The sequence below is a fragment of the Centroberyx gerrardi genome, chromosome 20 (genome assembly GCF_048128805.1).
Source record: "Centroberyx gerrardi isolate f3 chromosome 20, fCenGer3.hap1.cur.20231027, whole genome shotgun sequence".
NCBI classification, from domain to species: Eukaryota; Metazoa; Chordata; class Actinopteri; order Beryciformes; family Berycidae; genus Centroberyx; species Centroberyx gerrardi.
In genome coordinates this window covers 3129873-3412500 of record NC_136016.1, presented here as the reverse complement: position 1 = coordinate 3412500, position 282628 = coordinate 3129873, and the positions used below count along the sequence as shown (strand labels likewise).

The following is a 282628-nucleotide window of genomic DNA, read 5'->3' as shown; positions in this document are numbered from 1 at the left end:
CTGTAGTATTGATCAATTCTACAATAAATATGTAATCAATTAAACTGCATCATATCCATCATATCACAAGTGGAGGACACTCACTGGACCAGATCAGATTTTTAATAAAAAGCCAGTATCAGCAAACCCATATATCAGTTTAACCCTAGTAGAGAAGGAGGGAGAGTGATATAAGGAGAAGAGAGGATGCTGGAGGTGTAAAAAAAGGAGAGAAGATGGATAACAATAGGATTCATGGAAGACTAGAGAAATAGGCACTGCTTCTTCTTCTATCGCTCATTTATTCCTCGCCTTTCTTCAAGTGCAATTCCCTCGTTTTTAGCCTTTTCCTCAACCGTTTTCGGCGAGCGAATGCGTTAAAAAACCTAATTAAAGCGGAATCCGGCTCGGCCGACGACGTTATGTTTTTTGTTTACTGACAAAATGTCTGCAGCGTTTTCGGGGGGTGGGGGGGTGTGCTCCCTTTCCACTCGTCCATCTTTCCCTCACTCTTTTTCTTTCTCTCTGTCTCCCTCCGTCTGATGTCTGCAGTGCACATCAATATTAATCGCCCCCAAAAGCAGCAAGTTTCTGGCATGTTTACACAGTCTGGCCAAAAGAGCGGCATAAGGCAAAACACTGCAGTGTGTCTGAGTGTGTGTGTGTAGTGTGAGAGTGTGTGTGTGTGTGTGTGTGTGTGTGTGTGTGTGTGTGAGTGTGTTGCGCTAAAGTCAGCAAATGGCTTTTTCGTGCACCTCCAAATATATTTAACTTGCACTACAGATGCAAACAGTCAAGTGATTTTACTGGTAGTTTATGCCACTTAACGCTTGAAAAATAAGGGCTTTTATTGTTCTGTCGCGCGGGTTTTCGTCAACACACACACACACACCCACACACACACAGCTGGAAATCCAGAGGGTGCACTGATTGGTAGGGGAAAGAAACGTTGCGAGGGAGAAGCGCTGATGTTACTCTTTTAAATGTGTCTACATGTCTACATATCTGAGAAATAGAGAGGCTCCCTGATGGCCTTCAGATGTGTGTGTGTGTGTGTGTGTGTGTGTGTGTGTGTGGGACTGTGTATGTTTGAGATTGCGTGGGGTTTTATCTGTTTGAGTTTGTGTGTGAGCGCAGCCCTTTGGGTGCTGATGTTGGTTTGTTTGTGTGTGTGTGTGTGTGTGTGTGTGCGTGTGTGTTTTGACATGTGTGTATGTGTGTGTGTGTGTCCCATATCTGTAAGATTGTGTTTGTTTTTTTCTATGTTTGCATGACAAAGCATCCCTTCGGGTACTGATACGCCTTTTGTGCGTGTGTGTGTGTCTGTATTTAAGTGTGTGTGTGTTTAAGTGTGTGTGTGTGTGTGTGTGTGTATTTGCATGTCCCTGGTTGATCGACCTCACTGTCGCTTTTTGGCTCTCGGTCCCAATCTTCATTAGTTGTCTCTGTCAACCAGGAACAATAAAGCTCTGTTGATGCGAGTGTAGGGGACCCAGCCGTTGTCACACACACACACACACACACACACACACATTCACAAACACACACCCGGGACACACACACTCACCTTGGGTCCTTGACAACGGTCATAACATGCAACATTCCCCAAGTACAAGAGCATGTGTGTGTGTGTGTGTGTTATTGTAGTGAATTCTGGGCTTCATTTTGACTTCCCTGCTCCCCCCCCATGCATTCAGTATCACATCTCTGCCAATTCCCCACTCCCTCTCCAAGATCATTACAACGAATTACACTCCCCACACACACACACACACAGACACACACACACCGCGGCGTACCTCCAGGGGCGAGGGGGGGGGGGGGGCGTGTGAAGCCTCTCGGCCCAGCAGAGAGCTCGGGTAATGGGCAGTAGGGGTGGAGAGAAGCCCCCGGCTATGGAAGCTAGCTGCAGAGAAGGGAATCAATATCAGACACACACACGCTGTGCAAGCATGTGTGTGTTCCCACGTGTGTGTGTGTGTGTGTGTGTGTGTGTGTGTGTGTGGGCTTTTTAATTACCCTGCAACGAATGAACCTGTTTTTGCTTTTTTGGGCTTTTTCGTACCCCCACACAGACACACACACACTCGCGCTAATCTGTAAATTAGCCATGAAGCCTTGTGTTCTTCCTCGGTGGTGCTGGCTTCTTCTTCTCTGGTCCTTGAAGGCACCACAGGTCAATAGTCCCCAAAAAAATTCTCTCATCCGATCAGAATGAAATGACACACGTTGAATATGGACACAAATACAAACACTTTTTCTATTATGACTTTTATTTATTTTGTTATTAATCTATTCAAATTAGATAATATTTCACACAAAAAATGCTTTCTCAGTGTAAGTCTGAGTGCATTTTCCTGTTTTATTCTGATTAATAACTAAATAGTTGATTATTTACAGAGGGATTTGTAAAAAAAAAAAAAGTTTTTTGGTATTTACCTCATACCCCATAAAGTAGAAAGTTTTCAAAAAATCATCTGTAAATTACTGTTTTGCATACAGGAAATATGTTATTTTCACAAAATATATGTTAACATTTTTTTGTTCACTAGTTTTTGCTTGATATACTTGATGCATCTAGGATAAAAACATATAAATTAACTATTTATAGTTGTTTTTGGTGATATATTGTTTGATATATTTTATGAAACTATAGTAGTCACAGATGCAAAATATGAATGATCATATTTTGAAATTGTCCAACCCAGCCAAAATCTCCATTTTCAGCTGTGGTGCCTCGAGTTAAACTTGATCTATATGATTAAGAAATCGTGAAGAAACACCGACCCATTAGCTGGGTGTGTCTGTGCCTGTGTGTGTGTGAGAGTGTATGTGTGTGTGTGTGTGTGTGTGTGTGTGAGGGGGAGAGAGAGAGAGAGAGAGAGAGAGCATCATACATGTGCATCATGTGTAAATGGAGCCGGAGTCCATCAGCCGTCAAGCATGGCGCTCCACTGAGCCGAAGGGAAATAAACTCAATGAGGGAGAGACAGGGAGAGAGAGAGAGAGGGAGAGAGAGAGATGGGGGGATGATGCGGAGAGATAGATGGAGGGATGGAGGGAGGGAGGGATGGATAGTATGATTTAGCTGATAGGAGAAATCATTTACCAGCGCAATTTGTCGACAAGGATCTGGGGATGTCTCAGTGTGTCAGCGCCTCAGTCACTTTGATGGATGATGGAAGTTCACCGACTCTAACACTCTCTCTCTCTCTCCCTATCCCTCTAGCTCCCTCTACCTCTCTCTCTCTCTCTCTCTCTCTCTCCGCCTCCCTCTGTTTCGACTCCCTCTTTTCTCCCTTAAACCCCAGCAGAGCAAAACCTTCTCCGGCTCAACGTGCGAATGTGCCTCTGCATGTGCGTGTGTCTCTCTGTGTGTGTGTGTGTGTGTGTGTGTGTGTATACAGGGAGATATATTACACAGCAGCTCTTGATTTAGGCGTATTAAAAAGAAAACTTCCAGGTGAACAATTTTTTCTCTCACTTCTCACAGCCTCGCCGTTGTTTAACTCTCTTTGTTCACGCCGCGGTGTGTGTTCGTGAGTGTGTGTGGGTGTGTGTGTGTGTGTGTATTGACCAGGTGAGGCCATATATCAGCTCAGGTCTTTATCGATGCTGCGAGGCGGGGAGGCCTATCGATGAGGCTCCATGTTTTAGTGAACCAAGACTTGCCCCGGGCCATGGATCCACCCTGCAAAGACTGAGATGAACAATAATAGAAACTAGGGTTAGACTGATATATGGGGCCGATACTGTCCTTTTTAAAAATCAGATATCGTCCAATCAGTGTGTTCCACCTGATAGTGTGTTCCATATGATACAATTTGTTTGATTAGGTAATTATTGTAGAATTGATCAATACTACACTGTTTGTCTGTGGGAAGCCCTTAACCTGAATTCATTCTAATGAGACATTTTCATCGGAAAACAAGCATGCATAAATATATTTTAAATTTATTATTCTTCTGGGTTTCAGTGGAGAATTTTGGTGTCCCATGATGGTCTAAATGCTGTTTCAGAGGCTTTTCCAGCCTGACAAGAATAAAAGTAGTACAAGTAAAATAAATTAATAAATAAAATTTAAAAAATTTAAAATCTTTATTTTTACTGTACTTTTCAAAAGTGCTTAAACGCTGTAAGAAAATGTTGACAGCTAAAGGAATGAAAGCAGGGCAGGAAATATAAAAGCAGGGCACTAAACATAAAGATAAACCATAAAAGGGAGGTCAGAAACATTTCATAAAGTATCATTACCTGAAAGCAAGTGTATAAAAGTGAGTTGATTTAGAGAGGTGATTTGAAAGATGATACAGATTTAAGCAAAGGTGGAAAGCAACTAAGTCCATTTACTCAAGTACTGTACTTCACTATAATGAGGTTCTGGCACTTTACTCGAGTATTTCCATTCTGTGAGACTTTCTACTTTTCCTCCACTACATTTCAGAGGGAAATCTTGTACTTTTTCCTCCACTACATTTATCTGCCGGTTGGAGTTACTAGTTACTTTGCAGAATAAGGTTTTACATGCAAAACATACGATAAGCTCATAAAATACGTTGCATTGTTAGAGTTTAAACTCCCCAACAGTATATGGAGCAGTTAGACCGACAACATTAAAATACTTCTTACAGGTTAATGCTTCAATAATTTAACACTCTGAAAGAATGACGACTTTTACTTTTGATACTTCAGCACATTTTACTGATAATACTTCTATACTTTTACTTAAGTAAACTTTTTAATGCAGAACTTTTACTTTTAATGGAGTATTTTCCCATTATGGTATTGCTGCTTTCACTTAAATAAAGGATTTGAGTACTTTTTCCACCACTGGATTAAAGCAGCGGCAAAATGGTTGTTGAATCTGGTGTGTGTGTGTGTGTGTGTGTGCGTGTGCGTGTGTATTTCTCCGTGTTCGTGGAGTGCAGCGCACTCATTTTAGCTGTCAGGACATCACACAGTGTTTTAGAAAGCATTAGTCCTCTCCAGCTTTAACAAGCGCCGCTAAATTCCCTTTCATTATTGATGACTGGAGTCGTTTATTTCTTCTTCGTTTGTATCTGAAGTAGTAGCCTAAGTAAACCCTAAATTGAGCAGAACGGGGGGGGGGGGGGGGAGTCGACGATGATTCCCTGCCAGGAACGATGCCGGCTACAGTCGCTGAGCCATCGGCAAACCGCTTTGTTATGCTCGACGCCATCAATCTCCATGCATAAGAATAGCCAACTTCAATACCGCGTATCGATCGGAGGGAACCTTTGGAAACGGCTGAGGTCGCGGCCCTCGTCCACCTCAAAAAGTTGCCGTGATTGATTTTTTAAATTTTCTTCTTTTTTTTTTTTTTTTTCCCGAACACGGCTTTCCGTCCCGAGGTTTCGGAACGCGGGGAGCGCCGAACACATCGGACGGATTCATCATCGTCGGTCGGAGGAAATGATTATCTGACAAGCATGTAAATTGGAAAGAGAGGGTGATGAGGGCAGAAATGGAGAGAGAGAGGGGGGGGTGCAAAAAAATAAAATGGAGGAGTGTTATATTCACCTTAACAGGGAGGATGGAGGGAGGGAGGGAGGAGGGAAAATGCCGTCTTGTGTTAGAAAGCTTGGATTTCAAACTGGAGCTTGTCATCAAAAGAGTATCAGTTAATTGATCTCTCTTACAAGGGGAGCAATTTACATCGCCGTCCTTTGGTCTGCATGTTTGTTATTCCCTATGTGTGTGTGTGTGTGTGTGTGTGTGTGTGTGTGTGTAGTGCGTGTGTGTGTGGGTCCATGTAGTACCCATCCAAAGTGAGATTTCTACGCATCTGAGGTGTTTTTGTCACGATCAAACAGACTTCTGTTCTACAACTAAAGGCCGATACGCTTCTCTCGGCCATGTTGGAAGGATACCGACAACACACACTCGCACACACACACACACACACACACACACACACACACAGGGCCATGTGTTTTGTTTTTATTAGATTCGAGCGTCTCTCGTGGCGTTTTATTGAGGGACAGACGGGCAGTTTGATGATTGCGTGTGTCGTCTCCCGTTCTCGCCACTGTTGGGACTTTACGGCCGAACCGCGGGCGTTAATTCAACTCAATAGAGATGGACAGATTAACAGAGTCACTTTCTCTTGCCCCCCCCCCCTTCCTTCTTGTCATATCGCTCTGTCAGCCTGTCTCATATCCTCATGCAAAACGACTTCTCTTCTGAACTTACTGTAATTGCTTATCATGTATCCGCTAGGGTTAGACCGATATCAGGGGCCGATATTTTAGCCTGAAACTCAGATGTCAGCCAGTCAGTGCGTTCCATATGATGGATATGATGTAGTTTGATTGATTACATATTGATTGTAGAAGTGATCAATACTATACTAGTATGGAAAGCCCTTAACCTAAATTGATTCTATTAATTCTACTAAGTAGTACAGAAGGTCACTCACTATTACTATTAGTTTTTATCTTGCATCACTGTTATTATTATGATTTGCCCCCCTTTCTGTTCTATTATAATCACTTTTTCTTCTTTTTTCCCCCCAATTACCTATCAAGAGGCATTATGTCTCCACACTATCCAAAACAGTTACACAGCAAAATCGTCAGCGTTAATTTAACCCTGAGTGTAAGAATCAACACTATGCCAGTCCACATCCATTAGAGTTAATTTAACACTTTTAAATCTCAACAACTTTCCAACCAACACTGCTCAACTCCAAATAACTCTCACTTCAAAAAAGAGCTGGAAAGTAACTAAGTACATTTACTCAAATACTGTACTTCAGTACAATATTGAGGTCCTTGCATTTTACTCGAGTATTTCCATTCTGTGAGACTTTCTACTTTTCCTCCACTACATTTCAGAGGGAAATCTTGTACTTTTTCCTCCACTACACTTATCTGCCAGCTGGAGTTACTAGTTACTTTGCAGAATAAGGTTTTACATGCAAAACATACGATAAGCTCATAAAATATGTTGCATTGTTAGAGTTTAAACTCCCCAAAAGTATATGGAGCAGTTAGACCGACAACATTAAAATACTTCTGACAGGTTAATGCTTCAATAATTTAACACTCTGACAGAATGAGGACTTTTACTTTTGATACTTAAGTACATTTTACTGCTGATACTTCTATACTTTTACTTAAGTAAACTTTTGAATGCAGAACTTTTACTTTTACTGGAGTCTTTTTCCATTATGGTATTGTTACTCTTACTTAAGTAAGGGATTACTTTTTCCACCACTGCTGAAAAATAGTCAGCTAACCTGTCTGTCTTTGTTCTCTTCTCCTCCCCCTCCCTCCACTCCTCCTCCATCCACGCAGGGTAACCAAGAGGCCCCAGCTCCCCCTGAAGCCATGGCCCAGCCCTACCCGCCGGCCCAGTACCCCCCTCCGCCACAGAACGGGATCCCCGCCGAGTACGCCACGCCCCACGCCCACCCGCCGGCCGACTACACGGGCCCCAGCACGGTGGCCGAGCACGCCCTGACGCTGTACACGCCGACACACACGCAGAGCGAACAGCCCGGAAACGACAGCAACACCCCCGCCCTCACAGCCAACACGGTAACGGTGAGTCTGGTCGGGACGGCGGGAATACGGACGCTTAAAGCAGAACTCCACTTAGTTTTAACATGGGGGTTATGCGGCACTTGACCACCAAGAAAACCAGAATATAAACTAATCACCAAGATCAGATGCAGCTGGACGAGTTTGTTGCGTTCGGATGTTTTACTTCCCATTCATTTGAATGAGGCCATGTAAATAGACTGAAAACTGACATTTAACACGTTTGTGAACAGATTCAACAACAGATCCTGCTGCTGTGGTTTTCAACTGACTGTGGGTCCAACGTTTTAGAACATAATTTTGTCAAATAGCATTTTTATTGATAGAAGAGAACATAGCGGGGGGATACCATTTAGGAGTTTGGGAGATCAGATCTACTTTTACTTTTAAATACAAATTTTAGTGTAAACCAAGAAAAAAATTCAAAATTCAAATGAATGGGAAGTAAAAATCCTAACACTACAAACTCATCCAGCTGCATCTGATCTTGGTGATTAGTTTATATTCTGGTTTTCATCACGGTCAAGAGCCGAATAACCCCAAATAATAATAAGTGGAATATTGCTTTAAGTTCGATGTACACACTTGTCCAATCCGCTCCCTCTTAGTCATTTCACTACTTGAAGTGCATTGTGATCCATTACAAGTAGATTATAACCGCATTAGAAGCACAGATAAAGTTTTCGTACACTATAATAATCAAACATCGCAAAATGACATTATGGTAACACTTTACTATAAGTGGTGCTCATACACCATTATAAAGCATCATAAGAACATTATAATGACACTGAGAGTGCATAATACTTATAATCAGAGCATGATATAATAAACACATTGTACAAAAAATACTTTATGGGGCAACTGTACAGTTAATGACATGATATTAAATTGAATGTAATTTCCTTGATGATTATATTGTCAGAAATGTTTATCCATGCTTCTCATGGACTTATGATCTGCATCACAATGCACATCAAGCAAAGTGTTACCCATGGTGTTTATGCTATCATGCTCCGATTATAGTAATTACCATGCACTCACAATGCGCTTATAATGCCATACGAGCAGCACTTGGAGTAAAATGTTAATGTGATTTCTCTTTATTGAGACGGAGAGTGAGAGAGCTGAGAGGGACTGTGGCCTCCTTTGCCCCCGACATTAACATACCATTTGCATCCGGAATGTGTTGAGATCTGATTTAGCTGGATTACATTTACACCTGGCATTCAAAATGAGTCTGGTACACACATTGATATCGGATTTCTCTTGCCCACAACACCCCAAAACACACATCCTGTCACTTCCCATCATAATATCCTCTGAGGATAAGTAACATCACAGCACCTACAATATCCTGAGGCAGCACATGTTAAGCTCCATTGGGTCTGGGATCTATAAATCACCAGCACTATTTTATCTTATTGATTTTTCTTACTGATTGATTGTCGTTATTTTGACATTTGCCACTTTTTGCACTTTTATCGGTCTGCTAACTGGCCTTGCCTGACTGATTTGTGTATTTATTGCTGTCAATGGTAATGGGTGGTGTATGGGAGGTATATATATATATATATATATATATATATATATATATATAGACAATTTTCCAGCAACCTTGCTTGATATGACAATACATTTTTGAATCTTGAACCTACACTGACTGTGCAAAATATTAAGGAACATCTTCCTGATATTGATTCACATCTCAACTGTCTCAAAGCTTAAAACTCCTCTAACTCATCTGCTTCTCTTCATCTACATCTCCTCCTTTGTGATCAGTCTAAATTTAATAAGGGAAATCAATAAGGGATAAGAATTGCTTTTACCTGGATTCACCTCATCAGTGTACTTCATAAAAAGAGCAAGGATCCGTACACATCCGCTACAATATTCAGCAAATACATTGATAAAGCTCGTCTCCATCCACCAGTATCCATTTTTTGATAGTATGTTCCTATCACAACCGCCTCAGGTCTGTTGTATTTGAATATGTATCCTGTTAAATTGTATTTTAATAGTTGCTGTATGTGGATTGGACTGTATTGATGTATTGCACTTACACTTTGTTGTTAATGTGACCAAAAGCTTCTCTGACCACTTCTGCAGCTGGTTTAGATGATCAGATCTTCACTGTGTCTTGGGTGCTTTTACACTTGGATTTGATGGGTAATCTGATGACCATCTGATTACCCAGGATGCATCTTAATGAGGGGGGTTCTGGTGGGATTTGTGGGATAACCCTAAACCAGAGAAGAGGGTCTTCACCACTGCACCACACCATCACTGGAAACCACATAGGCCTTCGATCAGTTATTAAATCACCAAATTTGCCATCCATCTCTCACACATTCATACACACTATCCCCCCCTCTTTCTCTCTCTCCCTCTTTCTCTCTCTCTCTCTCTCTCTCTGACAAACATTATTTTCAACCGTCCCATCCCCGCTTACCAAAAAGGCTATTTTCCTAAATGTTAGGAGTGTTATAAATTGAGTAAAGAGAGGAAGAGAGGTGGGGAGGGGAGGGAGGGGAAAGGGATGGGGTGGTGGGAGGGTATAAGGCTTCTTTCCTGGATAAGACTCCCTCCTCCGCTGCCATCTTTTCAATTTGTGGTTAAATTTAATTTGTGTCTTGTTCGTTTTCCCCTCCACTGTCTGGACAGCTCTGCCAGGCTTCAGCTTTAATGAAGGGAGGGAGACAGACGGACAGATAGCTAGACAGAGAGAGAGAGGGGGAGAGAGAGAAAGAGGTAGAGAATGGCTGGGATTATGTCAGGTTTTACAGGAAATACGTCAAGTTTTGGGGACACTAGCCCAGTCAACTTACCTGTTAAGTGGTGAGAACATAGACACCAAAATCATCCATGTGTCCCCGGTAGATCACTGGCTCCATGCTAACACTTTAGCATACACTATGTTGAGTGATAATAGAGAACTAACATTTTCCAAAGAAGGCTGACCTTTTAGTAATAAAAAGTTGTTTATGGTTTTTATTATATCACCTGTAGATTCACACATTTTTTCATTAATTCTCGCTCTTCTGCTGCAGCCCCACTTCCTGATTTAGACTGATAAGACCGGTGTATTTTTAGATAAAAATAAACATTAAAAAAAGTGCAGCTTCAATGTAGCTGATGTTGCCCACCAACTTCACTTCCTATGGACACAGGGAAAGTAGTCCTTGCTAGTTCATAGCCTATGTAATTTCTGTATCATACATAGTGTAAATTTGTAGTGTAGTGTAAATCTCTTACACAAAACTGCCAGACTTAGCCACATATCATTTAAGATTATTTATCATTTAGGTTTTAGAGCTGCTAAGTTATCATTTTCTCCCTTTTGAGATAATACTAATAGCCTACTATCACTCAACATAGAGTATGCTAAAGTGTTAGCATGAAGCCTATCGCTGAACATAGTGTATGCTAAAGTGTTAGCATGGAGCACTAGAGCCAACAATCTACCGGGGACAAATGGATGATGTTGGTGTCTATGTTCTCATCACTTAACAAGTTAAGCTACTGACCAACTCTTCAACCAAGAGGAAAAATAATGGAAGAATGGGGAAATATCTGAGTTTTGAATTCAGAAGGACACAGCAGGTGAAACCCGCTGCACTTACCACACTATAACTCTTTAACTGTCAACCCACCACAATCTCAAATTTAACTTACAATATGTATATTTCAGCCACCGATCCCCGGCGTTCTATTCTCCTTTGAAAGTTGTAAGATTTGGAGATAGTTAGCTCAGACAGATAGCTCGCTCGTTGCCCTCGTCTCACTCCGTATGCTTTCGGAGTGATGGGTGGTAAGCTGTGAAGCATGCAGGGAAGTGCTTTTTGAAACCTCGAAACCTCTCTCTATGACTCTAGGACTGTCTGTCTGAAGTTTCTTTGACACCACAGTTCACACAACATGAAACTTAAAGCTTAAAAAGCATCCCCCACCCCACCCCACCCCAAAATAGAGCTTTAAAATCTGACAGAATGCGAGGAAGAAGACGGCAAAAGGGGGTAAACGAGATAAAGATAGACTGAGCAAGAGGGAGAGAGAGAGAGAGAGAAGAAATACAGAATGAGAAAAGAATAGTCAGATCGTGCTTCAGAGAGGTTTTGGTCCTCTCTTGGGCATTCCCTAAGACCAAGCACATACACATGCACATGCACACACACACACACACACACACACATACACACACACACACACACACACACACACACACACATACACACACACACAGCAGGGACAGATTGGTGGCTGCATACCACTCACAAACGAGCAGTATTTCACCTGTATTTCAGCACATATTTCAGCACTGCACGCGCACACCACACACACACACACACTCACAGGCAGTGCTAAGGACCTCCACACTATAGTTATTAACTGCACAGCCGCTTGTCTCCACTAGTTGAGGAGCCTTCAAACTGTCAGGGCCAATAAGATTGGAGCATGGTGTGAAGGTATGGTAGTGTATAGACAGTGATGGGAGAGTGGGGGAGTCCAGAGAGAGAGAGAGAGAGAGAAGGCACGGTAGAGTCAGCATTACTGGGAGTGTTTTACACTCACTATGGAGAGTTTGTCACAGGCTGTAACTGTTACTGTCAGGAGAGATAGTTACTGGAGGATGAAGGAAGAAGACACCACTATGGACTTTCACTGTGGCCTAAAAGCCAGTTTTACTGCATTGGTTGGGGAAAAATGCATTGTTAACCAGACTGATATCTTGGGTTGATATTGTGCTGGTCTTTTATTCAAAATTGGATATTGGCCACTCAATATCATCCACCTCTGATAAGGTGGATATGATGTCGTTTCATGATTGATAACGTAATTATTGTATAATTGATCAGTTCTACACTGGTTGTCCATGGGAAGCACCTAAATTGAAATGTGACATTTTCCAACAGATTCCACACAAGTACTATGGAAGTTCACTGACTATTATTATTAGTAGTAGTAATACAGCACGATATGATACTATAAGATACAATACGATACGATACTATAAGATACGATACGAATACTATAAGGTACGATGCGATACTATAAGATACGATGCAATAAGATACGATAAGATACAATACGATAAGATACAACGCAATACGATACGGCGTGGTATGATACAACATTATTGTCCAACCAATGCTGGAAATTTGGCTATTACATAGAGTAAAAGTATAAAGAGACCATTACACATCAGGTCACAGCAATTCACAATTCACCTTGCCTTGTTAAGCCTTTAACAGCATTAGGAACAAATGATCTCTTGTATATGTTTTTTGTTGCCATTTTTATTTTTCATGCTGGCCAGAGGGAGCAACTGAAACTGGGAATAAAGACCAGCCTTTTGCTTTCTTTCAGCTGTGCTTTACTCTTTACCACACAGTTATATTAAAAACAAGGGTACTTTCAACAGCTAATGTAGACTCTCTGAAATGTCTCCAAAACCCTTGAGCTTTCTAATTAAAAACAATCTCTGGTCGGCTTAGTAGTAGTAGTGGTATCATCAGTGGAGAGTTTTAGTGTCCCATGATGGTCTACATGCTGTGTCAGAGGCTTTTCCACCCTGACAAGAATAAAACTCTGGGGGAAACAGTGAATCCTTACTGTTAACCTATTTTAACTTTTATTTCTGCATGGTCGACTACCAGGTTCTTCTTAAATACCTCTTTTTATTACAACTAAACTCAAGTTGTTGTCCAAATAGCGGCAAACAGGATAGTAAAATAGCAGGATAGGCAGAATTTAGTAGCCCTAGCACAGGTATGCCAGTTAGCAATAATAATGCAATATGAAATTCCCTTCCACAGGGAGGTCAGAAGTCAGATTCAGCCACAGAACAGCAAATTCGAAACCAGTAGGGATTCATGTCTTACTCAAGCACACTTCAGCAGGGTGGGGAATTGAACCCAGGTCCTCCAAATTAAGGGCAATCTTCATGCTCAATATGCTGCTCCGCTGCCCTGATTTAGTGAATGGATATGGCAAGCAAAACAAAACTAGAATTTGATAACACATGGTTAATAATGCATGGTTTGGGTTGGAATGTGTGTGGAATGAATGTATACCCTATAAGCCTTTTTCTTTTCTTTTTTTTTACCTATGTATCTGTTGCCCTATTTGGATAGGGCTATTACCTGGGGACGTCCAGTGATTTGTAATCATTGTGGACATCGTGTCTTATTTAAATTTTTCTTCTTCTTCTTCTTCTTCTTCTAGATGTATGCTTTCTCTCTTCTTCTTGTCATAAAAAAATAGAGGTAGCAGTGGAATCTGCAGAGGAAGACTTTGAACGCATTTCGGCGCAAACCTCAAGTTTTGCTTTGCTAAATCAGAAAGTGATGAATTGTAAAAAATCTTGACCTTATACAGCTATATGCGGCGCGCCAGTGATTTCAGCAAATTTCATTATCTTGTGCACATGCATTTCAGGAAACACACAGGTTGGGGGTAATTCATTAATTACACAAGGTCCCCACATAATACTGGTGCTGTGCAAATATGGCTTGAGTTGCACTATTCCCTCTGTCTTCCATTTTCCCCTCAGGATCTTTCCCTTCACTGCATGTAGGCGATGTTCCATATTTATACTTTTAAAACTCCTGCACATCTGTCTGCCTCATCCCCGCAGAGGTATATGCACATGTTCTTTTGTGTGTGTGTGTGTGTGTGTGTGTGTGTGTGTGTGTGTGTGTGTCGGACTAATCCCTGGTGAGAGAGGGCTCTGTAGCCGTCTAATCGTGTGTAATCTACCTGTCTGGCGGTGCTCCCATCTGATAGCTTCCATTATAGGCCTGGGGAGGTAGGCCACATACGCACTTGCTGAGCTCAGCAACTCTCTCTCTCACACACACACACACACAAACACACAGTAATAACACATCTGGGGGATCTAACTGGGTTTGTGACCAGGTGGAGGTGTTGTGAGGGGGTTGGGGCTGCTTGTGTTGGTGTGTGTGTGTGTGTAACCGACATATGGGAGGCTTGGTGGTTCAGATTAGTTCTCAGCCCCCCCCCCCTCTTTACACACACACTCATACATACAGTATATACACACAGTCCCGGTGTTTCCCTGGTGACAGTGGAGGAAGCTCGGGCTGCTTGTGTATGATAATGTTCATGTAATTATTTCCTTTTCCTGCCTCGCTGCTCACACACCATGGATGGGGGAGGCATGGCGAGCAGAGAGAAAGAAATAGACGGAGAGAAAGAGTTTAGCTCTTTGACCGTGGCAGGCGAAGGCTTACTGCCGTAAAGCCGCTGCATTTCGTACAATGCTAAGCCTAATGAAAGCAGTGCAGCTAGCTCCGAGGCCGGATGGAAGCCTTGTCTCCAGTTGTACAGGGATTAAGAGAAGAAACCTTACTGTATGGACGGATTTGTGACGCACATTTTGAACAGGTGTGATTTACCATAGGGTAATGAAACGGACTCAACAATTAAATGACTATGTAATGTTAGGAATAGCTGTATTTCCTCTAGCGCTTTTTCAAAATAAAGTTTACAAAGGACTTCAAAGCCTATCTCCCTCAGTCACAATAGGGTTTTCAGGTGATGTAGCACCTGCCATATTGGAGGTCCTCAGCTCTTGGGCAACAGTGGCCGTAAACAGCTAAGTGTGTTTGAAAACGTACAACGTGGCCGTACCAAGAAGAACCGAATAGACATGATTCATTTCTAGGCTGTTTTTGACTGGGAACTGATCATTTTTTCATTGAATAAGCTGAATGATGTGTTAGCTTGTTAGCTAGTAGGCTATCTGGTCAGCTAACCATCACTGTCTTGTTGTAAACACGTGATTTGCACACTAGCTAACGTATCTAGTAGAAGCTAGTGCTAGTAGTGGCTAGCAGTTGTGTGTTAACATCAACAGTTGCTTTGAGCCAGCTGGCTAGTTAGCTAGCTAACAGTTTGTTCAGGTTAACTGAGCTGACTCTTCTCAAGCTACAACTCAGAGTGTTTTGGAGTAGAGACTAGAGCTAAAGACAAGACAGTTTACTGTGTCACAGTAACCTACATTTGGAAACAAATCCACCTTATCACACTATTCATAACCTTACTGAATTGACCTACAGCCACACCACTTTTTCAGGTATCTCTCTTTTGCTAGCCTGGTTGTTATATATTAGCTGTTATTTGCGCATAACCAATTCTCCACTGGACCTCCATGATGGCGGCAAACGTGGTTGATATGAAAGTTGTGATGGACTGATTTTTTTGTTCCTGCGGTCACTCCCGGGCTTCACAAACTTCCATTCCAAGGCAACTGATTCTAAAAAAAGTACTTGTTTCAGTCACTTTGTAGTCACTCTGGCCCTCTAGTGGGGAATCCCTCTTTACCTCCTCCTACACAAAAGCAGGGAACTTTTTTAATTACTCCCCACCTCTGCTCCTCCTCCCCTCCACCTCTGCTCCCCTGCTCCTCTTCTTGTCGCGCCGCTCAGACAGATGTGGCACGATTAACATGCAATTAACACAAATTAAAAGGCAAAACGGCGCAAAGGCAGCTCTCTTGGCGGAGCGGCGCTTAGCTTCGGGGCAAGGAAGCCGGCGGAGGAGAGGGTGATGAGGGGAGAGGACGAGTTGAGAGAAGAGGGAGATGAGAGGAGGAGAAGAGCTCGGATTGTACCTGGAACAATCGCTTGAGATGCACGTAAATGCAGTTGTGTCGCTATAAATTATGTGACGTGTTGGAGACAAAGATCTCAAACAACTTTTTTTTAGGGATTGAGATGAATCTGATTGTACTCTGATTCACTGATGACATGTTTTCATCATGGAAACTTCTTGCATTATCAACACATAAGTTGAATAAATCCAAAGGATGCAGCAATGATGGATTGTCCCATTTGAAATCAATGAACTTCAATCACACAGTAATTTCTGACCATCACTAGAAATGTATTCATGTTCTGCAAACATGAACTTGTATCATGCAACAGTGACAGATTCTCCCATTTGAAATGAATTAACTCCCATCACAGAGCAATGAGTGTGGATGAGGGGTTAGAGTCATTGTTTTAGTCAAAATATGCGACATGCTCCAGTATATGCACTCATTTGTGAGCAGAATTATGTTTTTTCGGTTTTGTGATAAGGTGCAATATGTTGTTTCTCAGTATGGCGTCTTATATTTACTTATAACGCCTCTCTCTCTGTGCCCCAATGTGTTTTTGCAGGCCAAAGGCACAGTGGGTAGGTTAGGCAAACCAGTATATTGAATCAATATTGGCTTTTTATTAAAAATCATTTACCAACCAGTCTGTGTCATCCACCTTCAATATGATTTATGCCTAGATGTTGTTTCAGAGGCTTTTCCACCCGGCCACAAATAAAATCCTCTGGGAAACACTAAAACATGTCATTTTAGGGGGATTTTTTTTGGCACAAACAAAACAAAAAACAAGTAGTGAATATCAGCACAAAATATCAGTTTCAATCCAAAAAAAGGGCAGTATCAGCTTTGGAAAAACCCATATCCTTCTAACTTTAGTTTCTTATTTCTGCCTATAATGCCTCTTTCTTTCTCTATTTCTGTGTGTTTTGTGGGGGCCAGAGGTGCAGTGGGTATTAAGGTCCCCCCAGTGATTCCAGTGCCACTGGTACACTGGTATGAGTAATGACCCGGAGAGCCAGAGGCCGCTTAGGCCTGGGTCTGCCTTAGCACCGTACACCCAGAAATGAGGCTCTGATCTGGGGGAACCGACGGGACAATTACCCCCCCTGTGTCTGAACCATCCATCTGACCTGGAACACCTAACCCCCTCGGCCATGCTGTGTGTGTGTGTGTGTGTGTGTGTGTGTGTGTGTGTGGACAGGAGACGAGGGACTAAGTGCCTGGGTGTGTGTGCTTTATCATAACAGGGTCCCAGAGTCTGCCATTCGCCAGTGATTGATATGACCACTTTGCTGTTAAACACACTCTTGTACACACTTTCTCTCTCACACACACACACACACGCACACACGCACACACGCACACACGCAGACAGCTGATTGTTGCTGCATCCCGTTCAGTGGAGCCCTCCCTGCCTATTCAGCTTGTGTGTGTGTGTGTGTGTGTGTGTGTGTGATGTAATGCCATTATCCTCACTTCCCTGTCTCTCCATTTTCTACTGTTCTCTCTTCAATCAGCACTTAGCATGCATGCTTCTCTGAACTCTCTCTCTCTCCCTCTCCTCCATTCTCTCCCTCCCTCTCTCTCTTTCTCTCCTCCACTCCCTCCCTCTCTCTCTCTCAAGTATGAATGCCGCTGCCTTCAGCACTTCTCTCTCATTGATCGGGCGAGTTTAGCTGACATCATCGCTCCATCTCTCTCCTCTCTCTCTCTCTCTTTGCATCATCCCTCCATCCCCATGTTAGTCTAATTCATTATATACATGAACTCCTTTTGCTCTCTCTCCTCTTTTTTTTCTTTGTTCCCACTGCAAACACACCGTTCCCGTTTGAAGCATTTGGAAAGAGACAAAAGCAAAAGGGATCACGAGATCAAACGAACAGCAAGACATCTGTAATGTCTCTTTCTCTCTCTCTCTCTCTCTCTCTCTCTCTCTCTCTCTCTCTCTCTCTGTCAGATTCAGGTATCTGCTGTATTTAGCTTTTTTTTTATCTGCTGCCAGCCTTCATATAGTTAAAGTACCAGTCTCAGCACTGATACCCGTTGATAACAACAGGAGGCCGAGGCTAATGTTTCAGAAAAAGCGATGGGGGGGGGGGGATTGTCCTCTCCCTGAACTCCATTTCCCAGAGGCCATTGCTCTGTCCATTGCTATGTTCTTGTCATATGAGATAGATAGTAGATACAAGCATCCCACAAGAAAATGCTGTTCACCTCAGCTTTCAGATGGGAAATGATTTTCATCATCGTTTTGCGATCATAACTCTTAAAATGCCATGGCAGGACACAACTACTTGCTGGATTTTTGGTTTGTGTTTGACATTGCAATGTTTGGTTTGCTGTCAAACATGAAATCAAATGTATCATCACTATGTTCATGTGTGAAAACTGATCAGAAGTAACGTCTACAGAAAACTTCAATCACGCCGTCTTGACGGATTCAAGCTTTTTCGACAGTTATTCCCATGTGACACGAACGCAGCTCGTCTCTCAGCTCATGCTGCCTTTAAGTGCTGTCAGAAATATCCGAATTACGACTTGAGCTTCACATGAATGACCCAGAAATTCTATGAGATGAGATGTGATGTTTAGACGACTGATGGTGAAAGGGACACATTTGATTATTACTGTTCAGAATTCCATGTACATCATTAGTATCGTTGTATGTTTCTATTTTCTGTGCTGCTTGTTTACTAAGATGAAACAACAGACAACAAAAATACTACTTGTATTACAGTGTCATCCATGTTTAATATTCTAATTCAAAACCCAAAATAGAAAAATGTAATATTTAGTAATATTCAAAAATATCAGTTTGTTGGATATTTGCAAAATTTCAGCCACTTTTTTTTCAATGTTTTTCTTTTTTTTGTTTGAATAATTGATGATTTAAATATTGGTATTTTTCATTTCAACAGCATGCCACAGGTTGGACTTGCTTCTCATTGGTTGGTGAGACTCATCATCCTGCCCTTTGTCCCACCTCTTTTATTGCATAAAATACCCCAAGTTAGTGTCCCAGACCAATATTTAAATATTTAATTAAAAAAAAATTTTTAAATGAAAAAGTCTAAAAGTGTTGTTTTTTTTACTACACGGGGCCAAAAAAATTAGATTTTAAAATATTAGGCAACATTTTTCAGAATATCACATTGACATTGACATTACATGGACTGTTATCAGGTCCATTTTAGTATAATTTTGACCAGAATCACTTGGACTTGCGGCATCCGTACATACTGAAGCACGCACTTAAGAGAAGACCTTGAAGGCAGCATGGGCTCTCCCGATGTTGAGTCATCGTAGCAGAGATCCCCCCTGTCGTCACGACTACCACTCTGATAACAGTGAAGTAAATGGGGGTTGTTGCGGTGACACCTCAAAGGGGGCTGTCACTCATGGCAACAACAGTAAGCCTTTGGAAGAAGTGGCTTTCTCTCTATAAGGGTTAGACTGATATATGTGGCCGATATTGGCCTTTTATTAAAAATGAGATCTGGTCCAGTCAGTGTGGTCCACCTCTGATATGATGGATGCAATTGGATATGATTTGTCCGATTTCATATTTGTTGTAGAATTGATCAATACTACACTGGTTGTCTATGGGAAGCCCTTAACCTGAGTTTTAGTGTCCCATGGTGTAAATACTGTTTCAGAGGCTTTTCCACCCTGACAAGCATCACATTCTGGGACAAACGCTGAATCCTTTTCTTGGAATGTGTAGCATGAAAATGGTCAAATTTAAAGATACTGAATATCGGTACGAAATATCAGCTATCGTGGCTTTGATCCAAAAATATCAGCTTTCAGCCTATAGTAGAGAGTGAGAAAATGAGTAAAAGCAGCATAAAAGAATGGAGAAAGAGAGACAGACAGAAGTCAAAACGAATAGACAGAAAAAGCGAGAGATTTGGGGAAAAATTTATCAATAAGAGAAAGAGTCAATAGATTGAGAGACGGGTGGATTTCAGCTTCAGATGGGTTATTTTAATTTCATATATGTCTTTTTAATGTTTCAGTGGAGAGTTTAGGTGTCCCATGATGGCCTAAATGCTGTTTCAAGAAAAAAAATATTTGGGAAACACTGAATTTTTGTCGTTTTTAACAAGAATTAAGAATTTCTTAACATGGAAATGGTCAAATTTAATGACACTGGCAGAAAGTATTGGCGCAAAATATTGGGACTCAGGGACTTAAAATCTATTTCTCTATCTCCCTCCATTTGTCCATTTATTTATCTTTCACTGTCTCTCATACACACTTTATTTCCCTCCATCTTGCTCTTGCAGCTCAGCCCTTCCTCCGCCGTCTCTCTCTCCCCCTTCTGTAATTCACTCCCACTCTCTGCTGCCTCTCCAAGGCCTATTATAATGTATGCTCTGGTCTAGACATGTCGTAGGTTGTTAAATATTTTTCTTATTCCTCTCAGACAGCTTCCTTAATCTCCCGGGGCACGTACCAATGCCATGGGAGCAGAGAGAGGGGGCATATCTCAGTAATACTTTAAAAAAAAAAAAAGCAAAAAAAAAAAAAAAATCCATGACCTGTACACTTAAAGCTACACAGGGAGATAGAGAGTGGAGTTTTGGAACAACTCTCTTTGATCCCTCCCCCCTCCTCCCCTCGTTTCTCTCTTTCACTTTCCCTCACTTTTCCACTTTATGAATATTTTATCGCCTTGTTCTGTCAATCCCTCTCTATTGTGCAGCCGCTGCTTCTTCATCGCGCTCCGGCTTTCTCCGGTTTGGAGAGCTCAAGCCGAACAACCTTGCCTTTCACCTAGGTTTCGTTTTTTTTTTTATACCCTCTATGCAGACGTGGGGACTCGAGTCACATGACTTGGACTCGATCATTTGCTTGAGATTTGACTTGATGCATGAAGAGAAGACTTGAGACTTGACTTGACTTGGGACTTGACTTTGTCTTGTACTTTGATGACTTGAAAAGGTTTCTAAAGTCTTGACAAAAGACTCAGTCTCAAGTCTTGAGGCACAAGTCTCAAGTCAAGTCCCAGGTCTAAATGTAGATTACCAAGTCAAGTCCATGTCATTAATGTCAAGTCTCAATCAATTTAATATTGAGTCAATTGTATGCTCTGATTTCTTATTTTTATTTTGTATTAATCAGAGGTGGGGACTCGAGTCACTGTTTTAATTGCTTGAGACTTGACTTGACGCATGAAAAGAAGACTTGAGACTCGACTTGACTTGGGTTCTGGTGACTTGGGACTTGACTTTGACTTGTACTCTGATGACTTGAAAAGGTTTCTAAAGTCTTGACAAAAGATTGTGTGTTTGTGTAAATGACTTAGACTGAAAGTGATGAGATTTGTTCCAGCAGACGACTGAATTTAAATTCTGTTTTCTGAATTTGTATGGAATGACTGAATTTATTGAAGTTGAAACTGATTATAGAAATCAAACTGATGATGCTCTTGCCAAGTTTTTATCCTATTAAAACCATATTGCATTGAAAAGTCCTAGATATTTAGTTTTCTTTAAGATATTAAATTGATACTGGACTCTTAATTTGTTCTGACTTGACTTGGTAATCTACATTTAGACTTGGGACTTGACTTGAGACTTGGACTCGAGCAAAGTTGACTTGATCACACCTCTGCCTCTATGTGCTTTCAGGAACTTTTTGTTTTTGCCCAGGTAGGAACTAATCCGTTGCATGTGTGTGTGTTTCCCTCCAGCAGGCGGAGGAGGTCGTGCAGACAGAAGGGTCCCAGCAGCTTCACCTGCAGCCCAGCGACTCGTCGGAGAAGCAGCAGCCCAAGAGGTTACACGTTTCCAACATCCCCTTCCGCTTCCGAGACCCGGACCTGCGGCAAATGTTCGGGGTGAGAGGAAAACTGCGCACCACACACACACACACACACACTTTTACTACCACTGAGCAGCAGTATAACACACTGCGGGACACTTCATGTACATCCAGTTGAAATATCATTCACCCTACGGCACTGTGCAGTAACGTACTACAACATGCACAACATTTCACCAATGCATATATACTGTATCTATGTACTGGAGGGTAAACTCACCTAAATTCAGTTTATCCGCCTTGTCACTTGTGGAATAGAGTTTATCTTCCTTTTTAGGCTGACATAAATCTTTATGACAGAAATTCATAGTATACTATAAATCAAAATGTATCAAAATGATGTAAGTTATATGCTGACGATCAGGTCCTTTACAGGGAAAAGAGCAGAAAATAATGCTTTTCTGAAAATACAATTTATTTTAGTTTATATTGGTGGCTGTTTGCCTTATGGTGATAGTTTACCTGCCTTTTTATTTAACATTACGTTGATTTATATACCACTTTTCAAGACATAGCTGCTAAGCGCTTTGCAATGGAGTAAAATACAAAAGGACAGATGAAACTGACAGCAAGTGCAATGAACGCAAGGTAAAACATATAAAAGCAAGACACAAAACATAAAAGTATATGACAAAAGGGAGGTCAAAGACAATTAATAACAGGTCATTACATAAAAGCAAGTCTGAGTTTTAGTAAGTTTTAATAAGTGAGTTACAAGAAGTCTAGAGACCCTGATGGCAAAGAACTGATCACCTCGTTTTAAATCTAGATTTTGGAACAGCCAATAGCAAGCTCTTGTTTTTAGTCTAGACTTTGGAACAGCCAATAGGAACCTCTTGTTTTAAACCTAGACATTGGAACAGCCAATGGCAACCTCTTGTTTTTAATCTAGACTTTGTAACAGCCAATATGAACCTTTTGTTTCTAATCTAGACTTTGTAACAGCCAATAGGAACCTTTTGTTTTTAATCTAGACTTTGGAACAGCCAATAGAAACCTCTTGTTTTCATTCTAGACTTTGTAACAGCCAATAGGAACCTTTTATTTCTAATCTAGACTTTGGAGCAGCTAATAGGAACCTCTTGTTCCTAATCTAGACTTTGTAACAGCTAATAGGAACCTCTTGTTTCTAATTTAGATTTTGGAACGGCCAATAGGAACCTCTTGTTTCTAATCTAGACTTTGTAACAGCCAATATGAACCTTTTGTTTCTAATCTAGACTTTGGAACGGTCAATAGGATCCTTTTGTTTCTAATCTAGACTTCGGAACAGCCAATAGGAACCTCTTGTTTTCATTCTAGACTTTGTAACAGCCAATAGGAAACTTTTATTTCTAATCTAGACTTTGGAGCAGCTAATAGGAACCTCTTGTTTTAAACCTAGACATTGGAACAGCCAATGGCAACCTCTTGTTTTTAATCTAGACTTTGTAACAGCCAATATGAACCTTTTGTTTCTAATCTAGACTTTGTAACAGCCAATAGGAACCTTTTGTTTTTAATCTAGACTTCGGAACAGCCAATAGAAACCTCTTGTTTTCATTCTAGACTTTGTAACAGCCAATAGGAACCTTTTATTTCTAATCTAGACTTTGGAGCAGCTAATAAGAACCTCTTGTTTCTAATCTAGACTTTGTAACAGCTAATAGGAACCTCTTGTTTCTAATTTAGATTTTGGAACGGCCAATAGGAATCTCTTGTTTCTAATCTAGATTTTGTAACAGCCAATATGAACCTTTTGTTTCTAATCTAGACTTTGGAACGGTCAATAGGATCCTTTTGTTTCTAATCTAGACTTCGGAACAGCCAATAGGAACCTCTTGTTTTCATTCTAGACTTTGTAACAGCCAATATGAACCTTTTATTTCTAATCTAGACTTTGGAGCAGCTAATAGGAGCCTCTTGTTTTAAACCTAGACATTGGAACAGCCAATGGCAACCTCTTGTTTTCATTCTAGACTTTGTAACAGCCAATATGAACCTTTTGTTTCTAATCTAGACTTTGTAACAGCCAATAGGAACCTTTTGTTTTTAATCTAGACTTCGGAACAGCCAATAGAAACCTCTTGTTTTCATTCTAGACTTTGTAACAGCCAATAGGAACCTTTTATTTCTAATCTAGACTTTGGAGCAGCTAATAGGAACCTCTTGTTTCTAATCTAGACTTTGTAACAGCTAATAGGAACCTCTTGTTTCTAATTTAGATTTTGGAACGGCCAATAGGAACCTCTTGTTTCTAATCTAGACTTTGTAACAGCCAATATGAACCTTTTGTTTCTAATCTAGATTTTGGAACGGTCAATAGGAACCTTTTGTTTCTAATCTAGACTTCGGAACAGCCAATAGGAACCTCTTGTTTTCATTCTAGACTTTGTAACAGCCAATAGGAACCTTTTATTTCTAATCTAGACTTTGGAGCAGCTAATAGGAACCTCTTGTTTCTAATCTAGACTTTGTAACTGCTAATAGGAACCTCTTGTTTCTAATTTAGATTTTGGAACGGCCAATAGGAACCTCTTGTTTCTAATCTAGATTTTGTAACAGCCAATATGAACCTTTTGTTTCTAATCTAGACTTTGGAACGGTCAATAGGATCCTTTTGTTTCTAATCTAGACTTCGGAACAGCCAATAGGAACCTCTTGTTTTCATTCTAGACTTTGTAACAGCCAATAGGAAACTTTTATTTCTAATCTAGACTTTGGAGCAGCTAATAGGAACCTCTTGTTTTAAACCTAGACATTGGAACAGCCAATGGCAACCTCTTGTTTTTAATCTAGACTTTGTAACAGCCAATATGAACCTTTTGTTTCTAATCTAGACTTTGTAACAGCCAATAGGAACCTTTTGTTTTTAAACTAGACTTCGGAACAGCCAATAGAAACCTCTTGTTTTCATTCTAGACTTTGTAACAGCCAATAGGAACCTTTTATTTCTAATCTAGACTTTGGAGCAGCTAATAGGAACCTCTTGTTTCTAATCTAGACTTTGTAACAGCTAATAGGAACCTCTTGTTTCTAATTTAGATTTTGGAACGGCCAATAGGAACCTCTTGTTTCTAATCTAGATTTTGTAACAGCCAATATGAACCTTTTGTTTCTAATCTAGACTTTGGAACGGTCAATAGGATCCTTTTGTTTCTAATTTAGATTTTGGAACGGCCAATAGGAACCTCTTGTTTCTAATCTAGATTTTGTAACAGCCAATATGAACCTTTTGTTTCTAATCTAGACTTTGGAACGGTCAATAGGATCCTTTTGTTTCTAATCTAGACTTCGGAATAGCCAATAGGAACCATTTGTTTTCATTCTAGACTTTGTAACAGCCAATAGGAAACTTTTATTTCTAATCTAGACTTTGGAGCAGCTAATAGGAACCTCTTGTTTTAAACCTAGACATTTGAACAGCCAATGGCAACCTCTTGTTTTTAATCTAGACTTTGTAACAGCCAATGGGAACCTTTTATTTCTAATCTAGACTTTGGAGCAGCTAATAGGAACCTCTTGTTTCTAATCTAGACTTTGTAACAGCTAATAGGAACCTATTGTTTCTAATTTAGATTTTGGAACGGCCAATAGGAACCTCTTGTTTCTAATCTAGATTTTGTAACAGCCAATATGAACCTTTTGTTTCTAATCTAGATTTTGGAACAGTCAATTGGAACCTTTTGTTTCTAATCTAGACTTCGGAACAGCCAATAGGAACCTCTTGTTTTCATTCTAGACTTTGTAACAGCCAATAGAAACCTTTTATTTCTAATCTAGACTTTGGAGCAACTAATAGGAACCTCTTGTTTCTAATCTAGACTTTGTAACAGCTAATAGGAACCTCTTGTTTCTAATTTAGATTTTGGAACGGCCAATAGGAACCTCTTGTTTTCATTCTAGACTTTGTAACAGCCGATAGGAACCTTTTGTTTCTAATCTAGACTTCGGAACGGCCAATAGAAACCTCTTGTTTTCATTCTAGATTTTGTAACAGCCAATAAGAACCTTTTATTTCTAATCTAGAATTTGGAACAGCTAATAAGAACCTCTTGTTTCTAATCTAGACTTTGGAACAGCTAATAGGAACCTCTTGTTTCTAATCTAGATTTTGGAACGGCCAGTAGGAACCTCTTGTTTCTAATCTAGACTTTGTAACAGCCAATAGGAACCTTTTATTTCTAATCTAGACTTTGGAGCAGCTAATAGGAACCTCTTGTTTCTAATCTAGATTTTGGAACAGCCAATAGGAACCTCTTGTTTCTAATCTAGATTTTGGAACGGCCAATAGGAACCTCTTGTTTCTAAGCTAGACTTTGTAACAGCCAATATGAACCTCTTGTTTCTAATTTAGATTTTGGAACGGCCAATGGGAACCTCTTGTTTCTAATCTAGACTTTGTAACAGCCAATATGAACCTTTTGTTTCTAATCTAGATTTTGGAACGGCCAATAGGAACCTCTTGTTTTCATTCTAGACTTTGTAACAGCTAATAGGAACCTCTTGTTTCTAATCTAGATTTTGGAACGGCCAGTAGGAACCTCTTGTTTCTAATCTAGACTTTGTAACAGCCAATAGGAACCTTTTATTTCTAATCTAGATTTTGGAACAGCTAATAGGAACCTCTTGTTTCTAATTTAGATTTTGGAACGGCCAATAGGAAGCTCTTGTTTCTAATCTAGATTTTGGAACGGCCAATATGAACCTTTTGTTTCTAATCTAGATTTTGGAACGGTCAATAGGAACCTTTTGTTTCTAATCTAGACTTCGGAACAGCCAATAGGAACCTTTTATTTCTAATCTAGACTTTGGAGCAGCTAATAGGAACCTCTTGTTTCTAATCTAGACTTTGGAACAGCTTATAGGAACCTCTTGTTTCTAATCTAGACTTTGGAACGGCCAATAGGAACCTCTTGTTTCTAATCTAGACTTTGTAACAGCCAATATGAACCTCTTGTTTCTAATCTAGATTTTGGAACGGCCAATAGGAACCTCTTGTTTCTAATCTAGACTTTGTAACAGCCAATATGAACCTTTTGTTTCTAATCTATATTTTGGAACGGCCAATAGGAACCTCTTGTTTTCATTCTAGACTTTGTAACAGCTAATAGGAACCTCTTGTTTCTAATCTAGATTTTGGAACGACCAGTATGAACCTCTTGTTTCTAATCTAGACTTTGTAACAGCCAATAGGAACCTTTTATTTCTAATCTAGACTTTGGAACAGCTAATAGGAACCTCTTGTTTCTAATTTAGATTTTGGAACGGCCAATAGGAACCTCTTGTTTCTAATCTAGACTTTGTAACAGCCAATATGAACCTTTTGTTTCTAATCTAGATTTTAGAACGGCCAATAGGAACCTCTTGTTTCTAATCTAGACTTTGTAACAGCCAATATGAACCTTTTGTTTCTAATCTCTATTTTGGAACGGCCAATAGGAACCTCTTGTTTTCATTCTAGACTTTGTAACAGCTAATAGGAACCTCTTGTTTCTAATCTAGATTTTGGAACGGCCAGTATGAACCTCTTGTTTCTAATCTAGACTTTGTAACAGCCAATAGGAACCTTTTATTTCTAATCTAGACTTTGGAACAGCTAATAGGAACCTCTTGTTTCTAATCTAGATTTTGGAACAGCCAATAGGAACCTCTTGTTTCTAATCTAGATTTTGGAACGGCCAATAGGAACCTCTTGTTTCTAAGCTAGTCTTTGTAACAGCCAATATGAACCTCTTGTTTCTAATTTAGATTTTGGAACGGCCAATGGGAACCTCTTGTTTCTAATCTAGACTTTGTAACAGCCAATATGAACCTTTTGTTTCTAATCTAGATTTTGGAACGGCCAATAGGAACCTCTTGTTTTCATTCTAGACTTTGTAACAGCTAATAGGAACCTCTTGTTTCTAATCTAGATTTTGGAACGGCCAGTAGGAACCTCTTGTTTCTAATCTAGACTTTGTAACAGCCAATAGGAACCTTTTATTTCTAATCTAGATTTTGGAACAGCTAATAGGAACCTCTTGTTTCTAATTTAGATTTTGGAACGGCCAATAGGAAGCTCTTGTTTCTAATCTAGATTTTGGAACGGCCAATATGAACCTTTTGTTTCTAATCTAGATTTTGGAACGGTCAATAGGAACCTTTTGTTTCTAATCTAGACTTCGGAACAGCCAATAGGAACCTTTTATTTCTAATCTAGACTTTGGAGCAGCTAATAGGAACCTCTTGTTTCTAATCTAGACTTTGGAACAGCTTATAGGAACCTCTTGTTTCTAATCTAGACTTTGGAACGGCCAATAGGAACCTCTTGTTTCTAATCTAGACTTTGTAACAGCCAATATGAACCTCTTGTTTCTAATCTAGATTTTGGAACGGCCAATAGGAACCTCTTGTTTCTAATCTAGACTTTGTAACAGCCAATATGAACCTTTTGTTTCTAATCTAGATTTTGGAACGGCCAATAGGAACCTCTTGTTTTCATTCTAGACTTTGTAACAGCCAATAGGAACCTTTTGTTTCTAATCTAGACTTCGGAACGGCCAATAGGAACCTCTTGTTTTCATTCTAGACTTTGTAACAGCCAATATGAACCTTTTATTTCTAATTTAGACTTTGGAGCAGCTAATAGGAACCTCTTGTTTCTAATCTAGACTTTGGAACAGCTAATAGGAACCTCTTGTTTCTAATTTAGATTTTGAAATGGTCAATAGGAACCTCTTGTTTCTGATCTAGACTTTGTAACAGCCAATATGAACCTTTTGTTTCTAATCTAGATTTTGGAACAGCTAATAGGAACCTCTTGTTTCTAATCTAGATTTTGGAACGGCCAATAGGAACCTCTTGTTTCTAATCTAGATTTTGTAACAGCTAATATGAACCTTTTGTTTCTAATCTAAACTTCGGAACGGCCAATAGGAACCTCTTGTTTTCATTCTAGACTTTGTAACAACTAATAGGAACCTTTTATTTCTAATCTAGATTTTGGAACAGCTAATAGGAACCTCTTCTTTCTAATCTAGATTTTGGAACAGCTAATAGGAACCTCTTCTTTCTAATCTAGATTTTGGAACGGCCAATATGAACCTCTTGTTTTCATTCTAGACTTTGTAACAGCCAATAGGAACCGTTTGTTTCTAATCTAGACTTCGGAACAGCCAATAGGAACCTCTTGTTTTCATTCTAGACTTTGTAACAGCCAATAGGAACCTTTTATTTCTAATCTAGACTTTGGAACAGCTAATAGGAACCTCTTGTTTCTAATCTAGATTTTGGAACGGCCAATAGGAACCTCTTGTTTCTAATCTAGATTTTGTAACAGCCAATATGAACCTTTTGTTTCTATTCTAAACTTCGGAACGGCCAATAGGAACCTCTTGTTTTCATTCTAGACTTTGTAACAGCTAATAGGAACCTTTTATTTCTAATCTAGATTTTGGAACAGCTAATAGGAACCTCTTCTTTCTAATCTAAACTTTGGAACGGCCAATAGGAACCTCTTGTTTTCATTCTAGACTTTGTAACAGCCAATAGGAACCTTTTATTTCTAATCTAGACTTTGGAGCAGCTAATAGGAACCTCTTGTTTCTAATCTAGACTTTGGAACAGCTAATAGGAACCTCTTGTTTCTAATTTAGATTTTGGAACCGCCAATAGGAACCTCTTGTTTCTAATCTAGACTTTGTAACAGCCAATAGGAACCTTTTATTTCTAATCTAGACTTTGGAACAGCTAATAGGAACCTCTTGTTTCTAATTTAGATTTTGGAACGGCCAGTAGGAACCTCTTGCTTCTAATCTAGATTTTGGAACAGCTAATAGGAACCTTTTGTTTCTAATATAGACTTCGGAACGGCCAATAGGAACCTCTTGTTTTCATTCTAGACTTTGTAACAGCCAATAGGAACCTTTTATTTGTAATCTAGATTTTGGAGCAGCTAATAGGAACCTCTTGTTTCTAATCTAGACTTTGGAACAGCTAATAGGAACCTCTTGTTTCTAATCTAGATTTAGGAACGGCCAATAGGAACCTCTTGTTTCTAATCTAGACTTTGTAACAGCCAATATGAACCTCTTGTTTCTAATCTAGATTTTGGAACGGCCAATACGAACCTCTTGTTTCTAATCTAGACTTTGTAACAGCCAATATGAACCTTTTGTTTCTAATCTAGATTTTGGAACGGCCAATAGGAACCTCTTGTTTTCATTCTAGACTTTGTAACAGCCAATAGGAACCTTTTGTTTCTAATCTAGACTTCGGAACGGCCAATAGGAACCTCTTGTTTTCATTCTAGACTTTGTAACAGCCAATATGAACCTTTTATTTCTAATTTAGACTTTGGAGCAGCTAATAGGAACCTCTTGTTTCTAATCTAGACTTTGGAACAGCTAATAGGAACCTCTTGTTTCTAATTTAGATTTTGAAACGGTCAATAGGAACCTCTTGTTTCTGATCTAGACTTTGTAACAGCCAATATGAACCTTTTGTTTCTAATCTAGATTTTGGAACAGCTAATAGGAACCTCTTGTTTCTAATCTAGATTTTGGAACGGCCAATAGGAACCTCTTGTTTCTAATCTAGATTTTGTAACAGCTAATATGAACCTTTTGTTTCTAATCTAAACTTCGAAACGGCCAATAGGAACCTCTTGTTTTCATTCTAGACTTTGTAACAGCTAATAGGAACCTTTTATTTCTAATCTAGATTTTGGAACAGCTAATAGGAACTTCTTCTTTCTAATCTAGATTTTGGAACAGCTAATAGGAACCTCTTCTTTCTAATCTAGATTTTGGAACGGCCAATATGAACCTCTTGTTTTCATTCTAGACTTTGTAACAGCCAATAGGAACCGTTTGTTTCTAATCTAGACTTCGGAACGGCCAATAGGAACCTCTTGTTTTCATTCTAGACTTTGTAACAGCCAATAGGAACCTTTTATTTCTAATCTAGACTTTGTAACAGCTAATAGGAACCTCTTGTTTCTAATCTAGATTTTGGAACGGCCAATAGGAACCTCTTGTTTTCATTCTAGACTTTGTAACAGCCAATAGGAACCGTTTGTTTCTAATCTAGACTTCGGAACAGCCAATAGGAACCTCTTGTTTTCATTCTAGACTTTGTAACAGCCAATATGAACCTTTTGTTTCTATTCTAAACTTCGGAACGGCCAATAGGAACCTCTTGTTTTCATTCTAGACTTTGTAACAGCTAATAGGAACCTTTTATTTCTAATCTAGATTTTGGAACAGCTAATAGGAACCTCTTCTTTCTAATCTAAACTTTGGAACGGCCAATAGGAACCTCTTGTTTTCATTCTAGACTTTGTAACAGCCAATAGGAACCTTTTATTTCTAATCTAGACTTTGGAGCAGCTAATAGGAACCTCTTGTTTCTAATCTAGACTTTGGAACAGCTAATCGGAACCTCTTGTTTCTAATTTAGATTTTGGAACGGTCAATAGGAACCTCTTGTTTCTGATCTAGACTTTGTAACAGCCAATATGAACCTTTTGTTTCTAATCTAGATTTTGGAGCAGCTAATAGGAACCTCTTGTTTCAAATCTAGATTTTGGAACGGCCAATAGGAACCTCTTGTTTCTAATCTAGATTTTGTAACAGCCAATATGAACCTTTTGTTTCTAATCTAAACTTCGGAACGGCCAATAGGAACCTCTTGTTTTCATTCTAGACTTTGTAACAGCTAATAGGAACCTTTTATTTCTAATCTAGATTTTGGAACAGCTAATAGGAACCTCTTCTTTCTAATCTAGATTTTGGAACGGCCAATAGGAACCTCTTGTTTCTAATCTAGATTTTGGAACAGCCAATAGGAACCTTTTGTTTCTAATCTAGACTTTGGAGCAGCTAATAGGAACCTCTTCTTTCTAATCTAGACTTTGGAACGGCCAATAGGAACCTCTTCTTTCTAATCTAGATTTTGGAACGGCCAATTGGAACCTCTTGTTTCTAATCTAGATTTTGGAACAGCCAATAGGACCCTTTTGTTTCTAATCTAGATTTTGGAACAGCCAATAAGAACCTTTTGTTTCTAATCTAGTCTTTGGAGCAGCTAATAGGAACCTTTTGTTTCTAATCTAGACTTTGGAACGGCCAATAGGAACCTCTTGTTTCTAATCTAGACTTTGGAACAGCCAATAGGACCCTCTTGTTTCTAATCTAGACTTTGGAACGGCTAATAGGAACCTCTTGTTTCTAATCTAGACTTTGAAACAGCCAATAGGAACCTTTTGTTTCTAATCTAGACTTTGGAACAGCCAATAGGAACCTCTTGTGTTTAATCTAGACTTTGGAACAGCCATTATAGGCTGCTGATCCAGCTCATCTGGGGTTAAATGATCGATTATGTAGCTTGGTGCCAGATCCATCCCTGCCTTAAAAGCGAACACTAAAATCTTACAATCCACTGAAACTAATAGATAACCAACAAAGATGTTAAAGTCAAGGTGATGTGACCTTGCCTCTTATATATATATACAAAATCATGTTTTTGTTAAACCAAGAAAAAGACCAAGGTTTCAGCCTCTTAACTCTCTTAGCTCCATTTTAACAAATATTTGCACATAGTTTCTGAATTCAGCTTGGCCATGTTAAGCAAAACAGCCCATTAAGTAGACAGGAAAGGTAATGTTGATGTAACCAGACCCACACACACACACACACACACACACACACACCCCCCACACACACACACACACCCACGGCCTAATACACAAGTGTTTGTTTAATCACCTAGTCTCTTTTATCTTGTGTTACATCATGTGGCACTCGGGGCCGTCCTGTACCCATTAAAGATGGATGTTCCAGTCGCACCTTTTTATATAAAGCTGTAAATAATTCACACCTTTACCTCTCCGTGCCCCCTAACCCAAATTAGATGGGGCTTATTAATGTTTCATCTGCCGTGCCCGTCCTTAACTGGTCCTTGGAGAGATGGGGTGCTGGCTAGCCATGCTCCAGTTCTCTCCACCGGTGTACAAGAAATATACAGTGGACACAGTGTAACAGAAAATATACAATGCAGTAATTCTTTGATTTACAATCCCTCTGAACACAGAAGCCCACTTGCTTTAAGATTACAAGCCATCTCTCTCTCTAGCTTTCTCTGCATACAGGGCTTTCAGGTGACTTAACGCACCCTCGGGCGGCCATATTGGAGGTCGGCAGCTCTTAGGCAACAATGGCTGAGAACAGCTGATGGGGTTTCAAAATTTGGCCGTCTCAACAGAATTCAACAGAATTCAACAGACATGGTGAATTTGAACTGAACATTTCACCACTGACACATCATGATGTCAGCTTGCTGGCTAGCTAGCCATAGTAGTCTGGTCAGCTAACTATCAGTGTCTTGTAAACCTGCTACCTGCCTCTTCACTTGTCATTGTGGGACGTAAAAATCTGGCAAAGCAAGACTGGTAACCGGCGTTATTTCTCCGTAGGTACGTTTATTTTAGCCATTAGCGTAGTGTAGCTTTAACCTACTAATATTCGTTGATTTGCTAAATTAGCCCACTGGCTAGTTAGCTAGCTATCAAAGCCAAAAAACAACTGTAAACTCGTCATGAAGTTAAAACCATTAGTTACCATTTGTTTGAATGGTTATATAGTTGTATTTGGCAGTACAGGTTCTGCTCATTATGTTCTCTCTGTATGAATACAAGCAACATGCTAAACAGTGTGTTTGAGAGTGGTTTGGAGTTGAGACTAGGGCTATAGACAAGACAGTTTACTGTGTCACAGTAACCTACATTTGAAAAAATAAATTACCTTATGAGACTATTCACTTTTACTTATTACTGAATTGACCAACACCCACACCACTGCTGTCTTTTCAGGTATCTATCCTTTTCTAGCCTGGTTGTTATATATTTAGACATTATTTGCATACAGCCAATTCTTCATGACAGCGCCAGCCCTGGTTGATAGGAGATTGGTGACACAACTGCGAAGCCCCTATAGTTCCCTTACTGCCTGCTCTCTTTCTTCATATCAAGTGGAAAGTTTAGATGACGTTAACTATGGATGCTGCGCTTCTGGAACTTAGGAGCCCATTTAAACACAACAACAAAGTCGGGTGTATCCTCAGCGGGTTGTCCGACTACAACACGGCATGGAGTTGGCCTCTCCACTCTGCAAGTCGAGCTGTGCATGTTTGATTACCAAATAGAGAGGGAATAAGAGAGGAAGAGAGAGAGATAGAGAAAGAGAGAGAGAGGGAGAGAGAGAGAGAGAGAGAGAGAGATGACAACAAGTACCATACTAGCAGAGGAGCGAATCACTGACAGCCTATTCCCAGATGGCTCTGAATACACATATCATGGAAATCAAGTCCTCTGTGTGTGTGTGCGTGCGTGCGTGCGTGCGTGCGTGCGTGCGTGCGTGCGTGCGTGCGTGCGTGCGTGTGTGCCCGAGCTTGTTAAGATACAGCCAGAGTATAGCTGCTAGAGTGTTTACTGATGATGAAGTGTACACACACACACACACACACACACAGATTTACTGACACAAACCCGGCACTAACATTTAATATAATAGGAGGCTGGAGATTTATCCCCCCCCTCTCCCCCTCTTCCCCACCAACCACCCCCTTGCTCAAATGGAGTGGAACATCTGCTCCCTCCGGCGCTTTGTTCCAGGGAAGAGGAGAGCCGGTCCGCTCGCCTTCCCCAGCCTCGGAGCTCTTGATGTGGGGAGAGGTCGGTGGATGGAAGGGTCCCGTCAGCGGAGACACAATTAATGGGATTCCTCAGCACGGTTAAAAGGGAGTTTATCCTCATTAGGTGTGTGTAGGGTGACAGCTCCAGTTAGGGGGTGTCAGGTATGTGCGTGTATGTGTGTGTGTTTGCGTGTTTGTGTGTTCACGTGTGTGTGTGCATCCCGGCAAAGGACCGGGACTCTCGACTCTCTCTCCCAACAATCTCCAGTCACTTAGCGAGGTCTCCGAGGCGCCAAGCGCTGCACCACAATTAACCGGTGACATCGCGGAGGAGCGGAGGACAGGAGAAGGAAAAGAAAGGAGCGGAGAGGAGAAGGAGGAGCGGAGAGAAGAATTAGAAGAGACAGACAATCTGGTAGCGCTCGCCACAATCAGCGATGCTCAGAGGGCGTCCAACCCTGTTAAGAGCGGGGTCACTGAGACAGAAGACCCGACTCGCCAGGCCTCCAGAGAACTGCAGCCAAAGAAAGTTTGTCCATCAAAACAAAGGCACATTTCGTTCCCCTTCCTCTTTTTTTTTTTTCCTGAACTTTTTTTTTTTGGACTGCCTCGAAGCTATCAATGTTGCAGCGCTCCGAGAAAAAGTTTTGGAACTAATGCTGACTTCGCCAGTGACTTGCCATGCTGCTTTGTTGTCACTTCAGCAGAGCGGTTTAGCAGTTTGGTCCGTTGTGTTTGGTGGCTTTCTCCTAGGAGAGGATGTGAAAGGCTGTCAAGGCTCAGGCGGATAGATGTGAGCGCGCACACACACACACACACGCACACATGCAATACACGCTCACACACTTCTCATCCCCCTCCCTGTTAATGGTCCAGCTTTAAAGGATTAATGGTTGTGGGCAGGGCAGTGGCATTGCAGTCCAGATTCCATCTGGGCTCAGCCTTCGCCACAATGGGCTCTCGTGGCACTCTCCTCCATTCACTTTAAATGGGGCTTTGAGCAACTGGCTCAATCTGCCATTACGGTTCCGCTAGACTACCACCACAATGCAAACAAAGGCAATAGCCGAGGCATTACAGCAAATGGAATTCTGTGTCATTTCAGCAAAAGCCGTAATAGAAAAGCAATACCGGAGCATTAAACAAAGCCATATAAGGAAGTTCAATCAAAGGTGATGCAGCCACAAGCTGGAGGTCTATCTCTCTGAATTGCACAATAATACAGTAATACTCCCTCAAACACCTCCGGAAGTCCAAATCAGGAAACGGGACTCATCGCGAGCCAGATTGTTGTGTGTGGCTGCGGCAACATACACAGACACACGAGGAGGGAAAAGTAAGGCCTCGGAAAGGAATAAAACTGTGGGTTCATTACCCAACCTTATTTGAGTTTAATTCATAATTAGAAAAACACATTTGGAGGGAAATTACTAGGCCGGGGAAGAGGGTTTTAATGGTACAATGATAATTGGCATTCGCAGCACCACTTCACTGATTCAATTCTCTCATTCTCAAGACGTGGCTGAAATCTCTAATCTATGATCGCACCTCAAATAACTCCCTGGGAGAGAGAGAGAGAGAGAGAGAGAGAGAGGCAGAGAGGCTGCGACCAGAAACTCCCGGCAGTCATTTACCTACACACCTAGGATTAGTCGGATCTCTGCATACCTCAAACAGTAGGGAGGCAATCCAAGTCTGACCACATGTCAGCATCTGTGGGTTTTTGTTTTGGCCCTCCATAACGCCCTAGTAATTATTTCTGATGCATGGGACCAAAATGTCTGTCGGTGGATCCAGCTGGGCCGCAGACGCAGAAGGACCCTGTTCATTTAGCCCCACACAGAGTGAAACTTGACAAGCTGATATGCAGGGCTGCTGCTGTCCCCTGAGCATCGGCTATGTTTAATTAATAAGCAGGCACTTAGTGAGCCAGCCGCAAGAGGGTCCTTACTGTCACACTCCCAGAGGTAGGGGTCCTAAATGAGTCATTAGACACTTGCACACATGCACATGCACTCTCTGTCTCGCACACACATGCGCGCAAACACTTATGGCCTACCTCAGCAGTGTGTGTGTGTGTGTGTGTTTGCGGTGAGCGCCGGGGGTTGGGTTTTGTGCTAATGGAGTTTTAATGACACCTACTCCTGCCTAATCACCTGTTCTGGAGGCTTCCAACGTTCCAGGTAGCCCAGCGTTCCCAGCAAGGGAATTCTTTTTAATGTCTCTTGTTCACGGCTACACTCTCATTTGCCTTCCCAATTATTCCATAAGGCTCCATTCTAACCGGCTTCGCCTCTGAGGAGGTAAGGTGTAATTATAATCTAAAAATCAGGTAATTTACATCAACATATCAGTGTAGAAATGGAGCCATTTTACACTGAGTGGGTAGTTAGAAAGCCTCTGCCTTGCCGTTGCTTTGTCTCCCCTCGGTGCCGGCGTGTTTGTGTTGATGAAGGCGATTAAGGTGTTTGTTTAGGATAGAGGAGAAGGAAAGCGATAGGAGTTAAAGGTCTGTTTACCATTAAGTCGAGGCACCACAGGTGAAAATGCTGATTTTGACTAGATTGATCAATTTGGAGGAATAACATTTTGGTTTTATAACTACTGTAGTTTCATAGAATATACAAAACAATCATCAAAAACGACTAGAAATAGTTAATTTACATATTTTTATACCAGCTAGCAAGTACACCATGCACAAAATTAGCTTAAAAAAATGCTTTAACGGACATTTTCTCACAATGGCATATTACCCATACGCAAACATTTTTCCAGCTAAACTTAGATATGACCATCAACTGACCTATGACCTACTGCAACTAATTTTTATGCGATATTTTGCATGTAAAATTGTGAAAAATCACCATATGCCTTGTATTTTGTAAAAATGCAAAAAAAAAAATCTAAATCCCTTTGAAATTCATTCATAAAGTCAGCTCTTTATCCACTGATATGCAAATCTGCACGTTTTTAATGAAATGTCAGCTAATTTGAATGTTAATAGCATAAAACTAACAGTCATGATGCAGAAAGTGTTTGTATTTGGGTCCATATTCAACATGTAAAATTTCATTCTGATAGACACATACACATACATATGGTGTGACTCTCCAGGCCTATTAGAGCTAGGTTTAAACAAGCCAGCATTTCCAGTCAGTGTTTGTGTGAAAACAATCTTTAGCACTGAGAGCGCCACGCTGCGATTGCAAGCCTGTGTGTGTTTGCTGGGGTTGATTTACACTTCTCTCTCCTCCGGTGGAAAACAGCTCTAATTTGGACTAATGGAGACGACTGCTGTCTCAGACCCAACACTGGAATGGGGATGGACGAGGAGGAGAGAGAAAAAGTAGAAGAAAAAAAAACAGGCGGCGGGGAAGGCTGTAAGAAAACAGCGCTGTAGTTTTGTGAACCAAGTGATAGATCTGAAGGCATGAACAAACAGTAGGTAGGTATTAGGCAAGGCACACATATGCTAACACACGTCGCTCTGCTTACACAGTACAGGCACATGGACTGGCTTGCTCAACCTGAACTCACACAGATATATGAAATGAGCACAACTTAACACCAAATTACGTGTTGGTGGTACGTAAAGTGTTGAAATTCTGATTGAAGTAGTGCAGTGTTAAGTAAGGGTGTCAGGTGTGGCTCATTATCCACCTGAGAGTGGCAAAAACCTGCCGGACACTGAACCTCAAGGACCGGAACTGAGTACCTAGGCCACAGAACTTGGATAGAACGGTCATTCCCATTCAAATCAACATTCCTGGATGGTTGGAGTCGCGGCCATTTTTATGTGTACCGTTGGGCTAGCTTCTTACGGCAAGTCGCTGAGAGGAGAAGTTTTGCAGTACGGACCAAAGCAGCTTCTCCGTCTCCTTGCTGCCATGAATTGCTAATATGCTAATGTTGAGTAGAAGAGCTAGCGAGATAAGTACAGTCTTTGATAAAGCTACATTAACCTTGTCGCTAACGTTAGCTTTCAGTTGAGTTTTGACAGTTTGCTAACAGACACATCTGCACAGTTCTCAAGCAACTGTTCTGTCACCTAGGCTGTAGAAGAATGCCTACCTTTAGAAACTCTCAATCGCCACTACTAGAAAAAGCTGAGAAGAAGATGGCACGCACTCGCTTTAAATAGGTTGATAATGCAAGATGGGTCATTTTGCAGAACGTAGATGAGGAGAGACACTTCCAATGTTTTCATATGTCAGCATCAAAATTTGAGAGGCCTCTTCATCGTATTGCCTATTGACAAGAACAACTGTAATCGGGTAGCTGGATATAACGCTGAGGTACCTAGTTGTGGGATCACTCAAGTGAGAATGGAATCTGAACCAGCTACAGGAAACGACCCCAAAACGCAAAGGTTTTTGGGTAGAAGGAGACGGATGTTGACATCTGATAGCCAGCAGTTCCTCATGCTTGGAAAGCCTAGCATAACAAGTCTGGACTGATGCTCATATACAGTTATTTCTTCATGTGTTCTTAACTGGTATGAACACCAGAGAAGATAAATTACAGTAAAGAGCACAGACAAGTCCGTCATGCTGAGCTAAAGTTACAGAGACTGATATCAGATTTGTTTTGACTCTCTAACCTGGCAGGATGACAGGTCACCAAAACTCTGTCCAATAAACAAGCTTCTTGTGAGTCATGTGACTTTTGTTTAGAAGCCCTGTGTTCGCTTGTAATTGGGCAGCGTGAACCTAATTGAACCAAATACAAAAATGTTACAAAGTAAACTTTTCCATTGGTTTCCAAAGAAAATGAACTATAGGTGTGATCGCATCCGCGGACAAAAAACAAGCCTCATCGCTATATTACCTCTCTTGTTTCTTGTTCATCAGCTCATTGATCAAGATTATTGAGTTTGTGCTAGCTGGGGCTGTATTTGTGTGTGTGTGTATGTGTGTGTGTGCGCATATGTGTGTGTGTGTGTGGTCTGTTGGCCTGCCTCACCGCCGGCATCGCTGACAGGGTAATTAGTCCTAATGAAATAACGCGGCCATTGTGGACAACAATTAAAGGTAGCTTTCATCCCACTCATTAGGCTGAGTGGAGGACCGCTTTCATTTGCCTCTATTCTTAATGATCTGATCTGCAGGACACGCCCGTTGGATTGAGCGGCTACTCACACACACACACACACACACACACACACACACACACACACACACACACACATACATGCAGACACACCCACACACCACTGGAGGCTGATCCACAGAGGATAGCGAGAATGATCCTCGGCTATTTTTTTCCGAGGCTGTTTAGTCTTCAGGCGAGTAGATTAAATAGCCACACTGGAAAAATATATCCTTCTTAACAAGTCATTTAACCTAGTGGTGAGTCTTAGAATCTTATTTTTCTTAAAGCAAATGAAAAAATCTGCCAATGGGGTGAGAAAATGTCACTTGTTTCCAATGCAAATCAATGGATTTTCTTTAAGTGTCATTATCTTGATACTTCATACTTGTCTCTTGTTTCAAGAAATTGACAAATCTCTGAATGAAGTGATGCCGCATTGGAAACAAAAACAAAAAACTGGATTTTAAGACTGAGTATGAGACTAAGACTGATTCACCAGCCTCTACACACACACACACACACACACACACACTCCAAATACAACCTTCCATCGGGAGGAGGAGAAACGCAGAAAACTGCGAGCGGAGAGAAAACAGAGGTAGTTGGGGTAAATGACTTGTTCAGCAGGCCGTGGATGGGTCTCTCACTGGGGCTAGAGACCCAGACAGAGAGAGAGAGAGAGGGAGCGAGCGCTGCTGATCCGTGCTGTCTGCAGCCCTAAACCTCTACACTATCCACACACACACACAAACACACACACACTGCAAAGAAAACCCATCTTAACAAGTAAACAAGTAAAAAATCTGTTTTTGGAGTGAGATTCCACTTGTTTCCAATGCAGTTTCACATGGTTCCGGTGTTTGTTTTTTTTGTCCATATCTTGAAACAAGGCAGATCACTGCACTAGTATCAAGAACATGACACTTGATTCAACAGAATTCTTGAGACAATCTGATTTGCATTGGAAACAAGTGAAATAATCTAGATTTTGTCACATTTTGAGACTATGTACTCGATTAAATGAGTTGTTAAGATGGACATTTTTTGCTCCTCCTTTGACTGTGATTTGAGTGTGGGCATATATTCATCTTACGCACATAAATAGATCATGTGTGGCTTTGCAACATGGATGTGATGTATGCAAAGTATGTATGTATATCATCTGATGTGTGCGTGTGTTTGTGTGTTTTGCTGGCGGAGTTTCCCCCTCTTCTGGCGCTGAGATGCCGTGACCTTGCCTGCGCTCCACTGCCTGCGCCATGTTTATTAATTTATTGAAATAAACTAGTTGATTCAAGGTCTAGTTATGGGGAGCGCAAGGCTGAGCATTACCATACTGCCTGGCGAGGTTAGCGCTGCTGCACATAGCCAGGGGTTTACACCAGCAGCACTGCAGCTACAGCACAGGCTCCAACACAAGACTAGCGGCTAGGTCGCACTCGCGTTCGACCGATACGGGTTTTTGAAGGCCCATGGTGATATTTTTGTACTGAAAGTGCTGATAGTTTGCACTGATATTCAGTATTTTTAAATCTGACCGTTTTTATGCCCAAGTATTCACTATGTGCCCTAGAGTTTTATTCTTCTCAGGGTGGAAAAGCCTCTGAAACAGCATTTAGACAATCATGGGACACTAAAACTCTCCACTGAAATCCACACTAATGACATTCTTTTAGTTTTAGCAGCTCTTTTAAGGCAGGGTGACCCATCACACCTATTCAAAGGTAGGGAAACCCATTCACTGCCTTTTAAATTAAGAATTCATTTACAGAAACAATTAAATGGAAAAAATAAAAATGTGCAAAGAAAATCTCAAACTAATTTGAGGAGTACATCTCGTATAAAATGGTATAAAATGGCAACGTACTTTTTCATTAATGTTATCCTTGTAATAATGTCACTTCCAAATTTGTGATGTAAATGTAAACTGTAGCTTCTCCACCAAGGAGCATGAAATTATATATTTACAGTGAGCTGTTATGGACGAATGGGAAGATGTGACATTTAGTCTGAACTGTCCTCATCGGACAAGACTTGAACTCTTCTGGTTAAGTGCCTGAGTGGTAAAAAAGTGACTGGGACTATTTATGAGTGAGTGGAAGAAGCGTGGATTTCATCAGGAAGGACTGTATGAACACTAAATCTCTTCATTGAATCCATTCTCAGAACTTCTTTTAGGTGGGTTAGCAGCTCCTTAAGGTAGAGTGAGGCAGGTTTCACTGCAGGTTTTACAGACTGTTCTCAGCTTAGACATCTGATATAAAAGTAATAAAAACATATTGATTCGCTGTGATCAGGGACAAACCTCCATCATATCAGAGATGGACGACACTGACTGAACCAGATATGATTTGTAAGTCAGTCTAACCCTAGCTGCATGTAGTCCCATATCTCTACTGTACATCCAAGCCTACGATTAGCCATACAACAAAGGGCCATATCCCTCCACTACTCCCTGACTAGCACATACAGTATGACATGGTGGTGTTTACCATGTATAAGAGCCATGAAGCGAGGTCTCATCATATTTAAACCCGTAAGCATGACAGCCACACGCTCGCAACCCCCCGTCGAATCCGTTGGAAGGCGTGGCCAGTACCGACCGAGTCTGACTCTAATTAGCCAATTAAAATGAAGCATGGAGCCAATCAAGGCCATTAAGAGCCTGATCAGTTGAGAACCTATAGGCGCCGAGGTGGGGGGGGGGGAGTATGTGTGTGTGTGTGTGTGTGTGTGTGACAGGTAATTACGATGATGGTCTTCATCCTGAGCGGATAAACAAATGTATGGTTTATCATTAGCCTTGATGGGCTATCCCTTCATTCCCCCCATCACATACACACACACTGTTTTAATTGAGAAAGGGGCCTTCCGCCTCCTCTAAAAATACTCTCCCTCGTTTTTTTACCAAGAGAGAGAGGGGAGAGGAAAACAAGATGATGGGCGTCATTAAGAGCAGTGGCGCGTGCCGAGGCGTCGCGCCACTATAGCGTTCCGCATCCGCCGCCGTAATGTTCATTAACACCGTATAGCTCCACATCGCCTTAAGTCTCCAACACACAAGCACACACACACACACACACACGCCTCTCTTTATTACCACGACAGAGCAAACACAGCATTAAACGGCATTAAGAGTAAATGGATATTTTATTAATCTCATTGTCGGGTGAAGAGGAGTTGGTTAATTCCGAGCGTTGACTGCTTGACCTTTTTTTTAGTAGGAGGGGGATTGGGAGGGGGGAGGGGGGTGCATGGAGCTGTATAATGTTTTATTAAGTTTGGGTTAACTGAGTAAGGGTTTTTTTTTATTATTATTTTAGAGTAGGAGAGAGCAGTGCAATCAGCCTAGGTTGAATGTGACATGTCGTAATTAATTTCTCTCCTTTCCCACTTTTCTCTTCATTCCTTGCCCTCCTTTTCCCTTCCCATCCTCCTCTCTCTCTCTCTCTCTCTCTCTCTCTCTTTCTTCCCTCTCCAGCAATTTGGGAAGATTTTAGACGTGGAGATTATTTTTAACGAGCGAGGCTCCAAGGTAAGTGTGCTGTAACCATAAGTTCACACACACTCTCTCACATACACACATACTATTTTCTACCCAACCTTTCCCTCTCTCTCTCTCTCTCTCTTTTCCTCTCTCTCTCTCAGGTCTCTTTCCCTCTGTCTAATAATAATTACTAACATATCAGCGAGTCTCTCGCCTCCAGGCGGCTCTCACACCTTACTGCCTGCCATACATTGTGACATACAATAAGTTGGTCCCACTTAGCTTAACGCTGACATCAGGATTCACACAGTCTGCAAACACACACTGTCTTGCCCAGTTAGCCTCCCCACCTTCACTGCCAAGAGGTAAAAATAAACTGTATGCTAATATACTACAACCCAGCTATACAGGAGACAATCCAGGACAGAATGCAAACTGAGCACATGCTAATAAGATGGAAATGAGTATATATTAAAGCATTAACCGCAACATTTTCATATAAGTAAGTCAATTTTGCTCAGTGATTCAACTATATCCAGTTCATGAAAGCTTTTACATTGTCTGTTCTAAACACCCGGAATCTGGTAGCTCTTTCCTGGGAAAAATCCTCTGGCGCGCAGTAACGGCTGAACTTCACAGCATGCGGAACATTTGCGTATCCAAACTTGTTGCAGCCCAGTTGCAACACAGCATTTTAAGCTGCTACACCAGGTCTGTTCTTGCTTGTTGTGTTGCACCTATCTACATTTTACCTATGGGTAAGTGAACACAATTATCTAGTTTTGCTTTTTGTTCCATAAACAACAGCGGTACAAAGTTGTACCGTGAGGAACCTTAATCTCCCATATAGGGTACTTATGGCAGGCTATCCATAGATAACCTCAACTGCAACATTTATTTAACTGACATTGGTTTATGTATCCTATGACTATACTAAGCAAAATCCTAGCATTTATAGACATTTATATGGGTCAAAAACCCAACAGACCGCTGTGTAGTCCAAGAAAAATATCTCCAAAGTTGCAGCTCTGATCCGGCTCCGTTTCAGATCCGTCAACATGCTGTAGCCAATGGAGCAGCTGCATTGAAGTAAATGGCTGCGTATCTGATTTGACCCTTCCAACACAAATAGACGGACAGTGTAGCTGAGCCGTAAGTGATGCATTTTACGTTTGCAGTTTGTTTGAAATAAATAGAAGAAGAACTGGGTAGGTAGCATAAGCAACGATAGCCACCATGGCTGAACAGACAAAGAAAATAACGCCACCCACAGAAACTCAGACTTCAGACAACAGAAAATCCAAGGAAAAAGACGTTGCAGTACTGGACACACTGTTTGATTGACAGGTGATCTCTGGGAAGTGCAGTGCAGAAACACCAAAGCAATGAGTGATTAGCAGATGGTTGTGATGCCTTATCACCAACTGGAGGTCATAGTTTACCCACCATCTGATTTAGTACATCACTGATCCTCAGCACAATTCATAAGGTAATGCAGACCCGATGGTTTACATAGTTCTTAATACAGTAGCTTGGTTCCTGTCTTTCAGGGAACCCACATTCATCGATAACCACTCTTAGTTCCCCTTTAAAAAGCCCTGTTTACATTCAGTGCTTGTCAGCCACTGTAAAAAAAAAAAAAAAAAGGTAGCACGTCTCGCATTCCCTAGAATGCAAATTATTTACACATGATAAAGGAAAAGAAAGCAAGCTATCTGCATTAGGGTGAAGAGCTGCGAATGTATGTATACGTGGCAACAAAATGTCAGAAGGATTAATTCCACTCCCTCTTCGCAGTTTTAAATGTATTTTTTATCTGCTCCCCCCCTCTCTCAAGGGCAGGCCCATGTGTTATTTATGCCCGGCGGAAGGCAGTGGATCCTGTATATGCATACGAGATCACGGCGCCGGGTGCCGTTCGCACATATTATCTGGCAAAGCAATTACAGGGCAGCGACTGGCCCGGGATACATAAGCTAAAAGGACCGGCTGCTTGTCCAACAGGCGTGTCTGCCAGGCATATCTAATGGAGTTCACTCTCTGCCTCCGCGCCATAACTCAACGGTGACAAAGCAGGCCGGGAGAAATGAGAACGGGGACCACACTTGTTGTCGAAAGCTCTGTTTGGTGGAGAAGGCGGGTAGGAAGGCAGAGAGAAGGGAAGAACACGGCCACTTTATGTAGATGATGAATTAGACTTGTACTAGACGAGGGGTTCTCAAAGTGGGGTCCAGGGAGCATCAGTGGTTCTTCAGGAGGGGGTTCCCAGGGGAGCAAAACAAGAAGTTTGATCTCATAATAATGTACCTCAATAGAAATTAACCCAACTAGAGGATGTGTAGAGGGCTTTCAGGTGATGTACCACACCCTGTGGTAGCCATATTGGAGGTCCATAGCTCTTGGGCACAACCACGTGATCTCAGAAAATTTCATGAAATGAGCATGAACTCTGACACAGACTGTGTTTTTTTTGTTTGTTTTATTTGTCATTGCCAATTCCCGACGTGCTCCATGGTCCCGTCGTTGCGCGACCCCCATGTCAGCTGGGGGGGTGTAGACTTCCATATGTCTCCTCCGATACACGTGGAGCTGCCAGCCACAGCAAGGATTTTTTCAGAGAGAACGTAACACGCGCACGGAGGTTCACAAACAGGCGCCCCGACCAAACCGCAAGGAGTTGCTCTTGCAACAACAAGGGCAGGTTCCCTTGCCGGCTCCCTACCGGCGAACACTTCCAACTGTGTTCTCCAGCCCAAGCCGGAGGCACCGCTACCAGGATACGAACGTGGGTCTCCATTATGGTGGGCTAGCATTTTTCTGCTGTGCCATCTGAGCCCGTGGACACAAATTATGTCAAGATTAGCCTACGTTCCTCCACCACAAATTGGATTACATGACAATAGCATGAATGGGATTATCTCACACGAATTGGAAACGCCATTTTCACTAAATTTCAGGATATCAGGCTGCTCTGGCAACGATAGCTGAGCCCTGGTTAACATTAACATCAGTTGCTTTGCTATATTAGCCTGCTGGCTAGTTAGCTAGCTAACAAATAGAAAAACCAGCTGTTTGTTCAGGTTAACTGAGCTGACTCTTTTCAAAGCTACAAGTAGTAAAAGACAAGACAGTTTACTGTGTCACAGTAACCTAAACCTAACTATTAGAACTATTAGAGTCTTGGAACATTATTGAATTGACCTACATCCACAAAACAATCTTTTTCAGGTACCTCTCTTTTCCTAGCGGATTGTTAGATATTTAGCTATTATTTGTGCACAGCCAATTCTCCAGTGGACATGGTTGATTTGTGCCACAACTGCAAAGTCTCTGTAAGAATGACTATTAATAATAATCATAGGTTTCACATTATTATCTCCCCACATACAGTGTAGACAGATCTACATGGGTCCCGTCTAAACCTGATCAAATGGGGGTCTGTGGCCCTAATGTGTGTCTCTTTGGGGGTTCATGACATGAAAATGACCGAGAACCCCTTGCTTTAGACCGCAGTAAGTTAGAGTACGTTAAGCACCACTCAATGCACGGTAGACGGAAACACTTTTTTAACATAAACCCCTCCATACAGGCAGTGATCAACGATCACAGTGGATTCTTTTTTTTTTTTTTTGAGCACTTGCTCTCTGCCTGCTTTAAGCTTGTTGACACAGACAGACGAGGCTCCGGAGTTCAGGCTGGCGGAGGCACGTTTTACCGCATATACGCTGTCTGAGCCAGCCGACACACAGACAGGGGGGGCCTCCTGAGCGAGCTGCGTCCCAGGGCTCCGAGAGTCACGGCTGACTGATGCTGTGGAGATTGTAATTGTATGGCACTTATCTGCTCTCCCACAGGGCCCCTGCACACCAGCGGAGCAACTGCACCCTACAGCAACACACACACACACAGACATGCCCTCCTCCACCCCCCCCCCCCCACATCCCCAACACACACACACACAAGGCTGCGTTGTGTGTGTGTGTGTGTGTGTGTGTGTGTGTGCGCGTGGAGGCTTTCATTCCCTCTGCTAATTCAATTATGTCCAATTGATCCTGTAAATGTACTTGCGGCGGAGTCCTAGCAGGGACAGGGAATAGAAACACACGTGCACACACACATGCACACACACACACACACACACTGATAAGGTGATTTAAGTGTATCAGAGCTCTTGTCTGTGGTTTGATGTGCTGTATCCCTAGCTTTCCTTAACTCTAGTGTTTTCTCTAACCGCCTTCACATCTCTGTGGCTTCTGCTTCTAGATCTCTAGGCCTCCTTTCCTGACCCGCAGCTCTCTCACCTCCGCTTTGTGTCTTTCTCTCCTTTCTCCCTTTGTGTCATCATTTCGTCCCCCTCTCTCTCTCTCTCTACTTTTCCTTTCCTTCGTCTCTCTCTCTCTCTCTCTCTCTCTCTTTATTTTCCAAACCCACCCCCGGGGCCTCGTCCTTCCCTGGCCACCGCAGGGCTTTGGGTTTGTAACATTTGAAACGAGCGCAGACGCCGACCGCGCACGGGAGAAACTAAATGGTACAATCGTAGAGGGACGCAAAATAGAGGTGCCTTCCTTTTTTTCCCGTCCCTCCTCTTCCTTTTCTACACCCCCCTCCCCCCCGATTCTCTCTCTCTCTCTTTCCTTCTCTCTCTCCGTTTGCCTGACAATGCCTGCCATGCTTTCTCCCCTTTTCTTCTCTTCCTCCGTTCATCTCCTCTCCCCCCCCCGCCCCCCTTTGCCTGCTGCACCTTGAACGCTGCATGCCGAACCCTGATCCGTAAGTGTGTGGGGTGTGTGTGAGGTGTGAGTGAAAGAAAGAGAGAGAGAAGGAGAGAGAGAGAGAGAGCAGTATGCAGTCTTGTTGTGTGTGTGCATGTTTGCAAGTGTGAGTTGCAATGTTTTCAAGAACATGGTAAATTATCTTGTACCCATTAGTGTTTGTGTTGTGTGTGAGTGTGTGTGTGGGTGTGTTTGGCATGTGCATGAGATCACAGTGGTTTTTGATTGGAGCTTGACATCACCACTTTGAAGTCCACCCCCTATAAATATGTTTAAATTAACTATCAAAGATTTGCCAGTATGCCTTTAAGCCATAAATCTTGTTTACCCTCAAAACTCAGCAGTTAGTCCTGCTTTTACATCGTCTTCCCCTCATGGGGGATCAGGGGGAGGCTAAAATCCCCCTCCATCTATCCATCTATCCAGTCACTCTTTTTTTCCCCATCTATTTTGCCCCACATCTCTCTAGATGTCCTTTTCTTTTTGCCTCATTTGCGAAAAAATGGTAAGAATTCAGTGTTTCCAGCCTCGCATTTAGACCGTCATGGGACACTAAAACTCTCCACTGAAACCCATGATACAATAATTCTATACATGCACATGCATGCCTGTCTGCCTTCCCATGGACAATCAGTGTACAGATCTACAGTGAAACAAACTACATCATATATCCATCATATTGGAGGTGGAAAACAATGAGTGCCTGATATCTGATTTTAAATAAAAGGCCAATATCGGCCTGATATCTTGGTAAACCGCTATGTCGGTCTAACTCTACTCTTTAGCTCTGTATCTACCTGAGTGCTGACTTCCGCCATCTCCCCCCACCCACCCACCCGCCCATTAGCATCATCTCTGTGAGGTATAAAACAATACCTGGGCCCCATACATCACACCAGGCCAGGCCGCTCTAGCGTAGCCTCGAGCTAAACGACCTCCGCCGGCCCGCTGGAAATGGAAGCCATTAGCCTTAATTAGCGACGGAGGGGAAATGCTTAACGCGGCAGGCAGGGAAGCATGTTAAACTGGTTCTGGACTGGGATTCCCACCCACCACCCACCACCACCGAGAAACCCCCTGCTGTGAGAGAAGAAAGGTGCTTTGATGGCTATGAAGCAGGAGGTCTATATGGATTTTGTGTTGGATCGCTGTAACAGGGTATCCGCAGGTTTCAGAGAGACAAATTCCAGATTTTTAAGACTTTAGACTGGATTTAAGGCCAGTTTAAAAACCAAAATGAAGAAACAAAGCTGACGATTTCTGAATACATGGGCAGAATAAGAAGAAGAACAGGAAATTAGTTGTTAAGGGACATGAAGTCCAACTTTGTTTAGTAAATTAGATATGATGCATAATATACCAGTAACTCTGTTCTGGATTAATCTAAGAGTGGATATACAGTGTTAAGGAACCTGGCATTACATGGTGAAAAAATAAGACCTCTAATAACTGGATTTCAGACATTTTAATACTTTTTAAGGCCTTAAATGGAGATGATTTAAGACTTTTGTACACTCATTCCTGATTGATTTGATATTTTTATTTCCCATCCTTGTTTCCAAGTGTGTTTCACGGCATCAGATCTTTGTCTTGCTGCATGTAGCCTTGCTTGCCAGAATTGTAAAATAACAACATGGCTTGGAGACAGAAGTGTGTGGTTTATATACGGTGTGTTCATGCCTGCGTGTGTGTGTGTGTGTGTGTGTGTGTGTGTGTCTACCACCCCTGCTAACCTCCGTCTGTCCGGCCGCAGGTCAACAATGCCACCGCCAGAGTAATGACCAACAAAAAGGTGGCGAACCCTTACACAAACGGTAAGACCCCCCTCCCTCTTTATCTCCCCTCCCTCCCTCGCCCCTTTTTTTTGTTTACATCCTCTAATCGCTGCTTTCCTTCCATTTCTTCCCCCTCCTCCTCCTTTCATTTCTTCTCCTCTTTCTCCTGGCTTTCTTCCGTTTTTCTCAAGTCATTCCCCTACTCCCTCGTTCCATTTTCACTGCCAGCCACAGACCTGGCTGCACGACAGAGCGACAGATCTTGTAGTTATATTTATCAAAAAGAGGGGGGAAAAAAACGCATCATCATCATCCAATCCTTCCCATTGAGCTCCTGATATGAATGGAATGGAAACCAAGAGCTACAAACGGACGCCAAGAGACAGATTTTGCCTTCGGACCGAAAGAGTCGATTAACAAAATCAAATATTTTGTCAAAGAGGCCGTTGATTTGGTTTGAAACGATGCGAAATCCTCTCTTCCTCGGCAAGAAAAAAGTTTCAAAAGGGGGTAAAAGAGGAAAAGTGGTGGTACAAATAGGAGGAAGATTGGAGATGGAGGGGGCGTTTAAAGGAGGAGGAGGAGGAGGAGGGGGATTCGGTAGATGGACGAGAGAGCGAATGGGTAAATGAATAGAGCCAATAAAAAAAGAGCCGGGAGTCATTCGTAAAGAGAGAGGGAGAGAGAGAAGGAGAGAGAGAGAGGCCTTTAGGGTGCGTTTCTCTCTTCCATCTCTCTCTTCTCAGACGCTCATTCATGTGGAGGGAATGAAAGAGGGGTGGAGGTTGAGATGGAGGGATGGACGAACGAGGCAGGGAATTAAATGGCTAGACATGTCAGCACCCCCCCCCCCCACACACACACACACACACCTCTGTCGTGTTTGGGGGTGCAAAGAAAAAGAGAATGAGCCCTGAAGGGTTTTCCATTCGTCACTGTCACCGGGCCTCACTAACACACACACACACACACACACACACACACACACACACACAACAACACACACACACACACACACACACACAAAACTGTTTTCCACCCAGCCCACCTCTCTCACCCCCTCTCTCTCTCTTTCTATCTATCTCTATGTCGCTCTTCCATCTCTCCCTCAATTCAATTCAATCTGCTTTATTGGCACAAATGGTAGGTGAAGAGTGTTGCCAAAGCATCTAAAATACAACTGAATAAAAATAGAAAAAGAAATAACTAGTACATAATAATAAACATCTGTTCCCCTTGTACGTGTGTGTGTGTATGTGTGTGTGCATGTGTGTGTGTGTGTGTGTGTGTGTGTGTGTGTGTTAATGAGTGAGTGCTTCTTGACACAGATAAAAAGTCAAGCAAAAACATTCAAATGATAGAAATACTACTATTACTACTACTTTTACTACTACCACTACTACTACTACTACTAACAATAATAATAATATTATGATAATAATAAATTACAGTATTTCAGACTGGATATAGAAAGAAAAAAACAATATAATACTATTTCATAAATATATATATAATTATTTCCTTTCTTCCATTGGTTCAAAGTCAAAGTGTTCGTAGATGATACAGTACTTAATATTACAAATTATACACAACATACAACTCCTTTTTGAGGGTTTGACAAATACTGAAGTCGACTAAGTGAATATGAAATGACATTCTAGGCTTGATATTATGCTAATCTATGGTTTAAGGATAGGAAAGATAGAAGGGTATATAGTTTATACAAGTTAAACGGACACTAATGTAAGAGTGCTAACATTCACTGTGTCTATATGTGCGTGTGTGTGCGTGTGTGTGTGTGTGTGTGTGTGTGTGTGTTTTCTGTGCAGGCTGGAAGCTGAATCCAGTGGTGGGAGCGGTATACGGTCCTGAATTTTATGCAGGTAAAGAATCTGCCGGTCTGAAAATAAAAATCCATTAGAGAACACCCACAAACCTTCTATACTGTTCAAACCTCTCGCTATTTCCACTCATCTTTCTGCGAATCTGCTTCTTTCTTTTCCTCTGTCCACCTCATAAGTGTGCCTCTGAGTGTGTGTGTGTGTGTGTGTGTGAAAGAGAGAATGTGTGTGTGTCAAACTCATAAGGTGAATCAACCTCAAAATGCACATACAGATCAGCTCTTGTATACATTTATTGTCTGCGTATGCCTGGCTGCACAGATTTGTTTTGTGTATATACCTGTGTGTGTCAGTGTGTAAGTGTGTGCGTGTGTGTGTGTGTGTGTGTGCGTGTGTGGCGGCGTGGTTTCATCTGGTGGAAGTGCTGAGACTGTCCGCTCCCCTTAACTGCTCTCCTTTTTGCTCATTAGACTGAAATCTGTTCATTCCCAGACAGCTTTACAGCACTCCTCTAAATAACCGCCCTGACAGAGAGAGGCCATCCATCTCTTTTATTTCTCCTTCACTCCCTCCTTCTATCCCTCCCTCTATCCCTCCATCCCTCCATCCGCCAACCCACCCATCCAGCAACCTCAGACGACCTCTCCCATCCACCTATATCGCAATTTCCATGCGCCAGTGTATGTGGATCTGTCCTATATGTATGCTTGTGTGTGTGGGGGGTTTATATTTGATGTTTATGGATGCTGCTACACCCGCACCCACACACCCACCTGCACAGGTGCATTTAAGTCCAAAAATGCACCGTTCAATTTGTCCAACTGTTTCTCTCTGCCTGTCTAAGGCACACACACACACACACACACACACACACATACACATTTGTATTACTATACTTGTGAAGACCTTGTGATGCGTTTTACGTTTCCGGTTTGTTTGGAATAAAGAAAGAAAAAGAACTGGGTAGTTAGCTTGAGCAGCAATGAGTGAACCTCGCCATTGCCTTTCCAAGATGAAACACACTCAAAGATGAGAAGGGATTGGGAGGTTTTAATATTGTTTATTAGCTGGCATCTGCATGAGTAACTTTTTTAACACCAAAGATGGAGGAAAAAAAAAAAAAAACACATACCTTGAGGATTACTACTTTAATCCTAAACTCAAATCCTAACCCTAAATTATCCTTACCCCTTACTCTAACCTAAATCTAATCCTAATTCTAATCTTTAACCTAAATTCAAGCCCTAACCCTAAACTAATTTTAAAGGAATAGTTCACCCAAAAATGAAACTTTTGCCACTACTCACCCTCATGTCAGTTGAAACACTGGTGAAGTTTGTATATCAGTATAACACACAGTGAGTTTGCTAGCGCTGCTCTGTAGCAGCCTTCTCCAAAACAACTGGAGTGAATGGAGACTGTTTCTTTGGAGTTCCAAAAAGGCAAAAAATGAACAGAAAAGTACTAAACACAGCATAGTCCAAGTGTTCTGACGCCAAACGATTGAACTGTGGGTCCAAAAGTCCAAAAAATATTTACCTTACAATTTTTTTATTTTTTTTATTTTATGGTCATTTTTTGCCTTTATGGGACTCTAAAGAAACAGTCTCCATTCACTCCAGTTGTTTTGGAGAAGGCTGCTACAGAGCAGCGCTAGCAAACACACTGTGTGTTACATTGACATACGAACTTCACCAGTGTTTCACCTGACGTGAAGGTGAGTAGATAATGTTCAAATTTTCATTTCTGGGTGAACTATTTCTTTGACCTTAAAGGATAATTCTGGTTACTTTTCAGTTGCTTTTTGAATACAACCGTTGACCCTGTATGTGTGTATTGGACAGCAGCGCTTCCAGCAAACTGAAGCTCTACAGTGAAGCAAGTGATGAAATTTTAAACACAATCGATCACTATGACAGCAGAAACTAGGGAAAATAAGGCCTAGGTTGAACATAACCGGAATTATCATTTCACCCCGACCATTTACCACTTGTAGAAGTGAGATCCAGCAAAATTTCCCCACTTAGGAGGATTTCCCTCATCTTTCTATCTTTGTGAGGACATCGCATTAGTTTACAATAACAATTTAGGCATTTAGAGTGACTCACAATGATGGACACAACATTGGTCATTGTGGAACGGAAACCTGGGAGCATTTTGGTTACGGGACGGACGTTCCAACCGCTAAACCACCGCTGGTCCTCATAAGGATAGAAGTACATGAACACACACACACACGCACACTCAGGCTGGCTTGTTGATTTATAGGATGGTAATGTGTGGAGTGGTCTTAAACGCGCCACTAAAGTTTGCCAAGCCTAAACGACACCATATGCTTCCCTTTCTAGCAGGAGGAGAGAGGGAGGGATGGATGGATGGATGGATGGAGGAAAAGAGAAATGCAGGGAAAACTGTAGTGCAGATAAAAGAGGGAAAATCGGGCATGCCTGTATTTCCTCTGCTCTTTCATACTTCTTTCTTTCTTCTTCTCGTCTTTCTGAATCTTCCTCCACACACACACACACACACACACTTTCTGCTGTCGACACCATCATACAAGATAAAACTGCAGTTTATATCCAAACCTCCAACTCTGTCCAGCTTCCTTTGCTTCCTCGATTTTTCCAGCCCATCCCCTTCCTCTCTCTCCCTGCCTCTCGCCACCTCCACATGAAAAATGAAAAATTCCCATCGGTGAGCGGAAGTGTGTGGGATCGGGATTTTCTTCTGGAATAATTATGACTGCGTTTAATCTAGTTTGGGGCGGGAGTAAAGTGGGAGTAAAGCGGGATGTAAAGCGGGATGTAAGGGCGATTAATCACTCTTTATCAGACGGCTTTTCCCAGCGCCCATCAGCCGAATCGGCCTCCATAAATCCTGGCCGGCTGACAGCGCACTCCGTCTCCATTGCCGGGCTCGGCTACAGGTTTATTGTGCTCAAATCCCATTCAGGAGAATGACGGATGACCCCCACACACACACACACACACGTGCGCGGACACACTGGTGTATACACACGCATGTATGCACGCATAGATGTACATTCACCCTCAGATATGCACAAAAACAACCAGACACATAGATACACACTTGTAGATACACACTCATAGATACACATACAGTAGATACACACACATAGATACACATACAGTAGATACACACTCATAGATACACATACAGTAGATACACACACATAGATACACATACAGTAGATACACACTCATAGATACACACAGATACACACTCACAGACACACTCATAGATGCACATACAGTAGATGCACACTCATAGATACACATACAGTAGATACACACACAGATACACATACAGTAGATACACACTCATAGATACACATACAGTAGATACACACACAGATACACATACAGTAGATACACACTCATAGATACACACAGATATACACTCACAGATACACATACAGTAGATACACACACATAGATACACATACAGTAGATACACACTCATAGATACACACAGATACACACTCACAGACACACTCATAGATGCACATACAGTAGATGCACACTCATAGATACACATACAGTAGATACACTCATAGATACACACAGATACACACTCACAGACACACTCACAGACACACATACAGTAGATACACACTCATAGATACACATACAATGGATACACACTCTAGATACACACTCATATACAGACATTTAGACACACACTGCGATACACACTCATAGATACACATTCAGTAAATACTAGGGCTGCAACTAACGATTATTTTCATTGTCGATTAATCTGTCGATTATTTTCTTGATTAATCGATTAGTTGTTTGGTCTATAAAATGTCAGAAAATGGTGAAAAATGTCGATCAGTGTTTCCCAAAGCCCAAGATGAAGTCCTCAAATGTCTTGTTTTGTCCACAACCCAAAGATATTCAGTTTACTGTCATAGAGGAGTAAAGAAACCAGAAAATATTCACATTTAAGAAGCTGGAATCATAGAATTTTGACTTATTTTTCTTAAAAAATTACTCAAACCAATTAATCGATTATCAAAATAGTTGGCGATTAATTTAATAGTTGACAACTAATCGATTAATCGTTGCAGCTCTAGTAGATACACACTCTAGATACACACTCATATACAGACACTTAGACACACACTCCGATACACACTCATAGATACACTCACATAAATACACACTTATAGATACACACACTGTACTTAGACACACACTCATAGGTACACACTGATACACATTCATATATGCACACACATACACATTCCAACACATACCCAGATATATATGCACTCGCCATTCTTAACCCAGCCCCCCCCCCCCACACACACACACACACACACACACCTACACACACACACACACACACACACATTCCAGCACATTCAACCAGATACACATACACACATGGACACATAGTCACACACACACACACACACACTGTGAGCGGCCGAGGCTCAGAATGGAGACCAGACTTCCTCTGATGTTTTTTGATCAGCGTTTGCATAATAGCCTCAGCCTATGTGGAGTGTGTGTGCATCAGAGGCGGAGAGAGAGAGAGAGAGAGTGTGTGTGTGTGTGTGTGTTTGGGTGACTGAGTAAAGTAGACTGCATGGGCATGAAGGACAATGAGGGAAATGTAATACTGATTGATTGACTGTGTCCTAGGCTGAGTATATGCAAAGCGGGACAAATGTGTGTATGTCCGTACGTGTGTGTGTGTGTGTGTGCGTGCGCATGTGTGCGTCCTGAGCGGAGCAGATCTGAGTTAGTGTATGCAGGGAGCTTGGCAGCGTTGCTCACCAGAACACAACAAATAAGATTAAAATGCAAAATGCAGGCGGGGAAGTAACAAGGCGAGCGGCTCGGGCCTTTTAAACATATGCTGGGAAATTTGCAAGTTGGAAGGGCGACATTAGATCGACTCCGGGCTCCGTCACATTGGCGCGCCGTCATTGGTCCGAGGCCGGCGGGGGTCGCCATCAGCTGTTGACCCCGCCTTTTATAACTGAATCAATCGGTGGGTGTTTAAAAAGCAAGCGGCCATTTGTCATGGCGGAGAGTCATGGAGTGTGACTGCGTGCTGGGAGGACGCAAATTTGCATCCATTATAAGTGCATGCGGCTGTTACATGATGCGCATACGTGTGGATTAACTGTGTGTACGTGAAATTAAATGTAGTGAGGATTAAGGTTCGACTGATATGGGGTTTTGAAGGCCAATACTTAAACTGCCAATGGTGCTGATATTTTGCGTCTGATATTCAATATCTTTAACAATTTTCATGCCAAAAAAAATCCAAGTACTCAGTGTTTCCCCCAGAATTGTGTTCTTGTCAGGGTGGAAAAGCCTCTGCAACAGCATTTAGACCATCATGGGACACTAACACTCTCCACTGAATCCCATTGTAATAACAATAATAAAACATTCCTGCATAGTTGTGTGGAATCTGATCAAAATGTCTCATTAGAATCAATTCAGGTTCCCATAGACCCATAGACAACCAGTGGAGTGTTTATCAATTCTACAATAAATATCTAATCAGTCAAACTGCATCATATCTATCATATCAGAGTTGGAAGACACCAATATCCGATTTTGATTAAAAGGCCATGGATGCTGGTGCGGCAGATTCTGAATGCGCTATTTTAAGTTTCAATTATTCCGTTTAAAAAAACGAATTTCTTAAAATGGCATGGCTTTATCCAGTGTGCGTCATATTTTCCAAATACAACAGACAGGGCATTTGAAGTCAGAGTGTGATCTTATGAAAAAACTATTCCTGTAAAACGCATTTCGCAATTGCCTTTAATTTTGCTGTCCTCATCTAAAGGCAGGGCTGCGTTTTAAACGGGCTCAGCATCCATTACTGAAATGTTTGAGCTTTTATTGCAGCTCGTTCTGCCATTCTCGTCGATGTCATCATTGTCAGACTTTACTGTATATCAGCTCGCTGGAAAAATGAACGTAATCTGGTCTAATGTCTCGCAGCCCCGGTCTAAATGGAGCTTCAGTAATGTAGCATGTAGCTTTTTCGGGTTTTCAGAGGATGGATTTAAAGCGCAATTAGGCAGAAGCCCCGTGATTAAACCCCTAGTGTTCTGTCACTGTCCCAAAATTGAGGAAACGCTGTCCATTATACACACTGAGGCCTCACACACACACACACAGCCTATTGTACAAAGAGGATTACATATGACTCAATCATACATATTCCAATCACTTTACAAAATAACACCATCTTATAACCGTACGTTTGTTTTTACCATGCATGACCCCGGCCAACCTCAGCACCCATTCCCATCCACCCGAGCCCGCCTGCGTTACCTGATAAAGTGTGCGTATGTGTGTGTGTGTGTGTGTGTGTGTGTGTGGGTGAGGCCTCATAGCGCATTATAGGTGCTTGCTTATGCATATGTGTACCCGCGGATGTTGTTGTTTGTTTTATGGGCCTGCTGGCTGTCAGGCAGAGCCCCTGCTATGATTCATGGGTTATTACAGCACCGCTGTAGCATGCACAGCCCCATAGCTCATCATCAGATTGCATTCATATACGTCACACCGCCACCGACATGCGTACGCACACGCATCATGCATACATCCGCATGCACACACACTCAAAAGCTACGCGGCAGAGATGCTCACACGTACGCATCCACACACACACACAGACACAAACAGGAGTGAATATATGGATGTCTGATATAGCGGGAGAGAGGGAAGGAGGGGGGGGCGACTTGGGGGAAATTGATCTTTTGCCCAGAATATATCACCAATGGACTGTGCGCTGGCTGCCTGGCATATTAATGCTGTTGTTTGACTAGTTAGAGCAGGGAGAGGCTGGAATAGCAGAGGATAGGGGCTCTCCATCACCCCGGGAGAGAGAGGCAGATGGATGGAGGGAGGGAGGGAAGAGAGAGAGATGGAGAGAGAGAGAGATTACAGTGACCGTAGGTGCAGTCATCCATAAGCGTGGCCTCCTGGAGGTCTTTAAGGTGCTTGGTTAAGTGATAAGTTTGGGCTTTAACAGGATTCCCAATAAAGCGTCAGTCTGTATTGGCTTGATGGTTGACTTCACAGGCCCTCTGCAGGTCATACAACGCAAGCTTAAAGGTCCCATATTGTATTAATTAAAATTGTCCCTAATTTATATACATATATGATCAATGATGTTTTATGAAGACATTGTTAAATTTGATTTTGTTCGAGTGGTTAAAGTTTCAAAAATCCATCCTTTTTTCAGATTAACTCCAGTGAACGCATCACAAGTAGACTTTGTCCTGATTGGCTCCCTCATTAAAGAATTACTGAAAACCGTCCAATCAGGCCAGTTTGCAGCATTTGAGCATTTGAAACAGAAACTTAATAAGCCTAGTCCAACCTGAGAATCTAAGACCAGTCTAAGGCTTAGAAAACTAGCTTCATGCAACTGGCTCCTGGTCCAACATCATGAGGACTTTGTCTTAACATTCATTCAGTTTAACTAATTCAGTTCAACTTTTAAACTACGTTTATTTGAAGAACATCAATCTTATCCTGTGCCATAGTAATTTAAAAAAAAAAAAAGAAAAATATGGGACCTTTGCATGTCTTTTTGCAACTCAACTGTACATTTTATTTACCACAAGCTATATTTTTGACAGGACGACTTCCCCCTGGCTCTAAAGAACTAAGCTGAGTTGAGCTCATCTGGGCCTGGCCTAACCGTCCCATTTCACCAGAGATTGCACTGATTTGTATGCAGGGCTTTGTGGGTAATTACAGCTTGGCCCCGTGTGCGTGAAGGCCGAGCCACTCTGTCGGCGTGTGTGTGTGTGTGTGTGTGCGTGTGCGTGTGCGTGTGCACGTGCGGTTATGATGTGGCCCTGTGTGTGTGAAGGCCACGCTCCCACGCTGATTGAAGGTTAAAGAGGGACCTTCGGCTTGGCAAACGGGCGGACACCGGATCACCAGCCGGTCCTAGCTCCCCTTCGGCACACCATGCCACCCCTTGCCTCGAAGGGTGACCCTAGTGTGTGTGTATGTGTGTGAGTGATGAAGGATGGCCATAGGCTGAATCTGCCGTTCCAAACAATACAGGCCATCTGCTCCCTGTCCCTACTGCCAAACACTAAACCTAACCTCCATCCAGGCATCTCTCTCTCTCTCTCCCTCTCTCTCTCTCTTTCACTGCCAAGCCTGCTCCCTCTCTCACTGCGTTTTATCTCAGTACATCTCCTCTTGTTCTCTCAGCCCTTTCTATCTATCCCTCTATCCTTCTTACGGTTAGCGACAGCCAACTGTAACCCTTCTCTCTCTATCCCTTTCTCTCTCTCTTCCCATCATTTCTTTCTGTCCCTCTTTTTCTGTTTGTCTGCGCTGGCCTATTGCATCTCACCTATATCCCTTTTCAACTTCCTACACTCACATATCCAAGCATATCCAAGAACACTGGGCGAACACTGGAGGGAAACAGTAGTGTTGCACGCTAATGCTAATGCTAATGCTAATGCTAATTATCACGGCTGCATTAGCATTGTAGCTATATATTAGCCCGTTAGCTTGTGTGAGTAGTATTCTACAGCAGGAAACACAGCATTTTATCCCAAGCATTTTACAGTATTGTGAGAGTTTATGTGTACAAACAGTTTTATCCCAAGCGGCCTACAGTGTCATGAGTGTTTACGTGATCAATAAGCACACGCTAGCTTGTTGTCTGATGTCATTAAAAGTACGACGGCAGTAAAATCGACAGTGCAGTTGCGAATTCTGACCAGAGCAGCTGCTGACGTGCCAAGTTATCACATTTAGCTGTAACAACAAATCGTAAACGCAATGCATCTTCAATACAAATATTCTGACAAAGCTACGATTACAGAAAAGCCTCCACAGGCGTTGAAGAAGCAGAAGGACAAATGCAGCAAATCTGCAAAAAAAAAAAAAAAACGCTGACCGTGTTTTTGAACATTTCGCTGCACTGTTCTTTTTTTTCTTACTGCTTTCCTCCATTGTTATGACTTCTCTGCTCTGTGGCTGCTAGCCTCACCTTGATAGCCACAACCAGCTCACCACTGGCCACGCCCACAGCAAATGAATTAAGCCCCAAAACATCCCCAACATCGCTGAAAAGACCATTACATGCAAACAGGGGGATTTAGGCATGAACACACAAGGTCATAGACAGACACTGACTGATAATGTAGAATATATCCTGTTTATTATTTTAATGTGAAAAATGTTGCATATTGCAACTTTAAAGTCATAATCTGAGACATTTTCAAATAAATGTGAGTTTTGCTACTCTCTATCACAAACCAAAAGTTCATCAACAGAAAATGGAAAAAGGAAAAAGACGTCACAATACTGGACATACTGGAAAAACAGCACAGTAATGACCACTTATTATCAAAGATGGAGACAAGATTAAAAAAAACACAGATCTCGAGGATTACCACATTAAAAACGAATGAGAAGCAGGGAAAATACTATCAATATGTATAGTCAGGATACTCATGACAAGCGAGGCCAGATGTCTGCCGTCGATTTGATCTGATGAATCTGTTAATAGTAATGACAACAGTTCCTGAACGCTAACCATATTTCTATGAGATGTAAATATTAGCAAGGTATGTGACGTGTGCGTTTCGCCAGGGAAAAAGAAATCCAATTTCATTGTGAGTGTAATCCAGATAGATCATGTCTAGTCACAGTTCAGTGGGAGACGCATGTTAATGCCGGGTGGAAATGGGGTTACGGTCTCAAATAGGTTAGACTGTTAGACCAATATATCAGTCTGCTGATATATTAATTATTGATATTAATTGGTCTTGTTTTAAAAAACGGATATAAGCCAGTCAGTGTCGTCTATCTCTGATGTGATGGAGGTTCCTCCCTATCCACAGCTAGTCAATATGTTTTTATTATTATTTTTATATCAGATGTCTGACCAGAGAAATCATTCCAGTGTGGTGTGGGAGGATTTTACTCAACAGTCAAAATCTGGTTTTCAGTGGAGAGTTTTAGTGTCCCATGATGGTCTAAATGCTCTTTCAGAGGCTTTTCCACACATTTCTGGGGAAATTTTTGGCATGAAAATGATCAAATTTGAAGATAGTGAATATCAGCGCAATGTATCGGCTATAGCTTCAATCCGAAATTTTCGGTATCAGGCTTCAAAAGCCCATATCAGTAGAACCCTAATCTCACATATTCTTTACTAAGCTTTCTTTCTCCTGTGTGAGTTCATAACAGAGAGAGTGTTTTTATGAGATGAAAAGTATCGAATTTAGCCTTGTAACATATTGTGCTTCCTCTCCAACTCTCTCTCTCTCTCTCTCTCTCTCTCTCCCTCTCTTTCTCTCCAGTGACAGGGTTTCCTTACCCCAGTACAGGAGCAGCAGTGGCCTATAGGGGAGCCCATTTGAGAGGGAGGGGTCGCGCCGTCTACAACACGTTCCGCGCCGCACCCCCTCCCCCACCCATCCCCGCCTATGGAGCGTGAGTGCGCGCACACACACACACACACACACACACACACACACACACACACACACCACACATCCCACTGAGACAAACACACATAATCAAATAAACACCGTATGACAGCTCTCCGAGACTGAAAACACGCTACTGCACAAATCTAATTCACGGCGTGACTCACACAGTGAACCTAACGCACACACACATATAGTATATACATACACACGCACACATACACACACAGCAACAGAAGAATGGCGAGTGGAAAACAAAAAGGCCGCCTTCTAATAGAGCGGAAAATTGCTCTTTGATTCCAGAATGGCCAAATTTGTCTCTCTTTTTTCTAATGTGTCATTCTTTATTCGTCTGTGAATGGACTGCTGTGACCTGCCCTGCACACTCCAACGGGCCCGCTTCAGACAGAGAGAGAGACCTAGAGAAAGAGAGGGGGGGGAGAGAGAGAGAGAGAGAGAGAGAGAGAGAGAGAGAGAGAGAGAGAGAGAATGAAAGCCCGAGAGAGCGTCTTAGGGTTGAAAGAAATAAAGAAAGAAAGAAAGAAAGATATAAACACACTACAGATGGGGAAAGAGAGCATAAGCAGGAGATTGCAAGGAGAGAAATGGATGTATAGTGTTGGGGAGTAGATTGACCACATGGAATTAAACTAGTAACTTATGATGGGAGTTCAACTAAATTTAATTTTGGATAGTGTGTTAGCAGTTTATAGCTTTTTTTCTCATTGTGGGCCATAGTTAACTATTGCAAAGACTAAATCCTTCCACTTTTTCTGTGAAGAAGCCAAATTGTACCATTTGGTTTGGGTTTAGGTCCAGACTGAGTGAAAATGTAAGAGTGATGGACATTACATGCAACAGAAGGTTACCCTGAAGTCAAAACCAACATATGTGCAAAAAGCACATGTGCTTTTACTTCATGTGTATTTTCCCGAGTTAGTTTTGTAATGACTATTAAACATAACCAGTTATGGTAAAGAGGTAATTAATTAAGCGAATGAATGCATTAATTAGCAATTATTCCTATGTCAACATACTTGGCTTCACATAACACATGGGCGGTATTAATATGAACGCCATCTTTAAGCATTAAGGAGTTAGTATAGAAGTAGATAGTAAAGAAAATTTGTTGTTCACATGTCACATGTTGGTTTTCATTTGAATCAGGACATTTCATATGTGACTTTTTTGCAAGGGAAAGAAAGTTGCTTACATGAATCCAAATAGGGTTATATTTGGTTTGTATTACATGCAATCTCTAGTTTCTGGTGGACTATTAGAAACACAATCAACATTCCTTGTACTTTATTTCAAACAAAATACATTTTTTGTTAACCTGTTATTATCACTTTTCATTTCATTCTTCCTTTATGCAGATTGGAGTTTTAGTTCTACAAACTTTTCTCTGTTCTGGAGGCAGAAATAATCTCACTGGTTGAGTTAAACCTCAATTGGCGGAGCCAAAGAACCACAGTTTTTCTGGCTACGTAACATTAGACTGAAGCCCAGTGAAAAAGACAAGAGGTAAGAGAGGAGGAAGCTAATATTATGAAGCCTGGCACTCTGCTACTAACTGAAAGAATGCAATCTAGCCATACTAGCTTATCTAGGTTAGCGAGTTATCTTAGCTGACATTCCAAGTTCAAAGCCATACTAGCCTATAGCTATCTAGTCAGCTTGTTAGCTAGCTGCTGACCTTCCAAGATCATGAATGCCATGTTCATGAATGAATGAAAACAAGAAGTTATTGCCATTTATATTTTTATTTTTATTTTGACCAGAGCTCCTTATTTGCCTTTCAAGTTTACCAGTTAGCTAACTTCCAATCTGAAAAAATGTGGTTCTTTGGCTCCACAATGAGATTATTTTTGCCTCCAGAGCAGTTCTGCCTCCAAGAAATGTTTTAACTAAAACTCCAATCTTTATTGTACCACTTTTTTTTTTTTTTTCATTTCATTTCATTGCCAACAGTGATGAAAAGAAAAACTGAAAAAAAAACCTTGGCTAATGCTGACTGTTCTATGCCAACAGTGTGGTCTACCAGGACGGCTTCTATGGGGCAGAAATATATGTAAGTCACTGTTTCTTTCAACGTCTTTTTATTTACCCCTCAACAAGTCGTATTCACTATTTTCCCAATCAAGAAAATAATGTGGTGTTTAAGGACGCAAGTAGTGCAAAGTGTTTTGAGGAATCTGCCACAACCGAAGCATAAACTAGAGTGTACATAACTAACAGCAGTTATGTACATAAATTCACACACAGACACACACACACACACCATTAAGTCACTATCAGAGCTGCCAGATATTGAGTACAGCGTCTGCTTGGCATAGGACAAAGTAGTCAGTTGGATGAAGAATGATATCAATACACTCATGCTGGACACACACACACACACACCTTGTCCCATCTCCATTGTTAAATGACCTCTACGTGTCCTGACCCTTCCCTCTAGCTTCTTCACAGTCAGTGGTGTGTAAGTTGGAGACAACCTTGTGTTTTTCTTATTTGAGATGATACTGAAGTCCTCCTCCTCTCTTCAGGGAGGGTACGCAGCTTACAGATATGCCCAGCCAGCCGCCACCGCTGCAGCCGCATACAGTGACAGGTATGTTGGCGTCCTTGTGACTTTGATACAAGCCCATCAAGTAGTACACTGCCTTTGCTCCCACTAATAGTACTATCCAGTGATGTCGTTTTAACTAAAAGGTGGGTAAACTATGACCCCCGGCTGCTAATCATCATAAGCCAAACAACCACCAATATAAGCAGCTGGACCGCGAATGTAGCCCATGGGATACATTGTCTGTCAGGAACTGAAACATTCTTTCTGTCCATAAATGGTACTGGACCCTCTTTTCATCTAGGTTCCAGAAGATAGTTCCCCCCTACTGAAAGTCAATGAGATGTAGGGCAACATTTTCAGGCTCTTGGGCAATGTCCTGTGCCCCAAAACAGCTGCTGTGGCAGAAAATGTGGCATGGAAAATGGATCGGAGTGCTCTGAGTCTACACATATAGAATAGACTCAGTGCAATTAATTTCAATAGGATTAATCACTTGTCCTTACCTACAGTGATAGCAGTGTTTCCAGTGGAATCCAATAGTAAATAGGAGCAATATGCCAGTCTTTTTAACTCATGTTAACTCTCTGAGTGTTGAGCTGTTTTACACATCTCCGATTAAATTGTGGAATTTTAAGTTTCACTTCCATTTTCACACCGTGAGACTCCTGGATTGAGTAGCCAATGCTACTGGTCTGCTGGTCTGTGCATCATGATCACCAATTGACTGGGAACTCATCATTTCACCACTGATAAATCGATCTTTTTTTTTAGATAATGTCCACTTGTTATCTAGTAGAAGCTAGCGTTAGTAGCCAGTAGTCACATGTTAACATTAACATTAGTTGCTTTGCTAAATTAGCCTGCTGGATAGTTAGCTAGCTAACAAAGCCAAAAACCAACTGTTTGTTGAGGTTAACTACATTGTTTTGTTTTGTGATTGTTGATTAGTTAGATCTCGGTAGGCTTGTTCTCTGTAAAGTCCTTAGAGCTTAGTCCTTAGTCCTTAGCTTGTGATGAAGGGCTATGAATAAACTTGACTTGATTTGACTTGATTTTATTTGATTCTTAACTGGGCTGACTCTTCTCAAGCTACAACTCAGAGTGTTTTGGAGTAGAGACTAGAGCTAAAGACAAGACAGTTTACTGTGTCACAGTAACAAATCCACCTTATCACACTATTCACTTTTACTGAATGGATCTACAGCCACACCACAACAAGCTTTTTTCTCTCATTTTCTAGCCTGGTTGTCATATATTTAGACATTATTTTGCCACAACCAATTCTCCAATGGACCTCCAAGATGGCACCAAATGTGGTGACACAACTCCAAAGCCTCTATAGTCAGCTGTATAACAAACCATTAATGTGCTAAACTTGTCCCCTTTGTATATCTTGTATAATTTCTGTCTTTTTTGTTGTTTTATGTTTGTAATTGAAATCTGCTGGCTGGTCTACATACTTTAAAATCCAGTACACACATTGGTTGAAATTGAGCACGTTGTCACACAGCACATGGCTCTACAGTAACCAAAGGAGGCTCAGCTGAAGCGATGACCTGAACAGATGATGAACAGAACTGAAAACAATTTAACATCTCGCCCTGGGGCTTTGAAACACTGCACATACACAGAGAAAGAAAGAGAGAGTGAGAGGGAGGAGTAGAGGAGTTCTATCCACTCCATCCTCCCATTGTCATTCCCCTTAGAGCGCCACGTCATCCCCTCGCCCCTAATCCCTGAACCTTCAGGGTCTCGTACTGTAGTCTCCACGGCCCTGTCCCGGGCCTCTGGCCCCCTCTGTACCCAGGATCGCTGCTCTCCTCCCTGGGCAGCTGTCCTCAGCCTCTGGGGGGGCCTGGAAGCCTGCTAGTGATTCCTCCAGATCAAAGGTGATGTGTGTTTCTAGCAAAAATGTGCGTGTGCGGGTGTGCGCGCACGCTATTACCGGTGTCTAGGTGTGTGTGTGTGTGTGTGTGTGTGTGTGTGACGGTGCTTGGGGAGCTAATCTTAGGGAGATTGAGCATGTCAGGCCCGATAAGAAACGGCCGCAGCAGGGGCCTGTAGGCCTCCGATAATGTAAGATTTATCAGAGGCGAGGAGCGCCACGCTAGGGGGAATTATGAACAGAGCAGAGGAGGAGAGAGGAGCAGGTGAGGGGGCTTGTCTCTTCACAAGACTTATTTCATTCCCTTTCTTTTTCTCCTCTCGCGCGTTCCCCTCTTTCCTCCTCCCCCTCGCCGCTATCCGTTCTCGTCCTCGTGGCATCGTGTGCAGTATATCCCTCTCTCTCTCTCTCTCTCTCTCTCTCTCTCTCTCTCTCTCTCTCTCTCTCTCTCTCTCTCTCCATTTCATCTTTTATACTGTGTCTCTCTCATTCTTTTTTTAAGCTCTCCTGATTTAAAGGGAAGCCCGGGCAGTGAGGTGGAGCTGGGAGGAGGTGGTGTGTGGGTGTGTGTGTGTGGGGCGGGGGGGGTGGGGGGGTTCAGTTTTATTTATTGTGGGATAAGAGAGGGCTTATAGAGAGTGGATGAGCCCGGGACTGACAGACTCTGCCTCTATTCTATCCCTCTAGGGTGCGCACACACACACACACACACACACACACTTTCTCTCAGTTGTGTAGACTACCACTGTCTAGACTCGAGACCAGGCGAGAGGAAGCAAAAATTTCAAAGCGTCCAGGACCTGACCCGTGAGACTCAACCTCATCCTCCCCTCCATCATCTCTCAACTAACACCCCCCCCCCTTCCCCTTTCCTTCCCCTTCCTCTTCTTCTTCACTACTCCTCTCCTCCATCACCACCTTCTTCTTGTCTTCTTCTTCTTCTGGTAGTCGAACCCCCTCGCGGTGAACCCCCTTATCTTTGCCCTCCAGACCTCCGCCGGCTTCCCTTTTACTTTTGGGAGGGAGGGAGGGGAGGGAGGGAATAAACAAACAAGGGAGGGAAGAAGGGGAATATAAATAAAGCGGTCTGGTGGCGGAGAAGGAGAAAGGAGGGATGGAGGGATGGATGGAAGAAAGGAGAGAGGGGACGGTGAAGGGAGAGGATTAGTTCCGAGCCAGTGCCGGTGAATAGACGGGGAATAAGCCTCGGGAGACAGACAGTGAGAGATACAGTAGGGGATGGAGATGGCAGCCAGGGGAAGCCAAGAGGAAAAGGAGGAGAAGAGCGAGGGAGGAAGAGAAGAAGTGGGCATGGGAGGGGGGCAGGGATGGGACACCATGGCAGATAAATACCAGCTTTCTTTCTTCTTCCCTCTTGTTCGGTGTCCTCCGTTTTAACCAGAATCCCCTTCTCTCACAAGTCATTTTTTCCCTCTTTCCTAACCTACATTTCCTTTCCCCCCCCCCATATGCATTCTCTCTCTTTTTTCCCAACCCCACAGCATCATTTTTTCTCATTTCACTCTTTGTTCATAATCGCACCCCTCTCTCCCTCTAGCCATCCTCTCCTCTTATCACTCGGGCTCGCTTCTCTTTTTCCCTATCTTTCCCTCTCTTTTTTCCCTGACGTTACTTTTATCGCGTCCCCCCCCCCCCCCCCTCGTCCAGAAGATAAAACACTCACCCCCTTTTTCTCATAAATTGGAACGGGTAAAACAAATCATTGCAATCACACACTCTCACCTTTACGACGTACATTTATAGGGAGACATCGATTGCATTTTCATCCCATAGGCCTGTCCTTAACGTGAGTGAGAGGGGGAAATGATTATAGATCTCTCCTCCAGACCCCAGTTAAAATCGACGACCCAATGCCTTATGTGTCTCATGCATACTCATTGTGGTCGCTTGACACTCCCTATCCGTTATCAAACCTATTCAATCAAAGCCGGCGTCCACGAGGTTTATGTCCGGGAGTCGGAGTTGGGGAAGGTGGGAAAACAATTAACAGTGTTTCCCAATTGATCGCATTGCCTGTTGATTTGTCCTGTTTTTTTCGCAGAGTCCGTATAGTTTTACGTTTGGGGAGTAAGTCAAAGTGTCAGTGGAAGTGGGAATCCGCTGCCTCGCAAATAGGCTTCTGGTCGTTTGCGGCGTCCATCCATTTGGTTTCAATCACGTTTGTCTTGGAAATATCTCGGGATAGGCTGTCTTTATGTTTTAGACCGCCCTATTTCATTGTAAGCGTTGTTTCTGCCTGTTTTTGTCCTCTATAGTTACGGCAGAGTCTATGCAACAGCAGACCCATATCACCACACGATTGGACCTGCAGCCACATACAGTGTGGGCACTATGGTAAGTCTGTTCTCTCATCCTTTGGTCAGCACTGTCCTCAGATAAGAGATTGTTTTGGCACAACCAGACCATTCATTGGTGATTTATGAAGAGGAGTTATTAGAGAGAGTTTAAACATTGTCCCAGACTGCAAGGTGTCATGATGAACTGAAGTTGCTGTCTTCCTGTTATCAATGTGCTTCCTCTTTGATAATGTGACCCAACACCATGAACTCATTTAACCTGTTTTACATTGGAAAAAGTCTGAACAATTTGCATTTAGTAACTAAAAATGTGAAAAACAGTTGACTCCTTACATGTAATACACCATTTTACAGCCCTGATTGCATAGGTCAATAAGAAAAAAATCCTACAAATGTGCCTGTTTTTCCATGTTGGGTCACATATTCAAGGGAGGCATAATCCATGTTTAATAAAGTTTAAATGATGTGAACACGTTACACTGAGTGGATAGTCGCTGTCAAGGTAGGTTTGTAAATGTTTGGACAGCATGGAGGCTGCTCTATCACTTGTTGTTCCTATGAATTGTGTGTTTCCCTCTGTGAGAGATCCGTTTTAATGTTTAATGTGAGTCTTTGCCACTTCAGTAAATGAAAAAGGGACGCTGCCTTATTCTCAAACTCCCCATTCAATTTCATTGGCCTGAAGCTACTTGCTTGAAATCCAACCGAGACCGTGGATTTCTCCCCACACGGAGGAAACCGTCTCTGCAAATTTTGCAAGGGGAGATAGTCGAATGGTTAATGTTTGTTTTTAGCTAGCTTTGCAGCTAACATCAAAGATGAAAAAAAAAAAAAAAAAAAACCTTCCAAAAGAAAAGAAACAGAGCACCCCCATAAGATGAGGTGGGGGAAAAAAAGAGAAAGTACAATTTGTTTTCTTTCACGGGTGTGGGTAGGGACTTCTTCCAAAGATTAACGACCATCTAGTACGTGCCTCGACGTGCCATGGGAGATTAAAGTAACAGAGAGAGAGAGAGAAAGAGAGAGAGAGAGAGATAGACCCAAAAAAAATAAAAAGAAGAAGGAAAAAGAGAAAGAAAGAAAGAGACAGAAAAATGAATTTGTGGTACCAAGCCGACTGCTTGCCGAAGATGCTGATTGGCGCAGAAGCTTGGACTGCAGACAGATGAGGGTTGATGCCGAGCGCCTACATGCCTGTGGTGGCGGAAATCGTATCCCCCCCCCCCACTCCTCCTCCCCATACACCCCACCAAACACCCCCCCCCCCCCCCCCCCGGCCCCTCCTCGTGCAGCTGCTAGCTAAAAGCCTTCATTAATTACGACCATTTTTTTCCTCTTCATTTACTTAATTAAAACAGTGGCCTGTGTTTTCCTCCTTATTACACTACTCTTTCTTCTCTTTTTTCTTCAAAATTGTCCTCCCTTTTTCCACCCCTCCTCCTCCTCCCAGATGTAATCCACACCCTACACTGCAGATCTTTTTATGCTCCACTTCTCAGAAAACACAAAACACTCCAACAAAACTTCTCTCAAACTCCAACCACGCCTTACACACTGAACTGTAGTTCCATTAGAATGTTCTAAGACCCATCTTTGTCAGATCTAGTTCATAATGATGGGGCAGGATGATGGGTTGGAGAAGTGAGTTTCTGAACCTACAACTTCTCCTGGCCGAGCTGAAAGTTGAACATCCTAATGAATTCAACTCGCCGTGCCTTGTGCGGTCTCCTCCCCAAGTTCCATCGCCTTCCATTTCGGCGCTAGGAGAAATGATGGAATCGGTTTTGATTAGCGCTTCCACAGTTAAAAGCCTTTTGCTAATTAGGTCCTGTGAGGTTAGGGCTAACTCCTTTATGCCGAGCTCTGGTGTGTGGAGAGGATAATGCATGCTGGGCTAGGTTGGCTTTCTCTTCCGCTCTAGGAGAGGATGGTCGGATATTTCAGGATGTAGGGCTTTGATGGCCGGGCCGGGTTAGTGCCTGGAGATCGTCCGGAGAGTGATATAGATCCGGCATTACCTCAGTCCATTCATTCGGCCAGGCGGGAGGCAAAGAGAGTATGTGTTCATCAGAAGATCAAAAGAATATTACATAAGCTGCTATAGTGTATTTGATTGACCTATATAAAGGGGACACCCTGATGGTCGCAAATGTTTTAGTGATACCGCAATTAACTAAGAAATTTGTCTTGTTATTAACATTTTGGTGTGTGTTAGGAAGATTAATTAATAATGCCAACTAGCAGTTTTTGGTTAGTTGAAGTGTCGCCTTGCCATCTAGCACATTAAAGAGTAACTAAACCCCACTCAAATCTGTGGTGAAACCTGACACCTAATGGTGAAAAGTAGGGTACTGAACTGGCCATCTGCTATTGGCTGGTCTTTGTGCCAGGTGATGTCAACACCTGTTGTACTCTATGGAGGTGACATCACCCTACTTTTCACCATTAGATGTCAGGTTTCACCACATATTTGGGTTTGGGGTTTACTTACTCTTTAATAATAATAGGTGTTTATTGCTTCCAGTAGGGAAACTGTAATGATTTATTTTCCGGGTCCGCAATTTCCTAATAATTTCCTAGAAAGAAACTGTTAATTTCTTAGGACGTTTCCTGGAAAGAACCATGAAATTATGTACTAATTCTAGGGAAAATAGAGAAAGAGTTCAGTGGTAGTTGGTAAGTTCCTCCAGTTTCTTCTGTCGTTTCCAAAACAGAACCGTGAAATTATGTAGTAGTTATATAGAAAATTAGAAATCATTGACCTCTGCCTATTACTTTTCCAATAAATAGTTTATAGTTTTCATGGTTCTTTCCAGGAAACTTCCTCAGAAATACACAGTTCCTTTCTATGAAATTATGAGGAAATTGCGGACCCGGAACGTAAAGCGTTACCGAAACTCTTAGGTCCCTCTTATAACCCTTAGGTCATCCAGTGGAAGGATGGTCTCTTTAACCTCTAGTCTTTCATTCCTCCACACCATGCTCACATACACACAGCACAGCAATCACACAAACTTCCCAGTCCACAAAACCACTCTCAAAAAAAGAGAGAGAGACAACCGGAAAAAGGGAGGAATATTTATTTTGGGGGAAAGAGAGAAGTTGATCTAATATTAATCATATGAGCCAAGGTTCCTATATTGAATACTGATTGGCGCTTTTTCATCTTTGATGTTGCAGGCTAGCCTTTACAGAGGAGGGTGCAGTCGCTTCACTCCCTACTAGAAAAGAAGGAGGCATGCCCCCCCACCCCCCCACACCCCTTCCCCAGCAAAAACAGACAAACAAACAAAAAACAACAACAACAAAATCACTCACTAAACCTTCCTCTTCATGGAAAACTAAAACAAATCGCATCCAGGCAAACGTGACCCCGAAAGTCAAGACTCTCTCTCAAGTCGCTGTCCCATTTCAAACGAGTGTACGCATTGTCATCCATCCATGTACTGTACTTATTTTGGAGAGAAATATAATGCATTTTATGACTTATTGTGTGTTGACTTGGAATGTATTTTGAAATGTCTATACTGCTGGAACTGGGAAAAAAAGACCGGTGGCGGTCAATGCGGAGAAAAGTGGGGACAGAGTTGAGAAGAGGCAAAGGGAAACTTTTTCATCTCCTCTTTCTTTTACTCTTTCCCTCTCTTTAAGTTATGGGTCTCTCGCTCAGCTCCTTTGGGGTGGCCTTTTTGCGCTACTTTTAATTCCATCTAATTTCCCCTGCCTTTATTGTTTCAATTAGTCATTTCCCCCATATACATTAAGGGCAGTAATGTTCGGCAATTCCAGTTTGAGCAACAAATTTCAGATTGGATTTTATTAAGTAAATGATACAGTCATTTCCACCCCCTGAGAGAATTGGCTCGACCCTAAGTGAGCCGATAACGGGAACTAAGTTTCAGGCCGACTTAATGGGACTTAGAGCCGTTCAGCCTGAAGGAGGCGGAACCGCAACAAAATGGCCACCAGGAAGTGATGCATTACGAAGGTGAGGGGAAGAAAGTGATGCATTGCTGAATCTGGGTGCGGGAGGAAGTGATGTATGGCGGGATGTGGAGCGAGAGCTATGGCAGCCATTGCGGAATGGGCAGCAGTGTGTTAGAGAGCCCATTGATCGTTGGCACGGTGCCAGAGGCAGGAGGTATCCCATCACTGCTGAATGGCTTTAAAGGAGAAAACCCACATTATTTCCACACAGCAGCTCTTACAGTTTCACGTCTCCTCACATCCTCCGCACAGTAAGCAATAACCGTACATTTACATTTACAAAAAACTGAACTTCTTCTTGTACAGACGCAAGAGTTGCTACAACTTGAAAGCATATTTAACTTGTGGGGATGCCTGCATCCAAAAGCATTTTTATGTATTCATTTAAAATCAACCCTACACAAACTGCAGCAGATATTGCTTGCTTTTCAAGTAGAGTTGATTGTATTGGTGTGAATATAACCTCTAATTTAGATTTTTATTATCTACAAAAATATTCCAACATATCCTACTTGTAATTATCACTAGGAGGCTGAATGTCTTCTCCCAGTCTGCAGCTCCTTTTACGGTAAATCCGCATGACACGAACGCGGTAAAAGAGTCACAGATGTTGTGTAAAGATAACAGGAGTCGAAATGTTCCCCCCCGAAATGGAGGTACAATGAGATAAAAGCCCCTTCATTCGTCTCAAACTAGTAGTTGAACACTTTATTTAAGCGTTCAACTCCAACAGTAGTTTGAAATACTGTACAGCACATTAATATTGAAGGTTGGCATTTGGGTGCTCTTGCTGAAATGTTTTACTTAAAGGATCAGTTAGCATCATTAAAGGTCCCATATTATTCACTGGGAATGGGACGATATACGGTATGTATCGTATGTCATGATACGATTTGATACACAATATGGGGTTCACGATTTGATACAACCACGATACGATGTAATAAATAAAAGTTCAATGACAACAAAGTCTGACTGTGCAGAATTATGTTTATTTCTGAGCCACAAATATTTCTAGTAATAGCATTGGCTTGCTAGAATGTAAACAACAATTTAAAAATGTCATTAAAAAGTGCAAATAATATAATTTGGATGGAGAGCTTGTGAAACTGTGATGCTCAAGTGTCTCATAGCTAATATCGCGATTGATTGTTCTGCCCCACGATATGTATTGTCACATTTTTGTATCGCGATATATTGGAATTCAGTATATCGTCCGGTCCCTATTATTCACCATCCAACTTAGAATGGATAGTGTGTTCCCCTGAAACTGGGTTTACTGGCCTTTTATTAAAATTCAGATATCGGCCTTCCTGACCACAACTACATAACACAGTCTGTAAAACCTGCAAAAATGTTATTTTCATAATTCAATCACCTGAAAAATGTGATTACTATGCGTTTTAATGGAGAGTTATTGTGCCACTTGATCGTATAAATGCTGTTTCCACTCTGCCTAGGATAAAATTTTGGGGAAAACACTCAATCCTCGTACTTTTTTGGAATTCCATGTGCATGAAAATGGTCAAATGTTAAGATGCAAAATACCAGCTATCGGCACCTTCGATCCAAAAATATCAGTATTGGTACCTGAGTAAAGCGGTAGATTTTCCTTTGATATTTTTTATTAGCATTCCAGGGGACGTACTGTAATGTACTGTAGGAGTTTCACAGGAGAACTTTCAGCGTGTGGTATAGATCAGCTTAGGTGGAAAAGGGTGTGTAGCTTATTCCCTATCTCCGGGCATCCATCTTAGCTCTGTTGAATGGCAAGAGGAAACAGGCTGGAGACGGACAACAACTTGTGGTTCCACCCACCGAAACTCGGCCTCAGATGGTCTTATTGGATGTCAAGTAAAAGAAAGAAATATAGGATCCTCAATGCAAACGCGAGATCTTTCACTCGGTTCCATTTGATTAGTTTTCTGTGGCCCGAGCCGTCACCTAAAGCCCTAATTTAGGCCCAATAAAAAAGAAGCCAGAGCACGGGCAGATGGCCAGATCAGCCGTTGTTGTTAAAACTCTTTTCTATCAACTGTGGCCCGAGATAGTTTTTCAGTCGGTTTTCCTCTCATTCGCCACTGGGAGATTGACTCTCAAGGTGACTCCCTCCTCTTCCATCCCTCCCTGAGTATGGAGTGTTTTAAGCATCTACATAGCAACAAACATAAGGGACATGTAGGCTGCGTTAGACCTGAAGAAGATGAAGTTTTCCCACATATATAAACATACAGTTTACTATATATATACATATATACAGTATGTATATGTAAATTCAATCATTCCATACAAATTCAGAAAACAGAATTTAAATTCAGTTGTCTGCTGGAACAAACCTCATCACTTTCAATCTAAGTCATTTACACAAACACAAGATCTCAAGTCAAGACTTTAGAAACCTTTTCAAGTCATCAAAGTACAAGTTAAAGTCGAGTCCCAAGTCACCAGAACTCAAGTCAAGTCGAGTCTCAAGTCTTCTCTTCATGCATCAAGTCAATTCTCAAGCAATTCAAATTTTGACTCGAGGAGGCGTGGATCATATAGGATGGTGTGATGTTTTTGTCTGGTTGAAGATCCTATAACAAGTCATAAATGGACTTGGAATGAAGGCTAATGCAAAATAAGCTGACATTTCTATAAGGCCCTGAGTATTCATTATCATCAACATCATCACCATCATCTTTCATCTTCTTCCTATTCATAATCATTGGAACAATTCTGATTACAACGGGCCTGATAATACATGATCATTCTTGGATCGCAGGAATACTTTGTAATATTTATCGTGGTTCTGACCCTTAACCTCATAAGTATTTGGTTGGTTGTAATGTTGACAAGTAAGAATTTAACTTCCCTCCCTGGTTTTTCTCAGTATCTTCTCATGGTTGTAATTATGGGCTGTGTCATGTTTTATACTCTCTATTTGCGCTATCCTCATTTACAGTATATCCGAGCCACTGCTAGATCCTATTCTTTGCTGCTGTAACGGCCCAATTTCCCCACAGGGATCATTAAACATTAAAACTGCTTGCCATAGGGAGAGACTGGATTAGCCCAGAGGAGATCCTGTCTCAAACCAAAAAGGACAGAATTGATCATTCCCTCTGATTAAAAATAGCTGACTATTGGTGACTTTGTCAGATTGTGTTTTGAGTAAAATAAAGTCTAAATAAATTTTTAATTACCAAATCTCAAACTGCGAGTAACAGAGATCTTAGCTGGAGATCAGATCACATGTTTCTTAATACCATGAGTAACACAACACCAACATTGAGAGAGCAGCTCTTCAGCTGGGATCATGGTTATTGTGTTTAGAGTGAATTTAGCTCAGTGTAGGAGTTTCGTAAGATTCACAGTACTGAAAAGAACCCTTCAGTTATTCCATGTGGAACTTTATAATATAATTGTTGGTTTGGAAATGTAAACTTCCGTCTACATTCAGCTACACTCTCAGAAAACAAGATAGAGACATGTAGCTTTTGTCACAGGAGCTGCTTGTTCTCTGACTGTTTGTGATATTAAGCTTTTAGTTTCTCACATCCAGTAGCCTATTGCAAAATTAATATACCCATCTATATCAAACTTCAGCAATATGTTAAGACTTCTTCTAGAGCTGCATTACGTGAGTAAATTATTTTGGAGTAAAATGTCAACTGGAACCTTAAAATTCCAAGACCATGGTGTGACTTCAGGATGACTCCTGTTTTTAACAGCATTTAAACAGCAAAACCACATAAACAATTGGTAGTTTAATTACACACACACTGTTGACTGTAGTGGAACGTACAATTCTCTACAGAAGTAAAACTATACAGGCAGTACATTATTTTAGATATCATGCTGATATCTTTTATTCAGGATGCAAAGTGCAAGGTGTGTGAGCACAGGTGTCATGGTGCTTCACTTGAGGAATTGGAGGTTTAGTGGAGTGCTAGTTGGAGGTTGACTCCATCTTGTCCTCCTTGTTCTTCTTCTTCCTCTCTTTGCGGCTGGGAGTCAGGGCATCAGCGAGTCTTCTCAGAAGGCCACGTTTCTTCTTCTTCTTCTTCTCCAAAGTCTCACTCATGTCCCACTCCAGATCTGCGATCTTTTCCAGCACGAAGCGCTCTCTCTCAGCCCACTCTCGCTCCTTGTCCTCCATGGCCCGCTGGGTGTCATTTTTGGCCTTGATCAGTTCGGCCCTCTCCTGCTGCCACTGGAGGAGATGTTCATCCAGCTTCTCCTCAGCCTGCTTCAGAGCCAGCTGGGCAGCCAGGCACTTCTCAACGGCCTTCTGGGTCTCCTCCACGGCCTGCTTGGTGATGTTTTTGGCCTTCTCTGCCTCCTCTTTTTCCTTTCGCAGAGCGTCCTTCAGTGCATCTGCTTTCAGCTTAGCATCTGTCTCCTGGATGGCCGATTTTGCAAATTTAAGCCGCAATTCCAGCATGGCAGCCTGATGTTGTTCTTCAGCCTGAGCGCTGAGGTTCTTCTCTCTCTGGAGATCCTCATTAAGCTGCTCGATGTTGTTGTGCAGAGCCTTGTTCTTCTCCTCAATGGCCTGGATTTTCTTGGCCTGCTGCTCTGCAAGCTTCTGTGCTTCCTTCAGCTGCAGCTGGAGGTCTGACAGAGAATCCTCTGCAGCCTGGGTCTGCTGACCAGCAGGCTTCTCCTCCAGCTGAGCGTCAGTCTTGATGGCCTGTTCCTGGGGCTGTTCATGGGTCTGGATCAGGAAGTCCAGGCCCAGAGCCCGCTTCAGAGAATTTTCTTCCTCCATTATCTTCTGATATTTCTCTGGGCCGGATTGCTTCTGGACCTCGGTCTGTTCCTCAGCCCAGGCACGGATCCAGACCTCTTCCTGGGCCCGTACCCGTTCCCTTCGCCTGGTCCAGTTGTCCTCCTGTCTCCTGTAGTTCTGGAGATGGTGTGGGACCCCGGTCTCTCTCTCCTCAGGGAGAGGAATTAGGTAGGCTCTCCTCCCTGCTGGTCTGTGGGAGGGCCATACCTGGGCATCCTGCTGCTGTGGGTTCTGCTGTACCTCCCAGCCTTTCTTCTTCTTGTCTCTCTGTCGTCTTGTTTGCTGTGTCGCCTCCATCATGCTCAGAAACCAAATGCCTCTGTGGGCCACTGGACCCTCTTTTAAACCTGGGAGTTCTGACATTACACTGCTCACTGAGTGTGATGCCACTGAGATTCCAAGTTCCTCTTGACTGACAGATTCTGTGTTAACATTGGTAAAAGTGAAAAAAGTATATTTTCTGGGTTTATTAAATCTGTACAAGAAGTGTAATGTGATTTCATATTATACCAGTTAGTAGTGAGTGTTTGGAAAAAGTATTTTGGTTCTTCTGAATTCTTGGTGTGTGTTAGAGACTGAAGTTGGTACAGTTCAGACAGAGAATGTACTGTTTAGCTGCATGTGTAGTCAGTAAGTGATTTTGATGCACTTAACATTACACCGGTTTAATAGCACACTACAATTAATAAGGAAAATGGGTTTAAGGTATATTTTGGAGAATAAGGTTTTGTCAGGTCAGAATAAAATGGATTGTTTATGTTTTAAGGCCAATTTGAATGTTAATGTTGAGAATGTATTACGTGATTGGCTTCAGGTAAGCCTAATTGTGTGTGTGTGTGTATGTGTGTGTGTGTTTGTGTGTGTGTGTGTGATTGGAAGAAATGATACTGATAGTTGAAATATGAGTGAATGTGTAGTAGACTATTAAGTGTAGTGTAAAGGTTTAAAGGAAGATGTCTGTTTATATGTTTTTGATACTGAAATATATTTTTAATATCTGAGTTGAACTTAAAGATAGTCAGATAGAGAAAGTGTCAGAATAAACGTTGTGCCTGAGCTGTTGACACTCTTCACTTCAGTGTGTGTTTCCTACTCCAGACTGTGAAGCATCAGAAAAGTTAGTTCCAGTGTCAGATTACAGTTCAAATTAATGTCATCTACATGTATATAAATATCGGGCACATTTCAGTATATTTTTAAGCATTTCTCTAAATATATTCTGAAATATACAGTATGTGAAATGTATTTTTTGCAGCCTGGGCTGTAACTGAACTACATCTGATCCCAGCAAGCATGAGCGAGCCTGTGAACTGCATCTTGACTTGATTTCTCATCAGCACTGATTTGACAGAATGAAAGATTGATTATTCTCAGGCAGGCTGCAGGCGAAACTCTGGTTGGAAACAAATCACTTCAATTCCAAACTACAATGTTAGTAATAATCAATGTCCTGTATTTGAAATGCTGAGGAAATATTTTCTCCAGTTAGACTTTTCCATGTAACCTGAGAATTCATAAATCATCCGTAACACTTCAATGATCTGCGTTTATTTAAAGAGCTGTCAGACTAGTCCACAGAGCTTGGTAAGTCCTGGAGGGTCATTCAAAGAACAGAGAAGCTACTCAAACCAATAACCCCCCCGAAAAAGCCTCCCCCCTTATCCCAGTACCTCTTCCAATGCTCATCCTTTCACCTCCCAGTAGGGATGGGACGATAAGCTTATCTCACCTTACGATATGATAACGACATACGATAACAGAGGGAGCTATCGTCCCGTCCCTACCTCCCAGCAGAGAACAGCAAACAGTGATACACACACACGCAAAATACCTGCAGATACGCAAACACATACACACATGCACATAGATTCGACATGCATGGGCTTTTCAAGGCCGATACCGGTATTTTTGTATTGAAGGTGCCAATAATCGATATTCTGTATATTAAAATTTGAACATTTTCATGCCCACAAAACCTTAAAAAAACAAAAAATACGAGGATTGTTGGGGAGTGTTTCACCCAAAATGTTATTCTTGTCAGGATGGAAACAGCATTTATACCATGAAGTGACACTAAAACTCTCCATTAAAACTAATACTAATGACATTCTTTTAGGTGGTTAGCAGCTGCTTTAAAGAAAATAAAATGTTATTGCAGGTTTTACAGACTGTTTTTATGTAGCTGTGGTCAGGGATGAACCTCATCATATCGGAGGTGGACGACCCTGACTAGCAGATATCCGATATTTAATAAAAGGCCAATATCGGCCCTGTATATCAGCAAACCGATATATATCGGTCTAACCCTAACATGCACACATGCTGCACAGTTTAAGAGAGATATGTTAAAAAGCAACATGGACAACACTCCCTGATACGCCCACGCATTCACTTACCTACCGATCTCTCTTGTTCTCTCCCTCCCTCCATCACACACACACACACACATACACTACTCGCCTCCCAGTAAATAGCATCTGTGCCTGCTGTGTCTGATGGGATCGTAAAGAGGGGAGTCAGTAGCGGCGGAGGAAGAAAGGGAGAGTCTGAAGAGAAGCAGCAACCGAGGCAATTTACCCCACAGATTAGAGATAAGAGAGTTCAGTCAATAAGCACTGATCTCATTTGAAGATACACCAGACTGACTAGACTCACACACACACACACACACACACACACACACTAGTTGGTCTATCGCCGTCACTGTTGTGTCTGTCTCTGGACTCTCTTCTTCTCTCTCTCCCTTGCTGTTCCCAATGAGGATCAGGCCATTGTTACAGTAAATATGGATTGGATAAACTCCCTCTCCCTTTCCTCGCCACTCTTCTTCTCCTCCTTTTCTTTACACAGAGGAAAATGTCACCCTAATCTAACATATCCGCCCGCTTCTTAAACCAAGCCTCTGTATTCGCTGCTCCAATTCTCCCGGGTTTCGAAAATAGAGTTTCCCCCCTCAGTGTTTTATCAGGCCACTGCACATTACATACCCCGCTAAATTATATTTTCATGTTTGCCACAGTCGCTCCTATACGCTAAAGTTCAGATTGGCCGCATTTGAGGTCCTTGAGCACAACATCTGTGACGACGTGAATAATTCAGACGACTTCGTTTGCGGCGAAGTTTAATACTCGTTAAAGTCGATGCACTCTTCGTTTCACATTAGGAGCTGCTGCTTTTCTGGAACCACTTTTGTCCAGATATGCACTCTCACATGCTTTACCCTGTACAGTTTATATCAGGCAAAAAAACACAAATTTAACATGTAATATAGTCACAATATGAATGTGAATTAGCCAAATGGGACAGAATGTACTTTCAGTGGTGATGGGATGTCAACTGCTTATCCTATACTTCAATGTAAATAATATTCTGGTATTTGTGTTTTCCTTTGTCCATCTCTCTTCCATGCACTTTACATTTTTACATTTTAATGTATTTTTCTTTTCTGAAGGGTGTGATTTTCAAACTTATTTGCCAGTACTTGTGTATCATAGAGAAAAAAAAGTGTTATAACATAATATTTATTAGTCTATCGTATGGATTAGAGTGATATTATCATTAGGTTCTTATACCATAGAAAAAGAAAATATATCAAAAGAGAAAAAACAATGTTCTTCCTTTTGTAAAGTTATATATAAGTGGTTAGGGGTTAGACAATGGCAACATTTTATATGACAAAAAAAGGCTTTAACTTTTTTTTTTGTTGGTATTCTGAAGGCTTGAGGTCTAATATGATGTCTTTCTATGTGTCTATGGTCAGATTACTGTGTGAGGTGTGTTTTTGTTAAACTGTGTCTATAGCAATGTGTCCAAGATAACCTCTACATCTCAAACAGCTCTCGGGCAAAACAATTTATTTTTTTATCTGCCGCCGTTCTGTTCTGTTTAGTTTGTCTATTTGAGTTGGTTTTCCGTTGGGGAAAGTGGCGAGCACAAGTTTAAACGACTGTTGGTCTGTTCCTCGCTTTACGACGCCACTAAAACACAAAAGCCTGCGCCGAGGGACCAAGCAGACATTAAAAAAAAAAGTTTGTATTCTAAGTTAGCGAGGGAGGCGTTGAAGCGCAGTATGTTTCGCTTTTTCTCCAAAAATAAATAAGAAATCCTTCACATGCTTCCATATTTTACTAGTCTGTCCTTTTTAGACGACATTAATCATAACACACCGTCATTAGCTCTTGATTCCATTTTGGACAGAGCAGAAGCCCGCTGTTCCCCCTGCTATTTAACAACATGGTCGTTTTGGGGGCTATCTGGAGGTTTTAGCAGCGAGTTTAAAGCGGCCCGGTGGCCAGACTGCAGACTGACAGAATCTTCAGTCCTCGCCGATTGACGTGATAAAAGTCCCCGTCTCGCATGGCTGCGTAGGCGACCATTAAATGATTGCCGGTTTAATTGGCTCTGTTAATGCAGTCATTTGTAAGATGGCACCGTGGGCCACCGTCCAGAAACAAAATGGCCGACTCTGGGTTTCTCTCTCTCTTCCTCTCTTTCTTTCTCTCTCTCTACACCCTTTCCAGCAATTCTTGCTTTATAGATTCTACATATATTCCCCATACAGAGGGTGGACAAAATAATGGAAACACCACCTAAAAAGGACTTTAACTTTGACGTAACTCACAATTACAAAGGTGAGTCACGTTAAAGTGGAATACCAATTAGCAGTACTGTATGTGTCAGCTTTAAAAGAGCGCTGACAATCTCCTGCTTTTATATGCGAGCTTTCAAAGCAACATGAGATCCGACAGAGATCCAGAGAGACCGAATGGGAGCTTCAGACACTTTAATGTGGCAAGGAGGGCAGGAAAATCATGACAGCATATACCAAACACAGACAAGCTGCATCAGCAAAGAGGAGCAGTGGTGGGAAGTGGAAGCTCACTGACAGGGACAGACAGACACTTAACAGGGTAGTTGCTAAACACCACAAAACTACAGACTCTAAAATTATCAGAGAATTGAACCAACACCTTAGTGACTGAGTCTCAACAAAAACTGTACAGTTCAGAACTGGATGACAGCAATCTATGAGGACTGAAGCTGTTCTGAAGGCAAAATGTGGCCCTACTGCTTATTAGCTACTTCATATTCACATATTTTTTGGTGTTTCCGTTATTTTACCACCCCCTTCTATGTAGATCTATATATTCCACTGGTAGGGTCAGTGTCTGCTCCACCATTGTGATCTATTCCACGTACCTCTGAGGTCAGCCTGTATTGTAAATCACTACTGCTGCTCCAGATACAAAGCCACATAGAGGTACTTTCCTCAGCGGGATTGCGGGTGACAGAGACCCGGTCGACAGACTTATGAACAGAGCGGCTTTCCGGTATCAAAGGAGCCACACGGGAGCCAATTTAAAGGCCACAAATTTTTCATAAACCCATAGTAGGACTCATCACGCCGAAGCTGGGAGCGGAAGCAGAGTTGAGGTGCAGATGTGAGAAGAATAGCAGCGGCAACCTCCAAGGGTGTCCGCTCACTCCAACCGCTTTTCTTTTGGTTTTTAGTTCTTTTTCGCCTATGCAACGCCTAATTCACAGTTGTTTAAATTTGTGCTCTCCTTTGGTTCCTCAGTTACACGTTTACATGTCAAGGGATTTGTAAAAGCAAATGTTTTATATGGAAAAAAAAAAAAAAAAGAACCAAGCAAAGACATTTGTTAGTCAAACGCTGTCTAGTATCAATTCTGAACCCATGTGCTGCAAACTGTTTTTTGTATATGCACTAGTTATAGATCGAATTATTTGTGGTTTACTCTGTGTATTTGCTATATTTCAGAACATATTCTGTGTTTAGGTGTTCTGTGTTTTTAATTTTTTGTTTCTATATACTCGAAACTTGCCAGTGTCGGGCTACATCTTATCAATATTTATCGGACTGCGTTTTCACCTCTGGGCAAACAAGAATCTCCACATTCATGTTGGCCCCGTATCAGAAGGGAGCCGCTGATTTTTTTTGTGGTTTTTTTTTTCATTCATTTCTCATCAAGCAAAAGTATATATATCATATTTAACTGTTTATCCTCAAAGCTCAATATACTTTGTCTTTAAAAGAGATGCCCGCCGGCTTCACGCTTGTCTGTTTCTTTTCAAGGATGCTCGTGCCGTTCTGCAGAGCAAGGTAACGCGAGGTGATCGGGCTTTTTGAAACATGACTGATGAGCCCGCCTCATCTCTCACCTCTAAAGCTCTTTCTCTCTCTCTCTTTCTTTCTTTCTTTCTTTGAGGAGTCGTCAGAGTAGAGGAGGTATAGCTTCGAGTCTCTCTCTCACACGCACACACACACACACACATATGCTAACTCACTCACCCAGGCAGGTGTAGAGAAACGATGGGAGGCCCTGGAGGGATGTGGGGGAGGGAAGGAGGGAGGTGGTGGTGGTGGATGGGATGGGTGGGGTGTGTTGAGGGAGGAGGGGGGGAGGAGTGGGGGGGTCTGCAGCGCAGGCTTCTCAACCCATTAACTTCTCTGGGAGTTATTTGCCCGAAGTGATTAATATGTTTGTCACCTCCGCTCTGCTCTCGGCTCGGCTCTCCTCTCCCTTCCTCTGTTCTCCTGAGCGCGTACCTTCGCCTCGGCAGCCTCTCGGCGACCAGGGGGAGAGGGGGGTGGGGTGGGCATGCGAGTAGGGGTTAGCGGGGTTTCACACTTTACACCCCCGCTGCTCCCTACTTCCTTCTTTCCTCCCTCCCTCCCTCCCTTCCTTCCTTCCTTCCTCCCCCCCCCCCCCCCCCGAGGCTCCGTCTCAGCATCCGTTTGTGGAGAGCGGAAGGTATGAAAACCAAGCGCTCCCCGCGTCCAGGAGGGAGCGAACCCCGTTAAGCTGAGACGAGAGGGCGCCGTTATTGGGTGTGATTGGTGGCTCGGCGGTGCAGCTGCGCGGGTCCTCTCTCTCTCTCTCTCTCTCTTTCTCTCTCTCCGGAGGGGGGGGCGGGACCGAGCGACTACAAAGTGCTGCTGAAATTAAAGTCGGCCTCTTCTGTTCTCGCCTCTGAAGATCCACACACACACGCACTCCCCCTCACCCCCCCTTTCGCCCCGACAACTCATCTCCCAGAATTAAAGAGGTTCTGTCAAGACGAGAGCCTCCCAGGACACCGCCAGCCTTGCTCTCTCTCTCTCTACCTCTCTCTCCACCTCTTCCCTTCTTCCCCTCCTCCTTTTCTTCTCCCAGCGTTGTTGGAGTGTCTGCCAGTCTTGTACTTTGCTGCTTGATCCCTCGCTGTGTGGAAAGCAGGATTCTCTTATTGTGCAAAAAAAAACAAAAAAACACACAACTGCACTTCATCCTGCTCACCCTCAAGATGATCAACATTAACTCTAATTAGAGTTCGACCAATATGGGTTTTTGAAGGTCGATACTGACATCATTGGATTGAAGCTGCAGATAGCAGATATTTTGTGCCGATATTCACTATCATTAATTTGATCATTTTTGTGCCAAAAAATTCCCAAAAGTATTCATTGTATTCTTGTCAGGGTGGACAATTCTCTGAAACAGCATTTAGTCCAATGGACACTAGAAGTCTCCATTGAAACTTATATAATAATATTAAACTGTATTCATGTGTACTTTGTGTGGAATCCAATCAAAATGTTCAGGTTAAGGTCTTCCAAGAGACAACCAGTGTATAAATCCTACAATAAATATGTAATCAATCAAACTGCATCATATCCATCATATCAGAGGTGGACGATACTGACTGGACCAGATCTGATTTTTAATAAAAGGACAATATCGGCCTCATGTATAAACCAATATATCGGTCTAACCCTGCTGCTAATTATTGATAGTAGTAAAACATGACTTGGTTATGCTCCCAGCTGTATACACCGCTGTTATTGTAATCATATTCTATCTACACAATGTGATCTTGTGATCTTTGTTTCACCAGAAAAGCCAATTACTCCAGCATAAACACATCTTTATTGCTCCGCGATTGAGTAATGATTACATATTTGGTGTAGCTATTGTGATTTCTTTTTATTAGAAAATGTATCTGGTAACCATTCCTCTTGTTTTTAGATGTTGTTACTATTTGTTTTACTGTGAAAAGCAAAGTCATCAGATGCTCTTTTTCATTACATTGTATAAAAGCAAAGTTTACTTTTTTTCCCATTATCGATGCATTTCGTATTTGCACTGACCTGCTTGTTCTCTCTTTTTTTAGTAAATAAAACAAGACTAGAGGGATGAGTACAGATGGACATCAACTAAAAAAAGACGAGAACAACTACGGACACGGGAAGGACACTCAAAAAAAAGATCAACTAAAACACAAAAAGAGCGGATGTCTAAAGGAACCCTTGGATCAAGATTTAAAGGGATCTTAAAGGGAAGGACGGAGGATGTTTGTTGGCCTGCACTATAGCCAAGGCCGGAACCATGGAGCCTGTAGACAAGGGGGGCGGGGCCTGTTCGCTTTTCCCCCCGAAAAACAAGCCTTGCTGGGGTGGAAGAGACCAATTAGAGAGGTCACCATAAAACATTTTATTTTTGTAAACTTTTTTAAGTTTATGATTTCCAAAAAGAGCAAAGACTAATGTATGTATATACGTATTATATATTATATGTGTGTAATATAAGTATGTTTTAAAAGAAAAACAACAAAAAGAAAAACGTGGGGGGGGGGAAATAAGAGATGTTATAATGTTTTTGAGTTTGGAGAGGGGGGGGAGTGGGGGTGAGGGATGGAGGACCCTCCTTCTCCCCTTTTTCCCCCACTGCATCCCACTCTTCTCACCCTTAGGTGGGTGGGGCGGGGGTGTTGGGGAGGGGCGGGGCCTAGGGGAAGGTGGGGGGATGTGGGTGAATGGGTAGCCGGTCCATAGCAGACATGCTGCTACCTGATCATGATGGAAATGTGGTTATGGCGATGAGAAGACAAGGATTTACCCATGAATGCAGATTTCGTATCGTAAAAAGGCTTTTTTTCCGAGGCCGCGTCTTCCACTGATGGACTACAGTCGTGTAGCGGAAAGGTTGTTTCTGGCTAGTTTGTCACATTTTGTAGAGTCCAAAAAAAAAGTCATAACAAGGGAAAGCTGTGGGAAAATAACAAAAAGGGTTAGCTGTAATTGGACAAGCTGGGTAAAAGTCGGCGGTGGGCGAGAGGTGAAAGGTCAGTCGTAGTGTCATGTCTGCCTGCGGCCCGGCGGCCCCCGGCGTCACTACCAAACATGTCGTTGTGGTGTCGTGGTTGAGGTGAGCTGTGCTGTGTTAGTCCACTGCTTTTTTTTGTACATCGTGTCGGGGGAGGGGGGGGGGGGGGGGGGGTAGGGGTTGGGGGGGGAGGGGGAGGGAGTGGGGAGGGGGACGGAGGGTACAAATTAGAAATGTGGGAGCTGTCCACTTCGAGAGAAAAAAAACCCGTCACGGCAAAACTCTCCCATCAGTCTTTCGAGAAAAAAAAAAAAGGCCCCCCCGGCTCCCACCACCGAGGAAGGGATGGCGGGATGAGGAGGGGGGAGGGGGGGGGGGGAGGAAGAAAAAAACCCTTGACAGTTTACGAAGTCGAAAAAAAAAGGGTTGCGAGCAAACAAAAGTTTTATTAAGAGTTCTCTTTAAACCTTTCTATTTATATGGATCTCTACTTTAGTGACATCCTTCTATATTTAAACGTTGTACTAATAACATGCTGTCAGGCATGGTCGGAGAGTCAATTGTAGCCATTTACTAATGTTGTATTTATTGTATTACCAGTAAGAAGAAAAAAAAACATTTATATATGAATATAGATATATCTATTTGTGATCTGCAACTCTTGGACATAAGTTTGCCTTTGATTTCCAACTTTCATGCAGGATTCAATGCACTGTCGACGTATGATGAGGTTTCTACTTGTGTGATGTTTTATTCCGTTTACGTTTCATTTGTTTTTGATTTCCCTTCGGTTCAGCTATTGAATGTAACTTCAAAAACTCTTGGACTTTTTAAGTAGGTGTTGTTGTTTTATATATACTTAAAAAAAACCACAGTACTCTGTAAATGATATACACGTGTAAATGATATAGCAAAATGTTTCTGATAATATGCTGGACTTCTTCTTCTTCTTCTGACCCAGACGGACTGTCACGCTGTGGCCAAAAAGAGAGAAAAAAAAAAAAAAAAGCAGAAAGAAAGAAAGGAAGAAAAAAAGAAATAAAGATGAGGAAAGCATTTAAAAGGAACACCAGTGCCCTGCAGCCAGTGGGAAGCCAGTGGGAGAAAAGAGAAATGTGTAATCATTATAGGATCAGTCAGAATTTTTCTCACCCAGGCTTTTCAAATTTGATAAGAACAAGAAGACGGGGAGCAGCCTGTCCTGTGTGAGAGAGAAAGACAGAGGGAGGGGGGGGGGAGATAAAAAGAATTTTTTGAAATATTGATTTTTTTTTTCTGTCTTTTTCACCTTGTCTCCTCTCTCTTGGTCTCTATCTCTCTCGCTCGCTCGCTTTCTCCCTTGAAGCTTAGCATTATTGAGGCCGCTAGGGGCGAGCGCTATGTGGGGGGTGAGGAAGAGGAGGAGGAAGAGGGAAGGGGATGCAGTCTTTTCTGAGGTACTGGGAGTGGACAAAATAATGGAAACACTTAAAAATATATGAATATGAAGTCTGTAATAAGGAGTAGGGCCGCTCTTTGCCTTCAGAACAGCTTCAGCTTGGATTGCTGTCATCAAGTCCTGAACTGTACAGTTTTTGTTGAGACTGAGTCACAGAGATCTTGGTTCAATTCTCTGGTCATTTTTCAGTCTGTAGTTTTGTGGTGTTTACCAACTGTCTGTCTATTCCGGTCAGTGAGCTTCCTTTTGCCACGACTGTTGCTCTTTGTCTGTGTTTTGGTATATGTTGTCATAATTTAGTGTTCCCCGTGACACAGTACATAATTTTGCAGGCGTAAGTTTTTGTGTCTACTTGGCATCTTTGGATCTCTGTTAGTTGCCTCCTGTTGCTTTGAAAACTCCCATATAAAAGCGATGACTGTCAGACCTTTTTTTTTTTTAGGGCCAACTGCTGCGTAGTTGTGATGTTTCTTCAAAGTTAAAGTCCTTTTTTATGTGGTGTTTCCATTATTCTGTCCACCTCCTGTTAGAACACAGGGCTTTGGCGGTAAAAGTAGAGCGACCCGAAGATGCTCCGGGGTCGGTGCCCTACATTCAAGATGCCTCGTTCGTCCGAGGCGGAGGGCAAGGAAACAAACAAGGTTCAAGGGGAAAAAACGCTAGATCCTTTCCTTCTTCCTCACCTGTCTTACGCTCCCAAAGCAAGATACGCTTCCCAAATTAACAAGGACTTGGTGCTCTGGTGTTTTAGGTCCAACAGACGTTCCTTACCTACAGAAAGATCCAGAGATACCTCCCACGTTGCTGCATTCATTTCTTTTTCAGTCATACCAAGTGCATGTGGCGCGGTGGACAGGGCTGTGTGTATGTTTATATCGTATCCGACAGTAGTTCCAAAGGGATATGTCTTTGCCCTCAAAACTACTACCAAGACTGAGACTAAATGGGATTTTTCAAAGTGTGTGTGTGCGTCCAGTGATAGACAAAACGTGTGGATCGTATTTTTAACAAAAAAAAAAGCCTGTCCACCACCTCCCACCAATCAACTACTCAGACGGTTAACTGGGATATATAACGCCTGCACTGGGAGGGAGCGACGGAGACAGACAGCAAAAGACGCAAAGACGGAAAAAGCGAAAGACTGGGACCTTCTGAAAAACAAAACAAACTAACAAAAAACAACTAACGATGTCAATCTTAACGGAGATCTGGGGGAACCCGAGATCTCCGCCGTGTTCTTCTGATTCTGAAGTTTTTCTGTTCTTTCAGTTGTTGGTTCGAGACTTCTGTCCTGTTTACATGTACTGTAAATGCTGTCCATCCATCACTGGTTGGAGAGATTTAAAAAAAAGGTGTGAAGCAGCTTTCATTCTAGCTCTGGTATTCTCTATGGCTGATTACTGTAAAACTGAGTAAACCCTGCACCCTGTTCTCTTTTAGCTAGCGTATACTCCTGTACCTTAACCTCCTATACCTTCCTTAAAACCTTCCCTTTAGATGAAAGTACCCATACCCTAGCAAATCCCCAACCCTTTTCACATGCAAGCTATACAGTCCGCATTATAGCTGTACTAAAAATCCTCGAGCTTCCTACCGAAACCTATCTGGGTTTTCTGCAAAACTTCCCCCATTCATTTGTATTTTGTATACCTCAGATGCAGCTATTATTCTCTGAAACCTCCTGGCAACCAGACCTCATTCAGTTCCCCTTAGTGTAGCCCAGCTAGAGCCCAACTACAACCCATAAGCCAAAACCACACCTACCTCCCCTAGTAACCCACTGACCTCCACCATCAAGGCCACGGTATACTTGCTGCAGAAATGAATTTCGGCGGGCTCGTACAAACAAAAGGACACGTTTGCGGAAAAAAAAACCTGAAAGCTCCACATTGGCTTTGGCAAGCTAGCTGGCTGAACTAGTCTCGATCCTCGCACACCAGCTGCCACTGCGTGATCGTCTGCAGTCGGTCTAAAATATCGCGTGATTGGCTGTGATGCCTTGTGGGAAAGCATCTCCATTTCCATTGCCTTCGATAACATCTCCGTGCAAATATGTCGCAGTCAACTGATCGGTCATGAATCGTTCGTTAATGAAATTTTGTGAAATGAGCGTGATGTCTAAAAGTAAAAATAACATGCTCTGTGCACGGAATGTGAGAGAAATATGTTTTCCCACCACAAAAGGAAATAGCGCGGTGGAAAGTAAGGGTGGGTGGATGGGTGGAAACATTTATCTTCAACTCCAACGACAATTCAATTTCTAACTCATGATAAGTTTTGTACTGGGAGAGAAGCTTTCATTTTTAGCTAGTTTTTCTTATTTAACCATTGCCAAACCTTAACGCTAACCTTAACCATGGTGGTTTTGCTAGCATAAACGTACCGTTAGCTAACCTTTTCATGTGACTAACAGGTGAAACTGGTGTGTCCAATTTGTGCTATTATCACATAATCCAATTTGTGCTATCCTTTCAAGGTGGAGGAACATAATCTTCACATTGTGTCTACAACATGTAATCTGCGTTTTTTTTTATGGCCATTTCACAAAATTTTGTCAGACTGTGTGCTGTTTAGAGGCTTGCTAAGCTTGTTACCTTTATGATAAATCAAACGGCTTCTATTAATAATCCTCATATTCCCTCAGCCACATTTGTAGCTCTTTCAACGCAGCTGCTGTTGATGTTTTGAGTTTTCGTCACCGCAACTTCCAGTTTCCCTAGTTTACGCTTACGTCTTCAATCTTCATGCTCCCCGACCGGCGCGGCGTGTAAATAAACCAACAATGCGAAGCTGCAGCGAGTAGGACACAAATTTGTTTTCGTGGCGACAAGTTCGGCTGTGTTTCTTTTGGGGCGAGTTCGACTTTGTTGTGAGTATACCGGCGCCTTAACACCCACTTCACATCCCGACTCCCAACAACCACCCTATGCAGATCCCCAAAGCACAAAAGGTTTGAATGGTGAATAGTGAGTAAGGCGGAAAGAGAAAGAGAAATTTCCTTCCATTCTGTTTGTATTCGTCTGTCCGTTTTTGGTCCGTTTTATCTGTTTACGGCTTTGATGTGCTTTTGTATACCCGATGTACAGACTCCTCCCTTTCTCTCTGTCAATAGCAGAACCTTGTATTACTGTATATTAGAACAACAAAGAGACTCTTCATGTGTGGCTTCACTTAACCTGTGCAAACAAAAAACGTTTCCGTTTTGTTTTCTTTTTCTCCTTTTCTTTGCAAATCGTTCCAAGGGAAATATATAGATAAAAAGGTGAATAGATAGATAAATAGATAAAGAATTATATTGAACATTTAAAAAGACTACATTTCAGCTGTTCAGCACCTGTACTGTACTGGGTTTGGTTGTTTTTGTATTTCCGTTTCCTGGTTTTTATTTCTGTATGCTTCCAATGTGCTTCAAAGAAACAGTACTATTTATTATAATATTGTTAGATTATTATCACAATTATTATTACAGTTATTACTATCATGATTATTATTATTAATAAACATTTCTTTCCTCAATAACACCCCTGGTAATGTGGTCAAAGTTGTTTCATGTTTTTGTCTGGGTGTTTTCATGCACAGATATAGGGAGTAATGGATTACATGTAATGGGATTACAAAATATGTTTCATTAAAGTTATAGAAAAAAATATTACAGGAACAAATACATTGAAAACATATGTGGTTACTGGTTGGATTAGTCATAAATATGTTTGAAGAGGAAACCATTTTTATTGTGAGATTACAGAGGCAAACAAAATTTTACACAACTTTGATTAATGATTAATCATAGTTGCTGTTCAAATAAAAAAAACACAAATTGGTGTGTTTATCTACATATTCTATGGAATTTGGTGGCAAAGTCCTACAAAACTAACAGAGTAAACACAATATGTTACAGATTAAAAATTGTATTAGTCAGTAGTAAAACATTTCCCAACTGCATGCACTGTGTGTGTGTGTGTGTGTGTGTGTGTGTGTTCCTTACTCCCCTGCATGCTCTATGATATATAGATAAATAGCTCCTTCTAGTGGTGGCACTCCAGCCATTCCCTTGGTTCAAAGTGGCTTTCACAGTTTCCCCTCACACAACGTCCACACCAATTACATCCCATAATAACGCAGCCTCCCTTAGCTTTAAATAGGAAGCCGTAACACAATTAAAAGGCGGCTCTATATCAGCCGTCGGGGCCATCTAGCTCTCGCTCCATCAACCTTCACCTGTCAGATAGATGTGACACGGTGAAAGTTGTGAGTTAATGTAGCCTACATTAGTCTCAGTACCAGTGGAACATGTCATTATGTTAACAAAGTGCAGGTTGGTAAATGGGTAGTGTTTTATTTAACACTAGAAGGGCCAAAGCTGCATTCAACTGACAGTGGAAATATGTGTTTTCAAAATGTCCCTCCATGACTTTTCCTAGAACCACGTTCTACATGAACCAGCGTTCACTTCCTAAATCATGCAAGGAAATACTGGTTATAATTATGTTAAGCCTCTTTAATTGATGGCCTTATCTTAGATCCCCCAGAATCCTTTGACCTTTCTAGTGCTAACAGTGCAGTAACTGCCAGGTATTTACTGCCTTTTCAAAGAAACTATAGCAGGTAAAAGCCAACTGTTACGGCACAAATTATTCATCAGACTATGGCAAAACTGATTCATGTCTGGTGGTTAGGTTTTCTAAGAATATGGTGATATGTTTATTTGTGGTAGATAAGAACATATATACTCCTACCAGTCAAAGGTTTGGATACACCTGATTGAATGTACTGTGTTTTTCATTATCAGCCATTTTGATCTAAAGGCTTCTGCTTAAATGCTTGAAATGTGTTTCTTAGACAAATATAAATAGTAAAGTTGATCCTGTGTGAATTTCTTTCCAAAGCCCTTGCCTTTCCATCAAGGCAAAGGGCGGCTACTTTAAAGAATCTAAAATATAAGATAGTTTTGTTTGTTTAATTTGTTTAACACTTTTTTGGTCACTGCATAATTCCATTTGTGTTATTTCATAGTTTTGATGTTAGTTTGATTTACTGTTATTCTAAAATGTTCCAAACTTTTGACTGGTAGTGTATCTGGTAGAGTAGTTTTTACCACTGAGGAGCTGCAGTTTCAGGAATAATGATAGCAGATTAGCTAGTTAGCCTAGCTGACCTTCCAAATTCAAACTAGCCATACTAGCCTATAGCTATCTAGGTAAGCTAGTTAGCTAGCTGCTGAGCTTCCACAATCATGAATGCCATGGTCATGAATGAATAAAAAAAGTCATTGCCATTGAGTTTCTTCTTTGCCATTCAAGTTTGCTAGTTAGCGAAGGTTTAGTTGAGGTTTAACTCAACCATTGAGATTATTTCTGCCTCCAAGAAATGTTTGTAGGCATAACGACAGTAATATGATGAAGTCCCATTTGGTCTTTCAGTGTTCCTCTTAGTTGGAAATAGTGGAATTTGATTCCCTGAGATTAAAGGTGCAGCAGATGTTAAGTATGTCAGGGTCTCAGTCAGAGGCTGGCTCATAGCTGTGGCTTCTCGCGCACACACACACACACACACACACACAATGAATGCCATCCAAGCCTGCCTATCCAGCTCCCAGCCTCGCCCGGCGCACTGTGGATGCCAGTCCCAGAGACACCGAGGCAGAGAGAGAGAGAGAGAGGGATGATGGGACTTTGATAGCCATTTGTCTTCCGTTCCCTTAGGGACGCAAGACGGAGTGCTGCTGTCCGTCTCCACCACAATCATTTACCTAAACAAAACAAATGCCTCATCGATCCCCCACCTCCACCACCCACCCCCCCCCACTCCCCCACTCCCCTCACTCCCTTTCCACCACAGCAACCAGGGAACACACAGACACACTGCATTGACACACACACAGAGAGAAAGAAACAACCGGTCTTGTACGCCTCACAGCATTGATCCCCTTCTGCGGCACTTTGTCATCGCCTTCCATTGTGTACAAAACAATCCCCCGAACCGGAGAGTGAAGCCTCGCCGCTGTCCAAGACAATAGGCTTTGCTGTTTTAGCAGCTTTCTCCGTGTTCTCCGTGGGGCTGAAGTGGCCTAACTGTACAGAAAATGATGGCAGCGGGGCCCGAGCACACACAGGGTTACTTATTGGAGTTGTCCGCTCGGGTAAACGGAGCTCTCCTGGAGGGCCGGATATTAGAAATAGGCATTACACTGACAATTCTATTTTCCCTTTCTTTCCTCAGAAGATTAGAGGATGCTTCCAATAGTCCGGTCGCAGTGTTGCAAACACAAACACACACACACACACACACACAGACCACTCCAGCTAATGGCATTAGCCACACCAGATTAGAGCGGTCTCGCCCGGCTAGCGCTCCCCCCACCCCCCACCCCCTCGCCGCCATTCTCCTCGCTAGGCCGGCCCGGCGGTCGCAGCGGCGCGGGGCAATAGCCGCGTCATTTAATTCCCCAGTAATAAAGCAGATTAGCTAGCCCGCACTATATTAGCCAGCCGCGCGTTACCGCCGCTAGCCCGGGCCAATCCCTCTGCCTAATGGCTGACAGGTGTGTTAGCGATGCGGCTATTAGCTTTGGGCGCACACACACACACACACACAGACGTACCCACAGCACACACTGGTGTATGTACATGCGAATATGGACATGCATCCAGCTTTGTGTTTGTGCAATGATGAAACACTAAGAGAAGACATTTATTGTGTCACTTGACCTGATGTGAATTCCAAACATCATTGATTGATTCTCAGACATCTATTCAATAAATTAAAATACAATACAGCATACTGCACAATAACTATTAGGGTGACACAATAAGGCATAACACGCTTCACTCTGCTCCTTTAGTGATTTGGCAGGTAAGCCGACCTGAGAAAGCCTTGGCACAAGTGCAAAAAGAAGCTGAATTTGCACACACACACACACACACACACACACACACACTCACTCATAGTGCACACTGGTGCTATGTGCATACACATACATATCTTTGACACATTTATTGTGTCACTTGACCTGACCCACTGATTGATGGATCAATCGATTCTTTGATTGATTTGATAGATTCAAATACAATGTAGTATCAGAACTCATAAGGACACATGTTTCGTTTGCGGTCCTTAAATGTTTTGGCAGGTAAGACAGAAGGAACACACACTGGTTGCAAGTACAAAAAGAAGCTGAATTGGCACACACACACACACACACACACACACACACACACACAGGAGGTCCCCATAGGACAGTCTATTAGGGCTAATACCCGCCATCCTCTGTGTATTGTTCTGCTCCTGATGATTACACGGGAACATCCCATGTTACAACACACACCCTATCGTCTCATCTCACATAACCCATGTAAGAGATGAGGACGTGGAGGGTGTGTGTGTGTGTGTGTGTGGGATGGGGGGAGGTGGGGGGGGGGGGGTGTTAGACTGGCAAAGCATTAATACTACTCAGTGGTGCGGTAAATTAATTTTGGATTGCTTCTCTGGGTTTGAACAAAATTGTTTTGTTGAGGGGAAAAAAAGAGATTAAGGTTTTTAATTATACTGGGTAATTCATTCCACAAAATAAATCCCTGCTAAAACGGTCTCTTCTGAGGCAGAGGAGATGTGTCAGCCGTCTCGTGGCGTCGTTATTAAGAGACGCGCGCGCACACACACACACACGCACACACACACACAGGGAGAGAGAGAGAGAGAGACGCTCGGCCCCCATCAGTCATGTTTACCACCGCCGCTTCTTCCTCTGTGCTGCAGTTTGCCGCCCGGTTGCGCTTCCTGTTTATGAAAGAAGCACAGTCTTCAGAAAGTACAAGTCACGGCTAATAATGGATTTAAATGACTGTTAAATCCCCCCTTTTTTTTTTTTCCTCTCCACTCTGACCACTTTACACCCCACTCGTCTTTTATGAATTGATGAATTCATATTTGACCAGAGACCCCAAAACCCCACCTGGTCCGTTTCCAGTTTGCCAGTCCAACACCGAAAAAAAAAAAAAAAAAACCTCCCGCAAATGACATCAGCGCTGTTTGCTCTATAATTTATTCATAATTGGATATAATTGAACGGTGATAACTGCTGAATGTGTTCTTTAGCGAGTTTCGGGCAATTAGAGCGGGGAATTACTGACAATTACTGTTGACTTCCTCTGACATCCTCCGATTTCCCGTCACTCCAGGTTCAGGTGAGCTGGCTCCAGGTGTGTGTGTGTGTGTGTGTGTGTGTGCCTTCAGCCAACAGTCAGAATCAATGGGAATCGCGTTTGAAATGGACCGAATAGATGAAGAAAGGGAAGAGGAGGAGAGGAGAGAAGGAGTGACAAATGTAAAAGGTGACAAAGGAAGAGTGTGTCTGTTAGTGCTGAGAATGGAAAGAAACGAGCATGGACTAATAGCTGGAGATAATGGAGGTGTGTGTGTGTGTGTGTGTGTGAGAGAGAGAGAGTGTGTGTGTAGCTGGATTACTCCTTGTGATGACTGTAAATAATTACCCAGGCCTCAAGAGGCTCCAGGGATCTGAGAGTGCACTCACCTGGCAAACATACAAACACACACACTCTATCATCCCCACACACACACACACACACACACACACACACACACACACATCAAGACCGCAAAAAGGCGTACACACTCTACTCACAACTAATAACGGAAACGCTGCAGATTGTTCGCCACAACTAGAACGGGGAAGCATGCAGCATACACACACTCCCACACACACACACTCCCACACACACACACACACTGCTGACATGTGGGTCTTGTGGGAGAGTGTACAGTGGCAGGCTGTGTGGCCAGTGGCCTTGCTCACTGTTGGCTGTGAGGAATAGCTCTATTTACCACTGGTCATCTATCTCAGTCACATCCACTCACACACACACACACACACACACACACACACACTCTCTCTCTCTCTATCTAACACACACACACACAGACACACACACACCTGGCCCGAGGACAGGCCGCCCGGCTAGCAGGTATTTAAAATGGAGGAATGCAATCGGAGCGGGGTTGCCAGATTGTGTTTACAGCACTATCCGCTCTTGCCCTCTTCCTCTCCTCCTCCGTTCCTATTTACTGCTCTCTTCCCGCTCGCTTTTATTTCTTCCTCTTTCTCTCTTTCTCCCCCCACCCCCCCCCCCTCCTCTTTCCATCCGGCCTGAATAAAAAAAGAATGGCCCGAGATGTTTAGAGGAGGGAAGGAAATGAGAAAAGGCTCGGACAGATGCGCAACGGAAAAATCCCCCCCTCTGCTACATAAATTTCTCTCTTTGGTTTTTATTGGGTATACGTCCTCTTTTGTCTCTTTTTGTCAGAACAAAGCCACAAAAATCAAATCATAATTTTTCCCAATCATGCCATTTAGCAAAATGTGCAAAGGAAATATAAGTGGTGTGAGAGTTAGAGTGGATGCAGATGATGATGATGATGAGGATAGATAGAAGATAGAAGAAGAATAAGAAGAAGCGGGAAAAGGGAATTCACCCCCGCCTGGTAATCATCCTCTCTCTCTCTCTCTCTCTCTCTCTCTCTCACACACACACTCAAACATCCCCTTTACCCATCTCATTGCTCCAGCGAGGGGGCTGCCTGGTCACGGTAATAGCTTGTGTGTGTCTGCGCGTGTGTGTGTTTCGCAACCGAGCGGGTGTGTTTTCATGTATCGGAGGGACCCAGAGCTGTGTTTGCCAGTGTGTGTGTGTGTGTGTGTGTGTGTGTGGAGTTAATCGCCGTGGTGTGCTGGGATAGCTCCCTGCCCTTGGCATGTGTTTGACAAGAGCTCAATGTGTAAATCCATTAATTACCGCCACCAACACCGGTGCCGCCGCCGCTGGAGCTGCAGGTTTTTTGGGGGGGGGGACTGGGAGTACTGGAGGTGGGACTGGGAGTACTGGAGGTGGGACTGGGGGTACTGGAGGTGGGACTGGGAGTGCTGGAGGTGGGACTGGGAGTGCTGGTGCTGGTGAGCGGGGGGTGTAACGGACGGAAAGGATAGCATCTGGGCAGCCGGTGGCCCCCTCCGCGCCCCAGATGAGGGGCTTCAAAACGCTGCGTTACAAGCCAGCACGCCGCTTTCTTTCTTTCTTTCTTTCTTTCTTTCTTTCTCTTCCTCGCCTCTCTTTCATTCTCTCTCTCTGACACATACACACAAATGCACACACACACACACACTGTTTAGTCATTTATTTCAGAGCGATTAGGCTCCTCAGAGGAAGAGCCTCAGTGGCAGACAGATTCATTTCGCCAAATGAGCCCTTATTGTTCTGGGCCGTACTGACGCAGAGCTGCACGCTTGTGTGTGTGTGTGTGTGTGTGTGTGTGTGTGTGTGTGTGTGTGTGTGTGTGTGGAGGGGATGGAGGGAGGGGATGTGGGGGGGGGGGTTGTATAGGGCATGTCACCGCGGACCAGATCACATCACCGCTTGACACACTCGGCTGCGCTCTGATGAAGCGGGTCCCTGGAGCGCACACACACGAATAACACACATGTTCGCGCCGTGCACACACACACACACACACACACACACACTATATACGCTGTCACATATAGAAAAAAACCCCTTCAAACACAATCTCAGAAAACACACGCCCATAGTAAAGTGAATCAGGCTAATCACAGAAAAGTAATAGCATCCAGGGTTCGACTGATATGGGTTTTTGAAAGCCAATACTGATATTTTTTGGATTGAAGCTGCTCACATTTATGATGATTTATGCCAATATTCAGTATCTTTATATTTGACTATTTTCATCAAATTCCAAATATTCAGTGTTTCCCCCAGAATGTTATTCCTGTCAGGGTGGAAAAGCCTCTGAAACAGCATTTAGACCATCATAGGACACTAAAACTCTCCAATGAAACCCAGACTAATGACATTCTTTTAGGATTAGCTCTTTAAGGCAGAGTGACCCACTTCACTTAAACAAAGGTAGTGAGACAGGACAGGACACAAAGAACCTAATTGAACCATTAAATGGATAAATAAAATGAACATAGCAAATAAAGGACATGACTGGGAAACCAATACATCAGCCTAACTCAAACTCATACATAGGCCTATTGTGTATAGTGTGTGGTATGCATGAATTGGACTTCCCATAGACAACCAGTGTAGCATTGATCAATTCTGTAATAAATATGTAATGAATCAAACTGCATCATATCAGAGGTGGAACACACTGACTGGACCAGATCTGATTTTTAACAAATATTGTTATAACAAATAACAATATTGGCCCCATATAGTATATCACCAAACTAATATATCAGTCTGAGCCATACAGAAGCCACCCAGAGAGACAGTTGTGGCCTCAGAGACAGTAACATTGTCAGTGTGCTACCTGCACTGTAGAACATGATTAATGACAGCATTAAGCACATTAATTACCTCGCTGATTAGAAAACGAGCTTGTTTCATTACCACAAGCTTTCCGACCGGCGTTTACAGCGATTTTCCCTCTATCCTCGCCGCCCCGAATGACCAGCTCCCCGAAGATAATGCAGATAATATGTGCGGGGTGTGTGTGCTGTGTGCGCGTGTGTGTGTGTTTGCTGTGCTTAGCGTGTTTATTTAGTTAATTATTTAGTGTTAATTAAGTTGGAATCCTTGGCCGTTAAGGCAGAACAGAAGCATCTGCTGCAAAAAGGAGAGGATCTGCAGCGAGAGAGCGGGGGGCGGAGAACATCGTCCGCCTCTCTCTCTCTCTCTCTCTCTTCACACACACACACACACGCACACACACACAAGGCAGCGGCGGCATCCTGAACCGTTTAATTACAAAAGAGGACAACAGGGAGGATGGGGAGGTAGAGAAGGAGGAAAAACGACAAAGCGGAAAACACGGATAAATCTTTTAACGTCCCAATTAATGAAGTACACAGGGACGCGGGAGGGGAGAGCGGGACCCAAAACGACAGCGACATCTGGCCTCGGCCCGCATTAAAAGCCTATTTCGCTGTTTTAACACCCATAAAATAGGTGCTGAAACGGGCCGTAAGCGGCGACACCCCCCGCCTTTACACCTCCCCACTGTGTACTTCCTCTACCCCCTACAGAGAACTGTGTGTGTGTGTGTGTGTGTATACTCTCGTGACAACAACGCAGATAATAAATGCTTTATGGTGTTAGGGTCACTGGAGATATCCTCCCACCCGGTGCCATTTCGACACACACACACACACACGCACACGCACACACACACACACACACACAAAAAGTTCTAAAATGATCCTTTACAGCACCTAAAGACCCATTTTTTTCAGAGTACAGGCCTACATACCCACATATATATATATATATATATATAGGGGAGAGTGGGGTAAAATGAGACAGTTTTTACTCAAAATGTTATCTTGGCAAGGAAAAATGAAAACAAATGTTTCCACCCATATTTCAGGATGGTGAGTTTCAAATGAACTAGCATGCAGCTAAACGAAAGAATTATGAAAATACAACTTCTAAAAAAAAATGTGGTCCCTTGGCTCAACTTACCCCTTTTTGAAAAAGATTGCTCTACACACTAGTTCACTGCTTTTTGCTAATTCATGTGGTTTTAGTCCTTGGTAGTAGACCAACATTTATTGTATATATGTTTGAATGTAGCTAAATTGGCAATTAAACAATGAATATAAAAAATGTACTTGTACTTACTACTTGTCCTATGTCATGATGTCTTAAACAACGGTCAAGTGTACTTTGTACCTCAACGTAACGATTCATCCAAGAGTCGAAACAACAACGGATACCACGCATTTCGGAAACTGCTCAGCTACCTGTTGACAACAACTCTCCTACTCTCTGGAGATGTCCAGCTCAATCCCGGGCCTAATAAACAAACTGAACTCACCACGGTGGAGACAGCCGGCGACATGTAGGTGGTCGGCGAGTTGGGTGAGTGCCAGGGCCCGATGCTGTCTGCATCTCCCTGTTCTTGTCCGGGAATTGACATGAGCCATAGAAAAGTATCCACTTTGATTTCAGTGTCTTCCGATATTGAACTGGACTCTGTAAATACCATTACCAGGCAACTACCAGCAGCAGTCAATCAAAATAACGCGACGACACAAAAGCTCATCAAAAGGAAATATAAACTTATATAATATAATCATTAAGCGCAAGAGGTGGAACTTCTTCCAAACTGTCAATCAGGCACGAATACTGTGGGATCCGCGAGCAAAACCCAAGGGATTACTTGGAGGGCACATAAACATTCGCAGTGCCACTGGGAAAAGTGAACAAATTCAACATCTTATCGCAGACTCGAATTTGGATTACCTGTGTCTATCAGAGACCTGGCTACATAAAAACTCTCCAAGTGCAGCATTAAGCGTCCCGGCTACAATAGCTACAGGAGGGACAGACCTGAAGGAAGAGGAGGGGGGATATTGTTTTATGTCAGAGATAATATCAGTTGCCGTCAAATCCAGTGGCGATGTGATAATGGACTTGAATGTATTGGACTTAATATTACATTATCTCCACAAATGTCTTTCACCCTTGTTGGTTTGTATAGACCACCCTCTTCCAAAACTACTTTTTTTGACCAATTAAGCAGTATACTAAAAAAATTTTAATTTTAATGGGGGATTTTAGCATAAATTGGGAAGATAAATGCAATAGAAGTGCTCTTAAACGAATTACAAATACCTTTGACCTGACACAGCTAATTAAGGGACCAACAAGAATAACACAGTTTTCAAAAACACAGATAGACTTGATATTCAGTAATAAACCAGACAGAATTGTCAAAACATTTAATATGATCACTGGGTTATCTGATCTTAACTTAACCCTTGTAGTTAGGAAATTGTCCAAAAAGCGCCTTAGTCCTTGTGATGTAAGAAAGCCCAGTCAGCTCGGAATACCTAAGGGAGAACAAAATAACTTTGAAAATGCAATTAAAGGGATTAAATGGAATAATATTCTGTCTTATTCTGACGTTGACTCTGACTGCCAGGTGTTTTTGTCCACAATCCAATGTATAATGAATACTTTTTTAAGGAAAACTAAACCTGACCGTAGACAAAAAAACGCTCTTCCATGGTTAAGTGGTGACATACATAAATTGATGAGAGAACGTGATGCGGCACTGAAAGCAGCTCTAAAATCAAAATTAGTTACTGATAGATTAAAGTTTGTGGGACTACGAAATAAGGTAACAAGAGAAATTAGGAAAGCAAAAGCAAAATTTTGTATTTGTATCATTGACCAAGCAAAGGGAATTCCAAATTGATTTGGGAGAACTTAAAGAGGTTGACAGGGAAACATCATACTGGTAATGAAAAGCGCCTTGAAATCTGTGTGAATGGCAGTATTACACAGGATGAAGCTCAAATAGCAGCAACTTTTAATTCATATTTTGTGGAATCAGTACAGACACTGATACAGAGCCCCTCCACCAATCTACTAAGTATGATGCCTGTAAATTACAATCAACCTGTGTTTGAGATTAGGGAAATTTCTGAATGATTATAAACTCCCTAAAGAATTCCAAAGCCAAAGATGTGTATGGACCGGACACAATGTTCCTGAAAATGTTTAATGAGTGTTTGTCTTGTCCAATAACAAATGCTATCAATAGATCCATTAATGAAGGGGTATTTCCAAGACCATGGAAGACAGCTATAATAACACCTATTTACAAAACAGGTGGTCCCTCAGAGGTATGCAATTACAGGCCAATTAGCATAGTACCTATCGTGTCAAAGGTAATTGAAAGATATGTAGCAGAACAACTTACTAGCCACCTTAACAATAGCCCTTTCAGACTGCATCCCATGCAGTTTGGTTTTAGATCTAACCATTCAACGGAAACTGCTGACTGCTTTCTCCTGGAGAATATGAAATCTAAACTAGATAAGGGGGGAGTTGTTGGGGCCATATTCTTAGATCTAAAGAAAGCCTTTGACACTGTGGATCATGGTGTTCTACTTGCAAAGCTGTCAATGTTCAACTTCTCCCCTGAAGCTATTAAATGGATGCAATCCTATCTGGAAGGCAGAGCACAGAGGGTCAAGATAAATGGTGAGCTGTCATGTGATATCGGTGTACCTCAGGGATCAATTCTGGGGCCGCTGTTGTTTAGCCTTTACATAAATGATCTTCCCACTGTATGCAATGAGTCTGAGATTCAAATGTACGCAGATGATACTGTCATTTATGTACATGCAGTGACCAAACAGCAAGCTGCATGTAAGCTCACGGCAGTGATGGCCTATGTCACACAGTGGCTTAATAACTCATAACTGTCTTCACTTAAACATAAAGAAAACAGTTTGTATGTTCTTCACTAAGAGGTCAACAGATAATCTCACACCTAACGTTTATGTTGCAGGGGAAAAGCTGACAGTGGTATCTGATTTCAAATATCTTGGTGTAACAATTGATTCTAATCTTACATTTAAAAAATAAAGATGGTAACAAATGTAGTAAAGTTCAACTTGTCAAATTTCCGCCATATCAGAAACTGTCTAACTACTAAGGCAGCAACACTATATTTTAATGTCATGATCATGTCATATTTGTCATACTGTTGGACTAGCTGGGCACAAGCCTCCTGTACAACACTCAAACCTGTACAGTTAGTATACCACCAGGCTCTTAAGGTGCTTGACAGGAAGCCAAACACCCATCAGCATTGTTACTGCCTAAGAAATCATAATTTACTGAGCTGGGACAATCTTATCAAATTTACAGACAGCTTGTCTTGTCTATAAGATTCTGCATGGCTTGGCTCCTCCCCCTCTTAGTGCTTTTATAAAGCAGAAAACAACTGATGATAGACATACTAGGTCTGTGGCAAGAGGGGATTGTATAATACCTATGAGGAGGACTGCCTTTGGACAGTCAGCTTTTTCAGTGAGAGCAGCTCACACATGGAACAGTATGCCAACACTTATCAGAGACTGTGATACATATCGTTCATTTAAAATGAATTTAAAATCATGGTTAAAAGACAATCAAGTGTGTGACCATACTCTGTAACTTATTCAGATACCCTGAAGTGTGCTTTGTTTTATGTATTGTTGTCCTTGTTTTAAAGTATTTTATGTGTTCTTATGAAGTGTGCTCTGCTATATGTACAGTATTGCTGTTCCTGATTTAATGTATTTTATGTGTCTTTTGTAGCTGTCATTACACCTGCCCAGGGACTGCAGTTGAAAATTAGTCAAGATGGCTAAACTGGCACATTTACAGAAATGTCTATTAATGTGCACTGTCCCTGTAACTTTAAACTGTATAAATAAATAAATAAATAAATAAATGTGGCTGGTTCCTTTTGCAGCCATGTTGAAATGGAAGTCTCTTCCTAAATGTCTGGTCATATGACACATAGTGTTTATCATTGCTAGGATACAGGGCGGTGGCTCAACTTACCCCGCTCTCCCCTACATGCGCTCCTCCTGCAAAGCTGCAAAGCCTCACACCCATTGTCATCCGCAATTAAACTTGGCATGGGCCGAGAGGAGTTGGGGTGTGTGTACGTTTGTGTGTGTGTGTGTGTGTGTGTGTGTGTGTGTGTGTGTGTGTGTGTGCGTCAAAGAAAACATGGATACAGGTCTCTCCAGTGTAAATATTTGCTGACAGAAACGAGGTGGAGGTGCCAAGCCAACTGATGGAATATTAACTATTGACAGAGACAAAGAGACTGGCAGCCGCCGCTGGCTTCTCCCTGCCTCATCTACCTCTTACTTCCCCCAACCCCCCCCCCCCCCCCCCCCTCCCTTTGCACCTCATTTCTCGACCTGCACCTCCTTTTCTCTGTCAATCTCCACCTTTCCCTCTCTCTATCTCTCTTCATTCTCAGCCTCTCTATCCCCTCCTCTCTCCCACCGACTCTCTCCGCCCCACCCCTGTTTCATTTTAATGTTTTCCTTGCATAGAAGCAACTTTTAATCATTCCTGCATTTTTTTGTTCCTCTTTATTAGTTTTGCTCCCCAGAGATACGAGCGAGGGATGGAGACAGAGCGAAGGAGAGGGAGAAGGGAGGGAGGATGTGTGTATTAATGTTTCATATTTCCCAGGCGCCGGGGAAGGGGGTGATGATTATTTCATGTTGTCGGCGTCGTCGTTTTCTCTTTTTTCTTGTGTTTTTTTGGGGGGCTCTGAGGTGTCAGGGAATCGGCCGACCATCATTGTCACCCAGCCAGCCGTCGCAGAGGGGGGTCAGGGTGAGACACACACACACACACACACTCTCAGCTGCTAACACAAAGGGGAAGGCTGAGGTCAAGGCAACTTTAGCCAGCGGGTCTAACTTGTCATCACTATGTCAATCACCTTTCCCATTATTTACCTCTGTTTCTCCCTCTCCCTCCGCATTAATACACAAGCACACACACACACACACACACACACACATCCATACGTTAGGGTTTGACCGATATGAGTTTTTGAAGGCCAATACTTTTAATTGAAGCTGCAGATAGCTGACGTTTCGTTTTTGTTTTTAAATTTGACCATTTTCATGCCAAAACTTACAAGGATTCAGTGTTTCCCCCAGATTTGTATTCTTGTCAGGGTGGAAAAGCCTCTGAAACATCATCTAGACCAGTGGTTCTCAACTTGGGGTCCGGGGACCACCAGGGGTCCTTGAGGGGGTTCCAGGGGGTCCCCAGCAAACACAATTAGAGAATGTAGAAGAATGACTGTTTTGATCATAGTTTCACTGTTAACTGTCTTCTACAATACAGATAGTCATGGAATTCTGGACAAAATCATATCTAACAATAAAAATATCCTCAGATTTGGGTCCGAGAGACAAAATCTCATCAACTATGTTAAACTCATAGTTTGAGTTTGAGGAGGGAACGCTGGCGCACAGTGGCTGCCGCTCCTCCATGACACTGACTTGGATTTTACTGCTTGTGTGATTTACGTGGCCTATCTGCTTTTTGCCTTTTGCTCGAGCTTTTTGTGTTTTCTGCGTGTCTTGATCGCTCCCTGAGTTGGAATACGTTCTATCGAACTGGCGGACTTTGGATTAATCAACGTAAAGTGCTGCCTACCTGCTCTACTGGGATCCCTGTTCTCCGGAGGATAGCGGCTGTCTCCTCCTCCAGCTTGCCGGCTCAGGTGCGCCTGCCGCGGCGTGCCACAAGCCCCGTCCTGCATTCCCTATCAGCGCGGAGATCTCCCAGAGCTGGGCTGTCATTGACGGGCTCTAGTGACTGGGTTTTTTCTTCGATTTGAGCTCTCCTGATGTTTTTTGTAATGACCTTTGATGTGATTTTTAAACTGTTGGAATTTTGCAAGGGTACACCAGCTAAAACTAGCGTTGGACAGCCTGTGGCTGTTGCCAAACGATGTGGTTTGCTTGGTCTTTTGTTTTTATCAACTACGTTAATGATGATCTCATACACCACCCCACAGCTACGGCGTTTACGCAGCTTCGTAATTACACCTGACAAGGGGTTTTTAACCCGCTGCCAAAAGTTTGGGATTTTAAGAAACAGACCTCGTTACATCCATAGAGGCTCGCGCCGCGGTTTCAATGTGGAGTGCGGAAGCAAAACAAACCTGGGCGTCATCATTGGAAACATCGCGAGACTACCCTATACTAGGCGAGATGCAAAATATGGGGCGGATCACAGTGTATTGCGGAGTTTGCAGAGACTTCCATCCTCAGCTCTGTCTCCTGCCACCATGGAACTTCTTAATACACAATCCCTCACTAATAAATCCCTCCTCATACATGACCACATCTTGGACAAGGGGCTTGATTTCATGTGCCTAACTGAAACCTGGCATAAACCAGGGGACTACTCTGTGCTTAATGAGGCCTGCCCTCCTGGCTATAGGTACATGGAAAAAGCCCGCAGCTCTGGCCGTGGTGGTGGTTTAGCAATCATACACCGGGCTGAACTGAAACTGTCTCCCCTGCCGATGCCTGATCTTTCTTCCATTGAATGCCTTGCTCTAAAATGTAAACCTCCATACTCCATGACAGTGCTTCTCATCTACCGCCCCCCCAAACCAAACTCATCCTTCCTCCCTGAGATACACGACCTACTTACCTCACTCTGCTCCATGTCAACCAACATTGTCATTGTTGGTGATTTGAATATTCATGTCGACAACCCCTCCTGTCATTTTGCAGCGGAGTTCCTGAGTCTGATTGAGTGTCTTGGCCTGAAGCAGCATGTTGATGTTCCTACTCACACCAGGGGGCACACACTTGACCTGGTCATCACTGACTCCGCCCCCATCAATAACCTACAGGTCTATGATCTGGGTGTGTCTGACCACAAGGTGGTCTCAATGGCCTTGACATTCCTGTCGCCCCCTACTAAACCTAAGCGTCAAATGTTTTTCCGGAACTGGAAAAGCATTGACCCAGCCATCATGACTATGGACCTCCAGCACATCACCTGCCCAGCCTCTGCATCAGTGGATGAAGTAGTGGAACTCTATAATACATCTTTGAGCAGCGTCTTTGATCTCCATGCCCCTGTCAAGACACGTGAGGTCAATTTTTCACGCTCTGCCCCCTGGTTCACACATGAACTGCGGAAAATAAAAACAGCTGGGCGTGTCCTGGAACGACGCCTCAGACATTATGGGCTCACTGTCCATAAACTGGCCTTTCGTGAACATCAAAGGGCTTACTCCAAGTCCCTTAAAGATGCTCGGTCACAGTTCTACTCCAACGTAATCAATAACAATCCTGGCAACTCTAAGCATCTTTTTTCCACCATAAACCATCTCCTGAAGCCACAATCATCTTCCCCAATCGAGGCTACAGAAGAACGATGTAACAGCTTCATTGACTTTTTCAGAGCCAAGGTCAACAACATCCGTTCTCTGATGTCCAGCTCTTCCTCTCTGCCTCCTCCTGTCATCGACCCCCTGTCTGGGAGCTTGCCGTCTCTCCTCCATTTCGCTGGTGTCCAGCAGAGCCACATTGAGGAAATCCTCAGGAAAATGAAACCCTGCACTTGTGCCCTGGACCCCATTCCCACAGCTTTGCTCAAGTCATACATCCCCATTCTCAGCCCCTTGATCACCCAAACGGTCAACCTCTCCCTTCAAACCGGTAGTGTTCCATCTGCTCTCAAGGTTGCTGTCATCCGCCCCCTCCTCAAGAAGCCCACCCTGGATCCGGAAGTTCTAGCCAACTACAGGCCTATCTCCAACCTCGCTTTCCTGTCCAAGGTGTTGGAGAAGGTGGTTGTTTGTCAGCTCCAGGACCACCTTAAACACAACAACTTATTTGAGAAATTTCAGTCAGGTTTTCGTTCAGCCCACAGCACTGAAACAGCTCTGCTCAGGGTTACGAATGACCTGCTGATGGCAGCTGATGCAGGGTCCCCTTCTCTTCTGATTCTCCTTGACCTGAGTGCTGCGTTTGACACTGTGGATCACATTATCCTCCTAGAGCGCCTCCACACCACCATTGGACTGTCAGACTCTGCACTTAAGTGGTTTCAGTCCTACTTTTCTGGCAGGACTGAGTATGTCTCATTGGGAGGATGCAGGTCTAGATTGCTCCCTGTCACCTGTGGTGTTCCGCAAGGGTCAGTTCTCGGCCCCATCCTGTTTACCCTCTACATGCTCCCCCTTGGTCGTGTCATCAGCAGACATGGGATGTCTTTCCATTGCTATGCTGATGATACCCAGCTGTACATAAAAACTGCCCCAAGCCCTTCTGCAGCCATGTCATGCCTCAGCACCTGCCTTGAGGAGATAAAGGCCTGGATGAGCAGCAATTTCCTCCAGTTAAACAGCAGCAAAACTGAAGCTCTCCTTGTTGGCACTCCACACCAGGTTCAGTCATCCCCCATACCTCATCTCACCTTTGACAACCAGGACATCCCCCTCTCCTCCTCAGTCACTAATCTGGGTGTTAGGTTTGACCCTCACCTGACTTTTCATGACCATATAAAACATCTGTGCAAGACCTCTTTCTACCATCTCAAAAACATTTCCAAACTCCGCCCCACTCTAACCCTGTCAGATGCAGAGAAGCTTGTCCATGCTTTTATCTCCTCAAGACTGGACTACTGCAATGCACTCTTCACTGGGATCCCTGGCAGGAGCATCCAGAAGCTCCAGTATATTCAGAACAGCGCTGCCAGGATCCTGATGAGAGTGCGAAAACACGAACACATAACACCAACTCTGCTTTCATTGCACTGGCTCCCTGTCTCCTTCAGGGTCGACTACAAAGTCCTGCTACTCACCTACAAATGCATTAACAGACATGCGCCTCCCTACCTACAAGAACTGATCACCCCACAAACCTCCACCCGCACTCTCAGATCTACCAACAGCTTGCTCCTCCGGGCCCCCAGTACCAAGCTCCGCACCATGGGGGATCGGGCCTTCTGCTCAGCTGCACCGCGCTTGTGGAACAGCCTTCCTAACCATCTAAGGGCAGCGCAGACCCTGGACTCTTTTAAGACAGGCCTAAAAACCTTTTTATTCAGGAAGGCTTTTTCGTGTTAACTTTTGTTAGCGAGCTCTTTTTTCTTTGTTTTCATTTTTTTTATGTTTTTAACTCTGTAGCACTTTGAGATTCACTATGAATGAAAAGTGCTATACAAATAAAATGCATTATTATTATTATTATTAAATGGGGGTCTGTGGCTCTAATGTGGACTAAATTAGGGTCCTTGATATGAAAAAGGTTGAGAATCACTGATCTAGACCATCATGGGACACTAAAACTCTCCACTGAAACCCAGGATAATGTAATTAATTTTTCAGATTAAGGGCTTCCCATCCACAACCAGTGTAGTATTGATCAATTCTACAATAAATACGTAAACAAACAAACTGCTTCATATCCATCATATCAGAGGACAACAAGGGGCATGATACATCGGTCTCACCTTAATATAGACAGAGAGAGAGAGAGAAAGAGATTGAGAAGAGGAACTACGACGACGGAGAAGAGATCAAGAAAGTGGACAGGAGATTGAAAGGGGGGAAAGCAAGGAGAGGAAGGAGAGGGAGGGAGGGAAGGAGAGGGAGGGAGGGAAGGAGAGGGAGGGAGGGAGGGAGGGGGGGCTGAAAGAGGACAAAGTGAGAGAAAGAGAGAGAGTGGGGTGTTTGTGTGTCACCTGGGGGCCCGGCAGCGCCGCTTCGAGCGTCGCCTTTAATTATGCAACAGCAATCAGAGGAGGTAAAGAGATCGTCTACACCCAACGCCTTTTATGTCCCCCGCATCTGTTGGGAGGGGAGGATGGAGATAGAGGGAAGCTGGAGAGGAAGAGGAGATGGAGGGGTGTAAGGGAGAGGGAGGAAGAGAGTAGAGAGGGTATGCACTCTTAAAAAGGTTCTATAGCAGCAGGAAATGGAGAACCCAGTGTTGCTTCTTAAAAATCTCTGTTAAAGGTGCAACATGTATAATTTTAACGTCAATAAATCATTATCACGTTAATTTTGAGACATTAGTATAATTACCATAAAGAAACAAGGAGATCGGGAGCCTCTACACTGATTTTTACATTGTGTAGCACCAGAGGTCTCAAGTCTTGAGGCACAAGTCTTAAGTCAAGTCCCAAGTCTAAATGTAGATTACCAAGTCAAGTCCAAGTCAAGTCCATGTCATTAATGTCAAGTCTCAAGTCTAAATGTAGAACAGCAAGTCAAGCCAGAACAAATCAAGAGTCCAGTATCAATTTAATATCTTAAAGAAAACTAAATATCCAGGACTTTTCAATGGGTTAGTCAGACTCAAGTCCAAGTCATGTGACTCGAGTCCCCACCTCTGTGTAGCATTGGGTCATATTTGGCGGGAAAATTTGCTGGATCACTTTACGGCACAAAACAGGAAGAGGTTCTGTTCTTCCAGAGCGAACGGAGCTAAAGCTTTCAGAGTTTCTGGCAACGGAAGATGGTGGAAGGAGTGAAAGGCCGATGGAAAAATCGCTTCCAACATGTTTGTTCTCTTCAGTAAAGACAAAGAGAAAACCTCTGAAGAAGGAAAGATGGAAGCAACGGGGGTTTGTGTGAAATGTGGTCTAACAATGCCACTGGTGTGAGAAAGAGGGCAAGTCCACTCGTTCCATTTTCTCACAAAAACTTTTACATTGAGCCTTTATGGTGCTGTAAACAACCTTTATAGCAACATTTCCTAATCGTCATAAAAGCAACTTTTTAACAACCATACTGGGTTCTTTATTCTGATTAACCAGTTTTTTTTATTTTATTTTAACAAATCACAGGGTCATTCGAGTCAATACAGTTCTAGAAACACTATCCAAACCAAAGACCTCTTGAAGAACCCTTCTTTTTCTGGGTGTAGAGAGGTGAGGGAGGGAAGGAAGGAGGGGAGATTGGAGGTATGGATGGACAGGGTTGAAGGAACAGAGGAAAAAGTGTGAGGTTAGACCAATGGAGGTAATGGGGAGAGAGAAAATGGATGGAGGGAATGGCGAGAAAGAAGCCGGATAGAGCGATGGAGGAGCTGAGGCTGGATGAAGAGAAGAGATGAAGAAAAGAATCTACCAGTCAACAGAACAGAGAGAGAGAGAGTGGGATGCAGGGGGCGCCATAAGGAGGAGACAAAACAACATGATCTCACACAAATACGTGAAATGAACACAAACTCTAAAACGGAGATTTATGTGCTGTGGACACGTATTATGGGAAAATAACGTTTCTCCACCGAGAACTGAATTACATTCCCTCGCAACGAATTGGAATACATTCCTCTGCCACAAATTTAAATACGTTCCTCCGCCATGAATTGAACTACGCAAGTAAAACGACTTTGGTTAAGTTAAGGCAAGTAAAACAACTTACTTAAGGTCTGGGTTAAGGTTATGGTTAAGTTTAGGCAAGTAAAACAACTTGGTTAAGGTTTGGGTTAAGATTATGTTTAGGCAACTAAAACAACTTGGTTAAGGTTAGGGAAATGGTTTGGTCATGGTTAAATAAGAAAAACGTTAAAAAATTAAAATGTGACTTACGGTTGAAATGTCCTTTGTAAACGCTGGGAATCAAACCCCGGTTGCTGGCTTCGCATACGTCCATCCACCACCCTGACCACAACACCCTTACTGCTCCGCCATGTGACACTACTTCCTGTTTATAGTCGTCTCCTTCACATAACCGTTTGGTGCTGGGAATACGTAAATGTAACACTTTACATTCCACAGACACGTAATTGTTACTGTTAACAAGTTGTGTTCATTTGACGTTTTTCTGTGAGATCAGGTTGAGACAAAAGGAAAAGAGGTTAGCAAAGGTCTAGCAACTCAAGCTGTAGCTAACGCTAACCAACTTTACCCAATACCCTTTAGCTGCTTACTAGCATCAGGTTTGTGAGCATAGCTTCTGTGGCTAACGTTAGCTACATCATAGGTTGCTTACCTGTCCAACAAATGTAAGGCCAACTCCGCATAGTTCTTGAAGTTTTTCAGAGTCCTAAGCTCGTCCACATTTGAAATGCTGCAGCAATGTTCACTCGGGCTTTGGAGCAGCTTTGTCATTGTCCTTTTTGGCTTTAGAACGAGGCTTTTTAGGCTTTGTTGCAGAGATGTTTTGCAAAGCCGATCGTTTGGTCATATCATAATACCGTGGCTTCAAACTGCATCTGCTACCAACCAAAATGGCCTGCAGATGGTTTTGTTTTCCTAATCTGTAAAACGCATCACTTCCTTTGCGCCCAGAAGATTTCCCGCCATCGGTCATTCCCCAACATACAGGCTGATACGGACAAAGACAATATTTTCATGAAAATGTTACATAGTGGACTTTAAATACTTCAAATACGCATAAACTCAGAATTTGGCAAGGCCGTTTTTTTTCTGCTGTGCACCTTATGAATGCAACAGCACTTTGAAATCACAATTTGTCGTCCACCTCAGTGATTTTAAAGCGATATCACATCATATTTTCTCTGACGTTTGCGATTGCTTTTTATAATGCATGTCCCTGTCTGTTGCTGTCTGTTTGACTGAACTGCATTGTGGATTTCCTTTGACGTTTTTATGAATGTTTCTCTTTTTTTTTGATCTCGTGAAAAAGAGATCTTGATCTCAATGAGACGACCTGATTAAATAAAGGATAAATGAAAAATACACACACACACACATGCAGGAGGCTGACAAGCAGCATTGACGTGCTGTAGCTGCGGAGGGGAGCTCTCCGCGGTGCTGACACAGCCACCACTGTCCCATCATCGATTGGCCTGAATAGAGAGAGAGGAGAGAGGGAGAGAGACAGAGAGAGAGGGAGAGAGAGAGATGCAGCTCTCCCACTGTTTTAATCTGCTGTACCAGGGGGCGGTGTCGGCAGGCTCGGCGGTTCAGAGCTCTGGGTGCGCCGCATCGATTCCTCATTAATATGACTAAAAGAGGCATGGTGAGCTTCCACTGCATCACACACACACGCGCACACACACACACACATACGCACACACACACACACACATACACACACACACACACACACACACACAGTGGTCTGGGTGAGCAAGCATAGGAGAAAGAGGGAAAGAGACAAAAAAAAAAACATCCTAAATTGAGCAGAGAATCCAAGTCCACGTTCCTTCACTTTCACTGTCTTCCTTCCTTTTATTCCGGCATTCATCTCTTCATCCTGCCCCGTTCCTGCTTTTTCCACTTTCCTTATTTCCTTCCATCCATCCTTCCTTTTTTCCCTCCTTCTTTCCCACGCCCTGTTTTCCCTCCTCCCTTCCTCCTTCTTCCCTTAATTTTTTCCTTCCTTCAATTCCTTCGTCTTGCCGTAATTTATTTCCTTCCGACACCCTTTCTTCCTTTCTCTATTCCTTCATTTCTTCCTTCCTTTCTTCCATTGAAATGCACTACCTTCTTCTCCTTCTTTCCGCGCTTCCTTCCCTCCTTCAATTAATTTCTTCCTTCCCACCGCCCACTCTTCCCTTCTTTCCTTCCTTCCTTCCTAACTTTCTTCCTTCCTTTTATTACTTTCTGCATTCATCTATTCATCCATCCCCTTTCCTGCTTTTCCTCCTAATTCCATTCCTTCATCCTTCCTTTCGTCTTTCCTTTTTCCCTCCTTCTTTCCCACTCCCTTTTGTCCCACTCTTTCCATCTTTCCATTCTTCCTTCCATCTTTCTTCCCTTCATTTCTTCCTACCTTCAATTCCTCTGTCTTGCTGTAATTTACTTCCTTCCGACCCTTTCTCCCTTCCTCTCTTCCTTCCTTCCTTCTTCCATTCATTTCTTTCTTCCTTTCCTCTGCATCCTTCCTTGTTCTTGCTTTTCCTCCATTCCTGTTTTCCTTCCTTCCCCCACCCACTCTTCCTGCTTCCTTCCTTCCATCCATCCTTCCTTTCTTCCTTCTTTCTGTCCTTTCTTCTTCTCTTCATTTATTTTCTACCTACCTTCCTTCCTCCCATTTTACTCTCTCTCACCCTTTGCTTTCCTTCCTTCCTTCGCTCTCCCCACTCTTTCGTCCCTCCTTCCATTCTTCTGTCCATCCTTCCTTGTTCCTGCTTTTCCTCTATTCCTCATTTCCTCCTCTCCCACACCCTGTCTTCTCTCATTCTATCCATCATTCTTTCCATCCTTCCTAATTTCCTTCCTCCCAACCTTTCATACCTGCTTCTTTGCTTCCTTCCTTTCCTGCATCCTTCCTTCCTTTCACTTCCATTTTCTCTTTCTTCTTGCTCCATTCTTTTATCTTCCTCCCATCCTAATTCCCTTCCTTCCCCACGCTTTCTTTTTTCATTCTTCCTCTAGCCTTCCTTTCCTTGCCCCACCCTCCACTCTCTCCCTCTCTTTCCTTCCTTCCTACCTTCATTCCATCTCTCGTTCTTCCCTTCATTTCTTCCTTCCACCCATTCTTGTCTGTCCGTCCTTGTTCCTACCCTTCTTCATTTCATTTGCTCCTTCCTTCCACCTACCAACTCTCTCCCTCTCCTCTCCATCCTTCTCTCCTTCATCTCCTTTTCCTCCTCCTTTCTCTCCTTTTCCTTTTTCCTTCCTTCTGTCCTCTCTGCTCTTCCTTGTTCCTGACTTTTTTCCATCCTAATTTCCTATCATCTCACCTTCCTCTCTCCTTTCCTTCCTCCCTCCCTTCCTCCCTTCTTTCCTTCCTCCCTCCTTCCTTCCCTCCTTCTTTCCTCCCTCCCTTCCTTCCTCCCTTCTTTCCTTCCTCCCTCCTCCCTTCCCTCCTTCCTTCCTCCCTCTCTCCCTTCCTTCCTTCCTCCCTCCCTCCCCTCCTGCTGCCAGCCTGTCATTCAGTCAGAGTCTCTCCTGCCTCTCCTCTCGCGCTCATTGAAAAGGCGCGAGGCGAACCAGAGTTCAATCTTTAATACCTAATAAACCATGATGAAAATTACAACCAGGAGAATCTATGTTTAAAAATGCAGCATATATATACAGCGAGGTACAGCATTTGTCATGAAATATTAATGGCTCGCCGGTAGCCCTTCGGAGGTTGATTATTTAGTATAGGCCTCCTATCGGCATATGCTAATAAATAGACGACAGCGCCATGTGTGTAGCCCATTCAAAGTGCTCTCCGAATTAAAAATTGATATTGCTTGTGGCCCTCACATATAGAATCGCGTATCCGGCCGCCTTGATAGCCGTACTCCAAGAGCACCCGCGGGCCCCGAGGGACGAGGACGGCCGGCCGGTGCCGTTATCCGGTAGATGAGCAGGGGGGGAAAGAGGTGCGGTTATTTTCATCGGTGAAACATCGGCTGATTGTTGACCGTTGTATTTTAACGATCGGGTGAACATTTGATTAGTAGTTCTGTCCATCTGTCCCTGTCAGTGAGCATTCCATCCCTCCTTCTCTCTCACGTCCTTTCTTCCGGCTCGCTTTCCGTTCTTCCTTCCCTCTTTCTTCCTTTCGTTTTGTCCTTCCTTCAGTTCCTCGGTCTTGCCGTACGACGGCCTTCCTTCCTTCCTCTGTCCCTTCCTTCCTTCCTTCCTTCCATTGAACTTTCTTCCTTCCTTTTATTCCTTTCTGCATTCATCTATTCATCCATCCCTGTTCCTGCTTTTCCTCCTAATTTTCTTCCTTCCATCCTTCCTTTTTCCCTCCTTTTGTCTCACTCTTTCCATCTTTCCATTCTTCCTTCCCTCTTTCTTCCTTCCTTCAATTATGTCTTGCCTTAATTTACTTCCTTCCGACAGCCTTTCTTCCTTCCGACAGCCTTTCTTCCTTCCTCTGTTCCTTCTTTCCTTCCTTCCATCCTTCCTTTCTTCCACTGACCTGACCTACCTCCCTCTTCTTCTTCCAGTTATTTCTTCCTTCCTTTCCTCTGTCCATCCTTCCTTGTTCCTTGTTGTGCATTCCTATTTTCCTACCTTCCCCCATCCACTCTTCCTTCCTTGTATCCTTCCTTCCTTCCTTCCTTCCTTTCTTCCTTCCTTCCACTGACCTGACCTACCTCCCTCTCCTTCCATTTATTTCTTCCTTCCTTTCTTCTGTCCATCCTTCCTTGTTGTCCTGCTTTTCCTCCATTCCTATTTTCCTTCCTTCCCCCCACCCACTCTTCCTTCCTTCCTTCTATCCTTCCTTCCTTCCTTCCTTCCTTCCTTTGACCTGAACTACCTCCCTCTCCTTCCATTTATTTCTTCCTTCCTTTCCTCTGTCCATCCTTCCTTGTTGTGCATTCCTATTTTCCTTCTTTCCCCCATGCACTCTTCCTTCCTTCCTTCCTTCCTTCCTTCCTTTCTTCCGCCCTTCCTTCCTTCCTTCCTTCCCTCCTTCCTTCCATCCATCCTTCCTTCCTTCTTTCTATTATAGTTTGTCTGTGTTTGGTATATGTTGTCATGACTTTCCAGACTGTTCTCCTTGTTGCATAAAATGTTTTACTTTTCTGTGTCTAATGCTCCTATTTGGTCTCTTTGGATCTCTGTTACTTGTTGGAAAACCTATTTAACATATATATACATATTAAAATGGTGCCTGTCAGCACTCTTTTAAAGCTATGACTCACCTGTGTAGCTGCCTTTGTAATCGTGACTTAGTTACTTCAAACCTTTTTCATGTGGTGTTTCAGTTATTTTGTCCACCACCCAGTATAATAGTAATGATAGACAATGCTGTAACTTCTTCTAATCTCTCAATGCCAACAAAACACATTAAAATGCTGCAGCACCTTGAGTCGTACAGGAGAAAAGTGCTTTTAGGTTCCCACTTGGTGAAAAAAGTTAAACCACCACAGGCCTTTTCTAAACTACAGCAACAAATGAGGTGGTGGATGAGTGTGTTTTGTGTTCGGTGACTAGAAAACGCGCGGCGGTTATTTGTCTCCCCTCGACTCCAGCAGAGAGCGGATCGGAGACAACTCCTGTATTGTAACACTAGACAGCGTATTAGGTGTTGTCTAGCTAATGGGCATTGTAAAGAGAGGGTCGACCGAGGCTGTTCAATTTCTTGCATGCTCAGTTGACAGCCTTATTTCTAACAGACTATCTCCAGCAGTATTTAAGCCCCGGGGTGTCAGTTATTAATGTTACAAATAATGTCCATCTGATCTGAACACAGCCTCGCCGTGCAGCAGCACACCCACTCAGGCAAAATGCAGTCAAGTCTGCCATCATGTGGTGTCTGTGCAGCATTAACACTGGCCAGAGTTTCAATAGCCTGTAGTGGTAGTCTATAGGGCAGTGATTCTCAACCTTTTTCATATCAAGGACCCCTAATTTAGTCCACATTAGGGCCCCCATTTGATAACTCTGTCTCTTGAACCCAAATCTGAGAACATTTTTATTGTTAGATATGATTTTGTCCAGAATTCCATGACTATCTGCATTGTAGGTAGAGAGATAACGGTGAAACTGTGATCAAAACAGTCATTCTTCTACATTCTCTAATTGTGTTATCTTCTTGTAAATGAAATAATGGTGAAGTTTAACAATTCATCAATTTGCTGGGGACCCCCTGGAACCCCCTCAAGGACCCCTGGGTGGTCCGCGGACCCCACGTTGAGAACCACTGGTCTAGGGCGGGATTTCTCACATAAGACCACACACCCCCCATTTGATAAGATTTTCTCCAAGGATATGAGAAGATTTATTTTTTTTGAGATAACAGTGGTGAGAGTGACACTTAGAATTATATTAGTCATTTGTATACATTCTCTAATTGGGCTAATTTCTAATGAATTAAATTATAATGGAATTCAACCCAAAATGGCCTCATAGCTAAAAATGTAGGCTACCAATGAATAAGCATTCAAGGTACAATAATAACATAAATGTGTATACAAGTTGGAAGCTTGTATTATCAATCTACCTCATGTGTGAAATCACTATAATATTCCTATAACATTCCTGTAGGGACTTAGTGACCTTATTGTACTTAATGGTACTTTCATCTGCTATGGCATCACTATAATATTCCTATAATATTCCTTTAGGAACTTAAAGTGTGTCTGTGGTACTCAATAGTGAGTTTACTGACCTTATGGTACTTATGGTATCATTATAACATTCTATAATATTCTATAATTCTGTAACATCCGCTATAACATTCTATTCCTCTATAACATTCTATTCATCCATTCATTATAGTTTTGCTAACTGTATATTCAATATGATACTTTTATTACATTACTATAACTGTTTTCCATAAGCGCAGGCTAAATCTGTATCGGGCCCAGCCGTGTCAATGCAGTCATTAAAACAGATTCTTACATTTGACAACAGTGAAGTTTGAAAGAACAGCAGATTGACTTCCTGCCACCCCACCAGCATTGTCCCGGCAGGTATATCTAGACAGCTGTTGTCATTATGGTTGACAGGCTGTTAGACCTCCACACCTACCTGCCAGCACATATGTAAATAACTAGTCTAACTCCATCACCCCTGTGTTGCTCAGGTCATCAGATACCTGTGCCGTGTCCAAAATCTCTTCGCTACATAATCTTTCATCCTCAAGTAGGCCTAATTGTCATTGAAGGCGTTTATTTCATTAGCAAAGCGGTCTGCTGCCTGCAATATAGTATATGTATGCTTTTTATCATAATAAATAGGCTACTGGAGCGGCTGAGCTGCTGCAGAGAGGGGAACTTTTTCACCTCGAGCTCAAGGTTTAGAAATGGAAAAAGTTTATATGAAATTCTACTTACACACTTTATCTATTGTCTCCATCTTTGTTGCTCAGCGCTCATTGCTGTGGTGTTTCTGCACTGCACTTCCCAGAGATCACCTGTCAATCAAACAGTGTGTCCAGTACTGTGATGTCTTTTTCCTTGGATTTTCTGTTGATGCAGTTCATGATAGCTATCACTGCTCATGCTAACTACCCAGCTCTTCTTCTATTTATTCTAAACAAACCAGAAATGTAAAACTGTGTCAGAGGATTTTCCCTGAGAAAGACCTACTAGACACTGGATGTTTAGAGCGGTAAATATAAAAGCTTTCATGAAATGTTGTACATCAAGAGAGTAGCAAAGCGGACAATCAGCATGCTTATGTCAGGACATAAAAATCTGATTCTTCCACTTTGTCACCTCGACATGATTTTTGAGATGTGCTTTGTAAGATTTGCTGAGATCACATTGCTTTATTATGTGCAACGTGATAGCCTGAAAATGGCTGTTATAAATGTCCTGTGTGCAATACCTTTTCCCGCTCTCCCTCTCTATCTCTCTACACTGCTTGTATGCACGTTGTGGTTAGGTTTCATCCAGACTGAGATCAGAATATGATCCTGACCATGGTTTCCAAGATCCAATGGCACTGTGAGCAAAATCTAAAAAAACCTATCACAAGTTTATCCGTAGCCCACAACAGTGGTTCCCAACGTGGTTGAGGAAGAGATTAATAGTTTCACCATTTTTTCATTCCCTAGAAGTTATGAGTCACAATGAGAGAATGTATAAGTATTACTGTACTGATCACAGGTTTCACTGTCCACACTGTGGTTACCTCCCTACCTATAATATAGACAGTTGCAGTTCTGTACCAAGTCATATCCAACAGCAAAAATCTTCTCTAATGGAGGTCCTTGGGACAAAAGCTTAACAAATGGGGTTCCATAGGACAATAATTTACCAAATTGGGGTCCTTGGGATAAAATCTTCTCAAGTGGGGGTTGTGGGACAAAATGCTCTCAAATGGGGTGCCTTGGAACAAACTTTTACCAAATTGGGGTCCTTGGGACAAAATCTTACAAAATGGAGCTGGTCCATGGGACAAAATCTTACAAAATGGAGCTGGTCCTTGGGACAAAATCTTATCAAATGTGGGTCCATGAGACAAAATCTTTCCAAATGGAGATCCTTGGGACTAAATTTAATCAACTGGTGTCCTTGAGATAAAATCTTCTCAAATGGAGGTCCTTGGGACAGGATTTTGCCAAATGGAGGTCCTTGGAATAAAATCTTACCAATGGAGATCCTTGGGACAAAATCTTCTCAAATGGGGGTCCCTGGCCTAACATGCATCTATTTAGAGTGAGTGCTTATGTGTGGACTGGACCATGTCATCAGAACACTGGAATTCATCATTTGGCCTGGGGGTACTAGTCTAGGGACAAAATCTCACAAAATAGACGTGCTTGGGACAAAATCTTAATAAATGGAGGTCCTTTGGACAAAATCTTCTCAAATGGGGCTCTGTGGTCTAACGTGCATCTATTTACAGTGAGTGCTTATCTGTGGACTGCACCATGTCATCAGAACACTGGATTCTGTCATTTGGCCTACAACCATTGCAGCCAATGCAGCCATTCATGTCCATTCACCCATACAAGCATTAGAAAAAAGGATGAATCCAGAATTTAGGGAGGTGGGGATATTTCTTCTCTTTATCTTGCTGACATAAACTGGCCTTTTGGCCGAGGACTTCCAGCAGAGGCAGGTCAGCTCCTTCAGAGAGACACAGCTGTACGGGCAGCATTACTGTAAAGAGACATAAAGCATCTCAGAATGATTGGTAGTCAGCAGTCCCTCTCTGAAGATACATTGGTTGTATCGCTCTTTATGCCTCTTCACATACTCAAAAAATCTGCAAACTACAAGTTTAGCACTTTAGGGCCCATCAACGCAAATGCCATCCCGCCCATAATTCAAAGAAAGAGTAAGAGCTTTTCAGACAGAACATTAGAAAATAGCGGTGGTGTTGGTGGTGGACATTGATATCAGACTGAGTGATACGGTCAATACAGGAGCAGAGAGTTGCTGATGCTGTTTCCAGCCCGTTTACCGTCCTGGTGGATTTCTGCTGTGCTGGGGAGTTTCCCAGGGCCCTGCTTCCGCTGATTAGCCCCAACACACTAATCTATTCTCATGGCTTATTTATGCCCCTACCATCCAGGCTGGGAAAAGCCTCCTGAATCACATTACAGTATCTTCATCAAGGGATGAGAAGAGACAGACAGACGGATAGAGACAGTCACTCCTTTCCATGTGTATGTGCATGCTATAGGGTTTGACTAATTGGAGTTTTTGAAGGTCAGTGCCAATGCAGATATGTTTGGACTGAAGCTGTTGTTAGCTTATATTCAATATCTTTAAGTATGGCTCTCACCATACCTTAGCCCAGGGCTTCTCAAACTCTGGACCATGGTCTGGATCCGGACCGAACTACAAATCAATCCGGACCGGAACTTGTGTCACATTAGACATAAGTTAATGTAACGTTAGTTAGTGTAGGAATATATTTTCTTGTGTCCGACGCGTTGTGTGATTGAACGTGCAGACAGTATATTTACTTGTGTGCATGAGCGCAAGTGTGACATGCATTGCAGAGCGCAAGTTAACCATCCTTGATTTTTACTTTCACGGAGCCGCTTGTGTGTGTGTTTGTGTGTGACGTGTGCCCGCCGTCAGTTTCTGTGGATGCGTTCACTCTGGTCCAATCAAACAAAGCGTAATGTCATTGCTCTGACAACGAATTGTCACTGTCAGTCAGAGGCCCGGGCCCTGCGAACGTTATTGCTAATTTACCATAAATCACCATGTTTGGTTCCACATATCGATGTGAGTCTGGATTTTCCACGATGAACTTTGTGAAAAACTCCTACCACAGCAGTTTGACCAATGAACACTTGGGTCAGTGCCTCCGCCTGGCAATCAGACGTGGACCTTTAATAAAAAAAGTTTGAGTACCCCTGCCTCAGCCTAACTGGGTCCAAATCTGATCTTGTATCTTTTATCATTATAATGGAGAGTAAAGGTCAAGCAAAAATCACCAGAATCTATTTGGAAGCTAAATCTAAAAAAATAAATCACACCAGGGTGCATTCAGGAACAGTGTTCCCTCTAAGCTTGATGCTCCTGTGATTGACTGAAGAGTTGAAGAGTTGTGTGTTCATATTAGAAAGATGGGAAAAGGCATTTAAGTGAATATAGGGATATATATAGAATAAAAGAATAGAAAGAGATTCAACTGATAGGATTCAACAACCCGTCTCCTATAAGGCAGCGCAAACATCCACCATTACACTATGAGGAATCTTATTGGACGAGCACAGATGTTAGGGCTTCAGCTCAGAAACACACAACGCATTGTCTGCAACATGCATGAGTCCATGTGACTTTTGTTTACAAGCCCTGGTATGGAAAAGAGCCACTAGAGGGTGGTGTAAACCACTAATAAAGTATGTGTATGGCATTCTCCATGCTGTGTGATTGTGTTTGTGTGTGTGTGTGTGTGTGTGTGTGTGTGTGTGTGTGTGTATGTGAGAGAGAGAGAGAGAGAGAGGGAGAGAATAATAATATTTGCTGTCTGTGTCTTCGGGGTTTGTCCGGTCTGGTTTGACTTGGGCTGATCCCTGGTCAGTGATCCTCTTCTCTGCAGCACATTCCACAGAGTCCACTGTGAACACACACACCATCACACACTGCCAGGAGAAACAATGGCACACCCATCACACACACACACACACGCTCAACTCTCAACTGTGTAATCAAACTGCATGCCACTCACTCACTTCAATGAAATTACACTGACTTTTGGGGTATTTTTGTTATTTGTTTTTAATGAATATGACCCATATCCATATTGAACAATGTTATCAAACAGTTGATATGGTGACAAAGCAGAACAGTCACTGACAGTATAACAACATGTACATCTGCAGGCAGTAAAAGCTGTTTCCTCTCAAGGCATCTCTGGATCTGATTATTTCCTGGGGCCTGATTCCAAACATATCACTTGACGCTCTCCTTCAGTTCTAAAGTCCGATCTTTCCTCTCTTTGTCCTTGTTCGGTCATTCTTCTACCCTGTCACATCATTGTGCATTATCGTCTTTGGATAGAAATGATACAATATTAAAATCACTTTAAATAAATATGAGGAAATGAGTAAGGACGTACAAGTACAAAGTAGCTGGGGTTTGGAATAGGGCTTTGGTACAAACCCAGGCTTTGCGGGCCTTGAGGAAAGGTAATCTGAATTGGCTGTCATCAAATTCATTACAAATTCAACTGGATATTCTCAATGACAGCTTGTTTCAAAGGAAATGTATTTTTTCTTTCTTTTCTTCTTTCAAAGAGTCCCTGAAGTGATATATGGTCCCTCTTTCAGTACCTTTTGATTATGTTTTGTGGCATAATGGTAAATACATGCATATAGGATACATTTGAACACACATACTAGAAAATGTGTGCGTTAATGCACAGTTGAATAACCTGAACTACTTCATAAAATGTACACAAAGGTTTTAGAAATAATTGTAGGGGTGTGTCCATGCGGATTTAATAGCACCAGTGAGGTTTTCACATCCAAATGAATACTGAAAGCACCATTGTCAATGATTGCAGGGGTGGAAGCCAACAAATACAGCTATTAAACTGTTTGTGACAAGAAAATAATTCCCTGACATAACATGGTACCAAGTTATCAAAACTATGTTGAAGTTGCTTTACAATATACAAGTGCAAATGTAAAAAGATTAAGCATACAGCAAACATAAAGACAAATGTAGCAAGTCTAGGCTACTACTAGACTATTGTGACAATGATGAAAATTCAAACTGATAAACATATTTGATGTTATTTAAGGAAATTGGTCCATGAAAATGCCTTAGCATTGAAAGTAAAATTGAAGTGAAACCTAGCACCCAGAGGATGTAACAGTACTCAGCACTGTTGGCCCAGCATGACATCACCATGACAGGGAATGAAATCATGACTACAGATACACTCCCAAACTGAAACAAAAGGCACAAGTTCACAGAGACACAACTTCCTTAGACAGAGGTTCAAACCAGGGCTGTAGCCGGGTCCAAGTCCAGTCCAAGACCAAGTCCAGACCAGGTCCAAAGTGGGTCAAGACCAAGTCAAGACCGAGAGCCAGGCCAGATCAAGTCCTATTCAAGACCATAACAGGCAATAAACAATATACATGTCCTTTCAAATGTAAAAATAATGCTTAAGGAGTTTATTAAAGATCAGCAGAGAGATGTAGATCTATCTGCAAGAGCTCTGTAAACCTTCAACATCCAACTAATCGATGTGCAGAAGCTTGAGAACCATTACATACACAGGTTGAAATCCCTTAAATTGTTTACAATGTTGGGGAAAAATAAACCAAACATCACCAAACAAACAAGATCATTTAATCGAACCTTCTCTACTGCCATGTAACAATATAAACTAGTGAAATGTGGAGTTCCCCAGGGAAGTGCCCTTGGTCCTTTGTTGTTCTCTATTTTTGCAAACAATCTGTCACTAGCCTTAGCGGCAGATCATTACCTATATGCGGACGATTCTACAGTATATATGTCAGACTGCAATCATTTTAAAATGGCTATACAGTAATAAGTTGATCCTTAATATATCTAAAACCAAGAGTACAGTATTTGAAACTAATCACCCTTTACAAAGAAAATCTCAGTTAAATCTGGTACAAGATGGTTAGGCTATAGAGCAAGTTAAAGAGGCTAAACTGCTTGGTGTAACAGACAAAGCATATTGATAAAGTTGCTGTTAAAATGGGGAGTATACCATCTGTGGTGAGACGATGCTCTGAATTCTAAGCACCGGACTCAACCAAACAAGTTCTTCAGGCTCTAGTGATGTCAAATCTCTGCTATTGTTCAGTTGTATGATCAAGTGCCATTAAGAGAGACTTGGGGAAATCACAGCTAATCCAAAACAGAGCAGCTTGCCTTGCCGTTCACTGTTCATATAGAACTAACGTCAATAAAATGCATGCAAATCTTTCCTGGCTTACAGTGGAGGACAGACTGAAAGCCTCACCCTTGGTCAATATAAGGAATATCTCAGTTAAAATCAGCAAAGTGCTTATACAAGCAACTTACATGCAGTCTGGACCAGCATTCTTACACCAGTAGACATGCAAGTTGAGGTCCGTTTACGACTTATTGTTACTGGTTGTTCTTTTTTCCTTTAAAGTTTTTTTCTTTTCTATGCTTTTTAAGTTTGTATCACTCTTCTAATTTTTGGTTTTGTTCATTTGTTTTTCTCTTTTCCTTTTGTACTATTGTTTTTACGTGTATGTTGTCCAGGAAGAGTCACCGTTTGGGAAGCCAACAGCTAACAGGGATCCAAAAAAATTCATAAACAAATAAAACCAAGACAAGTTGAAAATGTTAGAAATGTGTTCCGGAGACTAGACTTGAGTACCACAGCCCTGGTTCAAACTCTCCCAACTCCACATCAGGCAGCACAACTATTCCATGTGACAAAATACTGGTGCAATTTAGGAACAAAACGGAAAAGCAAGAAACACAAGAAAACAACACTGTCACTAACTTAACCATATAGCTTATGATAAAATATACAGACCTGACTCTGGCTGATATGCTTATAAACAGTGAATTCTTGTTTTACTGTACTTGACATGATGATTACTGTATATATTCCTCATGTGCGTCATCGAAGACATTTCCCTCCAACACGCATCGTAACCACAACATCTGCAACATATCACACCCAGCTCATATGAATGGGAAATGCAAATCCCCTGAAATCATTTGTTTATATTGTTTCATATGCACCAAGTACGATCATTTAAAGGTGCTACATGTACCATTTTAACATCAATAAATCATTACCACATTAATCTTGAGACGTTAGTATGATTACCGTAAACAAACGAGACCATCACTGAAAAGACTTTACATGGCATTTTTTGCTTTGCTTTACAGCACTAAACAGGAACCATTTTTACGTTGGAAGTAATACACAACCTTATTCCAGTTCCACTATTTTAACTGCATAGATTCAACTTGACGTTAGCATACCTGAAAATTCCAACTTCTTACTAGGAAAAATGCAATGGAACAGCCCTTCAAGTCGGAATTCCGAGAAAGAAACAGAATTTTCCGAGAGGCAGTTATCGGACGTCACGTCAATATGGTGGCAATATGGTACATGCTACACAGCATTAGTTTTAGCATGTTTATCATCCTCAAAATTATTTAAGTGCAATTGTCAGCACTGCATGGCCTTGAATCTGTCAAAACACCCATGTGGTAAATGATTAAACATATGAATTTGAAATGTAATGTTGCACTTACAGTTGCTAACATTCTATGCTAACTAGCCAGCTAATGTTGCCAAATATAATTGACATAGCGTTAGCTGTTGCGTGGGGAACAGTATTTTACATTGGGCAAATTTAATTTGGTGTATTTCTCTTATTCTTGTGGATAATTGGCCAAACGTAGACAACGTGTTGTCACCTCCAGATATTTCCAGCAGCTACAATGAGTTTGATAGCAGAAAATGTTTCAGCTGTTTTTCTAAAACATCAGCGGTAAACGTCAGGTTTTGGTGTCAGTCCCTCAGAATCAAAGAGCGAGGGCTTCTTTCTAGAGCCGCCATTTTGCACCAAGAGACGTTCAACAATCATACAGGGAGAATCCATCGTAGAAGAGGAGGGAGACCAATTTCTCCACCAACAGTAGCCTCAATAGATTACAACACGTCATCACAAAATAACTCCTGGAATGCATTGAACATCACAAATTGATGATATCAAACAGTGTAAGAGTATCTGATGGGAGATTTTTCCTTTAAGTAAAGTTACTGGGATTACAAATACTATTTGACCAAGATCAGGCGCATGTGTTGCAACAGTCTACTACACCATCGTCTACATGACATGATATTTCATACCAACATTGATCAGGTTACCACGCTGTACACTGAGGCACCTCTATGCCACTTTTCTGTCCGTACATCCACCTTCTTCACACATTGTCCCACCTCCCTACCTACAGCTCATTCTTGGGCTTGATCAGGTGTCCATTAAACGTGATGTAGGTGTCAAAGTCGTCGCTGAAGATGGCGTTCTCCCTCTCGCCTTTGAAGAGCCGGACCCACACCTGGTCGTCTCTCTCCAGCTCCAGCATCAGGCTCTGGCTCTGCATGATGGAGCGGTCGCTGGGCTGGGCGTACAGGATCACCACTTCGCGCTCATTGTGCATCACGTGCAGGTACGTCTCCTTCTGGTTCCACGTGTGCACGTTCAGGCTGAAGTAGTAGATGCCCGGCACGTAGCAGTAGAACTTGCCGGTGAACATGTTGAAGTGGCCGTAGAGGTTGACCAGCTCTGTGTCAAACACCAGGGTCTGGTAGTAGTCGTTGGAGTGCAGAGCCTTCTTGCGGCCCACGGAGAAGGCCGCGAAGTAGGACTTGCAGGGTTCGCCGGGGGGGCCCATGCTGCCCTTGGTGCCCTTAATGCCGGTCGCACCCTGGAGACCCATCTGGCCAGCCTTGCCTGACTTACCGTAGGGTCCTCGATCGCCGCTGTCACCCTTCTCACCTAAGAGATGCAGGAAGAGTCATGTTCAGGGATTTAAACTCAGTTTACCAACCTTTTAATTTGCAAAATAGAGTTTACCCAGCTTTTTAGGCTGACATGAATCTTTACAAGGTAAATTCATAGTGTACATCATCACTGCTCTAACTTCAGTCACAAGTAAGCCTCTGTTAGTCGACTTTGTGGCTGGTTTGGCAAGACCAATGGTGTGGTTGGGACCAATGTTGGGTACAACTTTTGTACCATTTCTCATCTAAGCAACTCAGTGTGAGAGGACGATGACTAATAATTAGAGGTGGGGACTCGAGTCACATGACTTGAACTCAAGTCAGACTCGAGTCACAGTTTGAATTGTTTGAGACTTGACTTGATGCATGAAGAGAAGACTTGAGACTTGACTTGGGTTCTCCTGACTTGGGACTTGACTTTGACTTGAAAAGGTTTCTAAAGTCTTGACTTGAGATCTTGTGTTTGTGTAAATGACTTAGATTGAAAGTGACGAGATTTGTTCCAGCAGACGACTGAATTTAAACTCTGTTTTCTGAATTTCTCTGGAATGATTGAATTTATTGAAGTTGAAACTGATTCTAGAAATCAAACTCATGATGCTCTTACCAAGTTTTTATCCTATTAAAACCATATTGCATTGAAAAGTCCTAGATATTTCGTTTTCTTTAAGATATTAAATTGATACTGGACTCTTGATTTGTTCTGACTTGACTTGACTTGGACTTGACTTGTACATTTGTACATTTAGACTTGGGACTTGACTTGAGACTTGTGCCTCAAGACTTGAGACTGACTTGGGACTCGAGCAAAGTTGACTTGACATGAGCTAATAATGATGAAAACAATTCAGAGGATGGTGGTTGGATCTAGTTTTACACTACTTGTTACTGGAAAAGTAATAGTAGTACTGTAACACTGGTTGCGACACAGCTACAATATGAATGCTATGGAAAGCCACATGCCTCAAATGATCCCCTTCATGTTTACCATCCAACCCAGACTTTCACAGCTGTTATTGGTTCTTCTATGAGTTATGAAAGCCTTCCAATCATCCTCACTCCCTAAGGAGCAGTAGAGAGCTGGAAGAATCTCCAAACCTCACCTCAAATGGCTTCAGATGGCCTCAGCCTGAACCTCACAGAGGAGCATGAATGTGTTTGTTTGTATGTGCATATGTGTGTGTGTGCGTGTGTGTGTGTGTGTGTGTGTTTCTGATATTTGCTTTTTATTAAAAATCCAATCTGGTCCAGTCAGTGTCGCCCCCCTCTGATATGATGGATATGATTGGATATGGTTTGTTTATGGTTTGTTTGGTTTTGTTTGTTTACATATTTATTGTATAATTGATCAATACACACTGGTTTCTTATGGGGAGACCTTAACCTGAACTGTTTCTAATGTGACATTTTGACCACACAAGTATGTATGAATATGTTTTTCTTCTTATTCTTATTATGATCCTGGGTTTCAGTGGAGAGTTTTAGTGTCCCATGATGGTATACATGCTATTTCAGAGGCTTTTCCACCCTGACAAGAATACAATTCTGGAGGAAACACTTAATACTTGAGATTTTTTGGAATAAAAATGGTTAAATTTAAAGATATTGACTATCGGCAGCTTCAATCCAAAAATACCAGTATCAGCTTTCGAAAAACCATATCAGTCCAACCCTACTGTATGTGTGTGTGTGTGTGTGTGTGTGTGTGTGTGTGTGTGTGTGTATGTGCTGTGTGTGCATGCACTTGACCTTACCTTTGAGTATAGTGATGTTGATCTGTGGTGCGACCTGGTACTGCGGGGGGTTGTGCTGGCTGGCATACTGAGGGGGAGGCTCCTCTCCTGGGTCGCAGCATCGTCGACACTCCCTCACCTCCCTGTGGCTGCACACACACACAACACACACATAAATGGTATTCACAACTATAATACCTGTAGAGGCGTATACCTGAACAAACTGCAGGCTTCTATCTTATTATTATTGAATTATAACTTCAATACTGCCATAAATGTCCATCTTAACAAGTCGTTCAGTAGTAAAAGATAATTTTCTGCCAATAGGTTGAATGTTCTTTTTTCCTTAAAAGACCCTATTCCATTATAATTTCCATCAGTTTGATACTACTTACTATGATGTATACTATGAATTTACATCATAACACAACAAATTTTCCAGTGTTAATAAGTGTTGATTGGAGAGTTGTTTGTCCACTCATAGAGCTGATATGGCTTTGGGGCGGCTGTTAAAGGAATAGTTCACCCAAAAATGAAATTGAATTGTTTGGAGAATTTTTTTGAATAAGTGTCATTTTTTGATACTAGTGTAGTGATCTCCCTTGGTTCTTCCCTTGGTTCAAGATATTGACACCAAAAAAACGTGAACTGCACTGGAAATGTGAAATGACCTCACCTCCTTGACATAATTTTTCACTAGTTTTAAGAAAAATAAGAATGACTTTTTGAATTGTGTCCCCTGCACCTCTAATAGATGGAACATCAAATGCATGGAGGAGGCTGGCTGGGTGAAAAGGGCTACCTGGCATCTCGATGGTATTCCCTGGGGTCAATCCGGTCCCGGTCGGGCTCCGGGTCTTGTCTCTGGTCGTAGGGGGTCCGGTAGGGTTCAGCTGGACAGGCCCATAGGAGCAGCAGGGCCCACACACAGGGCGCAGTCATCTAAAATGATCCAGAAACACAAGCTACTAAAACACAAGACAAGGGAAAAATGCTGTGTGTGTGTGTGTGTGTGTGTGTGTGTGTGTGTGTAATAAATGTAAAGAAAAACACTCAGTAGGCTCTACCATGTTGAAATTTTAGAAAACAACCCAAATCAGTTTGAGCAGAAGTAATACATCACATCGTTTTACTGCAGCCAATGCTGAATTACTGTAATTAGAACAGCATGATACATTTTCACATTCCTATACTGAATTGAAAGAATGCTCCCTATGATGATTGCACCGCAGCACTCTCACAGGGGGATGTGGTATATGCGGCCCACAATAACTTGGCCCAATATAATGTGTTTGTGGATTGCGAGCCCTGTAAATAGTTGTTTTCATCTTGGAGCAGTTATGTGACACATTTTATTTGGGCAGAAAATATCATTTCTCACAAGCTTCTAATTAGTATAAAAGTGTTCTAAAAGTTTAGACTCTCTGTTGAGGTTCCAAGCACACTAACCTTTCTGTCAAAGACTATGAATCACAATAAGGGGATAGTCGATATTGTATTTAAGGATGTGATCACACCTACAGTTGGTTTTCTTTGGTCTAAACCAGAATGGAAAAGTTGACTTTGTTGCATTTTTGTATTTGGCTCATTTAGGTTCACACTGCCCAATTACAAGCAAACTAGGGCTTGTAAACAAAAGACACATGGACCCACAAGTAGCAGCGAGGCAGAGTCTAAACAAATCTGATTCCAGTTCCTAAGCATGATGAACTTGTCTGCGCTCTTCAGTATTCATGTGTGTTATTTCAAGAAGTTGGAAAATGTGCTCCTCGGCACGTTAAGGAGGCATTTCACCTCATCTTGACTCCAAGTTTGCTCAGTTCATTTTGTTTTTTTTGAGTTTTGGGGTGTTTGCCCATAGTTGGTTGGATTATGTTCTCACTCCTAACAAACTTGTTAAAGGACTGAGACTCCGTTATTTGATGCCACCTGAGTTCAAATGTCATTGTTCTCACCTGACCAAACAAACCGAACTAAAGGAGGAAACGCTCCAGAGTTGAGATAAACCACTCAGAACATGCTGGGTGTGAACGCACCATAAAATAATCTGATTTAGATGTCTTGAGTATTCGGAGTTGAACATGTCCATAACATCTTGGACAAAAAGTAAAACATCTTTGCAGATTCCCTTTATCAGCGATTGCATTTGTTAATATTAACGGCTGACAAATTAGAGGTTACCAACTTCTTACTCAAGAATGCAGCTGATGGTACAAAAGCATGTTGAAGATGAGTGTCTATGTAACCTGTATATTTGAATATGTTGTTCACTTTGAATTGATATGGTTTTTCAGTTGACGCTGCCTCCTGTTGTTCCTGCCTGTTCACTTTAGGGAAGTGGCTGCCTGTACTCCAATTGTCTGGTTGGCATAGATCGCTAAATGAGAACACCAGTTTCATCTTTGTCTTTCCTTTATGTATTCTTTTACCATTGAGTTTTGTGTAAGCACCCAGAAGAAGGCAAGATGCCGAAATGCGTCAGAGCTAGTTTTTTAACCATGTTCAGTTTTTAGAACTTGCCAATGCAATAAAGGCATTTTAATTTTTTTCATTGGTTTCTCATGTCCTCCTGGCTAACATATATATCCTCTGCCAAAGAGCACCTTCTTGCTTGATACAGTTGGTAGTTTCAAGAAGCTCTCCAGTCCTATCTTCCTTTATTCTATGCTCCGCACTAGGATTGTGCTTTGAAGGAGAAGCTCCGCAGATACATATCTGCATTTTGGAAACTATTTTTGTCATACACCATGACGTCAACCAGCTTTTCCTACACTCAAGAAGATGGCCAGGGGATCATCAGTACAACCTCTCTGTTAAGAGGAAAGGACCTCCACGGACCCTCCTGAGACAGATATTGAAAACACCTTTCTAGACCTGAAGAACCTAATGATAAAAGACACATAACTGCATCTTTACAGTTACACTCTCAGATTACGGGAGAAGAGGCCTCATCCCGAGAGGACTGAGATTGAGAAGATTTCCTGCTAATGGGGGAAGAGACAAAACAGATCTGGAAAAATGGGAAGCTATCCTCAATAAATGTCCCTTTGACCCGATGCTGCTACTTATAGAGGAAGCTGAAGAAGAAGATCTGAAGAAAAGTATTGCCAGTAATCAAGAACATGCTAACCAAACTCAATTAGAGCTAAAGCTGAAAGAGGATATTCACCAGTACACTCTGAAACATAAAGGTTTCATAAAGGTAAAACAGGATTTCCCTTGCCTCTTTGATTATAAAGGAGTTGGATGTGCTATCTAAACATGGTGAAAGTATCAAAACACACGGTCACAAACTAAATCCTAGCCTAACCGAGCCTCTAAACAAGCTGTTTGGACTTCCGTAACTTTGTGGCGTCACAAAGGTTCGCTCATCATTTTTGTAAGAAATAATAGACTAACAAAGTGTTTTTTTCAAAGCGGTTGAGCGGTTGTCATTGTTTATTACCGGAGAGTTTTCCCTACCTGTAGCTGCCGGGCCGCAGTGTCTCACGTTTCACTCTTGAAACGGTTAGCCAATCAGAACAGAGGGTCGTTAATATTAATGAGCCTTAAAGACACAGCGACAGAAACAGCCTGTTCTTGGTAAGGCTCAGAGAGATGCTGGAAAATGAACATGTGAAAATGGATTGAGATTGTTTTTGGTATATGACACCACACACACAGCTTTGAATGGACCTCAAGACAGAAAATAAAACTCTGGAAAGTAGAGAATATGGGACCTTTAAACAAGAGAAGCTGCAAAAATTCAGAAGAGATGAGAAGGACTACAAGATGGGTAATGTCTATACCTGGAGAAAGCATGTTGAAGTCAGTTCTAGGGTTTACCTGATGGCATCATTTTGCAGATATATGGGGCCGATATTGTGTATTGTATGGTTGTCTATGGGAAGCCCTTAACCTGAACTGATTCTAATTACACATTTTGATCAGATTCCACACAAGTATGGATCAATTTGTACTATAATGAAGATTATCCTGGGTTTCAGTGGAGAGTTTTAGTGTCCCATGATGGTCTAAATGCTGTTTCAGAGGCTTTTGAGTACAATTCCTCCAAGTAGAACTTCATCCATTCAACCCCAGCTAAAATGGGGAATAAAACTGTTGCATATGCACAGAAATTGTTCAGCCCACTCAACATAATGACTTCCTGTGTAATTTGACAGACAGGAAGCCGGCTCTGTTTATCAAAGGAGCTGCCACTGTAATGAGGAGAGGTCTTCTGTTTCTGGACCACATGGCCCTGATCTGAAGCAGCTCATTAAAGCAGCGGAGACCAGATGATAATCCTCCCTTTCTTCTCCTTCTTTGTTTCTTACTTTCCCTCTTTCTTACTTTCTTTCCCCTCCACTTTCCCTCTTTTTGTCTTTAAAACAGCTCAGATTGTTTTGCTCTAGTTCAAACAGATGATAATCCTCCTTCCTTCCTTCCTTTACCCTTTTCTTTCTATCTGTTTCTTAATTTCTTCCTTTCCCTCTTACTTTTGCTCTCTCTTTTCTTTCTTTTGCTCTTTCACTCATTCCTTCCTTTTCTTTCTCTCTCCTCCTTGCTTCCTTCCTTCCTTTCTTCCTTCCTTTCCCTCTTCCTTCATTCCTTTTTTATTTCCTTTGCCCTCTTCCTTCCTTCCTTTTCTTTCTATCTCTTTCTTAATTTCTTCCTTTCTCTTGTACTTTTGTTCTTTCTTTCTCTCTCCTTGCTTCCTTCCTTCCTTTCCCTCTTTCTTCCTTCCTTCCTTCCTCTTTTCTTTTCCTCTTCCTTCCCCTCTTCCTTCCTTCCTGTCTTTTTCCCTCTTCCTTCCTTCATTCCTTCCTTCCTTTCCCCTTCCTTCATTCCTTCCTTCCTTTCCCTCTTCCTTCATTCCTTCCTTATTTCCTTTCCCTCTTCCTTCCTTCCTTCCTTCATTGTCTTTCTAAGTTCTAAGTGTAACATCTAATTCGGCGTACCCACCAGTACGCACAGGTGGTTTCTATGGTAATGGAGATCACTTCCTGAATTGTGCTGTAACTCTTGTTATGCTGCATTCCATTGTACTCAGAACTCTGAGGAAAAACGACTTCCGACACGGAAAAGTGCAACAGAACGGTCGTTCAAGTCGGAATTCCCAGTCGGAAAGATTCATTCTGCCCAAGTTCTCCGACATAAACACACCTGCCGTCACAGCAACAATTTGTATGCTACTTAATAAAACTTGATTTTACTTGATATGTAGCCTAGTTTTTGGGTTATGAAAACATGTTGCAACAACTTTGCAGTTTCCATTTGTAACCTAATTCAGTTGACTTGTGCTTCGTTACTGGATAGAAGTCTTTGCTGTACAAACTAGTCTGCTACCGTCAGATAGCTAACGTTAACATTAGTGGGCAAAGGCTGTTGCGTCCATGTTTCCCGAGCAGATGCACTGGAATGCATTTAGATCGGAAGTCAGTAATTCCAACTCAGAACTATCGACTTCCGACTTCCAATGGAATGCACCATTAGCACCACCGTTGTTCGTTGATGACATCATAAAAACGTCAGAGGAAAACCATGGAAGAAGCTACATTCCTCTGTTTAGAATCAATTCCAGTAGGACAATGTTTACCCCTGACGATACTGAAGTTATGGTATCATCATCATTCTTTCTTTCTTTCTTTTGTTCTCCCTTGTTCTTTCCCTCTTTTTTCCATCTCTTTCCATCTTTCTTTCCCCTTTCTTTCTTTCTTTCTTTCTTTCTTTCTTTCTTTCTTTCTTTCTTTCTTTCCTGCTTACTTGCTTTCTCCCATTCTTTTTTCTCCCCTTCTTTCCTCCTTTCTTTACCCTGTTCTTTCTTTCTTTCTCTCCTCTTCCTCTTCAATATTTCTTTCTTTTTTCCTCTCCCCCCCTTTCCTCCTTTCTTTTATTCCATTCTTTCTTTCCTCTTTCTTTCCTCCTTTCTTTTTCCCCTTCTTGCTGCCTTTCTGCCCTTGGTTCCTTCCTTCCTTTCTACCTTCCTTTGAGTTTCCCTCTTTCCTTCTACCTTTCTTACCGCTTTCTCTCTCCACTGCCATCACCTGGTCCTTTCTTTTTCTCCTTGTTTCTTTCTTTTCCCTTCTTTCTTGCTTCCTCCTTTTGTCTTCCCCTTCTTTCTCTGCTTCTTTCTTCCTTTCTTTCCCCCTTATCTCCACCTTTGTTTCTTTCCTTCCCCCTCTCTCTCTCTCTCTCTCGCTCTCTCCAGTCATCCTCTGGGTAATAGCTGGTGCATGTTAACCATCATTACCCACGGCTCATCATGGCCTCTGCTTGAGTTTTTTCTTTCTTTTCTATCTTTCTATTCTTCAGCAGCATCTCCAGCAGGGGAAATGGCTTTTCCCTTTGAAGTCTGAAGAGCTTCACTGGGTGAAAAACAAGTCATTCAGCTTCCATTAAAGAAAGAAAGGCCTTGGTTTGTGGAGAGGTAGTAGTAAATTCTCCATCCACTGACATATATGGAAAAAACAAACTGGAAAAAAATCTACAATGTGAACCAATAGAGTGACACAGAGAAGCAGATCAACCATTAAAGGGAAGGTTCAGTGATTTTAGAGGCATATCCTATTTTATCACTAACATCATTCAAAACATTTTTACATCAGAGTTTTTGTCTCTGAGAAATCAGCACCAGCCTCCTGTTAGCATTTGTTAGCAATGCTAGTGCAAGTCAGTAGGGTATGAAACCATTGCTTTCAAAATCCCATTTGCAAGTTCTATTACATATTCTTACTATTACTACAGCTATGGAAGTATATGGAGCTATAGAAAGTGATTTTAAGAGGTTTGGTTTCATACCCCATTGACTTGTGCTAGCAATGCTAACAAATGATAATAGGAGGCGGTTGCTGACTTTACAGAAACGCAAGTGCTAATGTAAAAACTTTCGGCTCATTCTAAGAGGGAGCTTGATTAGTGATTAATAGGGTTGGCTTATAAAATCGCTGAACCTTCCCTTTAAAACTTGAATTTTAACATGTTAACCAACATAACAAGTTTAAAATATAAACTGTTAAAGTGACAACTTGTTCAAGTAAGTTGGATGGGTAAGAGAAATGAGAGAGAATCAAAGGTAATACATGGTTTATATAGCTTGTGCGTGTGAGTATACAGTATATGTGTATATACTGTTCTACTTGCCACATTAAATACTTTTGCAGTTTTTGTGTCTGATTCTGAAACTGAGCTGGAAAACCTCCAGTCATCCAAATGTTACACCAGACTTTCTCTGTTTTATCTTTGTTTTGGTCGGACCGTCGTCTCTGTGTTCACCGCTCGTTTTCCAAAACAAACGTAGGACGCCTCTGATTGGCTGACGAATCCATCCATCCAGAAAAAGTTCAACTGGGTTGAACTTTCTGTCTGTCAAAACAAATGGAAATCTGACAGACGGAGCGTCATCTGTCCTGTCCAGACAGCTCTCATTGAAAATTAATTGAAATGAACGGAGACGCTCATATCGTCGCTCTCTAACTGATTTTCATGGTTTAACTTCACTTGAGGATTCCATACTCCTCTATGGATTGAGAAAATCCTACAACACTTGGGCTGATGAAACCTTTTCAAAACTACTGACAACTGAAGACACCACCCGCCCCCCCCCCCCCCCCCCCCAACAACAGCGATATAAAAGTGGTGATTGTCAAACCACTTTTAAAGCTGACACATGCTGCTAATTGGCGTTCTGCTTAACATGACCGGCATGTGCGTCGCTGCCTTTGTAGCTGTGATTTAGTCACTTCAAAGTTCAGGTTCCGTGTTATTTTGTCCACCCCCGTGTATGTGTGTGTGGACAGCGGCCCTGTGTGTATAAAGCAGAGATTAGGATCAGAGGTCGGATCGGAGTGTGTGCGTGAGATTAACCAGGGATTAAAGTTTCCGGCGTGAACCCAGAAGCCTTTGAACTTCGCCTCTTACTACATGAAGAGATAGAGTCGCATCCAGATGGGTACTGCCCCGCAAACACACACACACACACACACACACACACACACACACACACACACACACACACACACACACACACCAGCTCTAATCTGTAGATGGGATAACAGGCGAAGTCAATGAAGTCAAGCATTTTTGGCTTTGAAGACAGCGTGCCTGCCCAATGTTCAACCAACAAAGACTCTGCCTTTATTCCACCTTTCAAACTTAATCCTTCAGTTGACGTGTTGTCTTGTCCCTCGTGACCAAACTGGAGCCTAGTTGTTAGATAAAGGATTATTTTCGAAGATATATGTGTGTGTTAGGTGTGTCTTGACTTGGGTTCTGGTGACTTGGGACTTGACTTGTACTTTGATGACTTGAAAAGGTTTCTAAAGTCTCGACAAAAGATCTTGTGTTCGTGTATATGACTTAGATTGATGAGATTTGTTCCAGCAGACGACTGAATTTAAATTCTGTTTTCTGAATTTCTCTGGAATGATTGAATTTATTGAAGTTGAAATTGATTATAGAAATCAAACTCATGATGCTCTTACCAAGTTTTTATCCTATTAAAACCATATTGCATTGAAAAGTCCTAGATATTTAGTTTTCTTTAAGATATTAAATTGATACTGGACTCTTGATTTGTTCTGACTTGACTTGCTGTTCTACATTTAGACTTGAGACTTCACATTAATGACATGGACTTGACTTGGACTTGACTTGGTAATCTACATTTAGACTTGGGACTTGACTTGAGACTGACTTGGGACTCGAGCAAAGTTGACTTGGTCACACCTTGTATACACAATGCCAAACATTGTCTTCCCAGTAAAGCGTTCTCCAAACAGTCTGCAGTACCTTCCAGATGTGTTTGCTAGCAGGTTTTAAACTGTTTGTTCCTTATATAATTTGAAACGTCCCATTTTCTTCCCCATCATGTGAAAAAAACAAGAGACCATGGATGTTTACCGACACGGCAAAACATGCCTTATCTTTTTTTCCCCCCAAAATTGTCATGTCCTTTTGGAGTTCTTCCTATTTTGTTTGAGCATGTTTACGATCCCACCTCAGATACGCGTCCATTGACTCTTTCTATACTTCCTGCGGACCTCAAGACCAGAGGTTAGTTTACGCTACGGTTAATCACGTGTGAACACACTGAAAAGCACATGTATGCACATACACACACACACACAAACTAGAATAACTAACAGTGTAGTCCATCATTGCCTCACTAAAATGGTACACAAAAGAGAACAAACACTTGAAAAGAGGAACTTCAGTTGTATACATTGGCCTCCAGTCAGTGGTCATCATAGGGCAAACAGCCACCAGTGTAAACACAAATCAATTATATTTTCAGAAAAGCATTAATTTATGGGGTTTTTTCTCCTTAAAGATGCACTAGGCAACGATTTTTATATTAAAATCCAGCCTTATCCAACCCTATCTTCAAATAACTTACATCAGTTTAATAGGGTGATATATATTATGAATAAACATCAGAAAGATTTATGTAATTCTAAAAAGGTGGTAAACCCTATTCCACATATAAAAAGGAGGGTAGACTGACATTAACTGGATTCACCATCCACTGGTTCTATATTAAGCAACAAAAATAAACTGTTGCTGTCAGTTTGATTTTGTGGTTTGTCTGTCTACTTCAATGTGCTATTATTCTAACTGTGAGTGGTACAGTGTGGGCTGCTGTGTATTTTGTTGTGTAGCTCTCAGTATCTGCAGTACTTTGTTTCTGTGAATTTTCACAGCTTCCACTGAAGCACACAACGCAAAACACACAAAAGCATATGCACACATACATAAACGTGCTTTTACACCCATCCAAATCCCCTGCAGTTTACTGTACAAGGTTATTATAAACTAAAACTAAGAGGAAAACTAGGTGTTAAAAAACCCTGTCGTTAAATGAAATAAAAATAAAAACTAAACTTTGTGATAAAACTAAAACTGAACTAAAACTACCTTGGATGTGTTGAAAAATGAATGTACATACATTTTGAAAAGAATTCTTGATTTATTGATTGTATTACATAATACCTGTTGCGAATATTATTTACCCTTGAAAATACCCCCTCAACCAAAAATACTAAAGTAGTTTCAGACTGAAACTATATAAAAACCAAACAAAAACTAAACATTTGTACTAAAACTAAACTAAAGCTACAAATCCCACGCTGAAAAATAACAACAGCTAAACTGAAATTGCAGTAAAAAAAATTGAAAACCATATTGAAATAAAAGTTAATGAAAAACAGAAAACTGTAATAACCCTGAGGTTTATTTGAACTGCAGCACTACGTCATTCTTGACAAAAAACAGTTTAGGGAACAGAAGGAAATGGTCCCTGGCCCTGCTGTAAACCTGTTGCATAATCTTGTGTGTGTGTGTGCATGTGTGTGTGTGTGTGTGTGTGTGTGTAACTTCTCTCCCTGCAGTCTGAGGAACCAGCACACTGTTTCTGTGGCTGTAAGTGAGCACGCATAGATGTTTTTCATGATTATGTGCGTGTCTGCATTTGTGTGTGTATTTACATGTGTGTGTGTGTGTGTGTGCTTGTGTTATCCTCCAGGGAATGTGGTGCACCAGCAGTCGCCCACACATCCAGTGCTTCTTCCGGTGCTAAAACATGTGAGGAGGTGGTATCAGATAGCAGGTCAGAGTCGGGGCCTGAGACAACAAAGCCTGGGAGTCGGCCTTGACGGACCGGTTCTCATGTCCTCTCCTCAAACCACGGCCATTATACAACCAGCAGCTGGAGCAGAGGTTGGCCTTTACTCTCACAGGACACAATCAATCAGACCTTGATTTTGCCATGTCTATCTGGACAGTAAGTGGAGTCGGGTAGGAGAGAGTAGCAGAACTTGAATGGATAGAGCGGTGTTTTCCATTCAAATCAATGTTCCTGGATGGTTGGAGCGGCAGACATTTTTCTGGGAACCGTTGGGCTAGTTTCTGTATAAACCGACTTACGGCAAGTCGCTGAGGTGAGAGGTTTTGCAGCAAGAACCAAAGCAGTGTCAAACCGGCATTGCAGCTGAATTAAGTTGTCACTCATGCCTCCACTAGGTGGAGCTCTTTTAGGTAAAAAGTTTGGACACCTGTGCACAGTTAGTAGAAGTGGTTATAGTTGAGTTAATCTGTTTCAAACGATGTCCATTAGCTGTTTGAAGTTAGCAAATGCTAACTTTTCTTCTCCACTAAAGGTAGGCTAATCTACGTTAGTTTATAGCATTTAAGGGGCTGATTTTGACGAGAGGAGCTAGCGAGAGAAGCACAATCTTTGATAAAGCTACGTTAGCCTCGGTGCAAACAGCATCTTTCAGTGGAGTTTTGACAGTTTGCTGTGTAACAGACTCATCTACACAGTTCTCAAGCAAGTGTGGCAAATTTTACGGCCTTAATGCCTAAACTTGCGTTGTCACCATCACTAACCTTTAAAATTCCATAGTCGCCATTTTATGCAGAATTAGCCAAATTAAACAGTGGAAGGACCTATCCATTCAAGTTCTGTGGTCGATTCATCCCACGTCTTAAATATGCAATCAGAAGACAATAGGAGAAAAGTGGGACAAAAGTGGAGATACATTCTGACTAGGGTTATACTGGTGTTGGTTGTTGAAAGACGATATCGGTATTTTGGATTGAAGCTGCTGTTAGACCGTATTTGTGCCAATATTCAGTATCTTTAAATTTGATTGTTTTCATGCCAATAAATCCAAAGTGTCTGAAAAGCCCCTGAAACAGCATTTAGACCATCATGGGAGACTAAAACTCTCCATTGAAACTCATACTAATGAAATAGTTTTAGGTGGACTAGCAGCTCCTGAAGACAGAGTGAGGCAGGTTTCACTGCAGGTTTTACAGACTGTTGAGTAAAATCCTCCCACACCATACCGAATGATTTCTCTGGAAGAACCCCCATTATATTGTTGATGGACGGCATTGACTGGGTAATATCTGATTTTTGAATGAAAGGCTGATATCACCAAACCAATGTATCAGTCTAACCCTACTGATACGCAGCCTGAGACCTTGAGTCCAGCTGCCTGTGTTTGTCATTGAGATAAAGCTCCTGCCAGCCCAGCCTCAGAAACCAAAGCTGGCCTGAATTCCCGCCAAATCCCACTTTTCTTAGCAATACAGATGGGGTTTTTGTTTTGACTTCCCCACACACTTTTAGATGTGGACTAGTCCCAAAACCAATATTCCAGTGGCTCTCAATCCTTATTGCTCCGAGATCCACCTAAGGCAATTTGCATCTTCCTTCAGCTCCCTAGATAGTTTCGAAAACCAAGGTTGCTCTCTTTGGTCCTGCATCAAAGCCACAATAGAAGAAATCTGAACCGACAGAGCCCGATACAGAAATAAGTGTTCAATTCCATGGATTGAAATGGCTAGACCAACACTGATGACTATACATTCACTGCAAAGCTCAGAAGCAGCTGGCTTTGAACCAGAGAGTCTCTGTGGTCCAGCCCACCTAATGAAACCCAATAGCATCGCACAGCGGTGGACCCGCATCGCCCAATAAAAGATCTGCTCTCCCGCTGCTTCAAGAGCGCATGCTGAGACTTGACTAGCATGGAAACTTGTGTGTGGGTGTGTGTATGCATGTGTGCAGTCATGCATGTATACTTGGGTACCTGCATGCCTACACGTGCTAAAGTGTGTCTCTGCTTATGCATCAAACACATATTTCTGTATATGTGTGTGTGTGACCATAGGAGCCACTGAGCTTAGGGCACTCTCTAAAACAATGCCAGGTGTCATGGTGAAGATCTGCGAGGCTCCAACCCCACATTTGTCTTAGCTGTGTGTGTGTGTGTGTGTGTGTGTGTGTGTGTGTGTGTGTGTGTGTCTATGTGTGTGTGTTTGTGCTCATGCCCTTCATCCAGGCCAGACGTCCCACTTCACGCCCCAGTTCCTCCCACTGGTTAACAGGCCTGTGGGTCACTGGGTTCTGCTGCAGCCCAGTACACATGTCTGCTGGAAACAGGGCCTTTACTCTATATTCCAGTGGTTTAACACACTTCAAAATAACACAGATACCGTATTTCCTCTAATATTGGCCCGGGCCTTTATTTACCTCAACTGCAGAGGGTCTTTATTGGAAGCAGGCTTATATTAGAGACAGGCCTTTATTTCTAATTCCCTCTGTTTGGTAAGTATATTTGCTTATATTTTAGTACGAAGCCTCCTTGTTTTCTGATCTGCTTCTGTTGGGGTACGTTAGGTAGACGTTTTTTTGTTACTGCAACGCATTACGATAATTACGTTAATCGACGACGGCATGCTCCAGAGACTTCCGCCGGCCGAGCCATCTTGTGGCACTTGTACGTTACTGCAAACTACAGTTACAAACAGGCACCAGGAGTTTACCGGTATCCACCGTTGTTTGCATGTAAGCTGAAGCTAACTGAAGCTAACTGAACCTGGGCGCCGATGTGTTCCCGGTGATCCGGCCGAGATTTCGGCGGGGGTCCGGGGCTTGGATCGGGAGGATCAATGCGGGCCGTGGGCGCGGTGGAGAGGACAGCGGCGGAGAGAGGAGACGGACATGGTCCAGCCATATACTAGGTTTTGACCTAGTCTTGTTTCCTTTGTTTTTTCCCCCGGCCTGTATTTGAGGCCGGCCTTTATTTGTTCGTGTCGACCACGGCCCTGGCCATTATCAGAGACCCGGCTTTTAATTGACTACAGGCCACTATTAGAGGAAATACGGTATCAAACAAACAAGCACGTGATTGGTGATAAGCAGCTTTTCTAGCCATCTCGACCTGTTTTGATGCAATTTAGGAATGGGACCATAAGTAGCCAATCCCAAAGAGCTTCTCTACTTAACACTGCCCATGATTCCTTACAAACATCAAATACAAGGAATAAAGATAACTCTGTCATGAAAGCATGCATATAAACACAGCAAACTAAGTATTGAAAGCCGTTCTACAATCAATTGATAAACATTACCATCTTAATACACTGTGACAGTGATTCCGCTGTGTATACTTGCATATCCATCTACTGTCTAGCACTACGCAGTGCTATCTCACTCATAGTGTTTAAAGAATAAGTTTGGCGATTTTGGACCTATATATAATTTGTCTCTTACATACCTGTAGTACCTAGGTCCAAAATCACCGAACTTATCCTTTAATGCCCAAGTGGCCAATCAGCGCCATCTGTAGGCCACCACAGGCTCAAGCACATGAGATTAATCCAACAGCGTCATCCGCCTAAAGCTTACCAGTCAGTTCAGACATGCATAGTTCAACATCAACTTCAACAGCTCTTCAAATTCTTGTTATAACAAACCAAGATCTAGATATATAAAAAACGTTGCACACTTTCTGAAGATGTTATTATTCAGCAATTTATTACCTTAACAGCTTTGACTACATACAGAGGGAGATTTTATTACATTTTCTGCAGCTATTACATTATAAATTCCTCCAAGCCTAAAGGCGATATTCATTCAGGTAACTCATTTGGAAGTTAAGTAAGTCAGGTAATAACTTGTCTGTTGCAGATGTATCCATGAGAAAAAGTGTCCCTCCTTAAACACAAATATGCGACGGCAGGCGGGACAAAAGGCAGGGCTGAACGTATGGAGGGAACCTGAATGCAACAAGAGTCTGTATAGGGTTTACTTAGCGAGTGTTCAATAATATATACCAGTGCCAACAAGCCTCTCTTTTGTTTTGGTCAGACAAAACATAGGAAGGTTGAAGATATTGGCCATATGTACATGTAGGGAGAATTCAGTTCTTAACCTGGTTTTGGGTTGACACATGTATCATTCTTTCTTTAGTATCTGTTTGCAGAGTGGAAAAGTACTGAATCCTTATGCAACTTGTTTACCTTTTTGGAAAGAAGACACACACCTCTCCTTGAATTATTGATTACTTGCTTTATTAATCAGTTTATACTAAATTCTTCAACAACTGGCTTACTCCCATATTAAACAAATTGGAAACACCCTACCGCCTTCACCATCTGCGTAAACTACATTTTTAAGTCAACAAAAAACATGGCAGTAAGTAATATCTACTATTATTATAGGGATCATCATTTTCATCATCATCATCATCTTTTCCTTGTATTAAAAGTAACCTATTGAGGTGGACGGGACACCACAGGTGGACAGGAATATTCTGTTAAAGGTAAAATCCACCCTCGGATACTTATTATTACAAGTTCCAGCAGTTATTTTTTAAGTGTTATAATTAACTTTTTTGGTGTATCCACTTTCCCTCCACCTGCCGCGTCTACATCTGCTGATTTCCTACATTTCCCAGAATGCCTTTTGACAACCCCCAGAGAAGGGGCGTAAACTCGTTGCATTCAGCTGTGGATTACACATGTAGGTGGAGAGAGCGATAGCGATAGTGGAGCAAGAGATTTCCATTCGATAAAAAGTGACCGTCACCCCTTACTCAAAACACAACATGTCTTGTGGCTGCATTGCATTCTGGTCTATTGAGGCTATACTGTCGGTGGAGAAATTAGTCTCTCTCCTCTTCTACGATGGATTTCTCCCTGTATGATTGTTGAACGTCTCTTGGTGCAAAATGGCGGCTCTAGAAAGAAGCCCTCGCTCTTTGATTCTGAGGGACTGACACCAAAACCTGACGTTTACCGCTGATGTTTTAGATCCTGAAACATTTTCTGATATCAGCTGCACTGGAAATATCTGGACGTGACGTCAAGTTGTCTATATGTGGCCAGTTATCCACAGGAATAAGAAAAACACACCACCAAACAACAACATGGGCCCAGAAATGAAAGCTACATTGCCGATAGCTGTTTTTGTTTTCGGGTGGATTTCTCCTTTAACGCTCCTCCATGTACTAGAGGTTGCTCTTTATCTGAGGAGCTGTCTCTAAGGTGGCACCGGTCCAAAAAACTCAGCCGCCACTTGTCTGTGATGCTGTTAAACGGTGTCACCTGAGGAGCTAGTCATCACCTACAGTCACATTAATCTCTCTCACACACACACAGACGCAGTTTTGCACCTGTTGCCTGAGGCCAGCCAATTACACAAATGTCCATTAATACTGCATGAGGGCAAGAGGTAAAAACAACTTACAGTAGAAGGTCCAGGTCGTAAAGTAAAGACCCAAGACCCAGACGTGGAAACCATAACATAACAGCATGGCTATGTTACGTAATTATTAGTCAAGTTTGAATTTGTTCCACCGGTAATGTAACCGTCAGTTGCAGCTCCAATCTTCTCTCTCTCTCTCTCTCTCTCTCTCCCTCTATCTCTCTCTCTCTCTCTCTGTCTCTTTCTCTCATGCCAGAGCCCAAACAGGATACCTTAGTCGGATCTCAGTTGGGTTTTGTGATGGCATGCCCAAAGAATTCCTCTCCTGGATTTCTCTTCTCTTTCTCAGAGACGCTCCTCCCATTCTGCCACTCCAAATAGATGATCAAAATATCATTATTCAAGTGTCTATTCAAGTATCTCCTCTACTACAGCATAGACAGTTCTAAAGTTCAACAATAAATCAACGAAAATAAAATATTTGAGGTAGACTATACGTCTTCTTCTTATCAACACTATGCAAACTAAAGGCTCAGGATGAAGGGAAACTAGATTAAGGTTCAAATGAAAAACAAAGTTACTCTATGTCTTCCACCTGGAGGGAAAATAAAACTGGAACTACAACTCTTTAGACATTGCTTGTTGATGTATAGTTTGATTGGACCATTTTATGCAAAAAAGTGCAATGATTGGCCAGATGTAGAATCACAAGCACTCTGTTGTTTTGGCCTTTTCAGCCAGAAATTTTGCGCTAATTTCGCAAAATTGCCCACAAGTATAACTGGGATTGGGTTGAGATTGCGAGAATTGTTGCGATGTCAAAATCCCAAATTCCTGGAGGGACTGATTTGGGGTCCCTGACATTCTGGTACTGGTGAACAGGTACAAGGGGTGAGGTGAGGTAAAGCCATGCTGTCATCCCACAAAGCAAAAACACTCATTATCTACCGGCTCCACAACAACAGCAAATAAAAAGCTGATGACACGCGTCCCGTAACGCCTGTTGTCAGGCAGAATGGAATGATCGGCTCTCAGTGAGGAGCGGTGGCCAGCTGTTAGAACTTCGCCGCTTGGTTCTGCTTGCTGCTGTATCAAAACCGTCCGCCGCTTCGCCAAAAGCGGTCAGGTGCTTTGGGTCGTGTTGTCTCTCAAAGCAATCGTCCCGCGGAGGGGAAGCCGAGGGCATTCGGGGTCTCACATCTGGGAATGTTTTTTGTCCCAGAGCTGCAGAAGCTGTGTGTGCATGAGCCTGAGTGGAAATTAGTGCATGTGAATCTCAATATTTGTGTGTGTGTGTGTGTGTGTGTGTGTATGAATGCCAGACGCTTATGAATGCCAGTGAACAGCAGCAGCAAGAAGAACCTGGTAGCACAACATGACTGGATCCCGTCTCATTCAGTAGCCTCAATATATTTACAGTCATATATACACAAACCAGCACTGATGTTTGTCTCTTTGCCCTACAAGAGGCACTTTGCAAACAAGAGGACGCTTACTTTTTACTGTTATCGGTCCAGTCTTTCCCCTCTGGCAAGTGGAAACGTCCGGGCGGCTGGGTTGATTCTTTCACTTTCTCTGATGGAGATTTTCCAGTCCTTGCTCTTTTTTGTTTTTGTCGTCCTGCTCTCTCCCTCCTCAGGTCATTCTCCTCCTTCTCCTCGAGCCCAGAGCATACAACAGTGTCTGCCGGGGGGTGTGTGGGGGGGTGGGGGGGAGAGTCCTGCTCCTCCAAACAAGTGGAGGGAGTGGAGAGGGGGAGGAGGAAAAGGGAGGAGAGAGGGAGAGAGAGTTGGAGAGAGAGAGAAGCAAGGTTGAATGGTTGCAAGGAGGGAGGAGGAGCCGGCAGCGCAAGCCCACAGGGATAAAAGGAGAAAAATAACAAAAAAGACAGAGAAGGAACAGATGAGTGGTGTGTGTGTGAGGGAGGGAGAGAGAGAGAGAGAGAGAATAGAGCGACAGTAGCTTTGTCTCTATCTTACTAAAAGGTCACATGTGAAAACCCACATGTGAATTCAAAGCACATGTGCTTTTTGGACACATGTTGGTTTTCATATATGTGAAATTTCCCTTTTGTGAAAATGACATTTGCACCTGAATTGTCCCTTTGCATATGAAATTAAGTTTTCACATGTGAAACAAATATTGTCATAAAGGCAGGTGAACATATGAAAAAAAAAATTCACATGTGGAAAAAAAACACTTTACACCTATGAATTGAAATTTTCACATCTGAAGTAAAAATGTCACATGTGATGTCAGGATGCAATGTGAAAAAAACACGTTCACATATGAAAACCAACGTGTCCAAAAAGCACATGTGCTTGTGGGTTTTCACATGACTTTTTTGCAAGGGAACATTCAACAGTTGGTTTGAACAAAGTGTCAAAAGAAAGTTTTCATCTGCCCTCGACCGCATTTGACCAAGTCAAATTTCCCCCTTGTGTCCTAATCACCGCTCGTCCTTGGGTTGCCAAAGCGTTTGATGGAGCACCTCAATAATAATAATAATAATGGGGCCTGGTTTTTCAACACAGAGTGACGTTTTAATTTCCAGGTATGGAAACCGGCCAAGAAGTCAGGATGCTGACAGAACAAAATCCTTCACGCTCCGACACGTCGATTAATCACAGCGTGTCAAACGATGTTCTGAAAAATATGCATATGTCATTTGCATTCCAACATGTATGAGTTTATCATTTTTTCATTCTAAGATTTTATCATGGACCATGGTATATTGACACAGTTTGTGCAAAATATCAGCAATGTTAAACCCAAGAATCCAAAATTTACTATAATAAGTGAACTTTTCATGATGAGCATGAGAAAACTACATTTGGAATTATTAGAGATTTCTTTTTATATATAACATTCTCAAGCCTGCATCTAAATCCTACATACTGCTATGAGTGAATTCTGTATAATCATACTTACACAGCCAAATGGGAAACTGAAAATTCAATTCAAACTGTTGATTGGGATTTCTTGGGCTCTTTGATTCATTGTGCCATGGAGGGGTAATTTTTCTGTCTGCGCACATCATAAGGCCAATTTTGTTGTTTAGTGTATTTTTCTTATTCCCATGGATAACAGGCCAAATGATGTCACATCAAGATTTTTCTACTGCAGCTACAATGGAGTTAGCAGATAGCAGAAATATTTTCAGCTATCTAAAACGTCAGCAGTAAACGTCAGGTTTTGGTGTCAGTCCCTCAGAATGAAAGAGTGAGGGCTTCTTTCTAGAGCCGCCATTTTGCACCAAGAGACGTTCAACAATCATACAGGGAGAAATCCATCGTGGAAGAAGAGAGAGACCAATTTCTCCACCCACAGGAGCCTCAATAGACCAGAATGCAATGCAACCACAAGACATGTTGGGTATGGAGTAAAGGGCGTGACTCTCACTTTTTCTCATTTGGAAAATCTTACTGTCACTATTGCTCTCTCCACCTACATGTAAAACACACAGCTGAATGCAACAAGTTCACAAGGCATTCTGGGAAATGTAGGAAATCACTAACGGAATTAGAAGTAGACAAGGCAGGTTGAGGGAAAGTGGGTTGACCAAAAGAGTAAATTACAACACAAAGTAACTCCCAGAATGCATTGAACATCACAAATTGATGAGATCTAACACTATAAGGACAAGTGGATTTGTCCTTTAGTAAGTCAAGTCAAGCTTACAGTGTGTACACACACACACACACACACAAACACACACACAGTTTCTAAAAGAGAAAGAGTTTATTTTCACCGACTTCACCCCATATAATAGACAGAGCTGTTATTCTCTTTTTTATGGCTCTGTGGTTCCGCTCAATCAAATTCAAACTTTTTGAAGTGGTGCATGACTGATTCTGTTAATGCTCCAGGCATAAAAAGGCTTTCAAGATCTGCAGTACTTGAAATGATGAAGCGGCCTATGTTGCAATGCATTGTGTGTTTCTGAGAGGAAGCCCAACAATCATCTGCAATCAATAATACTACATTCAGCACCTCTTTACATCTTTTCTCACCCACAAACTGAAATATTTTATCATTTATCCATTGTAATGTGACCAAACAAGTCTCTCTTCAGTCAATAACAGAGGCGTCAATTCAATAAACTAAGCTATGGCAAAGTCCCTGCATCCAATATCATTTACCGTTATAACCTCCTGGTTATATTGACATAATTTCTATCAATGTAGAGCAATGACTGAAGACTGACAAGATATTACTTGGTCAATGTGATAAATTATTAAATGTAGGTCACCAAATTATCAGCTTAGAGGGAACATTGGTGCTGAATTCTCCTCTGCTGTGATTTATTTTTTAGATTTGGCTTCCAAATAGATGTTTGCTTGATCTTTACTCTCCCTATTATAATGATAAAAACTAGAAGATGAAAGTCAAGTCAAGTCCCAAGTCTAAATGTAGATTACCAAGTCAAGTCCAAGTCAAGTCCATGCCATTAATGTCAAGTCCCAAGTCTAAATGTAGAACACCAAGTCAAGTCAGAACAAATCCAGTTCAGTATCAATTAATATCATAGAGAAAACATTTCAATGCAATATGGTTTTAATAGGATAAAAACTAGAATCCTTCTTCCACTTCAGGTTCGAGGAGCTGGACACAAAACGAATGAGACAAACTCTGACTCTTTTTCTTTGGCTTTATTCTTCATATAACAGAGTACATAATACAACTGAAATCTGAAGGGTCTGACAAAGGATTCACCTCTTCAGGTTCTTTTTCTACCTTCTGACCCCCTTCACATCATGCTCCACCTAGAAAGATGATCTACTTCCAAACATTACCTCATATGATTCACTAATTGGTCTTACCCTTTGAATATGGTCAATACATAATTCCAGCTACTAATTAAAGGAAAACACCTGAAGTTCTGTACTTTCGGCTGAAACTAGGAGTCGTCCTCTCAAATTCCTGTACCAGTCCGTACCCAAAAAGAGTGCTTTTCTGCACACAATAATTGACTATAGCCCCTCTTTTTTAGAAATAACAATCCCATTAATCTTTCTGGTTTTTAATAAGCATGCTGGCATGGGCTGGTACAGAAGGCCTCTCTTTCTTTCTCTGCTTACTGTGCATAGTACATTTATGTGTGCTGTCTGATCAAAGGAGTGTGTGAATATATGTTCCTTCATTAAAGGGTAACTTTGGTATTTTTCAACCTGGACCCTATTTTCCCAACTTTTTGTGTCTAAGTAACTAATGGGGACAACAATTTCTGAAATTGGTCCAGTATTGTGTGTAACTTCCTGCAACAACTCAACTCTCGCGAGACTTGAGCGAGACTTGGTTACACACAGACCGGATCAAGCGAAAGGTAAAGAAAAACGTTTCATTTCTCTGTAGGGTCCTTTCCATAATGTTGTCAGACACTTATAATAACAATCTGAGCCTGTCAGTGGCAAAAACAAGCACTTTTAGTGGACCTACATTGACGGTGTGATTTGCCCCGTCGGATTACATTGCAGCCCGTTTCGCGGCTGCCGGCTGAAGCGATCTCGCTCAATACTGGACCAATTTCAAAAATTGTTGTCCCCTTTAGTCACTTAGACACAAAAAGATGAGAAAATAGGGTCCAGGTTGAAAAATACCGAAGTTACCCTTTAAGTATAGATTATGCATAACATTCTCCTTGATTATATTGGTTAAGTATAAACTATATTGATTATGACAATAACATAGTTTCCTTTAACAGAGCATCATGAGTTTGATTTCTATAATCAGTTTCAACTTCAATAAATTCAATCATTCCATACAAATTCAGAAAACAGAATTTCAATCTAAGTCATTTACACAAACTCTTAGTCAAGACTTTAGAAACCTTTTCAAGTCATCAAAGTACAAGTCAAAGTCAAGTCCCAAGTCAGCAGAACCCAAGTCAAGTCATGTCTCAAGTCTTCTCTTCATGCATCAAGTCAATTCTCAAGCAATTAAAACTGTGACTCGAGTCCAAGTCATATGACTTGAGTCCCCACCTTACGTATCAGATCACAGGCTCTTTTGTACACAACACTGGTGATAAGTGTTTGTGATGAAGTGTAATCACTTCTGAACTCTTTATGTCTTGTGTATCCCCACATTCCACCGCCAAGAACAACCAAACAGGACAGGTGTTGAGTTCTGTTCTCTCAGCCAAACTCATAAAGACAAACATCTGGTTGCCGCAGTAATATGCAAGATTGTCCGTTTTGGTTTGTTTAAGTTATTTCCAGCAGGAATCTGGGTATTTGTTACAAGAGGCTTAGTGAGGTAATGGGTTACACATTGTGCTGGCAGGGGAAGAACAGCTGTTATTGATGCTATTCCAGTTTTCATGGCTGAGTTATGCAAGGATACAATGGTAAATGTGTCGTAAATGCGGCATGTGAGCTTTTAAAGGATAGGTTCGGCGATTTTGGACCTATATATAATTTGTCTCTTACATACCTGTAGTACTTGGACCCACAGACAATATTGACTCCAGAGTCAGCTGTCAGTCGAAACAGTGAGCTCCATTGCCTCTTGCTGCACCACGGAGGAGTTGAGAGTAAACATGACAAAATTCCACCATTACGCACACTTTCACTAATCAGGAAATCACAGAACTATTTTTCTCTGCCGCAGCACAAACTGCTGTGGGGTGTGCGTTACTGGCGGAGTGATGGTCAGGTCACATTGTAAACAGTAGAGTTTGGTAGAAGACTATCCATTGAGTGGCAATGGTGCGGTGCTGCTGCTTTCCGGGATAGAAATATGTCTCTTGGATGCCATATTGTTTTCACAGACTGGCTTTTTTGGAGATATTTTGACAAACTCCATTTGGACTCATTGTTAGCAGCAAGAGGCAACAGAGCTCACTGTTTAAACCGACAGCTGACTCAGGAGTCAATATTCTCTGTGGGTCCAAGTACAACAGGTATGTAAGAGACAAATTATATATAGGTCCAAAGTCACCAAACTTATCCTTTAAAACAACATGAGGCAACTAACAGTTCTAAAGAGGCCAAATAGGGGCATTGGAATCAGACCTCTGCCATTAGATATTATGTCAAATGCGTCATGGAGGACATAAGAACACACAAGAGCGCAGATTGAGAAAGAGCTGGTTGAAAGAACTGGAAAATGAACAGCTGATCAAATTAACTGATCAAATGACATCAAGCACACAGCTCATCTCAGACTGGAAAGACGTGCTCTCTGTTCTCGCATTCTTGAGAAGTTCGTTCTCTCCAGGACACAAGTATCGACTTGGAGTTCTTCAATTTGATAATCACCTACAGATTATAGCGCTGTTTGGACGTTCTTGCAATGAATCTTGGGGCTTCCCATTCGCACTTGTCAGCCAAGTCACTATCTGATGCATCCTTGGTTGGCAAGTCCGCTTCCAGAGTCTTTGTCCGTCCTCTGTCCTCAGCATTCTTTGTTTTGGAATCATACTTCAGCCATTAGATATTATGTCAAACACATCATTGAAGACACAAGAACGCATATTGAGAAAGACCCAGTCTGAGATATTTTGTGTCGACAAAAAAATAAATAGAATCTGGTTTAAATTTAGGCTGCAACACCACAAAATTAGGTGTACACATATGTAAGAACACATCGCATCACACAGCAAGATTATGTGTGTCCACCTCATCAACTGATTGACTATCTGGATGGATTTTCAGACCATGTAGACATTTGTGGTGTAGGGGGAAAAGCCCTAGTTTTATTGCCATACATTTTAGGTTTGGGTAATGGTTTTTATATTTGCCTTATCGGGGTTAAACCTTGTTGGGTCAGGGTTAGGGTTAGGGATATGTTTAGGGTTAGGTTTAGGTTTAGGGTTTCCTTTCAACACCTCATATTTCTCTGGATTTTTCTGAAGCGTTGGTTGATTCTTTCAGCCTGAGCCTACCGTAAATATCAATATGTGTGTGTGCATACATGTATGCGCGTGTGCACGCAGTGATATGGTGTAAACAAAAATGTGTAAGCTATTTATGATTAATTCATGTTTTTTTTCCCCTTAAAAGACCATCTATTTATACAACTCAGATCAGTTTGATGCCTCTTACTAAGATGTTTCCCGTGAATTTACTTAAAAGATTTACGTCAAGAAAGTGAGTAAACCCTATTCTGCAAAAAGTGGGTAAGCTGAGTTTAGGTGGGTTTATCCCTTTACATCCCTGTTTGTGTGTGTATGTTTTCTTCAAGGAACAACGTCTGCCAGAGAGAGAGAGAGAGGGAGAGAGAGAGAGAGAGAGAGAGAGAGAGAGAGAGAGACATTGCCAAGTGTCCATCTGCTGCAGACACAAAGAGCATAGCAGGTCACGGCTTCCGTTTGGAGGAATTTCCCAGCCCGTGTAAACAAGCAGCGCTCTCATCCAGGCAGGAAACAAAGACGAGGAGGGAACGTTCAACTGCTGCTGCCTGTTTTTCAGGGAATGGACAAGGATTTGACCTTTTCACAGCTGAGGAAAACATGTAATTTTACCACTTAATGGAGGGCTCTTGAGCTGAGTGTTTACTATAAATGAACACCGCCAATTCAAGACACTATCTCCTCATATCCACTAGATGTCACCATTGGTTTGAAGACTTCCATAGGTCAAACACGGCCAGGCTGTTGAGTGAGTGAGTGGTAACAGACGGGCTCAACAGCTACAGCAGAAATCAGACACTATCCATGAATGTTTTTCTGCCACTTGTCACCAAATTATCATATTGTCACCACACCAGCTTTTTTTTAGCAGGTGTCAAAGATTTATACTGCCTGATATACTAGGATTTAGCTAGTATACACATATCCACTTTTTGCATACAGTATGGCCTTAATTTGAACACATTTTTACACAATTTACACGTCCTGTGTATATATATGCTGTAAATTAACGCAATTGTTTTATTCCCATATTCTCTCATTTGTTTATATAGAATATATCTTGATATTTGATAATTTCTCTCTTTGCATATATTTCATTTTGTGGTGTATTTTCATATCCTACGTATTTTTCAATAATTTTTTACTTACTATGTTCAAGCTGTTATTGTGCACACCCTAATGCTGCCTGTTTCATTCATACATTTCTAGCCTACTTTACATGATTTTGACATGTTGGACTTATCAGCTGCATTATGTTTAATAGTCCCCCATTTGCTATGTTTGTATTTCCATTCTATTTTTCATCGCTGTATCCTGTTACTATTTTGTATCACTGACACAATTTCCCCGCAGAGATCATTAAAGTTTCATCTTATTTATGGAGTAGTACCTCACCTCAATGTCTATATGGTCTTTAACAGTTAGTCATTATAAAGTTCTATACTCTATTTGCTACCAGATCAAAAATATGAAATCCTGTCTGCACACTTGTGTTAATTGCTGTCTGACATCGCAATAGATAGACCAAAAAGAAAGCAGTCTTGCAGTTTTGAAAGAACAGCAGATGGGAGTTGTATTTATACAAATATTTCTCAGAGGCAGAAATAATCTCAATGGTTGAGTTAAACCTCAATAAGTGGAGCCAAAGAAACAGTTAGCTAACCAGCAAACTTGAATGTCAAAGAAGGAACTCTGGTCAAAATAAAAATGAAACATGTAAATGACAATGACTTCTTTTTTCATGAATTTGTGTCCATGGCATTCATGGAAGTTCAACAGGCTAGCTAACTAGCTTGTTTAGATAGCTATAGGCTACTATGGCTAGTTTGAACTTGGAAGGTCAGCAAGGCTAACTATTTAACTTGGTTAGTATGGTTAGAATGCATTTTTTCAGTTTGTAGCTAGAGCTCTAGGCTTCATAATATAGCTTCCTCCTCTTACCTCTTGCCTTAGTTGGGCTTCAGTCTAACCTTACTTAGCCAGAAAAACTGTTTATTTGGCCCCGCCCAAGTTTGACTCAACCAATTAGACTCAAGAGACTCCTCTAACTCCAGAAATATTTGCATAACTGAAAGTACAATCTGTGAGAGAACCTCAGAGGAGAGCCACGCTTTTAGGAGCCCAGAGTTTTGACCATTAGTATTTGATTTAAATCCTCTGGACGCTCCTAACTCTCTGGCTGTATTGTGGCGGCACTGGCGGCCAAGGGAGGTCAGATGAATGAGCTTACAGGCCTCCGCTGTGCTCAGCAGAGTCCGGGACTGAGCCGAGGCATCTGTGGAAACCTGAACAGAACATACAGTCCATACAGTCCCCCTGCTCCAGTTCAAAGACAACAACAGATAATGTTTTGCTGAAGGAGGAATAGTTTGAGTCGGGTTTGACAGGTTTCATGGCTGCTACTTTATGAGACATAGTGAACTGTGTAAAGTGTTACTTGTTTTTTTCTCTGGCAGTATTGATGTCGATAAAGAGTCATGCCAATAAAGTCATTCAATTTAACTGAATTGAAATGAGATAAGAGAATAGCATTTTTTTCTGAATTTGTAAAAAAACACCATGTTGGCTAAGCTTCAGCGTATCAGTTTGTAATGGAAACTCAGCTGTTGCATAACACATGCTACTCCATTTGTTCCGTATTAGTAGGCAGGTACATGTCAGGATATTGTTTTGATAAAGGGATAGAGAACAGTAACCCTCTGATGATTGGATTAAGCTTCTTCCTCATTGGCAACTACTTAACCAGCTGTGAGTACACGCTGTCCTAATGCGTGACGTTGGCTGTAGTATTCACTTGTTTCTAAAATGTAGAAGCATTTGGCATTAATAATCTCACAGAAAGGAATGGAAAGTACGCTTATGCTGTTAATGACAATATATTTGAACAGCTAACAAAACAATAAAGACCATGTTGTCCTCTCTCTCAATTTGAGAGCCGTTCCTCTTTTCCTCTGATGGTGCATTCAAGTGACATCGGAAAGATGGTAAATATGAGATTCGTACTTGAAAACACTGTTTACCTCAGTTTTCAGGTAGTAAATAGTACTAGAAATACTGTTCCCCTCAGCTCTGGTGGTAAATATTACTAGAAAATAAGGTTATCCTCAGGTAAATACTACTTGGACTCTGTTCTTTCACACTTACAGAATTGTGATGTCACTAACAAAGAAATACTTGTAGTCAAGTGTACAAAATAATAGGTAAGATAAACAATTTACAGCACATACAATTTTTTTTCATCATAATTCCCATAAATGCCATGGCAGGACATGACTAATTTGTGTATTTATACCAATGTTTGGTTTGCTGTATAATAAAAACATATTCACAAAGTGCATATGTGTTGAGTGTTGAAAAAACCTGAGTCTTTATTTATTTATTAATTTTTTTACAAGAAACCAAAGTCTACAGAAAACAATCATGACATTTGACGGCTTCACGTGAATTTGAACGCCGCGAACATCTCCAAATCGTTAGTGCATCATTATTCCTACAGGACGTGAACGCGGCATGTAGACTCCTGTTCAGAGCATTGGCCGACACGTGCAGCGCGGATTACCCAATCTAAACAACAACAGGCTGCCATGTGAGCCGCCCCAGCGCTTCGCTGGTTGGCCCGTGTGCAACCAATCAGAAAAATCGCAGTGGCTGGTCCATATGTGGCCAATCAGAAAAAATCTCACGCGCTCTTCAGATTAGCGGGCGTGGCTAGGAGCTGGGGGATACCAAATATGGATATGAGTGGGACGTGCCCCCTCTCTCTCCCTTTCTCTCTCTCTCTCTGGCTTGTTTTTATATGCCAAGATGAACACAACGGTGCTAGCTTGATACTTATAGTTTAATAGTTTAATATGTGGAAAATATTAGATGCAGGGACTTTGCCATAGCTTATAGGGTTTAGAGAACTGACACATCTGCAAAACTCATAGCTGATGTGTTCTCATTTCAAAGGCTGACTTGATAATAATAAGGCCATGACTCACTCTGCTCATTTAGTTATACTGGAGGAAGACTAAGCCATGGACATTTGCAAGTGATTTGCCTATCCTAGATGCGTCCCTTCATATAATGTGCACCGAGGGGAAAGTTACAGTGGAGTGTGGCCTACTTCCCTACATAGAACTGCATGGAAGAGTGGGTGATGAAAGATGCTGACTAAACCTATTTCCCGTTCCTCATGCTCGGTTTTCAAAATCGACCCAGCCAGAGAAGAGACACATCACAATCTGTCCTGTAATAAACCCAGCAACCGACACTAAAGTTTAGAAGATGATATTTAAAGGCCTGAAGCTTCTCTCCTACAGTTTAGGCCATTTGCGTTCACAACTTAGTCTCTACCTTGTTTGACATTGAATAATTAATGTATAACTGAATTCATAAACTGTACACTTGGTGTCTCATCACCGTGGTCAGTAAAACTCTGATAAACCTTTTAATGATAGCCTTCAATGCATCATGTAGGCTACTGTTTCACATTATTGTGCTGCCTAACATAGTGGAGATTCCAAGTCTTGAGTTTTTCTCATTCTTTCCAAGTGACAAACTTAATATGTCACCATGCCTGAATGAATACAGTAGTCAGTCATAGAGTGACTTGTCAAACAGCCTTACTTCTCTGTATGTGAATATGAACTCGTATTATAATCTATAATTCTGACACAAAAAAGTAATCACATAATTATTCAATGTACTATAAAATACCTTGCAATGTAACTGATTAATTCGGCAGGTATACATTTCACCAAGCAGCTCTTATTCAAATACAATTTTATCCTGAACAATGGTTCGCCTGCTACCGCCTCAATATTTTACCACCAAAATACAGCGTGGTGAGTGGTAGCTCAGAGTGTGAACCAATTCTAAAAGTTTAATTTTAATTGAAATAAGAGCTGCTTGGTGGATCACATGTAGGCCGAACTTATCAGTAGACCCTCAGTATTCGTAAAAGGTTTTAGGTCGTGTTCTACTAGGTGTGCACGTTTGCCGATAAGCAAGGAAACATTAAATTGCCAGATTTTTAAATGAAGTTTGGGGTAATGTTCTCATACAGAGAACAGAACATGTCCGGGCTACGCTCACCTTTCCTTTTTTCTGATCTGCCCATGGTTGCTAGGGGAAGTGGCGTCACCAGCGTATGACAGCTTTCACAGTGGAGGAAAATTCTCACAGTGGAGTAGCGGACGGACGATTTCGGGGATAAAGCTACTATCAAAATCCGTCTCCATCCTTCTCTTTTTGGGGAATAATGACATCCAAAACGCCGAGAACATAAACTACACACTCTGGGCTATCGGATGATATCGATATTGTAGCATTTCGTACCTCAGAAAGATAAAAAAGGAATGGTGAAAGTTGGACTGTTACAGAAGGAACTGAATCTGCTTGGATTCTGGGGGAAGGGGGGAGTGTGAATAAAGGAGGTTGTAAACCAGTTGAGGAAGGTGAAATATTTGTCGAGGGAACATTAACAAAAAGAGTAAAGAGCATTTAGGTTGGATATTTAGGACAAGGTAACGTTGGTTAACAAGGTACAGACGAGGCTGTAAACGTTAACATTAGCTAACAGCGAAATGGAACTGAGAGTGGGAAACCGATACAGACTGGGGAGAAAAATTGGAAGTGGATCTTTTGGAGACATCTATTTGGGTGAGTAAAAATTTGAATCCTAAGTTCTCTGACCAAGTACATTTTCTGCAATTGTTAACTACACTGTTGAGCTAGCGAAAACATTACTGAATCCCAATGACGTTGAGCTAATGTCATCTTACTACTAACGTTAGTTAACACTAGCTAGTTTGCTAACCACAATCTCGCCAAGTTAGCTACCGTTAGCTGTCTGCTAGGAAGATAAAGCCAGTCAAATTCATCGGCTAGCTATCATGTCAGTGCGCTGATGAGCCTGTCTACCAGCATCATACTGACAATCAAATGCCAGGCGTATCAGTTGACAGAAATGAAGTTATCGTAAGGTATTTGGTGTCTCCATGTAAGGTGATACGGCTTGAAATACATTGACCGATCTGTGGCATTGCAGGCATCAATGGAAAATGCAGTAAACTGTCAGTGTTACCTGAACCAGCGTTATGGTCAAGCTACTGCTGGCCGAGGCTAGCTTGTTTTTTATTACAGCAGCTAGATTACAGACGACTACTTCCAGCCTAGACAGGCTTTTGAATCCTCCAGAACTAGGCTGAGTACAGGCAGACCTAGTCACCCTAAATTGCAGTTGTTTGCCAGTAGCTAGCTAGGTCCCTGCCATCTGTCAGCTAATTCCACTGCTGAAGGGCAGGAGATAACATTAGCTAGCCAGCCAGGCAATTCTGTCCTGTACTCCAGGCTATGGCAGTCACCCATATTTTAGGATGAGACACAGTGGACCAGTTTCCCTACTATACCCCGCACCCCCCATCCCTCACCCCTAACCCCCAGTTTGCCTGAGTTTGCTTCTCTTTGTTTCAGTCACACATTTATTGTTTTGGCTTACATGCATTGACTTTGATGCATTCTCTTTTGACTGGTTGTGTGTATGTGTTTCTATACAAACAAAGACTGGGCACGCTGGTTTTTCCAGTTCACAGTGTCATCAGGCAGCTGTCAGGCGAAATTGTCTCATGATGCACTGTTGCCAGTCAGGTTCAGCTCAGAGAACTCTGTCATTTGCAAGGATAGTTTTGTATCTGGTTTAATCTTGTCATAAACAGATGTCAGAAGAGGTTCAGACTCCTGGATCCTTGACTTCTTTTTCAGCCTGGTCATAGAAACTGTAATTTGGTGCCTGGGTGTTTACATGTGACCTCTCCATTGTTGGTCTAAGACTGCATTTGTCCAGGATTTATTCAGTTACTGTACTGTAAGTGAGCCAGGAACTCGGAGTTTGCCACACAAGCCTACCAAGCTTGGCACAGCACATGCACATGGCAGTTACTAGTGTATAAAAGTTAGAAAGAACGTATTGTTTTCCTAGGATGACATCAGCTGTGCTACAAACAATCATCTTGTTGTTGCGCTAACGGTCTGTGTGTCAATGTGGATGTGGAAAACTGTAAATAACTGTCTTTGATGTTCAAATTATTCACTCCACCATACACTACCGTCACCTTATTTCACCTGCCGCTGTTGCAGAGAAAATTCCATTGACCAAAATAGCGTGTAGTATACATGGGCGGCGAAGCTTAAATGGTTGTTTCAGTCATTTTGTGCAGCATTTGAGTCTGAAGATGGGTATTTGAATAGGCCAGCTGAGAAAACAAATAGGCTAGACCTACATGGGAGAACCCTCAACTGACAAAGCAGCATGTTTGCTCTGCAGAATTTGTAGACTCATTTGCGTACACCATTGGATGAGTGTTTTTTGCAAATAAGAAGCTTTGGTTCATGAAACGTGTGAAACCTGTTGGAATATCCAGCAAACCCATCTAAAGAGTTGAATCATAGGTTTGTCGATTTCAAGGGAGACCAGTCCTAAAGGGCCTGACTCCCACCCAGCCTGGCTTGTGCAGGGCGACTATGTGTGGACGTTTCTGAGCGCTCCATAGTAGACATGTGGTTTTGATAAGGCCAGTTACCCCGCCCCACTCCCTGGGGTTTCTCTCAAGTCCGGAAACACTCCTCGCACAGCCTACACATGCTTAGCTGTATGAAGACCCTCGACTGAATTACAGCATGTTGCATAACTGAGCCTGGAACATGCCTTAAACATTTAGTAGGCCTGCTCCTCCTAGGCTGCAGATCACTTTGGACTTGGTGGAAAAGCATAGCCATGGATAAGCATTAAGTAGACCCACTAGTACTGTGTTAACTTGGAGTGTCACTACACCCTCAATAATGACAGAAGTTAGTACAGGGCCGTCTTGTACCCCTGTCCATGCTTCCATCAGCCTAGCATTGTTTCCATGTCTTGTGGTGTCACGGAAGGCGGGGCTGAGGCTGGACACAGGTGTGTGTTAGTCATCGCACACGCAAACACACGTAGAGAGAGGGAAGCTCCAGTCAACCACAATTCCCCTGCCTAGCTCTAGTGTGGACTAATGCAGTTAGTTTTATGTAACCACACACGCACGCACATATGAATCATCCAACATGTTGAGTGTTTGCGCACGGAGGTGTTAAGTGCCTTTTCAGGAGATAGGCCGACCAAAATTGCCACTGCATGGTGGCTTGTCTGCTTTGCATAGCAAGCTGACACTCTGTCCTCTAATCAAGTGGCCATTGAGTAGGCCTCCCTGCACTGCCCTTTGTATTCTGCTTGAACATTTATGTTTTTTGATAACAGAAGACGTGGCCTAGTGTGACCTCTTCAGGGCAGCCACTGACAACTACAGATCAAACATTTACCTCGGTCTAGCACTGGACTTTGTATCTCCCTTTCTTATTAGGTTCAACTCCCACTGCTTAGATTTATCCTTTTTAAACTTTGCAGGTTGTATCGGCCCGGTCCTAGCTCTGCAGTAATGGGCACAGAGGTGCCTTTTCACACTGAAGCTTCAAGCTGAGTCTTATGTAACGTCTTGGCCTGTTCCTGGGGTGTGAAACCCGACTGTATGGTTCCTCTCTGCAAGCCTCTATAGTTGCGGTTGGTAGTCAGGATAGAGTTGGCTTCCTTCTCTGTTTTTACTGCTGCTGGGCAGGGATGGGCCTGGACTCGTTCAGTCACACTCACTGTTCCCTGACCCTGTCGCTCACTTTCGCAAGTTTGGAAGAGAATGTTCTCCTTTTCCTTTCTCATAACGGCATTCCTATTACACAAGGTCTGAAATAAGCAAAATCAAACTTTCATCAGAGTAAAATTAAGTCGTTTTTTTCCCTGGCTGGCCTGGGCTCACCAGTTTGACATTAGCGGATTTTAGAGCCGGTAAGGCTCTGAGGATCTGAAAGTCCACATTCCCTGTAGTGGAAAAAAAACCAATAAAAAATAACTTGACTCCTGAAACATCAAACACGTTGAGTTTGAGACGGTTTGAGATAAGAGATCATATCCACCCGGACGGTAATCATGTGGATACCAGAAAAATACCCTGACTGCTTCTCTGTTCATTCCTAGGCACGGACATTTCAGTGGGTGAGGAGGTTGCCATCAAGCTGGAATGTGTGAAGACCAAACACCCCCAGCTCCACATCGAGAGCAAGATCTACAAGATGATGCAAGGCGGAGGTGAGGCATCAGCTCCCACTTTTGAACCCCCATCCTTTATTGGACATGCTCCCTTCTGTCCTCCATTTTGGGCACTCCAGCCCACTCTGCTGAGCCCTTAACTAGCTGCATTTCTCTGCATTTTCTACACTAAGCCCTCCTCTCTTTCTCCATCAGCCCTTTCACCCCCCCTCCTCCCTGCTCTCTGTCCATCAGACTCCTCTCTTCAAACATTTTTTTCCAGCCTCTTCATCGCTCTTTCTTGCCCCTTCCCCAAATCTGCTTTCTCCCAATCCTCTTCCTCTCTTTCATTCTGTCCTCTCCCTCCCGCCCCTATCCTCCCCTCTCCATGTAAATGTGATGCACACATGGCTTGGGCAGCCAGTGATCCACATGAGTCACCCGGCAGGCTGAGTGAGAGAGAGAGCGACCGACTGCAACATTGAATCAGCTCACAGCCTGAGAATTACTGGGAGCCTGAGTCCACACTCACGTGGGAGAGCCCACTCACTCAACTGGAAATCATGTTGTCCTGAAGGGAATGGGTCAAAAGTAGCTCACTTCAAATGATTGGAGTGTAAACAGTGGGTGCATTAGTAGTTTGAGGATGGTGCTATTAATGCAAATGTTTGCTATTAATGCATCGCCTTTCTGCATTTCAGAGTTCAATCACATAACCTACTGACTCGGCTAATTTTACTGACTGAGGGTTAATTTTGTCATTTCTCTTTTTGCTTTTTTACTTTGTTTTCTGTTCCCCGCGTTACAGAACCATTAAAAAAATAAATAAATACTATTCTCTCCCCATCTGTTTGCAGTGGGCATCCCAACAATAAAGTGGTGCGGAGCAGAGGGCGACTACAACGTGATGGTGATGGAGCTGCTGGGGCCCAGTCTGGAGGATCTGTTCAACTTCTGCTCCCGCAAGTTCAGCCTCAAGACGGTCCTGCTGCTGGCCGACCAGATGGTGAGACTGACTGCTTATTACACACACACATATACACCTTACCCACTGACCAACACTCGCACTCAACCTCTATCTATTCATCCAGATGACCTACAAATGACAGCAGAAAGCACTAAAATCGCATTACATTTTAGGCATTTATCCAAAGCGGCTTAAAATGAGTGAGCAGGTAGGACTTCATTGTCTTGTTTATGGGCACTTCAGCGGGACACATGGCTGTTTCAGTGGGCCATCCTGCAAAACGTTGTGCAGTTTGCTATCTGTTTTTTATGTCAATTACAAGGAAAATTGTGCCCCTCCTATTTCTTCTCAGATCACTGCACATGAGTGAGAGGAGATGAGAAGCCTCTTCCATTATTGAGATTTTCCCACAGACAATGATTGATATAATGGCTTTCATATAAGCTTAACCTATGACCAGGGGGGCAGGGATTGGCACGTGACCAAACGTGCCAAACAAGCAGCCGGTACTGCAGTTCTGCCCAAAATTATTTTTTTCAATTCATTTTCAATGGTGGAGACCCTGGATTTGGTGCTCTGTCCCCGGATTCCCCTCTCTGGATGGCATTATTTTTACCAGAGGTCTGGTAAGGAAGAGATTGTGCATTTAAGCACAGTTTGGTGCTGAGAAAATGGTGAGAGAGTGCGGAAGCTACTGCATCTGAATTAAGTTAGAAAATATTAGAAACTCAAAACATTGACGCTCGTCAGCGGAAGGAACTACAGACTGGAAGGACTGGTCAACAGTGCGCAGTCTCATGGGCAGAAGTGAAGCAAAATTGCAACCAGGAAGCCTGAGAATTCTTGCCATGCTGCGACACTGAGCACACCCCATTCAAAACAAATGAGGTGATGTCACTTACGACTCTGTTCACTGTGTCCATTCTTTTTTACGGTCTTTGGTAATGACCTCCTTTCTCTCCTCTCTGCTCCTCTCCGCTACAGATCAGTCGCATTGAGTACATCCACTCCAAGAACTTCATCCACAGAGACGTGAAGCCCGACAACTTCCTGATGGGGCTGGGCAAGAAGGGCAACCTGGTCTACATCATCGACTTCGGCCTGGCCAAGAAATACCGCGACGCCCGCACACACCAGCACATCCCCTACCGCGAGAACAAGAACCTGACCGGCACCGCCCGCTACGCTTCAATCAACACACATTTGGGAATTGGTACAAACACGCACACCACATACATTCTTACATATGTAGGGCTGTATGTACATGAACACACTACCACAGCTTCTGACACTAGCCGAACACCTTCAAAATGAATTGAAGTGTTAATTTCCTCTCGGTGCAACAATGACCCTCTCCTTCCTCTCTTCTTCCTACCCCTCCCTCTTCTCCCGTCTCCCTCTACAGAGCAGTCGAGGCGAGATGACCTGGAGTCTCTTGGCTACGTCCTCATGTACTTCAACCTGGGCTCCCTCCCCTGGCAGGGCCTCAAGGCTGCCACCAAGAGGCAGAAGTACGAACGCATCAGCGAGAAGAAAATGTCCACCCCCATTGAGGTGCTGTGCAAGGGATACCCATGTGAGTACCCACTTCAGTTCCAAGCATGTCACGTTGTTGGACCATTATAATGTTGAGAACAAACGATCACTTCATCACTTGAGAAACCTTTTCTCACTCTTTTTCACAGCCGAGTTTGCCACCTACCTGAATTTCTGTCGCTCCCTGCGCTTCGACGACAAGCCGGACTACTCCTACCTAAGGCAGCTGTTCAGGAACCTTTTCCACAGACAGGGCTTCTCCTACGACTACGTCTTTGACTGGAACATGCTCAAGTTTGTGAGTACTGATCATAAAGCTAAATCTGATCTGTTTCTGGGGAAAAGAGCATCAGCCTAAAATGTCAAATGTGGTTATTAGATGCCTGCCTGGATCAGTGGATAGGAGTCCAGGATTTTTATTGAGACACTTGGTATTTTCAAAATTAGTTCTTGACAGATGGTAAGAATACATGGCATTGCATTTAGAGTAGGGTTCAATCAGAATGAGTTTTTGAAAGATGAAAATGATATTTTTGGATTGAAGCTGCTGATTGTTGAATGTTTGATGTTCAGTGTCTTTAAATTTGATAATTTTCATGCCAAAGATTCCATGCATTTAGTCTTTCCCCTAGAATTGTATTCTTCTCAGGGTGGAAAAGCCTCTTAAACAACATTTAGATCATCATGGGAGACTAAAACTCCATTGAAACCCAAACTAATTAAATTCCTTCAGGTTGGTTTGCAGCTCCTTAAGGCAGGGTGAGGCAGGTTTCATTGCAGGTTTCACAGACTGTTGGGTAAAATCTGCCCACACCACACTGGAATGATTTAATTAATAATAATAATAATAAACATTCACTAGTTGTGGTCAGGGATATATAAGCTATAGCCATGTAGTTTTCCACCAAACCCATCATCCCATCATGTTGTATATTGCCTTGTTTCTTCTCACAATAATGCCTCACTCTGCTACACAGGGAGCCAATCGCGCAGCAGAGGAGGCGGAGAGGGAGCGTCGGGACAGGGAGGACAGGCTGAGACACGGCAGGAACCCCGGCACCAGAGGAATACCCGCCGCATCGGGGCGACCCCGGGGAACCCAGGACGGAGCACCGCCCACCCCGCTAACGCCCACCTCACACACAGGTCAGTTCACACTGGCACAACTCACCGCCTTACACAGTAAATGCTTTTCTGCGGTCTAGCACAGATGAGATAATGCACCTCGTCCAGAGAGTACATCATCCCTCCTCAGGCCCGCACATGTAGATAAAATCCAGATCAGTAACAATGGTGAGTCAGCCAAAGCCTCACTCATTCTGAATACTCCTTCTTTTTGGATTGAAGCTGCTGATAGCTGATATATTGTGCCAATTTAAATTTGACTGTTTTAATCCCAAAAATATCTACAAAATTCCAAGTATTCAGTGTTTCCCCCAAATTTAATTCTTGTCAGGGTGGAAACACCTTTGAAACGGCATTTAGACCATCATGGGACACTAAAACTCTCCATTGAAAGCCAGGATAATAATAATAATAAAAACATCCGTGCATACTGGTCTGAAATCTTATCAAAATGTTTCAGTAGAATCAATTCAGGTTAAGACCTTCTCATAGACAACAGTGTAGTATTGATCAATTTTACATTAAATATGTAATAAAACTGCATCAGGTCCATCATATCAGAGGTGGACGATATGCTTTTTTTGACAAAAGGCCAATGTTGGCCCCATACACGGGTCTAACCCTCTTCTTCTCTTCCTCCAGCGAACACCTCCCCTCGACAAGTGTCCGGCATGGAGCGCGAGCGGAAGGTCAGCATGCGGCTGCACCGCGGCGCTCCCGTCAACGTGTCGTCCTCAGATCTGACCGGACGGCAGGACACCTCCCGCATGTCCACCTCACAGGTACAAGACACCCGCAAACCAGCTTCTGATAGCGTCTCAACCCACAAGAAACAAACTTTGGATTTATCATAGACTATTCTGGCTCAGCTCAGGCTCTTTGGATCACATCTATAAGCGCTGTGGTAGTAACCCACTATTAGTCAGCAGGAGCTTTATAGTAATCTATCTATCTTTTAAAGTTATGTCTTCATAGAACTGTGTATTGTACTACTCCAAATGGCCATCAAAGATCATTGCTTTGAAGGGAGAGAGGCCAATGGAGTGCTATCTACAAGCTTTACAAAAGGCTGATCTATAGTGATTCACACAGGACCCAGATCCAGAATGGCAGAAGTTCTCTCCAGTTGTGTGGTTGGTGCAGGTTGTGGGTTCTGACTTGACATATTCGGCCTTCTCTCTCCCTCCCCCCAACCTCAGAATAGCATTCCCTACGAGCATCACGCCAAGTAGACGCTCGCCACGTCCTTGTGTGACGGCGGCCGCACCGGGTGAGTCCCGTCCCCTGAAGCACCGGGGATGCACCGCTCCAAACTCCAGCGCTACACTGGGCTGCCTCAAGAGTCTCACGATGTTCAGTCCTGGTTCCTGTATGTTTCACTGCCAGTCCGGTGTCTGCCACTTTTATCTGAGGCACATCCTCTGAATGAATTTGGCTATTACTAGTTGAGATTGGATCTAGCAGCATTTGAACAGGCTGATGTGGACACAGGGCTGGAATAGAAACATACATCTTTCTCCTGCTTCCTGGAATCGGGTGAACACCAGAGTAGTCGGTTGTCTACCAATGAGGCTGACTTCCTGTTTCTGAATGAGACTCAGCAGGGTTGGGCAGCTGTTGATGTCATAGATTTCGCAATACCGTCACAGAGATTGTATGGAAATAATGCACCGTGCTTCCTGGCATGTTCATGACATCACTGCTGCGGTCACACCTGCTCAGTTTCATTGAACTGCTGAGTCAGATGCTGACTACATTTCCTCAGCAGGAGGCTGCAGTCCTCTGAGAGCTGGAGTGGATAATGCATCGCAGTGCATCAAAGCCTAAGTTGTAACTCCCTCATTGCCAACCTCCCAGTGTGGAAGCAATGCCCCTTGAATCAATTCTGTGCCTGTGGCTTGTTGCTTGCACTGTTGGTTTGATGCCTGTGTAAGGCTACATCTGTCAGCATGCAGGCCTAGCTCTGAAGCATTCGAAAAGCACTCACCCCCTCCCGTCACGTGTTTTTATTTCCCCCTGCAAATTTCCTCTTCCCTGGCTTTTCGCACTCAACACTTGCATGCTGTTAAGCTCCTCATTTTGAATTCAGCCTTCAGCTTTCTCATGGCTGTGGCTGAAAGCATGACATGCAAAAAGTCACAGGGAACACTTCATATAAAAAAATAAATAAAAAAAAAACATATTGTAAGTATTGTTAAAAGTGTCTCTCTGGTTACTTTTCTTAACTTACTTTTCTTCATAGAGGTGGTGATGTTATTGCACAGACTTGTTTATGTATAATATTAGAATCACTTAACTGTAGGTTGGATTGGTTACAGCCCCACTGCTGTTTTCCTGTTCGAGTGTTAAATTGTCCAGTTTGTTGATCATGTAACCTATGGGGGGAAAATCCACAGCATACAAATTTGACTTAACTTTGACTCAATGTGACTTTGTATGTCAGGAAAAAATGCATTTAGACTAATAAAGAATCAATATAGAGACATTTGTATATCAGGTATCATTTGTAAACCTGAGACAGTGTAGGGAAGTGTGCATGGAAAACCTCGGGCCACTCCATGCAAAGCAGATGAATGTGCCATGTCTGACCCTCCTGCTTCCTGTCCTGTGTTCTCCCCTGCAGATGGTGTCTGGCGTGACGCCCGCTGGTCTCCACTCTGTCGCTCCACGATGAGCCCCACAATGCAACCCGGCGGACCAAGCCCTGCTCACTCAGCAGCAATCAGCCTCTCTACGACCACACATACTAATACCACCACCACCACCACTACTACTGCTACAGCTACCATTGGAAGCCAGCTTCTGACTCGGCACAAACTCCTCTCTCTGACTGGCTTTTGCTCTTCCTGTCAATAGTGTCGCCTCACTCTCTCTCTCTTTCTCTCTCTCCTCTGTGAGTCTCCGTCTCTTGTCCTCCCCCAAACATTTTGATAAAGAGTGCTGGACTTCAGGACCACTCTCTCTGTGTCTACTTTTTTGTCAGGAGACATTTTGCACAACCCCTACCCCCACCACCACCTCCCCCTTTGCCTGTTTTCTAACCACGAAAGATTCTCAGCAGACGAACATGGCAACCCGGCAGTCTCCTCTTAGGACATTTACCGACCGACGACACAACTGTTAACGCCGTGGCTCCGGCTCCTCCTCCTTCCTCCTCGTCAACGACGCTACATTTATACTCTCACTGTACGCTACTACATAACCAGAGTAATAAAACTCCTTTTGGGTTCGTTTTTTTTTTATTTTGATTTTTTCTTTTGCAGTAAGGCGTATCAAGCCGAACCAACCGCTCTTCATTTTCTATATATGGGTAGTTTCAGGGGTGTGATGCTTTTCATTTGTATTTGCAGTTCTCGTTCACTTTGACCACCAGCCAGTTTCCTGTTTTTGTTTTGAATTGATCACCGCCATTGACGGCTCTGTCGAGTAACTCTATAGCCATTTGTATTTTAAAAGAAAAAAGGAAAAAAAAAAAAGAACTACTTCTTTGCATGTTTTAGGACTCGGCCTCCCGGCTCGGCCAGACTCGGGCGCTCGGAGGCTCGATCCCATCTATGACGTACCAAAATCTCTACATTGGTATCTTGGGTTCAGGAGGTTGTGTATTTATCGATGGCGGGCTCTCCCAGTCGGTGAGACCTCCTGTCTGCTCACCAACCGGCTCTCTGGCAAACCTCCGAATGAACCCTCGCTCCCTTCCTAGTGTTCTGTATGAAAAGAAGTGCACATACATAGGAGCGAGGGCGTCATTTGAGACCTTTTACCAGATGTCCATTCACTGTTGTACAGATCTCCATTTTCATTCCCTTGTTATTTGTATTATTTCTAAGCTGTGAAATACCTGTAATATAGATGTGTAAATGTTTTCTCTTTTTTTCCCCCGTTTTTGTTCTCTCTTTTTGAACTCCATTTTGGGTTGGGTTTAAAAAAAAACCCAATGTGACCTGTTAGCTCGGTCACAGGAAACCTAGCCGCTGCAAGTATGGGTTGCCGCAAGTGTAGTAACTTCCCATGTTCTCATCGTCAGTCCGCCCCCCCTCACACCGCCACGTAGATGAAGTGCAGGATCATTGTAAAAAAGCAAAAACACTCGCTCCCCCGCCGCGGACGGGCGCAGAGACTTTTAACGTCGACCAAAACGGGCGCCGGGCTTTTAAAACAGCCGCCGTTTTTAATCCGAGCTGTTGTACCCAATGTGAAAGACTTTTTTTTGTACGGAAGATGGACAACGCCTCGCCGTCCCAGCTGTGCGGGAGGTGGAATGGTCCTGCACCGATGTGGCGAACTATAGAGGCACGGGCACTGAATATGCATTATTTGTGAATACTCAAAATTATTCTTGAAATGAACCCTCACCGAGGGGAAAGTTGTGGGTTTGCTCTTCACCTTTATCCCTTCACAGGCTTTGTGTTCGGGCGAGGGGTTTTGATATTTAACTTGACTCATAATGATCTGCAGCCAGTCACCTGAGACTTTTACGGCTGCGATGATTAACTATGCCATGTCTCTTTATCATGAAAGGCCTCTTGTAATTCAGCCTTGCTACTACTCATTTCTCTGATTGGTTTGATTTTGACCCGTGGCCTGTTTGGTCAGCCGCTCAACACCTATGTAATTATCTAAGCAACCAGCTCAGCAAGATTTACTTTCTTTCTCATTTGTATTTGCCACTGTATTTGTGTACTTTACAACCTGTAAATAAATGAAGTACTTGTAGCTTTTTGTGTCATGTCTTTATACAGCAGTCTTCAGTTGATCTCATTGGCCAACAGAGGGTGCTATAGGAATGCTTTGAGTGGTACAGAACATAGTAGAGGGCCTTCATTCATATAGCTGAGGTAAGATGGGGCTGGGAAATTCTGTTACCTTTGTTTAATACATTTTTCTGCCGTCTCCAAATAAGATTAGAGGACATTTGACTGGGGAATTCAGAAGTGCAGAACATACTCGGATGAAAAAGTAAAAAACGGACAAATACCTTACAAAGTAGTGTCGTCTAAAGCAGTGGTTCTGAATGTGGGGTCTGGGGACCACCAGGGGTCCTTGAGGGGGTTCCAGGGGGTCCCCAGCAAATTGATGAAGTGTTAAACTTCACCATTATTTAATTTACAAGAAGTTAACACAATTAGAGAATGTAGAAGAAAGACTATTTTGATCGTAATTTCACTGTTAAATCTGTACCTACAATACAGATAGTCATGGAATTCTGGACAAAATCATATAACAATAAAAATATTCTCTTGAATCTGAGAGACAAAATCTCATCAAATGGAGGTCCGTGGCCCTAATGTGGAATAAATTAGTGGTCCTCGATGTGAAAAAGGTTGAGAATTACTCATCTAAAAGTACACTTGGAATGGAGCTTTCATCTGGTCCAATGATGGTCATAAAGTCTGAATATCATGAGTGTCCTACCCAGTGGTGGAAAGAGCACTAGAATGTCCTACTCCAGTACAAGTACTGTTACTTTACTGATATTTGACATAAGTAGAAGTAAAAGTACTGGTGAAAAAAATCTACCTAAGTAAAAGTTACTGAGTTTTTAGAGAAGAGAACTTTGTTCATGTGATTTTATCCATGCAATTCTAACATAAGAGGAAAGAGTTCAAACTAGATTATTTTAATTGGAAAAATTAGAAACTACAAAATAAAGTGCACAAAGTAAAACCAGATTTTTCTTCTTTGCTGACTGGCCGTTCACTGCGAATGGTTCCACAATTGGCCAGTTTACGATGATCCAGTTTCTGTTGCTTATGAAGAGCTACAAAATGTGTAATGGATTTTATTTAAAATGTAGCTAAGTATAATTCTTCAGAAAAAATTACTGACTTTAAAAAATATTCAAAAAGTACAAGTACACAAAAAGCTGTAAAATGTAAATGTAGTCACTTCCACCCGTGGAAGTAGACTCAAAGACTGAAAGGCCTGCAGTAAGAAGATTTGTTGTTGTGCATGTAAACATGTTGGTGACTGAGGAACTATTCACACCTTTTCTCCACAGAAAATATATTTATTTGGGAATCCAGGCATCAAAGGCCTGCGTTGTATTAGACGTGACTCAGAAAAATAGCAGTTTAAGTGCAGCGTGTGTGTGTTACAGTTCTTTATGAATATCCAAGCAACTATAACTATAGTTCTTGTCTTTCATCGCTGTCTGTTGAACAAAGATCTCGTACAAATACACAGCGGACATACAGTACATGTTACAGCATCTGGCACACCATCTGTACGATACGAACACATAACACATGACACTGACCAGCAAGTACAGTGTTACAGCGCTAAGCATGACAAAACAGCACTCCGAATAAGGAATACACAGCTACATACAGCTCTAGTTCAGCTGCCAGGTTGCAAGTCCGTGCCCCAAATTTTTTCCCTATTTATTTACCACACCCATGATTAGAAATGTGCACATCCCAGTTGTCGTTACATTTAAACGGCAATAAATACAGGCAATAAATAAATCAAAAGGATGCAACGACTGACAAATACATATGATGTGAATTCATTGGACATTATGGAAATGCAAACATACAACAATACAGCATTAAAGAGTAACTGAACCCTAGACCACTTTTGTGGGTTTGCTGCCATCTAATGGTGAAAAGTGTGCTATTGCAATTGCCATCTGCTATTGGCTGATCTTTGGTGCCAAGTGATGTCACCTTCTATAGAGTACAACAGGTGGTGACATCATCTAGCACCAAAGATTAGCTAATAGCATGTGACAATTTCAGTAGCATCATACAGTTAACAGATAAATCACAAAACCAAATGTGCAGCAACAGTTTTTGTCATTTTGGTGAGGCACTGATGGACTATAGTTGGTCATTCTAGTCCACATGTGTGTGTGTGTGTGTGTGTGTGTGTGTGTGTGTGTGTGTGTGTGTGTGTGCATGTGTGCAGTGTGCAGGATAGCAATGCAAATTGAGAAATCGTCTCTCGTGTGTTATGATGGTGTTTCCAGTGTGGTGCAAACAAAGAATACAACACGTGAGTCTAAGTCTAATGCTCCCTCTTTTTTTTAGGGTTTGACCAATATACGTTTTTGAAGGCCAATACCGATACTGACATTTATTAAAGGATACGTTCAGCGATTTTGGACCTATATATAATTAGTCTCTTACATACCTGTGGTACTTAGTACTTATTGGCTCCAGAGTCAGCTGTCGGTTGAAACAGCGAGCTCCATTGCCTCTTGCTGCTAACAATGAGTCCAAATGGTGTTTGTCAAAATATCTATATATTCAGTATTCTCTGTGGGTCAAAGTACTACAGGTATGTAAGAGACTAATTATATATAGGTCTAAAATCGCCAAACGTATCCTTTAAGCTAGTTATGTTTTATGCCAATATTCAGTATCTTTTAATTTGACCATTTTTAACCCAAAAAATGCCCAAAAAGTTAAAAGTATTCAGTGTTTTACCCCAGAATTGTATTCTTGTCAGGGTGGAAAAGCCTCTGAAACAGCATCATGGGACACTAAAACTCTCCACTGAAACCCAGGATAATACTAATGTATGGAATCTGTTCAGGTTAAGAGCTTCCCATGGACAGGAGGCCCACACTGACTGGACCAGATCTGATTTGCAACAAAAGGCCAATATCAGCCTACTTTCTTCCCGTCTCTGGCTCTACACTCCTCTCTCCATCCCTTGCCACAGATTGTCAGCACTCTCATGTCTGTCCTCTTGGCGGGGCGTCCAGCTCATCACTAAGTCTCTCTCTCTCTCCTTCTTCATAGCGACGTCTCGGGGTTCCCCTCTCCGATCTCCTCCATCGCCCCCTTCACCATCTTCGCCACCTCACCCGCTTCCACGACGGCCGCCTTCCCGTTCTCTATCCCCTTCGGTGCCTCGTCGGCTCCCTCGTCCTCGTCGGCTCCCTCGCCGCGGTTCAGCCCCTCCTTCTCGGCGGCGGTCGCGGCCATCTCCATCGTGGCGTCGGGCTCTTCCTGTTTCTTCCTCAGGCACAGGAAGTTGCCCAGGGCGAGGATGAAGGCCGACAGCGTGACCTCACAGCCCGCCAGCAGGAAGACGTACATGTAGTTATGGGTGGTGTCCAGCAGGCGACCTGGTGGAGAGAGAAAGAATTGTTTTTTCAGAATTATTGGTTTTATAACATCTTCGGGTCTATTGCTTGTGTTTATTGTAGAATATAACGCGAACATGAAACCTGATCTATGAATAACAGAATATGAATATGAGAATGTGAATAACCTACGGATTATTGTTTAACGAAGAGTTGCTGAAGTAACGCTGTTGTAAGTGCACAGACAAAAAGAAACTCTTTACTCCATGTTGTTCAATTTACTGTTTACTGAAAGTTTACTTACATTTTTGTATAAAATTTGTATAATCCAGTCATTTAATCTGAGTCTCAAAATCTTCCTTAAAACAGATGAAGATAATTTCACTTGTTTCCAATGCTGATAAACTTCAATTTTCTCAATTCTCTTCAATGAAATGTCATTTTCTAGATGTTGTGACTTGACTCATTTTGCCTTGTTTCAACATATTTACACTTGTTTCTAGATTCCTGAATCAAGTCAAACTGCATCGGGAATTTCAAACTAGTAGAATTTTTCACTTGATAAGAACATAAGATTTTAAAGCTGCACTAGGCCCCAGATTTGCCGTATTTCCCCAAGTGAAATTCTGGTGGTACGCTTATGGGAAATCTTCTCCACATGGGAAGTAGCAAATCAAAACTTAGCGAAATCCAAAAGTGTCTCCTAAACAGCAGTAAGTGAGCACACATGAACATGCAAGGTCTGGGCGCAAGCGAGACCATCTTTCGAAAAAATCTACTGAAGATTTGCACTAAATAATGTGTAAATATCGGTCTTTTCCACTCACTGAGCGATCGTTTGGCTTCAAGAAACTTTGACTATGCTGCACAAGCTGTATGGAGTAACTTTATGGTAATTTTTTGCTCTTTTTGGAACTCTAAAGAACCGGTCCCCATTGACTTCAGTTGTTTTGGAGAAGGCTGCTACGGAGTTGTGCTGGCAACCTCCCTGTGTGTTATATGGATTAACAAACTTCACCTGTATTTTTGGGTGAAATATTCCTTTAAGCATGGGTAAGTAGTAGACAATAATAACTCATCAATAGTTGTTAACATATCTTTCCTTTACAACTACGAGTGTCATAGAATTAGGAGTATTAAGAAAGGTGCAGATAGACATTTTCAATGGGCTGACCTGCTCCAGGAGGTCCCACTAGTACGGCGATAGCCTCCATCAGCAGCACTAGTCCAATGGCGCTGGAGAAGTTCTCGGTTCCTACTATGGCCATGAGGACCTCAAACTGCAGAGCTCCCACCATGCCGTAGGAGATCCCAAAGAAGATACAGAACACCACCAGCCCTGTGTAGTTGGTCGCCTGCAGGGAGAGAGGCGAGAGGTTTCTGAAAAATGATGTCATACACAATAACTCTATACAGGGCTTTCAGGTGATGTGACACTCCCTCTGGCGGCCATATTGGAGGTCTTCAGCTCTTGGGCAACAATAGCTGAGAACAGCCGATTGTGTTTCTAAACATACGTCTCGGCCATCTCAACAGAACTGAATAAACATGGGTTATTTCTGTGCTGTTTTTGACAGGGAACTGATCATTTCACCACTGATACTCTGATTGATTTTGCGCTTAGATCATTTGATCATGTGAGCTAGCTAACCATAGGGAGAGTCGACTCCAAAAGAGTCGATTGTCAATTCCATCACATTGATTCTGAAAATCAATTCTACTAATAAACGGAATTGGAGTCGACTCCTGTGGCAATCTTGACTCCAAATTCTGGAATTGAAGAAACTGTTTAATTTGTAATTAATTTCAATTTCATTTCATTCATCAATTGGACAGTTGCTACAAAACCCGTTGAGCTGACCAGACTTTGTAGAACATTTGTACCAACTTTTGTACCATTTTGAGGTAATGTAATTAATTTGTTTTGTTGTACAACTTAAATTTTTGTGTTGATTTTCATTTGGAATCGGAATCGATTTGAAATCAATTCTATCAACTCCATTACAACAATCTTATTCAGGTATCTCTCTTTTTCTAGGGCCTATATACGGTATTAGCCATTTTTTGCGCACACATTGGACCTCCATGATGGCGCCAGACATCATTTGTGATGCTAAGCCTCGATACATGGATTGGTCATTGTAGCATACAGGAAAGTTCTTCTTCTCCATCTTCCAGTTATTTGTTTCCCCCCTCTATGGATATGGACTTTTAACACATAACCCCTTGCTCCAAGCTTACCTGTGAGCCTATGAGGTCGGTGCATCCATTGAAGATCATAGCAAAGCTGAACAGGTAGACACATCTGGGCCGCACCCACTTCATCCCCGCTATTAACCCCGATGTGGGCCGAGCGAAGATATCAACTGCTCCCAGAATGGTGAGCAGCAGAGCCGACTTGGTATCCTCATATTGCAGCTTCTTGGCATAGCTCACCACGAACACGGGCGGCACGAACAACCCCAGCACCATGACCGACGCCGCTATGGCGTAGATGACAAACCCTCTGTCCTTGAACACGCTGAAGTCCAACAACTTCTTTTTCGGATTCGGCTTTTTCTCTTCCTCCACCGCTCTGTCAACGGTCTCCTCCAGGTCGTTGGGCTTCTTGGGGGGCAGCAGGGGCCTCATGAGGGCCCCGCAGGCGCAGCAGTTGAGCAGCATCCCTCCCAGTATGAGGAACCCCCCCCTCCAGCCATAGTGGTGCTGGAGGACCTGGCCCAGCGGGGACAGGCAGCACAGGGCTACTGGGCTGCCGGCCGCCGCCAAGCCGTTGGCCAGCGGACGCTTCTCACTGAAGTAGCGGTTCAGCATTATCAGAGATGGTTGGAAGTTCAACGCCAGTCCCAGACCTGAGGACAGACGAGGGGTATAGCATACATCATAGTAAGAAGTACCGCAAACTAGCATCTAATCACCATATGCCTCCACCAAACAGATATAAATAGGTGCCTGCAAATTCATATTTATGCATGTACATTCATGACTATACCTGTAATAACTCCGGTGCAAAGGTAGATGTGTATGATACTGGTGGCAAAGGAGGCCAGGACCATTCCCAGTGAGGCAAATAGCCCTCCGACCATCATCACCGGCCGGCAGCCGAACTTGTTCACCAACACGCTGCACAGAGGGCCTGAGCACACACCACATCTGCATTACACTCCATATCTCATTCCTCTGACATTTGGTGCCATATTGTACATTTAGATGCTAACTAATGATAACTATCCCCCCCTACCTGTGCCGTAGAGCATGGCGAGGAGTATGGACGAGATCCAGGCGGTGTCGCTGTAGCCGACGTCAAACTCCCTTATCAGCTCCTTGAAGAAGACGCTGACGGCCTTGGGGAAGGCGTAGGAGAAGCCCGTGATGACGAAGCAGCCCACCAGCACCGCCCAGCCCCACCCTCCGTCCGGCGCCTTCACCCCGGCGGGCCCGTCGTCCACCACCACCCCTCCCATGATCCTCTCTGGCTGCTGTGTCGAGGTCGGCGGCTGTCAACACTGTTGTAGAAAAGCACAGAGGATTAACTTTGATAGGGTAGTTCTAGCTTTATGCCAGTGTTTCCCCTAGAATTGTATTCTCGTCAGGGGGTGAAAAGCCTCTGAAACTGCATGTAAACCATCATGGGACACTAAAACTCTCCACTGAAACACAGGATAATTAAATTTTTAGTTGTTGAGTCTGTTCACCTTGCTAAAAATGCGCATAAACAGCGTAAATTTGGGAAAATGGAAAAATTAGCTTCGTCAGTCCCTGCCTATGCCAATGCTCAATGCCCATGTGCAGTTTCAGATTGATTGGCCAACCCGTTGAGGAGCAAAATGGATGCAGACAGACAGACAGGGTTTTCCTCATGTTATAGTAGGATTCTGGTTTTCATTGCGGTCAAGTGCTGAATAACCCCCATGTTAAAACTAAGTGGAGTTCTGCTTTAACTAAGCAGCTGCTATAATTAGTGGCTCTAGGGTGATAGTGGTTTGTCCTTGAGTGAGGCTACAGTTGCTGGTATAGGCTGTTTTCTGATGTACAGCATTACGCAGAAGTACTTCTATTTCAAGGCAGTGCGTATGAGAGCGTGTGTGTGTGTGTGTGTGTGTGTGTGGTTTCTCCTAGTGGTGATTTACTGTCAGCTGCTTCAGAGTGCAGATGAACCCTCCTCAGACAGAACACACACCACATGCAGACAACATAAATCTCTTCCAATAACACACATCCAGATTATATATTTTCATATTATACATAATCTGTGTTCATTTTTTCTTTGCTCAGTTGGTTCTACTGCCGCTTACACACCCTCATATGTTTCATTCGTACATTCATACAGTGTTGAAATTGTCAGTGGCATATGTTTAAATACTCCTCATTTGCTCTATTTTTATTAATATCCTACTTTTCTGCTTATATTCTTATTTTCTCTGCTGTATCCTGTTACTATTTGCTGCTGCAGCAACACAATTTCCCCACGAGGATCATTTAAGTTCCATATGATCTTTTCTTATCTTATAAACATTTGAATATTCCTCCATTTCTGTCATTTTCAGTCATCACCGGTACAACTTCACATGTCTGCTGTTCCTCAACATTTGAAGCTTAATTTGCCTTTGGCAATCTTCTTCTTTTCACTCATTTGTTACAGCAATTTATCCATGCCAGGATATTGCATTGTGGTGTTGACAAACTTGGGGAGATGCAGCCTTTAATAATCTCATTATCTATGATCTGAAACTCTCAACTGATTCTAGATCAGCTCCAATACCCTGAAGTGTTTAATAGCTCCTGGCCATTCATCTCAATGAGAAATGATCATCTTCGAACACAAATACCTTTACCTCTACTCTGATGTAAATGCAACTGGGACAGATTACAAACTCATAGGAACATATCAAACGCAGCAGCAAGATTACTGTTACAAACTAAGACTAGGCATGAAAATCGTTTTTGGTAAACAAAACAAAAACTGGACCTTACTTGAACAAATTACATTTAAACTCAAACAAAATTAAATAAAATACTAAAACAAAACATTTCTGAAAAAAAAAAAAAAAAGATTAGAAAGAAAAGAAAATAGATTCAAACTAGCAAATTCCATGTGGAAACTTGAATGAGCAAAAGTGATATCAAAATTGAATAGACTCAAAAAATTAAAAAAAAAATTAAAGATGGTTGCTTGGGAAAATAGCTCTTCATAGGGTGTGCTGCAATCAAATAATAAGATACATGATCCGAACATTGGATTATCACACATGAATATCCAAAGCACCCAGCCATCTAAATGCTAACTTTAACTTTTGGTCAGTGATGAAATACTGTTGATTCTGTATTCTGATACGTTCACCAAGCCATGCAACGTCTCTCACTGAAAAGCATAAAAAGTGTGTGTGTGTGTGTAGGTGTGTGTTGGCTTTACACGTGCATTCAAGTGCACTTTACAGTATGACACCCTCCCCCCCCCCCCACATGACCCCAGTGTAACCCATGCAGCATTCGGTCAGGAGCTCCTACTATCAACGGCACTCCTAAAATAAGACCCTTACATTCCCCACCCACACACCCACACACACACACTCACACACACACGCGCGCGCGCACACACATGGGCCGACGCTTAGGGATTGATTCAGAACTGGAATCATTTTCTTGTCACTGATATGGAGATGAAAGGCATTTGGACATTGGTCCGCATTGTGTGTGTGTGTGTGTGTGTGTGTGTGCAGATAGAGAGACAGAGCGACAGAGAGAGGAGAGAGAAGCATCATGACCATGCTAAAGGCAACACTCTTCTCACCATCCTCTCCTCCCTGACTATACAGCAGTTTCCAATCTTAGTCTCAATCTATAATCTCACAGTGTATTGAGTCTTAAAATCTACCCTCAGCCAATGAGGTGAGATCATTTCACTTGTTTCCAATGCTGACTGAACTTGTTCCGAGACTTTTTGTGAATCAGGTGTCATTTTCTTGATTCCGGAGTGATTCTGCCTTGTTTCAACATATTGACATGTTGATGTTTCCAGAATATTACTAAATCCAGCCGTCTTATCAGTTTAAATCACATTTCTGGGTAATGAAGTACTTCAAACTTTCTAAAAAATTCAAAGTTATCCCTCGCTGCCACTAGGGGTCGCCAAAGTGCCAAATTGCCCAGTGCCGCTTTTATTCTGATTATGACAGCAAATGACTTGTTAAAATCAAAATAGACATGTCTTTCAGTGCACTGTTTGTTTTCTAGCAGACTAATTTCTTCATCCACATGAGCCGTGGCCCAGCAATGACAAGCATACAACTGGGTACTCTCCATATCTTAAACTAAGTCAGTGCCTCCCAATGTGAGGTCCAGGGACCTCCAGGAGCCCTTGAGCAGATTCCAGGCGGTCCCCAGCAAAATGAGGAATAGTTTATAATTTCACTGTCATGTCACCCCTTAGAGGTTAGCACAATGGGAGAATGTAAGAAAACAGTTTTTATCATAGGTAACTTAATAACTGTCCTCACTGTTATCTCTCCTACAGCAAAGCAGACAGATGTGTAATTCTTTAATTCTGTACAAAGTCATATCTAACCAAAACCTTCTCAGATGGGGACAAAATCTTATTGTGGGAAGCCATGCACTGCAAAGATATCCAATTCAATCAGTATTGACTCTTATTACCTTCTTAATTGATTCACTTGTTTTCAGAAAAATAAGATTTTAAGACTGAATATGAGACAAAATGGCTCAGTAAGATGGATTTTATTTAATTTATTTTTTTTGCCTTGTGTCTAAAAAGTCACCTCAGTGGAGCATCCAGGTCTAATGTCCCGTCTAAACTGATTGGTACTCGGTGACCTACGCCTATAATAACTGATCACACTGACCAAGTAATAGCTTGTTAATCAGTCATTGCCCCAATTTGTGCACTGAAACAGCGGGTTTGGATGTTTTGCTGGTAAATGAGCTTGCCTTCAAGTCATGAAATACCGGAATTATTACAAGCCAATCTGGGAAAATCGGATTTTTTTATATAGGCCTAATACCAAAAAAAACTACTTTTGTTATTGGGTCCGTTTTGTTATTCTTTCCGACCAAATGCACTTGAATGCGTGCCAATTCGCCGTATTTACGACCTATCTCGGAAGCAGGAGCTTACCAGGCGCACTTGAAGGCATAATTAGATTAGATAGCCTATATATAAGGCTTTATAGTGAGTTTAGTGAATTTACTCTCTGGCAAACAGGGAAACTGTGATGTGAATCCTGACACCAGCCTCTACAGATGCAGCAGCGCACGTAGGCAGTCCGGCTTTTCCCGTGATGAGCAAGAGTGGAAGTAACAAACTCTCCTAATTGAGTGGCTTTTTGTGTAGTTGGACATTTAGACTATTTTGTTAAGCCAGTTATTTCACTTTATGTATGTTTTGACTGGGGAAGTATTGTAGCCTACTTCACTACATTTCAAACTGCATCCGTTACGGAGTGCACATTCTTTTATAAGAATTGCGTCAGAAAACGTTACATCAAACGTTACATCAACCCGTGGAGGAAACGTTAGCTATTGCTCCGTGTTTGCCCATGAAAGTAGCCTAGCTTAGTTAACATTATTGTATTAGGATATTGTTTTGTATTGTCCAGTTACATTAATAATGAGGTTGTTTTATTTTTTTAATCACAAATTGAATAATGACACGAATTTCAAAATCCTTAGCAATGCCACATATTGAGCTGTCTTTTCGTACTTTTTACATTGCGTGGGAAACATCTTTCAGTAGTAAGCCTGTCTCGGTTTTTTAAGTAACTCGGTAACTTTTACTCTCGAGTAGCCTACGAGTAGTAGTCTTACTCTTACTTTTAAATTTGTCCACCACTCATTTCACGTCTACTTCAGTGAAATGTCAGCAGAGTAAAGGCACTTCTAGTACTTGAAGAGGGTATACAGCCTATTTTGGTAGCCTGCTCTTTGCCTGTAAATGAGGCAGCAACCCAAGACAGATGTGGACCACTGCTGTCTGTCTCTCCGGTGGCCTACGTGAGGTACGTGGCGTAGCTATTCCTGTATCTTCTGCATCCCAGCACACAAGCCTGATGCTTCCTAGAAGGTGGGTATGGACTGACCGGTGACCAGTATCAGCCGATGAAAACAGTAATAACCTGTTATAATAGGCGAACTTACACTCTCCTTAGACAACCTCTCGGCATACACAACTACGACCATGTCCACACTTTATCCATACTTTTATTCCTTTCTTTATTCATCTGCCTCACTGTTACTCATCTGCTATTCACCCTCGATGCCTACCTGTTACTCAACATCATACGCAGAGCCCATCGCAAAAAAGGTGAGAATTGACAGTCCAAAGCGGGAATGTAAAGAAGAAGAAAAACAAACATATCTCTTTGTGTTTGACTGAAGAGGAGAAAATAATCCCACAGTACCTGACAAGATGCTGCCCGTCTCTTCTGTCGGTCTGTCTCACAAGCGCTCTTACGAGAACCGCGTGTGCGCGCTTCCGTCACCGTCTTTATTCTACGGGGGGGGGGGGGGGTTCGGCGGCGCGCACAGAGGAAAGTCAGAGGGAGGGACTCTGCTGGTTTTACCCTTGAACTCGGGATGCAGCTGACTCACCTACTGCCCCGAAACAGCCTCCCTATAGGCAGAGGGCACCTTTACTTATCTCATTAACGTAAAGTACCTGTATCTAATAGCCAATCATTTGGCACCAAAACTTACAAACCCGCTCATATCCCATAACTTTCTAATGGACACAATCTGAACTCTCTCTCTCTCTCTCTCTCTCTCTCTCTCTCTCTCTCTCTCTCTCTCTCTCTCTCACACACACACACACACACACACACACAACACACACAATGATTAGGCTACAACAATGATTTGTAATCACCATTACAATGATTTAGATCCTCATGAATTTCCTGAAATCATTATCAAAATATTAATCAAAATAGAACAAAGTACAAATCACAAGAATTTCTCTCTCTCACACACACACACACACACACACACACACACACACACACACACACACGTCTTACAATGACTTTGATCCTCATGAATGTCCTGAAATGATTATCTGAAATAGAAGAAAGTACAAATCACAAGAATTTCACACAATTTCAGCTGAGTGAGATTGTGTAATAGGACCCGGAACCTTTTTAAATCATTGTACCTGACGGACATTTTTGCAGACGGACGATTTCCATGGGAACCGTTTACACCACGGAAGAGCGGGAGCAAAAGTTTGTAACGTCAAATTGAGCAAACTTGCGGCATTAACTGGTTTAAATAAACAGTTATCTATTTGCTAGCTAAGTTCATTGTTAACTAGGTGTGAAGTATATGAAGAGTAACGAGCTGAAGGATTTAGAGGCTCTCATTTTGCATTAGTTAAGTTAACCAAGCTAGCGTTAGTGATGAAACACTAGCCAGCTGATAAGCAATGTCTGCCAAACTCAATTCAAATAGGCCTAATTTTCAATTCAATGCTGTCTTGCTTATCGGTAAACGCACAAACCCCGTAGAGCATGACGTAAGACTTATTACGAATCGTTAGGAGCTACTCTTCAATTCGGCATATATCCAATACACCAGGCAGCAATAAAAGTAGCATAACATTTCAACTGTTTGAACTATGGAGCAGAGTGAACCAATTCTAAAAGTTGAGATTTTCTTAAAATAAAGTGCTGCTTGGTGGCTTATATATGTGCCGAATTTATCAGAAGACCCTAGCTGGTACTTTGAATAGGCTGTGAATTTGACAATTTCTATGCCAACCAATTGACAAAGTGTCAGTGGTCTCATCAGTATTTAATTCTTGTCAGGGTGGAAAAGCCTCTGAAACAGCATTTAGACCATGGGACACTAAAACTCTCCACTGAAACCCAAACAAGTGAAATTCTTTTTGGTGGATGATAAGGTATGATCAGTTTGTGTGTCCATCCCATATCTCATGTTTAACTAACTAGGGAGTGTTTTTGCTTGTTTGCACCAGTAGTTCACACAATCACAGAGCCAGTGCGTTGTTAGTATTCCTACAGAAAACCTCATGAGGCATTTCTTGCCTGTATTGTACTAGCTCCTAGGTGTATCCCAGTTTCACCATGCAGGCAGATGTGGACGGTGTACTGGGAGACCTGGAGGCTCAGCTGGCCAGTAAAGAGAGGGAATGGAAGGAGCTCCAGTCTCTCAGGGTCCAGCAGCTGGAGAGTTCCCTAAAAGAGGCCCAAGACGAGCGCTCCTCCCTGAGGTACCACATCTACAAGTCTTATGCTGCATTTACACCACATGGGACAGACAGTAAATATGAGCTACCTACTTGAACAGTTCAGTACCTATAGTTCACCTCAGCTTTAAGGTGGGAAATAATCTTAAACTCCAACAAGGAAATACCTGTATTTAAGTGCAATAGGGATGGGACGATATGCTTATCTCACAGTATGATTCGATACGCAATATGGGGTTCACGATTCAATACAACCATGATATGATGTACTAAATAATTACAAAGTGACAATAATATAATTTGGATGGAGAGCTTGTGAAACTGTGATGGTCAAGCCCAAAAGTCTCTTTTGTGATTACTACCGCAGAATAAAATGCAGCTAATATCACGATTCATTTTTCTGCCCCACAATAAAGATTGTGAATTTTTGTATTGTGATATATTAAATTTCGATACATCGTCCCATCCCTAAAGTGCAGGGAATGATATTAATTTTAAACAAAACCAACAAAATGGTAAATTTTCATTGTGCAAGTCATTTCCCAATCACAACCCTTAAAATGCCATGGCAGGACACAACTACTTGTTGGACTTTTGGTTTGTGTTTGACATTGCAATGTTTGGTTTGCTGTCAGACTTGAACTCAAATGTATCACTCACAAAGTGCATGTGTCTTAAGTGTGGAACAGCTGATCAGAAGTAACCAAAGTCTACAGAAAACCTTCATCATGGCATCGTGACAGCTTCATACAATTTTTAAACACGTGAACTCTTCCAAGTCGTTGCTTTGAGCTATCATGTTGTTCCAAAAGTTGTTCCCCTGTGACATTCCCACAGAACAATGGCAACATTATTCTAGATAATATTTCTTACGCAGCGGCTGTGAATGCCCCTCTTCCTGCCTCGACAAATTCCTGTCCAGGTTCCTGATGTCCTACATGACGCACACCAGGCTATATTTAGTGGGCTGATGTCTTACTCTTTGGGCATAGTGATAATTAAACGATAACTTCGTAACGGCGCGTTCTTCAGGCAACGCTTCCAGCAGCTGAGGGAGGATTTCCGATTCAACTTGGCGGTCCTGGAGGGGAGAGACAGAGAGCTGGAGAGATACGATGCCGTGGCCGCCAGGGCGCTGACTGTAGAGAGCAACAGGTGGGGAACTTCATCTGACCTCCTTCACTGCCAACACACAGAAGATGTGTAGTTTCATATGACTTTTAGATTCGATTACATGGAACTAATGTTGTTGTTGCAGCAGCAAGTAATAGGAAGAGGAAAAACTTAGGATATCAATAAGAATAGAGCAAATGGGGGCGTAACTGACAATTACAACACTAGAATGTATGTGGAACTAAAAGAATGAAAAGTAAGAAAATATGAATTACAGCATATGTGGAGGGTGTGCAAAATAACAGCGGTAGACAGTGAGACAGAGAAAATGAATGAAAAATATGCACCATGTGAACATACTGTATATGGAAAATCTGAAAATATATGCAGTATGAATAGAAAAATACAAACATATGTCAGCATATATACACAGGATGTGCAAAGTGTGCGCTGTGTTAATATTGATAGGTCTACAGAAAAACATCTATGTACTGTATAGAAAAAAGTGAGTATACATGCAGACTGTTGCTGTAAGCCAGAAGAAATCATTTCATTTTCAGTTCTTTTGTTAATTTCAATTTGTAGTATATTTTTTGTCATCACATAAACACAGATTGAAGCCCTGTCTTCATAAGAGGCAGGCAGGGCGACTTTGTGGAACCAGATTTCACCTCGCTAATGCCCATTGTAAATCCAGAGTCCAGACACAGCACACAGACCAGTAATAGCCGCGGCAGGCACAGCGACTGTCCTGTTTGACTAATACTGAATTACTGCCGCCATTTGCAGACAGGAGGAGCTGAGCCAGCTTCGTATCCAGGTAGCCAAGCTGGAGGCGCTGAGAGCCAGGGAGGCCAAGGAGAGGGAGGAGGAGCTGAGGGTCAGCCAACACCGAGCCGCTCAGCACAGGCTGCAGCTGGAGGAGCTGCAGGGGTGAGTCTGGAACACACACACACACACACATATATGTATTGATTCCCAGTGTGGCTGTAACTCTTCCGTTGTAATAAATCACATTGTAGTCAAAACAAGACGACAATGCGATTATCATGCATGGATAGCAATGTGTTTTCATTATTAACAGATAATCATGAGGCTCTACTGTTGCATACATGACATGCCACGCTACATTTAGCCCTGTTGTGACTCATCAAGGCTCGCTGCAACAGTGGTGTACACTATTTTTAGCCATATCAGTTCTTCAGGCATATTGCAATTTGGCTTTCACATGTGAAATTTAGCATGATTCAGTCGTTGTTGAAGTCTTTTTTATGATTTAACATAGGTGCAAGTGCAAGTCTCTGCAGACAGGGCATGTAGAATCCAGGTGTGTGTGCGACTCAAGACTGAGCTTTCTTTCTCAACCAGTTGATATGTTATGATAACTCTAATGGATGTGTGTGTTTGTGTGTTAGCTCTATGGCTGGCGACATTCAGAAGCAAAGGGAGGAGTATGAGAGGATGAAACGGGATCTGCAGCGCCGGATACTAGAGGTGGAAGGAGAGCTGGCCCTACAGAGACAGGTACACACACGCACACACACACACACACACACACACACACTGTCTGCGGGGTGATAGGGTGGAGTGGTTGGTAGGGAGTCCACCCTTTAACCAGAGGACCCAGGTTCAAGACCAAACATTATAAAACCTCTGGCAGATTGGGCTATTGAAGATATTCATTTCTCTAACCTACAAAAAGTCACTATATACATATATGGACAGGTATGCTACAAGGCAAACACACAGTTAAGAGCTCTGCCTCTTCCTCTTGTGTTACACAACCCCTCTCATTTCCACCGTGGAGTGCCATCCAGTCTGCAGGGCCTGAAATAACTGGTAAAGCCGCCAGACACTCATAGGGGATAAGCAGCAGACCTTTAGAACGAACCCAGACAAAAGACCACTCAGTCTGACCTGATCGAATGACCATTACATTCAATTAGCCCACTGTGAAGGCATATGTACTGTGTGGACACATGTATATATACAAGAGTGTGTGTATGTGTGTGTCCAGTCTCCACATCTCTCTCTGTGAGGTAAGGGGAGAAGGCACTGACGCTGAGTGATGAATTGGAGGGGATGAATCTTGTTTGCTAGTGTTGGCTCTGGGATGAGAATCTGCTGTTTGTCTGCTGCAGAATGTCAGACACGCTCAACCTACGCTGGTCACATAACAAGAAATAATTTCCTTAGAATTATGATGTACTCCACATGTTTTCTGCTGTGATTCTCTAGATAAGTGCATTAGCTGCCTAAAATTTAAATGGGAATATGAGGAGAGGACATATTAGAGGCAGCAGATGGAAGCGTGTCAGGGTTTGAACCCATGCTGTCATAGATAATGTGATTTCCACACCATCAGCACAGACCAAAAGGAAGATGTTTCCTTCTGTTTTTCTGTAGAATGTGTTTTGTTGGCAGATTAAAGGTGCTATGTGTAGTATTTTGTCAAATGAATTGTGACACCTTGGTAGTTACTGTAAATAAATGAAGGGTTGGATTGTAGCTTCTGTCTCATGCCAGTGGTATTGTTAGTGCTTTGTCAAAATTAAGACCACATTTCCCATAACTCCCACTGCTTCCTGTTGCAATGAGGATTTTGCTTGTTTGGTCAAAGGTTTTCTCTTTGGCCTTACTGAAGAGGATAAACATGAAGTGTTTTTTCCATCAGCCTTTCACTCCTTACACGATCTGCATAGAGAACCGAAGTCTCACGTAATTTTGTAGACTGTAAAGTTAGCAGTTGTGGCATTCGGTGTGTAGTCCAAAATCTTTATGGAAAATATGAATGGGATTTAGTAGAAACTAAACTCCATGAAATAGAATACGTCAACTAACATCACCTTTGTGAATCAATTACTTTTTGTATCAATTGTTGCTAGCAAAATGCTAATTGTTTGGGAAAGACGACTACAACCGTCAGCTGGCTATCTGGCGGTTTGATGTGATAAGCTAAATATATATGAACAATAACTATAACTGTTCAATGCAACGCTATGAAAATCTTAATTTGAATGTACAACACAGTCAATAAACTAAACTTGTCACTGCTATTGTAGTCCGCTTTCCTCAATGATAAGCATTTTGTTAGCAAAAAGCAATATTAAAAGTAACTAAAAGATCAAAATTCACAAAGTTGATGTTGGTGGATGTATTTAAACCCCTGGAACAAAACGTAGTATATCTCATGGCTATCCATTCATCACAGCCCTTATTTTTGGCTGTTTGAAAAAGCTCATTCATATTTTCCATAGGGATGTTGGACTACAGACCAAATGGCGGAGATGCTAGTCAGTGGCATACACAATGACACAAAATGCAACTTCCGTTTACAGCCTCTATTGCCAGAAACGGAAAGCTTTAGCTCCATTTGTCTGAAATGTCTTAGAATTAATGTAGTAATGAGTTATGGATGGTAAAATGCTACACATAGCACTTTTAAATCTCCAACCACTCCCCTCTCGTCACCAGGAGATGACGGCAGACTTTGACAATGAGCTCAGACTCCGGGAACACGAGTTCAACCTGAAAATGGATGAGATGCGAGCTGTGGTGCTGTCTCATGAACTCAAGGTGAGGAGAGTGTGTGTGTGTGTGTGTGTGTGTGTGTGTGTGTGTGTGTGTGTGTGTGTGTGTGTGTGTGTGTGTGTGTGTGTGTGTGTGTGTGTGTGTGTGTGTCTAAAACCAGGTGGTGGCTGTCGATAAAATATGCCAGAACAGGCAAAATTCGCTGCTGTCATTTTGAAGTGTGTCTTTACATCTCATATATACCTTTCGGCTTCTGTCTGTTTCCCTTTTTCACATTACTGGGATTTATTATTCTACCACTATACATATCATTGTACTTGGATTCATATTATAAAGGCTAAAGGTCATACATGGATCCAAATGACTCGCAAATATGACAAACTATGATAAACTATTGGCTATTAAGCCTTGTTCAAAATAGATTAACCATCTGCTTTTCCTTGCTGACGTCTGATCTCCCCATCGCCCATAACTAGTTGTATAAACATAATACTGTTAATATCCTGTTTTACCGTGTGTGTGTGTGTGTGCGTGTCCTCCTCCAGGTGAAGCTGCTGTGTAAAGAGACGGAGGTCCACTCCCAGGCCCAGGTCCAGGCTGTAGAGGCTCTAAAGGCCTCTGAGGAGCTCTGTCAACAGGTCCAAACCCAGCTACAACACAAAGCCTGGGAGATCAAAGACCTCACTGCTGTCAAGGACCACAGGTACGGCCGTGTGTGTGTGTGTGTGTGTGTGTGTGTGTGTGTGTGTGTGTCTACATGTGTTTTATGTGTTTGTGATTGTGGTATACACATTATTTTCTCAGGATAAAGGAGCTTGAGGACAAGCTGAAAAGGATGGAGACCAAATTGAAGAAGGAGGAGGATAACCATATTAAAAAGTGAGTTATTCATAACACAAACTGCTTTATCAGTCAGTCAGTTGATGGCTTGATACGCCATCTTAGCTGGAAGTGTCCCAAGTCAGATTTTTTTCCCTCATATCTGATGTTTTCTAATCAGTGTGAACAGCAAAAAGCTGCATGGAATCGCATTTTTTCAATTCTCAATTCTCTGCCTACTGTAAACTATGTAATAAAGGCGAAAATGCCCCAAAAAAACATAGAGGACGAGACGCTTTAATTCAGTCAAAACTGCACATATCGTAATCAAAAGTACAGAATTTTTTCAAATATGTTATTATTGTCCAGTTGTCCAGCACTTCTAGAAGTTGCCTTGATACGGCCTTCTCCTCTATTTCAGAAATTAAGGGTAATTTCGAAATGGGTCTATAGTTGCTGAGAGCAGAAGGATCAATACCAAGTTTTTTTTTAGAAGAGGCTGATCACTAGCTGTCTTAAAATAATCAGGGAGACAACCAGAGGACAGATAGCTCTTGTCCAGAGAGCGTAAAGCTGGTGGGTATGATCTCAAGAGAGCTGGAGGACGGCCTCATGTGTGAAATAGTTTCTAGACGATGTTTTTGTCTAGACACGAGGATCTGGACCGGGCTCTGAGGGAGCGCGACGCCCGGCTGGAGGCTCAGCGGCAGGCCCACACCCAGCAGCTGCAGAAGGCTGAGAAACACATGGTGAAGCTGCAGGAGGATATGGAGGTTATGGCTGCACAGGCGCGCCGGGCGCAGAAAGACCAGCGGGAAGCAGTGGAACAGAGAGACAAGACTGTACAGAGGTGAGGGAGAGACTGGATGAAGGATGAGGAAGAGAAAGGAAGAGAGCACAAGAATGCAATGCATGCGTTTGCCAATACTGCCCTTTTATTAAAAATCAGATCAGATCAGAATCAGATCAAATATAATTGCCAAACAATGCGCACAATAGCCTGTTTGTTGCAACTTAATGATGGCCAAAAGAAGAGATGATTTACCAGCACGTGAAAAGGCACTCTGGTACGACTTAACAAATAAAGTGACTTCATTTGGGCACCAGAAGTGCAAAAGCACTGGTATGATATGAGGAGATGAACCAAAAGGCATGCCACAAATATAACCTCTGCGCGCACTACTGGTGGTGTTCCCGGTGGAGAAGAGCCTTAACTCCCTTGGAGGAGCAAGTGCAAGAAAGCCTGACATGCAGGTGACAGGTGTGAGAGGGTACAGTATAGCTGGAGAAGCCACACACACCTAACACTTAAAAGTTTCATTTTTAAGTCATCATACTCATTTAAACCTGTCACTTTATATTGGAGCTGGTCCATAGACAGAGTCGGGGTCATGGCCAGCCTCGGTGGAGCCATTCTGTGCGCAAAGTGATAAGTCATGCTTTACCTAGGTCTTAAATTCCTTGCGCAATCAACAAATGATAAAGCCCACTGGCTCTTGATAAATCACGTCTGCTGCCAGTATCTATAAATCCCTCCCTTTATTTTGCGCCTCAGCCTTGGAACACCCACAAATGCATATGCAAATAGACCAACCTGGATCAACCCATAATTTCTATTGCAAATCCCCAATCTTAGTAGATCAGATAACAAGGTTTTTGCGCCCGCAAGTCAATTTGCACTGGTGCAAAGCAAAAAATATAAAACCCATATCTGTTGAACCTTAGTTTGTATACTGTATGTATTTCTGTCCGTACTGGTATGTTTTTACCATGTATTATTCAAGCACTACTCCAAGGCATTGTCTGTGTGTGTGTGTGTGTGTGTGTGTGTGTGTGTGTGTGGCTGGCAATTGATTATGTGTGTGGGCAGGTGCCAGCAGCTGCGAGCTGTGATTATGTAACCATTTGACTTGAGACCCTCTGTGTGTTTTCTAAGGCTTCACACAGAGGTGGAGACAACACGGATTGGCTGGGACAAGTACATCAGCCAGGCCTCCAAGGAGACTGTTGCCAAGGATACGGAAATGCTGGCCCTGCAGGAGAGAGAGGCCAAACTCAGGATTGAGCTGGAGAGGAGCAGGGAGGAGATGGAGAGGTGAGGAGGGAGGAGATGGAGGAGGGAAGAAGGAGGAGATGGAGAAAGGAAAAGGAAAAGAACAATCAAATAAGACCAAAGTGCTTCAACAAGAAATAGAATAAGAGCTAAAGAACGATTTTTTATTTTATTTTGGAGAGTAAGTAGAGTGAGTTGAGAGGGGAAATCATTCATTTGAGAGGGATGTGAGGTACTTAGGAGATGAGTTTTCCATCTAGGATGAAATATGGGGAGTGACAGTTTAAAAGAGTCACTCCTCAGTATAGTGAAAGTTAAAAAATCACTTTAGTACTAAAAAAAGTCTGCTTGTGATTACAGCCTCAGAAGGACGTAGACAGAGAGGTGGAGAGGTTATGGTGATGGAAATGGACTTCAGCAGGAGTTTGGGGGGGATTTGTTTGGAAAATGTAGCAAATGGCCTAATGATGTTATGAAATGTATGCGTGGTCCTAGATACAAGCAGCAGCTGAGTGCAGGTTTGGACAGAGAGAAGGCTTTAGAGCAAAGGCGAGTCCAGTTGGAGCTGGAGTGGCAAAGACGCTGTGAGGGCACCAAGGCTGAACACTACCTGGCCAGTGAGCAGCTCATACAAGGCCTGACCCAGGCTAGAGACCAGGTCAGCCCATCACACATCATACTGTACATACACACACCCCACTGCACGCTTTATGTTTATTTATAGGGCACAGTTGGGTTCGACCAATATGGGTTTTTGAAGGCCGATGCCATTACCAATACTTAGGGGGCCAAGCACTGAAGGTGCGTCGGCACAAATTTCTTTTGTCCCTGAGTTCCTTGGGTCAAAACAAGTCCAACCAGTCTAATCTGATAAATTTCTGTCAATTAATTCAGCCGCTATATTTTGTCAAAAACATGTTTTTTGCATCTTCTTCTACAAAGTTGATCCAATCTTCATATGCGACAGGAAGCATTTTTTGGATGCCTTTATTATGGCTATTCAAAAGAATTTTGATACTCCAAACCGTTTGGCTGCTACGTGCAAATGAAGTTGGCGGCAATGACACAGAAACAAGAAGTTGGCCATATTTCTGCAACACTTTGATCATGTTCAAAATTGCTGAATCAATTAATCATTTTTCTTTTATTTGTTCTTTTTCTATTACCAGATTTCTTGATTTGAGTCTAAAAAAGTAAATATATTTATTGGCAAAAATGTCTCAGTGTACCTGAATGCAATGTAGCCTACTCTCCTTGATGCACTACGTGCTTGGCCCCTGGAAATGCTGCTTGCAATTCTTCAAATTTGATACAGAATTTAGACCTTGGGACACTAAATCTCTCTGTTGAAAGCCAGGATGAGAATAAGCGATAACTGTGCGATCACACTGCAAGCAACTTGACGGGTTGCTTCTGACTGTTTGTGAGCAGTGTGAGAGGCTCAATGCATCCGATTTCCTCCTCTATTGGGTGCGTTTGTCCATATAAGAAAACTGCAGTCAGACAGAGACCTTGTTAAGAGGGGGGTTTCTTGTTTCTTGAGAGCATGATCCAACCGTGGTCCCCTGCCCAACTATAGGAAGCACTGTATTATGGATTAAACATTTAATATCACAGGAACTTGTTTTATAGGAAAACAATGTTCATTGTTGTTTAACTTGCAGAAGTGTCAGCAGAATCCCCCGTTTCTACAAACTGAATTGTAAATGCAAGAAATTAAGCGGAAAGGTATTAATTATTTATTCAGAATTCATTCCATAAACGGTGGGATAATCCTGTTATACATGAGGACCACAACAGGCAGAATATTAAGAGTTTGTTGTTATTAAGAGTTTGACTATTCACAAACGCTGATGATGCTGTTGCTCCATGTTGGTTTACCCCGGAAAACAAAGTCCTTTCCTGCACCAAATTTCTGACCAGTGAAGGAAATGACTGTTCCAATGTGGTTTTTGTCGATAAATTGTGGTTTGTATGAAATGTTGCTGTGTTAAAGCAACTGAATCTACATCTAAACGCAACAAAGTAACAATTCACCCTTGATTCGGACCAAAGCAACCACAAAACAAACAGACTATAGGTTTGAAAACGGCCTTTATCTCTGTGCTCTTTTGAAGGCCCTGGCTAGTAATTTAAGAGATGATAATACAGCTTTTTGTTGCTGTCTGTCAGGCCAAGGCGGAGCTGAGGGAGCGAGACAGAGAGCTGCAGGACTTGACTGTGTTACTGCGTTCTGTTACAGTGGAGAGAGACCAGGCACTACAGGTGAGAACACATAGACTTGACACTCTCCATGAAAACTAATCACAACCAAGCTAATCATCTCAGCCCGTCGACTAACTAAAGAAAGGATGGAAGGCTGCGTTACGGTTTTTAAAGACCACTCAGATGTGTTAACCTGTTAACCAAAGCAACGACTGCTGTTAACACAGCTATTTCCAAACCAGCTGGAATCCCCCCCATGGCGGGTGAAGGAGGGTGAAGGGTGAGTTGGAGGGGAAAGTTCCTGCTTGACCGATACCGAATCCTTCCCAGCAGCTCATTAATCTTCAACATTTAGTTGGTCTTTAAATAGTCTAAATAGAGCCTGTGGACCACTGACAGCCAGGCATGCTCTTTCTTGTTTTCACCCACATGCACACACACACACACACACACACACGCACATAAACTCTTATTTTTGACCTTATACTGCCCCCAGTTTGTGTAAACAGCACAGGATAACTAGGACTTAGGCGATGTGTGTGTTCCTGGTTGTTCATGCGTCACTCCTCCCTCTGCATTTCCTTACTAATGTTACAACATCTGGTAGTGACTTGTCTGGTTTTAAAGAGGAAGCAGGTATTTCGCAAGACGGGCCTCTCCAATGCTTCCAGTTTAGTGGCATACAGCCCCAAAGATCCATTTATACTACCTATAAATTTGAAAAAAGGAGCACACGTGTGACAAATTTTTACTTCAGTAGGCATTTTCAATTATTTTCACAGATTACCAACCTCAATGTTGTTGCTTTGTACACGTGCTGGGAAAGGTTCTCACCACAAAGGCCTGCAAGAGGAAATTGTCTGAGTCGAAGTCTGTAACTGCAATGTGATGCTGCTCTCCTGCAGACCTGTTAATGTCGCCCTGCCCTTCCTGTTTTACAGTTACCAATAGTGGCATTTCAAATGTTACAAAGTGCTTTACAGTATAAGAAAAGGCAAAGTGCTGGATCTACTGAAGATTTGTACCAGTGCAAATCGAATTGCAGGCGCAAAAACCTTGTTATCTGATCTAGTAAGACATGGGATTTGCACTAGAAATCATGGGTTGATCTGGGTGTGCCGTTTTTGCGCTTTGGTCTAAATGCATATGCATTTATGGGTGTTCCAAGGCTGAGGCGCAAAATAAAGGATAAGGGAGGGATTTATGGATATTGGCAGCAGACGTGATTTATCAAGAGCCAGTGGGCTTTATCATTTGTTGATTGCGCAAGGAATTTAAGACCTAGGTAAAGCATGACTTATCACTTTGCGCACAGAATGGCTCCACCGAGGCTGGCCATGACCCCGACTCTGTCTCTGGCACTGGCTCCAATATCAATTCCAATTAAGTTTAAATTAGTATGATGAACTTACAAAAAGGAAAAGTTGCACCCTCTTCTCTCTTTGCTGACACTTATTATGAACCAGTGTCTCAGCGACATTGCCTTGATGAAAGCAATTCAGCTAAAACGTTTATGCGTAATAATTGTCACGACATAGAAAAGGTGTGTGCAGCTTCTCTAGCTGTATTTAACCGTACCTTCACAAGGTCTCCATCCCTCCCACACTTGTCAGGATCTCCTGTACTTGCTCCTCCAAGGGAGTTAAGGCTCTTCTTAAGTGGGAACACCACCGGTAGCTTGTGCAGAGGCTTTATTTATGTCATGCGTTTTTGCTCACCTCCTCATATCATGCCAGTGCTTTTTAACCTCTACTAAATCCAACTTCTGGTGCCCAACTGCATTCATTTTGTTTGTTATGCTGCCCATGAGGGCCTTTTCACGCGCTGGTAAATTAATTATCTGCGCCTCTGTTCATTTGCGTGCGCTACTTTAGTAAATACCTTGCACTGGTGCTGTCAGTTGCATCCACAATTGCTTTTGCGCTGTGCCTTTTAATCACGACATGTAAAGTCGGAAAGTGCAAAGTACAGTTGAAATCAAGGTAGATAAAATTTAAACAAAATAAAATAGAAAAGAAATACGAAACACAGGTGCTAGAAAGAAACACAGAATACAAAATTAAACAATACAATGAAAGAAGAAATTCTAAAATCAGCATGTACAAAAAGACCTGTTCATAGAAGTAGTTTTTAAGAAGAGATTTAAAAGATAAAACAGATTAGACAGCTAGTCTGAGCTCTTTAGGGAAGGTTGTTTCTGACTGCAAAAGGCCAGTCACCTTTTGTCTTTAGCCTTTGAAACAGCCTGGAGCGTCCTCCCTGAGGATCTGAGGCCTCGCACCGGCACATAAGGAATTAAAAGGTCTGATATGCAGCTGGGGGCCAGACCATGCAGTGGCTTAAATGTTTTCAGTAAAACCTAAAAAAAAATCAGTTCTGAAACTAACTGGCAGCCAGTGTAGGGAGGCTAAAATGACCGTGATACGATCCTAGATTTGGTTAAAAGTCGAACGCCCTGCTACCCTGTAGCAGTTAAAAAGGATTAGGTGGACCAAACAGTACAATCTCAGATTTGTTTTCATTTAACTGAGGGAAGCTATGGGACATCCAGCACTTAATGTTTGAGAGGCAAGCCTTAAGGCGGGTTAAGCTGCTGGAGTTACTAGGTTTTATCGGAACATAGAGCTGGGTGTCATCTGCGTAGCAATGGAAAGAAATGTTATGCTTACAAATAATGACCTTGGGCAAGCATGTAAAGTGAGACCCCACATGAAAGATGAGCCGAGGAGGATGAGGCATTCTCTACCACAACAGAGAAAGTTCTTTCAGCCGAGTGAGATTCAAACCATTTAAAAGTGTCATCAGGGATGCCAACCCAGTGTTGGAGGTAAAATAGCATGGTCTGTTCACGGGATCTGATGGGTGAAACTAAGTGCTGGAATGTTATTGGGGATTTTAAAATGTTTCAACAGTAAATCCAGTGTCATGGAACCAACCCTCTCTTTCCTCTCTATCTGTTCTTGGCACAGATGAGAAGTCAGGGAATATCAGGGAAATTTACAAATGGGTCATTTTACAGGGATATACCATATTCCAGTTATTCTCCACAACAAGCGCTGCTGGAGTGGAAACCAGAACTTTTCTGAGATGGAAAAACAACATTAACAAACGAGAAAAGAACAGTTCATATACATTTATATACATTTATATACACAGTTTCCAAGTGGCAGAGAAGATTTCATTTGAATGAGCGAGTATGGATCTGTGAAGGGCGTTGCATAGGGAAGATGAGACATTGCATAGGGAAGATGAAATGTTTGTATCAAGCTGTTGTGACTTCTTGACATATATAAGATGGGCCAGTTCAATGCTTTCAGCATCTCTATACGATTCAAATCACTGACATTCATGCTCACACTACCAAGAGCTGTTCCCTGGACAGGTTTTCCATATAAATAGCTATGCAGGGTATGCTACGGATTGACTGGGGCAACTTATGTTTGCAACTCAGACCTGAACCGCTGTCTTTTCTCACCTTTCAACCTCTCCTAATCCCTTAGTCTGCCAGTCTGCCTGGTAAGATGTTAACACTAAATTGTTACTTCAGCCAATGCAGATTGTCTTCCCTCGAGTAGCAAAACCAGCTTTGGAATGACATTTTCTTCCTTGGCGGGGGGGTTACTTGCTCCCAGTAGTGGGGAGCACATGTGCCATGCCCACAGTCCTTGTTGTAGCTGTCTGAGAGAAAAAAATGTCTGCAAATACCGTTTTTCCAAATGCACTTAACAGAAGATGGGGATCATAGGGTTGCACTGGAGCCAGAATGTTGAGCAGACTTTTGATTTGCTGGACTTCCATCATTTTTAACTGTCAATTAAAGACTAATGTAAACTCTAACACACACATACACACACGCACACACACACACATCATATCACGTGGGAGTTTTGTATTTCCCATACCAGCTGATATTAAGTTCTTCCAGAGAGCGTACGGTTCGGTGCCATCCTGTTTTAGGCGTTGGCCTTTTCCTCGAGCATCCAGAGAGGTATGATGGCCTTTCAGCTTGGCTTGGTGCCAGCCTTAACATGCCAGCCTCTGTGGCTCCTCCATGGCACCGGGATGAAAAACACCTCGAGGTCCTTTCAATGCTGGGCTACCTCAAATAATTCCAAAAACCACTAAACCTCATTTGCATTAATAGATACAAATACATGAGGATGTTAGACTTGAATGTCAAGGTCCTTTTGTATTTTGATGCTCCGTCTCACCCTTAAACTTTCTGTGTGTGTGTGTCACACGTGTGTATGTCATGTCACCCCTAATGTCACCGTAGGACTAAAAACAACACTGGGACAGAATGTGCTCTTGAACGACTGAACAGCGTTTGTTGCCCCAAGCAAGTGCAACTCCACTGCTGATTCAAGTTGGGATATTGTGTTAATACGTTGTATTGAGGAATGTGTTATGGCAAATTGTTATGGAGGTATGTTAAAGCTTTCGGATAAGAACCATACATCAGGTGTTTACAGCTTCATGAAAAGGTCACAACCTCCTGCACCGTTCCTGTTGGAAGGAGCAGAGTATGAGCATTGATTTTTCAGTTTACAGATGCTGGGGTGAATGTTAGTTTTCTGTTATTCTGTATGTACCCATCCTTGGACAACTATAAACTGATACTGTATACTTGTACTCAAGGTAGCGCAAGTACACAAAGTGCCACGGTTCAGACTTTTAACGCCATCTAGTGATCAAAAGAGGACACTGCATGAGCTGTATCTGACAGTGTTTGAGTCAATGTTCAGGATTGCGTTTGTGTTTGGTCCTGTGTAGCTCAGTTGGTTGATTTATTTTGTTCATTATTATTATTATTTTTAAGCTATAGGAATTGAGGCGTCCCCCCAAGTCCCACAATTAGAATCAGAATCAACTCCTAGGACATTTTGTCCACTTCCTATGTACAATATGAAAATACACAAAGAAATGAAATACAGTATATACAGCATGACATAAGTGACACATTGTAAAACAAATGGAGAGATATATGCAATATCTTACTTTACATCCACCCGCAGGGTTTCACACCAAACGTGAGTGATCTGGCATCGGAGGAGATCCGTCGTCTGCAGCAGCAGAGCAGTAGCCTGAGGGCCGTGGTGGCCCAGATGAGGAAGGACATGGAGGGTCTCAGCCGGCTCCCACCCCATCCCCAACCCCAACCTCCGACCCAGCCTCCAGGCGGCCCTGTGACCTCCTCCACCACCCCTACTACCAGCACACAGGTGGCTACTGGACCACCAGCCCAGCCCGCTGGCAACTCCTCTAAAACCAGCCCAGCAGGTGTGGACAACACTCTTCTGCACAAGCATGATTCCTGTACCCGCTGTTATGTACTGCCTCCTTGAGTTTGTATACTTTGAATGTAAACATACAGTTGATATCAAAAAGTCTGCGCACCCTTTTGAAATTTTCTAGTTTTTATTGCCTTGGGGTCTGAAATGAAAACCCCTTGCATTAGACTTTCTTCACTTTCACTTTTAAGATATAATAAACAGCAAATAATAGAGGAAACTTTTGCCTAGATGAAAGTCCTGCACTTCAGTTGGAAGCAGATACATTAGTTCCAATTAGTGTAAAGAGCAAAAAGGAGCACACCCGCATACTACTAAACACCAAAAAGGCAAAAAAAAATAGGCAGAATATCCTTTCATGGCATTTATTAATCCATGCTCTACTCCACAAAAAAGTGCAAAGTGCCAAGACACAGATGAAGATCTGATATCAAAGTATTTGTTTTCTGGTGTTTGCACTTTTTGCACTGTTTTGTGCAGCAGAGCTTGGATTAATAAATGCCATGAAAGCATTTTCTGCCACTTTTTGTCTTCTTTGATGTTTTAGCTGTATGCAGGTTTCTTCATTTGTCTCTCGATATAATAACCATAAAATCATGGCAGAAACAAAAAGCTACTGATTTCTGGCTGTGCCTCTGTAACCCTGTTAATTGGCTCTCATTAGCCAAGATCCCAGTCCAGCTAACCACATTTTTTTAATCCTTGCTTCTGATCTATGCCTCTGGTAGCAATTTCCACTGGCAAAGTATATTCATCACTACTATAATATGTGTGTTTATGGCCATTACACCATGGAAAGCTATATTTAGGTAACTTTTTTTTTTTTTATAGAATAGATGACAGCTGTAGGAATTCCTAGTATCTATCCCGCACGTGCAGTCCCAGGGGAAGCCTTGTAACCTTTCAGCGATGTGTTAGTTTACTTCTAAATGGTAAACATGACACCGCTTTGGCTAACTGCCCATGGGAATGATGCTTGCCCAGAGAATGTGATATATTGGTAACATGAAGAGCTGTGCAGCTAGAAATATATCACCACCGTATCAGCTTCAGGCAACTAGCTAACATGGCACATTGCCCGATAAAACTTAAATTTGCCACTGACTCTTTTGTGTTCAGCATGGTATTTGAATGTTACAGTTGCTGAGGTGTTGGTCTGACTTACCTGTTTGTCTTGTAACTCCAGTTACTCCAGAATACACCCAGGCTCTGGAGCAGGAGGTGTCGCTGCTGAAGGCTCGGTGCAGGCACCTGGAGGGGCAGCTAGAGGGCGCCGCGGAACCCCTCAACCTGGCCGCAGCCACAAACAAACCCGCTGAAGCCCTGGCCCCCGTGGCTCCGGACAACGCATACCTGCAGAACCACATCCGATCACTCAACGAAACTATTGGTAGGAAAGACTGATGATGGTCACTTATCACCAAAAATTATATATGCAAAGTATAGACTAGGATAGACGATATATCAGTTTGCTGATATATGGGGCCGATATTGGCCTGTTATTCAAAACCAGATATCAGTCATTCTCCACTCTGATATGATGGTTATGATGATAAAAAACTTTATTACATCATAGAAGCATTAAAAACAGCAACATGTTTCGGCTGTAGGGCCTTCTTCAGGGTGTCAAAGCCATACAGCTGCCAAACAATCAACTTAAATAAGCTCAGGTAGCAGTGGGTGTGTCCAACAATAAAGACATAACATAACAAAAAAATGACAAAGCACAGCCACATTGCCGATAATGAAACAATCACATAAGAAATAGCAAATCCAGCATGATCTTTCCATTCCTAGACTATAAACAGCAACCAAACCTAAAGAGACACAATATAAGAAAATCCCATATACAGGTTATTATAAGAATGCAAAATCCTCACTTGAGGCCAGGATAGACAGTAGCCCTCAACTTAAAAATCCAAAAATTCTCCCTTTGATTAAGAGAACGAAGTCTATCTCCCTTTCTTATCGATGTGATCAATACCAACTGCTTTAAGGGCGAAGGGATCACAACCATGGAACTCCTTGAAATTTCTAGCCATAGCATGTAAATCGTTACCAGTTTTAATAGCTTGTTTATGTTCCGCCAGTCTATCTGATATATACTTCCTTGATTTGAATATTGTCAAAATGGAGACTGGCGATCTACATACTTCTATTTTCAGAAAACCAACGGATAGAAACTTCTTAACTCTTCTTCATGCTGATTCTTTTCACACAGGATCCCTATTGGACAATTTCAAAAATATCAGCACAAAATATCAGAAAATTGAATCCAAAAGATTCCAGAAGAATCCAACCCTACTATGCATGTGCCCCTATCAATACACATAAAGCATGCAGTGGGAAATGAACAGCAGCCTGTTGCACCAGTTAAAGTTAAGTTAAAATGTAGGCTAGTTCGGATGTAAGTCCAAATTTATACATTACTAAAAATGTTAACGGCTGCACCAAATGAAATGGTTCCAATATAGACATAATTTACAACTTACTAGGTGGAAAGTCTTCTGTAAAATAGCTGGAGGACCCAGAGGAACGAATACAGCATGGTTTACATCGGCAACATGAAATGAGATCACTGATGAAGAGCCTAACTACAATTTTAGCTAGCTTACAATAAAATAAATTTTAATTTTTAGTGATGGGGAATTGCATAGCTTTTACCCTTTTTAAATCAGCGATTACACCACTTGATGTCACTGTTGTATGTATCACATGTAGTCGGGTACATAGATGACTGCTGATGATACCTGGGGCTTCAGTTGTCTTTCTCCTGAGTCTGTTGTGTATGTGACGGTTCATCAGGCGGGCTGCGTATGGAGAAAGTTGGCAACACCGCTGCTTTGAAGAAGCAGGAGGTCAGAGTGGCACATCTGGAGTCTGCCCTCGCCAGCCTCACACAACAGGTACTGATGGAAATTAATCAACTATTTTTACCTGGCAGACCTGACTAGTTGACTCTGACATCCCTTATTGTAAGGTAGAATTGAAGAGCCTCATTCCAAAATGCTACATATCCATTTGGGGAAAAATGTGCTACCTGAAATCCATCAGTCAATATCTCAAAACCACAGGTGATTCTATCCTGATAAACAGAGCTACTTTGTAAGCAATGGTCTAAAAATAACTCATAATAAATAACACATAATGGGCTTCACTGTCATGCAATCATTTTGTAACCGAAGGCATGGAAGCAACTGATAATGTAATAATAGGTCAAAATATAGTAAAATGTCCCTTTAAATGGGTCAGAAATGTAATAAAACCTGTTAGTGCTTGGCCTGGATTGTAACATCACATCCTCTGTATTGGTAAATGTAATAAATTGTCAAGTAATGTAATAACTGCTGAATTTGTACCCCATTAATTATTTTTAACTCCCTCTCTCATCCTTCCGTTCCCCTTCCCATCTCCTCTACTGCCTCAGTGCCATGCCAAGCAGGTGGAAGGGGAGGAGCTACGTCTGGAACTGGCCAATCAGAGGAGGAAGTGGGCGTCTGAGGAGGCGGGTCTTCGTCAGCGTTTGGCCACGGTAGAGATGGAGCTGGAGGAAGTGAGGCGAGAGAAGGAGGAGTATCAGAAAGGAAATGTGCTGAACAACTTGGAGACCGTTGCCCTCGGCAACCAGGTAACGAACTCTATTGTCACACAGAGCCTCAACGTCCAGATTGTGTGCAGTCCCACAGTACAGATCAGCTTATTAATTAATGATTATTAGTTTGAATGTACCAAACATAGCTTATATCATATACAGACATAGAAGCACATACTGCACTGACAGAAACAACTGGAAATACATTAATGCTCATCATACGGAAATTTACGGAAAATACTGTGCATGGATTCCAGTCTTAATAATTAACTGCGACTACAAGTCAGCTACACAAATAACATTATTTCATTGTATTGTTGTACCTGCAGGTTTCTGCGCTGAAGTTGGACATTGCTAGCAGGCGGGAGCCCATTGTGTGTGAACAGGTAAGCAGAAAACATGTCAGTGGTGTCTCTGTTGATATGAAGTTTCTGTTGATATCTTCATGTTTTCATTTCATTTCATTCAAGTGTTCAAGTGTCTCTTGTTGCTTTATCTCACTCTTTCTCTCCATATGCCCACATTTGTTATTTGCATCTGTAAATTGAATATATTTGATAAGGGGAATAGTGTTTTTTTATACATCACAAGTCTACTAGACACTTTTTGTACATACATTTCTACTCAATATCTTCTTCACACATTAGAATCATCGACTACGTTGTGTTTAGTACCCCCCATTTGCTGTATTCTAACTTCTATTCTATTTTTACCTCCGCCAAGGAGGTTATGTTTTCGGTGCCGTTTGTTTGTTTGTTTGTCTGTTAGCAGGATTACGGAAAAACTACTGGCCCGATTTTCATGAAACTTCGTGGAAGGGTGTAGCATGGGCCAAGGAAGAACCCATTCAATTTTGGAGCGGATCCGGATCCAACTCACGAACAAGCAATAATAGCACGAACCTTGGCGGAGGTCTGCGCTCTCGGAGTGCCCTTCTAGTTTCATATTATTTTTTCTAAAGTTTGATCTTATCTCCCCCCCAGAGTGAGATGGTGCGACAGCTCCAGGAGGAGAACCTGCATCTCCGGCGGCAGCAGCTGGCCTTGGGCCTGAAGTCTGCCGGTGTGCCGGGGGACGTGCAGGGCAGTAAACCCAACGCACCTCTCCTGCAGGCCAAGCTGAAGCAGGCGGCTCGCTGTATCGCCCGTCTGAGCAGGGAAAAGCAGCAGCTGATAGAGATGGGCAACCGCCTGCGTGCCCAGATCACCACTGCTGGACTACAGGGTACAATGACCAACACACACAAACACTGAGTCACTACATTAGAAAGCATGAAGTACTAATTATACCATACAGATAAAGGTCACTTTATCTTACTTAATGCACCTTTAATTAAATTGGAATGTAAGATTCATCCTCCTCAGTAAACCTTTGCATCATACCTTTCGTCTCAGAATTGTCCTGGCAAAGAACATTTTCAGATCATTCTGTCATCTACCTATGGATCTATTTTGATAAATTAGTCTGAACTGTTATCTGTCTGTCTGTGCTATCTATGCAACTAGCTGTCAAGGTATAAAAGTAATCAACTTTATTTGTTTTGCATCTTTTCAAAAACAGAGCGCATTTAGAGCATAACAATATACTACATGAAAATCATTACATAAAGATTAGTCAAAAAGAAATCAATAGTCAATCAATAAAAACAAAGAATAATTAATCTAAGAATTGTTATCGAAAGCAAGTTTATAAGAATGGGCTCCAAAATGGAGCTTGTTTTGTTGGAGTTCTGAACAGTACAAACAGGAAGTGCAGCTGTGTTGTGATTGGCCGGGCAGCGTTGACATAGACAGGAAGTGAGGGATCTCCTCTCTATTGTGGTGTGTTGCTGTTCCACACTGCTGACCTGATCCTGATTCCTGCTGGACTGGGGAGGGGGGGGATTAGAGGAGAGTTTACACTGAGTTCACACAGAGAGAAGATAAACATCCCTCGCTCTATACACTTGTATACTGTTCACACACACACACACACACACACACACACACACACACGATATAGAGGGAGTGGACAAAATAATGGAAACACCACATAAAAAAGGACTTTAACTTTGAAGTAACTATTACAATTACAAAGACAGTTGAATGCCAATTAGCAGTATGTGTCAGCTTTAAAAAAACTTGTGACTGTGAGTTTTCAAAGCAAAATGAGCCAACTAACAAGACCCAAAGAGGACAAATAGGACCACCATATAGCAAGGAAAGCAGTCTGGAAAATCAACACAGACAAACTGCATCAGTAAAGAGGAACAGTGGTGGCAGGTGGAAGCTCACTGAGAGATAAACAGACATTTAACAGGATAGTTGTTAAACACCCCAAAACTACAGACTGAAAAATGACCAGAGAATTGAACCAACACCTCTGTGACTCAGTCTCAACAAAAACTGTACAGTTCAGGACTTGATGACAGCAATCCAAGGAGGACTGAAGCTGTTCTGAAGGCAAAGAATGGCCCTACTCCTTATTACGGACTTGATTCATGTATTGTTAGGTGCTTCTTTTTTTACTTTGTCCGCCCCCTGTATATTGTGCTATTTTTGTGCTTGTGCATGAACGAACACTCACCCTTTTAAATTTCTCATACCTTCACTTTGTATTCATCCTCAGTCCCCCAGGCCCCTGTCAGACCAACAGAGTCAATGGAGCCAGAGAGGGACTCATCCACAGAGAAACGAGGGGACCAACATGGCCGCCTGTCTGCTCTGGAACAGCTGCAGTACCAGCTCACCTCCCAGGTCACTGCTCTTAACTCGCCTTCCCCAATATCCTCTCATCCATCCCTCGCCTCTGCACTCTTTCTTCCCACTTCCCTACACTTCATTGGCTTAGGTCCAGGTGACCACAGAGGAGTGATTCTGGTGTTGTGCATTTCTCTGTACAAGCAGCAGAGGGCGCAGCGGGTTCAGTAATGTCTTTCTGCCGTTAGGAGCTGCAGTACGCTCAGAGGCAGGGGCCCTCCATTGTGGTTCAGCCACTCCTCTCTGAGACTGACAGCGGAGGTCGGGGCACAAACGGGGCTGCCAACCCTTGGGGCCAGGGGCACAAAGACACAGCCGGGCCTGAGGTAACAGCACTGTCCTAAATACTGCATTATCTGAAAAGATCACCAGTGCTCCAAGAGCTAAGCCTCCCAGTTCACTCCTGATATTGAATTGAAATCTGATGAAGCAAACTGTAATTGACTATTAGGGTGTGTAGGAAAAAAAACAAGTGCAACAAGAAAAAAATATCCGGTGTTACCTATCCCTATGATTCCAGGCTTTTCACACACCCAGTAAATAAGTAAAGCACCAAAGGAACTTCCTCACCTCTCAGTCCTCTCCTGCTCTCTTCCTCTTCCTCCTCTTCTTCTTCAGTGCCCAAGGAGCAAAGAGAACACTCCTCCTCCGCACAGCCAATCGCAGAGCTCACTGCGTCTGGATGTGGGGTCGCGGCCCCCCTCCAGCCCGTCCGGACCCCTGCTGTCGTCGGTGGCGTCGGAGGGGTCGCTGAGGGAGGTGTGGAAGATGCTGGACCGAGGCCTCAGTCCATCAATACTCACTGAAGGTAACTGGAGAGGCAGCGCAAACTAAGGTTGGACCAATGTGGGTTTTTGAAGACCCATACCGGTATTTTTGGATTGAATCTGCAGATATTTTGTGCCGATATTCAATAGGTTTATGCCATGCCCGAAAAATGACAAGGATTCAGTGTTTCCCCCAGAATTTTTAATAGAAAAGCTTCTAAAACAGCATGTAAACCATGGGACACTAAGGGCATGTTCGCACCAGGAGCATTTCCTTAATTCGGTTCATTTGGCCAGGTGAGAGCAATGCCACTCAAACTTGGGTTGCACCAAATAACCACACTGAGACGCCTGAAAATGTGAGTCTCAGTCCTCTAACAAGAGAACTGTGATGCGGTTTGTTAGGAGTGAGAACGCAATCAGAACCAACTACAGGAATCCACCCCAAAACGCAAGGGTTTAAGGGTATCAGGAGACAGATTTTGACATCCAATAGCGAGCAGTTATTCATGCTTGGAAAGCCTAGCATAACAAAATGAACCAAGGGCAAACTTGGCGTCAAGATGTGGTGAAATGCCACCAGGTAAACTGAACACCAGAGAAAGTAAATTTGTTTTGACTCCACTCGATCGCCAAAATCTCTTGACCTGGCGGGATGACAGGTTACCAAAACGCTGTCCAGTAAACAAGTCTGTGTGCCTTTGTTTACAATTCCTGGTTTGCTGTAATTCGGCCATGTGGACCTGAACCAAGCAAATGCAAAAATACAACAAAGAAAAGCTTTTTTCAGCTTATAAGCATGTAGCAGTACTAGTCTTGCTTTGTTGCTCAGTGACTTTAAAAGTTGCAACCATTTTCATACCCCAATGTGTTTCATTTATAGTATTTATAGCAAAGAACCTGTCCGGTTGCCTCTACCTGCCTGCATGATGATATTCAGTTTTAATCCTTTTGAAAGCAGAGTTAACTCTTTCATGACTTTGGCATGGTGGTGAGATTTCAAGAAAGTGCCATATAGAGGCCATAAACAGTGTTTGAGTGTCAAAAGTCCTGTTCGCACAGGACTTCCCTTACTTGCCAACGTCCAGTACTTTGTAATAATTGCAGAGATCGTCTGTGATTTTAACCATGTGCCATGTCTGTCATTTGTAATGTAAAAATTCAAGCACGTTACCTATCATATTTTAGTACAAACAGAGAGACCTTGATAATAGTACTCCTGTGCAAATTGACCTTTCGGTAATTGCAGACGAAATTAGTTTTTGGTGCGCAATTTTTTCTTCTTTTTCTTCCTCTTCTAGACGGGTGACTTGTATCTTCCTTCTGTCATGAGAAATTAAGGCAGTAGCAGAATCTACAGAGCGAGGTTTTGAATGCATTTTTGGCGCAAACTTCAAGTACTTTGCTAAATCAGAAAGTGACAAAGTCTTGACCTTTTTGACCCTACAAGTATATCCGGGGGAAACCGGTGATTTCAGCAAATTTCATGAGGTGATTATCAAATCCAAGAATGCCAAATCGATAATTGTGTCCTTGCGGAGAAAGTTGTTCTAGGTTTTCTTGGAGAGAATGAACTTATCAAAAACGCGAGAACATTAATTACATGAGATCCCCGCATAATACCAGTCCCATACGAATAGGGTGCATAGTGAGTGTGTCAGCAATTGGTAGTTCATCATACTATTGGGCATAGTCTAGCATGCTGGGGCCAGTGGGGACAGTATGTCCAGTGCCACCCAGCACCAGCATAAAGAGTAAAGACTTGCAGTGTTGCAGTTGCAATGTTTGGGTCAGTGATAGGAAGGACAGATATGAGGGAGGGAGGTTGCCCAATGCGTGGCCTTGTTCATGGGATTACAGAGGCTGCGGGTTCTGTCAGCCATCCAGGGAACAGTTTCTCAACCGGCCTGTCCAGCTGCCAGATCAGGCTGAGAAGCAGTGATCACCATCATATCACATAATTGTGAAACTGGACAAACCTTTGGTACTTTGGGACAATTGTACCAAAGGCTTCGGTACAGTTGGAATCACTGAATTTGATTCCGTGGATGATTTTATTACAGATATAACACAGTTGTATAAGTAAAGATTAGATACCGTTCTTTTTATTTCATCGTAAGCAAGGAACTATTGTACAATTACGTCGTACATGAAGTCTGAAAATGTGTTTACTGCTTTTGCGTAAGTTAGGAATGTTTGGCAGCGTGACTTCGTTCCTGGCACATTTTACCTGTAGGGAAGCATGAGGTAAGTGCTGACTGTTCATGTGCGCCTGCCCTGCCTTAGTCAGTCACAGCAACTCTGTAGCCAAACCACAAGGTCACCCGGCATTGCACCAATTACTTTGATGAGCTTGAGAGAGTAAGCGTTGCTCCACAGACGCCACTGCCAAGCATTTCCAAATGATGGTAGACATTGGCAAGAAGGAAAGGTAGACTTTGGGGTGTCACGCCAGACGCAAGACACGTGTGCTGAAGATGTTCTCCGGACATTTCCTATGATGTCTTGACGTCTGGGAGAGACACTTTGTGAAAATAAATTTGTACATGTGAAATGTTCCCTGCAGCTTGGGAACACGTCTCATAGTTGTTCTTGTCTCTGATGCTCTATGGAGTCCTGGTTAGTGCGATTTGGTTTTTCATATTGGAGCATTAATTTCTTCAGATAGAACCCACAGTTAGTCCAGAATCAGCATGTCAGCACTGTTAGATACCTATGCTATCAATAACTTAATTATTAACATTAACTACTAATCAGAGGTAAAAAAAGAAAGCTACTACTGTGACGTCTTTTTCCTTGGAGTTTCTGTTGATGCAGTTTGAGTTTCTCTTTTCTTTGTCTGTTCAGCCATGGTGGCTATCACTGCTCATGCTAACTACCCAGGTCTTCTTCTATTTATTCCAAATAAACTGGAAACGTAAAACGCATCACTTCCTGTGCACCAGAGGATTTTTCCCAGGAAAGAGCTACCAGACACCGGCTGTTTAGAACAGACAATGTAAAAGCTTTCATGAATTAGATATAGGTTGAATCAGTATTGTTATATCAATCAGTGAAAGAGAGTAGCAAAACAGACATTTATTTATATGAAAAAGTCATGGATTACTACTTTAACTCAATTATCTGAAAGGCTGCAGCAGCCTAAGCTCTGTTATCTGTATCACGTGATTGTAATGGAGCAGGGAACATAAATGATTCATCTCTCCTGTCTGCACCTAAAGGTGAAGGGGAGCTGAGCACGAGGGACTTGGCTGAGCCCAGCGGTGCTGGAGTCCATGTGAGGGTGCAGGGTGTCAGGGCTCACATCCAGACCCAAAACCAGGCCCAAGAGAGGAGGAAACCCACTAGGATGACCTCACACCCAGCCAAGACAGGCAAGCCCGGAGGCCCTGGCAGGGTCAGCAAGATCAGAAACTACAATATCAAGGACTGATGGTCTGGATGGATGGACCAGTGAAGGGATGGCTGAATGAATGTTGGGGGGAGGGGAAGCTGGGAAGCGTGGAAGAATGTAGTGTTCTTGGACCATTGCATAAGTGCCAGTTTGTCTCGGTTTCAGACGGTTTCTTTTGGCAGTGAGCAAACGACGTATACTTGTTGAATACAGAAACAGTCTGGCACTCTGGCTAGGTAGAGGCTTTTTATAAAGTATACCACACACCCAGGGATGCAGTGGTAAAGAACAAGTTGGGTAAGCTATGAACTCCAGCAGGTGATCTTCATAAGGCAAACAACTACCAATATGAACTGAAATCAGTGACATTTTCAGAAACACATTCATTTATGCCTTAAAAAGCCCAATCTTCATATAACTTACATCAATTTAACACTTCTTACTGTTATGAATTTACCTCATAAAGACTTTGTGTGGAAATAGCAGATTGCCATTTATGCTTCTCTTTTCCATGTTACTACTTAAAACAACCCTGGAGAACAATCTTTCTCAGGTGTTTTTGCACAAAATCATGGGTTGTGAAATTAGTTTCTATTAAACAAATTATGCATTTTTATATTGGGCTTGTATTTAGTGTGATTTTGTCAAGTGTGTGTGCAAAAACAATGAGAAGATCCAGCTACCTTACTTCAACTAGGAAACCTATTTGTGAGTTCCACTGCACATTATAGGGTCATGGTCTGCCTTTAGAGCAGGTTATCTCTGTGCTCCACATTTTAGGTCAGTGAATAAAAAGAGGACAGTTTCCTCAGAACATCATGTGTTATCTGTAATGGTGAACTCTAGTAACCTCCTCCAGTCAGAAGAGCCTTCCTGGTTACGTCACTGCCAAGACCCCGCCTTTTAATCACCCTATCTCTTAGCAACACCCGCCCCTCTATTTTGATTGGACGAGGCCACACACCCCCGCTCTGTGATTGGCCACTTTTCACATCATTTAGAATATTCGGATGTGTGTACCCACGTGTGTCAACCAACGCCGGGCTGTACGTTCTCGTTTAACGCAAAGATGGGTAATGTTGCACGAGCGCTTATCTAGTTTCATTGACAACTCCTTTCGACTATTGTTTACAGTTGACTAGATAATGTCTGGTCTGAAAGTGAATATAGATAAGAGGCGTGTAGCCTGCAATTTAAGGTCAAGAGTGAAACATGTTATTCTTGGCATTTTATAGCGTATTATCTACAAAATTCACAATGAAGCATACTGCTATTAAGATTTTTATTTGGCAAAACATTTGTGCATGATGCTCAAGCATTTGTATTTTATTTGTTATTTATTACAGTAAAGAAAATATACATAACAAGATAGGGAACATCTAAAATACCTCCAGTAGTATTAAAAAATTACAAAATAAATGGAGAAATAGAGGGCGAGACAACACATAATGCTCAACATGTAGATAAGGAAACGATTATTATCCTAAGATAATCAAAAATGGCCATAAAGTACAAAAAAAAGTTACCTCAAGTTGATTCCTCATTAGATTTATGTCCACATCCCATGATGAAAATCACTGCAGGAAAAAAAAAAAAAAGATTTTTTTTGCATAGAAACAAAAAGAAAGTGGGACAGATCATTCAGGTGTCAGAAAAGGACACATCGCTGTCTATCTACTGTTAACAAATATTTGAGAAATAAATGTCCTGTACAGAATGTCGAAAGGCGAGCTTTGACTAGAACATTGCTCAGGTACAGTGATGTTTCTCAATAATCCCTCTTAAATTGTGCCTGAATGAACCTTGGTGGTGGTGATGCTGAGCTTGAACTTGGCCGCCTGCACCAGTGTCAAGCTCGACAGAATAAGAAATATGACTTCCGGGTAAACCTTTCAAAATAAGACCCTCCCAAATAAGTTAATAAGTAATACGGTGAGTAATATGTGGTTGAACTGAGATTAGATGGGTTCACCCTACACTACATCCCTGAATTCAAATTCAAAAAATAAAAATAAAAAAGACTGGAGGAATTAAAATTAAATTGTTGTTTTCCCCAAAAGTTACTGCTCTGATTTTAACATGCAAATACTAGCTATTACTAGCTATAGCCCCCAACAGTTAGTTACTGAGCAAATCAGGTGTGTTAACAACATGAGAGATGTTACCTGACTGGGTACTATAGTTAGCTAGCTAACAAACAAAATGAGATTATGTAAAATACAAAATCATCAGATGTATCAGTGGCAAAGTGGTTATTTCCAAACTGCGAACATGGCTGAGTCCTTTAGTGCAATCAACTATTCTCACAACTATGTCACCTGATTATCTTTTTTTCAAAAGAGGAACATTTTTAGGCATTTATTTTGAAGGCAAAATCGCCCAACTTCCCGTTTCTTTTCAGCCAACCTTGTACAGCTTGACGCAGCTACCGCCTGCTGTCTTTCTGGCCATCCCGGTGGGGCGGAGCAGAAAACAACGGTACAGCCCGAGAGGAGGATCAGGGTGAACTCCAGTAACCCTATCTTACCATTTCATTTTTTTTTCTCTGTAACTACAGGGGCGTTCAGCGAATTACCCCATCACTGGCTGGAGCCGAGAGCCCTGCCTCTTTTCTCATTGGACTGAGCGGCCAAGCCAAGCTGTCAGCCCATGTGGCGTGGCCAGGCAGAATGTGAGACATTTAAATTCATCAGAGAAAAGAGATTCAAAGAAGCGGAGAGGCTAACGTTAACGTTATAGGCTGGGAACGGGAAGAGACAGCCATTCCTCCCCAACAAGTAACGTTACAACAGTATACGAAGAACACCACAGTAAAGCATCAGAGGGTAAAAGGAATTACTGAGAGAATAGATGCCAACCAATTGCTAACATTACGCCAACTCTTCACCGATTCGTGACATTTCAAGAACATCAAAACATCATCTGAACTACACAGGTAAGTTCACTGACGATTATTGGAAGCTAACGTTATCCGGCTAACGTTATAATTGTCCCGATGCGTGACATTATCTCTTGTATATGCGACAGAACATTACCCCATTCTCTATTAAAAATACATTAATTTAATGTAACATTACTTTTCGGCAAAGGAAAGCACCACATAAAGTATGACTAAATACATTTTCTGAAGCATTGCGTTCTACTCTTCAATTCGGCATAAACATAGTCCATCAGGCAGCATTTATTTATCATAAAATGGCAACTTTAACAATTGGTTTGCTACCGCGCCGCTGTGTGTTTTGGTGGTGGAAGATCGTGGGAAACACGGACCGACCTCTTCTAAGAGTTGACATTTTCTGGAAATAATTGGTAACTGGTGGATCGTACTTGTGCCGAAATGAATAGTGGTTCCTATTAATTCGCTGAAGGTCTTGTTTTGCGTTTTCAAGCGGTATAAACCATTGCCGACAAGCAAGGCCACGTTAACTTGCCAACATAGCAATGGAGTTTGGTGTGACTTCTCTCTCCACACAACTAGAGAACAGCGCGTATCAGGTTAAGACAATAATACAGCTGAATAGTGTCATTGCAAGGTAACACAACATTGTCGAGTCCTAGTTGCTATCAAGTCGGTGCAAAATATGGTAAAATATAACTAGTCAACGTTAGCATTGTTAGCTCTGCGTTTGGCTAGCTAAAAGCCGGTGCAACGTTTGTCCAAGTGCGTTTCAAGAACTTGGTGTTACGTTCGTCATGCCTGCTCTACAGACTTCATTAGTCTGAGTGTTCTTTTGGATTTACCAACCGGCTCGATGTTTTGGACACTTGCCGTCATCTCACTCAAACTTGGGTGCTGCACGAGATGCCTGCCTGGTTTAAACAAAGTCAACCCCTGTCGTCCTAAACTGGCTGATGGAGGAGCCTGGCACAAGGCCCTGCACTGTACTGTAGCTGTACTGTACTTGCTTGGGGCAACAATGATGTATAAAAAGTAAATAATTCAGGTCTGTTGCTACTCTGATAGTGGTGTTGTGATGCTTTACCAAGACCAGCTCCTGTAGCACTCTTTTCTTTCGGACATTTATCATCACAGGGATGAGTTCATAATGATAATAATGATCTCACATGAAGGCTTACTCAGCAGAAAGATCTCTAGGCCCCGGTCACTGAGGCCATCAGTCCACCAGTCACCCTGATGCTTCACTTAGCCAAGCCATAACAGACACACTGTGGAGGGTCTGTTGCTGTTACTGACTGTGAGCTCTGCTTGTCTAAAGCCATTTTGAGATGCATTCTTCTCAATTGTCCTCTTAAATAATGAGTGACTTGTACAAGAATGGGTCTCTAGCCCCTACATGTTATGGAAAATTAAGTTACCTAGAAATGAATATGTGACGATGATATCATATTGGAAACCTAACAGCGAGTTGCTTGAATAGGAGCTGGGAGACATTATAATCAAGTCAGTGTATAGTCGGTGAGCAGCATCCTTGGCTGGATTGTGCGTGAGACGGGACCAGGCCCATTTTGAAGTGTGGTTGAGGAATTTGCCATGCGATGTTGGGGGGGAGACGGTGGGGAGTAAAGCATCCCCCCCTTACACATGTGACCTGCGTGAACAAATCACAGACGCCCTCGCTCTGTCTTTACTACCCAGCCAAGATGGTAAAGAGAGGCGGAGGAGGAGGAGTGGGGGGCGGGGGTGTTCAGGTAGCTCTCAAGGGGCTCTTTCAAATCTCTTTCAAAAGAAACTGGCTGGCAGTCCACCCTCTTTTTTCCACCCTCTTTGCCAGCCTCCCTATTAGTCAGTATGGGGTTTATTATCATTGGTGATTAAAGGGATTTCTGAATAATAATACTAAGTTATCACAAAGGGGTGAAAAAGAAAAGCAACAGCTCTCGGTACATAAAGCAGGAGGCTGGGAAGGGCAGAGGCTGGCACATGTACTCACTACCAGATCCACATCCAGTTTCTCTAGTCCACACTTCATTTCTATGTGTGAACGTCATTCACCATTCATCGTGCGGAGGTATAGGATCTTCCTGCTTAAACTATGTGAACCAGAAACAGGTTTCCACCTCCTGCATCATTGCAGGCTATAATAACGATGGAATTTGGTATTCATCATCACTGTTTCCACCCCCAGGTGCTTTTCAGCAGGCTGTGTGACAAGTCGAGTCTTGTTGTGGAGTTCTGCTCGACGAGCCTAATCTATGTTGGGGTTGAAGGGTATGCAGTTTCCTTGATAGGCCCGGCAAAAGACAGTGCCGAAATGTCTCCTGGTTGAGTTTAATTTGTAATGACATCCCTCAGTTCAGCCCAAGATAGCGCGATGGAGGCAGAAACTCAACTGGTATAAAGTGAGGAATCCAGGAATGCTGGGCGACTGCGTGTGTGTTGACCGTGTCCGACTCGCAGCAGGCAGCGAGTCTCTTATCCCTGATGTCATGTGTAGGCTGATAGCGTGTGATCTGGGTCAGGTAAGGCTAGATACCGTGCTGAAGGTTGCACAGTGGGTCTAATCCCCCAGGCAGTGGCATCCTGGACGCCAAATCCCGTTAGGCATCCAGGACAGAGAGATATGACAGTCCGGCTTCTGCTCGGTGTCCCGGAATGACTTTCACCAATCGGGTTTTCTCCACCATAGTATGTGGTGGTTTTCACCACCACCACATACAATGGTGGTGGTGTCCCACCACCATAGTATGTGTTATGACACATGCTTGTAAACACAATAACTCAAGAACAATACCTGATAGAAACTTCATACTTACACCACAGGTTCTCCCTGTATCTGATTAGATTTTGGTGCACCTTGCTGCATAAATTTGCATATTAATGAGGAAGAATGGTGGGACTTCAGGCAGCTCAAGTGCCTCTTGTTGCCCTTATAGATTTAGTGCTGAGATGCCGCTGGATTTCTGACACATACTGTACATACATGCATTGTTATGTGAATTCCAGTGTCTAGTATTCCTTTTCCACATTAGTATGGCTGTGATGGTTGTATTACTGTTGCTGGCTTAGCCTACTTCTACTGGTGATAGTAGTGAGTGACATATGTGAAAGTTGATCACATGAGATTGCAATTGTAGACCTGGCATCTGTAGTGTGGGACTTATGCCACGTTCACGTCACATTGGATTTACAGTAAATATGAGCTTCAGAGTGGGAAAAAGTGTTTACATCAGCCCCTATTGGTAATTACAAGAAGGATTATGGGAAGTTTTTTATAGGCTCCAATATCTCCCACTTGTGGAGGTTTGTCAATCAACTTTATATTCAATCAACTCTGCCTATGTAAAGCGAGCAATCTCTGCTGCAGTTTGTTAATGCTTGGTTTCAAATTCATGACAATCTTTTTGGATGTGGCCGTTCCAATAACTTACACACATCTGCACTTCCAAAGTTTGTAGCAACGAGATGTCATTCTGTCCCTCTGCTCCTTTTCAATGTGACGCGACCGCTGCATTACTGTGGCAATGTCAGTTACCGGCTGCCAGAGTGCATTATGGGGTTTCTTGGCACTGTTGACTCATTCTCTCTCACTCTTCCTGAGATGACGGGAGTGGTATGTGTGTGTGGCGTGGTGTGGTGTGACACAGACGTGGGTTTATTGTATTTGGTTTGCACGTTGCTTCTGTCTGACCTGGTAGTGACTAACACACACAGGGAGAGAAAGGAAGAAAAATGCAGCCAACATACAAAATAGAGCATTGAGATAGAAACAAAGAAGCGTGAACTTCATAAAAGGCACGTGGACAGTGTTATTAAGGAAAGATGTAGGTGCTGCATTTCAAATTGATCATACATTCAATTCCTTGTAACATTTAAAAAGGCTTCAATTTGCAGATGCCATTTTATTGCAGGTAAAAGAAACAGGGTTTAGTCTCATTAGCGTTAATGTCTCTTCATCAGGTGTCTCTCTTATTGGGCTGCTTGCTTCGCTCTGCACCAGTCTGCAAATAGACACGATTAAAAAATAGCATCATGCAGATTGAAGAGCATATGTTTTATAAATACACTTCACTGTCTGCATGAAAGAGACAAGATGTGAGGGAGATCAAGTGTGGATCTCAGCTGAAGGTTCTAGCCTTATGGGGCAAAGACCGGAGGACTGCTGTGTGGAGTTGAGGTGGCAACACACTTCACATCACTGCGTCTAGTCACCGCCAGCCCCGCCCCGCGCTGCGAGCTCATTGGCTGAATGGAGGCGGCCGGCCGGGGCCGACATGGAATGGCGTGGCCCAGAAACGAGGAACAAAGATCCAGGCTGGACGCTTGCACGCACGCACGCACACACACACACACACACACACACACACACACACACACACACACACACACACACACTCAGTACAGCGCGACGTGGATGGGATGTGCTCACTCATGTGTACGCACAGTAGCTTGTGACTAGACGACATTGTCTGCTGTAAGTGCTCTTTCATGCGTGTTCAGAAGGACCTCGGGTGTCTGAACCTCAGATTCTGCCAGTTACCGACGGTAGAATATTTTTCATTGCTAAAATACATAAAGTGTGCACTAATAAATTCAACTGGAACTATTTTATCTGCAAATTACTCCACAAAGAGCTTTGATTTCACATTTCATATTTTGTTTTAGTCTAGAATTTCAAAGCATTTCGGTGTTCCAAACATTTAATTCCCCTGAAAGTTTCCCATTGCATACATTATTGAATGTGTACAATATGTGAGTGAGTGTTGCGCACACACACACACACACACTCGATGTCTGGTTAATCGGTCAGAGGCCACTGCTTTGAACCCCAAGTTTTTTTCACAGCTTCAAAATACTTTAAATATGCATAGAACTGGGTCAAGACTAAAAGCAGATACTGAATATTAACAGCTCCTCGTGCTCTGAGCCTTTCAAATATTTATTTTGTGTCACATACGCTCACGTTTTCCCCTTATCTTCCTCTCAGCTCAATCTGAATGGCTTTTATTTGCAAATGCATGCCATTCGTCACAAACTCTCTGAATTGTTGCTCCGTTTATTATTGTTTTCTTCTATCTCTTACATTGCTTTCATTTTTGTGTCCTGCATCTCTCGCATACCTACATTCCCCCCTCCTCCTCTCACTGTCCACCCAGCGTGGATAAAAACCCGGTCTACCTCTCTTATTCTCATTTTTAACCCACATGCTCTCTCCCTCTCTCTCTGTGTGCCCCGCAGTAATCCGGCATGGATGAGATAGTCATAGCAGGGATATCGGGCCGTCTGCCCGAGTCCGACAACCTGGAGGAATTCTGGGAGAACCTCTTCAACGGTGTGGACATGGTGACGGAGGACGACCGGCGGTGGAAGCCAGGTGAGAACACGCTTAGACCTGGATACTAATTGTTCAAAGTCAGAAATACAGTTGGAGAGATGCTGTTAGGAGCAGAATTTTAGGCTTAAGTCAGGTTTAGATTCGCAAAAATATTCAGAGTTTTGGTTGGGGTTTGACTATGGAATTTTCAGGCTCGAGTGACACCTCTGTTGACCTGGAAAGTTGTGATGACCCCTTATCAATCTCAGTGATTAGATAAAACCGATTCCTCTATCTCTTGCTTTCAAATGATGTAATCGAGGCTTTTCATTGTCCCACCAAGATACATATCTGAGCAGAGCAAGTTGTAAACATTTATGATCTCATCTGAAGTGTCAGAGTTTATGATGGCATGACTTGTCTGGTGTTTCGAAGAGACTGCAGACACACTATCGGTACAATTAATCTGTCATTAACCCCGTATAGTTGAGGGTAAACGTATTCACATTGCTACACGTTGGAATATGCAACTGTGGAACTGTGGAATATAAAATCAGGCTTTGAAATCTCTGTGCAAACACAGCAAATGCAAATTCCAACAAGGGCAAACATTTCCTCCTTTTCATGAATAATACTCCAGTCAGCTAGCGAGTCGTTCCGTCAGATGCCATATTATTGAACACACATGAATTTTTATATCACCACCTAATAGAAGAGAGAACGTTTTAGTGTCCCATTATAGTCTAAAGGCTGTTTCAGAGGCTTTTCAACCCTGACAACTAGGGATGGGAATCGAGAACCGGTTCCAGTTGAGAACCGGTTCCAAATTGTCTGATCCATCGGAATCGTATGCCTCCGAGGTTATCAATTCCTTTTATCGATGCCAGCATGTTTTTCTGACAGTTGCGCATGCGCATTGCAAAAACTCATGCGTCATGACGTTAAACTCTGCATCTACGCTGCTGGAAACTTGCAACAAGGAGTCATGGCCGAGAGGAAGAAACGGTCCAAAGCGTGGCTTCATTTCACGAAGAAAGATGACAACAGTGCTACTTGTAACGTCTGTAAAATTATCATTTCTGTGTTCACACATAGCGTTTTTTGATGTGGAAAAAGCGCTGCCTGGAGTGCTTTTTGTGAGGAGAAATAAGAAGCGGATCAGGGCAACGTCACCTGACGTTAGCTGAGCAGCTGCTAGCTCACTAACCAGCTGGTTAGCACTTCTAACAGACAAAACAGTGTTGTGCAACAAGCAAAGGCTTACCAGATATTTCCAATACATGTCCAGTATAATCCATACTGCCTTTATGATCGCTGTTGCGGTAACGGAAATTCACTTATTACAACGTCCAATTTCTCCACCGGCACTTTCACTTTCTCCATATTTGTTGTTGCTATGGGAAACGGCCAGCGTCTCTGTCATCGCGATTGGTCGGCTGGGAAAAAGCGGTTCACGTCACCCGGCGCTTTTCTGAAAAGTTGAACATTTCTCAACTTTTGAAAGCGCTCTGCTCTCACGGAAAAAACGCCGCTGCAGCGCTTTTTGGGAGCGGCTGCCTTTTGTGCGCCTTTCGGCCGCTTCCCATTGCTTTTACTGAGAAAAGGGCGCTGGTGGTTGGGGAAAAAACGCTATGTGTGAACGCAGCAGGGTGGAAACACCAGCAATATGTTGAAACATCTTAGGGTAACCATCTAAAGATCTTATTTGTTTTCCAAGTTATATAATTTTAAGAAAAGGAGCATTGTAATTTATTTTAACATGTTCAAATGTTATTAGGCGGACATTCTACACTGTGTTCAGACTCGAGATAATAAAACAGCTGCGTTGACGCTGAAAACCTGTGTAGGCCTACTTTTTTTTCCACACAGAAAATTGATCGGGAATCGATAAAGAACCGGACCGATAAGCAGAATCGATAATGGCATTGGTATCAATAAAATCTTATCAATTCCCATCCCTACTGACAACACTAAAATTCTGAGGGAAACGCTGAATTCTTGTAATTTTTGGGGGGATTTTTTTTTTCATGAAAAGGGCCAAATTTAAAGATCTTGACTATCTGCTATTGGCAGCTTCAATCCACAAATAACGGTACTGACCTTCAAAAACTCAAACGTGTATCCTCTTCTGCTTTCACTCTTTCTGCTGCCCCTTCCCAGTCCCTTCCCTCTCTCGCCCCTCAATTCTCTCGCTCTCGCCGTTTTTCCGTCCGTGTGAATAAAACCTCTTATCCCTCAGTGCCTGGCAACCATCTAGAGCTCACATTCATGCGCTGAAAGGGTTTGACCGGGCCAGCCGACACCGCTCAGACCACACACACCAGGCCACAGGGGAGGCTAGAGAGAGTAGAAAGAGAGAGGAGGAGAGGGAGGCTGGGAGAAAGGAGGAAACCCGAGGTTGAAGGCCTCAGACGGCCCTTGCATAGCGATAGGAGGGCAAAGAGAATGGGAAGGCGTCCTGTTGCTTTGATAAGTAAGGGATAATGTACAGCGAGGCGGTTGTTATTGCAAAATACACTCTGATGCAAAGTGTTGAATCACCCTGAATCACCAAATGCCAAACTAACTAACTTACTAGCCTCCACCAGAACTAGTGCAGCAGCACTATCTGCAGTAACCAAGAAGTAAGGTCTATTTGGCACGAGGTGTCGCCAGTTAAGTTGATTAGAAATCAACAAAATGGACTAGACTTCTTGACTGCGGAGTGATATGATTAGATGTGAAACAACGGTCTGGTATTTCTGAATAACAGACCGTTTCACATCTAATCAGGTAATGCTTGTTGTGACTTAATCACTATAGTTAATGTCAGGATATGTTTAAGTAATACATGAAGAGTTTACACTTTACAACAGGTAGGCCTATACCAAATGACATGACTAACACATTATTCACGTAAGGTAATGCTTGTTGTGACTTAATCACTTTAGTTAATGTCAGGATATGTTTAAGTAATACATGAAGAGTTAGGGTTTCAATTTAGACAATACATTGGCATTAACAAACATGTATAACAACATTACTTAATGCAGTTGTTTATTGTGTATATTGTGTATTTAATATGAACTCATCTTTGTCTTTGTCACTGTTCATGCTTAATTAATGTTAGTAAACACATTAGTTAACATTATTAACAAACATGTATAACAACATTAATTAATGCAGTTGTTCATGTGCATTTAACGTTAACTAATCTTTGTTAATGTTGTTATTCATGTTTAATTCATGTTAGTTAATGAACACTTAATGTTAAGTGTTACCAGAATAGTTTTGAGTGATAAATACGTATCCTTGCCAATTAGTTCAGCCACATTTGTTTAAAGGTACTACATGAGATATTTTTAAACCTCAATATATCATTGACAAATGAATTGTGATACCTTGGTATAATTACTGTAAACAAATGAGACTATGGTGGAGATGGTTGGTAGCCTCTATCTCACGCCAGTACTATTGTTAGTGATAGTGTTTCTCAAAATTAAGACCACATTCCCCATATGCCCCGTTCCTTCGTGTCACAGAGGAGGATGTTGCTTCCTTCGGTCAAAGGTTTTCTCTTTGGCTTTGTTGGAAGGGATCTCAAGTGATCGGCCTTTCACTCCTTCCACCATCTGTTGCCAGAAACTCTGAAAGCTTTAGCTCCATTTGCTCTGGAAGAACAGTGCCCTCTTCCTGTTTTGTGCCATAAAGCAATCCAGCAGATTTTCCCGCCAAATCCGACCCGATGACACATGTAAAATGCAGAGTAGAGGCTGCCAATCTTCTTGGTGATGGTCTTGTTTGTTTCTCAAAATGATTAATATGGTAAAATTTTTGAAATAGTACCTTTTATATGAACAAATGCCTCATCATCTGTACCTGCTAGCTTCCCCTTCTGTGTCCCAGGAACTTTGCGATTCCATAGGTCATACGTAATGATACTACATCACATCAGATTGAAACCTTCTCTGTACTTGTGATGGATGTGCACACACAATCAGTTCATCTGTAAGGAAATACTTTAGAAAATGACCATCTCTACCATTTGATTCCAGGTCTGTACGGTCTGCCCAAGAGGAACGGCAAGCTGAAGGACATCAGCCACTTCGACGCAGCCTTCTTCGGGGTTCACCCCAAACAAGCCCACACCATGGACCCTCAGCTCCGCCTCATGCTGGAGATCTCCTACGAGGCCATCGTGGATGGAGGTAAGAAGAACCGGGCGGGGAAGGGGGTGAAAAGCATCAGGATCGAGGATAGTGACTTGTGTATTTTCCTCGTTGCTTGTATGAATTTGGTCTCAGGTGTTATTCTCATGTCGTTGCGGTGCAGGACTGAACCCGACGGCGTTGCGCGGCAGCAAGACGGGCGTCTACATCGGGGTGAGCGGCTCGGAGGCCGGCGAGGCCTTCAGCAGAGACCCGGAGGAGCTACTGGGCTACAGCATGACCGGGTGCCAGCGCGCCATGTTCGCCAACAGACTCTCCTACTTCTTTGACTTCAACGGTAAATTCACGGGTTTACTCCAGTCTTCTATTTTGTGTAGATTTAGCCGTTGTGAAGTTTGAGTGTCACAAAAATTTTCAAAATTTTAGAATAGTCAGTCATATACATTCTCTCATAGGAATGGGATGATATGCTTATCTCATGATACAATTCGGGGGTCGCGATTCAACACAACCACGATACAATGTAATAAATATAAGTAAAAGTGACAATAAAGTCTGACTGTGCAGAATTCTGTTTATTTCTGAGCCACAAATCTTTCTAGCGATGGCACTGGCTCGCTAGAATGTAAACAAAAATTTTAAAATGCCGTGACTATATAATATAGTGACTATATAATATATATAATAATATAATCTGGATGAAGAGCTTGTGAAATTGCGATGGTCAAGCGTCTCATTTGTGATTACTACAGCAGAATAACATGGAGCTAATATCACCATTCATTTTTCTGCCCCACGATACGTATTGTCACATTTTTTGCATCGCGATATATTGAAGTTCAATATATCGTCCCATCCCTATGGGAGTTTTTTATTGTTATTTTTATTTTTTTATTTGCCAGGCCCCAGCACTGCCATTGACACAGCCTGCTCCTCCAGCCTGCTGGCTCTGGAAAACGCCTTCCAAGCCATTCGCCACGGCCACTGCGACGCCGCCCTGGTGGGCGGGGTCAACCTGCTGCTCAAGCCAAACACTTCGGTGCAGTTCATGAAGCTGGGCATGCTCAGTCCCGAGGGAACCTGCAAGTCCTTCGACTCCTCAGGTAAAAGAAAGTTCAAGGTCCTATATAATTAGTTTTCATTTTGTTTTCAAATCTTCAATGGCTCGGGATCAGAATTATGTTCCTCAGGATGTCTTGCGAATAAGTGTAGTTTAGTGAAAGGGGTATTCATTGAATTCATTTGAAGACTTCACAATACTGGACCCTGATTGGCAGACAAGACCAGCTCAGACCAGTTGTGATACATTTACCGCAAAATTGTCTAAATTAAAATCTTCGATTCTATTGGCATTGTCAGTATTGTTTAATTTGAGTGACTTTTCCATTTTGAAAGTACTGTACATGAGATCACTGAGGAGTGTTTTTGTGGTGATCCATCCGCCTATCTTTTATCTTAAAACATTTTTATTTTATGTGATATCTTTTATCCTACTTTTTACTATGACATTGTTGCTATTTGTTATCTTTTTCAATTGTTGAAGCACATTTTTATGATTCCGTCCCCAGGAAACGGGTACTGCCGTTCTGAGGCGGCGGTGGCCGTGCTGCTGACCAAGCGGTCCGTGGCTAAGAGGGTCTACGCCACAGTGGTCAACGCTGGCAACAACACAGATGGATACAAGGAGCAGGGTGAGAAAGGACACGAAGACATCACCTGTCTGATGTGACCACTCAGCACCTAGTCCAGCTGGTCTGTTCACACTGATAGAAATGAAAGCCATGTAAGATTAGATGAAATATTATGATGCCGCATAGAGAAATTGGGTGGTTGTTGCAGCAAATAATTAGGATACAGCAAAGAGATATAATAGCATATGAATAGAAATAGAGCAAACGAGGGGTATTAAACATAACACAGCCAATAATTACAATACTATTAGTAAAATTATATGAATGAAAGAATATGAAAAAATGTACAGCATGACAGCAGTACGACATAAACAAAGAAAAATGAATGGAAAATATGAGAAATATGTACGATGTGCAAATATGAGAATATATGCCGCATGAAATGAATGAAAATACAGAAGCTGTACATAACGTGCGGACGTGTATACGTGCATGAGTTGCTGTTCCAGACTTCTTTACCTAAGCTTCTAAAACGGTTTCAGCATCTTTTACCAACCCGCTGTGAACTCCTATCAAGGAAACGAATCCCTTTTTCCTCCTATAACGGCTCATTTAGCTGTTTGAGGCTAATCTCTTTCACTAATACCCAGGCAGCCGCCCCGGCCCTTTGAAATACAGATTAATACGCAGAGGGGTGTAATGGAGAGTGGTGACCTGCGCCGGCAGTTTCCTCATATAAACACACACACACCGCCGTAAGGGCATGCACCCGCATCGACCTTTCCTCTAGTCAACCTTCACACACTTGGCCGCTGGTGCAGCACTGGTTTATAAACAGACATGGTTGGTGAGGGGATAGTGTCTGGAGTGTGATACGACCCCCCCCCCCCCCATCCCCCCGTCTGCATTTTCATGTCAGGTGTAAATGCAATCCAGCTGAATCATCTCCAGACTCAATCCGGATACGAGACGCATGTTTATGCTCTCACAAGGACTGCGGTGTTTTTTAACTATAATGTTCAAGTATTGAAGGTTGGAAAGCTGTTAAGCGTCATCAGTTTAGCCATATTTATATTTGCACCTGACTCTCCTCCTTATTGCCAGCCACAAATATATCTACTGTCTGGCTTGTAAAAACTCCCACACACACATCCACTGACACCGCACTGGGCTGTGTCAGTGGATGAAGCAAGTGACCTTTACTATGTGAAACAGTGGCAGGCGTTGGGGAATGAGAAGCTGCGTAAGAGACCATGACCCCATGCTATAAATATCAGCTGTAGGATTTACCATAGGCCTCATTGCACCAAAATATATAGTCAAAACTCAATGGCTCATACTAACTGATGTGTTCAAAACAAGCAGGAGAACATCTCAGTCAGTTCATATTGGTATTGGATATGGGTTACACCTCAGAATAGATATGAACAGTCATCCAAAAAAAATAGACATGAGCAGCGATTCAGAATTGAGTATGAAGGTGTGCGGTGTAAACATGTGGTGAACTAAGAGTTATGCAAATATCCCTATGGTGCACAAGGCTTAGGCAAGGTGTGTGTATCTGTTTGGTTTGTCTCTTACACTCCTGTCCCCTCCCTCAGGTGTAACGTTTCCATCAGGTGAGATGCAGCAGAGGCTGGTTCGTTCTCTCTACCAGGAGGCCAACATCACTCCTGAGCAGGTGGAGTACATCGAAGCCCATGGCACCGGGACCAAGGTGAGCATATACATCAGTTTAGTTTCTTAGATTTAATGCAGTAAGACGGAAAGTGGCTGCTTTGGAAAACACAGCTTAATAATATCACCAGAGCATGCATATCCAGTACCAATACCGCTCTATAATGTGTCTTACCTCTACTCTTTTCTACTTCCAGGTCGGCGACCCACAAGAAGTCAATGGCATCGTCAGTGTTTTCTGTCAATCGAAGCGAGAGCCTCTGCTCATTGGCTCCACCAAGTCCAACATGGGCCATCCAGAGCCTGCCTCCGGTCTGGCTGCACTCGCCAAGGTGAGACCAGGGAAAAGTCCTGTGTTAAGACCTGCAGAAATTCCTCCTGTCCCTACCGCTGTGAACTTCCTCATGGCATGTCGCTTCAAATTAGCCTCACTATGATCTAACTATGATCTAACTATGATCCTCACAGGTGGTGCTGTCACTGGAGCGAGGAGTCTGGGCCCCAAACCTGCACTTCAACAGCCCCAACGCCGACATCCCCGCCCTGACCGACGGCCGGGTCCGCGTCGTCGACCGGCCCATCCCCGTCTGTGGCGGCATCGTGGGCGTCAACTCCTTCGGTTTTGGGGGATCCAACGTTCACGTGATCCTCCGCCCGCCTGGCGGCGGTGCCCAGAAACCCGCCGAGACGCCCCGGACGGTCCCCAGGGTGCTCCAGGCCTGCGGGCGCACGGAGGAGGCGGTCAACGCCCTGCTCAACAAGGGGAAGGAACTCTCCGGAGACGACAACTTCCTGTCCCTGCTGAACGGGGTGTCGCAGGTGCCCACTGCCAGCATGCCCTACCGAGGCTACACTCTGATTGGCTCTCAGAGTGACGTCACGGAGGTGCAGCAGGCGCAGGCCAATCCCAGGCCACTCTGGTACATCTGTTCAGGTGAGAGTCTGCAGGCTGGAGGCAGGGATTTAGGCAGGGGGGTTGGATGATTACATATTTTTTTGTAGAATTGGTCAATACTATGCTGGTTGTCTATCTAAAGCCCTTAATCTGAATTGATTGTAATGCGGCATTTTGATCGGGTTTCACACAAGTATGTATGAATATTTTCTGTTTTCTTCTTCCTCTTCTTTATCATCATCATCCTGGGTTTCAGTGGAGAGTTTTAGTGTCCCATGATGGCCTAAATGCTCAATCGGAGGCTTTTCCACCATGCTGAGGAAAAAAATTCAGGGGGAAAAAAATACTATCACTCTTATACTATCACTGCCCAGATATTTGTCACCTAAATGAGGGCACTATATCTAGGTTACAATAACACCAACTGCTAAATGTCACACACACTTTCACACTTCAGATTGAATTTCAACACAAAATATTAGCTATTAGCAGCTTCAATCTAAAAATATATAAGAAAAAAAAAAAACATATCAGTCGAACCCCACTACAGATATCGTCCTGCTCTAACAATAATAATCCTTGACATCTTGAATCCACTTTGTGACTGCCGATATCCAGTGTCTTTCAGGTGAATCAAGTGATTAATGTATTGAGATTTTGAAGGGACTGATGTTGTGTTCCCCCCACCAGGTATGGGCACCCAGTGGGCCGGAATGGGCCGCAGCATGATGCAGCTGCCCGAGTTCAGACAGTCCATCCTGCGCTCGGACACGGCCCTGAAGGACACCGGCCTGGTCGTGTCCCGCCTGCTCATGGAGGCCGATGAGGCCACCTTCGAGGACACCGTGCACGCCTTCGTTGGCCTCGCCGCCATACAGGTAGAGCGGAGACACCATCACTGTTACTATTTTGACCCATTTTAATACATGAATGGATTATAGAAACCTGCATTTACCTGTAATCGCTTATATCTCATCATATACATTTTTCCATATTTTCAAATCATTTTATTTTATGCTATTATTTTCGGTATGTTCTGCTGCTGTCATTTTGATCACCCTGCATATATGCTGTAAATTCATATACTTTTACTTAATATGCGCTCGTGCTGAAATTGTTAGATGCATCATGTTAAATGTAACAGTGGCCAAACCTCGGACACATACTTTGATGCAGTTTCCAGTCTTATTGTGCAAATTTTTTAAAATAGCTTCCTGACAAAACGCAAGGAAATATTTGAGAAGCTTAATATGAAATTGTATATCAGTGAGTATGTGTCCAGATTCGGCCACTATAACGTTAGTACCCCCATTTGCTCTATTTTTATTGGTGTCCTATTTCTTTGCTGTATCCTATTACCTGCTGCTGTGACCCAATTTCCCCATGGGGATCTTTAAAGGTGCTATGTGTAGCATCTATGAATCATTATGACATTTTTGAGTATAATTGCTGCAAGCAAGCGAGACCATCGCATCAAATAGTAAATCTTATTTTTGAGAAACACTAGCACTATCAATACCACTGATGTGAGATAGAGGCTACCAATCTTCTCGATAATGGTCTCATTTGTTTACAGTTATTATACCAAGGTATCGATTCATTTGATACATTGATGTTTAAAAATTCTACATATAGCACCTTTTAAATTTCCTCTACTCTAATGCCAAAGAAGAATGCATATATAGGAACGCACTCAAATCAGGAAAGCAACTTCAGCTGTGTTCTGCATCTCTCCCCATGCAGATAGCCCAGATTGACCTGCTAACTACGCTGGGCCTGCAGCCTGACGGCATCGTCGGCCACTCTGTAGGAGAGCTGGCCTGTGGCTACGCTGACGGCTCGCTCAGCCACAGCGAGGCCATCCTGGCTGCCTACTGGAGAGGCCGCTGCATCAAGGAGGCCAACCTTCCTGCTGGAGGCATGGCTGCAGTTGGTAAGGGACAGTGTGTGGTTCTCAACCATGCGCCATCGAGGCCCAAGACGTTTTCATTCCAACCAAACCCTACAGCAGCCGACTTCACTAAATAGAATACCTTCAACCAGAAGAACTAATCCATGAAATGAACTGCCGTAGTGTTTGGTTGGAATGAAAACCTGCAGATTCTTTTGCCTCCATGGCACATGGCTAAGAAACTACTGGGTTACAGGAATGATACTTGTGTATATCTATATGTGTGTGTTTGTGTGTGTAGAAATCATAGATTTCAATTTACTGTGGCTTTAAGATAGCTTTTTTATGCTATTTTGTAACAGTAGGTGTCAAATTTTCTTACATGGGTGAATGTCTCACTTTGGAATGAAACTTAGTAGTGTTTAACAAACTGAATTAGAGAACAATCTAGATAAGAATCCTATCTCTGCAAGAAAGACACACAATACAACGCACTTTTCCTGCAATACCGCACATCGCCCAAGCCCTTTTCTGCTTGCTGTGTGTGCTGTAGGGCTGACCTGGGAGGAGTGTAAGGCCCAGTGTCCTAAGGGAGTCGTCCCCGCCTGCCACAACGCTGAGGACACCGTCACCATCTCCGGCCCTCAGGTGAACCACCACTGCGTTACGCCTTCTATTCCTCAAACCTGTAGCTGTGAAAAGTTCCTTACTTCCTTCCTTTTGTATAGGTATAGAGGAGTTTGCTCATACAGGTTGTGTGTGTTTCTCGCAGGCGGCCGTGAGTAAGTTCGTGGCCGAGCTGAAGGAGACCGGAGTGTTTGCGAAGGAGGTGCGCAGTGCCGGCGTCGCCTTCCACTCCTACTACATGGCCTCCATCGCCCCAGCCCTGCTGGCTGCTCTCAAGAAGGTATGTACCGCTGAGCTGTGAAGTTCTTACCCCTGGTGTTACACTGACACCTACTGGTAAGACTGGGAAACACAATCCCATTTCCCTCTGGTCTAGTAGGGCCTAATTACCTCCGCCAAGGAGGTTATGTTTTCGGTGCCGTTTGTTTGTTTGTTTGTCTGTTAGCAGGATTACGGAAAAACTACTGGCCTGATTTTCATGAAACTTCATGGAAGGGTGTAGCATGGGCCAAGGAAGAACCCATTAAATTTTGGAGCGGATCCGGATCCGACTCACGAACAAGCAATAATAGCACGAACCTTGGCGGAGGTCTGCGCTCTCCGAGTGCCCTTCTAGTTTTTCTGAGTAATCACACCAACAGCTGCTAAACTTTGGTCTGAACCATAGTGGAAAAGTTTTTGTGTTTGGTTCATTTACCCTGCCCGGGTATAGATGAACGAGGGCTTTAGTTAAGCATGATGGACTTGACTTCACTCTTCTTCTGTGGTGTTCATACCAGTTAAGAACACATGAAGAAATAGCTGCATATGAGCATCAGTCCAGACTTCATTTGGTTATGCCAGGCTTTCCAAACAGGAGGAACAGCAGGCTATCAGATGTCAATGTCCGTCTCCTTATACCCATAAACCCTTGCGTTTTCGGGGTTGTTTCCACTCCTAGCGAACCGCACCTCCGTTCTCTTCTTCTCTTGTTACAGGACTGAGACTCAGCCGTCTCGGTGGCACCACCCAAGTTCAAATGGCATTGTTCTCACCTGGCCAAATGAAATAAATAATAAACCGCTCCAAACATGCATGGTGTGAGCATGCCCTTACTTGATAGAGATGTAGATGCAGAGTAACCCTTTGACCTTTCAAAACCTCCTCCGCATATCCCAACTTATTTTCTGTGATAAGAATTTAATTTAATTTATTAATTTATCTGTTTATTTGTTTGATTATCTCTCTACGTCTTTAATTTCCCATATATCCCACATCTGCAAATTGAATATACAGTATTGGATAAGGTATAGTGTTTTGGGGTTTTTTTTGGCATATGTATGGTCTCATGTAGACCTGCTAATGTGAATATGATGCATGTTTTAACATCATGTATATAAACAGTAACTTCTGTTACTCTTCATTCATACTTTTCTTCTTAACATATTGATCTAACATGTTGATCTAAATTGTTGGCTGCATTATGCTTGATATCCCCCTATTTTCCATAGCTATTTTCTCTGTTTCTCCAAGCGGATCAGTAAAGTTTCAAGCCGGCTCACACATATTTGTGTTTGGTTTCTCCCTCTCTGCGCAGGTGATCAAGGAGCCCCAGCAGCGTTCGCCCCGCTGGGTGAGCACCAGCATCCCACAGTCTGACTGGGACTCCCCCCTGGCGCTGTACAGCTCTGCCGACTACCACGTCAACAACCTGGTCAGCCCGGTGCTGTTCCAGGAGGGCCTCAGCCTGGTGCCCGACAACGCTGTGGTGGTGGAGATAGCACCTCACGCTCTGCTGCAGGTACAAACGGCATGCTGGGACATTCATGCTCAGCAAGAGATTTGATATTTCTGCTTCTATTAGATTGACTGTATTTGGAGGTCCATTGGAGAATTGGCTGTGCACAAATAATTTCTAAATATATAACAGCAGCTTAAAAAAAGAGAGACACCTGAAAAAAGCTTGTGGTGTGGCTGTAGATCATTCAGTAACGTTCTCAGTAAAAGTGAATAGTGTGATAAGGTGGATTTGTTTCCAAATGTAGGTTACTGTGACACAGTAAACTGTCTTGTCTTTAGCTCTAGTCTCTACTCCAAAACACTCTTGTTGTAGCTTGAGAAGAGTCAGCTCAGTTAACCTGAACAAACTGTTAGCTAGCTAACTAGCCAGCAGGCTAATTTAGCAAAGCAACTGATGTTAATGTTAACATGCAACTACTAACCACTTCTAACTGTAGCTACTACTAAACTCATTAGCTAGTGTGCAAATCAGATGTGTTAACAATAGGGATGTAACAATATAGTGGTTTGGTTCGATACACGTTACTGGGTTCATGGAAAATCTGAATTAAGACAATTGTGATTGAAAAAAATCCCTGTTTATTTCTGAGGAAAAACAAACCATAAACAGGATGACTACAGATTTCTCTAAATGTAAAACTTTTTAAGACCTTTTTAATGCCAGTTCAAATGAAATTTACGACCAATTTAATCCCCAAGAATAAAAAATTAACAAAAAACAGTATACATCTGCACAATAAGGGACATTCTTGACTAGAGAAGTAGTGCATAGAAAAAACAGCTTCAGCCTATTTGAGACTCAAACACAACATTTAACCATGTGCCGGCGACTGGAGTTTTTCCATTGTGATGCTGTTGCACATGGTACAGCGTGTTGCTAGTGTTACCTGGAAGGCAAGCCTCTCTTAAAATATTTACAGTCTTTGTCACAGCACTGGACACACTCTTTGATCGACAGGTGACCTCTGGGAAGCGCAGTGCAGAAACACTACAAAAGTGAGCGCTTGGCACCAAAGACGTCACCAAAAATGAAAATAAAAACTAGGATTTTGAGGATTATCAGACTTGCATGAAAGCAAAATGACTCACTTCAAAGAGAGAGTAATGGAAATTCTTCCACCCTTGGTACTGAGCTACTCATTATTTTCCAGGGTGTATCTAATCACATACTTTCTTTCCTCTACCCCCATACACACACACACACACACATAGGCGATCCTGAAGCGCAGCCTGAAGACCACTTGCTCCATTCTGCCCCTGATGAAGAGAGGCCACGCCAACAACCTTGAGTTCTTCCTCTCACACATTGGCAAAGTCTACATGAACGGGTCAGTGCCTGAGTTCATTACAGTACATTAGTGGACTTGAGAGAGACTGTTATGGTCTGATTTCTAAATCTCGGAAGTGGTATCGGATCACTAACATTGTCGTCCTTCTTACCGCCTCTCCGCAGCGTCAACGTGGATAGTAACGGCTTGTGCCCGACGGTGAAGTACCCGGTGCCCTGCGGTACCCCTCTGATCTCCCCCCTGGTGCAGTGGGACCACGCCCAGACCTGGGACGTCCCCAAGGCGGAGGACTTCCCTTGCGGTTCGGGAGGATCCACGTCAGCCACCGTCTACAACATCGGTAAGAAATGCACATGTGGATGAAAAAGCAATTCTGCATTCACGTCATATTGGGATATATGGTAAATATGAGCGTCCTACTAGAAAATACTGAAATACTTCAAAGGAGTTTGAACGTGTGAACACCTCCAAGTTGTTGCTTTGAAGTCGCTCCATATTCCCATATGATGTGAACGCAGCATTACACCACTAGCACAGAAACAACATCTAATCCGACTCTTCCCTGACCACACAGACATAAACCCGGAGTCTCCAGACTACTACATGATCGGTCACTGCATCGACGGGCGCGTCCTCTACCCGGCCACCGGTTACCTGGTGCTGGCCTGGCGGACCCTGATGAGAAGCCTAGGGGTCGTCATGGAAACGACCCCCGTGACCTTCGAGGACGTCACCATCCACAGGGCCACCATCCTGCCCAAGACTGGTGAGGACAGCAGGAACGCATGAGGATCGGGGTAATATGGAGGATAATTCATGTAGATGTATTATTGATCGTCTCTCTCTGTTTGTTCTCTTTCTCCATTTGTGTGTCTCTCAGGCTCGGTCCAGTTGGAAGTGCGTCTCATGCCTGCCACCAACAAGTTTGAGGTTTCGGAGAATGGCAACCTGGCTGTCAGTGGTAGGTGCTCACACAGGCGCTATAGTAGTACAAACTATAAAGTCGCATTTTCACCATAGAGAGAAACAGAAAAATCTAGTGAAGAGGTTATATATCACAATGCAAAATACTGGAATAATAATACTGCTTTGTCATTTGCTTTTTTGGCTTGAGAAAAGTCTTTTTAGCCTTTGCAGCTGAAATGTGTTGTGGCATAGATTTTTCTTAAAAATAAATTTAATTTTTAATGCCAATTTTTTAATACAATTAGAAAGCCTATATTGTCTTCAACATCTCTCCTCACAACAATCCCAAAACATATTGGACATATTGGAGGATCTTATGTTTTTCTGTGTGCGTTAAATAAATAAAGACTTGAGCACATCCCCCTTTATGCTCCTCCAGCCAGTCTCTGCCCTATCACACTATTACTCCTTCCTTTCCCAGGTAAGGTGAGCATTCTGGAGGACGCAGCCTTGGATTCATTCCACGCTCAGATGGGCAAGCCGGTTGCCAAGGACGACGGCGACCCCAAAATGAAGCTCACGGCCCATGACATCTATAAGGAGCTGCGGCTCCGCGGTTACGACTACGGGAAGACCTTCCAGGGCATCTTGGAGTCCAACAATGCAGGTAAGGGCAGTCGACCCCTAAGAACCAGTAGCACACCATAGTATCAACTAACCAGGGTCATGGAATTTCTGGAATATCGTGGAATTTTGAGAGGCGTATACCAGAACGGGAAAGTCAGAGAATTTAATTAATTCTCTGGGGAATATCAGGGAATTTTACAAATGGGTCACTTTACAAGAACACAGTAGAATGTATTTTCCAGCTTCTTTCACACATTCATTGCATTAGCCGGTGGTTTTCAGCCCGAGTGGAAAAAACTGAAAGAAAAGAAAAGAAAAATAACATTAACATATATATAACTGTTATCTTGTGAATTTCGTCCACAAAACGCAGAAGCAACACTTCATTTCGTGCCTGAAACTGAGTTTGTGGCTTTTGTGGATGAAAATGAAAACACTATTTTCAGTTCATGGATGAAATAAGCATATATTTGAATTTAATTATTTTCATGGCACAAAATCCATTTTCATGAAAAACATATGGCAAGCAATTTGTGGACAAAAATGCATGCAAAAGTCACAAGGTAACAGTTGGCGCCCTATATTAACAAACCAGGAAGGAAGAACATTTCTAGGTCATGGAAGCGCTCCAACTTAGTTATTGAAAGTCATGGAAAAGTCTTGGCATGTTACACTTAGGTGATAGTGGGAAGCTGCAGTGGAGCGGGAACTGGGTGACCTTCCTGGACACCATGCTGCAGATGATCGTGGTCGGGCTGTCGGGTCGTAGTCTGCGTTTGCCGACCAGGATCCGCTCTGTGTGCGTGGACCCCGCCCTCCACCTGGAGAAGGTCTCCGAGTACGCCGAGGGAAAGCAAGGTGTGTGTTATCTTTTTATACATAAATCTACATATACACACAGCGCCCTGTTTTCACGATTATCTCCCTGTTTGGAATGTTAAAAGGTGCAGAAATGCTGATTAACTCACAGATGTTTTAAATACTCAGTTGAAATGTCTTAAAATTGCAAGTTAAACACAATAATGTCCATGCAATTTTTTTAGCATTTAGAGTTTCTGCGTCTAATAATATTAAACATATTCATGCATACTTGTGTATACTTGATGTGATATTTGATTTATAATGAAAGTCAAACCAATATATCAGTCATTCTAGTTCATTTCAGCAGCAAAATTGATCATAATTTGTAGATTTCATTCTTGGTCTTGGATTCAACTTGGTGAAACATGCAGGCACTTTGTAACTCTTCTAACTCCACATCTAACTTTTATCCATTTGCTCCCTCAGCCGTGGACGTCCACGTCAACCGTTGCCTTGACAACATCGCCGCCGGTGGAGTCCAGATCTGCGGTCTGCACGCCACCGTGGCGCCCCGTCGCCAACAGCAGCAGAGCCCGCCCACCCTGGAGGAGTTTGTGTTCGTTCCCTACGTGGAGACAGACTGCCTGACAGCCAATGAGAAACTGGTGGAGCAGCTCAGGCTCTGCAAAGGTGAACACCTAAACCCTTGGTCCTAATAGTGGTTGTATTGCATCACATTCAAGACACTGATCATTCACACTTTGTCCCACGCTCCCCGCCCAGGTTTGATCCACAAACTGCAGCGCAAGCTAGCCCCCCAGGGAGTCAAGCTCTCCATCCCCGGCCTGCAGGGGGTGTCCGACTGCCCCCTGCCCAGCCCGGAGCCCTCCGAGCCCGGCCTGGTGCGGCTGCTGGCCCTGCTCTGCGGCCTGGAGCTGAACGGGAACCTCCGCTCGGAGCTGGAGCAGACGGTGGAGAAGGAGCGGGTGTGTCTGCTTCAGGACGGCCTGCTGCAGGGCCTGCTGGACGGCCCGGCCCTGAGACACTGCCTGGACACGGCCATGGAAAACACCACGCCCGGCAAGATCAAAGTCCTGGAGGTAAGACTGCAGAATGACCCTCAGCACTCTCCAGTTTCCAAAACAACATGAAACTTTAATGACCCCTTTAGGGAAAGTGGGTTGTTGCAGCAGCAAATAGTAATGGAATCCTAAGAAATGCTAGAAAAATTGAATATAAATGGTTGGTATTAAATATAACACAACTGAGCACAAAAAGGTATTATAGAAAATAATAGAAAAAAAGAATAAGAATAGAGCAAATGGGGGTATTATACAAAATGCAAATGACCATTACAGCACTAGAATGTATTAAGTAAATACATATGAAAATACATGAACTACATATGAGAGTGAACAAAAATCTTGTCTGCTTGTAAAACTAAACTAAAATAAATAAATAATAAATATAAGAATAACAAATAAGAGAATTTTGAAGTGGTCCCAACTTTAAGTTAGTTGAGGATATATTAAAAAATGAATGTAAATACATTTTAAAAACACAATACCTGTTGCACACACAGACAAAATACCTGTTCTGAACTTCTATCATTATACCTTTTAAAAAATACTATGCCTTCTAAAATACTAAAATTAGGACTGAGAAAAAAGCAATTTGGACTAAAACTACCAAAGCCACACAGAAAACTAATTAAAACTAAACTGAAAATTAAATAAAAATTTAAAACTGTAATAAAAATACAAACTCAAGAAAAAGCAAAAACTATAATATCCCAGGTATGATCGAAAAAGCTGGAGAAACCAGAGTAATGCTTCAAATTCACTCTCTGATTCTACTTTATCCCTCCCCCTCCCTGCCAGGCGCTCTCCAGTGACGGCCAGCTCTTCTCCCGCGCCGTATCCCTCCTCAACGTCCAGCCCATGCTGCGTCTCGACTACACAGCCACGGCGGCCGGCCCCGACCTCCTGACCCCGCACCAGGCCGCCCTGGAGGAGCTGGGTGTCGCCTCGGCCCAGTGGGACCCCCTGACGGGCCCCGCTCCCGGGGGGCCGGTTGGAGGAGTGGACCTGGTGCTGTGTAACCACGCCTGGGGCCCGCTGAGGACGGAGGCCGGCCCGCTGGTGGCCAACCTGGCCTCCGGGGCCAAGGAGGGGGGGTTCGTCCTCCTCCACACCCTGCTGAAGGGAGAGACGCTGGGGGAGACGGTGGCCTTCCTCTCCAGCACCTCGCAAAGCGGCAGCCAGCAAGGACTGCTCACACAGGTCAGTAGAGGTGGAGTTAGTCAGATTACTTTATTGATCCCATGATGGAAAATAGCCTTAGACTCATATATCAGTCTGACATATATGGGGTCGATATTGGCCTTTTATTAAACATCAGATATCGTCCAGTTAATGTCCTCCTCTGATGATGGATATGATGCAGCTTGATTGATTGATTAAATACTTATTGAAGAATTGAGAAATACTACACTGGTTGTCTATGGAAAGCTCTTAACCTGATGCATGAATTATTTCTTCTCCTCCTTCTGGGTTTCAGTGGAGAGTTTTAGTGTCCCATGATGGTCTAAAAGCTGTTTCAGAGGCTTTTCCACCCTGACGAGAATAAAGTTCCGGGAAAAATACTTTTTTGGAATATTTTCTTAGAATTTTTTGGCATCAAAATTTGTTAAATTTAAAGCTAATTCATATTGGCACCTTCAATCCAAACATATTGGTATCAGTATAAGCCTTCAAAAAACCCATTTCGGCCAAACCTTATTGGAAATTTCCTCTATCTCTCAAACAACAAGTAGTGAAATGTCAAGTCCCAGAAAGTGCATCTCCGATTTTAAAAACAACTCTCCAGATTGACGGAGGCATCGCTGTACCCTATCTGCATTTATTTTAACACCTCCAAAGCCGGGAGCTCAAAGCAATGTTTTCCCGTTTCCACCTGAGCGAGCCGATCGGTAGCTGGCAGGCCGGAGGCGACGGCAACAACACATTTAAGGTGCGAGTGGGAGGTGATGTTTTGCTGATATTATCGCCCCTCTCGTCTCCAGGCGGAGTGGGAGACGGTCTTCTCGGAGGCCTCGCTCAACCTGGTGGCCGTCAAGAAGTCCTTTTATGGCTCGGCGCTCTTCCTGTGTCGCCGGCGGTTACCCGGCAAGCAGCCCGTCTTCCTTCCCGTGGACGGCGCCAAGTACCAGTGGGTCGACAAACTCAAGGTGGGTCCAGCGTGCTTCTGTGTGTGTATTTGGCTTTTGAGTCTATTTGCTGTATCTATTAAACAATGGCTTTGCCCACATCATGTCAAAACCACAATGAGACAGGGCAGGTGCTCGGCAGCGTTCCTACTCAGAAATTCTAATATTCTGGCACAGCGGTCCATTAGAAATCCCAAATCCCCTCGGAAAAGCACTTGTAATCACCTATGTTAATGGCATCCGACAAGCCTTGCGTTGTGCAAAATCCTCCACTTGGCATAGTAACAGTTGTGAGCTTTTCCATTTTCTCTAATGACACGGGCCTCTCAGTCACGGGCCCTGCACTGCCTATATGTCCACCATTGCTATTAAAATGTCCAACGGTGTCTTGAAAGTCCTTATTTCAACAAGAAATGTGTTGAAGTATGGAAGCAAGACACCTTCAAGATGCCATTTCCCTGTGAATTGAATCCTTTAAGTGTGACTGTATTCATAACAGTGTTGTTCTGTTGGTCTCTCCTGTAGGCGATGCTGGCTGAGTCCTCAGACGCTCCTGTCTGGCTGACTGCCTCTCAGGCTCACTGCGGAGTCGTGGGAATGGTCAACTGTCTACGCCAGGAGCCCGGCGGTAACCGCATACGGTAGGGCACACACACACACACACACACACACACACAGTTTACGTTTGACCAATTCAATAATTACAATTTATTAGAATATCTCAGAGGTTCTCCCTAACACCCTCCACCTCAGTAAGGTTTGCATAAATTAAGTTCTAGTATGTAGGTATGTGCTCTCTATATGAGGCCGGTGGGCTGGATGTTGTACTGTATTCTCATCTTTATGTCCTTCTGCCGGTTTCTCCTCCCTTCTCACCAGCTGTGCATTTGTATCCAACCTCAACGAATCCTCAGTGGCACCAACCCTCCAGCCGGCCCATAATTCCATGGAGTCGGTGCTAGAGGGGGATCTGGTGATGAATGTGTTCAGAGACGGACACTGGGGCGTCTTCAGACACCAGCTCATCACTCAGGGTATGAAAACGTCCACATCCTTATTCAGACAAACCCTAAACCCTAACTTATGTTCATTCTTATTTCAGGTGCCTTTCAAAATGCTTTTTTACTAACATGTCCATGGCTAGCGCTCCCATTAAAGAGTTCATCTGTGTTTTTGCTTGCATCAGCTCTGAATGAGGAGCAGACGGAGCAGGCCTACGTCAACGTGTTGACTCGGGGCGACCTGTCCTCTCTGCGCTGGATCGCCTCGCCGCTCCGCCATTTTGTGGCCACCAGCCCCGACGTGCAGCTGTGCCGCGTCTACTACAGCTCTCTTAACTTCAGAGACATCATGCTGGCCACCGGCAAGCTGCCGCCGGACGCCATTCCAGGTACAGACGACGTAAAACGCTCACAAGGGTTTTGGCGCTAATCTTTGCCTAACAATGCTTCTTAATTTTAGAATTGGTGTACATCACTGCCTCATTGTGGCTTACTGTTTACATTGTAGGTCAGAGAGGTAAAATAGGACACCAATACCGCACAAATACACGACTAACCCCACCCGTTCTTCTCTGACCCTATAGGCGACCTGGCCCTGCAGCAGTGCATGCTGGGTATGGAGTTCTCGGGCCGTGACCCCAGCGGTCGGCGCGTGATGGGGCTGCTGCCGGCCAAGGGCCTGGCGACGTGCGTGGACGCTGACAAGCGCTTCCTCTGGGACGTTCCCTCCAGCTGGTCAGTGACAGCCGGAGCCTGAGGGGGTTTTCACTTAAATGAGGAGAGGCTGGAAAGCCAGGGTCTGCCTGTGGAAGTGCTGTGGATTTGTAACCAGATCCACGACTAGTTTACTCAGGGAGTTAGAGATTCATGGTCAGGGATTCCTGCGGGCGAAAAGATCAGCCGGTGGCTCTGCCTGGAAAGAAAAGACACCAGCTGGGGCCCAAAATATTAAAATCTATCCTATATCCAAAGTTATATTTGTTTGTTTGTGTTATGTTTGCTCATACAATTCAATGTGTGAACTGCTGAGCTGGTTGTTTCAAGCCAGCAGGGTCAAGTGTTGGGACCAATAGTGAATTATTAGTTGTGAATGCAGTTTAAGCCTAAGAGCTTTCTTTCCTGTACCATCCAAGCTAGGTTTCTGCATCGGTGCTCTCCCAAAATAGCATAAATGATAGTTACACATTATGTCCTGTATTGATTTCTGCCCCACGATACATATTGTCACATTTTTGTATCGCGATATATTGAATTTCGATATATCGTCCCATCCCTATTATTGATGGACTCCACACCTGTATCCCTGTGCAGGACTCTGGAGCAGGCAGCCTCTGTGCCGGTGGTCTACGCCACAGCTTACTACTCTCTGGTGGTCCGCGGCAGGCTCCGCCCCGGAGAGAGCGTCCTCATCCACTCGGGGTCGGGGGGCGTCGGCCAGGCTGCCATCGCCATCGCGCTCAGCAAGAAATGCAAAGTCTTCACTACAGTCGGTTAGTACTCGCACTCAGACGCACACTCTCTATCATATTCATGCAAATGACTGCCAACGAGATCCACTTTATGTATTTTTATGGAGTTAAGAGGTTTTCACAACGATGTCCTCCAAATGGCCAGGAAACAAGTCATATAATTGTCTCTTTTCACACATTGCTACCAGGCTCGGCAGAGAAGCGGGCCTACCTGCAGCAGAGATTCCCTCAGCTCACAGCCGAGTCCTTCGCCAACTCCAGAGACGCCTCCTTCGAACAGCACGTCCTGCTACACACACAGGGCAAAGGTTAGACACACACACACTCAGAGGCATTAATATTCTCCCACATCTCTCCAATCTGCTCTATAGCAGCGGGTCATATTCAAACACACTGCGTTTCACACAAATCCAACATATTCTTAACGGGATATTCACCATTTGAAAAAAACATTGCATCTAGTATTAATCTTATTTTCTTAAAACAAAATCTGCCAATTGGGATGAGATCATTTCACTTGTTTCTGATGCAAATCAAATAGTTTCATGGGATTTTCTTGATTCAAGCATCATTTGTGATACTAGTGGAGTGATCTGCCTTATTCTGCCTGGTTTCAACGTATTGACACTTGGAAATTTGTGAAATAATTGAAGCCGCATTGGTAACAAGTAGAATTATGTCTCCCGATGGGCAGAATCCATTGAATTTCATGTAGGAAAATGTTTCCAAAATAGATAGATTACATTTCTGAATGTCATATCCTTCCCACCTTACCACTTTGCACAAATACACAAAACTTTGGACTATCTTTCATATTATTGTGTGTGTGTGTGTGTGTGTGTGTAGGTGTGGACCTGGTGCTGAACTCCCTGGCTGAGGAGAAGCTGCAGGCCAGCCTTCGCTGCCTGGCCAGACACGGACGGTTCCTGGAGATCGGCAAATACGACCTATCCAACAACTCACCACTGGGTCAGTATGACGCTGCACTGCAATTTGTACTTGGAATTGGTGATGAAGGGGCTGTTTACTTGTGCAGAGCTCTTTGAGAAGGCCTGTTTGCGCCACAACTTGATGGAATCTTAGTGAATCTGGACCTGATTTAGTAACAAAACACATTCAACAAATTGCTGCTTCCAGGGAGTAATAAGAGTTATTATTTAGGAGTGATTGGACTGGTCCTTTCTTTAACACTTGTCAGCATATCTTCAGCATTGGATGGTTGTGTTGAGCTATTGTGATGTCCATGCCCCCCCCACCCCCCCCACCCCCTCTGTTTTCCCAAAGGCATGGCTCTGTTCCTGAAGAACGTGGCGTTCCACGGCATCCTGCTGGACGCCCTGTTCGAAGAGGGCAACCGCGAGTGGGAGGAAGTGTCCCAGCTGCTGAAGGAGGGCATCAAGGGAGGCGTGGTGCAGCCTCTGAAGACCACCGTGTTCGAGAGGGAGCAAGTGGAGGACGCCTTCAGATACATGGCTCAGGGCAAACACATCGGCAAGGTCCTGCTGCAGGTCAGTTCCAGCGTTTTGATATCATCGTGGTGGGGACTGTGGATTGTTGGTTTGTTCGATTTCATCGAAACTCAGGGAAATGATGCATTCCACCTCTGCCTTCCAGCATTTTCAAAATTACTAAGGGAGGTGCTGCAATTACAGGTCAAATTTAAAATTTTTGTAACACTTTAGATTAGGGAACACATATTAACTATTAATAAGTTGCTTATTAACATGCATATTAGTAGTGTATTGGTTCATTATGAGTCATTACAAGCCACTTATTAGCACCTTATTCTGCACTATTTTATTCTACAAGTAAACCCCATTAAGTATGGGTTCTCCCTCAGTGGCCTCCTAATTAGTGCTTGCAGGCAGTGAGGAAGTTATTGCACATGAATTGGGCTCTTAGTCTGCTTTGCTCAGTATGGGGTTATAAGGGACTAGTATCACATATTATTGAGGGAAATTATGAAACTATTGAAGGAAAACCCATAGTTAATAGTTAATATGTGTTCCCTAAGTGTCACACAATTTTAATAACCAGTTATATCTTCCACACTGCAAGTTTGAGTGACATTTAATTTGGTGCACATCCAGCTATCCTTACTCTACAAATTTGACTCCAGGACAATCGGTGTATGCCATAGTGGATTTTCCACCATTTTTGAGTTTCTTGAAAAAAATGTTTCCCTCTAAGGCTTTTTCATTGTTATTTTGCACTGATTTATTAGAAGACAACTGTAAACCCCACAATAAGCTTTGCTGGATTTCCTTGATCTTCCCTGCACACTTCTATACCATCGATGATGCTTTTATATTTTCTTGTAATCTGTGAATGATTAAAGCCGCACTAGGCAATTTTGCACTTGGGCACCCCCAAGTGGCAGTGGGAGATAAAGTGTTGTAAAGTTTGAAGGACTTCATTACCCAGAAATCATATAACATGACATCAGTCAACTGCATATTCTTCAGACGGCCTACGTTGCGATGTAGACCGATAAGATGGGTGTATTTTTACATAAAAATGTATTTTTAGTGCTGAAATTAGTTGATTAGTCCATCGACAGAAAATCAATCGATTCAAATTTTGATAATAGATTAATCATTTTAGTCATTTACCAAGTAAAGATACCAAACATTTGCTGGTTACAGCTTCACAAATGCTAAGATTTGCTGCTTTGCTCCGTTTCATATCATTATAAAATGAATACTTTGGCTTTTTTGGCTGCTAGTCAGACTAAGAAATTTGAAGAATCACTTTGGGCTCTGGAAACTCGGGCATGTGATGGGCATGTGTCATTATTTTTGACATTTTATAGACAAAATGATTCATGGAAAAAATAATCGATAGATTAATCGATAATGAAAATAATCGTTCCTTGCAGCCCTTGTATTTTTACATCAAAAGTCTTGTCTAAAATTAAAAAAAAAAAAAAAAACACATTTCAAAATGTCTAGTTCACTGAGTGACAGCTCCAGTTCAGGCTTCAGTTATTCCTGTCATATACAATAAACAATAGCAAGGTTACATTATTGTTACTGATTGGCCCAGTAGGGGATGACATGCTTACTGTCGCCTTGTTTGAGAGCCTCCAACCATAGATGTCATCTGACTGAATCTGTACACTTCTTACAATGCTGTTGGCTTACATTGATCTAATACAATGTGGCATTTCCCAGGGCTAAATGGATTCTTCCCCTCTTTCTCCCACCCACCCTCTCTCCCTCCCTCCCTCCCTCCACCCATTTCTCCATACAGGTCCGCGGCGAGGAGAAGGGCACAGCGACCCAGGCCGCGCCTCCCCTGTCTCTGCCGGCGATCTGCCGCACCTTCTGCCCCGCCTCCCACTCCTACATCATCACCGGTGGACTGGGAGGCTTCGGTCTGGAGCTCGCCCAGTGGCTGACGGAGAGAGGAGCGCGCAAACTGGTGCTCACTTCCAGATCAGGCATCAGGAACGGTAAGGGACCCTGACACAGCACAGGGCTTCTGGCTTCGCCGGTTCGTTACATGTAGACAATTGTTTTTCCACAGTGTTACATTAACATTCAGTTGAAACTAGTTTTCTCAATTTATTGTTATACGCCAGTACAATGAAACACCATTAAGTGCGTGGTAATCCTATGCTAATCTCTGCGTTTTCTTTGCTTTGCTCTAAAATCGCCTTGAGTGACGCAGATGTTCCAGAAATCTTACATTTTAATCAGTAATAATTCAATGTTTCCATAAAGCAGTATATTTCTTTAACAGTAAACACAGTGGCTGCAACATGACACATAAGTAGCGGTATGAGTGATGATTTTCAGTTTGCGTATTAATATTTAAACTAACTGTTGTGCGGTCGCAGGTGTGTATTCATATACAGTATTATAATATTATACAAATATTTAAATGAACTGTCATGCGGTCACAGGTGTGTTTTCATACAGCGCTATAATCTAATAATATTGAAATTAACTGTTATGCAGTCACAGGTGTGTGTTTATCAGGTATTTTATAATGCCTTAGAAGAGGACTTTCTCCAGCTCATATTGACTGTTTCTCTCCTCCTTGATGGCAGGTTACCAGGCAAAGCGGGTGCGTGAGTGGCAGAGCGAGGGCGTGGAGGTGCTGGTGTCCACCAGTGACGTCAGCACAGTGGAGGGAACAGAGCGACTCATCGCTGAGGCCCGCGGGCTGGGCCCGGTGGGCGGAGTCTTCCACCTCGCCATGGTAACACACCTTGCCGTCTTGTCCTCCCATCAAACCTCTTCAGCTCTGTCTTATTATACAAACAGATAGTAGAGTTAGATCAGTACAATACCGATATTGGGCTTTTATGAAAGATCAGATATGAGAAACACAGAATCTTTGTCATTTTTGGGGAATCTTTTGGCATGGTCAAATTTTAAGATACTGAATATGGGCACAAAATAGCAGTAATCGGCAGTTTTAATCCAAAAATATTGGTTTAACCCTTAAGGATAGTTTCAGCCAAGCAATCTGATTGGTCAAAGCAGCTGTGTAGTGTAGCTGAGCTTTATTGATTGAATACATTTAATGCTTGCACTAACCAGGGAGCTAGTTGGTGATATTTTGTGTTGTTTTTTTATTTCGATGTATGTACACAACATTGAAGAAAACATTTTAGAAAGTACACATTGGTAACCATTATATAAAAGCCATGATACCGTTGAGGACATTCTTTACTGTCATATTGATGGCTCCACCTCGTACCTGTTGCATCACTGTCATACTCATACTCAAAGGAAAGAAGGCCCTCTTGGCTATTATTGTTCTCTCAAACAACTTCTCCACTTAAAATCACGCTTCCACCGCTGTGCCTGCCCTTCCCTCTAAACCTCGTCTGCCTGTTCTTCTGTCAGGTGTTGAAGGATGGCATGTTGGAGAACCTGACTCCTCAGCTCTTCCTTGACGTCAACAAACCCAAATATGATGGCACCATAAACCTGGACAAGTAAGACACATACACACACACACAAACAAACACACACAGGTTTGTGTTTAGTCTGCTGAAAGTGTAGTGTGTCTGACTACATTGTGATATAAAGATGAGTTAATATCTAGTTTGTCTATGCTGTAGTGCAGTCCTGCCAGCCTGTCTAGACAATCAGTCTTGTTGTCCTCATCTGTCTTCATTAAAAGCCAATAATCTCCCTGTTTGATTTGACTCTAAACAAATTATGGATTGGTGTTGGCTTGTATTCTGGCTCCTAATTCACTCTCTTGTCCATCCTGTCCTCAGAGTGAGCAGGAAGATGTGTCCGGACCTCAGCTACTTTGTGGCCTTCTCCTCGGTCAGCTGCGGCCGTGGCAACGCCGGCCAGAGCAACTACGGCTACGCCAACTCCGCCATGGAGCGCGTGTGCGAGAAGCGCCGCCACGACGGCCTGCCCGGACTGGCCGTGCAGTGGGGCGCCATCGGCGACGTGGGCGTGGTGCTGGAGACCATGGGCGGGAACGACGCCGTGATCGGCGGCACCCTGCCGCAGCGCGTCGCCTCCTGCCTGGAGGTGCTGGACCGCTTCCTGTGCCAGCGACGGCCGGTGATGTCCAGCTTCGTGCTGGCAGAGAGGGCCGTGGTGAAGAGCGAGGGGGGGGGCCAGAGGGACTTGGTGGAGGCTGTAGCTCACATTCTGGGTAAGACCCCGGCTAAGCTAAACCACTCCCTACCAAGAAAGATACTCTAAAACATAAACCTTGTGGAGGATGTGCCCTAATATCAAAGAAGGGAAAAGGTAGTAGTAGTCCTGCCCTCTCCTGTTAAAGAACTACACAGACTTTTGGGGACTTTGGCCCACTGGTCTCCTTACCCAATATCTGATGAGAGGATTGACACCAACATGATCACTTAAGTACAATTTTGAGGTTCTGGCACTTTACTTGAGTATTTCCATTCTGTGAGACTTTCTACTTTTCCTCCACTACATTTCAGAGGGAAATCTTGTACTTTTTCCTCCACTACACTTATCTGCCGGCTGGAGTTACTAGTTACTTTGCAGAATAAGGTTTTAGATGCAAAACATACAATAAGCTCATAAAATATGTTGCATTGTTAGAGTTTAAACTCCAACAGTAAATAAGCAGTCAGACCGACAACATTAAAATACTTCTTACAGGTTAATGCTTCAATAATTTAACACTCTGAAAGAATGACGACTTTTACTTTTGATACTGCAGTACATTTTACTGCTGATACTTCTATACTTCTACTTTTTTTTTTTTTTACTTTTAATGAAGTATTTTTCCATTCAGATTTGAGTACTTTTCCCAACACTGTTTAGCATACAGTATGTTTCATTGTGATTGGTCGGCTCAAAAAAAACAGTGGATGTCATGTGTGCTGCTTTAAAAAGTCAAACTGATTTCAACTCTACAAAGCGTTCTAGCCGCTCGACATTAACTTTAATGTAAAAAAAGGGCAATGGCTTTTTGAAAAAAGCAGAATCGTGTGAGCACGACCTAAGTCAGGCTTATAGTTTATTCATCGTACATCACTGTTTGGCATCGCGAATGTCTAGACAGTCACATTCGTCTAGTTCTTTATTTATTTCTTGAGCTAATATTAAATCGGCGCTCATTAATGTTTCACCGTGCCCTTCACCCCCAGGGGTGCGCGATGTGAGCAGCCTCAACGCCGACGCCTCATTGGCCGACCTGGGCCTGGACTCCCTGATGGGCGTGGAGGTGCGCCAGACTCTGGAGCGCGACTACGACATCGTCATGGCCATGAGGGAGATCCGGCAGCTCACCATCAACAAGCTGCGAGAGCTGTCCAGCAGCAAGCCAGGAGGGTCAGAAGGTATGAGGGAATATATCCAGTCATACTAGAAGCAGGGAATTAGAGGTCTTCATTTTTTCACCATGTTATGCAGGTTTATTATCAGGTTTCATTTTGATGTAACTATAAAAGTAGATAGAGGTATTGACAGATTCTTTACATTCAGTGATATTTAGTCGAGGCAGAGTTGGAAGGTAAAGCAAACAAAATGAGACAAATGCCATGAATAGTGTAGTTTCATATGTGAATGAATGAATGATTTTCTCATATTGTATTACATTACTGCACTTCCAGTTGGTCACATTATGCATGTCCACTCTTGGATTAATACAGAACTGGGTTGATACAGTTTGACAGATATTATGTCACTTAACATTTAATTTTCTGATGTCCCTTTTCTGCCCAATCATAGTTTCAGAACTCTTATTAGTTACATTAAATTGGAAATAGTCTGGTTTTGTCAGCTTTTTGTTTCTTAATTGGTCTTAAATCCAGTTCCAGGTAGCATTAAAAAATCTTAAATTTATATGTTCGTCTCTCCCCTCCAACTCCCCAGAGTCCCGTCAGTCTCCGGCCAAGAAGGGCGGCGTCCGCTCCCTGCTGGAGTCCGACCTGAACCTCCTGCTGGTCAACCCCGACGGCCCCACGGTGATGCCGCTCAACGCCGTGCAGAGCCAGGAGCGGCCGCTGTTCCTGGTCCACCCCATAGAGGGCTCCATCGCCGCCTTCAAGACCCTCACCTCCAAGCTGAGCGTGCCCTGCTACGGCCTGCAGTGCACTAAAGGTACGCTGCACGCACAAAACACACACATTCGTGGAAACATAAAATTGCAATATATGGTTATCTACCCACTGTTAGTTGCCTCATGTTGCTTTCGAAAACTCATTTAAAAGCGGTGATTGGTTCCGCTTGAAAGACCGAATTCTGCAAACCAAAGCCAAAGCAATCTCTTGTCTCTCCCCTCTCGTCCAGCTGCACCCCTGGACAGCATCCAGGCCCTAGCAGCCTACTACGTGGATTGCATCAGGCAGGTTCAGCCGGACGGGCCTTACCGGATCGCCGGCTACTCCTTCGGGGCCTGCGTGGCGTTCGAGATGTGCTCCCAGCTGCAGACCCACGATCGGGCCGTGGAGTACCTCTTCCTGTTTGATGGATCGCACTCCTACGTGGCGGCGTACACGCAGGTGAGTGGAGAGCGCTCATGCACATACACACACACACACACACACTGTTGTCAAGATATTCATATAATAATATGATTCAATTTTGATATTATGGGCAGGATTCCCACTGGTCATGGAGTTTTGAGAGGGAAAGTCAGAGCGGGCTTTTCAGACTGAAAAACAACATTAACAAACCAGGAGGGAAGATCATTTTCAGGCCAATGAAAGCGCTTAAATATGACTTAAATATGACTTAAGTATGGAAAGTCATGGGAAAAGTCCTGGAATTTTACATCCAAGCCACAGTGGGAACCTTGCATGGATCACATATGTGATGTGATACGTCACATTGAGCAATATTGATATTATACACATTCTATAAGACTATACAGTGTATCTTTTTAATGTGATAGATGGTATTGATGTGGTTTAGGGGACAAATTGAGGCAAAAACTGAATTTAATACTTCCATTCCTCTTTCTTTATTAGACAACTTAAATGTAAACAACGCAGACTTATACTCAAATAACTTGGAATAACACATACTTTCCAAATCCATATAACCTTGGAGTCACTAACTGAGTTTTTGGTGTCCAGAGCTACAGGGCCAAGCTGACACCAGGCAAAGAGTCTGAGGCCGAGACTGAAGCTCTGTGTGCCTTCATCCAGCAGTTCACTGGCATCGAGTACAACAAGGTAAACACACACACACACACACACACACTTTTATATTTTTCATTCATTTTCATGCTGCATGTAATTTCATGTTATTTTAGATAATTTTATATATGTTTTTCATTCATTTTTCTTTGTCTCAGTATGCTCTACTGCTGTTATTTTGCACAACCTGCATTCGTGCTGTAACTCATATATTGTCATATTTTCCATTCATATATTTTTACTTAACACATTCTACTGTTAACATAACCCAATCGATAAAAATCGATTGGGTTATGCTTGATACCACTCCATTTGTTTTATTCTTATTTACAGTGCGTGAAAAAGTTTGTACAGTACACCTTGTTGGGCTACACCATTTTGTAGCCCAACAAATTGTGCAAAAACTGGTGGTGTACAAACTTTTTCACGGCACTGTATGTCCTATTTTGGATGCTGTATCCTATTACTATTGGCTGCTGCTGAAAGGTGAATCTGAATCTAATCCGGTCTCACCTACTCCGCTCTGGTCCTCCAGCTGCTGGAGACCCTGCTGCCGCTGTCGGACCTGGAGGCGCGCGTCAACGTGGCGGTGGACCTGATCACCTCCAGCCACAAGAACGTCAGCCGAGACTCGCTGCGCTTCGCCGCCGCCACCTTCTACTACAAGCTGAAGGCCGCCGACGGCTACGTGCCGGCCACGAAATACCACGGCAACGTGACGCTGCTGCGCGCCAAGACCAGCAGCGACTACGGAGACAACCTGGGAGCCGACTACAAGCTGAGCGAGGTCAGATATACATATACAGTACAGTGATTCTCAACCTTTTTCATATCAAGGACCCTGAATTTAGTCCACATTAGAGCCACGGACCCTCATTTGATGAGATTTTGTCTTTCAGACCCAGATCTGAGAATATTTTTATTGTTAGATATGACTTTGTCCAGAGATCCATAACTATCTGTATTGTAGGTAGAGAGATAACAGAGAAACTATAATCAAAACAGTCATTCTTCTACATTCTGTAGTTGTGTTAACTTCTTGTAAATGAAGTTTAACACTTCATCAATTTGCTGGGGATCCCCGGTGGTCCCCGGACCCCACGTTGAGAACCACTGATGTAGTATACACACACACTCACACAAGGGGGATGGGCAGGCAAGTCGTATCAAACTGATGGGAAGGGAAGAGGGAAAAAGGGTTAGCTCAGGTTAATGCTTTTTTGAAAATAGAATACATTTTTGTTTATCTTGCGGATTCATATTTTACCACGACACCACTGTTCTCAAGTCTGAAATTGAGTTGAGTTTTTTATAGTCTCTTAATGAAACCTCCAGTCAGCCTGCATAGGCTTGATATGCAGTACCCAACCTGACAGACACACACACGCTGCATAAATCCTATCTGACCAGTCTGTGTCTTGTTTTTTCCAGGTGTGTGACGGCAAGCTGTCGATCCATGTCATCGAGGGCGACCACCGCACCTTCCTGGAGGGCGCGGGGGTGGAGTCCATCAGCAGCATCATCCACAGCTCACTGGCCGAGCCGCGCGTCACCGCAAGGGAAGGCTAGACCCCCACCCCCACCCTTCCAACTCCACCGCACACCCAGAATTCAGCTCACCCTTGAATCGGTTCAGGACGTTCAGATAGAAATCGGTTGTGTAGAATAACGTTTACACAACATATTTCTATCTGTTTAGCTTCTGCCCCTATATCTCCAAATGCACCTTATCCCGCCTCGCCGCACCTTCCTGAATCCCATTGATCTATTCCTGCAAAGGACACTCGCCCCGACCTATCAGAGCTCTTACCTGGTATCTTCGCATTGGAAAAAACAAAACAAAACAATGTGCTGTAAGCTTGTGCTCTACCAGTACGATGTTCTGACCTATCTCTCATTATGTTACCAACTGTTTTTTTTTTTTATTCTGTGTCTCTATTATGTTTTGAACTGTAGTATAATGTCATAGGCGTTGTTTCACCTATACTTGTAACCTCAAAACAACTGGAAAATAACTGTCAGCAGATTAGTGCCTAGCTCCCCGCCCTGTAGCTGTTGTCACATTTATGCTGCTCAACCCCCCCGCCTGTCTGCTTAAGGGTATTTCATACCTGTAGAGATGAATTACATGCGTGTGGGAGGACCCATGTAATGCTTTTACACGCCTGTACATGTGCATCTCAACCCCCATAGCGAGACTCTGATGACGCAGACGAACGGCCTCTGTCTCACCTGTATATAGCTGCTCTGCCTGTCCACTCACCTGTTTAACCGCTGTGGTAAAACGCTCTCGAACACCAGTATTTACGGTTAATATCACTATCTGCAAATAATTGTCGGCGATTATGTCTCCTTTATTCGTCTGTTTTTGCATCGACCAATTTGTTTACCAAGATGTGATCCCATAATGTTTTGGGTTTTTTTTCGTGTTTACTTTGTTTTGTTGCCTTGCAGCAATGCAGCAACGGTCTTTGTGTTGTTATCCTTGTCTACTGAGGTAGACTCACACAGCAAATTAAGGAAAGCCTCTGAAAACTGTTATTATAATGGAGAGATGCAACTGCAAATGGCAGAAAAATGTTTTCACAATATGCTGTAGTATTATTATTATTAAGCTATAATGCACCAGGAGTAATATCTTATATTACTCCTGGTACATTACTCCTAGTAAGTAATATTTTGTTCTTCCACAAATTGAAGTTAACTTCTGGAAGCAGTGTTATTGTCTGGCTAGTATTGTTTTACTGTGTGAGCCTTCTTATATGACCGGCTGGAGGTATATAGGTCATACTGTTGATCTACAGAGCGGATCGTCACAGCATCTCATGAAATGAAAAGAAAATTTGCAATTGCTTTTTGCTTAAAAATGCTATTGTATGTATTCACAAGGGATGTTACTATTTTAACAAATTAACAGTCTTCTTTTTTTATCTGTCAAAGTGAAAATGTTTCCCAACATTCCTGAAATACTGTTATGCTACGAGACTAATGAATATAGTTATGAATGTTTTGAATATGACCGCCGTCAATGTGCAGCACTTCAGAAAGCCTCGACTGTAACGCTGCGTTCACACTGCCATCAACTCGGTTGATGTGTCTGATTGCATCTGTGTAGCGGTCTGCAGTTACAAGATTCTGAACAGGAAAATCATGTGTTTTTGCTGCTCTGATATTGACTTTTTTTACTGTTACATCGTTTTGATGAGTTAACATATCTAGCTAGCAAGCGCTAATTAGACAGCATTATAGGTGCATTAAGTAATTTCTGACTTTATCGACCTCTATTGTCTCTGTCACAACTTACTGTAGCTGTCATAAATAATCAAGTCACATTTTCGCATTAGAAGAGTCAGCTAGCTAATTTGAGTTTTTGTTTGAAGTGGATGTTTGTTCATATATTTGTTCTAAAACCAGAAAGTGGGCCAGAAAGTGAGTCTTGAAAGCCATAAATCTCAACATCTGACCAAGTAATCACTGAGTCACTGGTGTTGATCAACAACCTTATCAACCACCACAGATATATTATGGTCAGTTGTGCTATGGGGCAGTAAAAATATCTTACTTAATGCACCTTTAATAAAAAATAAACAGAAAAACTCTTAGCATCGACCCCAACGATGGATGCAACTGTTCTACTCACATCATTTTTAAGACGTTTATTCCTGTAGTCTTTGTAGGAAAGTCTGTAGGAAATGAATGGATTTATGGGGACTTGTTAATCGTGTTGCTGGCAGTGTGAACGCATGGTGAACGGCGGTATTTTGAGTGGAACCTATAGTAAAGGTACAGTGGATAGAGTCACACTGATGTTGTTCCTGCTAGGTCCGGTACATAAATATCTCCCTGAAAGTTGTAGCTTGTCCCAACCACCGTTTTTAGGTTGTGAATAAATACTTGAGGAGTAGGGAGATGTTAACCCTCCATTCCTGATCCTGGGTCAGATTACATGGTTAAAATGCATAGTTCCCATATGCAACTCAGTCCACATCGTCCGACCCGGGATCCGCGGTGAGAGGCGGCGTCTTCCCGCAGCCGTTTTTTGACTCCCATGACCTTTCCTGTCCAACCCCCAGAACGCAACAGCTGACCGACCTGACCTCTGAGACCGCTCGTCCGGTCTATGACGGGTCAGGTGACCGTAGTCGACGATTGGTTGCAGCGATAAGGAGGAGGAAGCGACGGCATACGCTCCTCGCTCAAGTTGTAATATTTCCAGTATTTATTGTTACTAGTCCAAAATAAAGGCCTGTCACTAACGATTTCATGACTTTTGTGTGTTTTTCATTAAATGTGAAAGATGGTGGATGGATGCTGTATGAATGTGTTGTGATTTCTGCGTCCTATATTGATGGCCTCGATTTGCATATTTGTGCTGACATAAATGTTTAAAGACTAGACTAGAGCAGAACTGGGGAGGCTCCCGCTGCGAGATAATTTTTCAGGTAGGCTATTTGGCCGGCGCAGTTCAAAGGTGTCTGCTTCCCCCTTTGATGTTCCGTTTGGCCTGTCAGAGATAAGAAACGCTGATGAAATGAGCTTATCGTTTCAGTAGGGGGCAGTGCAGAGACGTGCTGATCAGGGTTGTTGTTTGCCGGTCGCGGCGACCCCACCTGTTAACACCCCGGCCCCGGAGAGACGCTTTGATGTTCAAAGACGACCCATTAAAACACGGGGGAGCTGTGAAAAACCCAATAGCATCTCCTGACCTCCATCTGTACAGAGGCTTCTCATTCACAGAGCGTAAAAAAATAAATTCCATCCCAAAAAAAATCAATTTAGCTCCTATCCATCTTCTGTGACAGCATTTACACACAGGAGACGACATTTGATATTCAGCACGGTTTGTCCTGTTCTTGTTTTACAGATAAAGAAATGCACATTTTGGAGAAAAGGTTGAACAGAAACGCATAAACAACACTTTCACTCAGGGGCTTATGGACTCCTCTATCAACCCGCTGTCATATGGAGGTAAAACAAGGTCAAGTCCACATTAATACAAAGTAGGTACATTAGCATTTGCCCTGCCTGGAGTGATCCATTGGGCATTACGATGCTATCACTACTCACTATTAGAACGGATTGGCTGTATTAGGTAATCATGCTGGACGGCTGATTATAGGAGCGGCAAACATCGGACCTGATAACACAGCGCATTACTCTCTCTCTCTCTCCCCCCACACACACACGTATTTCTCTTTTTCCCTCTGCGCACCAGAAATATCTGTAATATGTCTCTCTCCCTCTATCATCCTCCTCTTCCCTCCCCCTCTCTCCCCCTCTCTCCGAAGTGCCAGATTTAGCTCGATACATCTCCGTTAGCCTATTAGAGAGTTTGAACTCGGGTCACCGCCAGGATCTCTGAGACAGAACAGGCCGCTCCCGCTCCTACATGTATACGTTGGGCTTTGCAGACATAACAAACTGCCTCAGCGATGTGTATGACCTCACTTGCTTATCCGATCCACTCCTGTCCGATCCCGCTGACATGTAAAGCGGAGGCGAGCTATTTTCTGTGACAGGAGTCTGGAGAGAAGCTGTCTGCTTTTGTTGCTGTGATCACCGCTGGTTTATTATAGTGATTGAAAGGAATCAGATACGACAGTGGGACATTATGTGAATGTGTGCTGTGTGTGTGTGTGTGTGCGTCAAGGCGAGCTACACTTAATAGGCACTTTGGGCCATAATCACAGAGGATGCTTTTTTGAATACCCTGTGCCTTTTTTTCAGTTATTTTCAATGTTTTGGTTGCGGCTCCCATTTTGGACGCAGTATATTTTGGGGTGCTTCCTGGGCTCCTGAACAAATATCCACTTTTAACATAAAACTGTGAAAATAGTAAAAAAAAACGGGTAGTATATAGAGGGAAACCTTGAATGAGACGATGAGGTGACACCCGTGGGTGCTCTGGTCTCTCTAGGAGGGCGTCATGAACCCACATCCTCTGTTTCAGAATGGACTCCTCATCCTCTTCTTCAACAGCAAGCAGAGACATCGCTAACTTTCTCTTGACCTTTTTATTTTCAACATTACCCCCTTTGTTACTTCAAGTTAGCTAGCTAATGCTAATGAAATAGCTTGGTGGCTCAGTCTTCTGCTGCTGTAGTCCGTCCACTTCAAGGTTGGACCAGTTGTGAGTTGCGACGCCCTTCTGCACACCACTGTTGTACTGTGCTTTATTTGCCTACTTGCGGCCTGTTAGCTTGAACAAGTCCTTCCATTCTCCTTGACCTCTTCATTTGTTGAGTGTGCTACTAGCATTATCTCTAAAGTGAGAAAATGAGAACTTGTAGCAGCTCTCAAGCTAAATGCTAAGTAATCTTAAATGATATGCAGCCAAGTCTGGCAGTTTTGTGTAGTAGACTGGTAAAGATTAGCCTACACAAAATAGCAAGGACTACTGTCCTAGTTTCCATAGGAAGTGAAGATGGTGGATGATGACATACTGTACAGCTAAAAATCACTGTGTAGTGAATGAATGTGGTTGCTCACCTGAAACAGTTCCGATAGTAAACCTGACTACATCAGCTACATATAATATATACCACTAACAACTTAAAAAGCTCAGTCTTCTTACTTGGGATAATACTAGTGGCCTACTATCACTCAACATAGTGTATGCTAAAGTGTTAGCATGGAGCACTGGAGCCAATGATCTACCAGGGACACATGGATGATTTTGGTGTCTGTTTTTTCATCAATTTAACAGGGAAGATGACCACCAGCACAAACTCACACAAAACTCAGTGTATTCCTTTAAGCCATTTTCATCTTCATGTTTGAAGTGGTTTTAAAGCTGAGTGTGTGTACTGCTTAACTCTATCCTCTGAGATATGTGTGTGTGTGTGTGTGTGTGTGTGTGTGTGTGTGTGTGTGTGCATAAAGCTATAGATGTGTAGATTCAATTCAATCTCAGGGCTGCAAATTCTCCAGCCGGTGTAAAAGTGAAGATCGGCTCATGAGGTGAATGGACTTATATTGAATATAGAGGAATACAGAAACCAGTCTATAGGAACCAGATGCACTAAATCCAGTAAACTGTGTGGGAGTAAAAAAAAAAAAAAAAAAGTAGGAGAGCACTGCATAGAACAGTGCGATACACCGAGCAATTCATCCAATCTGTCCAGGTGATCGATTCCCATACATATCCAACCCAAATCACTACAGCCTCGTTACAAAGGCAATGAAGTCTTGAGAGGGAACCGAGTGTGTGTGTGTGTGTGTGTGGGTGGGTGAGAAAAGAAATGAGAGAGGGGAAGACTGAGTGGGAGAGAGAGGTACAGAAAGTAATTAGATTTCATTGCCAGTAGTTGAAGGTTGTCTCTTCTTCATCAGGCGGTGAATAGGCGGCGTTTGAGAAAGAATGCACTGTTGGAGAGGAGAAAGAACCTGAGAGAATACACTGGCATTCATTGACTTTTATGCGTTTCCTATCCCGTATTTCTTCCCGTTTGGCTTTTATCTCTGATTGAATGCGAGGCGCCGGGGAGGCATGCTGATGGCTGTGCCTTGTCAATCACTCTTTCACTCTTTCTGTCTAATTCCTTGCATCGTTTCCGTCGGGTCAACAGCTCTTTGACGGCAAATTAAACCTGTGCTTAAGTGCAGGCTACATACTTCTAAACAGAGGTGGGGACTCGGGATTTGAATTGACGAGACTTGACTTGATGCGTGAAGAGAAGACTTGAGACTTGACTTGATGCGTGAAGAGAAGGCTTGAGACTTGACTTAATGCAGAAGACTTGAGACTTGACTTGACTTGGGTTCTGATGACTTGGGACTTGACTCTGACTTGTACTTTGATGACTTGAAAAGGTTTCTAAAGTCTTGACTTGAGATCTTGTGTTTGTGTAAATGACTTAGATTGAAAGTGATGAGATTTGTTCCAGCAGACGACTGAATTTAAATTCTGTTTTCTGAATTTCTCTGGAATGATTGAATTTATTGAAGTTGAAACTGATTCTAGAAATCAAACTCATGATGCTCTTACCAAGTTTTTATCCTATTAAAACCATATTGCATTGAAAAGTCCTAGATATTTAGTTTTCTTTAAGATATTAAATTGATACTGGACTCTTGATTTGTTCTGACTTGACTTGGTGTTCTACATTTAGACTTGAGACTTGACTTGAGATTTGTGCCTTAAGAATTGAGACTGACTTGGGACTCGAGCAAAGTCGATTTTGTCACACCTCTGTTTCTACATAATACAGAGACAAATGTTGTGTTCCTTGTGTCTCTGCAGTCAACAACCTTGGATTTTTTTGTAGTAACTATTGTTGAATTGCAGGTGGTTAGTTGTGTTGTTGGGGAATAAACAGCTTTTATTTCATCAATGTTCTTCATGCCGCTGCCACAGCAACCTGTTTTCAAATTGCCAGTGCACGAATCTTGATTGTGTTTGTGTGTAGTGTATGTGTGTGTGTTTGAGTGCATGCACCTGTATGTGTGTGTGTGTGTGTTTAAAAAGACAGTAATGAATAGAAATGTTTATCTGCAGCCGGGGTATTAGTTTGGGATTTTCCATTTGTTTTTATTTTTATATAGTGGTTTTGATTTTTCAATTTCAGTTTAACCGCTGTTATTTTTCAGTGTAATTTTGGTAGTTTTAGTTTAGTTTTTATATTTCACAAATGCTTAGTTTTAGTTCAGTTTTTATTTAGTTTTAGAGTATTTTTGGTTGGAGTTCAGAGAAGGTAACTTGCAACAGGTATTGTGTAAAACAAACAAATCTACATTTACATCTACATTTTTTTTAAAACTGCATTTATGTAATGTTTAATATTTTAATTAGCATTCAGTGAAATAGCCAAGAATTCTCTGCCCAAAGTTCTCTTTCTCTTTTTTATCCTGCACATAAACAAAAAGACAAGACCTACAAATATTTCATTTTTATATTATTTTAGTTAGTTTTACAAGTAGACAAAATACTTCAGTCTTGTAATTTTTATTTCAGTTTATGACTGTTTTTTAACATAGTTTTCCTCTTAGTTCTAGCTTACTGTAATAACCTTGATCTACTGGTTTTTGCACTTTTACACATTTTTTGGGACTCAGGCATGAATCAATAAATTCCTTTTCTGTCCTTTTTTGATGTTTAATAATGTGTGTGTGTGTGTATGTGTGTGTGTGTGTGTGTTTACCCATGCCTATCCTCATATGACAATATTCCTCAGAGACTCCAGTGTGTTTGTGTGGGAGGGAGGTGGCAAAAGCTACAGTTAACGCAAGGTCATCTCTCAGTGGTCACACCGCTTTGATGCCAGACTATTTCATTCATTTTAGCATTATAGCTGCTTTAGTGCTTCTCTCTCCATCTCTCTGTAATAATAATAATAATAATAAGTCTAATTTATAGAGCATTTACAAAATGATTTATGAGATACAAACCTGAACAATATATAACAAAGACGAAAGAGAGAAAATGTGTGAGAGAAAAGAGACTAAGATACAAAAGGGGCAAACACACCGAATGCCAATAGTGCCAAAGTATGGCATAGTTTAAGTAAAAGGAAGCCTAAAAAATATGTTTTTTTTTGCAAATGTTTTGAGGAGAACGCTGAGTTGGCAGGTTGTTTCAGAACTAGAAAGCTCCATCACCTTTAGTCTTCAGTCTGGACTGTGGAAGATCTCATGGGGGGTTAAAAACTCAGACATATTGATGTGCCTCGAAGAGTGATCATTGATCATCATTATTGAGTGATCAATAACCTTTGTGTGGGGTGAGTATTTTTCACTTTTCCTAAAATTTTATATACCCTGAGTCTAGGAAATACACCTGTGAAGTTCCTATTAAAATAATTTGTATTTACCAATACACAGTTTGTGATGTAACAATCCTTTGAGCCTTAATCCAAGGTGAGCATGCACACAGAAACACAATTCAAATGCTACAAAGCAGATACTAACCCACAAATGGTTACTGTAGAGGACTTATGTGCTACACCTTCATAAATCTAAATGCTACAGAGTTGAATGTGAGAGCAGGTATGTCACTTTCAAGTGGGCATCTTCCTTCACAGACGTTTCACTGAATAAACCTGCAACACTTCCAGAAGGCCCGACAGTGCTTTCAAGCATCCTGGAACCACTCCCACAGTTCTGTGCCACTACCTACCTAACCTTTAGATTCACAACATAGCTGCATACCTAACTCTAGATACACAACATAGCTGCCAGATGGAGAAAGCGAAAGAGAAGATGTGTGTGTGTGGTGGTGGTGGTGGTGGTGGAGTGGATTGGCCCCTTAACCTGACAGGGTAAGGGAAGGGTAGAGTAAGGTTAAGGTACTCAACATGTCCCTATCCAAACACACCTACCACCAATATTACAAACACTACTTCGACAACTGTACCACTACCAAGCAAATACTAGGTAACTACTATATCCTTAGCCTCGCAAGCCAGATGAGTCTCATGAGTCGATCACACTGCGAGAAACGTCTGGCCTTCCTCTCTGATAGGAGGCTAGGATAAGGTGGGTCACAGGCTGGTCAAACGTAAGCGGGATGCGACACAGCAGAAATGTAAACAATGGTGGCGATGGAGTATTCCGGAATCTGGATTTTCTCTGGCTTCGTTGGTGGTGAAGAAAAAAAAAGGCACAGAGGAAGAAAGCAATACTCATCCATGCGTCTCCGTTAGTTTCACTCATGGAGGAGCAGACCTGCTAATGTGCAAAACTAGGTATCGCTGCCATGCAGTGAATAATATCCATTGTCCATGGAAGTTGCCAACATTTTTTCCTTAGCCTGGAATCTCGGTGGCTCTCATGTGCTAAACTACTTAACATTGTTTACCAGCTCCTAGTGGCATACTGTGTATGTCATATGATGTGTTGTTGTTTGCTTTGAATATTTAAATAATGCAAGGCGGCAACGCCTCCAAGTGAAATCACTCTCAGGGACAGCGAGGCCAGATGTTTCTCGCAGTGTGATCAACCCACGAGACTCATCTAGCTTCTGAGGCTCCTAAATGCTAGAGACTAGAGAATAATAATACCAAAAGCAGCAACTCCAGCGACCATAGCACCCTCAGTTAGCTACCTAACTGCTAGCTAAATGCTAAGAAACACTAGCATTACAACAAGCAAAGCAATGCACCAGCAAGCACAGCACGTTCAAGCAAATGCTAACAACAGCTAACAATGCCACAGACAAAGCAAACATTAGCAAGCAGTCCCTATCCATACCACAAGGGTACCTACTTTGGTGGCTTTGTGCCCCAAGTGTGGAGAATAATACTCGCTCATTGGCTGAGGAGATGAGCAAGGCGCAGTGTCACATGGCTTGTGGTTGGCAGGGCCACTGTTGGCAGCCTTGGAGGAGGCAACAGTCAGATAACTAACTGTGCATTCATGTACTGTTGATTCATACATAAAATGCTTTCCTTTGCAAACTGCAATACCACATGCAATCATCCTGGTTGGAATGTCCACGTGGGTGTTTTTATGTGGGACGAACAAAGAGGAGATTAAAAGATAGACTGGCAGAACATAAGAATGCCATTAGAGTCACCAATGAAAACTATCCCATGGCCACATGGACACTATAGAGATGAGAAACATGGCAATTCACACTCTTTCAAAGTAAGAGTGTTGGAAGTTGGAAGCGACCGGCTCAGAGAGAGACATTTTGGATTGTAACATTGAAGGCCAATGTATCTCCGGATCTAAATGAGGATCTCGATTACATGCCTTTTCTGTAAGAGTTATGGTATTATGGTTATGAGTTTCAGATTGTTGGCTTTTTTGTATCTTTTCCTTTCTTTCTGATGTATGTAGGGGGCTTATTATTCTCCCTTTTGTATTAGAAACATTGTATGTACAGTATGTACTGGATGTAAACATTTAAGTTGCGTATGCTATGCATTAGCCAATAAATAATAAAGACTTTTTACTTTTTATGTGGGAAGAATGCCTTGGACACATTTTTTCTACCGTTTCTTATCTTTTTTTCTTGTTTAGATGTCAGTGCCTGAAATAATGAAATGACTATTGGCTGATTTAACAAAAAGAGACAGACAAGAGGGAATACGAAAAGAAAAGCTTCAAACCACTGGTATGTAAGACAAAGTTATGAGGAACTTTTCAAAGTCACAAAAGTAGGTCGGCCCCTCTCCCAAGTTGACGTTTCCAAAAAGGCAACTTGGAGGTTCAATCACTCAGCTGAACGGAGAAATAAACTGTTTAGGGGCAGTTCAGTCTCTGCGGATGGATGGCGACAAAAATGCATCCGCTGATGAGTGGTTCTGATGGGTGGAGGGCAAATCAGCAAATTATTCATGTGCTGGTCAGGAGAGAGATGTTCTGTCACCTCCAGTCTCCCAGCCTCTCAATCATACACTTATCATATTAGACCGATGTATCGGTTAGCACTTATATGGGGCCGATATTCGTCCATTAAAAATTGGATATTGGTCCAGTCAGTGTCGCACCTCTGATATGATGGATATGATGCAGTTTGATTGATTACATATTTATTGTAGAATTGATCAATAATTTAGTGGTTGTCTATAGGAAGACCTTAAGCTGAATTGATTCTAATTAGATATTTTGATCAAATTCCACACAAGAAGCATGAATATGTTTAATATTGGTGTTATCATCCTGGGTTTCAGTGGAGAGTTTTAGTGTCCCATGATGGTCTAAATGCAAAATTCTGGGGAAATACTGAATACTTGTAATTTTTTGGCTTGAAAATGGTCAAATTTAAAGAAGAATATCGGATATCAGCAGCTGCAATCCAAAAATATCAGTATTGGCATTCAATAACCCATATTGACTGAACCCCAGTGTGATTAAATCAAAATATCTTTCTTCCTCTCCCTTTCTTATCTCTCACAAATCCTCATACAATTTTCATTCCCGTCCCTCAGTGCCTGCCTCTCTCTGACTCACTCCCATTTATTTTCCCATTCCCCTTGGTCTTTCTGTTAATAACTTTCTCTATTTGTTTCTCTCTACAAATGGCGTATGTGTTATTGACTCGGTAAGAAGAAGAGATGAGAACAAGCCGAGGTTTTGAGAGCTGTGCATAAAAAGTGCAACCCTCTGTGGGGAAAGTACAGTATGAAAATCTTACCTAAACTTGAGTCATGAACTCCACTCCGAATACAAAAGTTAGATGTTAGATGATGTTAGCTAGATGTATGTGTCAAGGTTTATCCCAAAGATATCCCAGTAACAGAAAGCTATAGCTTGATGGTGAAGTGTTACAGATGTCAAAACTGACATACTCCTCTAGAAATTCTGTGACCTGTTGGGTTAGGGTAATGAAATCTTTTCAAAAACCCATTGGATTAAAAAAAAATCAAAAATGCTTTGTCATCAAGCCAAAAGGCAACAAGGCTGTTAGTTCCTGACAAGTTGACAGTTTTGGAGATAGGAGGTTTGAGCGATGAAATGTATCTAATCTAATCTAATGTAATCTAATGTAATCTAATCTAATCTAAACTAATCTAATCTAAACTAATCTAATCTAATCTAAACTAAACTGATCTAAACTAAACTGATCTAAACTAAACTAATCTAAACTAAACTAATCTCATCTAATCTAATCTAATCTAATCTAATCTAATCTAATCTAAACTAATCTAATCTAATCTAAACTAATGTTATCTAAACTAATTAAATCTAATCTAAACTAATCTAAACTAAACTAAACTAAACTAATATAATCATATAGTCACTAAATGTATCATCCGCCACGCAATGGAGGATGACTCCATGTCTCACACACATTCACACACACACACACACACACCTCCTGTTAAATTAGTTAATTAGAGCAGGGATCCAGCAGAACATCTAGTATTATTATCTAGTATCATCTAGTATTATTATGTAACAAATCACCATGCTGGGTACTATATATGAATAAATATGAATACTTGTTTGATTACATAAACATATGCTGCCGACAATTTCAACACATTAAGTAGACATTATATAAACATTATTACAGCGCAAAGTAACACTGCTGCCAAGGCTAGAGAGGCTTGCTGGAGGAAAACTGCAGATAGTGTGAATGTGTAAGTAAAAAGGCTTATCACTTCCCGTCATTAAGGCAGATCAGAGAGACTCTTCATTGATACAGTACTGTGTCGTCACACCGAGGCTGTGAAAAGACTTTCTATTCATAAAGTGAATCATGTTCCCCAGGGCTGCGGTGATGGAATATGGCTGCAATCTAATGCATCAATCACTCTCAGAAATCATATGAAAGAATCTTAAGCACTTAATATGCAACAGTAAATGTCATTCATTATTGATAACTATGGTCAACTAATGTATGCTGCCAGCCCTCTTTGACCTGGAAACGCTACAAACATTTATTTACAGTATCTCTATATCTCTCTATAATAAATCTCTATAATAAATCATCATCATGTTCTATGAACAAGATATATTAAGGTCATTTTGTGCTATGGGACATTAAAAATCCTACTGATTGCCCCTTTAAACATGGATTTCAATATGTGAAGACAGCTAAGTTTTTAGTTTTTATCCAGACACCTAATCATCACAGTCGCACCCATCTGCTATCACACATGCAAATGAATTATGTGTCATCATCACATGGAGTAATCCTCTGAGGCCTGATGGTGGATGTTGCTCTGAGCAACATCAGTTGTGATGTGAGTACAAAGATGTCTGCTGCTGTGTGCCAGCAAGAAGTCGCCCAATCATGAAACTCACACCACTTATCAATAAATGCCAACTGACTTACGTGGCACAGCAATGATCAATTCAGTGTCATTTATCTGTGCTTAATCAGATTTATGTATGACAGTTGTGAAGTTATAAATTGCGTGCAGTTTCATTCAATTATTCCTTATATTTATCAGAGCCGCAAATAGGGAAGAATTTTTATGAATGAGGCTCCGAACATTCATGTTTCACAATGCTGTATGCCACGTACTGGAGGGCCTTGCACCATACATACAGCAAAATTATAGATAGATCTTTCTAAATCAAGCCTCTGCTGCCATTCTTGTGGCCATAACTATGACACTGACTGCAGTGATTGCTTTGACCTTATTTCTGGAGCTTTGAGAATGAATGAGTGAAGAATGATCACAGTAATAATTAAGATGTCTACCGCCCCATCGCACAAAATGACCATAATATATCTGCAGGTGGTTGATAGGGTTGGTGATCAGTACCAATGACTCAATGATTTCTTGGCCAGGTGCGGAGATTTCTGCCTTTCAAAACTCACCGCTCTGAAGACTCACTTGCATTGGATCAATTGCAAGCCTCCAAGATCAATAGAAGCACTTAATGCACCTTCAAGGATATTGACTAACATCAGAAACAATGAAGCTTGTTACATAATAGTCAAAGTCCTTTTCACATCCTGGGCTGACATTACATTTTCAAGCTTTTCACTGTGACTATAGCTTCACCTTAACCTTCCTTCGACTATTTTTGCCTGTTAGGACTAACAAGATCGCATCTGACATCCAGCCACAAATTGCGTGGCCCAGTAACAGAAACTTCACTGCTGATGCTTAGAAATCTGATTGCAAAAACTTTGGATTCCATCTATTTCGACAGCAATCTTATGCGCTGAGGTCAAAACATCTGAACGTTTGTGCATGTGGAAATCTATTTTACATACTACCGAATGTGGTTCCCCAAAGATCTGATGGTGCTCATCAGATCACTCTTTCTTAGAGTACACAGCTGCATCACTCACTGCATAAACAAGCAGCTAGCTATTATATCCTATGTATGTGCAGACCTCAGTGCCTCTGAAACTACAAACATCGAGTCCGTTCTGGTTTTAGAATATAGATTAAGATATATTTTATAATTTATCGCGCATATCTCAGGAGCAGAGCTCAGCTTCCAGTTGGACGTAAATAAATTTCATCCATCTTTCATGATACCTAATCCAGCGTGAGCCACGATGAGATAGAGGTTTCAATGTCAGCTCGCCTCACTTTCTAAGCACTGACAATGTTAAGCCTCTCTTCGAAGAACTGGGGTTCATTTGCAGTAACCTCCCCTCCAAAACGAACACACACACACACACACACACACACAGCCTTTGTTCAGCTTCTGCTGGACACTGAGAGAGAGCGCGAGCCGCGGGTAGAGAGAGAGCGAGGTGGATTATCTCTTTGACATTACTCTTTTCAGCCAGGGTGTCAATACCAATATCTTAGCCAGGGGTTGCCGTCCTTCTGGGACTTCTCGCTTGCTTCAAATCCTCAACTCAGCGCTTTGCCTCTTCATCTCCCCATCTTCCCCTCATTCGGTCTGTCTTTGTGTCTATCTTTCCCCTGCCTTCTTTCATCTTCTCGCACTCCTTCTAGAAACCCCCGTTTTCTTCATTCTGTCTATTCATTCCTCTCTGAACCTGGCATTAACATGCATCCTGGGTGAGCAGATTGTGTTCAAAAGCACATCAAACCCGGGTGTAAAAGCACCCAAGACACCCTGAAGATCTGATCACCCGAACCAGCTGGAGATGGTTTGGACACATTTGGTCGCAATGACAACAAAGTGTAAGTCTTCAATCACACATATAGGGACGATGTTAGCATGGATCCTACAAGGAAACACATGCAAATCAAACGAATGTCAAGCAGCTCTGATAGTAACATACTTGTCAAAAAAGGGATTGTCAGGATACTGGTGGATGGAGAACAAGTGAGACAAGGGGTTCTATTTTCGTGACAGCAGGAAAAAACAAGATTCTAACTATATACACATGTGGCTATGGTGTGAATGATTGTCATCCAACTTAGAACTTGACCAGAGCAACACATTACTCAAATGTGTTATCTCCTCCCCAGCAAATTTAACATCATCTGCCCTCGGTGGCTTATCTAAGGTGCTGTATATTCGCTCGTGGCGATTCTGCACCTCCCACACGAGGACATCAGTTTCCTCTTGGGGAGGAAGCTTTTGTGGCGGATCCGCTCCGGACTGTTCTCTGCATCACGAAATTGTCAGAGCACCGTGGTGCAGAGCGCGCTGCTTTTAAAGGGAAGGGAAAGGTGATTTGATTGGTTATGACTGAAGCCAGGACCACCACACCTACTGATAATGTATTCCTCCTGATCCCACTCCGTTTCCAACCTATATGCAGTTCATGAAAGCTTTTACGTTTGCTGTAAACACCCGGTGTCTGGTAGGTCTTTCCCGGGCAAAATCTTTTGGCGCACAGTAAGTGATGCGTTTTATGTCTCCGGTAGTTAGCATGAGCGGCAGTAGCCACCATGGCTGAACAGACGAAGAAAAGAGCTGTAGCCACCTACAGAAACTCAAACTGCATCAACAGAAAATCCAAGGAAAAAGACGTCACAGTACTGGACACACTGTTTGATTGACAGGTGATCTCTGGGAAGAGCAGTGCAGAAACACCACAGCAATGAGCGCTGAGCAACAAAGATGGAGACAAAATAAAAAATAAAAAGCAGAGACATTTTTTTTTTAATTGAGGAACTGCAATTTGCTTTTTGGAGTGGGAAAGAGAAATCCAATTTCAGAGATGAGGATGAGAGAATGAGAAGTTGATTCCAGCCATTCAAAGCCATGTCAAGTCATTTTATTATGTTTTTTCTGTTTATTTTCCATTACTGTAATGCTACCTAATTTGCTATGTTAACTCATCAAAACAATGTCATGAAAGGCAATACCAAAGCAAAAATACATAATTTGCCAGCTACAGAGATGCAATCAGCCTGTCACACCACCAGCAATTAGTCCGAATTTTATGCTTGTTTGGGTTGATGCTGAACTTGCACAGCTCCGTCTGTCAAATGCTTGCTGGGTTCCCTTGGCGACAGTGTTTTGTCTGTTTCCAGAAGACCTCAGTGTCCAGTACAGCCAACCAGCAAGGGAATCCAACAAGGGTACAAGGCAGCAGAGAGAGAAATTACTTTTCAACTCGAAGTACCACTCAACTCCTCCGAGCCTTGTCTCCTCGTCCTGAATTACTGTCCACTTTCACCTCCTCTCCCCCTGCTCTCATCCTTCCTTTCTTGCCTCCTTTCCCTTCGCTTTTCTTCTCCCTTCTCCTCTCTTCTGCTTCCTTCTTTCCTCCCTCGTCTCCTTCCCTCCTCTCCCTCCTTTCTTCTGCTCCCTTCTTTCCTCCCTCCTCTCCTTCCCTCGTTTCCTCCCTCCTCTCCTTCCGTCCTCTCCTCATCCCTGTGGGACATTCATTTTATGAGTGCAAAATTACCCCTCAAAGTGTCTGTGGAGAACCAGTGGAAAATGAATTGAGGTCTCCATCCAAGAGAGTCATTATAAGTCATTCTGTGCTGTCAGATGTGAAGTGTGTGAAGTGTGTGTGTGTGTGTGTGCGTGTGTGTGTGTGTGTGTGTGTGAAGGCGATGGTCTCTGGTTTGGGGCCACAGACTGGCGTCATCAGTGGCAGAGTTGCACTTTTTGAGGTTTGGGGGTAGGATTGTTCACTCATCACTGGTGTGTGCGTGTGTGTGTGTGCATGTGCTTGTGTGTGTGTGTGTGTGTGTGTGTGTGTGTGTATGTCTGTGTGTGTGTGTGTGTGTGTGTGTGTGTGTGCACGCTTGTGTGAGTGTTTGGCTGTATGTGTGTGTGTGTGTGTGTGTGAGCGCTGTCAGTATTGAGCCTGTCAAAGAGTGTATGTTTCTCAGTAGGAAAAGGAGATTCCCCACTCAGTAATCCTCAGTCTGCTGGCTGACAGCTAATAACAGCCTCTGCATAGGAACCCACTGTACTCTATGAAGCTCCCATCAAATCCTGTGGCACAGACAGCTAATGCATCTCCATTAGTTAACCTCCTGGTGGGCATTAATACATCGAGACATAGTCTGTGGCAAGGCCAGTGTTTTCCTGTGGGAAGTTATCTAACTCTGACTGAAATAACACTAGAAGGCCAGATGCAAGGGGAGCTCACACTTACAAATGGAAGCAAAATCGGAGGCGTCTCGATGCAAAGTTTCCATTGCTCTGATGATGGTTGAAAGCTTGAAAACATTTTGTACTTTTTCACTTCAGCACATGCTGCTTTATTCTCTGAAGAAAAGTGAAGATTTGTCTTAGTCTTCACTTTTCATTTTTTAGACTGTTTTTTAGACTGTTTTATAAGTTTTCTTTTACTCTTTAAAGGTGCAATAAGTAAGGTTTTTACTGTCCCACACCACAAAATAACCATAATATACAGCATCTGTGTGGGTTGATAGGGTTGTTGATCAATACCAATGACTCAGCGATTACTTGGCCAGCTGCTGAGATTTCTGGCTTTCAAAACTCACTTTCTGGGCGTGTAATCAGTTTTGAAACAAAAACTTGGTCCTTGGTCCTTGATAGATAAAAGTCATAGATTACTTAATGCCCCTTTAATGTCTTTTTTGAGGTTTGAGGCTTGAGGTCCTAACCAGGTAGTGTGCAGGTTCCTTTTCCCATGTGATGGTGTTTACAAATTTAGAATAAAATGGAAACTAATCTCCGTTTCAGACGTTTTCTCTTCCATTTGGGAAGCTCCCCTTGCCTCTAGTCTTCATTGGATGTTCAGGCCTACATGCCCCTGTTGTTGTTGCCTGTCCAGCTAGCACCATAGACACAGATTCAGTTTGTCCTGGGATGGGAAAGTGTGTGTGCAGAGGGGGAACTGTGTGAACCGGACAGATCAGAAGACCGAAAGCTTCTCTGGCAGTTTTTCTCTGGCGTGATTTCAAAGTAAAGTACTGTAGGTGCGTTCAAAGCGGATCTGGTCTTCGTCCCTTACTTAAGCCTTTAGACCCAGACTTCCTGGCTTGGCTTACGCTTCATTTCCGGCCTGTCTTGTCGGCACAATTGATTGCCTTTATGTAAGGCACCCATCACCTGCGGGAACCCTCGCCTGAACTCGCACACACACATGCATGTAACCGCGCAAACACACCGTCCACTCTGTGAACACACACACATATGTACGCATGCAAACATTTTGCTGTGAGATATCCCAGCTGTTATGAATTAGGATCTATCTGTTGTTTTGTGAATCTATGGGTGGAAAAAGGCGTGGGACACTTATTCAGCCGCTCTGAATCTATTTACTGTCCAAGTGGGGCATCTCAGTGAAAAGTCCACAGTGGAGGGGGTGCCATTCATCGCAGTCAGTCGCCCACCGCAGCCAGCAGATGAGACCCAGGTGGGCAGTGAGTGTCTGCACTGATTGTTTTTATGATTTAGGAAAAAGAGAAATCATCCACTGTCTGATCCGGCCCCATCTCTCAACGTTTTACGCAATTGCCAAAAGCCATCTTTTTTTTTTTTTTTTTTGGCTGGGCCATCACTTCACGATTGAGGTCTTCAAGGTGGAGTTGTTCAAGCGCATTAGTGGCGTTTCTGTCAAGCACATTTCATACATCCTTTTTTTCTTGCATCGGTAATGGCAGCCAGACCGAGAGTTGTATTGGATGTGTTTTGGTGTTTGACACTGAGAAACACAACCATTGGAGCCTATTCATTTATTTGTCATTCGTGGATGTAGACAGGAAATGGAAATCTCAAAAGAAGCTGTAGCCTTGTCTGGTTGAATAGATAAGCAAACAGCTTGCCTACCTCGCAAATGAATGCTTCCATTTAAATGGACTCAGACAGGAGGCCAAGTCCTCCTCCCCCGCTTTTTTCACTGCTTTATTGTCAACTGTTGAATAAGAGGAAGTGTTTGAGGAGCAGCTGCCCACTGAAACCAACACAAGCACCTGTAGTTGTGTCTTGTGTTTGTGATGTGATGTGTATGTGCATATTTCACATATTTCACATATTACTCCAACGCAGTCCAATCAGAATGAAAATGTCCAGGAAGGCACAGATTTGCACAAAACTTGGTATGAAGGATGGTTATTGGCCAAGGAAGAACTGATTAACTTTTCATGTCGATTGGCCAAAAGGGGGCGTGGTGGTGGTGGGTGTGGCATATCACCAAAAGGTGCATAACTTCCTTGCGGGGTGTTGTCAGACATGGCTAATTCATTCAAGATTCAAGATTTCCTTCATTGTCATTGTACAAGTACAACGAAATTGCGATCGCAGCTCCCAGAGTTTGTTGCATAACAAACTAAACAATAATCAACAAGTAAATAAAGTAAAATAAAATAAATAAAAACTGAGTGCAAAAAAAACAGCTTTAATTCATTCATTCACTCACTCACTCACAGTTAGCATATCTGCCCCTAGTGGCCGTTCAGAGGCACAGAGAATGCTGATAATCATCCAATAGGATCTGACTGTGTCCGCATCTACAGAGGAATGCCTCCAATGCAACAGCGAAACACCTTCAATGGGTGTTTCTCTTCTACAGTGTAAGCAACGTTCTCATACAAGTAGACGTATTGTATTTCTGTCAAAGCAGGAAGAAGTTCTAGCTAACCATAACAATGACGGACAGAATCTGCAATTTTCCAAGTTAATCAGAGTTTAACCCATTTTACCGCAATATGAGGATCAAACCAAAGCCAAGTTTATTGGGTTTCATAAAGAAAGAACGCACATTTGGATGAAGGGGTGAGTTAACAACAAGCTGTCATGTCCATATTTGGTGTAGCCAGTTACTGTTTGTGCAAAGCCAACGTTATCTTAACATTACTGATACAAAGTGACGCATTCTTCCCTAACTTGTAGCTATTCATTTCTTCTACTCTTAGATGTCATTGCTAACAAGAATTTATATTGGGAGGTAAAATGCTTTTCAATGGTGTCCCCTTCATGGTAATTGGGAGGAAAATCACTTTTGATTGCTTTGCTAAAGAGTGTCTACCCTGATAATGGCACAGCTTAGTTGTAAGTCATTCACACTATTCATTATGATATTCCAAAGCCAAGGCCTCTAGTGTCACTGAAGTGAAAGAGATTACAATGCCTTTTGTGAAGAAACGATTACAGGGTCTTTGCTTCTTTAGAGGCGCTGGTAATTACTCTAGATACAAACTGTACACTGTGCATTACTTTTTATTAGTTATCATGCTGTTGCCTGTAAAGCCTGTTCTCATTCTTTACAGTATGAGAACAGGCTGTAGTTCCTGTCTGCAAGGATTGTAAACATTTCCATAAACCTTTGTAACATTAAGTGAAGTGATTCATGGAAAAAAACTTTAAAGTTTGATTTCAATAAGCAATATATAACTCTATAATAAGGAATATATTAGTATTAGGAGTGTTTTTTTTCATGTATCATCAATTTAACTCACAGAATCACATAGCAGGGTTCCACTTCAAATCACTTTAAATTTATTGTGATTAGATAAGCTCTTTGAATGAGCTGCTTGTTACCATTGCTATAATAGCATGACTAGTTATCTGCTGTCACAGGCCAATAATTATGGATTATAGACTAAAAGAAATACTACTACCTACCAAGACCCCTCTACACTGGGTCTATACTGGCAATTTTATATGATGTATTATGCAAAATAGCCAAATGGGTGTCCTTTTTCTAGTCTCATTCGCGGTGAGCCTATCCACCCCTAGTGGCTGTTAGGAGGCATGGCACACAGGATGCTAAGAATCACTGTATGGTAAGTTTGGATTCAGTTCAAGTAGGATGCAAAACAACACTATCCTGTTCTTAACTGAACCAAAGAGGGTAAGTTAGGATAACTCACTACATCTCCATGATTTACACATTTGAACAGTCTACTGAAATGTGGAGACTTTAAAACATTTATTTACTTAGCTAGTTATTAGATGCAAAGCACCTCATGGATCCAGAAAGTAACTCACGCAAATATTCATTCATTCACTTACACAACCTATCTGCCCCTAGTGGCTGATAGTAGGCATGACAATGTCTACAGACACACTGAACCGGTATGATTCACTCCCCTCCTCTCTGCAGTACTGCTGAACTGTGAAGGCTGCTTCACATCTATGACACTGTGTGTCCTTGTTTTAATGTATAAACAAAACATCTGCTACCTCGCCTTACAACCAAGCTGCATGAACTAGATAAAGGTAGAAAGGAATCTTGAAGGATGTTGTCTTTATTGGTGCAGGAAATGTTTCAGCATGCCTTCATCAGGGTTACAGTTGGATTTTGTGACAATGGATCTTTAGTTACCTTTCCAAAATGGCCACTCTAGTCAAATCGCCACCTTAGTGAACTTATGATGCATTCCATAAATGTTGTAAAGTTGGAAATTTTGACTTCCTGCCAGGAAAAATGCAATGGAACGGCCTTTCAAGTCGAAATTCCAAGTAGGAAACATAGTAAGCATTAGATTTAACATATAGCCTAATCCCCAAAATATACTTTATATATATACCGTATATATATACAATTTTCAGCAATGCATGACCTTAAATCTATCAGAACACCTGTGTGGTAAATGGCTAAACATATACATTTGAAATGTGAAGTTGCACTCATAGTTGCTAGCATTCTATGCTAACTAGCTAGCTAACACTGCCAAATATCATTAACATAACATTAGGCTGTTGTATGGAGACCAGTATTTTACACTTGGCAAAGAAAATGTCACAGGCGTCCATGTTTCTTCCCTGCTTTTTCCCACGGCACATCCGAGGGCATCAGTAGGCATATTCAGGTCAGGCAGTCAGTCATCAACGCTTCGTCACATGGCCTCTAGAGGGCCTCTTTAGTGTAGGCTCATCTGTGGTGTCTCCCGTTGTGGAAACGAAACCTAAACTTAAAATTCCACAATTTGCTCCAAACTCGCCTGTGTTAGTAACAGGATTTGTAAACAGTAACTTAATAACTTGTTTTCTGCTGCCCTACAAACTTCACTTATTTAAGTAACCCTTGTGGAATTAGGCAATTTAACCGATAACCATGTGGCAATGCTTCAGTGCATTGCATTGAATTGAACTAAGCGCGCGCTGTGAGCCTGTACAGGGTACATCAGTGCATCTGTGCTTGTTCTGAGCCGGACCACTGGGACATCAAAGGCTGTAATCATGACCTAGCAGCTGGAAACTTCTGACTTTGAATGGAACGCAGCATGAGACCTGGCTGAAAGCTTTCAACCAGATGAAAAAAATAATCCTTCTGTCTATGGCATGCAAATGCATTTTTCACTGCGTGCTTCAGCACCTTTACCACTCTAAACTTAAACCATCACAAGTAAAAATCACAGCCGTCTCTGTTTCATGTCTCAGACAGCCGATGCTACAGTCAAGGACCCGGCTCAGTCTGGCCATCTCATGTGTGAACGGTAGCTGTTTTTTTCTCTCTCTCTCTCTCTCTCTCTCTCTCTCTCTCTCTCTCTCTCTCTCTCTCTCTGTGTCATGCTCTCTATCTCACTTTCTTTCACACAGTGTTCCTGTCATCAGTCGATAGGTCCTTTTTTTCCATTGCATAACCCGCCCCACCCCATACACACACACACACACACACACACACACACACACCTTCTCTGTCATTGCACAGCATTAGTGGCTGGTCTGGATGTAAATTTGGCATGTTCCTGGCCTGCTGTCTTCTGCCTCCTCTCAGGCAGAAAGTAAAGGAGCAGAGGAGAAGGGAAGAAAAACAGAAAGACAAGGATGGGGGGGGACAGGAGGAGGAGGAGGAGGAGGAGGGGTGGAAGGAGGAGGAGAGGGAAACGCTCATAGTGCACATTACCCCATCTGCTGTGCAAAGGTTTGAGGGTGTTTTTCGCAGAAGTGTGTGTGTGAGGAGTGTTTTTCTTTTCTTTTCTTTTTTTTTTTACAGCAGCATATGTCGTCCTATACGTCACGTCTATTACAGCTCACCGTCGTTGCGGCAACTTTGAGGAGCAGCTACTGTATGTGCACCGGACCTGAAATGAAAAGATGTTGATTTTTCCACCGTTCTGAAGACCGACACCACTTGAAGCGTTCACCTTGACTGCGTACATAGAAACTTCCCTGGCCAACAGGCACTTACACATCCTACATACTACAGTAGAGGGATTCTGGGAGGCTGTGTGTGGATAATTAGTAACACCTGGTATTAACTGTACATTACTTTCAGGGCTTTCTGGGTCAGAGGGAAATATAAAATTTGTTATTTCGCTCCTAATGCTTGGTGTGACTTCCAATTGCATATGTTCCACATTGTTTCTTACAATAGCCACGATAGACGCCACAGCAGGGTTTCCAACATGCTTTCCATGTATGAATGAAGATTTAGGACATTTACCTTGGCAGTTTGGTGGTGTTGTATGAAGGTGTTGATTCAAAAAGGGAATGGTAATTTAAACTTATAAAGATAAGTAAACGGAAAAAAAAAAGCAGTTGAAAAACTGTGTGCTGGCGTCTTCCTAAAAACTCACAACTTGCTACCTGCGATTATTACCCACAGGTCCCTACAACCATGACAGGTAAAGCCTTTCAAAATAAAAGCATCTTCTTAACGTTAGCAATCAATTACATAAATATAATTCCACTAATCCATTTTCTACCTGTCTATAAATTACATAAATGAACTAGAACATAAACTAAACCACAGGCAAAAATTAAACTTGCCAGTGTTAACAAAATGGCTCGTACACTTGGTGTATTGGCAATGAATGCCTCTCTGTCGTGATTATCTCATAAAAGGAAAATGATGAAAAGAACTTCTAAATAAGCTTATTTTATTATAATATATATAAATATATATAATTAGAAGGTTATTGTGATTAAAATTGTACAGGGGAAAAACAGGGTTTTCACGAACAAATGCGCTAGGTGCTCAGGTGGAGGGGGGTGGGGGTGGGGGGGTTGCTTGTTTAACTTCTACCATACTGTCTGGTGTACGAGCGCACACTGGATTTCACTTATGCAGGGGCTCTGCAGCCTAAACCAGGGATGGGTGATAATTTTCCATGGGGGGCCACATCAGAAATTTACCATGGTGTGAAGGGCCGAACACAAATTCAGTCATGTCTTCACTAGACTCTGCCACAGAAAACATTATCATTTCTGTTTAAAAAAAACATTTCAAACCACATCTCATTACTCAATTTATTGCACCATGAGAAAGAGAGAGAGGCACAGATGTAGTAGGCTTTCTGTAAAACCCATCCATGTTTTACCAACTTACTCCGTGGAAGGAAGAGTCTCTGAACAATTGCATTTAAATCAGTAGATAAACATAGACTACAACAGCAGGCTTTCTGGAATACAATTACTCATCCATGGTTTTGCCAACTTAGTGTGCTCATTTGGAGGAATAAACTCTCTGATGTGCTCGAACAAGAGCATTCAAGTCAGTACTTTCAAACAGAGAAGCATAGATACCATCTCAGCTCTGCGTGGTACAATTATCCATCCAGTTCTGCCTACTTACTTAGATGGAGGACTAGAGTCTCTGATGGGCTCTAAGTGCATTGAAGTCAGGTGTCATTTCTGATATTGCTATGCACAGCACAGCTGACAGGTGATCATCGGTAAGAGAGGATCTGTATCTTGACTTGTTGAATTTCATCACTAAGAATGTCTGTTCACATACATAAAGAGAGAACAAGCATCCTCTGAGCTTGGGTCCTTATCTGTGGAAAGTTCTCCTCTTTGAGAGATGAACAGAATCTCAGCAGTGGCACTGATCTGAAGTTCTCTGCCAGCAGTGCATCAGATTGCAGATAAATAAATTCAGCTTGGACATCAATGGGAGCATTGTCCACATCACCATGTAAAAGGAGAGGTGGTCAAGAGCTTGTCACTTTCCACTTTCCGCTTTCCAATCATCAAATCGTCATGAAAACTCACCATGCAAGGCCTGCAATATGGTAGCCCTGATGCAGGACCCGGTCGTATTGGTTGTTGTCTCTCCCAAACGGTCCTGTCCTGCATGGATGCGCTCAATGGAAGTAATTCAATCATTAGAACAACAAGACGCGTAAAAATTAATTAGTGTCGCCTCGTGTATTTTACGACCATATTTCATCAAGCGAAATGAGCAATTTAAGAAGTATATTAGGCCAAGTGGCACCACTCGGAACTACAGTACCAGCGAAGCAGTCGAGGCGTCATTCGGCCATGATCGATTTTGTTACAGTGGAGATTTGGGGTATACTTTAACTATGTTTTAAAGTTTGAGATGTAGCGTGTGCTAGAGTGTACGTACATCTGTTTGGGCAAGTGAAATTCAACGTCGTTTTTTCGTTATAGAGCTCCTACTTTTGTAGGGAGAATTCTTAATGGTGCAGGATCTCCGTTTTCTGGTCCCACATTCTTTTCAGCAATTTGCCCAAGCTGAGCCATCTGGTAAATGTGGTAGGCCCGGTCTGAATGTTCAGAGTCATGGTCGTCCAACAGTGCAACAAACTGCCTGTGACGTAATGCTCTCGCTCTCGTCAAATTAGAACATCCATTAGTTGTAACACCCACTAAGTTTTCCCACTTAAGTCCCAACTTCACTACCTGTTGCCCTGCATTTCAGTGGTTGCACTGATGCAAGTTCCTCAGTATTCTCAAAGCTTCTGGTTATTTCTCTTATAAAGATAAATAGCTGGGCTGTGTTGTGCACATCAAAGCTCTCGTCAAGGGCCAAAAGAGAAGTGGGTGAAATTGTCCACCTTGCTTTTCAGCCGCTGCTCAATGTTTTCCGCTATGTCCTCGACCCGTCTTGTCACTGTTCATCTTGAGAGGGATACTTTTTCAAACGTCTTCCTCTTGTCAGGACAGATTATCGCCGCAGAGTCCACTAAGCATTTTATGAGGAATTCCCCCTCCGAGAATGGTTTGCTGTTCTTGGCAATTTTGTGAGCCAGCACATAACTTGTTTTGATAAGTCCTTCTATTTGTTGCATGGAGCTTGGTAAAAATTCCTTGCTGTTTTTGTAGCTTTGTTAGCAATTCCTCGGACGTCCTCACCTTCTCCTCTTGCGACATGTTCTTGTATTTTTCAGCATGTTTGGCCTTGAAGTGACGACTGAAGTTGTGATCTTGAGTCAACATGTTCCATGAAAATTAAGCACACGGCTTTATCAGCTACTTCAGTAAAGAACTATTTAGTGGTCCATGCCTTGTTAAATACCTTGCATTCGGTGTCAATATTTCTGTTTTTGCTACTCATTTTGTTAGTTGCAGCAAGTTAGCTAGCGGAGCTAGCGGTAGCTGTTGTGTCTGGAGTGCGACTGGACTGAGCACAGCTTGAGGGCAACACTTTCAGTATCAAGTCATGCACATTTATCAATACACAGGATATGATGTTAATATCCCTTGTGCCATAATCCAAGGTGAGCATTCCTATAGAGGCCCAAAAAAGGCCCACAGACATACAAGCCACCTACCCTCCTTCAAAATAAAGGTCATGACTGATTACACTATGAACATGCTTTAGCAAATTTCTTCAGACTTTTGCTCTGGTATTTTTACCGCTCATCAGCGGGAAAATTTCATTTTGGTTTGTTTTTCACCCCACGAGCCACTTAGGACCAACCTGTGGGCCAAATCTAGCCCGAAGGCTGTATCAAGCTCAGGTCTGGCCTATAGACAGTGCAGACCATAATTCCCCTAAGCACTGTGCATGGCAAAAAGTGTTAAAAATGTGAACAAACGAACACAGAGCCCATCTCTTATAGAGGTGCTCCTCCCGACCACCTAAAAAATGACAGTGGCTATGATACATGATGATGGCATTTACTCAAAAATATGAAAATAAAAAAGCATTTTAAAAGTTTTCATATATGTGAGATATATCCCACGGACATGAAATGTCCCTCAGTTATTCCCCCAATATATCAGTTTAACCCTAATAGACACATTATTTACAGACAAACCAGGCAAACAAAAATATACATTTACATGATTTATGTCCATATCATCATCCAAAGTAAAGCAAAGTCATAGATCTCACCACAAATATCTTGCTGTGTTATTTATTGGTACATCTCACTGGGTGTCCCACAACACCCGCTAACAGTGTTTGATCTGCATCCCTCTGATACATACACACACACACACACACACACACACACACATAATACATTTTTGCCCACACAATCCACTTAGAACTGGCACTGTATTTGCTCTGAAAATCCCTAACCAGCAATATTTAGACAGTCAATGGAAACATATCCGATTAATCAGCTTCTCATAACTAGGCTGACAGTGTTCAATATCGCCCGGCGTCTCATCTGCCCACTGAGAGAACGATTTCAAATCAATCACAAACGGGATTCATAGGAGGCAACGGCAGCTTGGAGATGGTCTGAACTAATGATTCAGAACTGTTGTAATTGTCCCCCGAGTGTCGACTGCTGATGCATGAACAGCAGCTAGTGAGAGGAAGCGTCATTTACATTTTTACACTAGTCATGTAGTTGATGCTTTTTGGAATCCGCAGCACTTTGCCAGCAAGCATTTAACAGATGGCAATGTGCAGGAGGAAGCCAAGGTCAACGTCAACCCAAACAAGCACAAAATTGTCACAATATGATACAATGGCATGGTAAAAAATCATATTCAAACAGGTTTGGAAACTGATATCAGAAAGATATTTGGGTTGTGATTTCACTAAATGATGCCGGTAGCAGCTATGGACTATGGATTACAGACGTCTCAACTTTTATTTTGGTGCTGTATGTACACAGGTTTTCAACATTGATGCAGGGCGTCAAATCAACATTAAACGTTAAAATGTTTGCCTCGTCCTCAAGCTAAAAAAAGCAAATGACAAAGCAGTATTCCAGTATTGAGCATGGTGATATTTTACATCTTCTCATTAGACATTTCCATTGGAGCTCTGCTCTAATTAGCTACCTCACTCCTCTCTATTGGGAAAATTTGACTTTTTGTCAATTACAGGCCACCGTACCTCAAGGGGAGAGAAGAAGTGAGACCGCAGACTTGTTGATGTTGCAAATTCTACCGGCCCGAATACAGAAGTTGATAAAAGTCATAGATTACTTGGCTGCTGTGGGGATCCAATGTGTGACCTTTTGGTTACGGGACGGTCTCTCCAATCACTAAACGACCCTGTTGCAGACAGAGAAGACACTATGGAGGTGTTATTCCTCCCTCATAGTGCTCTATCTCTCTCTTTGGGGTGCCAGGATCGTCTAGTTTTTAAAGAGATTGTCCCTCAACTGGACCTCCCGGCTTAAAGCCCCTGTGTTGTCCATCATCTGCCTTGCTGAATAGCCTATCAGCTCCAGAATCGCTGCTCTGTAGCTGACCCTGACCTCTGACCTCCCAGTGAAGGGAGGGAGGCAAACAAAAAGAGACTTTCCCTCCAGGGATCAATAAAGTGCCACATTCACATGTGTGCCTCTCCCTCTCCGGCTGTAATGTGAATGCGATCGGGCAGCATAGAGTTGCCATAACCTTGTGAGTAGTAAAAAATTACATTGTCCAGCAGACCCACCAAACTAAAATAGATATAGATGTTGATACGAAATCAGGATCTAAATATCTTTCTGATATCAGTTTGAAACAGTTTCCAAAGCTGTTTGAATATGATTTTTTATTGTTCCATAACACCATATTGTGAAAATGTAGTGCTTTTTTGGATTGACGTTGAAGTCTGTCAAACGCTTGCTGGCGAGGTTTCACACAGAAACCCCGCCTCCTCTCTCTGTGTCTTTCTTCCCATCTACCCATCTTCTTTTCTCTCCCTTCCTTCGCCCTTCTCCGTCTGCTGACTTTATCCGGCACACAGCGGTTTGGGAAAAGCCACACTGAGTGATTAAATGGAGAGTATTGACCTCTACTCTCGGCGCTCCCGTATCCAACCCAGAGCCATTTTAAGGGAGACGAAACACCAAAAGAACTCGGCCCGTATTTTTTTGGCGACGGCGGCTGAAAGGAGAGAGAAAGGAGAATGGCCGTATCCGACTGGTCGGGCCTGGCATTTCTCTGATGCAGCGGGCCCTCCGCAAACGCTCCTAATTGATGTTGGGATGCAGATAGTCGCGGGATGACAATGCCTCGGTGTCTCTCACCTCAGAGCCGCGCCGCCGATAAGACAAAAAAGACATTTCTTTTTCATCTTGGGAGCTTTTATGATTAATCCCGTTCTAGCATTTAGACGCGCCCAGACAAATACGCAACATTTCCACACACAATGGATAAAATGACCTTAATGCTCCTTGTTATCTCCCAATGATATTTATACCGTTTTGACTATTAAATGGGATTAAATAGTCAGGCGGTGCTGTCAGTTATTGATGTAGTAGAGAGTGAACTCACCCAGTTTTCCACCTTTATAGGCTGATATGAATCTTTATGATATGAAATCTATACTATACATAATAGTAACTAGAAAAGACATAACATAAATAAATGCTTTTAAATGAATGCTTTTCTGAAAATAGGATTGATTTTAGTCCATTTTGGTGCTTATTTGCCTAATGATGATTATATATATAGATATAGACATATAGACATATACTGTAGTTTATCCATGTTTCTACTTACTGCTATTAAATCACTGGCCATGACTAACTAGATCTGCCGTTTCCGCACATTTCCCATTGAGAAAAAGAATCTGAAAAGCATAAACCGTAGCTAAATGAATCCACCTTTTCTCTGACTGCCAGCATTATGCCTTGAGTCACAGGCAGCTTGAGAAAAAGAACTATACCAAAAAAAATAAAAAATCAATGTGACGGGGGGATTCAAAGGCTATCTGTCGCTGCGGTTGTGGGCCGGGTCTAATCTGTGGAAGGAGATTAAGTCGCGTGTTATTAGTCATTTTCCCAGGTGACTGGCGGCCTAACAGCGGGTCAGGGCCCGTGCGGTGTGATTGCAGTCCTCTCCCGGGGTTTTTCCAGCCACAGCTGTGCCGGGCCGATCCTGACCTGACTTCTTGATCCCATTTAGTCCTCAGCGTGAAGGTCTGGCTAAAAACTCTGTGAGAAACTGTACAGGGGATTTATTTCTGGACCAGGCGCTGACAAATGATTTGGTTTTAGGTGCCTCACCCTCACTGTTCTGACAGTTTCCCCATAACTCTCATGTACATTTGGAAAGTTATATTTCTCTTTTTCTGTAGATGGCTGAATATTCAATTTAACTGACAGTCATGGTGGCATAAATGGCAGGTAATTTCTGCATCATTTGAATTTATATTCATAGAATCTGTTAGTCCTGTTATGATTTTGTGCTCAACGGTTGGTATAGAAACCTGCTGACAGTCTGACATATGTTTTAATATAAATTTTTTGTCATAGTTATCCTTGTTCATTAGACAGAAAAGATGCGATGCCCTTGACTGGACTGCATTTGATGAACTCTAAACCTCCCAAGCTGAATTTCTATGTGTGCGTGTGTGTGTGTGTGTGTGTGTGTGTGTGTGTGTATAATTACTTCATATCTAAAGCCTACAGTGGTCCAGCGGTGAAGCAGGGATGTTCAATGGGCGTCTGTGCAGAATAGATTCAGAGATGCTCTTGAAAAAAAGCGGCAGTATTTTCTGTAAACAGTCCTCCACAACTGCACCAGAAGTATTGATTATCATGCAAATTGAAATGTAAATGGGCTTTTTGGAAAATAAGACATTTTTCCCCAAATGCTCTGACTCTGCATACTGATTCATTTCACACAGACAGGAGAACGCATTTCTTTGTCATGGTCCATCATCAGTGCAGGACTTCTACTTGTTATCACAGCAGCAGCACCATGACTCTCCTCTCCTTTATTTGATGAGCTGCTATTCCTCGCCTGATGGACCAAACCAGTGCGTGTTAATGGAGCAGAGAAGAAGAAACCACGCCTGGATTATCCTTGAGCAGACGGCCCTGCCAGCAACAATCAGCATGCAGCACATCATAAATAAACCAAATAATGCCAAATTCACTTTTTTTGTTGTCTTTCATTGTCCTATGGGTAGCCTGTGTGTGTGTGTGTGTGTGTGTGTTTAGTTGGTTTATTTCTAAAGCCTACAGTGGTCCAACAGTGACAACGTGATTTTTTTTAAAAATATATATATATACATATATGATCAAAGATGTTTGATGAAGACATTGTTAAATTTGATTTTGTTTGAGTGATTAAAGTTTTAAAACTCCATCCTTTTTTCCAGTCAGTTTCAGATTAACTCCAGCAAACGCATCACAACTGGACTTGGTCCTGATTGGCTCCCTCACTAAAGAATGACTGAAATCCGTCCAATCAGGCCAGTTTGCAGTATCTGAAGTGGAAAGCCTCCACTCAGCAGGTTTACCTCATTTGAATTAGGTAGGAGCTATATAGGGGTATAATTACCATGGACAAGCTCTCTAATGGAGAGAAGGAGCATCGAAGGTTAGAGGAGCCGATTCCACTTCCGCAGACTGACGCATCAGGTCAGGTCATGATGGCTTGCGTGAGGAGGAGTTATCTGGTGTGTGTAGGTGTGTGTGTGTGTGTGTGTGTGTTGCTGACGCACACACACACACACACACACACACACACACACACACACACACACACACACACAAGGAAACTCATTTAAATGAGTTAACAGGACTCTCTATTGAAGCAGTAAAACATGCTGCTTGATCTCTTTCTCTGCTGCCTTGGTATGACAGTAAAGCATTATCTCTTCTATTCTATTCTTTTCTATTCAATACATGCACTTCCACCATTAAAACATATTTGATAAATCATGTTTTATAACCACAAATTCTGCGGGTAAACACTGAATACTTGTGTTTTGTTGTTTAGTATGAAAATAACACAATTTAAAGATATTAAATATTGGCACAAAACTATCTGCTATCAGCCGTTTCAATCCAAAAATTACAGTATCGCCCTTCAAAACCCATATTAGTTCAATGCTAATTGAGGGTATACAAATACGTTATTGATTTGCGGATGGAAAATCACCTTGCAGCTTTCAGATATAGAGTATAACACAAAGCAACCCACTTACAGCTTCAAAGCTGATTAGCTGTCACAAACTGTTAGCGCTTGTCTCAGCGACTCAGCCGATCAGTTTCGACTCAATCAGTGTGACTGATCAGTGAAGACCTTGGTGCATTGGGCTTTATTGGACCTTTAAAATGGACAGAGCAAAACTTCCTTCAACCCAAACTGCTTGTTCACACTGCGATCACTTTGGTCGATGTGTCGCTCTCTTCTGACCCATTGTGGGCGGGACCAGAGTCTCCTATTGCATGTATGTGGCGGTCTGCAGCTAGTT

At 42.6% G+C, this 282628-nt stretch overlaps 7 protein-coding genes and 1 long non-coding RNA gene across 11 annotated transcripts; 6 read left to right on the top strand and 2 right to left on the bottom strand.

Moving 5' to 3' along the window:
- Window positions 1–7316: 7316 nt before the first annotated feature.
- rbfox3a (RNA binding fox-1 homolog 3a) lies at window positions 7317–72087 on the top strand. Of its 2 annotated transcripts, none has more exons than XM_078290624.1 (11): window positions 7317–7547; window positions 21869–22012; window positions 43220–43273; window positions 47690–47782; window positions 49751–49811; window positions 51602–51655; window positions 61962–62094; window positions 64122–64161; window positions 64637–64701; window positions 68821–68899; window positions 72043–72087. In XM_078290624.1, exons 1-11 carry the CDS (start codon window positions 7332–7334, stop codon window positions 72085–72087), a joined length of 984 nt encoding a protein of 327 aa, XP_078146750.1. In that variant the 5' UTR covers window positions 7317–7331. The 2 variants fall into 2 exon arrangements, with proteins under 2 accessions (XP_078146750.1, XP_071780780.1); XM_071924679.2 differs by having other exon boundaries at window positions 21866–22012.
- A 27620-nt stretch (window positions 72088–99707) lies between these two features.
- slc16a3b (solute carrier family 16 member 3b) lies at window positions 99708–182681 on the bottom strand. 2 transcript variants are annotated; one of them, XR_013507530.1, is made up of 7 exons: window positions 182554–182681; window positions 177381–177645; window positions 177132–177275; window positions 176381–176991; window positions 175314–175494; window positions 172203–174181; window positions 99708–99725 (listed from the first exon to the last, which is right to left on the bottom strand). XR_013507530.1 is itself a non-coding variant. In XM_078290623.1 (6 exons), the coding sequence occupies exons 2-6, from the start codon at window positions 177601–177603 to the stop codon at window positions 173847–173849; spliced, it is 1494 nt and encodes a 497-aa protein (XP_078146749.1). In that variant the 5' UTR covers window positions 177604–177645; window positions 182554–182681; the 3' UTR covers window positions 172094–173846. The 2 variants fall into 2 exon arrangements, 1 of the variants encoding a protein (XP_078146749.1); XM_078290623.1 differs by lacking the exon at window positions 99708–99725 and having other exon boundaries at window positions 172094–174181.
- On the top strand, window positions 107117–109621 carry LOC144542992 (uncharacterized). Its single transcript, XM_078290911.1, has one exon. It carries the CDS (start codon window positions 107117–107119, stop codon window positions 109619–109621), a length of 2505 nt encoding a protein of 834 aa, XP_078147037.1.
- c1qtnf1 (C1q and TNF related 1) lies at window positions 126979–147041 on the bottom strand. The gene is made up of 4 exons (XM_071924678.2): window positions 147027–147041; window positions 130357–130496; window positions 129576–129703; window positions 126979–127816 (listed from the first exon to the last, which is right to left on the bottom strand). The coding sequence occupies exons 2-4, from the start codon at window positions 130494–130496 to the stop codon at window positions 127266–127268; spliced, it is 819 nt and encodes a 272-aa protein (XP_071780779.1). The 5' UTR covers window positions 147027–147041; the 3' UTR covers window positions 126979–127265.
- Window positions 158546–170820, top strand: csnk1db (casein kinase 1, delta b). 2 transcript variants are annotated; one of them, XM_071924668.2, is made up of 10 exons: window positions 158546–159031; window positions 162426–162536; window positions 163334–163482; window positions 164428–164656; window positions 164849–165019; window positions 165129–165277; window positions 165957–166125; window positions 166747–166886; window positions 167304–167374; window positions 168728–170820. In XM_071924668.2, the coding sequence occupies exons 1-9, from the start codon at window positions 158956–158958 to the stop codon at window positions 167334–167336; spliced, it is 1227 nt and encodes a 408-aa protein (XP_071780769.1). In that variant the 5' UTR covers window positions 158546–158955; the 3' UTR covers window positions 167337–167374; window positions 168728–170820. The 2 variants fall into 2 exon arrangements, with proteins under 2 accessions (XP_071780769.1, XP_071780768.1); XM_071924667.2 differs by lacking the exon at window positions 167304–167374.
- Window positions 182682–183338: 657 nt separating the features above from the next.
- On the top strand, window positions 183339–210417 carry ccdc57 (coiled-coil domain containing 57). Its single transcript, XM_078290857.1, has 23 exons — window positions 183339–183372; window positions 184209–184379; window positions 185388–185510; window positions 186258–186401; window positions 186884–186992; window positions 188943–189044; window positions 189545–189702; window positions 189804–189878; window positions 190468–190668; window positions 191755–191913; window positions 192367–192529; window positions 194044–194136; window positions 199092–199356; window positions 200217–200240; window positions 200554–200757; window positions 202173–202273; window positions 202795–202995; window positions 203289–203345; window positions 203943–204183; window positions 205567–205694; window positions 205886–206023; window positions 206316–206505; window positions 209686–210417. The coding sequence occupies exons 2-23, from the start codon at window positions 184234–184236 to the stop codon at window positions 209895–209897; spliced, it is 3234 nt and encodes a 1077-aa protein (XP_078146983.1). The 5' UTR covers window positions 183339–183372; window positions 184209–184233; the 3' UTR covers window positions 209898–210417.
- Window positions 210418–212535: 2118 nt separating this feature from the next.
- Window positions 212536–251103, top strand: fasn (fatty acid synthase). Its single transcript, XM_071925017.2, has 42 exons — window positions 212536–212793; window positions 217996–218131; window positions 222106–222258; window positions 222383–222556; window positions 223122–223322; window positions 223788–223910; window positions 225452–225567; window positions 225725–225859; window positions 225996–226461; window positions 227113–227300; window positions 228166–228355; window positions 228867–228961; window positions 229086–229220; window positions 230517–230720; window positions 231932–232047; window positions 232173–232348; window positions 232583–232774; window positions 232889–232969; window positions 233396–233581; window positions 234220–234399; window positions 234829–235032; window positions 235126–235442; window positions 236223–236624; window positions 237407–237571; window positions 238076–238191; window positions 238430–238584; window positions 238737–238940; window positions 239136–239286; window positions 239863–240041; window positions 240209–240328; window positions 240867–240989; window positions 241305–241528; window positions 243273–243474; window positions 244075–244226; window positions 244880–244971; window positions 245260–245654; window positions 246625–246816; window positions 247352–247579; window positions 247769–247980; window positions 248557–248655; window positions 249155–249406; window positions 250051–251103. The coding sequence occupies exons 2-42, from the start codon at window positions 218005–218007 to the stop codon at window positions 250186–250188; spliced, it is 7560 nt and encodes a 2519-aa protein (XP_071781118.1). The 5' UTR covers window positions 212536–212793; window positions 217996–218004; the 3' UTR covers window positions 250189–251103.
- A 3-nt stretch (window positions 251104–251106) lies between these two features.
- LOC144542968 (uncharacterized) lies at window positions 251107–252878 on the top strand. Its single transcript, XR_013507537.1, has 2 exons — window positions 251107–251714; window positions 251745–252878. It is a non-coding gene; the product is annotated as an uncharacterized LOC144542968 (long non-coding RNA).
- The last annotated feature ends 29750 nt before the right edge of the window (window positions 252879–282628 follow it).

Excerpts from the sequence above, each read along its gene's own strand:
- rbfox3a (XM_071924679.2), top strand. The coding sequence starts at position 7,332 with ATGGCCCAGCCCTACCCGCCGGCCCAGTACCCCCCTCCGCCACAGAAC. Across the intron at positions 47,783-49,750 it reads TAGAGGGACGCAAAATAGAG|GTCAACAATGCCACCGCCAG; the intron begins GTGCCTTCCTTT and ends GTCCGGCCGCAG. Across the intron at positions 62,095-64,121 it reads CCCATCCCCGCCTATGGAGC|TGTGGTCTACCAGGACGGCT; the intron begins GTGAGTGCGCGC and ends CTATGCCAACAG.
- LOC144542992 (XM_078290911.1), top strand. The coding sequence starts at position 107,117 with ATGACAGTGCTTCTCATCTACCGCCCCCCCAAACCAAACTCATCCTTC.
- c1qtnf1 (XM_071924678.2), bottom strand. The coding sequence starts at position 130,496 with ATGACTGCGCCCTGTGTGTGGGCCCTGCTGCTCCTATGGGCCTGTCCA. Across the intron at positions 129,704-130,356 it reads GAATACCATCGAGATGCCAG|CCACAGGGAGGTGAGGGAGT; the intron begins GTAGCCCTTTTC and ends GTGTGTGTGCAG. Across the intron at positions 127,817-129,575 it reads CAACATCACTATACTCAAAG|GTGAGAAGGGTGACAGCGGC; the intron begins GTAAGGTCAAGT and ends TGCATCTCTTAG.
- csnk1db (XM_071924667.2), top strand. The coding sequence starts at position 158,956 with ATGGAACTGAGAGTGGGAAACCGATACAGACTGGGGAGAAAAATTGGA. Across the intron at positions 165,278-165,956 it reads ACTGGAACATGCTCAAGTTT|GGAGCCAATCGCGCAGCAGA; the intron begins GTGAGTACTGAT and ends TCTGCTACACAG. Across the intron at positions 166,126-166,746 it reads AACGCCCACCTCACACACAG|CGAACACCTCCCCTCGACAA; the intron begins GTCAGTTCACAC and ends CTCTTCCTCCAG.
- slc16a3b (XM_078290623.1), bottom strand. The coding sequence starts at position 177,603 with ATGGGAGGGGTGGTGGTGGACGACGGGCCCGCCGGGGTGAAGGCGCCG. Across the intron at positions 176,992-177,131 it reads TTGCACCGGAGTTATTACAG|GTCTGGGACTGGCGTTGAAC; the intron begins GTATAGTCATGA and ends GTCTGTCCTCAG. Across the intron at positions 175,495-176,380 it reads CCGACCTCATAGGCTCACAG|GCGACCAACTACACAGGGCT; the intron begins GTAAGCTTGGAG and ends CTCTCCCTGCAG.
- ccdc57 (XM_078290857.1), top strand. The coding sequence starts at position 184,234 with ATGCAGGCAGATGTGGACGGTGTACTGGGAGACCTGGAGGCTCAGCTG. Across the intron at positions 185,511-186,257 it reads CTGACTGTAGAGAGCAACAG|ACAGGAGGAGCTGAGCCAGC; the intron begins GTGGGGAACTTC and ends CGCCATTTGCAG. Across the intron at positions 194,137-199,091 it reads AGAGAGACCAGGCACTACAG|GGTTTCACACCAAACGTGAG; the intron begins GTGAGAACACAT and ends ATCCACCCGCAG.
- fasn (XM_071925017.2), top strand. The coding sequence starts at position 218,005 with ATGGATGAGATAGTCATAGCAGGGATATCGGGCCGTCTGCCCGAGTCC. Across the intron at positions 235,443-236,222 it reads GCAAGATCAAAGTCCTGGAG|GCGCTCTCCAGTGACGGCCA; the intron begins GTAAGACTGCAG and ends CCTCCCTGCCAG. Across the intron at positions 238,585-238,736 it reads ACACCAGCTCATCACTCAGG|CTCTGAATGAGGAGCAGACG; the intron begins GTATGAAAACGT and ends TGCTTGCATCAG.